At 46.7% G+C, this 276,107-nt stretch overlaps 4 protein-coding genes, 1 long non-coding RNA gene and 1 pseudogene across 66 annotated transcripts; 5 read left to right on the top strand and 1 right to left on the bottom strand.

Annotated features, from left to right (window-relative positions):
• Positions 1 to 57,265: 57,265 nt before the first annotated feature.
• On the top strand, positions 57,266 to 92,015 carry LOC149356622 (uncharacterized). Of its 11 annotated transcripts, none has more exons than XR_016291666.1 (7): positions 57,266 to 57,323; positions 59,937 to 60,098; positions 62,582 to 62,689; positions 66,446 to 66,794; positions 68,085 to 68,132; positions 69,536 to 72,105; positions 91,752 to 91,936. XR_016291666.1 is itself a non-coding variant. In XM_089584265.1 (7 exons), the coding sequence occupies exons 4-7, from the start codon at positions 66,715 to 66,717 to the stop codon at positions 91,968 to 91,970; spliced, it is 465 nt and encodes a 154-aa protein (XP_089440391.1). In that variant the 5' UTR covers positions 57,266 to 57,323; positions 59,937 to 60,098; positions 62,582 to 62,689; positions 66,446 to 66,714; the 3' UTR covers positions 91,971 to 92,015. The 11 variants fall into 11 exon arrangements, 6 of the variants coding, with proteins under 6 accessions (XP_089440391.1, XP_089440392.1, XP_089440393.1 ...); XM_089584265.1 differs by having other exon boundaries at positions 71,985 to 72,105; positions 91,755 to 92,015; XR_016291665.1 differs by having other exon boundaries at positions 66,446 to 68,132; positions 71,985 to 72,105.
• Positions 92,016 to 102,824: 10,809 nt separating this feature from the next.
• LOC149356621 (serine/threonine-protein kinase PLK1-like) lies at positions 102,825 to 160,780 on the top strand. Of its 3 annotated transcripts, XR_016291663.1 has the most exons (10): positions 102,825 to 102,940; positions 116,134 to 116,376; positions 124,922 to 124,974; positions 125,041 to 125,272; positions 126,143 to 126,210; positions 127,967 to 128,201; positions 129,797 to 129,828; positions 138,425 to 138,567; positions 152,210 to 152,289; positions 160,330 to 160,780. XR_016291663.1 is itself a non-coding variant. In XM_089584263.1 (9 exons), exons 5-7 carry the CDS (start codon positions 128,086 to 128,088, stop codon positions 138,445 to 138,447), a joined length of 171 nt encoding a protein of 56 aa, XP_089440389.1. In that variant the 5' UTR covers positions 102,825 to 102,940; positions 116,134 to 116,376; positions 124,922 to 124,974; positions 125,041 to 126,210; positions 127,967 to 128,085; the 3' UTR covers positions 138,448 to 138,567; positions 152,210 to 152,289; positions 160,330 to 160,780. The 3 variants fall into 3 exon arrangements, 1 of the variants encoding a protein (XP_089440389.1); XR_016291664.1 differs by lacking the exon at positions 125,041 to 125,272; XM_089584263.1 differs by having other exon boundaries at positions 125,041 to 126,210.
• A 7,647-nt stretch (positions 160,781 to 168,427) lies between these two features.
• Positions 168,428 to 231,415, top strand: LOC149356620 (uncharacterized). 50 transcript variants are annotated; one of them, XM_089584248.1, is made up of 33 exons: positions 168,428 to 168,556; positions 168,751 to 168,877; positions 172,757 to 172,840; positions 174,462 to 174,536; positions 175,505 to 175,631; positions 180,060 to 180,089; positions 181,986 to 182,225; positions 184,656 to 184,832; positions 188,525 to 188,643; positions 193,304 to 193,467; positions 195,005 to 195,056; positions 195,149 to 195,195; positions 196,319 to 196,464; positions 198,065 to 198,150; positions 200,311 to 200,397; positions 200,611 to 200,774; positions 202,454 to 202,500; positions 203,623 to 203,768; positions 205,364 to 205,449; positions 207,912 to 208,075; positions 209,428 to 209,653; positions 209,746 to 209,792; positions 210,917 to 211,062; positions 212,661 to 212,746; positions 215,204 to 215,367; positions 217,066 to 217,095; positions 220,368 to 220,519; positions 222,103 to 222,188; positions 222,878 to 226,309; positions 227,234 to 227,290; positions 229,074 to 229,743; positions 229,808 to 229,863; positions 229,998 to 230,138. In XM_089584248.1, the coding sequence occupies exons 9-14, from the start codon at positions 188,594 to 188,596 to the stop codon at positions 198,098 to 198,100; spliced, it is 495 nt and encodes a 164-aa protein (XP_089440374.1). In that variant the 5' UTR covers positions 168,428 to 168,556; positions 168,751 to 168,877; positions 172,757 to 172,840; positions 174,462 to 174,536; positions 175,505 to 175,631; positions 180,060 to 180,089; positions 181,986 to 182,225; positions 184,656 to 184,832; positions 188,525 to 188,593; the 3' UTR covers positions 198,101 to 198,150; positions 200,311 to 200,397; positions 200,611 to 200,774; positions 202,454 to 202,500; positions 203,623 to 203,768; positions 205,364 to 205,449; positions 207,912 to 208,075; positions 209,428 to 209,653; positions 209,746 to 209,792; positions 210,917 to 211,062; positions 212,661 to 212,746; positions 215,204 to 215,367; positions 217,066 to 217,095; positions 220,368 to 220,519; positions 222,103 to 222,188; positions 222,878 to 226,309; positions 227,234 to 227,290; positions 229,074 to 229,743; positions 229,808 to 229,863; positions 229,998 to 230,138. The 50 variants fall into 50 exon arrangements, with proteins under 50 accessions (XP_089440374.1, XP_089440367.1, XP_089440364.1 ...); XM_089584241.1 differs by lacking the exons at positions 198,065 to 198,150; positions 200,311 to 200,397 and adding an exon at positions 216,906 to 216,956 and having other exon boundaries at positions 217,049 to 217,095; positions 220,373 to 220,519; XM_089584238.1 differs by lacking the exons at positions 198,065 to 198,150; positions 200,311 to 200,397 and adding an exon at positions 216,906 to 216,956 and having other exon boundaries at positions 217,049 to 217,095.
• Positions 231,416 to 239,432: 8,017 nt separating this feature from the next.
• On the bottom strand, positions 239,433 to 243,039 carry LOC149356619 (uncharacterized; annotated as a pseudogene).
• A 181-nt stretch (positions 243,040 to 243,220) lies between these two features.
• Positions 243,221 to 246,740, top strand: LOC149356618 (uncharacterized). Its single transcript, XM_089576390.1, has 6 exons — positions 243,221 to 243,398; positions 243,476 to 243,579; positions 244,541 to 244,724; positions 244,833 to 245,146; positions 246,022 to 246,232; positions 246,561 to 246,740. The coding sequence occupies exons 1-6, from the start codon at positions 243,221 to 243,223 to the stop codon at positions 246,689 to 246,691; spliced, it is 1,122 nt and encodes a 373-aa protein (XP_089432516.1). The 3' UTR covers positions 246,692 to 246,740.
• Positions 246,741 to 266,029: 19,289 nt separating this feature from the next.
• On the top strand, positions 266,030 to 267,355 carry LOC149356617 (uncharacterized). The gene is made up of 2 exons (XR_016289827.1): positions 266,030 to 266,205; positions 267,114 to 267,355. It is a non-coding gene; the product is annotated as an uncharacterized LOC149356617 (long non-coding RNA).
• Positions 267,356 to 276,107: the final 8,752 nt, after the last annotated feature.

Raw genomic sequence — 276,107 nt, 5'->3', positions numbered from 1 at the left:
ATAACATGTTTAGTATGTGTACGCTGGCAAACGTTCTGTGGCAGAATGCTTGAAACACGCTTGTAATATTGTTTTATAGTGATGACTTAAAGGGACACTGAGGAGAAATTAAAGTTGGCTTGTATCGACAGAATATCAGGTCCTGATTACAAAAACGCCACTCATACTGACAACAAAGCTCTTGTAACGTAGAAAAGAGCGAGAACCAAAATACAGGTATCGCCGCCACAGGCCAAACTCGCAAGTATAAGCGTGATGACGTCATAGGACAAAACAGTGTTGCTAGAACGAATGGTTCTAGCTACACTAGGACACGAGAAGCCACGAATCACATAGACGCAGCCAATGCATGCGCAAATCTACTTGACGTCGCCAGATGGCGCCACGTATCCGACGGCTACGTGCGCACCTGCAGCGTCGGGACCAATCAGCGCCTGCTCACCGGCGGTAGGCGGGCTCCCGGTATTCCGCTAACGGTAACAAGGTACACGGTGTGCTAAAGGTGTCTATTTGCGAGAACTGCGTTGATGACTTCGAGAACGGGATCGATCGTAACGCTGGCAAAACGCCGGTGCAAACGTAAACGAAGCGACGGTAGCGACGGTCGCAACAGCCGATGGATGCCTTCAACGTGCGGCCGGCGGTAGCTTTCTTTTCGGGTGCTGCTAGGCCGCACTGCTGGCTGTCAGAAATCACGGAGTCTGCGCTACTTCATGTTCACGTCATGTTTCACGTCACTTAGTCCTGTGTCGTCATAGGAGATCCCAAGTTTGATTCAGAGCGGCGGGAAAAACTTTTTCAACTTCGAATACAAATTTCTTAGAAATAAATGCCTCTTTCGCTGCCGGCCAAGTGGCAACAAAGCCATGAAATGCCGAACTATCAGATTTTGCGTTAAAAAAATATTAATAGAGCTCTCCGCACTGTCCCTGTAAGCATTTCAACATAACAACGGAGCATTACAACTGTGTTTCTTTTAAATGTTAACGTTTAATATATAAAATATAACGTTGTATGTCAACTTTTGCCATTAAAATGACGTTCAAACGTGACAATGCTACCGCAACTTTCATAAAACATTTAGAACATTATTTATTGTTCGTTAACATACGGGGACTTGAGACACTGGGTCGATTTCTTTGTCCTTACGCTGTTGCCTATATAGCCAGGGTTTTTCTGCCGTACAGGTGTAGCACAGTGGGGCACAGAATACCACTCACTGCACTTTAATTGTTGTACATTTCTACATTATGCAGCGCGTTATCTTGAATGCAGATTGCAATTCACCCATCCCTTCCTGAGCGTCTAGAGAGAGTTCGCCACAACGGCATTAGAGATTACGTGCAAGTTTGGGACCACATCACTACAATCACAGATAACGCTTCTGGTTACCACAGGCTATTGACAAAATTGTTGCCTAGTGTAGTTTTAAGGACATGTTTTCCAAATGAGCGGGTTGTTTCTCCAATGGCAAGCATTTATTTACAACATAGATTAGTCGAATGCTGTTTCATTCCTTCGCATAAGACATCTCGATGCGTGACGAGAAGGACGCAGCAGTAGCACTGACTGCGGCTTCGACTATGTTGCTCCGGAGCATGGTGTCTGCGCTCTGGCAAGGCACCACAGAGGCAGCCCGGCAGTTACATACGCGGGGCTCTCCACCTGGTCCTGTGGACGGCCGGACTTGGAGCGCTCCGAAATGAGGTGAGACCGGGTGCAGACAGATGCCGGGCGATGAAGATCAGCCGCGTGCCAACGATGCAGAATGTAGACAGGATCACCACCACGACTGCGAATGCAAGGCAAGCCCTCCAGGGGCTCACCGCGTCCCGCTGGACAACTGGAAAGACACCGTCAGGCGCGGAAGGCTGCGGCCTGCCGGGCTCGTCTCCGCTGCAAGGCGGCTCTTGTCGCTGCTCTGTTCCATCCCTCGCTGCGGTGCATAACCGCGTTGCGGCCACCTTTCACCAAGCGACTTCCAGCTTACCCTGTAGGCGCCGGCAGCTGGGCTTGTGTTTCGGTAGACAGCGGTCGGCAGGCGTCTTTCCAGAGCAGCTGTGCGCTGTCGTGGCGCACAGGCCCGGGCTCCGTTTGGTAGCGTGTTGAGTCTTCAGGCTGAAGAAGCCTGAAGCTTCGAAGGGTGGGAAAACGAAAACAAGCGGGTTTAATGGCACTTTGACGAAACTTATTTGCGTACTGAAGACAGAATTGCAAGGAATCAAGAATTAAAAGCTCATAACGTCGAGCGATTGGATGAGCCTTTTTGACAGGGCCCAGAGCGTCCTTTCGCTCTCAGCACCATCCTTAAATCCCTTAAGGTTGTACCGCTCCATCAGGCGGAGGCCAATCCAACACAAGGCTCATTTCCCCAAGATGGGCACTAATCAAAGTTGCACAGTACTGTAGCAGGCGGAGTCACTTGTTGCAGAGTCAACCCGCAAGAACGGGAGAGGAGAAATTGCTCCGCTGCTAATTCCTCCAGTGCAGGAACGGTGCTGCAAGCGGCTCCGTGTCACCGGGAGCACATGTGGTCCTTGCGACGCTGCGGCCCTCAACTGCGGCGAGCTCTCTACAGTGGGGCCGGCTCCTCATGGAAACGGTTAATAACTTGATTGCTCCGTCCCTTTATTCCCCGAACGGGCGTCCTTTGTTCCGTTCATCGTCGGTCGCTGTCCCCAGGCGTCCTTCTCCAGGAATGTCATCCCCACCCGACGAAGCATGAGAAAATCCCATAGGCACTTTTTCAGCGCAGCATCCTTCTTTGGGGTGGCCGACTGGTCGAACAGAGGGTCCTAAGCTGAGTCATAACAGCGCTCGCTCTCCGAGTGTCACTCGCGCTGAGCCCGAGCATCCATTTGCGAACGCCATCGCCAATATTTTTCACTCTTTCCTGCTAATGAGAATGGTCTTTAATCTGGCGATTATAGTGGGTATTTCCAGGACAAATTTAGTGGCTACGTTTCTTCATCCTAAGAAAAATGCCACTAGATCGGCGTACTAGTGCAATAAAGTACAGTTTTCTACAGTGGAAAGTCTAAGCACGCAGAATCATCGAGTGGTTGTGGGCGAGGGGTCCTTGAGTGCATCCTAGGTCGTGGTGGAGATCTGCCAGTTTTATATCGTGTTCTCCATAAACACTGGGATAGAATCGAAAATCAGAAAACAGTAGGAGAGGCCGCATTGCAAACAAAGACGAATGCGATGCACTAAACTAGGAACATTGGCTGGTGCGGCAAAAGAAGAGCGAACAAAAGAAAATTCGAAAATTTGGTTGAGGTATGTCTGTCTGGCCTTCTGTAGGCCTGAGCGAACTGTCCCAAGGGCCTCGGAAAGCTTTACTAACGTTATCGCGGCTCAGCTACCCGTGCCGTACATCCTGACTTGGCCCCACTCTCGGCAACTATTCCCTCTCAGCTTAACCAGTCTACAATTGCTGATGAATCTCAGCCCCAGGAAAGAACTACTGTCCCTACCGCTGTACTTGCCTCGGGTACTTCAAGTGGTGTTGGAACCACCTATCATTCAGAGATGATGGACCCTGCTGTGCGGGTTCTCAAGGGGAAGTGGTCTCCCACGTCTCATTCGTCTTCTCCGCGTCCCCATGCCAATTCAAAGAAGCAGCAGCTTGCGATAACGTTTTGGAGCAGGCAGTTGCTGCTGCCAGGCTTTCGCAACCATCGCGTCGTTGCGAGTTCTACAGTAAAACTATTGCTCTATTCTTTCAGCGTCAACAAATTTAAGCTTTCTTTTTTCCCAGCCTAATGCGGATACCGTAATTCTACAAAAAACATGGCTTTCAGCCGACAAGCTTCTTATAAATAAAAACAATCGGTCGTTTCACCTAGATCACCAGTCAAGAGCAGGGGGTTTGCTAACTTTGGTTGGTTGGTTTATGGGGTTTAACGTCCCAAGCGACTAAGGTTATGAGAGACGCCGTAGTGGAGGGCTCCGGAAATTTTGACCACCTGGGGTTCTTTAACGTGCACTGACATCGCACAGTACACGGGCCTCTAGAATTTCTCCTCCAAAGATTCAACCGCCGCGGCCGGGATCCAACCCGCGTCTTTCGGTTCAGCAGCCGAGCACCATAACCACTGAGCCACCGCGGCGGCGGTTTGATAACTTTAGTCTCTTCAAGATTTTGCCACAGGGCTACGGTGTCTTTTCAGCAAACGACTCCAGACTGTGAGATATTGTCATTAGACTTGGTTTTTCCTGGGTGCTCTCTATTTTTGTTAGTGAATGTTTACTTCCCCTACGGAGTACAGAATAGCACCCTCCTCGACTTGCAACTCGCTAACCGTCAAAACTCAGTTATTGTGGCTGGCGATTTCAGTTTGCATTATGCTCTGTGAGTCTTTTGGTCAAACCTACGCAGCAATCGCCAATAGGACTAGGTTTCAGTAAGAGCCTTATGTGTGTGAATTGGGGATTTGCTACTTACCTTCGAGGACAGACACAATCTGTTTTAGATCTCAGATTCACCACTACAGGCACTGGCACAATGAAATGTTACACTGTTGATTGCGACACCTCTAATGAGAATATAGCTTTAAGTTTTAATATCATATGTCGTTAATCGCCTGCGGCTTCTCAGATTGCCGACCACTTTGCGCCCTGCCTTTGCATAATTTTCTAACATGGCCGATTGTCATCTGTTAGCAAACATATTCCTGGCTACAGAGGAATGCCGTAAAAGGTCGGAGATTTCTGGTGCGGCTATATAAAGCGAATACCTCTAGTTGTTGGTGGCATGAGGACTGTACCAGAGATTACAGGAGGAGGAAGGCGGCACGGAATATGCTTTTTCGTATTCAATGCCCAAAAAACTGGAACAGTCATAAGATCAGCCATTTTGAAACGCATACTGTTACTTGCGGAAGACAAATATTACACTGAAGATTTCGACTCTCTTTCAAAGTCCGGAATCCGGAAACCAACGTGCACTATTCGACTTTCTACATCTAGAAAACAGCTCACGACATGTCTAAATTTACACTCATTAGTTTTTTGACCAAAACAAGCTAGAGGCGTTTGAGACAATTTCCAAGGGATCGCAAAAGCGATTCTCGTCTTAGTACATTTGCGTCCAATGCTGCTTGCGCCAGTGACGCGAAATACGAGTAGTTATAATTCTCAAGTTAATCAGTCGGAGCTTCCTCAAGTTCTACTGAGAATACTAGCTGCTGCTCCCGGTCTTGATGGTGTTACTCATAAATGCTCATGGTTATATTTTAGGAGGCTTCTGACTCCTTATTACACCTGGTATAATTCTGTAAAACACCCTTCGGTACCTTTCGAGTGGAAACAATGAAAGGTGATCAGTTTACTTAAAACGTAGAGTGGAGGCTACGATTTGGATATTATTAAGCCTATTTCTTTAAGGTCACACGAGGTAAAATTAATAGAAAGGGTTTTCCCACTTCAAGCTTCGGACTCAGTTCTCAGCCCCCGTCAAGCTGGTTTCCGGCCACGAAGTTCGATATGGAATTCACATGCTGATTTGGGGTATCGAATTCTCCTTGCTCAACGTGAACAACTGTACGCTGCTTTGGTAACGCTAGACGTCTCCAAGGCTTACGACAGTGTAGAACACTTCAGCCTAATACACAGGTTACAGAGTCGTCAGATTCCAGCATATTTAGTTGCGCGGGTATCCGTATTCCTCTAAAACAGATAATTATTTTGCGCAACTAATGGCGTACAATCGGAGCGGTACAAACAAGCGAGAGGTGAAGCGCAAGTGGGTGTCCTCTCTCCTATGCTGGTAATATGCTGCTCAACTCCATTCCTTTCCATCGCCATGTTCACACTTACCTCTGTGCATTTACGTTTTTTGCGGCTGAGCCTGATACACACTCTCTCTATGATCACTTGCAATCCGATTTGAGCACTGGTTGCGCAGCTCACACCTCCCGTTAAAGGGCAGCTAAACCACCTTTTGAGAACTCGTCGATATTCAAGGATTCAAATTCACCTAGGCTGCAGGTAAAGCATGCCAAGTGTTTTTGCGGTAGCATTTAAAATAGCTACGTAATCGACGATTAAATTTTAGCCTTCACCTCACAGCCACGGAGGAGTGTGGATAGAATCGGTGTGCCGTCACGGAAGGTAAGATTTCATATTTCCATTGCTGTCAACTACACCCTGCCATGCCAAGTTGTATGCTGCCAAACAACGCTGGGATGCTTGTGCCTTCGATGGCGTTGTTGTTTTTTTCCTTGAAAGGAAGCGTTTATGCGCTCTAAATATACTGGTACATTCGATGACGTCATGATGCACCCCCATTTGGTGCTGTGTGCGGCGGAGAAGCTTCACGGACGTCACGGTTTAAATGGGCGATTAGGTCACCATTTCAAATACTACCCCAAAGTCTTCGCATGCTTTACCTGCAAGTTTCACACATTCGAGCCCTTTAAGCTCGTCTATTTCTAAAACCTATGCAGTTGTCCTTTAAATGTTAAGAAATGCGCCGTCCTTGTTTTCCCTGCTCAAGACCCTGTAGTTGTCGCTCTTGCATAAATGTCAACCAGTGCCTCACCTTCAATTCCTAAAATATATGGCGGTCATTTACGACGACGAACTTACTTGCCGGCCTCAGGCTGACCATGTCGCAGTGAAAGGGGCTTGTGCCATGGGCATATTACATAGGTTGTATTGTCGCCAGTACGGAATGAGCATAGACGTGGTAGTAATGATCTACATAGTGTATGTGAGACCCATCATAGAGTTCGGATCTGTGTAGTTTTCAGGCTCGTCTGCTTACAAACTTCGTCCTCTCATCCTTTTGGAGCGGGAAGCTCTTCGGAGTGCCTTGGCCTCCCCAAATTTGTGGCTACCGACGTGCTGAACCCTGCAGCCCTCATTCCCTCTCTCTTATATACACTTCTATTTCTAACTCTGTAGACTTACCTCAGAATCTATGAATCGGGCTTGCACCATTATCAAAGCATTTTATGTTGCCAGCCGCCCTCCATTTTTGGTGTTGTTACGACCCATCTTGAGACCCGAGATGAAACGGAGGTGGATTCAACAGTAGCACCATTTCTACGGGATGTTTGACCCCCAAGATGACCCCACGGCTCGGTGCCAACGACCTTCTAGAAGGTCCGACGACCGGGGAAGATAGGTTGCCCCTCGACTGAAAGAAGCCCGGAACGAATCAGAGGAAGCCGGCCCAGCTGCGTCTGCGAAGTCAACAGGCCACACCTGTGTTCGATGGACGCGAGTGGCCAACACAATGCTATAGTGATGCGGACTTGGCATCTTCCTCGCCAGTTCCCACGTGCGGGCTCTCAACAGGTGTCTTGGCCAGCTGCGTCTGCGAAGTCAACAGGCCACACCTGTGTTCGATGGACGCGAGTGGCCAACACAATGCTATAGTGAAGCGGTCTTAGCTTCATCCTCGCCAGTTCCCACGTGCGCTCTCTCAACAGGTGTGTTAGTTGGCAGTGACGTGTGGTGGCGATCTTTTGTGTCACGATGAATTGCCGCCTAGTGAAAGGGCTCAACAGGTCTTCGTTGGCTGTGCTAGTGCCGATCTTTTGTATCACGATGGATTGCCGCCTGGTGAAAGGGCGGAGCCTTGGGCTATATAACCTGCGACCAAAGTGAGCACGAACGCTCTGGACCTTCGGTAATAGGTTCATCCAGTGTGGCTCTGAACCTTGGGTAATAGGTTCTTCCATTGGCTCTGGGCCCTGGGCAAAAGGCTCATCCAGTCATTCGACGTCATGAACTCTTAAATTTTGATTCCTTGTTCTTTTTTTGTAATTAAGTGTCTTATTTTCTTGCCATTAAATCTGCTTGTTTTTGTAATCTCCAACTTCGAAGCTTCAGACTTTCCTCAGCCCGACGACTCAACACGCTACCAAATGGAGCCCGGGATTCTGCTACCTCGAGCCGTAACAACTGGTGAACAGCGGTGAGATACGAAGACCCAACAACTGTGGATCAGCGATGGGAATCTGAATCCACAAGCGACAACAACGGTCGGCCAGTGAGAGTGCAGCTGTCTCGGGTCATGATCACGTGTGTGGGTGAGTGCTTGGCTTTTCCTCTGATGTGGACCAGGTTCTAAAAGAGGGTTAAAATTGAGAACTGGTAGACACCTGTGCTTAAATATTAGAGGTTTCGTATTTTTGCATAGTTGTTTTGGAAATAGCTCAGACTCATAACTATCATGGACCTACGGAAGCTGCAGAAGCCGGACCTGTTGCTGTTGTGTGAGGAATTGGGGATTGATACAAGGGGTTTGGCACGAGAACCCGCGATCATTCAGGCAATTACTGATTTGGGGGCAGATGATGAGGAGCTCAGTGAAGCGTGGAGCCTCATCGAACAAAAAAAGAAAGAGCAGGAAAAAGAGCAGCTCAGACAGCAGGAAGAGCGAGAAAGAGAGGAAAAGTGGCGTCAGCGTGAACGTGAGAGTGAAGCAAAATTACTGAAGCTAAAGGCTGAGCTTCGTAATTTAGAAATGGAGTTGAGCAAGAGGTCGGGCGGTTGTCCCCAGCAAATGGTACCTCTTCTCAACAAGGAGGCAGGCGAGAAGTGTGAAACTATTCCGCAGAAAAGCCTCAGCGTGGAGAAAAAACAGGAAAAGCGAAACCTTTGCGAGGAACAAGAAAGGAGCGACACGCTTACTGTTAGCCCTGAGACAGATAGCGCGTTGGCAGATAAGAGGGAGGTCCCGCGCCAGAAAGAATGCAGTGAGGTTCGGTGTGAAAGAAATGACAGAACCAGAGAAGGGACACCGCTGGTGCAGCTGGTGAGCACTAGCAGTCAAGAAGTTGAGGCGGTACTAAGGGGCACAAAGAGTGAACGGGAATTGCCTGACGGCAACAGTGAAGCGCCTGGCAAGAGCGAAACGCTCGCCGGAAAGTGCCGTACAGACGAGATTGTTTCTGTAGCCCGGAATGAGGAGGATGCTGCTCCGATAGTAAAACAGCAGGAAAATGAGCTTTGGTGCTCAGACGAAACCACAGGAGTGGACGATTCGTCAGTTAGTCCGTCGCCTGGCACTCAGAATAAAGCGCAAGTAGCGTCACTACACACGAAACATCGCGAACGCGACAAGCGTTTGAGAAATGCTAGGGCAGGTGTAGATGCTAATGCGAGGGCCGGCAAATTAACTCGGACAACACCGCGAGAACTGTGAAAGAAAAGGGAAAACCAACAGTGTCATTTTCCCGAAGGCGGCTGGGCCCGATGAAAGCCAAGGCCCTTGCAGGCCGAAAGCACCATTGTCCATTGAAGAAACATCGCGAACGCGACAAGCGATTGAGAAGTGCCAGGGCAGGTGTTCATGCTGATGCAAGGGCCGGCAGATCAACAAGGGACGGCACCACGGAAGCTAATGACCGAAAAGGAAAATCAGTGAAATTTTCCCGAAGGCGGATAGGCCCGATGAAAGCCCAGGTGACTGCCCTTGCGAGCCAAAAGAGGGACAGACGGCGTAGTCGTTGGACACGTGACGCATGCTACGCGTTACTAGCGTTACGAAGAATAGGGCTCGACAGCCACACAAAGGGGCGCCGCAGAGAGCGCGTGAGTCGGAGCGGGACGCGACAAGCCGGGACAAAAGAATGGAGAAGGCGCCCTTTCTGTAGTAGGCCGCGCGGAGGCGGAAATTATCAACTCCGCAGTTTTTTTGAAGCACCTGCTTGTGAACCGGCCATCCGACCACGACCGCGCAGGGCGCGGCTGAAGAATTTTCAATTCAGGGAATAAGTGTTTGCCATTTTTTTTGGTTGCATTGACTCACTGTAAAAAAAAAAACCGGGACCGGGATGAAGGCAAACACAGTTTCAGTTTTTAGTGGTAGTGGTTTTTGTAAACTTTATCATTTTCGATCAGTTTGCTGCTTTTAAAGATGTTTGATTTTGTACAGTACGTGCAAGAAGGGTACATTCTATGAAAATGCGGACGCGCTTAGCTGTTCTTTCTAAGCGGTCCGGAATTCTCTTTAAGAACCAAAATTGCTACTAATGGTGTTATTCGTGCGGTTTTGGAAAGTGAAGGTGTACAGTAGCAGGTTCGGTTTTTCTCCGCTTGCGTGGGTCCTGGGAGTTTTCAGTGTGAGCTATTCACAACAGCTATACTAACCGGATTATAGCACCCTCTTTTGGAACTGGTTTGCTCGGAGGGAAGTTGAGTGCTTGCTTGCGCATGTGGTTGAAGTTTCAGAGACGCCTCAAAGAATTTGGCCGACGTAATAGAAGACCACGTTGCGAGCGGCAGAGGGCTTCTGACATACTTCTGCGCGCAATTAGCCCAAGTCGTCTCTTCGTGCAGCAGCGATGACTGCTACTCGCCGAGACTCGTCTGGCGGGGGAGGTAGCTGTTACGACCCATCTTGAGACCCGAGATGAAACGGAGGTGGATTCAACAGTAGCACCATTTCTACGGGATGTTTGACCCCCAAGATGACCCCACGGCTCGGTGCCAACGACCTTCTAGAAGGACCGACGACCGGGGAAGATAGGTTGCCCCTCGACTGAAAGAAGCCCGGAACGAATGAGAGGAAGCCGGCCCAGCTGCGTCTGCGAAGTCAACAGGCCACACCTGTGTTCGATGGACGCGAGTGGCCAACACAATGCTATAGTGATGCGGACTTGGCATCTTCCTCGCCAGTTCCCACGTGCGGGCTCTCAACAGGTGTCTTGGCCAGCTGCGTCTGCGAAGTCAACAGGCCACACCTGTGTTCGATGGACGCGAGTGTCCAACACAATGCTATAGTGAAGCGGACTTAGCTTCATCCTCGCCAGTTCCCACGTGCGCTCTCTCAAGGTGTGTCTTAGTTGGCAGTGACGTGTGGTGGCGATCTTTTGTGTCACGATGAATTGCCGCCTAGTGAAAGGGCTCAACAGGTCTTCGTTGGCTGTGCTAGTGCCGATCTTTTGTATCACGATGGATTGTCGCCTGGTGAAAGGGCCGAGCCTTGGGCTATATAACCTACGACCAAAGTGAGCACGAACGCTCTGGACCTTCGGTAATAGGTTCATCCAGTGTGGCTCTGAACCTTGGGTAATAGGTTCATCCATTGGCTCTGGACCCTGGGTAAAAGGCTCATCCAGTCATTCGACGTCATGAACTCTTAAATTTTGATTCCTTGTTCTTTTTTTTTGTAATTAAGTGTCTTATTTTCTTGCCATTAAATCTGCTTGTTTTTGTTATCTCCAACTTCGAAGCTTCAGATTTTCCTCAGCCCGACGACTCAACACGCTACCAAATGGAGCCCGGGATTCTGCTACCTCGAGCCGTAACAGTGTCCACTGGCCTGGTTTTCATACCCGACAGGTGTGTTGGTGCGAAGACTACTTGAGCCTATAAATGTGCAAATTTATAACATCCTTCCCGCGTTAAGCAGTGAGTCCTCTATTCATACTGGCGACATTTTTCGCCAAAATGCACATGATTACCACCCCTTATTCTGAATCAACTATAAGAATTAGATTTAAGAACCCTTCCTACAAACAATGCAATAGCAACCGACGCCTCGCATTGCAACGGAAGGGCGCGTGTAGGATTATAGTCTCCGCCTTTAGACTGTTCCTTTTCACTGTGCCTTTAGGATTTCACCCCTATTTTTCATGCAGAGTTTCTGAAGGTAGTACTTCCTGTACGCAAGCTAGATCTCACTCTTTCCGCACTGACAGTCATTAGCGATTCTTTATCTTTGTCGTCCCTGTCCCATTTTACGTACATCCTTAAACCTGCTTCCTTCACTTTTGTGCCTTGTACATTTAATATGGGTACTCGGTCACAGCAGTGTGACAGCAAATGAGGTTGCTGATAGCCTCGCAAAGACGTTCGAACCGGTCCCGTGTTGCCTATCCGCCCGGCTACAGCGTATATCAAAGAAGTTTGGTTTCGGCGCCGTGCGTTATTAAGCGGGCAAAACGGAGTACATCGAACATCGGCGGATTATCAACACCAGAGATATTCCTGCAGCAGGATATTTTGTCGAACACGGCAACTTGAACTCTCTCTGACGAGGCTGCGCTGCCGTATCCCTCCTCTTAATTTCGGTTTACACAGGTCTGGTTTGGCGCTATTTCCCCTCTTTGCATTTTGCCATGAACACGAATCTATGGTTCATTTTTGGCTCTATAGTCGCCACTTCACTTCTTTGAGAAGAAGGTTGCTGGAGGAACCCTTTCAGTATCTTGGCCTTAGTTTGAGCAGCCTGCTCTTGCTATCAATTGGCACCACCGCACATGGGTTCAGCCACAGGTCTGGGGCCGTATTCCATAAGCTGTCCATTTTAAAATGGCCATTTCACGTCCGTATGTTCCTCTGTCATTGGTTACTCAGATATACCGGCGGCTTTCAAGTGTCTGTGGGTAGCAATCCGGGCATTGGGTGGTTGGCAACCGGTCCCCACCACTGGCTGGAATTGACTGAGATATGCAGGCACTGGTAAGGCGCATCGCAGCGCTATGTCAACAGCAAGTGACCGGACCTGCCCGCTAGTTGCAATTGGATGCGATATGCAGCCGACGGTGGTGTCCGGTCGCCTTCTACCCAGTGGCCGGGCCGCTTTCCACAAACGCTTGAAAGCTGCTGGTGTATCTGAGTGACCAATGATAGAGGGTGAGACGGAAACGAAATATCCATTTTAATATGAACAACTTATAGTAAACGGCCCCTGTTTGTTCCGCTGTTCAAAATTTCTTGCTGGAATCTCATCGGCTACTATTAAACCTTATAATATCCGATTTTCTTTGATGTATTACACTTTCATTTATTCCATCAATCCTATTTTTTTTTTCATTCAAATTCTTTTCCCTTTTCAGTCCATGCCCTACTTGAATTAGATCCCACAGGCGTCGCTCTCCCGCGTGCGTTTCTTCTGCTTTTATTATACAGGTGAATGGCAATCTATGCCTCCCGGTTCTTGGCCGATCCCCCAGTGTGGGTATGTGGCATCTTTTTTAAGGTCAACTACAAAAACGCAAACGGGAAGGCATATGAAGTCATACTCGACAGGAAAACACTGAAAAGGGCAAAGCCCAACAGTAAGACGCAAAGACATACACTATTTGTGATATGCAATGGGAGTAATTAAGAGAAAATACCACAATAAGCAGCACAGTACCCTGCACAAAGGCCCCTAAAGAAGCTATCAAAACGACGACACCGTGAATGCTACAGCTACAGTGGAGTGAGCAATAAACACAGAGGTTGTAATTCACATGAAATGAAGGCAGTCAGGACGACAGGCGTGCCACTCACGGCATGAACTTCCTCACTCTATCAGTGCACAATGTGTCGCGCGAAGCATTAGCACTGGTGTTCAGAGTGACGAAACTCCGCGGTTATCTGCTTGGCAGAACCATAGTTCTTCAATGTTTATTAAAAGCATTGAAGGACTACGGCAGAAGTTTTGTTTTGGTGAGAGACCGTAAGCCTCTGGTCGGACTGTTTTGAGAAGACCGTCCAACACCAATCATGGCTGCTGCCAGGATAGAGTGCTGTTGTTTGCTGCTGAGAGCTTACAGTTACAAGGTCGAGTACAAGCCCGGGGCAGACAACCAAAACGCAGACCCCTAAGTTTACTTCCTGCAGAAATGCCTGAGGAAGCCTCAGATGAGGCGCGAAAATACGATCACTCCATGCAGCATTTTGACAAGACCCCTCTTCCGTCTGACTGCAGAAGACGAGGCACTTGTTAACGAAAAGTCCTTCATCATTCGTAGGTGCCCACGGAAGCGAAAGGCTTCCGAAGCACGTTTACAGCCCTACTTCAAAAGGCGACCGGAGATGACCCTCTAACAGGGCCTCATCTAATGCGGACACAGAGTTGTCGTGCCGGAATCTGCTAGAAGCTGAATGCTTGCGCTTCTGCACGAGGTGCATCGGGAGGCTCAGCTATGAAGGCAGTCGCCCGCGCAGTCTTGTGGTGGCCGGTACTACACCGTGGCATCGAACGCCTCGCTAAACCCTGTCCAACTTGTGTGCAGGCTACGCCATGCCACCCGGAAAAGACGCTTGTAAACTGGCCGTTGAAGCAAGACAACTGGTCGTGTGTCCATCTGGATTACGCGGGTCCGGTAAGCGGCACCATGATTTTGATTGATTCCAACTGGTTAAAAGTATCGCTATGCAACATGCCCCTGCGGAATCGACAATCATGGCGCTGCGCAAGATGTTCAGCACACTAGGCATCCCCAGTTAGCGACAACGGAAGTCAGGCACATATAGTGAAAACAGAAGTCAGTTTACGTCAGATGCGTTGGCGAAATTTCTCGCGGCAAACAACTTAAGACATCTCCGTACTGCGCCTTACCTTCCACAATCAAACGGACTTGCAGTTCGGAAGATTATCATCATCAGCCTACGTACACTGCAGGGCAAAGGCCTCTCCCATGTCACTCAAATTAACCTTTTACTTTTCCAGCTGCGGCCACCGTATCCCCGAAAATTTCTTAGTCTCATCTGCCCACCTAACCTTCTGCCGCCCTCTGCTACGACTGCCTTCTCTTGAAAGTCACTCCGCTACGCTTAAGGACCAGCGGTTATCTTGCCTTCGCACCACGTTCCCTCCCCAATCCCAATAATTTCTCTGGATTGCGACTAGGATGTCATTAACCCGAGTTTGTTCCCTCGCCAACTTTGTCCATTTTCGGTTTCTTGACGTTAGCCCTATCATTTTTCTTTTTCATAGCTCACTGCATTGTCCCTCACTTAACTTAATCCCATTTCGTTACCCTCCATATTTCTGTACATAAGTGAGTGGCAGTAAGGTACGGTTGTTGTATACTTTTTTCTTGAGGGATATTCGTAAACTCGTACTCGTAATTCAGCGTCACGAAGAAAGGTTTGTGTTTAATAGGTGCCGGCATTCTGATTCACCAGCTTTATTTATTTATGTATTTATTTATTTACTTATTTATTTATTTATTTATTTATTCATTGATTGATTTATTTATCACAACACCCACATCACCTGTGGGCATTACAAAACAAAAACCAATAAATAGTGCAGGTAACGCATCATATCATGCATATGGTCAGTTCCATCAACACATATGTATGTATGAAAAACAAAACCCCTTCACACATACATGCGCAAAGGCATGCACAAAAAATATGCTGTTTTATACTTACGTGCCAGCGATTCTCATTCAGCGCACTTGTTTAGCAGCAAACTGTAGTGTACAAACGTGTATTACATCAGGCGCAATACGTGAAACTGCTACCACAGCAAACCACAGCAAATCAGATAGAGGAACCTGAAAGCACCGAAAGTCCATGACAAAAAACATGTGTCTATTCATTGTCGACTGCCGGAAAATTGAACGCAGTGGGTCTAATGGCTGCCACTGTTAATGTGAACTAAGGCCATCTAGTGCGTATGCAGTAGATATGCGTTCATATTATATGGTTCATCGAAACAAACATGGCATTCAATTTCATGCCGCAGCTCTTATCTCTCAGGCTGTGGCTGATAGCAATGGTAGGTGCGTAGATGTTCCTAAATATTTTTTATAGTAACTATCAAAGACCTCTATCATATCTCCTCTGGTAACGAATCTAAAATGCGTCCTGAGGACTTTTTAAGTTATAGCTATGTAATTGTCCTGCATCGAAGAGCGCGAACACAGAGGCCCAATAGACTAAAAAACAGACGAACACAGCGCTAATCTTACTGTTCTTTATATCGATGTCATATGATTTTATGCCTGTCAAAAAACCATTATCTCACCATGATCATATATCTCTCGACAGCTATGACCCCTCAAGCCAAACACGGCGCCATATAAATTTTCAAAACAAGAATATTGTAACATACGCTTCGACCTTGCAGAACTTGGCCTACTAAGTCATGCAGCCTTATGATTAATCAACTAATTTCTAGAGGTTTGTCATCCAAAAATCTAGTGTCTGAATTCTATGAGAATATTTTTTATAAGCGTCTTTGTATCTCCCTAGTGTTGATGTGTGAGATGTGCATTTCGCTTTAGAGGTTTTTTTTGGTAGGGAAACGTGTGTTGTGCCGGTTAACGAACATTCGTGAACACTTGTCATACGTGATTGCATTTGGCACTCGTATTTCTCTCTTCTGCTCCGTGTTATGCGTGTATTTATTTTTATTTCCTTTGCTGCCTGCATTTGCATATTCCTTGTAAGGGGGCTCAAGCTCACTCAAGAGAAAGCCGTTGGCTTTTTTGCCCGAGCCTACCCACATCATTGCGATGTAAATAAATGTCTACTTATTATCCTACCGTAATGCAACACATCCGGTAGAAATTTCTTAGCAGTCGTATGAACTAATAGACTAATGCTGCCAGTACGAGCTTGCATTAGATACGTCGAGAGTTCTGTTACGACAGCCATATGAAATTATAAAGCAATAGATACGCTGACCAAACAATTTGAATTATTTAGAATTCATTATATGCTAGCACTGTGAATTCAGTATACTCAAAGATGTGCCTGATGTACATGTGGTCTTAAATGTCAAATCTAGATGGTTGAGAACGTATTTTGTTTGTGTCAGTAAAATGCTAATATTTGCAACCATCCGCGATCTCACAGTCATTATTGCTAATGAGTAAAGCTAGTTCAAGGGAGCACGTCTTTTCTAGGTATATAACTTTCATCCTTGGGAGCATCGGAAATCATAACATTAGCCGAACTCGATTCATTGCAAGATGAAGACCAGTCCAGTATCCCTCCTATTAACTATATACTTCAGCTCTAGACGTTGCCACCTTATCTCCTGGAGTCTTCCAAACCTCATCCACCCACCGGACTCTGCCATGCCTGCCTTCTCTTAGAATCAATTCCTTTAGTATAATGGATCATCAGTTATCCGTTCTTATAGTTACATGTTGTGCACATATTAAGGCGAAAGCCTTTAATGGGTCATGCTCGCGGTGTCCGTCCGTGCGCTGGAATCGTGCCAACTGTGGCCTCTCGTCCGCGCAGCGGCACAACCTCCTCCGTAATTTACTTTCCTCAAATTCATTTTCTTCATTACGGCCCCTCTTTTTATTTCTTTCACTCCCACTTCCTCCCTTCCTCAGCAAACGGATGACGGGTGTCCACCGAGATATGCGAGACAGTTACGGCGTAATTTCCTTTCCTCAAATACAATTTTCATTTTCTTCACTACGGCCCCTCTTTGTCTTTCTTCTTTCACTACCACTTCCTCCCTTCCTGCACGGTGCGGTTCGGGTGTCCACCGCGACGGTTGCTATGCAACGGCTCATACGGCCGCATCAACAACGCAACAGCGCGATTCAGGCGTCCACTGACTCAGGGAGCCAGTTTGCGCACTTCCTTTCCTTAAAATGATCGGAGTGTAAAGCGTCAGCGCCAACGCCGATGAACACAATGAACGCCGAACGGGCAATGGCGACGGCGACGCCGCGAAACGGGCATCAAGGAGCTGCACTCTCAAACACTACAATCAAAAAAGCGACCGCAGGCGCCGAAGACAATAAAAACCGCACATGCGGGAAGCCCGCCACGCGCCAAGCGGTTCGGGGAAGCGGCAGAGGGTTGACCACAAGGGTTTCGCCAAGCACACTTTAGAATTTCTAAAGTTTCGGTACCAGGCAGTGGTGAAAGTGGAAGCGGTGGTAACCGAAGGTGATGAAATTACCGCGTTCACTTCTCGCCTGTGCTGCAGCGACTTAGGAAAATTAAAAATATTTTCTCTCACTTTACGTGTCTTTCTTTTCCCAGAGTAAACAGTAACAAGAATAAGCTGGATGGTCTTCGTCGCAGCTCACACAACATGTTAGACGAGGGAAGTGATGTGGGCTAAAGAGTGCTGTTGATGCCCAGAATTGCCAAAATTTCCTCTGCTGACACAAACTGGGCCCGAGTGGAGGGTCTATACAGGGGTGACGAGGCAACACTTCCCCAAGCAAAGATTTTTACATAGTAAAACCATGGTTAACCCCAAGCATACACGGTCGAAATGGGATTCCCTCCTCCACCAAACCACCAACCTCCAAGAGTGACCAATAAGTCTACCCCTGCTCGTCACATTCCCGTATCTGTAACAACTTATGCCATTGAGGTGCATAGCTATTTTCATGTCAGACGTGACTTTTGTTTTAGGAAGGAGCATGGAATTAAATTTATAAATCACAATTTTAGTTTTGTCACACGTACCATATGATTAAGAGAAGCCAACAGCCACAGAAACCAAGGGGCATAGGGGATTTTTAATTAATTTATTTATTTTGTGGTGTTGATCAATTTAGAATATTACTGAATATGTTATCGCTTAAAGCTAATTGATTAGAAAAGCAGAAGAAAAAACAACCACATGCCGCCGGTGGGATCCGAACGCACGACCTCCGAATTACGCGTCCGGTGCTCTACCTCTGAGCTACGGCGACGGCTGTCAAATCTTCTGCTTTCGGGGGTATTTATGTTTACAAATAACCTAACCTTGAGAGTGTTCATTGTTTTTTACACGGGGATTACAAAATGGTATTCAGAACTTTCAACTTTTCCTTTTTATACACATCGATACTATTTCAGCATAAAAATCTCCTCCGCGTTCCCAGGTTAGAGGGATGTGGATGTTTCACTGAAGGTATTGAGTATACGGAGGATTGGGCTGAGCTTGACAGAAAAAGATTGCTCTTTCTGCCATATTGTCCGTGCTTCAAATTTGGCGCTGCAATAGTACTTAAGTATTGTTGCACATAAGAATTTCATGGGGTGCGATTTCTAATGGCGCACAGGGCTTCGACGGCACTGTGGCACTTCAAGCTCGTCTAACCGCTGAAGAGTTCCTTGTGCGTGCCCCTCGCATCGCTTTGTCTGGGAAGTTATGAAGCTCGCGTGATGAAGTTGCACAAGTGCATGAAGGTTATGAAGTTGCACAGGTGCAAGTTGCACAGTCACGCTTGCAGACTGGCTCGCTCGAGAGTCGCAACCACCGTCGACATATCGGCCTGCTGGAGCAATGGGGTCGTCGCGCCTTGCCAGCAGCTGATTTCGTTCACTCAAGCCACAGTTGAGAGCAGCACAATCGTGGCGCGCGAATGCGCTAGTCACGTGATATGTTTTTTCTATTTCGCGGGCGGTCCTTGGAGCTCGGAAAAAAGATACACGGGAGGCTTTCTTTATCGCACATAAATGGAATGGGGTTTTCTGAAGGTGCTCTCCAACTTTGCTATTCACATCTGCAGTCTAAAGTCAATATTTACGCATTTAGAAAAATGATCTTAATTGCTAATTGAATAATTGCAAAACAAAAATTGCCCATGATGCGCAAGCCGGTTGGTAGCTGTATGTAAGTGGTTTCCCTGGCCTACCTCAAATATCTTATTTTTTAACCCTTGGCTGAAGTTAGCCTGGACACCCTGTATAAGCAGAGGCGTCTGTGAATGAAGACCTCTTTCGTTCCTGCCCTGGCTGCCTGCGTTCGTGTCTTTCCTCGGCCACGATAGAAGAACTGGCAGCGAGCACGGGATGAAGCTGCGATTCCGAAGCGAGGACCGGCAAAGCCGCTTAACCGGAACGGATGACCGGACCACGAAGAGAAGGCAATCATTTCATTATAGCAGTACCAGGGGCTTCGAAAGGTTTCGCATGTATGCCAGAGTTAAACCCAAGGAACGACATTATTAAGTCCTACTTCGAGAGGTTTGGTAATTTTGTGGCAGTTAACGAGATCCAGGAGACAAAGAATCTGAGGTTGTTCTTGAACGTAGTAGACAGTAAAGTGTGCGAGGAGCTCGATAAAATTTTAGTTCCTGACAGTCCTACTGACAAGACCTTCACAGAAATACAGAAGGTACTAGAACAGCACTTCACTCCCGAGTATTCAGTAATCGCGTTGCAAGTTCAAGAAGCGCACGCAGCAGGAAGAAGAAAGCGCCAATGACTTCATAAGGGAACTTCATAAGGGAACCTGGCGCGTAATTGCGAGTTCAAAACATTCCTGAATGATGCCTAGAGGGGTCGACTTGTGGCAGGATTGACCGACCAGGATACTCAAAGGATATTGTTCCCAAGCAGAAAACTTGACCGATTAACATGTGGTTCGATGGAAGGCAGTAACAAAACCGAGGTCATCGGCAAGTAAAAAAAAAGAAAAAGCGCCCCAGAAAACCGCATGTTATCCCTGCGGAAAAGGGCAGGATTCATACAAGTGTTGGTATCGCAATGCAGAGCGCCGCGCTTGTGCAAAGACTGGGCATTTACAATCGATGTGCCAGGAAAAGAAAACCCGTCCGGGGACCTACGCGGAAGCGACCGACGAAGAATGTGACGATTCGCAGACCTATCACGTCGTGCTGTCCACGGGGCAGGGAAAGCGAGGCTGCAAAGTTTCCATGCAGATTGAAGGGAAACTTTTCTCTATGCTTTTGGATACAGGTGCAGCTGTCACACTAATGCCGGAAAGTGCGTTCAATCAATCTTTTTCGCAGATTAAATACAAGCCAACGAAAACAGTTTTGAAAACATACTCCAAAAATCACGGTCACGACGTCATCACAGAGCATGTTGTTCACTTCCAACGTCAAACGATGCATCCGGAAGAAAAAGCGTCATTACACTAAGGCAAAACGTACGGCATCTGAGGGCGGTTGGAATAACTACCGCGCAGTCAAGAACGTGCCAAGCAGAAGTTGAGAGAGCCAAAGATAAATTCTTTAATCATGACTTATCAACTTTACTCAGAACCAATACTCAAAAATTTTGGAACGTAGTCAATCCTAAGCCTTCTTCATCTTCTCTGGCAGCAATAGTAAAAGGCGGTGATTTTATTCAGCCATTTGACGTTTCCTCAGAATTTAACCTATTTTTTAGGTCTGTATTTACTAACAAAACTCCAATTCCCATAGGTTTTATTGGTGCTAGTAAAAACTCAGACATGAAGAACATCTTAGTTGCGCAGGAAGGAATTTAGCATGCTGTTGATCGTTTCCCGAGTAGTACAGCCCCCGGAGCGGATCGCATAAGTCCAAAACTGCTCAAGTTAACTAAACCAGTGATAGCTCGCATACTCACTCCAATTTTTCAGCAGTCTGTTGTTACAGGAATTGTTCCTGACGCTTGGAAAATCGCACGCATTATACCTATATTTAAATCTGGAGATCCTTCTGTCGTTTCAAATTGCAGGCCCATCTCATTAACAAGTATACCTTACAAAATCCTGGAAGACATCGTATCATCAGCAATAATGAACTTGCTCAATCAGCACAACTTTTTTTTTAAAAACAAACACGGATTCTTGCGTGGACGTTCCTGTGAGCCACAGCTATTTGAACTCGTAGGCGACCTGCACGACGCTGTACATCATTTATTGAGAACTGATGCCAAATTCATCGACTTTGCAAAAGCGTTCGACGAAGTTGCTCAAACTTGTCTCATATTTAAACTTGCAAATCTCAACATAAACAGCAATGTCTTCAACTGGATTGTTAACGTTTTAACTAACCGCCAGCAGTTTGTGTCCGCCAATGGATTTTGCTCCGCATTCATCCATGTAAATCTAGTGTGCCTCAAGGTTCCGTGCTTGGGCTGATCCTCTTCCTTATTTATGTTAATGGCATAAGCAGCCGCATCACTTACACAATTAGGCTATTTGCCGACGACTGTGTTATTTGCAGAAAGATTACTGACATTCACGATACTAATGCTTTGCAATCCGATCTGGACAAAATCGCTAAGTGCTGCAAACAATGGTATATGGTAATAAATGTTTCGAAAAAGAAACTTTTAACATTTACGACGGCTAGTGTCACTGATCATATCTTTAATTCTATCGGTAAAGTGGACATTCAAAAAGTTCCTGCAGTCAAATACCTATGTGTCCACATTTCTTCGGACTTGACAGGGCACAAACACATTGATTACATAACCACTAAAGCAATCAAAACCCTCGGTTTCATTACGCGTCACTTGTACGTTGCAAATGAGGAGACCAAACTCTTGGCATACTACACAACTTCAGTCAGATCGCAGCTAGAATACGCCGGTATCTGGAACCCGTATCAAGCATATCTTGCCGAGAAACTGGAGTCACTTCAAGATAAGGCAGCTAGGTTAATAACAAGGAAATACGCTCGCTACTCCAGCATCATAGATATCAAATCATCTCTAAATTTAAGCTCACTCGAAAAGCGAAGACTTGTCACCCTGATATGCCACTTTAACAGGCTTTATCAGAATCCTTCGCCGTTCAGAGAATTTCATATGAAACCAGTACATCGTATTTTCCCCGATTTGACCACTGCTTTAAAGTGCAACCCAAGGTCACTCACACTACACTTATGCGTCATTCGGTATTGTTTCTTGGCATTTACCGCTGGAATAAACTGCCTGCAGAAATCGTTTCTGAAAAAAATTACGACGCATTTGTTACCAAACTGTACCTCTTACTCCATGCTGACTGCTTCACTTCTTCACTTCACTTCACTTTATTACCTTAAAGGCCCCCAGGATTGGCAGTATTACACAAGGGGTGGGTTACATGTAGAAAGCAGATTCAATAAACAAAGAAATACGTAAAGTACATCAATTATTCGCTGTTAAAGGCAGTTGCTAAACAGTTCGTAAATGTTGATGGGCAGGTGATTGCGGCGATGTCGTGTGGAAGGCTGTTCCAGTCCTTGGCTGAGCGTATAATGAATGACGATGCAAATGTAGGTGTACGCGTACATGTCCGGGCGACTTGAAGAGGATGATCAATGCGGAGGGAAATGCGTGCTGATGGATTGATGTAGGGCGGACGACGAAGTGAGCTGAAATAAAATTTGTGAAACAAGCACATACTGGTACTACGACACCTACAAGCCAGGGATGTTAAGCCTGCCTCTGCTTTTAGTAATGATATACTGACATTATATGAATAGCAGGAATGTATGAATCTTGTGGCTCGATTTTGTACTGACTACAAGGAATTGATTGGATAATTTTGGTTAGGGCTCCAAATAGCAGATGCGTATTCTAATTTATAACGGACAAGTGATTCGTAGGCAAGTAATTTTAGATTTCGTGGCGCATGACGTAGATGTCGTTTGAAGAATCCAAGGCTTCTGTTAGCGATCAAGATTTTTGTATGGGCTAGTCGGTGGTTCATCTTATGGAAGGTAACAGCAGCGCAAAAAAAAAACAGGGACACAAGAGAGACACAACCAACAGGACTGGCGCATAAGTCCTGTTGGTTGTGTCTCTCTTGTGTCCCCGTTTTTTTTTTTTTTTGCGCAGCTATTACCTTCCTTCTGTTAGCGGATGATATGACTTTAGTGACATGCGCGTTCCAGGTTAAATTATTGGACAATGTTACTCCGAGGTATTTGTAAGTCTGAGCTAATTCTACCGTGACGTGCGAGATTTTATGCGAGAAGAGGAGAGGATTACGTTTTCGGCTAAACGACACGAGTTTGCATTTATTGGGGTTTAGTTCCATGAGCCATTTGTTACACCAGTCCTGTACGCTGATTAAGTCATTCTGGAGGGCGAACTGCTCAGAGGCGTTATTGATTTGCGATAGATGACACAGTCATCGGCAAAAATACGGACGTTACAAGAGACATGCGTTGGAAGGTCAATAATGTATATTAAAGATAGCGGACCAACGACTGATCCTTGCAGGACACTTTATGTTACGGGAAGAGAACTAGAGGCTTGATTATTAACGTAAACTAACTGGATGCGGTTAGCCAGGAATTCGCTTATCCACTGTAATATGTTAGAACGAAGGTTTAACCAGAAAAGTTTCAGTAGTTAGCGCGTTTGTGGGGTACTTTGTCAAATGCTTTCGCGAAGTCCAGGAATATTACGTCAGTTTGTAGGTTACAGTCAAAGTTCACACGCAGGTCATCGATGAAAATAGCTAATTGTGTATCGCAGGATAGGTTCTTGCGGAAGCCGTGTTGAGCAGGATGAAAAAAAAAATTATAGGGTCAAGAGAGTTCATTATGTGACAATAAATGACATGTTCTATGAATTTGCGTGGCACACTTGTTAAAGAGATGGAACGGTAATTAAGGGGCGATTCTTTGTTACCTGATTTGAAGACCGGAACTATCTTCCCCACATTCCAATCGCTGGGTACGCTACCTGTAGACAGTGATTGTGCAAACAGTTTTACAGATATGCTGCGGAAGCATGGCGAATATTTTTTAGAAAGTTGGGGGTGATATCATCAGCACCCGCAGATGATGACATCTTGATATTTTCAATAATACATATCATGCCGTGCACAGAAAACATGATTGAAGGCATATGCAAACTCAGGTTGTCAGTTACAGTACAAATTGCCATATCAATTTCGTGTGTGAAAACGGATGAGAAAGCGGCATTAAAAATATCAGCACATTCAATGCCACTGGTCATCTCGCCAAGTGGGTTAGCAAGTGTGATGACCGGCGCCTGCTGAGGGTTCAATGCTTTCCAGAACTTCCTCGGGTTATTTGTTGGGGTCTTGGGGAGGTCAGTTTGGAAAAATGCGCGTTTGGCATTACGGATAGACTCCAGCTACGTTGACTCGACTGCGTAATATTTGTTCCATGCGCATGCGCTCGGGTTGCGTTTTGCTGCACGGAAAAGCCTCTTATTTTTGTTTTCAAGTGTTTTCAAAAGCTTTGAGAACCATGGTTTGTTGTGATTGGCACGAAATGTGATGGTGGGATAACACTGCTGTCAGAATTGCATTCCGTTATATTTCGTCACCTGAATTGTGGTCCAAGTGTGTGTGTATTCTCAAGCCTTTCTTTTATCCATTTATGTTCCCTGTTTATTGGAGCGCGTTTGTTTATGCTTCTTAGATTTTCTGATTTCAAATTTCACTTTATGTACTACAATGACTTTATGGGTTTTTCAACCCGTAAAGGGCCGTTAGGGTACCTGCATAAAAAATAAAAAGGTAATGACATCACACCAAGGGGTGACTTGATTAGAGTGGGGACGTCACGCCGAAGTCAAGTTACAGGATGATGGAAAATTTAGACAGGGAAGATGTCACACCGAAATGATGACGTCACGACCGAGCTGAGTTACAGTCGATGCCACGTGCAGACACGAGAGAGGAGGAATGATGGAAAGAGGCGCGAGCCGCAAAACAGCGTCCGGCGCCGAAGCGACGACAATATCGCAGATATCGCAGGTGTTGCTGTTGTACTTGTGTGATAATGCCCACCAGAGTCAATAAATTGTCTTCGTACTGGTCATTGTCTGCAACCGGCTGGGCTGCCAGTGTTATGGACCTTAGGAACACAAACACTTAGTGCAGTGGAGTCGTGCGGCGGGGACCCTGGGGCGCGCGCCTTCAATTCCTGATAATAAAATTGGAGGACTCTTAAAGGGACACTGGGAAGAAATTTAAGTTGGCTTGTATCGATAAATTACCAGCTCCTCATCACAAAACCGCCACTCATACTGACAACAAAGCTCTTGTAAGGTAGAAAAGAGCAAGAACCAAAATACAGGTGTCGCCACCACAGGCCAATCTCGCATGTACAAGCGGGATATGTCATAACTGGAACCAAACGTTCTAGCAACACTGGGACACGAGAGGCTACGAATCACTGAGGCTGACAAACGAAGGTTGCGCGGTTGAGTACTGAAGTAAGTTTTGTTTTGAAACCGATAGTGCGCTTTCATCACACAAGGAAGACCGACAAAAGACAATCTGAATGTTGGAACCAAAGAAAACTGATACTTGGCGGCGCCACAGGCGCCCATGTGAGTTTCGGTATCTTATGGCGCTTCGCGTCTATGCGCTTTGCCTGCCCGCGTGGTTTCGTTTCTGACGCGCCTCGATTTACAAGCGCGGAGCAGCAGAGGAACTCCAAGTGCCGCTCCAAATGCTAGTTAACTTTTGAAGGAGCCTGTTAAGGTTCGTCACATGATCGCCACGGTCGATGAAAAGCTATGATGGCACGATTTTCGATGATCGTACAAGGCAGTCAGCAGTGTAAAGAGCCCCTTGCGTCTTCGTACGCTCGCCTGGCGAAACGTTCTCGATTGGGCCAGCCAACTTCAAACTACTTGACGGAAATCTTTTACTAGGCACGGAAGACGAGATACAGGACAGTTAAAAAAAGGAGATTTGGAAGCTGCCGAGACTCAGCGCGGTCTTACAGCTCGTTTGTTTGCTGCTGCATTCAATAGCTTCGGCAGTTGGGTGTAGCTGTTCTATTCGTTCTGTCGGCCAATTTAATCCATTCACAGTACACATATGAATGTACATGCACGTAGGGCGCGCGAGCCAGATCCAGTAAACCCCGTACCTCCGGGAACGCGCAGGGTGCTTTCATGTAACCCGCTGAAGCGTCCTGCGTCGGCTTGACTTTCAAGCCGCCAACTTTAATTCCGAGCGCCCTTGAACACCCACCCGTTTTTTGTGGCAGAAAAGTGTGGCCCTTTGCAACCGTGGGAAACCTCCCTGACGGCGCGTGCTACACCATGCAACGGGGCCGCACAAGGAATCGCAATCCATTGGCCCCAAATCCTCGGCGACAGCCTCTTATGAGCGCGACGCGCCGACCTTGTCCTCGCCCCTCACGACTCCCCGCAATGGGGTCACGATATAATTTGGAACGGCGCTCACGGCCTTCTTTTCAAATGTAGTAATTCGTACCAAGTAAATGACAACGAACATGCACCTAGGAATCAAGAAAAATGTGCAGCAGTACCAGTCAATAGTGCACTACTTTTATATTTGGCATGTAGCTAAATGTATCGAGATTTCCACCTTCTTCAAATTAATATATAATGTCGAGCACACCATATAACATGGAATTTACTGATCACCTACGGATCCCAGCACAAGCCTTATTGGATGCTAGATTTACTTGGGCATTCCTAACGTTTTTTAGGCATGAATTAAGCGAATCTATCGTATGAACTAAACTGAATATGTACTACAGTGTCCTAGCAGTAACGTTAATTTACAGCTGGAACCAATACGAAGACAATCACTACCAGACAAACCTACTAGGACAAAGAGCTCTATCTACCATGGCTTATATTTATTATAAAAGCAAACAAAATATATGAGAGTAGCTGGCTCCTTCGTCCCCACGTACTTCCCTGCCACTTTTTTTTCTGAAAATCAGCCATTAGGGACGAAAAACAATGTTTTGTATAGCCGCAATGATACAGTTTTCATTTTGACACTGACGGTCCTATGCACAGCTGTCTCCATCAATGAGAGGTGTAGAATGAAAATAAGATAATGAAAAATGAGTAGGTCCCTTAAGGATTTATGATAAAAAGCCATCAGTCTCCGAAACCAAGGAAGGCAGAGGGAAATATCACCTTTTTTAGCTGTTAGAAGAACGGTAACACTTGCCAAGTGCGCTTCCAGCAGCGCACTTCCTTTTCTTACCCTCACCAAAATAGCGATGAACTGCTATCCTGCCGCAACTCAATAAAAACATGCCGTGCACCATGCGCGTAAAGGCACCAACTCACTACCATTGCGTGACAAAGAAGAGCATTGGCTTTGTCAGGACAGCTGTGAAACGTGCAGGCGTGGTGGCGAATAGTGTGACAGGCTATGGGAATAAGAATACTGACAAACTGTACACGCTCTGTACATTTACTGTCTCGTATACATGATACACTCAAATTCATCACAAGCTCCTTTTCTTGCGTCATCTTTTTTTTGGTAAGTTTTTAGCACTGTACTAGTTAAAAATGTCCCCTCTTCGGCTGCGCCAGTTGAAATCCTCTCTTAAGATCTCGTAGAGGGAAATTTGGTTAAAGATGATTGTTGTAGGATTCTTGACGTCTCGCAGATTCGAATTGCACAATCACATTGCAATAGGACACTTCTGGAGAGGTTAACTTTTTATAACAATTAAAAGCACAAAGGAAGATACAAGCAAGGAGAGAACATATTTACACTTGACTGGCTCGTACTTCTACGTGACGAAACCAGCCCTCGGTCCTGCCGAAGCAGCTGGTTTTAAAACCTATGTCCCCGCCCTCGGCGGGAGAATAACCAATCAGGTACTGTACAAACATCCACCCAATAACTTATTGGGGAAAGGAAAATACAACCAACCAATGATTGGGGAAAGAAGGTAGCTCATCGCGACACCGTACACATATCGTCTGTACACTTTCCACCATCACGATTTTGCTTTCCTGCTGCGAGCTTCGCGAACTTTCCCATGATGCAGATTACTTCAACGTCCGGTTGACCCAAGTTCCAGGAAAGCCACTTCAATCCATCTGTTTCTCATCGTCGCTCCTCATGCCTGCAGCCAGCGTGACAATACGTCAAAGCACGCCGCTGCCGACATAGCACAAAAGCCACGCACTGTGACGCGGGTCAGCCTCGCCGTACACACGTGCACACAGGATGCCACCTAACGACTCCGTCCATGAGGGGAGTTTGACCTTCCCCGTAACAGCGCTGTCCGGCGCCCCCCGTATCCGGCTGGGTTGAGCTCTCCCCTTTCTGTGCGGTTGTGCGGAGGGCCCAAGAGAGAACGTAATGGGCATTCCAATGACGCGACCGGATGCGGCAAAGAAAATACAGCACCGCGAACATCACTCCTCCCAACCAAGAATGTCACACAGGCACTTGTTGTCAGTCGAACATTGAAGTTCAGCCATGGTGTCCGACAACAAAAGTACATACACACGCACGCACATGTACGCCGGCTGTCCAGTCAGTCCACCAACACGCACACATGCGCGCTCACAGCGGTCATTTCAACCCGCACACACTAGGCTGGAAACCAATCTGCACATTCCACAATCCACCATGTCAGACCTGTACGCCAAAATTGGCCAGTTGGCTCCCAACCTCCTGCACCCCGATATGGCTGTCGCAGGGTTTAGTGATTTAAGTATCACCTCCAAACAAGTACATACAAATAATCAAGGAATTATGTTCTATATACACTAACCACTATCGGGTACTCTGTGCTGCGGTCGCTAGAAGAGCAACAAAACGATTGCTCATGCCTGGCAATCACAGCTCTTCCTCGCACTCTAGGCGAGAGAGTGCATCGGCACATTTGTTTAGGGAACCCTTGATGTGCACAATCTCCAAGTCATACTTTTGCAAAGCTAGTGACCAGCGCATCAACCGCGCACTAGTGGACGCTGAGCGGATGAGATAGGTGAGTGGGTTGTGGTCTGTTGGGACCATCACTTTCACCCCGATTAGCCTCGTATCTAGTTTTCCCATTGCCCACACGATCGCAAAAGCTTCTCTTTCAAAATGCTGACAACAACAACAAAAAAATTACGAGGAACTTTAGCGGCTAAAGTGGTGAAAGGCGAAAGCCTGAGTGCTGCATTCTGCTACGCGATTGTTCACTGCACATTTTGTTGGTGCATTAACTGCCAATTAATGACGCTTAAGCTTCTCCTTTAGGAGTGGAACGCGACAGCGTGTTGTAGCGCTGCCACGGAGTCCAAGGAACGCCACCACCCGTTCGGCGCGATGCGTTGCCCTTTGAATGCAACGCTTTTTGAGGAAAGGAAATGGGGCTGTAATTCTCTGTCATCTCGGTGGACACCTGAGCCGCACCGTACAGGAAGGGAGGAAGTGTGAGTGAAAGAAGAGAGAGGGGCCGTAAAGAAGAAAATGAAAATTGTATTTGAGGAAAGGAAATTAGGCATTAACTGTCTCACATATCTCAGTAGACACTAGTCGAAAATTGTATTTGAGGAAAGGAAGTTGCGCAGTATCTGTCTCACATATTTCTGTGGACACCCGTCAAAATTCGCGCGCGGTGACGTCACGACAATTTGGACCAATCTGAAACATGGACAAATACGCCTTGCTCGTCCGTAAATTGGTTTTTGAGGAAAGGAAATGTATCTTTCTCTCATATCTCGTTGGACACCTAAACCTCGCCGTAACGGGAAGAGAGGAAGATGAGAGTGAACGAAGACACCGTATTCACTAGACGCACCTTTGTTAATTCCAAACCATTGAGCTGGCATGGCGGAGTGGTAGCGTGCTCGACTCTCACTCCGGAGACCGGGGTTCGATTCCGAAGCTCGGCCAATTTCTTACTCGGTTTTATTTATTTATCTGGTTAATTAGACTAATTGGTAAAGTAAGCAATTTACTAAATTCAGTCAAACTTACTTGGAGCATCACTAAACGATCCCTTTAATTGGTTGCATGGTTAGTAGCCAAAGTACAATTGGCCCCGTTTGAAATTCGCGCACTTTGACGTCAAGACCGTTTCGACCAATTGAAAAGCGTGACATTTCTGTCGACAGCTCCTGCTTACAACGATGAGGCATTAAAGGCTTCCGCCTTAAAAAACGAAAAGCACAAGTTCCCTCTGCTTTGTGTTCAGGGATTAACTTTTCAGCCGCGCCCTTCGGGGTCGCGTTCGTCTGACCTTCCCTTCAGCTGTGGAGAAGCGTGACGAATGCAGTCACTCCCCGACCCCTGTCTCCGTTTCTGTGCTCCGTCCAGAGACTGTGAAGGTCTCGGAAGCGCGTGCAGTGCCGAATCGTACTACACAATGGACTGTGAGCAAGACGATTGCCCGTCCCCCCTTCACATTTTGAGCTGGCGGCACTGCCCCCCTTCTTACCTGTCTGCTGACACCGCAGACGCAAACAAGTTTCCCGTGTTCTTGCCTGTAGCCTGGCGCCACAAACTTGCCGTGGGGGCTTTCGACGTCGTCTTTTTCAGGGGATCGTCCGACACATTTTCGAAGAATCACACGGTTGAGTGTATGTGCAGCCGGAATTCTTTTTTACTTTTACTCTCCCTTTTCGAGAGCTGGCTGCATATGTCTGAAGACAAGACAACTCTGCTGTTTTTCCGCGTCGGTGCCTTTTTGTTGACTTACCACCACTTTTGCCCTTAGACGACGGCTTCCTAGCAATTTTGTGGGGCTTGTTCTCTGACCTACCCGCACGCGACGCACAATCAGAATCTACGCTCTGACACGCTATGCGGTTCCTTTCTTTAGGCTCTGGAACAACCTCATCGCTCTTTACATCAGTGCCAGTTAGCACTGCCAACTCAAGATAAGAGCTTTTCCTTTCTTTTTTCTCCCGCAGTGGTGCGCTCTCTTCCACTTGCTGCGAGCCTCCCGCGTGCACCTCGGGGTCAATAACCATCTCTTTAGGTTTCCCCGCATACTAAGGGTGCACTTTTCTCCGGGTTGACGAGCAACTAGCTCGTTGGCGTCGCCGCTACGCACTGACTCCACGAAACCGACCTGCGGACATTTCACTGCCTCTAGGTTATGCGACCCTTGACTCTGAGGATTGTCCTTTTGGGTTTTCGCGCCTTCCTGACCGCCTTCGAGATCGCCTGGCTCATCTTTGAAATTAGAAGAAGAGGGTGCATCTTGCGACATTGCCGGTTCCTGAGCTATAGCGAAGGCTGCGGCTACTGCCGGCTCCGCATTCTCCTCTACCTCAAACTCTGTTGTGGCCTTATCAACAATCATCTCCGATTGAGAACGTCGCTTATCAGGCACCAGCATCCGCACATGGGCTACTCTTTCCGCTCTTCTCTCCTCGCCAAAGGAACATATTGTTCTTGCTTCGAGTTCGGACAGTTAATCATTAAATGTCCAAATTTCATGCAATCAAAGCATTGAATTGCAGCGATTTGGATCTCGCTAGCAATTTTCGGTCCCTCCCAGCAAACCACAAACCTCCCATAGATGTCCAGATTAAGTCTGAACGCTGTGTATTGAAACAAAGGCTGGTGATGTATGCAACTGGCCTCTGCTACCGAAATATGGGCATGCGTTCGGATGGTGTGCCGAAGTGCGTGTGCAAGCACACTCCGCTCAGCACGACTGCCTTTTAGGGCTGCAAGGGCAACTTTTGACGCCTCATAGACTTGCGTCGGTAAAAGTGGCGTAAATTACTGGGTTTGTTTGTTGTGGTTGCTGTGCTATTCTCTTGTCACCTGTAAAAGGGAACAATTATGCTTTCTTTTGCAGCAACCCTGACTTATTGGGCTCGGCAGAAGAGTATTGATGCCACCGCAGCTGTAAACCTGACGATTATGCTCAACCAGAAGATTCAGTGAAAGCGCCGTGCGCAATAAAATGCAGATGACTTCCTAGTGCGTCAGTAGTGTTTTGGGCTCCCGTGATGGCCGTGTACTCGCTTACTCAACTATATTTGAGCTAGCTGGAGTGCTTGGACGTGCCGAGGACTCCATAGGGAAGTCTGTGGCTGGGATGCAGTAGGTCTCCGTTCCATCTGGAATTGCAACAGGTGTCAGCTGCATCTCGTATTGCAGCCGGTTCCAGTCGCAACTGGTTTAAGGAACAAATTTCCAGTTGCAACAACTGGAAATGTGTCCCTTAAAACAGTTGGACTGGAACCAGTTAAAAATTTTCACCTGGGTATTGATCTATGTATAGTCATATTCTCTTTATATAGACGTCTAGACTACGTAGACTGGGCGTACTTACATGTTCACAAATATCTGATAAATGTCGAGCGTGATATCTACAGTACGTACTTACAACGTGAACTGGACCCCAATTTTCATGTTGTAGGTACGTAGATTTTTCGTAAACGGTACTAAAATGGATGTCTAATGGAGTACGTGTCTAATGTCCAGCGTAAATATCTCGCTGATGTCTATGGGACGTTTTATGGTTTACTGGGCTACTTTAATTTCGATTGCATCTGCATGAGTTCTATCCTCTCCAGTTCCACTGTGAGCTTCAACTTTTCGAGTTCAAATGTTTCTACACTGTGCTCCTTCGCCGCCAGTGCGGCTTGCATGCCTTCAGACATCTGACTGTCGATGTCAATTGCGATGCACTTCCTAGATTACCCTCCGCGACATCCATTTCTGTGTCATTCGTCATAGCTACTCCAGACATGTAACGTTACAACTACACAGCTATGGTGGATTCGGAGGAAGCAGAAAGGTTTCCTACCTTGTCACTAGTTGCTCTCCTCTGCCGCGGTGATCTCGTCGCCCTGAGTGACGACAGCGGGCTCCTCGATGCGGATGAGTTGAGCCCCGGCTCTCACAGCAGCTTGCTGACTTGAACCTCCTACCTCGTTTGACCCGCTGGTCGCCAGGTTCTTCTCTTGAACCTCAACGCGGACGCCTGGTTCCTTCCGCAGCTCACGGAATTGGCACCTCCACGACACGTCGGTCGCCTAGCTCCTTCAGCTCCTCGCTGACTTGAGCCTCCTACGTCCCGTTGACATTGACCAGCAGTCTCCGAAGCTTCCAACGTCACTCTGTGACGCTGGCGTTCCTCCTTTAGGACGTACCGCTCTGCAGCTTGTCCACCGACTTGATCTTCCGCCCCTCCGTCAGATACCTCGAGCAGAAAGACGTAGCAAATCCTGTCGAACTGCGCCACTTGATATCCTGACTGAAGAGGTTACCTCTTTAGCTACACAAAGGATGATCATAGCAAGGAGGAAGCATATTTACACTTGACTGGCTCGTACTTCTACGTGACGAAACCAGTCCTCGGTCCTGCCGAAGCAGCTGGTTTTAAAACCTATGTCCCCGCCCTCGGCGGGAGAATAACCAATCAGGTACTGTACAAACATCCACCCAATAACTTATTGGGGAAAGGAAAATACAACCAACCAATGATTGGGGAAAGAAGGTAGCTCATCGCGACACCGTACATATATCGTATGTACACTTTCCACCATCACGATTTTGCTTTCCTGCTGCGAGCTTCGCGAACTTTCCCATGATGCAGATTACTTCAACGTCCGTTGACCCAAGTTCCAGGAAAGCCACTTCAATCCATCTGTTTCTCATCGTCGCTCCTCATGCCTGCAGCCAGCGTGACAATACGTCAAAGCACGCCGCTGCCGACATAGCACAAAAGCCACGCACTGTGACGCGGGTCAGCCTCGCCGTACACACGTGCACACAGGATGCCACCTAACGACTCCGTCCATGAGGGGAGTTTGACCTTTCCCGTAACAGCGCTGTCCGGCGCCCCCCGTATCCGGCTGGGTTGAGCTCTCCCCCTTCTGTGCGGTTGTGCGGAGGGCCCAAGAGAGAACGTAATGGGCATTCCAATGACGCGACCGGATGCGGCAAAGAAAATACAGCACCGCGAACATCACTGTACTCTTCCTACTGAACGAATCCTGCAGCTAAAAATACAGCTGAAACTCCTACTAAAGAGAAATTTTTGACAGTTTTTCAGGAATCACGAAAAAGGTGGTCGCTGCTTCAAAAAAATTTGGCTGCAGTGATAGAGGAAAATTGCAGCAAGTATTTATAAATCACTCGTACTGGTGTTCTTGTGGTGGGAATGGCGAGCTGCTAGCGGCAGCATGACAGAGTCTCGTGAACCATGTCAGCAACATCCACGAAGGGCACAACAACCTACTCTATCCAAGGTGTCTGCAAGGGCCTTTGAGCATTTCTGCGTTGCTCAGTGTTGGTAAGGGCTGCTGACTCCTCTACTCAGCTTTCTCAGGACTCCAGTGGGCTTTTAGAACAACAATAGTCTACCGGCAGAGATCTTGTGCGCCTGCCGAAAGTAGTCAAAGGAAATAATGCCACTGTTATCCTATACAATTAGAATAAAGTTAGCACTGCAGCATGCAGAATGTTTTTGTGCAGTTGCATAACAACAGAAAATGTCGTGTGGGTTCTTTTCAGTTTCCCTTCCACACAACAGAGAGGAAGCCATTGTAAAAGCAGCAGTGCCTCTAAATAATATTAAGTGGCTGTCATCACGAGTACAGACATATGGCCTGGAGTCGTTCCACAGCGTGTTGAATGGGTTCGCCCCAAAGTCATTTACATATGAAGGCATAAGGATACATGCAGAATATTAACCATTATGTCAGACCAGAGCAGCAAATAAAGCAAAATAATTTTTTTTTTCAAAATGGTAATGATGTCTAAAAGTCTCTTGTCATATTTCTTTACCTTTCTAGCATACTCCTGGCAGCTCATTTTAATGAGAATGGTGACAGGGACCAGGCAGCAGCAAACGATGGCACACCCATGTGGCATGTAAAGACCACAAAAGCCAGGCACGCTGCCACATTCGTCACCCCACAGAAGACAGCGCCAAAATTTGGCAGGTCGCTGCGATTTGCATATATATTCTTGTGTATAGTTGGTGGTTGTGTGTAAAAGTGCACAGGAAGGAACCGTTGCTGGTTCAAACCCTTTAATAAAACTACCAGAAGCCTTCATCTTGTAAAAAAATACACAATACCATTGTTTTCGTCAACGTGAAGGTGAACATTTGGTAAAGAGTCCATTAATTGACGTTGGCTGCAAAACAAGACATCAGCATTCACGACTCGTTCACGAGCTTTGTTCGGTCCCGCATGGTGGAGCTAGTCAGGCTCTAGTTTCATCAGAGTGCGGGAAGAAAAGAACGTGAAGACGACCAGTGAGAGACCAGAGAGAGAGAGAGAAAGGAATTTTAATGAGGGAAAGGTGGAGAGGTCGGCCGGTGGTAACATGGCCCTGGCCTGCTACTCCACACAGGGGAAAGGGAAGAGGAGGAAAAGGAAAGTGCGAATGAAGGCTGATGATGACAATACAGTGAGTTTCACGGGTGATGTCTACACACACACACACACACCACACTGGCTGGCACTCGCATCGCGGTTAGTAGACGCACATAAAACTCATAAAACTGGGGTCTGCAACACAAACACCAACACATGTCATTAACCATGTAGGTTGTGCACAGGCAGTCACAGACGAGTATCCAGGCCTGTTTCACACAAAAAGTTGAGCAGGGCCTTTATCACACGCCACCAATCAGAACGTCTCGTCCTGGCGCCCAGAAGAGTTTCCTCAGAGAGAGGGCGAGAGTTCACGGTCGCCTCCAATGTTCTTCTTGCAGCAGTATAGTCCGGGCACTCGCAAAGAAGGTGTCCAATAGTCTCTGGAGTGTGGCACTGTGCGCAATTTGGGTTACTTTCGATGCCGATCTTGTGAAGATAGTGTTTGGTGTAGGCAACGCCAAGCCGTAGCCGGTGGAGTAAAGTCCCGTGACGTCGCACCACCATAGATGGCAAATGTAATCGTGAGCCAGCGTCAAGCTTACAGACGCGGTCCTGTTGATGACTCGAATCATGCCAGTGCGACTGCATTGCCGCTTGCATTAAATGCGCCAACAAGGCTCCAATGTCTGATCTAGAAAAGGCTATCTCAATGAAAGCACCATCAGTATGTGCCATCCGAGCCTCGGCGTCAGCACGCTCGTTTCCCGCTATGCCGCAATGGCTCGGTATCCATTGAAACTTTATGATATGGCCGCGGTGGAAAGCTTCGGCTAACAAAAGCACAATCTGTTGAACCAGCTGCTCGCATGCCCTTGGTTTTAGATAAGTTTGTACGACCTGCAATGCCGATCTCGAGTCGCAGAATATAGTCCAGTGCTGCGCTGGCTGGTGACCAATATAAAGGACGGCTTCTCGTATGGCTGCCAATTCGGTTGCCGTAAAGGACGTTTTGTGCATGAGCCTGAAACGGTGACATGAGGCATTTCTTGGCACTATCACCGCTGCAGCTGAAGAAGTGGTCGTCACGGATCCGTCCACGAAAACATGCTGGGTGTTAGTATACATAGATGTAATGTATGACAGCGCCAGCTGTTTCAGTCCGACTGTTGAAATGTGCGTCTTCTTTGTTATCCCTGGGATTGTTGTCCTTATAGATGGTTTTGTTACTGCCCAAAGTGGCACCTCCGCAATGTGGTGTGGCGCGTAGTTCGAAGGCACCGCATTGCGCTGCATCCAAAGGGTTCTGGAAAAGGCTGCATCTGGACGCACCGCACTAATGTTGGCCAGGGGGTGATGACGATGCCTGGTCAGATGCCGCAAATGCACACGAAGTGGCTCCTGTTGAAAATAAATTCGTGCTGGGCAGGCGCGGGCCTCATAAAATGTGCCCCATGTAGAAGTTTTACATGGCAAACCCAAGAGACCAATGCCTTTGTTTATTGCAGGGTATGCAGAGGGCTTACAAATGAAGGTCATCAAGCTGTGTTTTTAAGGCGGAAGCCTTTAATGTCTCATCGTTGTAAGCAGCAGTTGTCGACAGAAAATGTCACGCTTTTCAATTGGTGGAAACGGTCGTGACGTCACAGTGCGCGCATTTCAAACGGGGCCAATTGCACTTTGGCTAGTAACCATACAACCAATTGAAGGGATCGTATAGTGATGCTCCAAGTGGGACTGAGCTTAGTTAATTGCTTAATTACCCAATTAGCCTAATTAGCTTTACTAGTCAGGCCATATAAATAAATAAAAGCGATTAAGAAATTGGTCGAGCTCAGGAATCGAACCCCGGTCTTCGGCGTCAGAGACGAGCACGCTATCCACTGCGCCATGCCAGCTCGATGGTTCGGAATGAACAAAGGCGCGTCTAGTGAATACGGTGTCTTCACTCACTCTCATCCTCCTCCATTCCCTTCCGGTGAGGTTTAGGTGTCCACCGAGATATGAGAGATAGATACATTTCCTTTCCTCAAAAACAAATTTACCGATGAGCGAGGCGTAAAACCGAATGGGCGATGGCGTTCTATGGACTCATTGGCAGTGTTGCAAGACGCTGTCACGTTCCACTCTTAGGGGCGAAGCTTAACATCTTAACCACACATCAGTGACCACACTTTAGGTCAAATAAGTGCCCCCCTGAATTTTGACGGGTGTCCACCGAGATATGTGAGACAGTTACTGCGTAATTTCCTTTCCTCAAACACAATTTTCATTTTCTTCATTACGGCTCCTTTTTGTCTATCTTCTTTCACTCCCACCTCCCTTCCTCTACGGTGCGGTTCAGGTGTCCACCGAGATTACAGAGAATTACTGCGCCATTTCCTTTCCTCAAAAAGCGTTGCGTTCAAAGGGCAAGGCATCGCGCCGAACGTGTGGTAGTGTTCCATGGACTCCCTGGCAGCGCTACAACGCGCTGTCGCGTTCCACTCCTAAAGGCGAAGCTTAAGCGTCATTAATTAGCAGTTAATTAGTATTCAGGCGTTACTCAGTAATTAACAATTAATTAGTGATTTGCCATCACTTAGTAATTAGTACTCAAATATATGTGACGCCACCAGTGCCACAGAAACAGCGAAGGTGGTGCGGAAAACGCTTCCGCCTCTACCCACTTTAGACAGTCAAAGTGCCCCCTGAATTTTTTTGTATCCTAGCTTCAGAGATGCCATGGAAAACACTGAAGCGAGAGTTGGACCAGCGTAAGCAAAAAGTGTGCAGTCCAGTCCATCCAAGGCAGACCGGGTGGAAGCCCACAAAGCACGCTTCTTTGCAAAGCCGTGAAATGGCTGCTGCACTGAAATAGCTGTGGGAAAAAGGATTGGAAAGCCTTCAACTCATCTCCAGTATCTCGTGTCATGAAACAGTGCAAGAATATACCTATTCGAATGATTTGCGTATCTCGCTACCATAAATCATTCCACGAAAAATGAAGCATTTTAAATACCATTGACTTACCTTGTACATTGGCCGTGATTTATTTTTCTCCTTGGTCTTTTTGGCTTTTTGTCTGACGTTCTCCGGCAACCTATATTTGCTAGTTTTGTAATGTAATGTCTTATTTGAAATTCATATTTAATTTTCATCCTGTAAGCTTGCCCTGCAATTTTGTCTTGATTATTGACATGTAATTCCCTTACTCTATGTCCTAGCGGCCCCGTATATTAAATAAATGTCGAAATCCACCCTGTATCCTTCTTTTGGATGGGTAAGAAACCCCGCTCTGGTTTTGTCAGCAACTACTGGACTGCCCACCTTAAGCAGCAAAAAGTAAGGTCGGCCTACAATTTTCAAACGTTTTACTTCGTTAGCATTCCTAAATGTACCTTTTTCTTCCATGAATGTTTTAATGTATGTTATTCATCTGCTATCTTGCTTATTCTGTCAAAAGTAAAGTATGAGGCAAATACACATTTCATACCTCGCCATAATACCAGTAACTTGGCAGTGACCTGATGCACTGCAGAGAGTCTTGTTTGTGACATCTTTGTTGTGGCCATCAGTGTTAATATAGCTGTACATTTTCCAACAACTGAAATTCAAAACTAATCATTTTGCCGACTGGCAAGGTGTTAAATGAAGGCTGAACCTCTGCCAGGGAAGGACGCATGTAACAGTGGGCATGCAAAGCACTTCTTGAAGCTGGTTTATTTGACGAGGAGTGCTATGTAAGCAACACAGGGGCTGTATATTAGCCCAGGCATGATGTTATACCGAAGCCTGCTGACTACTTATACAACCTGGTAATGGCAGCAAGCACACAGAATTTAGTGCCTTTTCAAACAATCTAAGTAGACGAATAGGCAATTCTAGCACTCTTGAAACTATATTTTCCTCATAACAGTGCGATCACACAGCGGCACATACCAGCAGTCATTCCGATGCACTAGCAACCACTGAACAACCCCCGCCTTTCGCCGTCCTTTCGAGTTTCACTCGGCAGACTGTTCCTTTTAGTTCTGTACATTTTGAATATTTTTAAGAAGTTGTGGGCACTGCTTTATTCATATGTAGATAACGTAGCTAGTATTTTACATGTGAACTGCCTGAGGGTATCTTTTTATTTTTTTAGATCTCAACATTGAGTTCTGCACAAATTGAGTGTTCTGGTGTTATCCTACGTGTTCAAAAAAAAAGTGATTCTGACATTTCAACCCTCACATTCGAAATTAGTAAAAAGAGGAATTCCTTCCCTTTGCCTTGAATCTCCGCTCAGGAAGCCATGCACTCGCAAGATGCAGTTGAGCTTTGAAACCAATTCGACAGGCAGGCTTTAGCTGGGCTTCCTCACTCACTTGTGAAAGGGGTCGCCAAAAGCCTTACTGAAGAAAATGAAGAGAAGAGCAGTGAGAGCTGGGGCAGATGTCCCCCGAAAAGAAGTGAGACTGGCGGTGGTGCTGTATGGGCACAAGTTGGCCCGAAATTTGAAAAACTTTGCGACCAAGCATGGGGTCCTGCTTGTCTTTTTCAGCCTGTAGGGGGCTCGGAGGCCTTTGGTCTTGGTTCGTAAAAGAAAAAAAGAAAAAGGGGCTGCGGAACCAAGCAGGGGTGACCTTTCATGAGCACCACCATAGGGGTACTGTATGAAATTCCCTCGCATGTGGTTTTTCCTGTATAGGTGAATCAGGGCACTATGTAAATGAGCAAATCTCAAGGAACGTGGACAAAACACTAAACAAAATAAGGAGGACCTAAACTTAACAAAGCACATCAGAACTTGCCCTTCATGCACTTGTGAGCCATGCTTTGCTGGCATGCGATTTCTTGCCAGAAGTAAGAATAGCCAGGGAACTGAATGCATACAGGACTGAAGCATACAGGACTGGTGTAACAACTGGCTCATGGAACTAAACCCCAATAAATGTAAAGTCGTGTCATTTCACCGAAAACGTAATCCTGTCCTCTTCTCCTATAAAATCTCGCATGTCACGGTAGAATTAGCTCAGACTTACAAATACCTCGGAGTAACATTGTCCAATGATCTAACCTGGAACGCGCATGTCACTAAAATCATATCATCCGCTAACAGAAGCCTTGGATTCTTAAAACGACATCTACGTCATGCGCCACAAAACCTAAAATTGCTTGCCTACAAATCACTTGTCCGTTCTAAATTAGAATACGCCTCTGCTATTTGGAGCCCTAACCAAAATTATCTAATAAATTCCCTAGAATCAGTACAAAATCGAGCCACAAGATTCATACATTCGTGCTATTCATATAATGTCAGCATATCAGCACTAAAAGCAGAGGCAGGATTAACATCCCTGGCTTGTAGGCGTCGTATTACTAGTATGTGCTTGTTTCACAAATTTTATTTCAGCTCACTTCGTCGTCCTCCCTACATCAATCCGCCGGCACGCATTTCCCTCCGCATTGGTCATCCCCTTCAAGTAGCCCGGCCATGTACGCGTACAACTACATTTGCATCGTCATTCTTTCCACGCTCAGCCAAGGACTGGAACAGCCTTCCACACGACATCGCCGCAATCACCTGCCCATCAACATTTGCGAACTGTTTAACTGCTACCTTTAACAGCGAATAATATTTGTATCTTACGTTTTTTCTTTGTTTATTTAATCTGATTTTTCAATGTAACCCACCCCTTATGTAATACCCCCAATCCTGGGGGCCTTTAAGGTAATAAAGTGAAGTGAAGTGAAGTGAAACATTCTACATCAGAAAAAAAGGTAGCTCGTGCATCAGTGAACAATTAATAACACTGTATACGGCCGAGAAGAAGTTTTCCGAGAATTATTTATCACATCGCACTTGATCGAAAATAGAATAAGGACAACCTTACACTTCAATTGATCAGGCAGACTTTCGTAAAGGCTGCTGGACAATAGACCATATTCAGACTATCAATCAGGTGACGGAGATATGCGCAGAATATAACCAACCACTATACTATAGCCATCATAGATTACGAGAATGCATTTGACTCAATAGCAAACTCAGCAGTCATGCAAGCATTATGGAATCGGGGTGTAGCTGTGCCTTTAGTAAAAATACTGCAAGATATCTATAACGGCTCCACAGCCACCATAATCCTCCATAAAATCAGCAACAAAATTTCATTAAGGAAAGGTGTCAGGCAGGAAGAGATGATCTCGCTATTGCTATTCACCGCCTCTTTACAGAAGGTATTCAGATGCCTGGAATGGGAACAGTTGGTGATAAGAGTTAATGGAAAATACATTAGTAATCTGCGATTCGCTGATGACATTGCCATGACAAGTTACTCAGCAGATGAACTGCAAAGCAAGATCAATGAGTTAGACAAACAGAATAGAACGGTGGGCCTAAAAATTAACATGCAGAAAATCCAAGTAATCTTCAACAATATTGCAAGCGAGCAGCAGTTTACAACTGGCAGTGAGGTGTTGGCAGCGGTAAGGCAATACATCTGCTTAGGGCATGTAGTGACCGTAGATCTGGACCATGAGAGGGAAATAACTTAAAGAATAAGACTGGGGTGGAGCACATTTGGCAGGTTCTCTCAGACCATGAATGGCAGATTACCGGCATCCCTCTAGAGAAATGTATATAGCAGCTGTACCTTCCAGAACTCACCTATGGCGCAAAAAGGTGGAGGCTAATGAAAAGGGTTCAACATAAACTGGGGACAACGCAGCAAGCTATGGAAAGAAAAACGATAGGTGCAACTTTAAGCGACAGGAAGAGGGCAGAGTGCGTCAGAGAACAAACATGGGTTAACGGCATTCTAGTCAAAATCAAGAAGGAATAGGCTAGTGCGTGGCATATAATGTGAAGAGAAGATAATCGCTAGTCCTTAAAAGTAACGGACTGGATGCCAAGAGAAGGCGAGTTCAGCAGGGAGCGGCACAAACTTAGGTGGGTGGATTAGTTTAAGAGGCTTGCGGGAACGGGGTGGCCGCAGCTGGCACAGGCCAGGGTTAATTGAAGAATTATGGCTGAGGCCTTTGTCCAGCTCTGGACGTAGTCAGGCTGATGATGAATTGATGCATGAATTTGTTCTTCGAGCAACGAACGACTTAGGCTACATATGCACGTGTATTCTGTGAAATAAAGCAGCTGTGAGTGGTGCTCTGTCCCGTTGTCCTCCACTGTGGGATGTGTAGTTCCTTTGGCGCCTTTAAATAGTTACAATCAACAGCTACCAACCCACCAAATAAGAAGCTCTCTTGAGGTGTAAGGAGAACTACGTTTCTCTGCCCTTAGCTTTAGGAGCACGGAATGTAGCTCACACTACAAGAACCTGAGAAATCGGCTTTACTTGCCTTCTAATATTCAGGGTATCGAAACCCTGTCGGAGTGTCTGTCGGGAATGATGCCCTTATGCTCGCTACAACACAGGCTGGTAAGATGAGGCGATGTTTTGTTCTTTCCCAGGCAACGCCAGAGCCACCGAACAAACTGTCGGTATGCTGTGTACCGGTATCGTCTGGGAATAAACAACAAATGCACTTAGTGAATCATGCATTGCAGTGACAATAAACGCGTGCATGCATGTTATATAACACCTAAGGATGAATAAAGTCACATAGTTGCTAAAACTCAGTATGCTAGCTGCAAAACGTATTCATACGCAGCGCAGTGCACCGGAAGTTAACTTTTTTGCAGTGCATCTGTTGCATCCGAATAGTCTTCGGCGGCTGGTGCTGCTCCTGCTGCGTAAGGCCGCTGCTGCTGCAGTAAGCCCCCCCCCCCCTCCACTAGTGAAGGAGTCCGGTGAAGCTGGGAGCCGGAACGATGCTTTCCGCTGCTGAGGGGTAGCGGGGAAAGATAGCGGAGGAGGGCAGCCGGCCCGTTGGGGCAGAGAAACCACACATGTAGGGTCAGTGGGAGGGGCGTCTTCTGTGAAGGCTGGCTTCAAGCAGTCGATTGAAATGGTGTCAGTGCGCCCATGAATGTCCACGATGAAGAACTTCGGTGTTCTTTCGAGTACGCGGAATGGGCCGTCGTAGGGGCGCTGAAGCGGCTTGCGGACAGAGCCTCGACGAACATAGACGTGTGTGCGAGTCACTAGTTCGGATGAAACGTGTGAAGATGGCAGAGACTGGCGTCCGCGATGTGGCGCTCGGAGATGACGGCAAAAATGGCGGAGCTGCGTCACGTAATTGGTAGGGTCGGAACTTGTGGACGAATCGGTGGATTCGAAAAATACACCAGGAAGACGCAGGGGCGAACCGAAGACAAGTTCTGCTAGAGTGCAACAAAGATCTTGTTTTAGCGTAGCACGGAGGCTGAGCAGAACGAGTGGAAGGGATGCAGTCCAGTGGGTCGATTTGGGCTTTGAGGGATGTTTTTAGCGAACGATGGAAACCTTCGATCATGCCGTTGGCGATGGGTTGGTAAGCAGTAGTTCTGACTCGTGAAGTGCCAAGTAAATTCATAAGGTTATTAAAAAGGGAAGATTCAAACTGGGCGCCACGGTCGGTGGTGGTGGTCGAGGGAACCCCGTACCGGGAGACCCAACCAGCGACGAATGTTCTGGCGATGGTGCCACTGGTGGCGTCAGGCAGAGGGAACGCTTTGGGCCAGCGAGTAAACCGATCGATGCAAATAAGAAGATATTGTGACGAAGACGAAGCTGGCAGTGGCGCGGGACGGAGCGCTCACGCTAGGCCAGCAGCCATTAAATCATCTCTTGTTCATGGTTCGCCACGTCTCATTTTTCGGCTGGCCGCCACATAACATTTGGTGGAGGTGCTGGGGTTCCTTCATCGCCATCCTGGTCCCGGAGCTTCGGTGTCCTGCGCCTGCCGTGGACGTCGGCCATGAGTGCGCCGCCCGGCCGTGCCCCAGCCCGCCTGACCTGAACCGACCTCGCCGCTCACTTTGGTGGAGGTTGCTAAATTCGATCCCCGATCTCAAGCTGGCTCTCCGCCGTGGCCGCCGTCTCGCCAACATGTCTACCGAGTCCGAGCCATCTCCCTCTCCGTCAACACCGCCAGCAGTCGTCGTCGCCCACCACCGCGAACCGGGCACGTTCTGCGGTACAGACGACGTTGATGTGGACGACTGGCTGGCCCTTTACGAACGCGTCAGCACGCACAACAGGTGGGATCCAACGCTGATGCTCGCTAACGTGATATTTTACCTGACCGGCACCGCGAGAGTGTGGTTCGAAACCCACGAAGATGACTTGACCTCATGGGACATCTGTAAGCAGAAGCTCCGCGACCTCTTCGGAAAACCCATCGGCCGCCAACTCGCCGCCAAGAAGGCACTCGCGTCACGCGCCCAAACTTCCTCCGAGCCATACATAGCCTACATATAAGACGTCCTCGCCTTGTGCCGTAAAGTTGATAAAGACATGTCCGAGGCAGATCGCGTTGGCCACATACTGAAAGGCATTGCCGACGATGCCTTTAATCTGCTTCTATGCAAAGACTGTTCCACGGTCGCTTCTGTTCTTGAGGTGTGCCGGCGTTTCGAGCAAGCCAAACACCGGCGCATTTCTCACCGTTTTGACCGGCTGCAAGCTCCTCCTGTGAAGATCTGCCAACATTGCGGCAGCCTTCCGACCCGGCTAACTTAACCCGTATCGTGCGCCGCGAACTGGAGGCGATGACGCCCGCTGTTTCTTCCTTGCCACTGCCGGACAACACCTTGGCCCTCATCCAAGCCGTCGTTCGCCAGGAGGTTGCGAACATGGCCGTCCCTTCTCCTCGCGTCGTGGACAACGCTCATGCCAGCCCGGACCCTCCAGTGATCGCAGCTGCCACTTACAGTCGCAGCTTCTCGCCTGTGCCGATATCGCAATCCTGCCGAATGGCGTACGTCTGATGACAGGCCGATCTGTTTTACCTGCTCTCGCGTCGGACACATCTCCCGTCACTGCCGCAGCCGTTGGTCCCCGCCACCTCGCCCCTACTCCTTCGTCGACCGCCGCAACGACTACGGCCCGCGCCGCTTCACACCACGTCCCGATCCGCTCCGTGACGAGCCCGCTCCGCACGCTCGTGGGTCCAGCCGCTCACCTTCCCCATTAGGCCGCCGCTCCCGTTCTCCTACCACACGCCGCAGCCCTTCTCCTTCGACCTCCCGCCACTTCTCGGAAAACTAGCCGATGCAGCCCCCGGAGGTGACGCTGCATCATTGACCCGGCCTGAAAATCCTCTCTTGACCCCCGCTGCCCAACGTAATCTCTTGAATGTTCTCGTGGATGGTGTCCCGGTCCTTGCCCTCATTGATACTGGCGCCCAAGTGTCTGTCCTGAGCTCTTCTTTGCGCCGCCGTCTGAAGAAAGTTTTAACGCCTGCCGCCATGTCCACGGTTCGCGTCGCCGATGGCAGCCCCGCTGCCGTGATTAGAATGTGCACTGCGAGAGTCAGCATTGCCGGACGTCATATACCCGTTCTGTTCTTGAAAGTAGTTCGGACGGCGCGAAAACAACAAAGACAAAGGAGACACGAACACAACAGGACGGGCGCCAACTTGCAACTGAAGTTTATTGCAGCAGACCCCTACATTTTATGCATCACCCCAGCCATATCTCGCAAGCCTATCACACAACAAAACAAATTGTCATCAAAAGTACTAACACCGGAAGTAGGCGCAACTATTACAGACAGATATGCGTTCTGCACTATACACATGATAACATTTTCCTTATTTTATAAGTCTCAAGATTAGAAGAACGCGCAACCCACATGAAAGCAATTCATTCTCAAAAGAAATACACACGTTTGAACAAGGCAACCAGAGCGCAAACTCAACAGTCCTGATTTAACACAAATTGTGATAATGAAAGAAAGACCAACAACAAACGAGGAAAATCTTTTTTGGTGGACATAAAAACTTAAACCTTCGGGGAAACCTCCCAGCGTCAAAGAACTATTTCTAGCGTCAAAATCATTGAGAAACCTCCCAGCGTCAAAGATAAAACGTTAAAATCTAAAGACAGTCTTCGAGAAAAGCCACCTCAGCGTCACTAATTGAAATTGAAGGCCTACTCACGCATGCGCTTCCCGCTTTTTTAATAAAAAATGCCTCCACTACTTCCCGCTCAAATCTGTCTTTACCGCTCTTCAAAAAAACCGTTTTGATCAATTCCGGACTACACCCTTTGCAAGTCTTGCAGTGGTCAGCAAGGAAACTTCCATGTTGTTGGCGCATATTCCGCATGTGTTCGCTGGCACGTTCATTAAAACATCGACCGGTTTGCCCTATGTACACACCGGTTTGCCTCTATGTACACCGGTACATCACCAACCTGCCTCCCTGTCCTCAACTTCAGCCTGTCCCCTCAGGTACTTCCGCCCGGCATTTCACTTGCTGATCTGTCCCCATTGACCGATTGCACAGTTTCTGTCCTGGCTCCTGACCCAACGACTGCCGTCTCCAATGTCCCTACATCGCAGCACTCCCGTGAGGATTCTATTTCCCGGATGATCGCGGCCGATCTGCCCTCTGCTGATTCTACAGCTCTTCACAGCCTCTTGTCCTCCTACAGTGATATTTTTCACTTTGGGGCCCGTCCCTTGGGTCAAACCTCTGTTGTCGCCCACCACATTGACACCGGCGAGGCCCGCCCTATTCACAGACGGCCCTATAGGGTCTCCCTCGCAGAGCGCCGTGTTATTCAGGCAGAGGTGGACAAGATGCTGGCCCGCAACATCATCGAGCCTTCGAGTAGTCCTTGGGCGTCCCCTGTCGTGCTTGTTAAAAAGAAAGACCAAACCTGGCGATTCTGCGTCGATTACCGCCATCTGAATGCCGTCACAAAGAAAGACGTCTACCCTTTGCCCCGAATTGACGACGTTCTTGACTGCTTGCACGGCGCCAGTTACTTTTCCTCCATCGATCTTCGCTCAGGGTACTGGCAGATCGCTGTCGATGAACGGGTCGGGAGAAAACCGCCTTTGTCACCCCGGACGGCCTGCACCAATTTAAAGTCATGCCTTACGGCCTGTGCAATGCCCCTGCGACCTTCGGGCGCATGATGGACTCCCTCCTGCGCGGTTTTAAGTGGACGACATGCCTCTGCTACTTAGATGACATGCTTGTTTTTTCGTCCACATTCCAAAGCCACCTGCATCGCCTTTCAGCCATCCCTGCCGTCTTCCGCCGCGCTGGTCTTCAGCTGAACTCGAAGAAATGTACCTTCGGCCGCCGTCAGCTCAAGGTCCTTGGCCACTTGGTCGATTCTGCTGGGATCCAATCCGACCCCGACAAAGTCCGCGCCGTGCGTTCATTTCCTACTCCGCGCTCCTCCGGTGATGTGCGCAGCTTCCTCGGCCTATGTTCCTACTTCCGCCGGTTCATCAAGGTCTTTGCGGAAATAGCCCGACCTCTTACCACGCTCCTCAAGAAGGACATCCCGTTCTCTTGGGGACCCGCACTAGTTGACGCCTTCAGAGCCCTTATCATTGCCCTCACTGCTCCATCTGTGTTGGCGCACTTTAATCTTTCAGCCCCTACGGAACTTCGCACCGATGCGAGCGGCCATGGCATTGGTGCCCTACTTGCTCAGCGGCAACGCAACAAGCTTCGCGTTATTGCGTACGCCAGCCGTCTCCTTTCTGTGTCAGAGCGCAACTATTCTATCAACGAGCGGGAATGCCTCGCCCTGGTTTGGACTATCGCAAAATTCCGCCCTTACTTGTTTGGGCACCCTTTCTCTGTTATCACGGATCACCACGCCTTATGCTGGCTTTCTTCGCTCAAAGACCCTATTGGCCGGCTGGGGCGCTGGGCTCTTCGCCTTCAAGAGTACACATTTTGTGTCGTCCACAAGTCCGGCCGCTTGCACCAGGACGCGGATTGCTTGTCCCGTTACCCTGTCGATGCGCCCTCCTCCAACGAATGCGAGGCTGACGCCTGCGTCTTATCCATCTCGGCCTTCCGCAACATTGCACAAGAACAGCGCTTGGATTCTTCGCTACGTTCCCTCATCGACCGCCACACTGCCAACCGCTGTGATGCGTCCCTCGCCCCGTTTGTGCTCCATGAGAACGTCCTCTACCGGCGCAATATGCGGCCTGACGGCGCTGACCTCTTGCTCGTGGTCCCTCAACACCTGCGCAGCAGCGTCCTTGAGCAGCTTCATGACGTTCCCACGGCCGGTCATCTTGGAGTCTCCCGCACCTACGACAGCGTGCGCCGCCGCTTCTTTTGGCCCCGTTCTGTCCGCCGTTATGTGGCCGCTTGCGACCTGTGCCAACGACGGAAGACGCCCTCGGTTCTCCCTCCCGGACATCTCCAGCCGATTCCAATCCCCGTATACCCGTTTACCCGTGTCGGCCTCGACCTGCTCGGCCCTTTTTCGTTGTCTGCTATGGGAAACAAATGGATCGCGGTCGCGACGGACTACTCCACGCGCTACGCTATTACTCGAGCGATCCCAACCAGCTGCGCAACTGATGTCGCTGACTTTCTCCTGAACGACGCCATACTCCACGACGGTGCTCCCCGTCACGTGCTCACCGATCGCGGCCGCTGCTTTCTTTCCAAAGTGGTCGCCGAACTCCTCCGCTCCTGCTCCGTCCGTCAACAATTCGCCACGGCCTACCATCCGCAGACGAACGGCCTCACTGAACGTCTGAACCGTACCCTCACCAACATGATTTCCATGTACGTCTCCGACCATCACCGCGACTGGGATATTACCCTCCCATTTGTTACATTCGCCTACAATTCTACGCGTCACGATACAGCCGGTTTCTCCCCTTTTTACCTTCTTTTTGGCCGCGATCCTTTGCTGCCCTTCGACAGTGTACTGCCCGCCACCGCCTCCCCGAGTCCTTACGCTCGGAACGCCATCGCTCGCGCCGACGCTGCCCGTCTTCCCTTACAAAAATGGGCGTTGAGTTTCTGGTGTCATGTTCATGCATTCCTTGTGACACATTAGAAAGTCACCACGAAGTCAGGTATTCATGTCTTTCGACAATAAAAACTCAGCAGAGACTCTTTTTCGTTAACCCAGAAGATTTCCTTATATCATCGGCCATCAGACACTCAAGTGACTTTTCTCGCCGTTAACCCCCATGCAGAAATATACCACAACAGATTCAGATGTTATTTCACACGAATTTCTCTCATGCCATTGCCTTTGTGGTACGCACAAAGGCATGCAGAAATAAATGCAGCAAGCGCCGGAGGCACTAAGATGGAAGGGGGTGCATGGGGGGGGGCGGTATAATTTACGCTTTTATGACTGTGTCAGCACTCTAGAAAGAGGGAGGTTGTTTACTGGTCAGTGAAGGTTTTTTTGAAAAAAAGAAAATATGCTTGTCGACAGCTATTGAAACATTACACGGAAAATTCGATTTTTTTTTTTTGCTCTTTAGTGTCCAGATTAGTGGTCGTTACCTGTGATCATTATTCAATGCGATGAACGTACCGCGCGGTGGCGTTAATACGAGTGACCAAAAAACGTCCTACCAGCAAGGGTGAAAGGAAGAACTTTTATTTTTGTCTGCAAAGTGCAAAAGAAAGGCTTGAAGACACTGATACAGCAACGAACAACTTAATATCAAAGGCTGGCTAAGTCGCAGTCTCCATATATAGTGCGTCACGTCGAAAGCGTAAGCGCGCGCTGTTTTCAATATAACTCCGAACAGTGCAGAAAAGAACGCAACAAGAAAAAAAAACAAGTGACAAGCATGCGATGTACCAGTGTACAAGATAAAAAAAGAAGACAGCGCAGTCTCTCGATCTTCAGTCACCTCCTCATGTGTGTTTACAACATTCAAACGTTTTGCTGGATTAGAAAGATGTGAGTCGCTAACATGCTCGCAGGTTTTGAAGCTACCTAGCGCATTATTCGAGTAATTTGTGCCCCGGAGTGCAGTTTTGCACAACGCTGTGGTCTGTACCAAGGATTATAGGAGCGCTAAGACAGTAAAACGGACAGCTGTCGCTCTGAGACTTGTAGTTTCCCAAGCGGTTTGATACGGCCAATGCGCTGTATGTCAAGGCTCAGAATACGTTGGAACTTCCAACAGGCCTGAAAGGTCCTTCTGAACAACATTGTTGTCCCGTGCGAGCATGTAGATGCTCGCAATGGAAAGAACAAGAAACAACTGTGGCTGCGCATATCACGCCACATAAGCTGACTAGTTAACAAGCAGCTGCGGAGCCTCCCGAGTGGCTCTCAAGACTAGAGCCGTTGTGTATGTTGCGGGAATTTTAAGCTGACGAAGCCAGTCTCGTGCTGGCTGACCACGACAGCGTTATGTGTATTTTTGTTGTGCAATGTCATGAGCCAAAGCCAGGCAATAAAGAAAAAAAAAGTGTCGTGGTGTAGTGCAGTGGTTAGCGTGGTAACTGGGAAGTCTGAGGTCAGCGGTTCGAATCCTCGTGAAGGCCGGCAGTGTTTATTTTTTTGTTTTTTTTTTTGTTCTTGCTCCACTTTTTTTATTTTGGCTCTTATTTTGCATTAGTGATCCCCATATTTCGATCAGGTTTTGCAACGGCAGGTAGGACAAGAGAGAGTCAAGAAAAAATCATCAGAAAAGCATACATTAAAACACACAAGAACCACGGTGGCCAATTTGTTTTAGAAAGCCATTAGGAATTCATTAGGAAAATCACCAGGAAGTCATGAGAAAGGCATAAGATCCTAATTTCAAAAGTCACTACACTTTCTAAAGAAAGTCAAGAGATTTTTAAGGGTTGTCGCCCGCCAGCGGCTGTCGGCCTCCCAAGTCAATCAGAAACGACGTCATGACTGTCGCCGTCGTGAAGTCACCTACTCTCCTGGCTCCCTTGTGTTACTCTGGGTCCCTTCCCGCCGTGTGGGCCTTTGTGAAAAACTGCTCCCCCGATATACAGGCCCTTATCGGGTCGTACGTCCGGTGACCGCGGTGACGTACGAGATCACTCCGCTACATCCGCCATCCCCGGCCGCTGCACCCCGCACCGACATCGTCGATGTGTCCCGCCTCAAACCTTACAACTCGCTGTCTAGCTGGCCTGTTTAGTGCGCACCGGGACGGTGCTTTTGCCGCGAGGGGGGGGGGGGGGGGGTCATGACGACGCTGAGGTGCGCGCTTGTGTGCTGAGAGACTACTCCAAGCCGTCGGTCCCTTGCGTAGCAGGTTACCTCTGCTGTTTCTACTGCTGCTTCTAGCCGCCACGTATCAATATGAATGTCCCGCGGAAAGTGGCGAGGGACCCAAGATATCGATGTGGACATTGTCAAAACGGGCTGACGGCGGAAGGAGTGATGAGGAGGTCACGGACTTCGGCGGCAATCTCAGGTGGTAGCGACGCAGCGACGTGATGAAACTTCTGCGCCTGGCTAGTGATGCGGAAAATAGTGGGCTGGCTGTTGACCTGAGCGAGCCAGAGCTGAGGATCGGAGGCTGAGAAATGGGGAAGGCGAAGGGATAGCGCAGGGACTGCGCTGGAGGGTCCGTCACCAGGCATGGCGGAGGCGTTGTCGTCGGCGTTGACCATGGTGGGAGCGGGTGTTCCAGCGGACGTCCGGAGTCACCAGTTTGTTGCACCCGAAAAGTATGAGGCCGGCGCGATGAAGGAAATGATGGATTTTACTGTCTGGAGCGCTAAGATGTAAGATGGCATGCAGCCGAACGGTGTATCTCGCCGGCACGAGAGCCGAGCTCCATTCGGAGGAACTTCGGCGACATCGTCATCGGCGGTTGCTGCTCCTGCTGCCTAAGACCGCCGCTGCTGCTACACATCTAGCATGAAACGCTTACGCATAAATATATAACTTCGCTACAATCTAGTCTAAAACAAGAAGATTCGAGGATGAATGCCTTGGAATGCAAAGTCGTGTGCGCAGCCTAACGAAGCATGAAATGAAAACAGAACCTCACTTGTAGATATCGTCGCTCATAGTTTCCCGCTGTGCGCATAGTTCGAAGTAAGCAATGCGGAGCACTGCGATGTTGAAGCATAGAAGGGTGAATTCCGGGTAGTCCGCGATGCAGCCCTCCGGCTGAGCCGCGATGACGCGGTCTATCTCACGGCAGCACACACACTCGAGCTCCGCACAGTTCGACAGAACTAGGCACTGTCCACAACTGCACCTGACACAACTGCTAAAGAAGAAGATGACTGGGTACGCTCATCTGCAGTAGCAACGCTAATTTCACTCCTGAGTATATATAGTTCAGCCGGTAAATGAATCAGAGGATTTATTGTCACAGCTCCTCGTGACGGTAGGCGACACAGCTTCTGCCAGCTTTTAAACGTTGCTTTCGTGCACCGTGCAGTCATATGCTTTGGAGAACGGAGAGGAAAACGCCTATGGCTAGCTAGCTATACACCCTGGCCAATCCCCCGCCGTGGGTATGTGCCATTCAGCCTGAGGACATCATCATCATTATTGTTTCACGCGAGCCTCGGTGTTAGCAAACGCACCGCTTGGCGTGTTCGCTTAGTGAACGTACGAAGACGCTGGGCAGCACTACGATCTACGAGGGCTGTTATAACAGAATTCACATATGTCCGCACACACCGGTCTCTACTCATCAGTCGTGACGGTGGCTCGTCGATGACTGCTCCCGCACTTGCTGCCGGCTCCTCGGCACTCGGACATCAAATCCTTGATAACCGGCCACGCCAGCCGCTTCAGCCCTCAAAAGCATCGCACGCTCTGTGGGGCTCAGGTCGCTGAAGTGCAGGCCGGAGTTCTTCAGGAGAACTTCGTTGATGGGTTCGGGAACGGGATCCATCGTAACGCTGGCAAAACGCCGGCGTAAAGGTAAACGAAGTGACGGTAGCGGCGGCCGCAACGGCCGATAGATGCCTTCAACGTGCGGCCGGCGGCAGCTTTCATTTCGGCTGCTACTAGACCGCACCGCTAACCGCCAGAAATCACGGAGTCTGCGTTGCGTCATGTGAACGTTATGTTTCACGTCACTTTGTCCTATGTCGTCATCAGAGAGTCCCGAGTTCGAACCAAAGCGGCGGGAAAAACTTTTTCAAGGTCGAATCCAAATTTCATAGAAATAAATGCCTCTTTCGCTGTCGGCCAAGCGGCAACAAAGCCATGAAATGCCGAACTATCAGATTTTTCGACCAAAAAAATATTAATAGAGATCTCCTTCGCCTTTAGGAGAGGAGCGCGACAACGTGTTGCAGCGCTGCCAGGGAGTCCACGGAACGCCATCGTCCGTCAGCCGCGCCGCCTTGCCCGTTAGAAACACCTCTGAACGCAACGCATTTTTGAGAAAAGGAAATGGCGCAGTAAATGTTTCACATCTCGCAGGACACCCGAACCGCACCTTAGAGGAAGGGAGGAAGGTGGGAGTGAAAGAAGAATTAAGGCAAAAGGTGCTGCAATGAAGGAAATTTAAAATTCGATTTGAGGGAAAAAAATGACGCGGTAACTGTCTCACATACAGTGACATACCTCTGTGGACACCCGCAGCCCTCGACTATAGGCCACCGGTTCGATTTGCTACCGGAAGCTAGGCTGTAACTTAACGAGTAAGTTTATGCTGCACAAAACGATGAATGGTATGACACCATCTGGAACGTTCTGTGGCAAACGGTTGGCATGATACCATTTTTTCCGACGCGTGGTGCCGACAACTGCAAATACTACTATACTGCGACGCCGACAGTTGGCGCAAAAGTTTTACGAGACAGCTATATATCTCGTTTGGTCAAAAAGCAGTCAGCGTCATAGTATAGTAGTAGTTCTCGGCACCGCGCGTCGGAAAAAATCGTATCATGCCAACCGCTTGCCGCAGAAGGTTACAGATGGTGTCATACGATTCAGTGTTTCGTGCAGCATAAACTTACAAGTTAGAGCATAGCTTGCGGCAGGGATTCTAACGGGCGACCTATAATCGGGGGCTGCGGGTGTCCACCGTGGTATGTGAGACAGTTGCTACGTCATTTCCTTTCCTCAAATCCAGTTTTCATTTCCTTCATTACGGCATTTCTTTCTTCTTTCACTCCCACCTTCCTCCCTTCCGGTGCGAGGGTCCTGCGAGATGTGAGATAATTACAGCGTCATTTCCTTTCCTCAAAAATGCGTTCCGTTCAGAGCTGTTTCCAACGGGCAAGGCGTCGCGCACGGGCGATGGCGTTCCGTAGACTCCCTGACCGCGCAGCAACACGCTGTTGTGTTCCACTCCTAAAGGTGAAGATTAAACGTCCTCCAATTCTCTCTCTCTCTCTGCAACATGTTCATGAAAAAGGAAATAAGGTTGCAAACTGAGAAAAATACAAATTGTTTTTGAGGAAAGGAAATGGCGCAGTAAATATCTCGCATGTCTCGGTTTACACCCGAACCGCACCGTAGGAAGGGATAAAGGAGGGTGCTTAAGAAGAAAGTGGTGCCGTAGTGGAGGACTCCGGATAATTTCGACCACCTGGGCGTCTTTGGTTTATTGGGGTTTAACGTCCCGAAGCAACTCAGGCTATGAGAGACGCTGTAGTGAAGGGCTCCGAAAATTTCGACCACCTGGGGTTCCTTAACGTGCACTGAGATCGCACAGCACACGGGCCTCTAGAATTTTGCCTTCATCGAAATTCAGCCGCCGCGGCCGGGATCGAACCCGCGTCTTTCGGGCCAGTAGCCGAGCGCCGTAACCACTCAGCCACCGCGGCGGGTACTGGGGATCTTTATCGTGCACTGACATCGCACAGCCCACGGGTACTCTGCCTGGCTGGGTAGCTGAGTGCCCTAACCTCTGAGCTACCGCTAAGGACCATTTGGTTGCAGACGTGGGTTCAGTTGCGCAGGTCACCTTCCGCCAATAGCCGCACTGAAACCATTAAGGTCCTCGACCTACGTTAAAACCCGAACAACGGCCTCTACCTACCCGCAAACACGTCTCACGACCGCTCCATAGAGGACGAAATTCACAAAGAGGGGACACTCGGCGAAATCCGGCCCCGCGAACTGCGTCAGAGATTATTTTTCAACCCGTCTTTTCAGTGGTGCCACCAGCGCGCTTGCGCATGCGCGCGGGCGGGCGGTGCGGGCGACCGGCGACGGAGCAGACTAGGCAGAACAAAGCCAGGCGACGGTCGTCTGCGCGCGCTGTGCCTGTGAGCGTGCGGCGTCTGTCTTAGCGCGCAGACTCCGTGCTTTTGCCTCTGTCCTCGTCTTCGACGCAAAACTTTTGCGGTTTGTGACCACCGCAAGGCGAGAAATGTTTTCTTGCACAACTGCTGTGCATTTCAAGCAGTTTCCACTGACCACGCCGGCCGCAACCTTGAATTATGCGGTTAGTGAAAAGGCACGCACGCTTCGTGGCCTGCCTGCTGCTCTGGCGCGGTTCGTGTCGCCCTTGGTCTTTATGACAGCGTCAAGGTAAGAAACATTTAGTTTTTGCCGAACTATTCTTTATTTCAGGCAGTTTCGCTGAGCCCGCCGGCCGGCGCAGTATGGCGGAGTTGTGACAAGTACGCCCAGCTCGTCCTCCTCGTGCCGTGGCTATGGCGCCGGTCGGTGCTCATTTAGCGAAGGGCGCGCCCATATGCTATGGCCTTGAGCGCTTTGCTTATAGCGATGAGTTTCGCATGGTTGCGCGTTGAGTTTTACGGGACGCGAATTAAGTTTTTTATTACCGCCAACAATACACAACTTATTTCCAGTGATATTTGTCGACGGTCGGGTAAAATGTGCGGTCAACTTAAAAAAAAAAAAGGGGGCAAACGTGTCGTAAACGGGCGTTCTTGCGTTGTTAATTCGGGCGTGTAATATTCAAGACTGCCGGGGAAAAAGGTCACGCATAAAAAGCTCAAACACTAGAAACTTGACCGACGACTCCATCGTCTACTCGAGTGAAAATGCGCATTGCACCAGCGGAAACAAGTAAACACGTCTGAAAACAAGGTTCTGGTGCGCCGAAAATTCTCTTCTACGTCTCTGAAGATGGTGGGAATTGTACCCGCGCATTTGTTCTCAGTACTTCCACACACTGTGAGCGACTGGTTGGGAGACCTGTAGTAACTGTCAGGGTGCCAAACATTTGTCGAAAGAAACGCGGAATGATACTTAAATATTTTGGGGGACAGAGAATGACGTCGGGGAACAGAGGAATGCTTGTAAATCATTTGGAGATGTATTTTAGTATCGTATGGTGCATAATTGTTCTGCATGCGAGCTTCGTAAAAGCCTGTTTTCCTTGTTGGTAATTTTGGCGCGTTTCGCCTTTTCGCGCAGTTTTTATGCAATGTCTATCAAAATGGCACCTGCTTGTGATATACATTTTTCAGCTTACGGTGGTAGACAACCACTGCTGTGAGCGGTGTCGCTGTAACGCGATGTGCCAGATGGTGACTGCTACTGCATCGGTTTATTTTTGTGTTTATATGGAGCAACATAAATGCCGAAAGTACCTGGGTTCTTTTCTTGATTGGCAGTGTTTAACGAAGGCAGCTGCGTTGACGGGCAGTCAAGAGCGCCCTAAATATAGTTCTTCGCTTTTATGGACGAAAAGTAGATAGACAGCAAGAGACACCACACTGAACAAAAATGCTCGCATTCAAATTACGCGTGCCTGAAACCGGAACTCCCTCCTCCGAGCATCTGCTCTTCGTCAATCCAAAGAAAGCGAGATTTTTCTGACCTACCTAGATAAAACTGCCTACGTGCTGCTTATAGTGACGTAAATAAAGCATGCCGTTTGGACGCTGTTGTGCTTTACAAACGTGACATATTCTTAGGCCCCCATTGTCGCACTACTCTGTCCATAAATTTTTTGCAAGACTGTAGTTTACTTCCGCCACTAGATTCGTACGGAAGCTCAAGTTTTATTGAGTGGAATTGTGCATGCAAAACTTTAAATTGGTTTGTAAACACGCCTGCGTAAATTTTGTTTAAAGCATTTGCGCAAATGTTTTCGTTTGGCTGCAACAGCCAAGCGCAACGTTGCCCAGCTGTTGTCATGACAACTATGGAAACAGACGCCTGGTGAATGCAAATGGCGGCGCCGTGCCTGTCTGGCCATGCAATCGTGCGAAATCGCAAATATAGGTGAGTGAGGCACCGGCAGTGTATGAGATTCCTGGCCTTTCACGATAAGTAGGCCAACATTCCTGCCGGCACTTTTGTTTAATTGCCGATGCTTTGCTTGCGTAACTGTCGCTGTTGAATCTTTTCTCTAGCGCAGCGGTTTGCTCGAAAGGCCAAGCGCAGTGTTTTTTCTGGCATGTAGGTTTTCAGCGTATGTTTTTTTTTTCGTGATTTACTGCAGAAATTGTCGTAACAGCCCATACTCATTGTGCCCATATATATTCTTCGTCTTGGGTTGTGCCATATTTCTTTACAAATTGCTGAATCGTCAAACACCCCGCCGCAGTGGCTCAGTGGTTACGGCGGTCGGCTGCTAACCCGGAAGACGCGAGTTCGGTCCCGGCCGCGGCGGTTGAATTTCAGTCGAGGCGAAATTCTAGAGGCCCGTGTACTGTTGCGATGTCAGTGCACGTGAAAGAACCCCAGGTGGTCGAAATTTCCGGAGCCCTTCACTACGGCGTCTCTCATAGCCTGAGTCACTTTGGGACGTTAAACCCCAATAAACCAACAAAGAATCGTCAAACGTTCATGAAAGTTGCAGTTGCGGATGACTGTGTCGCATGATTGATTTGGCAAAAATGAAATAAAGGAGCTGAAGTGACAAAGTCAGGTAGACTAGAACAATGCATTGGGTTGTACGATCATTTCCTTTAGACATTGTTGTAAACAGTTTAATCATGGCATACCTGTTGTCTAGCTTATTATAGTGCAGGGCACAGGAATCTTAAAACACCCACACAAAGTAGTGGTGCTATGTTTATGCAAAACCCACTTTTGTTTAAAACTGGCATTTAAGGATTACTGAAAATCTCATGATATAAGCACGACCTATCCTAACCGTTAAAAGCTGGTGCAAACAGTAGTCATTATTAATATTTTATCCAGTGCTCTCTCTTCTTGTGCCTATACTTTGAGATGGATGTGCCATCAATAACAGTAGCCCACTTATTTGCTCCAATCTCTAATATTGTTGGTAAGCCCTTCCGCAAGCTACAGGTGCCTAGCTTACAAAAGATGAGTGACAGTGCTTCTGAAAGTGCAGGCTTCTCTCATTTGGGGACCAGCTTTTTATGCTTGGTATTTGTGCTTGCTGCTTTTCTCCACTGCATAATGACTTTTGGTGCTGAGCACAGTGAGGCCTCCTTTGATGGCAGGGGAGCTTAGTGTCTTCAGAAATTTAAAAAAGGTGCCTACCTCTCTGTGAATATCAATCTTTATTTTTAATTTAGGAGTTACTTGCACCACCCATAGGGCTTTACAGCAAGGAGTTAAAAATGGCTAAAAAGAGGCAGCCTACGCATTGAAATCATGGTAGAAAGCGTCTTTGGATAAGCTGTGAACAGTACTTGACACCAAACTGTTCCACTCAAGGGCAGGTAAAAAACAGAATAATAAAAAACATCACCCTTAAAGGAAAGCTGCTTGACCGTGAAATGCTTCAGTGTGTAAGTTTTTGGTTTAATATATTTTTCGCAGTTAACATCAGTTTTATAGTTCTAAATATTGTGGCCAAAATTTTTAATCCAATATTTTTTCCGTGCTCGTTGTGTCGTTCTGTACTTTCTGTTTCAGTTTGCATTTGGTCTCTGTCATTCTAAGTTCCTGTGTGTAATTTCCCTTTGAGAATTGCGCTGCACTGTTGGGAATTTGTACTTATAAGTGCCCATCTATGCAGGCCTCGACAAGCACATCTATATTCCAATATTTATCACACATGACTAGCAGTTCTATTCAGAAATCACTTGGCAAATCACCGAATTTCTGCTGTAATAAACCAGAACTGATGGCTGTCTTTTTCCCAATGAAATTCACATGCTTTTTTCATTGTAGGCCTAAGATGAAAAGCACTCCTAATTATAAATTTCTTGCTTGTTCTTAAAATAATATCATTAACTCTGCACCTATCCAAGTCATTGGGGCACATTCATGTAAAGGTAATGGGGACAGTTTGCAAAGATTTTAGCAAAGTTGGTGAATCATTCACAATTTGTGAATTACGCTAGAGGAATATCATCACGACCATATGCCCCGGCCTGGTTGACATTCTGCAATAATATACGAATCAAATTAACACAAAATGTGACCTCCAGTGTCCAGTCTACCTTAATGGGCAGTGTGAATATAACAGTACGTAAGCAGGATGGAGTAAATGCAGATGACGAATAACCATTGAAAATTTTGTTGACACACATTATTATATTTTAATATTATAATTTTTTATGGAAATATCAGTGCACATATGAGGTACATAAATTAATTAGTCAGAAGGAGCTCCCAGAGTATAGACTGTAGGAGGTGCCTCCTGTTAATAATTGTACATATACGCATGATGAAAATATGGCAGATAGCAACTACATAGTGGATTGCAGGTGCAGTGGGAATTAATAATCACAACAAAAAAATTGATTAAGCGTGCTCAATTTTACAAACACATTTAGAAATACAATACTATACAAAAGCACTCAAGCAATGAAAACCCTACACAGTAAATACAGAATTCATTGGCCTGGCAATTGAGGGTAATTAGAAAGTACATACTTCTCCAAGTTTTTATGCAATGATGCTTCTGTGCAGGGTGATTTGATGATGGTGCCTGCAGCGAGGTTAGAAGTGCCCTTTCTCCCTGGGGCAGGAATGAAACACCTCCTCATCCGTACAACAGAGGAGACCACGCATGCTCAAGATGGGAGCGGCTGGACCCCTCTGCCGCATGCACTGGGTGAGAGGCCACCGTTGGTACGTATGTGAACAGCGGTGTGTCGCTTCCGAGAGTCATACGGTGCGGCATTGCGTATTCATGTAAACGCGGTTTATCTCAGCCTGTATTCTTTACCCGTGCTTGCGAAACGCAATAATGCTGCGAGAAAAGGGGTTGAGACAGCACAATACCTTTGCCATATCTTCCATCCACTTCCATCCAAGCCAGCACCTCTGTTCAGCTGCCGTTCTGGTTACAGCTTCTGACCCGAAAAACTGGTTTTATCCCGGCGGCGGCAGTCGCATTTCAATGGAGGCAAAATGCTAGAGGCCCGTGTACTGTTCAATGTCAGTGCATACTAAGGAACTGACGTAAACCCTGTTTCGGTTAGGAGAGAGCATTTTATTCCAGAAGGAGTATCTTGACCTCCAATATACATATGTACCTTCTAAATTTTTGTTTGAAATGACTTTTCTCGTGCCTGGCAGATCTGCCGCAGCCGTGGCACAGACGCAGGCGATGTCGTGACTCAGACAGAAAAAAATTGTGCCACTTTTAGGTATAACATTTTGACGCCACAAAATTGAGGCTCAAGTTGGCGCAGTTGTCTTCACCATACACAACGAAAAGAAAACTTTCCCATCGAGCCATGCTAACCTTGGTCTGTGGTCAGTGCGACACTGAGCGCATAGATGACAAAACATTTTCGGAGTCGCCTGTCGACTGCACTCTTTGCTGAGTTTCAGTTTTGAGTTTACGATAGCTGTTTTGTCTAAATTCTGTACTTTCGTAATTTTTGCTGTCAGCTCTCATTATTTTTATAGTGCAGTTATGGTGTCCTTTCTAATTCTGATCCATGCTTTCAGCATATTTAGTGTCAGTTACAGAAAAAACTCATTCCATGGGTAGCACCATCTGCCTGGGACGGCCTACCCATCGACATCAGCATCATTCTTCTGCGTGCCGCTGGCCGTTCGTATCTGTGGCTGGAATGGGGCTGTTCGAGTTGTTATTATGGTTGTGTACCTGCCAGCCTCAGTTTATTGTCCAGTTGTGACACTAAGTGCATTTTAAGCACAAGCAGAAAGCCATGCTGCAGTGTTCATGTGTGACACGTTGTAACCATGTTCCAGTGCAATCACAAGGTGAGCTCTTCGTGCTGCGCAGCCACCTTCGTGACCTTCATTGGTGCTTTACTTAGTTATGGGAAAACTGCAGTTGAGGTGCCTTGTGGCCACTTTTCTTTTCGGAGGCTTTCACTGCTATGCTATCCAGTTGGACAAGCACGATTTCGTAGCTCGCAAATGTATGTACCACTCACAGCAAGAGTAACTGGGGTGTGAATTCTCAGGGCGAAAAAAGAAGTTATTGTGGGGCAGCCTCGCGAACCAGTGTTTGGAATTGCTACCCGCGTGTGGCGAATGCAAGTCTCCTCGCTCAGACACTTCGAGTGATTGGCTTGCCTGACCGTGCCAAAACACACACACTGTCGTGTCACGTAAATCCGACCCCTGTTAATGTGGCGCACTCAAATTACAAACAGTTTTTGGGGGAACCAAACCTGTTCAATGTATTTACGCCTCGTTAATATAGAAACCTGCTGTACAGACAGTCCAGAGCCGCCGCGGTGGCTCAGTGGCTATGGTGCTCGGCTGCTGACCCGAAAGACGCGGGTTCGATCCCGGCCGCGGCGGCTGGAATTTCTTTGGAGGAGAAATTCTAGAGGCCCGTGTACTGTGCGATGTCAGCGCACGTTAAAGAACCCCAGGTGGTCGAAATTTCCGGAGCCCTTCACTACGGCGTCTCTCATAGCCTCAGTCGCTTTGGGACGTTAAACCCCATAAACATAAACTAAACTAGACAGTCCAGAAAATCCAGTGTCCATCCATCCTGTTGCTGCCCCTAATTGCAGAGAAATATGACAACTGTTTCTTCACAACTGCAAAGCCCGAAAGAGTGCTTCTGTCAAACAAGCTTGTCTAAATTAATGGGCAGTTTGTCAATTCAAGGGGAACTTTGTGGAAATTGCAAACTTCACATAAGACCTGTTCTTCTGGGGAAAATTGACAAAAGCAGCATGTATGGGGAGTTTAATGCTCCAAAGCAGTAGCAGTGAATTCTTTCATGCCATATCCTGAATTAATGATTGCACGAGGAGCTTGTCAGGTAACACCTGGTGTCTAATAATGGCAACAGTTGTGTGGCAATGAGTTAGCCCTACACGTGCCCGACTGAGCTTCAGGTGTGAAATAAGGTGTCATTAGACTGGCAAATAGTTTCCTTGTGTGGTAACCAAGTTCCAGGGACACTTACGAGGTGCATTTTATAACCAGCACTGTGTTTCTGAAGCTGGAAGTAGTTTTAATAGGGCAGCTATCGAGAGCTCTGAGGTAAGCATGCTGTGTAGCTCCCATGTCTGATACACGCACGAAGCAAGTAGTGCACCTTCTCTCTGCTGCGATCCCTTGCATCATAGAATAGGGTGGTGAGTGCGAAGGGCGGGCTGTGTGTCTCCTCACAGGCAGGTGAATACCTGAAGATCAAGGCAATCCATGTTCCGGTTGACCCTGAGACGATGAAGGCTGATGTGCAGATAATTAAGGCTGCCATCACTAGCAACACCAACATGGTGAGTGGCATCAGCAAATGGCGCTAGTGTGGCTCACATCAGTGGTGTTCACGTGGGTTCATGTTACAGCGCGCAGTTTTGAGCATTGTAAGCCAGAGCAGTTCCTGATAAGCAAATCACATACATCTGCAGCCTTTTGCTATGCTGCCTGCACTTCAAAATGGCAGCCACTGTGACGTTGATGTATGCTTCCTATATCGTACCAATTCAATTCCATTCATATATTTTTCAGCCTTCTTCGCTGGCTGAATCTGCCTCATGCCCCCACCACCCTCCTCATCACTGTGCTTGTGACAATATGGAAGTGCAAACTTTGTGGATGGCATCTCTTCAACCATTGACAAATGATAGAAAATGCAGAAATCGAACAGAATCTGTTTCAGCATCGTCAAATTGTGCCAGTCGTGGTGTGGCCCCACTTTGACAAAGCATTGAAAATGGTGTACACAAAGACAGTTATGGCGCAGCATCACATTGTCTTGTCCCCTCTCCTTTATTGTTTTTGCTGTCAGCTCAATGTAAGATTTAAGACAACGCGAAGGACAGGACCAAGGAAGGAGACACCACGAGTGCTGTGGTGCCGCTAGTAGTGTCACCTTTCTTGTGTCCCATCCTTTTCGCTGATTTAAATATCAATGCTAGCAAACAAGACCAATTCACTACACTTGTGTTCTGAGTGTAAGGTCTTCTGCCAGTTCTTGACAGGCTTGTGAAGTTCTGTCAGCTACAAAAGTGCTCAGGAAAAACGAACAATAAAAGGACGTGGCTGCATTGTTGGCCAATCTGTGAAGAGTGCACTTGTGGAGGAGGAAGTTAGACTTCCCTGTTCTCGTGTCCAGTAGTCAGACAGTGATCAGAGTTTGGTACCAATTGGTACATTTATAGAAGCTTAGTGGTCTCACTACTGCTTCAAAGAGCGTGTCATGACCTTTATCAGGTGTGCTTGTTCCTTGTAATTTTTCTCACTGCTCAACTAAGGGGTGGCAGTGAATGAGAGAAGAAACTAATCGCTGAGCAGCTTTTAAGAGCATGAGCAAAGGCTTAACATGTGCTGTTGAAAATGCTTACAGAGATTGAGGTCCAATACAAAAACAAGTGCAAGGGGAGGAAAAAGTGAAATCACTAAACTACTTTTAGAATCATGAAGCAGATGAAGTCATTGGGAAGAAGAGAATACATTAGGGAAATCTTACCTAGGAATGTAGCAAGACACAAGTATGAGGCTAAGCCAAGTGAACCATAACATCTACGTCTTCTAAGCTGTCTGCTTTGTTGTGAATGCTTCCTTGTTTTTTTTTTTACATTGTGTGATTCCCCAAAGGGGTTTCCAGTGGGTTTGCTTTGACGTGTTGGGTGCAGGGCCTCATTTCACTAAACTTGGAGCTATCGTAGAGATTGTGGGTGGTACAGCGCGAACTAGACGATGGACAAAAACAAGAAGACTACTTTTGTTTGTCATGTAGTTTGCACTGTACCACCCACAGTGAATTATTACCAACTCGCCCAGTTGTCCATCCTTTTTCAGTCATCTGAAAGAGCCATTTCCAAGCATTGGCTTGGCTTTCGTTCAGGTTACAGTTGTGCCCCGTTAATACTGCCCTGTTATTATGAATGACTCTAATCATGGATATGTTTTCTCGGGACCATACTTTTTAAAAGTATTTACGCCTTTTCATATGAGTGTGGTCCAGACAGTGGACGGTGAAAATGTAAGGGGCCCATTGGGACCAATCTATTTTTGTCCCATTAGTATGGACATCGACGAGAAGAAAATCCCAAATGCTCTGTCAGATGTGTTGCCCCTTGCATTCTAGGTGGAGAACACTAAGTAAAGGCAGTGCAAATGGCCTCTGTGTGTTTGTGTGCTGTTCCGTGCTCTGCAGTGGCAGGGTGCCTGGTTGATGCACTTCATCATTTGCTGCATTCCATGAATGGCTGCGAATGAAATTCTTTCTGTGTGCTGCGTTGCAAACCACATTTAGCAGCTGTCATCCGAGTGAGTCCAGAGATCTTGAGATGTGAACAGTCGTAGTAGGAGATACTCCGTCGCACAAAGAGGCACCACTACGCGTCTCATTGCCCACTGGATGCTCCAAATAGGCTGAAACCAGCACCGCATGATTTTGAAGATAAGGGCGACGTGGATAATGCACCTGGAGTACCACGATTACCCCATTTCCACCTCGTTGCCTGCCACTATGCGCTGAAGCAGTCCGCATTCATAAAGGTGGTTTTTTCTTTCCGATTATTTTTTTTGTTCTTTTTCCTGATTCATTATTGCGCACGACTCTCTTTATGGTCAGTTTTACTCGGGAACCAAAGTGTCCATATTAATGAGGCACGACTATACATGTTTTTATGAAATTCCGCTGCGGTGTGTCAGCCGTTCTCCGCTCTTAAGAACTGTGAGCAGAGGCTTTGACTTATTTCATTTTCTGTCTTTTCGTGCATTTTTATTGGTACATATTGAGAAATTACTAGTGCCAATCTGTTTTTTCAGTCAACATGGCAAGTTGCATGGTACTAGATTAGGAGCTGCTGTTGCAATGAAAAAGCAGATGGAGCCCGTAAAATTCACCAATATCGGAGATACATCCGGATTTTCTTCACGAAGTCTGGTGCATTCGAAATGGCTAAAATACTTGCTTCAGAAGAAACGTATCAGCTCTGGTGCTTGCCGACACATCACTACCAATTTCTTCCTCAGTCGACCCACATACCAGGTCAAGACTCCAACCCAGAATTCCTCGTCATCTGGAAACAATTTATCACTGACTTCGCCTGGACACTGCATTTACAAACAACTTGCGATACCGTTTTGGTCAAATAAACAGTCCATTTCGTGTAAACTGCGGCTCGATCAAAGATGTGAAACATATCCTGCTTGAGTGCCCTGCATGTGCTGACGAGCGTGCGTGCAATGAGCGTTGCATGGAGAAGCTCTCCCCTGTGCCTCTGACAATGGACAGTGTTTTAGGTCTCTTGGCCCGCCCCAAGCAACAGAGACATGCAATAACTTTTTGTTTGCATACTTAAAGGGTATTGGACATCTTGACAAGCTCTGATTTCACCTTGCATGTTACTCTCATGCATTCTTCACGCTGTTAGCCCATTTGTCAGACTTTGCACTTTGTCATTTCATATGTAACATCGGTACTCGCCGGTGCACTTTAGTACGCATTTAATGAGGGCATTTTTTCTTCTCCTCTTTTTATTTGTTTTACCTTTTCCATGCCCCTCTCCTTCCATCTTTTCTCCTAAATTCGCTTCCTCGCGCAGATATAGCATGCCAGCGATTTTTAAATGCCTGCTAAATTCTCTGCTTTCTTCATTAAAGGATTTCTCTCTCTCTTTGGCTTCAAGAGCTGTGCCTTGTGCTTGATAACTTGGTTTATCCACCATAGTTTCTGCTCCAGTTTTTCTTCAGATATTTTTTGCTGCATATCTGGAAAGGGACTCATTTCTTCTTTGTTTCTATTAATCATGCATTCTATATTCTAAACTTGCATTTTCTTTTACCTTTGATGTTCTCTCACCCCCTGCTTCAGTGTTAGAAAAGTTCTAGGGGAATACAAGACAACTGATAAGTAGGTGTACAAGTCAGCCTGTGTATGTTGTGATTGCTTTATTTTCACTATTTGGAGCTGTGAAACTGAGGTGTTCAGCCTGTATTGTATGCGTAATTCTGTGCTTGTATGACAGATGCTTGAATAAGGCGAAATTTTTCTCCCCATGCATTTCTGTATGCTTGGTAAGGAGCCGGTGCTACACTGTGGCTGGAGAAGCCTTACAAGGTGAGGTATGAGGGAGAGGAGAAGTGTCGACAGCCTGAGCCACCAGACCCCTAGGCCGCTGTTCCCTTCCTGCCTTTCCCGTGACCGGCAGCCTCGGAACAGGGCCGCCCCCATGTGCACCTTCCCCGGGCTGCCTCTCCCGGGCCCCACAGGTATGAGGGGTTCCTGCAGCAGCATTGATGCCTGCCCTGGACACGGCCGTCCACCCAGAGCAGTGACCGACCGGAGCCCATGGACAGCACCCATGACCCGCCACACTTCCTCGCCCAATGCCCTACCTACCTGGCTCATCACTGGACACTAAGACTTGAGTGGGCCTTCCTTTTTATTTAAGCTCTCTCCTTTACCTGTTGCAAGTTTTTTTTTTTTCCTGTGCTTGTGCATTCTTAGTCCATTTGCTCTCAAGACTAAATTAATTTTTTTTTCTACGTGCTGCCTCGTTTATTTCATTTTCCATATAACGTGAGGTGATCTATCCCTGCAGTCTTTAGCATCACAACGCTGTTTCAGTGTCACTAAGCATGAATTTATAGTATTCTGGTACAGTGGCATTTTATTCATTTTCACATTTTATTTTACTTGAGAGAGCTTTTTTCTGAAATTAAATGCAGCCATGCCAGCTCAGCTTAGTCGCCCGAGAGACCCATCTGCAGGGCCAATTGCTTTGTTAGCCAGATCAGCACACAATGACTTTAATGATGAACCCGGTGGAGATAGATGATTGGCACAGCTAGATTTCTAGCCAATTCCTGACTGGTAGCAGTAGGATTCCGCTTGTTTTAGCTGCTCGTAAAAATGATAATGAATGATTCAGTTAAGCCAGGTTGGACTTAACCTGCTTACAGTACAAGTTTTTTGTTTTCACAGAAAAGTGCAGAAAAGCTGTAAAGAGTGAGGCAAGTTTATTGAAATGTATAGTGTGCCACTGCAGCAGTTTGGAGCTTCGCGCATTGAAATGCTCAGGCACAGACTGCGCACATGTGCTATCGACTTGCTCCTCGTGCAAGCGGCCAGGTCTCGCGTAAGCAGCCACATGCAAGCAGCCATGTCCCTCTGGCCCCACTTGGGTCGCTGGAATCTGGACACCTGAGCAAGTGGCTGACAGGCATCGCTTAGGGATGCTAACATTTCTTTTCTCCTTGCTGCAACTTGGGGTAAAATGCAGCATCCCTGTCCGCATTGATGCCTGCCTTGACGGCTTTCTCATTCCCTTCAATGGTGAAGCCGGGTGCATTATAGCTTTGTTTTTCATGGCAAATTATTTCTGAGGATCTGTCTGCATATCCCGAGGAGATGAATTCAGCGCAAGAACCAGACTAGGGGCGTAAGAAGACACGTAAGACATTCACATGCACCTTCTTGCATCCCTCGTCTGGTTTTTGCGCCCAATTGTTCCCGTCATGCAGCACCAACTGGCCCGGCAGCATGCGTTCTTGGCTTTCTTATTGCACTAAGCTTTCAGAAAAGCGGTGTGTTGTGCAGAGATGAAAACAGCAGCAAGTTGTTTGCAGCTGTATAAGCGAAGTGAAATTTTTGTAATGTTCTTTGTTAGTTAGTGGAGCAAAGTGTAGTGTGCAAATTTTGCCTCTATTTAAGCACAGGTGGGATCACAACAGCTGTGGAGCATGCTTCTCAACATGCAGTTCAGGGTGTGTACCGAGCTACTTGTGTGAATTTTTTATTTTTTACAGGCTGCAAAGAAAAATTAAAAATTCAAAAATTGGCTGTGTAACTTTAGCTTTTGCTGACTTTTGTGTTGTGGTGATGTCCAATGGGTGATGAAGAGCAGCTTTTTTATTCTGCTACGGAGAATACATTTTGATGGTCAGTCTGAATAGGACTGACATTTTTCAGTCGTTGTCTTGAATCAACTCACTCTGTAGTGAAGCACTCTTTCTTGTTCCGCTGAGCATGCTAGGTGCGTAAGGTATTTGAGAACAAAGTCCTCCATTGCCATAGACAACAGCGCTGTAAACACATCTGTCTAGGCATGCAGCTTCTTGTGTATTCACACTATTATTCATACTGTGCAGTTTTTTCCAAAATGGAAGCATACTGGTTGATGCAGGAAATGAAATGACATGCAGTCCTTGTCACAGTGGCTGTACCCAGAAAGCAACATAACAGACAGTGAAAATTCTATGAGTATCACTGTAGGCACCTCATAAGCACTTGCACAAAGCCACCTGTTGTTACGGCAGTTAGGTTTTTGGTCTTGGTCAAAGTTCTTTTCGTCTGAAAAAAAAAAAAATGAACATTCCATGCACCTCAGGCTTCTCCAGCTTGCTTAGCAAGCTCCTGTACCGGAGCATACGATTTTCCCAACTTTTATGGTACGCGAATTATCCCCTCTTCATGACGCAGGAATGGGACCTTAAGTCCTGTTGCACACCGAGTCCTACAGTCGACTCTGCGACCTAGAGCTCTTATGCAATTGTCCTCGTCGACTTTCCTGGGTCATCACTCAAAATGACTTGCAGCCGCTGGAGAAAATTGCGCGTTCTGGCGACATATCACCGCTCACTGTGCTTCTCTTTTTTGCCACAGATACCACGTCACCATCAAAGCACATCAGTTCTTTCCAGAATTTGTGAACACAGCGCTTCTCTGCGCTCAGAAAGGTGGCAATTTCTAATTCGCTGAAGTGGCAGCCATAGCGATGAGGACTGTGTGGCGTTTCATTTGCTGCGTCAGATTGTAAACTTCCATTTTGGAACAAACTGTGCAATATCAATGATAAGGTGTCAGTATACAAGAAGCTGCACACCTAGATAGATGTGGTGAGACTGCTGGCGTCTATGGCGATATTCAATAGTGTCCTCAAATATTCTTGTATCATAACTGCAGCAAAGAAACACATTCACACAGAGAAGAAACACAAAACACATGGACGAATGCTGCACTCACAGCTGCAGCATTTGTCCATGTGTTTTGTGTTTCTTCTCTGTGTGAATGTGTTTCTTTGCTGCAGTTATGATGTAAGAATGTGACCAACTAGCCCTAAAGCTCGTTTTACTCATGTTTTCAAATACCTTGCACACCCCGTCATTAGATTTCTCCAGAGCTCTGAGGATCTGCTGCCACCACTTCCGGAAAGGCCAGACCAAGGTTGTCTGTTTCAAGCATTTCTGTTTTCAGACATTGCCAGATAACTTTTTCGAGTAGTATCATCTGATTACGCTATTGTGATTGTGTCATCAGCTCAGGTAGCTACCTTTCAAATAGTACAGGGAGCTGCAGCTGTGTCAATGATGACACTGACATGCTCCATGAGATGTTTATTGAATCTTTCCAGAACTGCCTTACAAGTTGCTGAAATTCACTGGCTACCTTGACATTGTAGTGCTCACCTATTTGGACAGAGCAGTTTGTGTAATATCTGCTTGTACATTCACAAAGTTTCACAGCATCCAAAGGCACTACTGCAAGGGGATACAAGTACATGTACTGTATATCTAGCTAGGAACGTAATGGGTTATAGATAGGGCTCACAGTAGGTGATGCAGGAGCTTTTCCCACCCTGCTATTTCATCTGAACAAAGAAAAAAAAAGCTATCAATACATTAGGCAGGCCACAGACTTTCCAAACATTTAGTGCACTTAGAACAGTGCACAGAAAAACAAGGGTGACAGAAAGGAAGACAGAACTCTACTGAAGCTTTCCTCAAACAAGAAAGGAATAATATACAGGTTACAAAAACGATGTCATATCTGGACATGCTCACTAAATGCTCTCCAGTGGTGCCATCTCATGCTCCTGGAGTGCGATATATGGCTCACTAGCACGTGGCACGAGCCCTGTGAATACGAAAGGCTTCCACTCACTCCCTAACAGTTTGATTATTTTGTAGGAAGGTAACTTGGCTGTCGACTAGTATCTGCTTATATCTGTGTACCTGGCGCAGTAGTCAATGTTAGAGAACCAGTGGCAGCCTTTCAAATTTATAAGGCTGACACAATGTGCATTATCGAGCCATCTATCGCACTGCAGGAGCATGAGATTGTGCCATTGAGGAGCATTTGAAAGCGAGGTCAGATGACATCCATGATGTAAAAATAGTGCAAAAGGAACTCCAGGGACAGAAAGGGAACGACGCTATGATGATGTCAGATATGATACCATCATTATAACCTGTTTATATTGCTTTCTTGTCTGAGTAAACCTTCAGTTGAAACATTACACCCCTTCTGACTTCATTTGTGTCGCCCTCGTTCCCCACTGCTATGTTCGGCAAGCAGAACCAACTCGTCCAGCTTTCCATTATCCTTCAATGCACAACCACTCTTCTCTGAGGCGAAGTGAAGTAAGTAGAATGGGCCTTCTTTGCCAAAAATAAGCAGGCTGTCTGTATGTAGTACTCTCATGCTTTCAGGAGCTTATTTTATCAGCAGAGATTCATATCACGCAGGTTGTCCTCGCAGCCGTCGAGGCTGACGACCACAGCGGTGACAATCTGCTACCAGTCTTCTTTTTCCAGGGTCACAGCAGCCTGGTTACGCTTGACAGAGACTGAGCAGTTTATGAGTACTGGCCAAATTAAGGTAGATTTTACAGAAAGTTCTAATCTAGAGGACATTCTTTGTTTTTAATGTTTGCCAACCTAAGCAATGCTTCGTATGTAGCGGCATACTAGTTATTAAAGACAAAATGTGTGGTACAATGCTAACTTGACCTTGGAAGATTTGAATTAAGGCAAGTTGCGCAAAAGAAAATGACTGTAGCAATACCTTTTGGGAACTTCGGTAACAATTCTTTGCTGGTCACAATTGGCTCGTCCCTTTCACATGCAGCAACACTATTTTGATAGGGGTGGGAGGCACTTCGAAAACTGGAAAGCAGCAAGTCAGCTGCTGTTCAGATACAGAAGTAGTTAAGCAGTGCTCACATCACATGCCAACTAGTGAGCCTTTGCAAAGCTGTCACGTGCATAAACTTGAGAAGCACATGCCACGCACAAGTACACCGTTATTCTTGTTCATTTCCAAACGATGAGGCCATTTACAGAAAAGGCAGTGAGGCAGGTTGCAGTCATTACTGAAATGATTACGTGCTGGCTTCATAGTTCGTCGGGAATGAAGCCACTGATGGTGAAATGTCAGCTGTAGATTTGCTGTGTCAAGTGCTGTGGTGTACTTGCTTCTGCTGAGCAAAAGAATAGAGAGATGAACATAGTTGGCACCAGAATATTTTACCCTTACCCGCAACAACCAGCAGCATGGAGGAGTGAGCATGATGTCTGTGCAACTGTGGACTTATTTTTGAGGAGCCTCAGCTGTGCTCCGCACTGAATGTGGCTCCTGGAGCCATGAAAAATTCCCTTTACCGATTTCCTCTCAGGTGCTCGTTTGGAACTCGAAATTGACCGTGTAGTATTGATATTGTAGTCTGTAGTCACTGTCAGCAGTAAAGTTGCTTCAAGAGCCAGAAAATGATGGCTGTTGCAAACAAGCGCGTTATCTAATGCCATCAGCTCCTACATGTGCTCGTGTTTGTGATGCAGTATGGCTACACCCCCAAGGGCTCGTCGATGGTCATGTACCGGATCCGCAAGCACCACCACTATTAGTTCTCGGTGGCCACTGACTGGCCGGGCAGTGTCTGTGCCACACCATCCATGTCTGGTGAGTGTAGCTTCATTTATTGGGAAAGGATGAGAAGGAGATGCAACAATTAGGCAAGCTTTAATTGAACTTGAATTGATTTTTACTTCTGAACTTTTGTACAGAGGATGTTTGAAACATCTGGATCTCTGGCTAAATGCTAGTTAGGATCCATGCAAATCATATGAAAACCAAACTGCACAGAAAGTACTCTCATCACTGATTTACAGTAGCCGAGCGATTTTTCGGAAGCCAATAATTTGGACTTGCATGATATTTCGGATCTCGCAGAGGAACCTTCCCGCACCTCCTAAGAATGTGTGCACTTTCAGGACCGATATTTAAGACTTTGTGGAGTCTAAAAGTTCGAATTTTCGGACTAAAATAGCCGCCAACAACATTGTGGAGATTGTTTTTCAACTGAAAGTTTGTTATTTCGGCCTAATATAGATGCGAGCGGGCATCACTGTCGCAACAAACCGTTCCCCACCACCGTGAAAGGCACCATCTTGGACTTTAACGGAACTGGCGGCACAATCCGACTGGCTTGGATAGGCTTGGCTAATTGTTCTTCATCGTTGCCACAAAGATGGCCTACAAAGAGCGCGCGATCGCATCGGAAACGGCACAGTAGGGCAGCTGCAGCATCCGCCGTAGCTTGGGCGACGTCCCCCGTGGTGTGGGGAAGCAAACGCATTAGTGGCGGGAAAGGGGGACTACATTCGCAGGCGCTCACTTCTGCTCGCGTCTTCCTGTGGGTTGCCCATGGGTTGCCTCTCGGTCTTCGTGAGCGAGTGCATTCATTTGCGGCATGACTGCAGCTGTGTCACAATATCTGGTATCTTGATGTGATAGGGTGCGGACATGACGAAAGCATGTCTGTGACTCGGATAGAGGCTAATATTTATTATCACTTGTAGGCGGAACATGAGGAGTGGAAATTTTTCACGATTTTGAAAGTGGTCTTTTGCAGAAAAGTTATTTTCTTTTAAGTTCACAGATTTTTTGGACCGTTTTTCAGGTCCCAACGATTCCGAAAAATCGGTCAGCATCTGTATAGTAACTACGTACTTAACAGGACTCGGAAATTACTGCTTTGCTTCATGTCATCTGTATGGGCATCCCACAGCCTTGTCCACACTTGAGCTATGGCCCTTTCTCCGTAGACATTTTTCTTCGGAAGAAGGAAATTTCCATGTGTAGCATTGCGAGTGCAGTGTGATGGGAGAGTGAAAATGGATGAGTGTAATGGGTAATTGTTCACAATACATGCATGTACCATCAGTAGAGTCCTGCATTCAGTAAGTGATTTTAGTGGTAGAATATTCATGTGTTTAAAAAGAGGAGCAGTGTGCTTGTTGTAGTTTGACTGTCCTGAACTGAATTGCCCTTTCTTTACAAAACCCTTAGCGGCTCCAAACAAGACTGGTAGGTTTCACCCCAGGATTCAATGCAATATGATAATTGGCTTTGGAAAATGGCAAAATAAATAATTCTAAGTGTGTCTTTCTCAAAGTACTGACGGCATTTATACAGTGCAAAGCATGCAGCACCCAACTTTTTAGAAAGTGCCTGAATGTGATCCTTCCATTGCAAGTTCTTGTCCAGTATTACTCTGAGATATATGTCCTTATTGACAGGTCCAATGGGATTACCCACCAATTGCACTGCAGGCCAGTTTTCAGAAATTATTTTTCTTGGACGTTTTTCACCGGACCGGAAAAAAAAAACGTAACAGCCGGGAAAACACAACAGTGAGGAAAGCACCGAAAATTAATGAAAACAGTGCAGCTTTGACTTGAAACAATTTATTTTCGCAAATTGACCCTAGGACTTTAAAAAATCGAGAATGGTGGATTGCAGTTTCTTTCGCTCCCTGGAAAGAACAACGCGTTTCTCAATAGCAAAGGCCGCATTGCTGTCAGCGTTGCTTTGCGGTGCGGCCATACCGCATGCAGCAGTGCTGTGCAGTTCACGCGCTCATTGCAGTTCATGCTGAAGCGACGTTGTGCACAGCGTCAAGCACTGAAATGTTCGTAGGCTGCTCGCCGCGCTGCTCCGCGTAGGCCGCCCTGACTGCCTGTCGACTGCGTTTAGTACGTCCAGCTTTTCCTCAAGAGGAAGCGCCTTCCGCTTACGCAACGCTATCACGCCATCAAAGCACGATAAAGATGTTGTTGCGACTTAGAGAAGGATGAAAAGGAAATTGCACGGGCCTGCCTACTGGCTCCAGCCGAGCCACCACCGCTGCCAAGTGCAGATAGAGGAGAGTTAAGATAAAAAGAAAGAGTGAAAGAAAAGAAAAGACACGCGTCGCAACAACTGCGTCCGCCGAAGCGGACGGTGGCTGAGAAAAACAGATAAGCGACCGCAGCCGCGCCTCCTCGTCACCACCTCCCACGATAAAGATCGCGGCATTCGGCGTTCGCGAGGCAGATAGCCATCTAGTGGCGGCCTCTCCAACTCGCCTGCGGCTTCTCGCAGCCAGTTCCGTAGCCAAGCCTGGCCAAGACTCGTCAAAAATCAAAATGGCGGTTGGCGCGCATTGCCCGGGCGGGTTCGGGGAGCCCGGTTGCGACGTATCATGCGGGATCGTTTCCTCGGGTACGACGTAACAGCGGGGTTCCCAATACATTGGATCCTATGGAAGCTATGCCGGGACCCGAAGAAAACGACGTAACAGCCGGGAAAACGCACCAGTGAGGAACGTAACAGCGGGGTTCTACTGTATTCTGTTTTATTAATATTTACGACGGCTGTGTTGAAGGTAAACCAATTACTAGTTTCTAAATCCCTGTTAGCCGTACTACTAATTAGTTCACTTGCAGACTCATGTGCACGTAAAAGAGCTCTGCCGTCGGCATAGGTGAAAACAGAAAACTGTTTGGTGAAGTGCGGTAGTCACTGATATACAGTGAGAAAAAAAATCAGACCAAGGACCAAAATCTGAAGCACGCCCACAGTAATCGCTTTAAAATTAGACCGTGTACCACCCAGTTGGATCATTCGGCACCTGTTATTGAGATAGCTTCTAAAGAATTATATGCTAATCCCTCTAAATCCATAATGCATTTGCTTCCTGAGTAAAATTTCATAATTGACAGTGTCAAATGCTTTTTTGACATCCAAAAAATTCCTAGGACTAGTTTATTGCCATTTAGAACAGTTGATAGTTTTTGATAGCGGTATCACTGCTATTCTGGTAGATCTTTTAGGTCTAAATCCGTGTTAAAGGGATACTGAACCAAACTTATGGAGCTGCTCTTTTGCATGTAAACAAGAGCTTGACTGCTAAAATTGATAAATGACAAGCATTTTAGCGAAAAAGGCGGATAATACGCTTTTTTTCGCGATTTATTGCCGTATCGTTGCACCTGGCGGCCGCCTGTGGAAGCTGCGACTAGACGTCATTACACCCGCGCGCCCACAGTTCTCTCAGAAGCACGATTGCCATCGCTACTCGCGGCTTTTCCGTGTCTGTCGTCTGCTCACGACGTACACAGATATGTCAAAATGTTAATCGATGCTGTATACATACCATAACCGTATGCACACTTACGTCCGCTAAATGCAGCTACTTTTTCCGGACCTTACGCCATTTCTAACATTCTCACTTTTAAAACAGAAGCGCGACGATGTTCGGACTAGTGGCGCCATCTGGTGGTTAAGAGGGGAAGCATTGTTGTCAACAAACCAACACCGCTCTTAGCCTAAAGGGGGCAAAATCATCACTCTAAATAAAAAATAAAGCAAATTTATTACTCGTAAATTTTCTTACGGGGCAACAGGAGATGAAGCGAAAGACCGGTGGCCCATTTATGGCCAGTGAACACGCTGAAGAAGCCAGCAACAACGACGCAACCAGTCCGAAGCGAGGTTTCATGCATCGAAGAGCGCCGCCATATTTGTCGCCGCAGGAGGGTGCCATGACGTCACGCTCTTCAACTCGCGCTGGCCGGGAGGGCTTGGCGCGCGCTCCAAACATCAAAAATAAAACCATCCGCTGAAAAATATGTGCAGTGAAGACTAGATTTCGTTGTGTAATCACATCCCGAGAATCTATTTTCAGCGTTTTTGTTCAATTTTCAGATTTTGCTTCAGTATCCCTTTAATGAGGACACAGTGGGGTTTCTTTCTCGAGAAAAGCCATAACTCTGTTAGCAATAAGTTTTTCAAACAATGTGTTGATACTGCGTCATATAGAGATGGGGCAATAATTCTCAATAGAGCACTGCACGGGCCTCAATCTGAGGCCCAAGCCCGGCCCGGGCCCGCGACCTGAAGCCCGAGCCCGGCCCAGGCCCGCGGCTTCAAGCCCGGGCCCGCTAAATTATCGCTGTAGCGAGCCCGGCCCGGCCCGTGGATCCCAGAGTGAGGCCCGGCCCGGGCCCGGCCCGGCCCGTTTCACAGTAACGCTTGAGGTATACGCTCACTCTGAGCAAGTAGACTGCTACTGGACCGATAAGAAACTGGCCGACAAAGATTCTGAAACCACAGTTTGGCTTGCAGAAAGTAGGTTCTTTTTAACCCAGAAGGAAGTGATTAAGAGTTGTGCTCGGAAGGCCCGTCTTTTGGACAGTGATCTCGTGTTGACTTGACTTGACTTGTGTAGGTGCGCAATGATAAATTCGGGGAGTTCCGAGAGCCAAACAAAAAGGGCTGCATACGCGCGCAGTAGACTACTTTGCATTCCCCCATGATTTCAATCAGTTATATTTTGCCGCCCGGATGTCTAAACAAAGCTGCCTAGCAAGCAGTGGGATGACATTTTTTTAGTGGACGCGATCTCAGAGGCTGAACTCATAGCCGAACTGATCGCCTTTCAGCAGAAACGAAAAGCTGAAAGGCTTGAGTATTTCACGGTGTGTGTTTTGAAGACTATAAGCGTCCTAAACTAATATGTTCTTCCCGAATGCATTTTATTAGTGTTGAATGGTACGGCAAAACAGCGCTGACGGACGGGACGGAAGAAGATGAGACAAACACATGCGCTAAACTAACAACCAAATGGTTTATTGCGAAAGAGGGGTGCAATATAAAGCATAGAAGGAAAAACTGCGGTGTAAACATGACAAGGCATACATTCCGGATATCATCAATGATTAAGAAAAGCGATCTCCTGTGGGAATAGAGCCACCGATGGTTGGCTTACACATGAGTTGCCTAATGTGTGAATGTGAAAGGCCTCCGATATCAGGCGTGAGGTGTGATCTCTATACTTGGCGATGATAGTGTATCGCTGTAGCTGTACACTATCAGCGATACACTAGCGGAGACCGGACGGTGCGTCAATGATCGGCTACGCGAACACGCGAAAGACATAGAAAACAAGTCACGCCGAAATAACATGGTCATTCATTTCGCAGATTGCGACAAATGTGAGGCGTTTTTAGACCAAACCACTATCATCGCCAAGTATAGAGATCACACCTCACGCCTGATATCGGAGGCCTTTCACATTCACACATTAGGCAACTCATGTGTAAGCCAACCATCGGTGGCTCTATTCCCACAGGAGATCGCTTTTCTTAATCATTGATGATATCCAGAATGTATGCCTTGTCATGTTTACACCGCAGTTTTCCCTTCTATGCTTTATATTGCACCCCTCTTTCGCAATAAACCATTTGGTTGTTAGTTCAGCGCATGTGTTTGTCTCATCTTCTTCCGTCCCGTCCGTCAGCTGTTTTGCCGTACCATTCAACATGAACCAACCAGCCCGACTCAGCCCTCTCCTTGAATTTATTAGTGCATAAGCAAGCTTTAGGATGACGAATCATCAATTGCCAATTGAGACCGGTTGAATTTTACTCTTATTGGTGGAGCAGAAAACGCGCGAACCGCGTGATAACACTTGTCATGACAATCAGGATGAAGAAGCGAGGAGGGATAGACTTATCAGATGAGATTTACAAACTCTCATGAGATTTTGTGGCTACTGCATTTACGAGACGTTCGGTCAGCTGATCAAAAAGAAAACCAAACGCGCTTTAGTTTTAGAATTTTACCACATGAGAAAAATATAGGTATAAAATAAAAGCTATGTTTTTGGTGCTTAAGGACCCAAGGGGAGTCAGGCTGTGAGAGACACCGAAGCAGAGGGCTCCGGATCATTTCAACCACCTGAATTTCTTCAACGAGCAATGATACTACAAAATACATGGCTGTCATGCTTGCCGCCTAAATATAAATGCGGCCGCCGAGGTTAGGAGCAAACCGTGCTTCCCCTGCTCAGTAATCAAGCGCCTTGACCACTAAGCCCCCGCTGCTTGGAAATAAGGAAATAGATAAGTCAATGAATAAAGCTTAGTTTTTTTCTCAGCGCGTACCATGGCCCATAGCTCATCCGTGTCGCTGCTCCAATGCCGCAGTTGTGTACTTCACTGTGCAACAGTGAGTGAATAGTCGGACACCAGCCGTTTCTGTACGGACCGAAGCCTGACTCGGGTCCGCAGCTTTAAGCCCGAGCCCGGCCCAGGCCCGGCGTAACAAACCATGTCCCGGCCCGCGGACCGGGACATGGCCGGGACATGTCTGCGGGCCGGGACATGGCCGCGGGACATGGCCGCGGCCCGCGGGCCGGGCCCGGGCTTTTGGGCCGGCCCGAGCCCGTGCAGTGCAGTGCACTAATTCTCAATACAATTTCGGTCTCCATTCTTGTATATCGGCACTATTCTAGCAAAATTAAGCAAGTTCGAATAGGAAGCGAAATAGAAGGCGAGGCTGTAGATTTTTTTCGACTGGAACACGTAAGATATGTATGCATCGCTTTAGCACAAAGGAGGCGATTTCGTCACATCCCACTGATAATTTCGGCGGAAAATTATCAATTGTGGAGGCTATCTCATCCACTGTAATACTGTGATAGGCAAAGGTAGCTAAAACTCCTTGAGGAGGTGCGAGATATTCTATGGAAGGACAGTTATTTCCTGTTTTTGCACCAACAGTGCAGAAAAACACATTAAATGTTCAAACCAGACTTTTACTATATATCTCCAAGACTGATGTCAGGCATAATAAAATGGTTGGCTGCTGGTTTGAAAACTGAGTTGATGATTTTCCACGTAACTCTCATATCATGGGCATATTTCAGTAGCAGTAGTAAATTGTACTCCTTTTTGCACTATCTTATTGCAGATGTAACTGCATTTCTAGCTCTGCGGTATTTTTCGAAGTATAATATGAATTGTGAATTGCCTCAATTTAGTTCATATTTGGTATGCCATTGATCTTTTTCCTTTACAAGCTTAAAAATTGCCTTTGTTTTCCACGGACAAATAGGCATATTATAGTAATATTTGCTTCGTTCTTTAGAAGGTTGCACAATCGTCCTGATCAGTCAATCATTAAGTGATGATAGTGGTCATTAACACCAAGTAAGCTGCTCAAATTAAAATTTGTCTATTGTAGAGATTGTTTCAACTCATTGACATCAGTGTTGCTTTGAATATCAGATGTTTTGTTTCTGGGATCTCGTTCCAGAGGGAATAAAATCGCCACTGAATAATGATCAGTGATGGCTGTTTTATATACTGTGCAGTCTGCAGAAATTGGGTTCCCGCAATACGTAACTCAAACTACATGATGGGCAAAAATTGCAGTGTGTATGATCCAGTGGTGCTGATGAAAAAGCAGTCACTCGTGTAGGGCCGCTAGTCACGTTGCGAAAACCATATAATTCTAACAGATTAGAATATGTCGCGCTATTTTTATTTAAAGAGCTAATAATAAAGTTGCTACAGATTAATACCTTCTTATTTAGGGTAGACAAGTTCATGAGTAACGATTCAAAGTGGTTCAGAAAGGACATCATTGTACTGTTTGGTGCCTGATATACAACAGCAATTGTAGCGTTCAGACACTGAGCAACCAAGAAATCAAAATCAGCACAAAATGAATTTGCCAACTTGGTAATCAAAGAGCATGACAATGAAGATTTTACACATAAGCCAACTCCTCCACCTCTTGTAGCAGTTTTTCTACTACAGGAAAAAAATTTGTAGCCTTGAATGTTGTGAAATTCACCTTGTTACAGCCAAGTTTCTGAAACTGCTGTATAATCAAAAGTATATGAATATTCGGCAATTAGACAGCAGACATTGTCAGTGTTCTTATTCAGGTTGCAAACATTGCAGTGAAGTAGAGATGCACACGCATTTTCCTTTGCGAATTGATTTGCTAACTGTACACTGTTAATGGCATGTTTCCAGATTAGACTTAACAAATGAGAGTTAGGCCAGTGTGGAGGGTCAGTGTGAATGGGCTTTTGGCTCTAAGTTGTGTCTTGGACTAGTGTGTTACGTCCAGTAGTTGACCTGACTTGCTTGTCGTCAGGTGGCAATCTGTGTAAGCAGCACAGTATTGGGGATCAGTTACTTGGGGATATGACTCGATAGCAGGCTATAAAAGTATACAAAAACTTGGTGCACTGTTTGCATTAACACATCAAGCAGTTCAGAGATAAGGCAAAGGTGATACTGTCAGGTGATTTGGTTGTACAGCATAGATGGCTTTCAGGCAAGGGTGCACGCAGATGCACTGAAAAACAACCAGTTTACCTTGTCAGATTGGTGCCCTTAACTGGGCTTGGCAGCAGCACTAGCAAGATGCACACTTGGTGGCCTTCGGCTCAAGAATGGCCAAGCCTGTTTGCCAAGCCGTGTTTAATGCGACTCGGAACATTCTCCGTAACTCAGTGATGACGTCATAAAGATTAAGCGAAAATCTTGTGCGAACATTGAATGGCTTAACTAGCTTGTACAAGTAATGACCCACTTATGAATTGTCTTGAGTGACCCAAAACAAGCCTTACAATTATTTTTTGTCACATAATGCAGAGAGGGTGTGTCATGGAGTAGGTGATGTTTGTGGTGTTGCAAATGCAGCGTTGACCATGGAAATCTCCTAGACCAAGATTACTGCAGGGGAACTTCAAATTCATATGTGCAGAAACATATCATCACACCGGCTGCCACTGTGGCTCAGTGGTTATCGTGTTTGGCTGCTGACTACAGTGGAACCTCGATTATACGTCCCCCGGTCATGCGACGACCCGCATTTTACGACGAATTTGTGCGGTCCCGGCAAAACCCCCATAGAGACAATGCATTAAAAACCTCGGTTATACGACGCAAATTTTAGAAGGTCCCCGCTTCATACGACGTCTGGCTCGTACCATCCGTCAAAAAAGGTCGTCAGCAAACGCAGGCCGGGATGTACCGTATTTTCGCGATTCTAAGGAGGGGGGGCATCGCGATCGTGAAAAAAAAGGGGGTGCTTAGAATCGAGTAAATACGGTAAGCACACTTTAGCCAGTCGATAACCGGTGCGTCTTAATCTTTCCACCTATCAAGAAAACCGCGGGAGCCGCTGCCCCGCTGCTCACGGCAGCCTCAACGGCCATCTTATCTTGTTTGTTGAGACTAGCCCTCTGCTGGCAAAAATGTACTGCATTTGTGTTCTGAAAAAAAAAAAAAGATGACGATGAAGTTCAGACTTTAAAAAATATCACGGTTGATTTTTGATTATACGACACCCGGATTATACGACGGTTTCGCGCAGTCCCCTGAACGTCGTATAATCGAGGTTCCACTGTATAAAAACATGGGTTCGATCTTGGCCACGGTGGTCGAATTTCGATGGAGGAGAAATTCTAGAGGCCCTTGTACTGTGTGATGTCAATGCACGTTGAAGAACCCCACGTGGTCAAAATTTCTGGAGCCCTCCACTACGGTGTCTCTCATAGCCTTAGTCGCTTTGGGATGTTAAACCCCCATAAAACTGTTCATTACACCACTGCATAATTCACTGCACCACACCACTGCACTGCATCACACCACTGCATCACACCACTGCATCACACCACTGCAAGCAGGCTAGGCACTACATCATGTCAGCAGCATGTCGCAACATGTCAGTGTGGTGTACCCATTAAGATCACTCATGAACTTTCCTTGCCAATGTGAACTTTCGTGAACTCGAGAACTTTCCTTGCCAATTCGCTTAAAGCGAATGCACCTTCGTGAGGTTTTACTGTAGTTGCTCCAAGTTATTTGTGATTGAGTGCATTGCTGACCGAGGTCCAATCCTGCTTGAGTCAATGGATGTCTTCAGTGGGGGGTATTTGAAGTGCCGCATCCGTTGTGAAGAATTGAAAATGCTGGCCTAAAATAAGGGAGGCTGCATAGTGAAAATTTGGATAGCCATTGAGCAGCCAGCTCATCGGTGACAGGTCTCTGTTTGTGCCAGGCCACTGCGGGGCCTCATCTTAATGCACACAACAGTAGTGGTGCTGCTAGTGCACTGACTGTCAAGTAGCATTCTCGGGTTGGAATGTATTTGGTACCCTTGGAGAAGTATGGTGTTCAGGGCTGGCTTTCTTAACGATGAGGTGTCGCATCAAAGACTTCGAGTTACAGCGCTTCAGCTACTCTGTGACGTTTGTCACCTGTTCACCGCAGCCATCCTCGAAGTAAAGCTCTGTGAGAAGCTCTTGCTACTCATGATGAAGCCACTCTTTGGCAGAAATTCATTTGTGGGTGGCACCAAGTTTGGATTCTTGAACATGTCCGTTTTTCCTTGGAAACAGTGTCTGAAGTGCTGAAGTGTGGGTTGGTTGTGGGCTGAGCCCTTTGTGCATGCATCGGTGCTTGGCTGTGATGTGGCCGTGCTGGTGGCTGTGCTTGTGGTGGTCGTGGCATTTAGACGGTCGCTTTGCAAGCTTGCTGGGGCCAGTTGAGAAACAGCTGTGGCAATGAAAATTTGCCACATGATGGGTTCCTCTTGATTCCAAAATCGAAGCTTGGAAGCACCACCAGTAGTGGGAATCGAATTCCACACGTGGGGTCAATAAGATATCTGCACAGCACACTCTAGTTTCCGTCACTGTTACCTGTAGTGCTGAGTGAGCAGTCACCTCCTCATAAGCACTGGGAGCAATTGGGAGGCTTCTGGGCTTTGAAGCATAGTCTCTGCAAGGGAGACATCAGCAGCACTCATGTTGCAACACGGTAAGGGTGGCAGCAGGCTGTGAGTAGATTTGTAACATGTATTTCTGGTCCTAAAGGCTTGCTTCCGTGTTACCTGTTTACCATTTCAGGTGCCAATTATCATTTTGAATTAAAATAGATATTTTTTTGCTTAAGTAGTACATCTCGAGTTCAGGAAAGATTTTTTGTTTCAACAATACACATCAGTGGTTAATTTTTTACCCACATGTACTAAATCTCTTTCAAACTCACCAAATAGTTGGAAGTGTAATATTGAAATACCAGGATTTGTGAAAATAACACTAAGGATCATGGATTCATTTTTTGTTTCAAAGATGCGCGTGATGCTCGAAATTCAAAAGGGGAAAAATGGCATTAGTATTTCTGGCAAACTCTGTGTGCTCGAAAATGGTGGATGATTTGCTATCGTGCTCTCAGTGCTGAGAAATGTTTGCCGCATTCACTAGCTGGCATGGAAAAGCAACGTATTTGGAAGATGAAGGATGCTAAATTTACTGGGAACAAAAGGAAGGTTCAAGGGGGTAAATTCAATAGTCTTCAGCTATCTTCTCTGTGTATTTTTTGCTTATGAAAGGATGCATATATGTTGACGGTACTGTCTTATGAGCAGCCTGCAATAACATCCTGCTCTGTCCCATTGGACCAGAATTAGTCAGCCCTTTATATCTTGCTATCTGCGCTTGGTCAGGCTGCGAAAGTGCATGGCTTTTTCACCCTGTTAGCTGCAGGACGATAGATTCGGCAACTTTGGCAAGCAGTCTCCTGGAATTACGTGCATCCTCTAGACGTTCTGCCCGGTGTACTTTAAAGAGGTTAGTGCCTGATGTGCACAGGCATGACTGTTTACTTCTCCCTGTGTGTGATGCGTAAGGTGACCAATGGAATCCAACCCTGGCCCGTTATGCTTTGTAGTCTTTACCACCTGCTGTTAGCACACGGTTTGTGTGCAACTCGCATATTTTCCTCGTCTGCACTGCCAGCATTGTCCGAAACCAGCTCAACGGATGCACATGTCAAGGAACAAGTTGCTTCTACATAAAGAGACATAAATAGTGCTAAATTTCGGCCCTTGTAAATAATAGCAAGCTTTTGCTCAGAACTCTCACATGTACCATATAGGGTTAATGTGTAACAGCAAGTAATACCGTAAAAACCCGCGTATAATACGAACCCGAATATAATACGAGGGGAAGTTTTAGAGGCGCGAAATGGGAAAAAAAAGTTTTACCCGTGTATAATACGAGTGACGCAAGATCATAGAAGACATTTATTCCAATCGCGTCCCGCACTCCACTTAAATCACTTTCTTCTTCAGTAGCACTTTCTTCGGGCATTTCTTTGTCCGTCAAATCATCCCAAATGTACTCCTCTTCCGTGCCGTCGAGGGTGTTCGAGATGCTGCGCTTCTTAAGCCCGCTTCGGCCGCCCGGTTGGCGTCACTGCAGGCTCACCTGAGCGCATCCACTCTGCGTAGCACCGCTTGACTGCGTCCTTGAACGGTTTGTTTACACAGCCATCAAGTGGCCGCGAAAGCTTCGTCGCGTTCCGCTGCACGCGAAAGGGGCTTCTTTCTGTCGTGGCCATCCACGAATGCTTCCTTTGACGACAGAAAACTGCCTCCCAGCCGCACCGTTGCCGATGTTCTCCGCAGCCAAAATCACTTTTCGCTTGAAACCAGCCGAGTACTGTTTTTGAGAGCCTGACATCGTGCTCCCCAAAACAATATCCACTTCGCGAAGCGTGCCTTACATGCGAGCACGTGCGTTGTCAACAGGTACACGGCACACCGCGACCGCCCCGCCACACCCAACGGATCAACAAAGAAACGACGTCGTGACGTCGTTTGTCGAGAGTAACAAAGCCAAGCCGTAGCCACGCACCAATAGCAAAGCCAAGCCATAGCCACGTTGCAAAACCGACACCAAAACTTCGAGCAACTTCTAAAATTTTTGTTCAGACCCGCAAATAGTATGAGGCGGAAATTTAGGACGCTTATTATGGAAAAAAAACCTCGTATTATACGTGGGTTTTTACGGTATTTCTGACACGTTACTCCTGATAGGTCAATTCAAAGGGCGTCACCCCTATCCAAGTTTCCAGTTTACTTGTACAGCAGAGCCACATTAATTCGAACTTTTGGGATAGAAAGTTGGTTTCGTTAAATCAGAGCGTTAAATAAATTATGCCACTTCCATGATAGAGTGGCATTTTGGGCGGATTAGTGTGCAGTGACCGCACTGTGCACGCATAGCAGCCAAAATCACTTTTCGCTTGAAACCAGCCGAGTACTGTTTTTGAGAGCCTGACATCGTGCTCCCCAAAACAATATCCACTTCGCGAAGCGTGCCTTACATGCGAGCACGTGCGTTGTCAACAGGTACACGGCACACCGCGACCGCCCCGCCACACCCAACGGATCAACAAAGAAACGACGTCGTGACGTCGTTTGTCGAGAGTAACAAAGCCAAGCCGTAGCCACGCACCAATAGCAAAGCCAAGCCATAGCCACGTTGCAAAACCGACACCAAAACTTCGAGCAACTTCTAAAATTTTTGTTCGGACCCGCAAATAGTATGAGGCGGAAATTTAGGACGCTTATTATGGAAAAAAAACCTCGTATTATACGTGGGTTTTTACGGTATTTCTGACACGTTACTCCTGATAGGTCAATTCAAAGGGCGTCACCCCTATCCAAGTTTCCAGTTTACTTGTACAGCAGAGCCACATTAATTCGAACTTTTGGGATAGAAAGTTGGTTTCGTTAAATCAGAGCGTTAAATAAATTATGCCACTTCCATGATAGAGTGGCATTTTGGGCGGATTAGTGTGCAGTGACCGCACTGTGCACGCATAGTCATGAGCTTATGTCTTTGGCGGATGTATTCCACCACGCAAGCTTGAATTATATTGCAGTGCGAGGAAATCGGAGCTGAGTCCCTTCATTGGACTGTGTTCTGATTTCTGCATGGAAATGTCTGGACCATGAACGGAGGAAAATGGCAGTGCTCATTAAGGCAAGGACAGCCCATGTGTGTCAGAATGCTTCATTGCATGAAGCATGGCTGTGTTGGACTGCAAAAAATGATCTCTGCTATATCGCGAAATGGCAACAACATGGTTGCACTCCTCCAGCAGCAGCGTAATTGGGATAAGCAAAGTTCCTGCACTCTTCCCGGAACAACGGCTGTGTCGGTGGCCAGTGTTGTTCTTTTTCTTCCCCCCCCCCCCCCCCCCCCCCCCCGTAACCTGGTACATCCAATGACAGCATGTTTGGAGATGTTAATATCATGTCCTGTTAATATCACGACATAGAAGCATATAGTCACGTAAGGATTTCTCAATCTCACAGGCTTTAGTTTGAGCTGAAATGAAGAAACCACTCTAAAGTTAAAAAAAAACGAAAGCTGAAATGAGCGTTTTTCAGCATGCTGTATGTTCGCATGGAAAATTTTCCTCTGAAGTTCAGGTAATGAAAATGAGGTAACTTATCTTCTTAAGCAATTACCAAGCAAAATGCATCTAAAAAATCTGGATCTGCTCTAGACAGCTTTCTGAAATGCTACACTACTAGTCTGTGTGCAGCCAGTAGGTTTTAAAACCTTGCACAGTTAGCTTAACACACTGCACACTCATATTTTTTAGAGCGCAGCTCTTTGGCGTCCGTTCCTGGGTTTCGCGTCGTCGTCGGCCTCTTAACCAGCTCCGCCCCCCTTTCATCCCCCCAGCGCTAGCAGCGACCGACTGATACCGCTGGATGCCGCTGACGTCGCTAGAGAGTCAAGATAACGTGACTGCATAGAACACCGTCGCCGCCATGCAGAAAGAGGAGGAAAGGGTCCCCCCCCCCCTGTTCTTGTGTGGCGGATAGGGTGCTCTTCAGTTGCCGACGCGCCGGTTATTTCACGTAGGCCCCGGCACGTCGACGAATACGTGACCACCTTCCCACGGCTAGACCTGGTTCTTAGCGCTGCGGAAGCGAGGGTATCATATTGTTTGTGTCGGCATCGGCGGCGTTGTCCCTGAAACCAACTCCGCAGCTGGGGTTGGCTCACTATCGGCGTCAGCGGCATCAGTCAGTCGCTGCTATCTCTTCCCTCCTCCCTTTATCGTGTTGTCCGCTTGCTGCGCGCGCTTCTGCCCCCATCGTTTGCCGCTGGGTGTACACGCCGCCCCCCTCCCCCCTCTTCCTGCAAAAAATAAAAAAAAAATTCTGTGATAGCGCATACATGTGTTGCTCGATTTCTTTGCCTCAATCTATCGAAAAGGTGAAACAGCTTATTTGCTGCGCTCAAATTTCGCATTAGGAAGTAACGTAATCGTCGGTAACTTTTTACCTTCTCTCAGTATTGTTCACCTGCTACAAAACTCTGGAAAACTGCTCCTAATGTAATTTAGGCTTGCTACAAAGACTGCTCCAAAAATGCTCTTGGCTATTCCCGCCACTGCACATGCTGTGTGGTGTATAATCTTTTTTTCTCAAGGGCATTGTCACATGCGGCAAGCTGGGTAGTGTATCATCGTTCGCGTATGTAGTTACGGACACTGAGGAGTTCCCTAGGCAGCCGCTTGGCCACACACTGATTTCAAGGTGATTGCTTTTCAGTGAATGCAAAATCCTGACACGATGGTGTCTGCAAATGGTACAAGACAAGGCCTTTTGCGTTTTTAAGGCGAGGTTTTGTGCCACCTTCCGTTTTTTTCTTTTTTAAATTTTTTTTCTTTGATGTTGTGAGTGTAATGTTTTATCCAAGAAACTTGAATAAGGGGCTTCGGAAAATTCGATTGCTGGTCTGCACGCTGTTGTCTCCATTTCCAGGTTTTGCGGCAGTTCCTAGTCCCTGGCATTTATCGGCACTTTCACTTCATTAAATCTTTTGTGTGTGTGCTGGCACAAACTTTGCAAAGTTCCTTGTTTTAATGCTTGTGTCTTCTTTCCATATTTTCGTTTTTCATGAGGTGGAGCTTCATGGCACATCCAGTCCGTCAACTATTCCTTGTCGTTTTCAGATACTTTGTCCCTTTGAACTTGTGCAGTGTGAAGGAGCTGCCACTGCTCTTAAGATGCTTTGTCTCCTTGCTTTTGTGCAGAACAGCTGCGGGGTCTTCTCCGCAGTGATCAGGTGCATTAGGGCAAAGCATCGAAAAATGATGACTAGCTCAGCTTGTATTTCCTCTTGGTCCCTGAATGCATCATACCATCAGAATTTGGCGAAATTATGGACGTGTACACCAGGGAACTGTTTCAGAAGTTATCCAGAATTTGTATTGTGAAGGAAAATAGCATAACACGCATAATTTTTGGGTTTGTTAAACTGCAGATTACACAAACTAAGAACAGAACAGCAATGCTCTACTGCATTTCTCTGAAGGGCTGTGATGGTTTTGCAGGGTGTCTAGAAACGTGGAATTGCCAGGAGAATTTTCTTTACCTGAAAAAAATCAGGCAGTTGTGAGGGATACCATCAAGAAAGTGGCCAAGTTGGGGAAAAGGACTGACTGAAATTAACGTAGTGGTCTACTGCAAGTTTCAATGGTACTGTAAGGGCCCAACACGTGGTCTATTCACATTGCCATGGCATATTTTAGCTTCTGACGTGTACAAGGCATGGGAGCCTGTCTGTTTTAGCTGTCTTTTTCTTGTTGTCCATGATGTGCACATTGCGTATGCTGGTTCGTTCTGTACAGGCTGCCACCCTCCTCAGTAAATTTGGGCTGGTGCATTTTAATAGACGTAGCTACGTTCGAAAGCATTTTGTGTGGAATAAGCCGTACTCATAGTAGTGTGCAGAATTCATGCACTTTCAGTGTACTCATGCGAGGCGCCACGCCACCCTAGCGTGGCATCAAAATCAATCTGGAAATCTTGCTCTCGGGCTTCCTCAATCTTGTAGGCTATTGTGGAAAGAAACAGAGGCTAGTTTCTCTGCAATTCGAGCTGTGATGACGATGTCATAACAAGCTGTTACTCTCTGTGGGGAAATCGCTTGGTACTTGTCCCATGGCTTTGCTGCTGTCGAAAGGAATGCCAGAGTGAGCAAATGGCACCTTCATTGGAAATGCAGGAAAAGGCAGTGCTTTTCAGGGATGAACGAGCAAACATTTCAAAGCCTGAAATAATCTCTAACAGTAAAATGAGCTGTTTATGAATCCCTAGAAAGCATGCCGAGTGTTTCGTTTAGGTAATTTTTCAGTATTTTCTTAAGGTGGAGCTCTTTGTTTCTTCTGTGAACGCTCATTTAATCTCAGCACCTATGGCCACCACTCTTATGAACCATTAAAAGAGAGGAAAAAGTTGTGAGCATAATTTTAACAAACTTCCAATTCTAAGAGCCCAGGTCACTGAGGCACTTTCTGTCCGATGAGAAGGAAAACAGCTGTCGAATTGCTGCACAGATTCCTGATTGAATTGTGCCAGCATCTGTGGGCCCGTTATGGCTAGGGATTCCAGTGTGATTAAACCCTTACACAAGAGTTAAGCGGGCCATGTCCCATTAAGAATGCTGCATCTGGGACAGCATTCCATGGTTGGAGCTGTCTCTAGGTGTCACAAGTGGTACTGGTATTGGTAAAGCTCTCACTCTCGTTTTAGATTAGGCTGCTGTTCGTTGATTTTTCGTGTCGTCTTTTGTTTCTCAGCAATGTGCCACATCATGTCGTACGCCTTTTCAGTGTAACCTGTGGCAAGAAGAGCATCTCCACTTGCCGTAATTGTTCAGCTGCTTACAAATTCAAGCTGTCACATTTTTCCCTGAACACAGTTATGCTTCAAACAAATTGTACCATTCTACATGAATTCCCCTCATTTATTGAGATGCTCGATAGCCATTAGCATGTGATAAATTATAAGGAGGAGTAAAATATTTCTATGGAATATTTCTTTTCATTGCTGCATTTTGTGGAAACATGTTTGTATTGTAATTTTAAATATCTGTTTTAATATTTGAACCACTTGAGAATATTCAGTTGTATTTGTTACGAATTGTTATTGCTGTTATCTGCTTCAAAGTGAAAAATTTGATGTTGACATGCACCAAGCAGAGAACATCAAGTGCTTGGAAGAATAAAGAAAAGGGTAGCCACCTATAATAAAGAGCTGGACTTTGTGAAAGTAGCTTTCTCAAACAGGGAAAGCAAACCTGTTTTCAGTGCAGCTTTTGCAGCTGCATTAATTTTTTTCTGTGAATAGACCATGTATACTGCCCATTGCTATCACCACTATGTTTCTCACTTCGGCCATCGGGAATTTGAAATGGGTAGTTTGCAGGACAGCCTGTTTTAATTTTCTTTGTTGAATGCTTCAGCTCTCCTAGATAGCAATATTTATCACAGGATTGCATTTAACGGCTACAATTTCGGCTCTTTTTGTCCGCAGATTTTTGTTGTTATTCCGTCCACACCGCAAGAACACTCAACTATGTAAAGCATGAGGAAATGTTATTGCTTTGAGTGGGATTGTGTTCGCATTTTATGTGCAATACGGGTAGCTGCAATGTACTGCACTGGAAGCATTCCATCTAATGCAAGTATCCTTTGAGTTGGCATCCAGATCGCAAGGGACTATGCAAAGTGCAACGTAAACAACAGCATCGCTAAGAACTAGCTTAATTTTGTCCACAGCAAAGCACAAGGAAAGCAAAGATTTATTTTAGAAGTGCATTGTACAAAAGAAACTATCTGCTTATGAATGCACAGTATACTCGCGAGATCATCAAAAAGAGACTCCTGGAAAATGTTGCACCTTCTTATCATTTTGGATTGGGGCAGTGTTCCAAACCTTAAAATAAAAGCTAAGTACAATGCAGAAATCGTGTATTGCGACTGAGAACGTAGCGAGTGACCTGCTTGGTTTCAGAACTTGTTGTTGCCCCTTGCCCGCTTGGCTTTGCTGAGCGTATCGCAGTACCGGCCGGCATTTTTTTTTACTACTTTTGGAGCACACATGACCAGAGTTGCTGCTCTTTCTTGGCAGTGACATCATAACACCCCTGTGCTCAGGAACCAAAACCGAAATTGTTCACTATAAATAACGCGGTAATAAATTATTTATTGCACTTATGTAAATCACACAGCTTGTATCACGTGCCCTGTGGCAATGCGCCGCAATGTTTGAAACAGACGCCAACCAAAAATTTGGTGTCTCCCCCCCTTTAAGGTTTTGGGTTTAGCATACAGAACTTGTGGCCTCCGGTGTGCCAGCGTCAGAAGCCGCAAAAGGAAATGCGGCAGTGTTGTGGGTTGGCCAGGCTTAACTGTCAAGACTTGAAACCTGATAATTTGTTTCTCCTAATTAGTACTGGTCTGACCCAGTGAAACCCTGTCATTGTTTGTCTTGACTATTTCCATTCATTCTTGAGCTCTGCCTTGTGCACACTTGTTTTTGTGTGTGGTTTTTCTGGCACATCTTGAACAACGTTGCTTTTATCCTTTTCTTGGGGATCTTTCTAATGTGCATTCGCAAGGCCACTGCAGGAGTGCATAGGCTGCTGCGATAGTCTGTTGAGAGATGTTCTTATCTTTTTCTCTCTTGCATGAATTCCATTTTTTGTGCATTTGTTTGTGGGTTTCTCTTAGTGGTTTATTAGTTGCATTTTACTTTTCTGAGCTTGCACACTTTTTTTTTTGCTTTTCATGGCATTCAACCCTGCATATGACTGACAGTAGTGGAGGGACTGCAGCAACGGACCTTGCATGGTGCGACATTCTCTGGTCCAAGGCACCTATTCATCGTTCCAGGCTGCTGGCTCAGGATTGTGTCACAAGTCTCCACCTTGTCCTGCAAGCAGCTTGACAATAGACCCATGTCGGCCAGAACTTCTGTGCCAAATAAAGTATTCCTACCGACATATCTTGTCAGTAATTAATGAAGCATATGAATAGGTTATTAACAACTTCTTTGGCCCTGTAGAAAAACCAAGTCACAAAACATTGGGCTTTTTTGAAACCATACCCAGCCACCACATTGTTTACTGTGCAGAGCCTCATTTTAACTTCTTGTTTATTTCTCCAACAAGCTGCTCTGAGTCTGCTGCTAAAAGGGTACTGAAGCCCAGTGAAGATGTAAATCGGGTAATGAACAGGATGTTTGTCGGCACTGCACGTGTCTACATTTAATGCATGGGAGGGGCAATTTCCACTTTTTTTACAGGTAGGTAGTGCTTTTTCGAATTGCACCCTCCCTTGGTAAGTGAATGCTTCAACCTATAGCCCCACCTCATTCAGCACTTGAGCACTGACAGTGCTTGGGAAGCTCTTGTTGAATATTGTAATCTGAGCGCTTTGAATTGAATGGTCTTTGTAAGTATTTCAAAAAGGCAAGGCATCTCCTAGCACTACTGGGATTCCAACCCACTTCAAACGAGGTGGATTGTGTAGTACTTGACTTGCAGGGAGTTTGTGAAATTGGCATCACCCTCAACTGCACTCTAAAAGATGCTATGCATTATGACATGGAAATTATCATGTGGCTAGTTTATCCATTGACTTCAGGTTGAAGACATCTGCCAATTTCTATATGGTAACTTCAGCCTGTTGCGCTGGCAAACTGCATTTCTCCTGAAAGCACTTTTGAGCGAAAACTTCACTACGAGACCTCGCGCTTTCTTCGCAGTGCCTGCGGTTTTCACCTTCAAGCAATTTAGAGGACAAACCACAGTAGAGCCATGGTGTTTTGCTCAAGGTGTCGAACCGGAACCAAACCGAAAAGAGGAACTGAACCTGAATTTTTGCCCGGAACCTAAACCAAACTGAACCCAAATTTTTTCCACCATCTTGGAACAGAACTTGAACCGGAACGAATGGGGAGGAACCGTTCCTAACCGGTTCAAGGCACGGTTCCCACCCACTTTTGCTGCTGACTTCATTTTTTTCGTTTTTACCAGTGCGTGTAACGCGCTCTTCTTGCTTATTTCAAAAGCGCTACTGCACACCGCAAACATCATAACCATTTTGCAAAATTGTCGCTTGCAAAAAGAGGAAAACAACAAGGTAAAATATATTGCCACATTCATCGCACTAATCTTCGTTGCAGAGCTATCATTTCACCCCGCACACGGGTGGCTGCTGCATTGCGCAAAGGTGCCGCCCAAGGAGAAAGTTCCACAGTTCGAGAGCTCTCGTAGGTACTGAAATCCTTATATCTAATTTGGAAGTTGAATAATTAAGTAAATAAACATTATATTCATGTACAACTAAAAATCGAATTATAAATGGGCTCGTAAAAACGCAACGCAAACTTAATTCCTACTGTTCGATGACATTGGAGTGAGTCGCATGGCACTTGCATGGCAGCCGTATGGGATGTGACGCCAGTAGGTTCAATTTAGTCGACCGAGACATCAGAATGATCAGTCGATGCTGATGGTGGGAAGGCTACCTTGGGAAGAAATTGGCTTGTCCATTGATGAGTTGTATCTGAACCTAGCCCAAAGATAATGCCTTTAGTTAATTTTATCCTTTGTCTTCTGTTTCGATGTGTGCTTCTTTTATTTTTCTTGACAAGTTAAATCATGCCAGGAGATAAGCTCCGATGTTGAAGTGTGAAACAAGGGGTGAAGCAAGGAACTGAGTGGAATTGCTGACGGGAGTATTAAAAAACAAACTCAATTTGGCGATCAATCGTAGGTACTTACTACTGCACTGTCGAAAAAATAGATTGATAGGCATTCCCATCAGTGATGGTGGGTAAACCAAAGACCGCCTACGAAGGTCGCACTGAAAGCTGGAAGTGCCGTATTGAGGAAAAACCGAACTAATGAGTAGCATGCTCTGCGGGTTGCGCGGTGACGACGAAGGACGGGACGAAAACCTTGAGAAGCAGAAAGAGGGACGGGGGGAATAGGACCGAACGAATAAGCGACCGGGCCCTAAGCGAAAAAAAGAAGAGAGAAAGAGGGAATGGCAGTAATAGTGGAATCGGTGAACTGCAGCGTGAGAAAATAAAAGAAAGAAAAGCCGGCGAGGCGGAGGGAAGAGGCTAGCTTGGACTTGGAGGAGTAACAGAGGAACTAAAAAAGAAGTAGGGAAAAGTTAAATGAAATAATCATTTCAATGACACTTGTGTGGAGGGTACCACTAATGAAACAGAGGCTCCCTGAAATTGCACCTCTTATACCTTTATTCAGAGAAAAAAAAAGTATTTCTACCACCGCAACCACGGCTCGACAGGAAAGTGCCCACGCAGGCGCCAGTGGGGGTCGAAGGCCTAACTCCCTACCCGGTTACGACCTCGCGGTAGTGGAGATGTGCCTAATTGGCGGAACCCGATTAGTTAAGGAAGTGCTCATGTGCGTGAGTATTCATTCTAACTCCACAGAAAGGCTAAAAAATTGCAGATGGAGCAGTGAATTGCCATTTTCTTTGCCTATTCGAAACACTCTCTGCTCCGTGAGGTTTTGTAAAGATCCTAATGGAAGACTTTTTTTTTATGTTGCCATGTCATTTCTGAAGTCTGATTTTGAAGCTCGTACAGGTTATATTACTGCAATGCGAGACAAGAGTAGATCCCACACATAACCTTACTGAAATTGCGCTTTTTAGGCGGGATGAGAACGATCAGTGCGTACGATATTGAAGAAGGGAGAAAGCAGTAAATAAATCCTGCATTCAGCTATTTCTGCGACGAACTTCAAAGGATCAAAGGCTTGAGCCCAGTGAAATGGCCTTCAAGGTTGTCTCTGGCCGCAGAAACACGTGGAAGCGTGGCGCATGGTGTAAGGTCGGCAGGCAAGCTGCTGAGACCTTGGGAGTCGGGCCACATGTGTCATTTTAATTTTTTTTCCTTTTTGTCTGCATTTGGGTTTTCTTAAAATTGGGAAGGAGATAAGGGAATCGGGGATGGGGGGGGGGGGGGGCGGAACCCATGCGTCGTAGAGGGCTGCTGTACAAAGAAAGTTTGTTTGCTTAGCTATGTGTCGCTATAATAATTTGAGTGAACTGCGAAATCCTTGATGCCTAGATAAGGGAGAGGAGGGTAGGCCCGGCACGAGAAACAAACGCAGCATTTCTGAATTATTACTATACTATCTTTTTTGCCTTCTAACTTTCGTATCCAAGCATATGCTGGTTGGTAGCAGCTTTTCTTTCTGCTTGGGGGTGCAACGAGCTAGCGACCAGCTCCAAGTGACAATACAAAGTATAGAAACCTTGTGATGCGCGTCAAATGAACGAGGAACGTCCGAGCAAACAACACAGCCGGTGTTTCCTGAGATGGACGCACACACACTGAATCTCTCGTCGCAGAACCGTAAACTTCAGCAAAAGGGCGAGTCTACTTGCATGGCGTCTTTACAAACATCAATTTTTACACTGTTCAGAACATGCTTGCAAAAAGTACACTGTCTGGATTCGTTTTTATCTTCCGGGTATTACTGTAAGGGTGCGCTAAAAGTTCTTTGCGACCACTTTTCAAGTCTTTGTGTTTGGTCACAACTGAAGCTTTGTAAGAATTCCAACGCCGAACGGCAATCAGTTGCCTTAATATGGTCATGTGAAAAGAACAATTTAGTTGCTATTTGCTAAAGAAAGCTAAAAAATTAGAGGGAGCATTTGAGGAAACGTTGCACGGGGTGAAAACCAGGACATGTAAGGAAAAAGACAGCTGGCAGAAAGATGCGGTAATCCTGTATTTTCAGCTACTACGTGCTGAATGCGCATCTCGACAAAAGCAAAGCGTGTTAAAGATATTATATATATTAAGACATATTTCCCTATAGATATCTACGGCAGTTCGAGGGCAAGCATACGGGCGCGTTGCATTGGCTCTTCGTGTTTCCTCTTGATAAGCACTCTCGCACGGTGCAAGCGAGGGCGTACGCGCCGGAAGCTTCTCATTTCATTTTCCCCGGTTGAAAAATCATAGCACATAAGGCCGAAGTCTCGTGACCGTTTATGCAGTCGTGCATTTTTCTAGCCCTCAGTGTGACCCTCAACAGTCCGTGCAGAACAGTGTGAATCAGGTCCACGGCTTCTTGTTCAGCATATCGAAACAAGTTATCCGCTGGCCAAACAAAGAGGAGCGCAGGCGTAGCCACCAACGATTTGAGGAAATGAGCAACAAAAAAAGAGATGGGAGGACTGCCGAAAGTAATTGGATGCACTGACGGATGCCACGTCGAAATCCCAAGGCCATCACAATCGGAGCAGTCGTACTACAACTGCAAAAAGTACCATTCGGTGATTTTGCAAGGAATTTGCAGTGAGAGAAAGGAGTTCATTGATGTGTTCTCCGGGTATCCAGGATCCGTTCACAATGCCCGGGTCCTGAGAAACAGTTTTTTTTAAGAGGATGCAGACGACAAGTGCCGATCAAGGTACGTATGAATAATTCTTTACGCGCCAAAAAAAAAAGAAAAGAAACATAATCCGTGTAAAAGTGAACAATGTGCAAAGAAATCAGTGAGGATATCATTTTGGAGAAACGTGCATGCATTGCATTAATGGCACAATTGATTTATACGTGGCGCAGTTGCAGAAATTTTGTCACCTAATTTATGCAAGGCAAGCCTTAATTTTCTTGCTAAATTGAGATATATGTTTCCTTAACAGGTCTCATATGTTTTTGAAGGCGGATGCTTGCTTGGAGATTCGGCATACTCGTTGCTGCCCTGGCTACTCACACCCTACAAGAGCTCTGCAAAAGGGCTAGCTGGATACCAGGAGAACTACAACCGGATGCACATCCTACAGAGGGTTGTAGTTGAAGGGGCCTTCGGGCTTCTGAAGAACTGTGTCAGACGGCTGTCCTACGTAAATGCCATCTCCATCAAGCAGGTCGTCCTCATCATCATTGGAGCTTGTGTTCTGCACAACTGGTGCATACGCTACAATGATGCTGAGATGGCAGCACCAGGTCTGGGTGTCATGGCACAGAATGATGACAGAGACTGCACTGCGAGCATGCTGTAGTCACTGCATTCCTAACTGTTGTGTTCTTAGCGTTTTGGTAGGCCAGCTGAAGTATTTTCGAAGTTGAGCCTATCTTGAATCTGTGTTCCTTTTCCTAATTATATTTATTGCTCAGTCTGTTTAAATGTACTTTTGCAGTGCACGATTCTGAAATGTGTGTTTTTTTCTCTTTCTGGGAAAGTTGTGAAGGTTGGGTTTGGTTTATTGGGGTTTAACGGCCGAAGGAAATCAGGCTATGGGGGACGCCGCAGTGAAGGGCTCCGGAAATTTTGACCAGCTGGGGTTATTTAACATGCACTGACATCACACAGTACATGGGCCTTTAGAATTTTGCCTTCATTGAAATTTGGCCGCCGTGGCCGGGGTCGAACCCGCGTCTTTCGGGCCAGCAGCTGAGCACCGTAACCACTGAGCCACCATGGCGGGAAAGTTCTGAAGGAGCACCTCTTATCTTGACTTTGTTTTTAATCTACTTGACGCACATAAAATGTGTTTGCATACTGCTTTTGAAATGCTGACAAATCCCTTGTGAAGGGTGCTCTGTATATATGTACACATTTTGAACCATTTGTTCATGCTCATGATAATATGTGTGTGAAGGATGTATGCTGATTCACTGTAAAATTAATTTGTGCAATTACATGTATTCCATTTATAATGCTGCCAAACCATGCACGAAGGATGCATGTTTTTTTTTTCATTGTATATAATATTATATGTGTTCTTCGTGTTCTTTGCTTCGTGTTTAGTGATGCCTGTAGTACAACATACAAGTGAAAGTGAGGTTTTTGATGTCCCTTACAAAACCCCTTGAAACAAACCACATTGTCTGTGTATATTTTGTTTGCAAGGCTTGCATACAAGATTATGCGTGCAAGAGTCTTTATTTCACTCGTTTGCTGAGCACTCCTCACAACATAGCAGCCTGGAAGAGGAATCGATTTTCCGTGTACTTCTTCTATGCAAGTTTCTTTAATACCGTATTCGTACTGACGCTGTAATTAGGCCAAACTAGTGAATGCACCTCTCTGAACCATGTGCTGCTTCTGTGTACTGTAGAGAGAGCTTTGGGTTATAGCTTGTTTACTTTGGTTTATCAAATGTAAGTTTACCTAGCTGCCTTTCTTTCAACATGCATTACAGTAATTTTTTTCAGAGTAGTCTGTGTTTTGCTTGACTAAAAATACAATAGGTCAGGCAATTGTGGTACTTTATCAAAAAGAGAATGCTTGCCTTGTGTGGTCGCAATGCTCCATTAATGGCAGGAAAAGCATCACAGTACTGACATTATACAAATATTTACCTCATTGAAAAGGCTGTGGTACCATTCCTTCTGTCACGTCAGCCGCACGGCACGGGGATAGGATAAGAAACTAGCAATATCCATTGTGGAATGTGTGTATGTGGCATGTATGTGTGAAGACTAAGTGTGTATGTAAGACGACGACTTAGGAATGAACCAGCATTAGCCAGTCCATATAGGGGGAACACATGGTTTGTATCACAGAGAAAAAGTGCTGTTTTCTTAAATTATATATCTATTTACACAGCCCATATAGGATTGAAGGGCACGCTTATATTCTGGTGAAATAAATTACTACAATAACATGCAGTGTCCTAACATAAATATTGACAAGGTAATGAGTGAAACAAGAAATATGCATAAAGATGTGTGACACATTCGAGGAAGCCCTATAAAAAAAAATCAGACTTCATTGCTGCAATAAAAAAGTGACAAGTACAAATGATATGTTAGCGCTTTTCTGCCTTAGCAGTCATCGTCATTGTGGGCCTTTTTTTCTAATGCAGTTACCAATTTTTCCAGTGAACTCAGTTTCTGCCTCTCAATTTCCATCCTTTCGTCATGTCTTTTTTGTCGTTTTTCATTCCGTTTGGCAAGGGCTTTTCTGAATATGTCACACAACTTTTCTGCGCTGTCTTTCCGGGCTCTCTTTTTCTTTGGTGGGGCTTCTGCAACGCTTTCCTCACACCCGCTCGGCCCTTCTTGTGCGTCCTCTGTCAGACTGAAAAGCAGAAACAAGGAATTAGTTACTTCCTTCACATAACATTTCATATGGCAGCAATGGTGAAAAAGACTCCCAGTTCCTGCTGGGTTACTGAACTGGCAATTGCATCTTTTGAGTTGGAAACCGTGCATTTCCAGGTGGAAACTGAATTTTAGCTGGAATGACATCTGTTTCGAGCTAGAATATTGAACTGAAAATCATGTTCAGCTGAAAAATTTACGTTTCTAGTTGGCTTCAGCTGGAGCTACACCGATGGGATTAATTATCTTCCATTTCCTGCTGGAGGATGTCACTCCAGCTTGGCATTCAGCTGGAAATCCCCTTTTCCAGATGTAACTGGTACCCAAGCTTCATCAAAGTCTGTCATGTCTGCATATTAATCTGGATTGGTCAAGTTGGTGTCTCATGTTAAATGTTGTATATCACTAGAGACTTCATAAATGCCTGCAGTAATCAGTGATGCACACACAACAAGAGGCGTTTTGAGTTTAACTGTATAACTTTGCAGCACCATTTCACTGCATTTCGCAGTTGCAATAAATTTCCCTAGGAATTTTATTTGCAGCCTGTTTAATGTTTCAGTCATTCGTTAATGAATCTTATACCCCTGTCAAGCGGGCAAGTTAAGTGCACTTACGGAGAGTGTACTTCGCTGTAAGTACACTTTGCCGCATCTAAACGACGCAAGTGGAGTGTCACTCGCGGGAAAGTGCACTCCGCCAGGAGTACGTTCACGGACCACACTTTGCTGGCCGAGTGCGTAGCCTCGACGCCAGCGGTTCCAATGGTACAAAATTTATAATGCATAAAAATACTTACACTTTATTTTACGTGTTATAACACTGTTTTCAGAAAAAAATTCGTTGGTTATAGCTACAAGCGAAGCAACAAAGCAAGTAAACGTGATCAGATGCAACATCGCTGCCCGTCGCCATCTTGTTTGTTGTCGAAATTCTGGATAGTCTTGGCTGGCCTTGGCTTTTCTGCTATTTTCATTTTTTTTTTCATCGTTAAAAACTGTTGAGCCTCGTTTTATTTGCGTTATCACGTTAAGCAATCAAATATTATGAGTCTTTTTTCTTTTCCATCGGCCTGTTCAGAAATTCCGCTCATTTTCTGTCGCAATTATTTTTTTTACTGAGTGCACTTTGCTTTCCCGTTTAGCACCGCGTAGCCCAAAGTGTCACTCGGGATGCCAAAGCGCACTCCCCGTAAGTGCACTTAACTTGCCCGCTTGACAGGGGTATTATTCTAACTTAAGTGTCATTATTCCTTTCCGTTCATTTCTATCGCAGACATATATAAGAAGCACCCATCCTAAATGAGACCTGATGGTACTACAGAAAGTAGTTCCTTTCAATGCTGCGACACAATGATCCAATTGCATAAACTTTTGTTCCTGGCTAATGCAATTATATAATAAACTTTCGGAGCCGCCTCATGGCCATGCAACCTTCCTTATCTAATAAAAGGCTTTCACCTCAACTTTTGGTGCACATTAACCATTACACGCATTATAAGGTTCACCAAATATGTAACCAAGCAAGGTGAGGTGTAAGGTTCATACATATATTGTTTAAACGGTAAGTAAAAATCATGCTTCTATGACTTCTAGCTTTAACTTAGACATTAGACTTTAAGGCCTGTGTGCCTTACAAAGCACATATACACAATGTAGCCAAGGGCGTGCTCTTGTTTGAATTAATGCAGAATGAACTGGATACCAGTGGAGTGTCTGACATAAAGGTGATGTCTGAGATGAAACCTATGTATCAGCTAGAACCATTAATGTACAGATACTACAAACAGGCAACAATATGCAACAGCGCATTTATGTATACTTTCTGTTCGAACCATGTTTTGATTATGAGCTGAAAGATACGTACCCCGTGCTTGACTGCGTGCGGCCAGGCCCTGCCAAGAAAAGTGGTCGCACACTGTGCTGTTTTTCAAGGATTTCCTCCAGTTCACTGCATAAAAACACACATGCTATGAAGACTGCAGGCACTCCTATCAGGTGTGCACATGCTTTACACCTGCCGTTCGTAGCTATATGCCCGTCTTCCCCTTCCGGACTTGTCATTGTGGTCCTCCTGTACGCCCGCTCCAGCATCTTCCACTTGTTTTCAGCCTGGAGAGGACTAGTGCTTGCTGGGAACTGTGCGTTCACATGCACTGCATAGCCTTTTTTGTGTGGAGGACCCTGGCGCCAACACAAATTCGGGCCTGCTTACTTGAACAGGGCACCATATGTAATTACTGTATACCTGTATACATATAAAGAGCTCACAAAAACACCTTAGAAGCAGAATTTTTTGCTGCTGGAACATCACACCAATATTACCTTTTTAGGCTGCATTAACGTGGCTATAATGTCCTCCTTTGGCAATGTCCTCCTTCCTTACACAATCTTTGCTCTTATTACTTTCCCTTTCTCAATGACGCGTCCCTTTATGTTCGTAGCCACGCTTGCTCCCGTGTGGCGCCCGCGCGCATATGCTCAGCTTGCTACGAGAAGTTGGCTTCTCTGCCTAGCTAAGAAGCCTAGCTGTTGAGGTTGCTGTACGTGCAAGAGTAGTGAAAAAAAAAACGCTACATCCGTACCATAATTTGCTTCCCATTATGTGTTCTGAAGCAACCAGTAGGAGTAAAAAAAAAAAAAAAAGCTTTAAATTCGTGCACAGATACAGTAATTTCGTCAACACAATTACTAAACACAAACTATTTTCAAAAATTAACATCCACTTTCAATTCAAAGGTGGTGCGAGAGGAATTTACTGACATCTATTGTCATCGATAACCGATGAAGACAGATTTTAAGTATAATACAAAAAACTGCGCGACGTACGTTTATCAGCAGATATCGCATATGCATGCGCAGTAGCCATCGAAACACGATGTGATGCATGCGCTATAAGCTGCCTCACGTACGCCGCGAAGTTTTTTCCCGATGAGTACTGCTGCTCAGCACACGCAGCTCGCATGCATGCACGTGCAGTCCATCGCGGCGCAGAAATGAGCCGCTGCGGTGCACTATAAACTTTTTCACCTAGGTCGACGGGCGTGTACGCGTATTATGCGCGCATATCGCGTATACGAACGTTTATTGGAAAAGTTTGGTCTCACTAGGTCTCATATATGGCCTGAAAATTCTCTAAGGAGGTGTTGGCAGGTGTCCATAGCTCCTCTTCAGGTGGCGGCGCGGCTGGAACGGCCGGAGCAGACGCCTGCAAGACTGCCGATGTCGCGCTCTGCTCGACGTGGAGCCCAGCGTTTTCAGGTGCGATGAGGATAGGTTCGACTGTACACACACACACAAGTCGTGGCGCAAACGGGAAAAACATCAAATGCGTTGATCTCCGATAGTCTTTTTGTTTTTGCTGCAAATCGAGACCGCCGGCAGTCTCACCGTCGGTAATAAAAACGAGGTTATTCTCGTGAAAAATAAGTTGTCCATCTTCCGTGATGCACGGCCGCGCCTGCAGTTCGCTGCCGTCTTTCGCACGTATATGTACGACGCGGTCCATTGAGGCGAGGATCCGTCGCGGTCACGGCTGCCGTTTCAAACACGGCGTCGCGTGTGGTTCAAAACCCCCGCCTCTTTCCTGTCGTCTGCTGGCTACACTCGTAAAAATCGCAGTGTAAGAAGTGTGGTTTGCAAGCTACACTTTGTGTTAAAAAAATGCGTTCGTGTAGGTGGGCGCAGCTACGCTATTTCTGCACTGACAAAAAAAAAAAAAGGATTTTACAGTTTCTAGGTCGCTGGCGTCTCCACGGTTGCCACGGTGAGCATCACTGTGATCGCCACGGCCGTTTGTTGACATGGCTGCGGTGGCTGTTTACCGCGCGGTCTTGGAGGAAGGAATGCGCGCGGTGCATTGACGTGTGGAGCAAGTGCTGTCGTGAAAGGCGTCAAAGGTTAGTGCAGTGGCGAGTGATACTGACCGCGCTAACACCCGGACCATTGTGCCTCAGTGCCCTAGTGTTGTCTTTATTATGTAAGCTTGCACTGCTACCTGTTCCAGCTGTGGTATGATATCGGCGGTAGTTGACTGAATTTGAGCTCAGTTCAGTTCTCTTCGGCACCTTTTGCTATTGTATCTCGTGTTTGAAGCATTGGATGAGTGTCGAGAATTGTGGTTTCCTTGTGTTGCGCGTAACTGATTCTGGTCTGGAGCACGTACTGATAGGATGAGCTCGTATGCATAAAAAAGGCTGGTACCTGCGAGCCATTTGGCAGTTGCGGTACATACTATGTTCCTGGAGTCGTACATATGTGCCCACCGGCGACACGTTATGCGCGAAAAAAAAAAATAAAGAAAAGGCACCTGGGTACGGAAGGAAGGCGGACAGGACGTACTACGCTAGCCTGTGAAAGGACAGCACATCTTCTGTCTTGCATGTTTAATATGCCTGCAGTGTCTACCCACCACCTAGCCCAGCTGTAATGGATTACTTGGCGTTGACACCCATGTTTCGCAAAGCGCACGGTAGGCCACAGGTGCTTTGCACGACGCCGCAGCGTTCCCCGCGGAGAGACCTCGCGCAACGCGACGCGTCGTGCCACCTGAGCTATGACCCGTACGCCGCTTTCTTCGCCGATAGGCGTTCAGCGAATTTCGTTCTATGCTCACACCACCGAACCTTTGAATATCTTAGAAAGCTGCTTTTCTTCTATTTATTTGGGGAAGTGTTTTTATACTCATTAAGGGCACAGGGTAAGCCCTATACTTCCCATGCATTTTAGGGCATGTTGAGGTACATGTTTCTCGAAAACTAATAGGTGTACCATGGTAATATATATATCATTTTGTTCCAAATTTTGCGCTCTTTTTACTGAACTAGAATAATTGAAATGTGTTGAAAATTTTATTTTTAATGAAATTTCTAACTGTAGTACATAAATTTCGGCATTCTTTTCACATTTGAAAATTCATAACGGAAAAACTACTGTGTGAAATTGCTTAATTCTAGTTCAGTAGTTGCCAACACTTATGTAGATGATTGCAAAAGAAAATCAGCTGTCTGTCTTGAAAGACATTGGAAATAATGGTACCTTTGTAAGAAAAAACACTGTTTCGAGATAATTGAGCCTAAAGTGAAAAAAGATGTGAAAAACAATTTTTTATTGGAACACACACATTCATAGCCATTGGTTTAATAGCCCCCTACTTCTTAGTCACTGTCGCAGTCAATGTTTAACGTTTGGGCTTGTAATTTTGCTTGCCGGGCCTCTTTTGTCAGCTGTCGTGTTGCCCGGTCCGCATAGTACATACGCTTGTGGTCAGCTTCCCTCAGCCACTCGATGGTTCTGCGCCCTGGGTTCAATCCACACACCTTCAAAACGTTGGCCCATGCGATGCTACCATCATTAAATGAAATAACAGCGTCCAGTGCTTTGAAGCCTAACAAACACGTGCTTTGTCTGAATTTCGGTGAGCTCAACCTTTCCACCGCACTGTCTACACACACAACTGTGTGTAATTGCGGCACAAATGCCGTCCATGTTCATTAAGGCATATTCGCTGCTGCTCTGTAGCACATCCTCTTCCTGGAAGCACACAGAAAATCTTGAAAGCTTCGATGTCGAGGAGCTGGCGCGTTTGGCGTTCGGCGTCTCATTAGGGCGTGGACATCCTTTTGATTTTGCACGATGAGTGTAACGATTGCCGTGAAATTCGCACCTGCCGAAGGCGTTCTTTCCTCTAGGCATCTCCTCTTATCAACAACAACCAACACCGGCACAAAGTACAATACTCATCGGCAGGGAAAGCACTCGTACACAGCTGCATGAAAGTTGCAGAAACGTGGAAAAAACGTGCGCAGCGTCTCAGGACTATCTTGGCTAAAAAAGAGCTGAACAATTGTTGGCAAACAATTTTTTATATGTAGCTGATTTCAGACAAGCTTTCAAATCAGGTGGTGGACTTTTTGGTTGAAAAAATTGGCGATAAACGCGGAGGATATCCGGAAAGGGGGCGTGGCCGCTGACTACTTGGTTTCGGAAAAAGCGTTTTTTAGCCCGAAATATGGCTTTCTGAGGAAAGTGCGATCATGGAGCATGTGTAGAAAGAATGGAACTTCTCAAATTTCAAAAGAAAAAAAAAACTATTTTTTTCTAATTTTGCCTTACCCTGTGCCCTTAAGTAGAACGTGTGGTTCTTGGTGCATTTCTTGTAACGTTCAGCACTGGAACAAAGCCAGACGAGGCCGAAACTTGTTTTGCTTTCCCTGTTATATCTGTAGTGGTTTGTGAAGAAGTGGGAGGCTTGACTTAGGCTTTCAGCATCTGTGTAGCCACTGTGGCCCTTGGGTTTGTTTGGAAACGATGTTGGGTTATTGCATGGCAAGTAAAACATAACACAGAGAGGAACGTAAACACTCCAGATGATCAGTATCTTGCACTTTCTGTGTGTTACGTTTTTTGAGCTTCAATTTCTAGACGACATGAATGCATTCCAAATTTCACAGCTGTTTTTACTGCTGCTGCAGTTAGTAAAAACCCAGACTGATGGGCAAGTTGGTATGACATAATAAGGTGAATACAGCACACCGGCATAAGGAAGATGCTGCGTCTTTTGTCTGATCTTCCTTCATCCTTGTGCGGGTGCGCTGTTTTAGCCTTATCAGTAAAAGTATGCTGTACAGGGACATTGGATGCCATGCATGCCGTAATGTGCTGCATGAGCTTTGTGCTAGCATTTGTAGCTAGAATGGTTTCTTTTTGACATTAGCACTGTATAAGTGAATATTATTTGTGCGCGTATGTGAATAGCATGCTGGCTTGGCCTTATGTAGGCCAGTGGATCATTACGAAGTGTATGAGGTGTCACATTAATTGCACGCCTGGTTTTACTGCATGCTACCAGTTTGAGGGGAAAATCTGTTTTGTGTGGACTCAGCAGTGACTAGGGAAGTGACCTTGAACTGCAAATGAGCTTGCTCCCTAGATGTCAGCTCTATGGGGCAATGGACATTAAAAAAAAAAGTAGCCATGATCTTTTAATATAAAGTGAAAAACCACCATAAACCAAACATCAACATACCATGCATTTGACATGCTTCTCTGCATGCAGTGAAGAGCTTAAAAATGCATGAAATGTAAGCATGGCTTGTCTACTTATATTTGGTTATTCCGTGTAGAGGGAAGCATTCTGACAAATTTTTTTATGGTTTACGGCTAACGTCTAAAGTGGTGTGGGTTTTCAGTAAGAAACGTTTGCAGTTGGCCACATAAGTTTGAAGTTTCCAACATAGAAAATCTGAAAAATCTGTGTGCCTTTTCTTTCTAGCTGCATTATAATTTTAATTCTTCGCTTGCCATGTTGCTGAATGGATGGATCTGCTGGTTCCTGAATTGCTGTTTTTGTAACGTGCACAGTCAGAACATATTGATACGTGGCGGCTAGAAGCAGCAGAAGAAAACAGTAGATGTAACCTGCTACGCAAGGGACCGACGGCTTGGAGTAGTCTCTCAGCACACAAGCGCGCACCTCAGCGTCGTCTTCGTTACAAACCACTTCGTCGTCCTCCCAGCGTCCGTAGCATGACCCCCCCTCGCGGCAAAAGCACCGTCCCGGTGCGCACTACACAGGCCAGCTAGACGGCGAGTTGTAAGGTTTGAGGCGGGACACATGGACGATGTCGGTGCGGGGTGCAGCGGCCGGGGATGGCGGATGTAGCGGGGTGATCTCGTACGTCACCGCGGTCACCGGACGTACGACCCGATAAGGGCCTGTATATTGGGGGAGCAGTTTTTCACAAAGGCCCACACGGCGGGAAGGGACCCAGAGTAACACAAGGGAGCCAGGAGAGTAGGTGACTTCACGACGGCGACAGTCATGACGTCGTTTCTGATTGACTTGGGAGGCCGACAGCCGCTGGCGGGCGACAAGACTGGCAGCGTCGGCGCGAGCGATGGCGTCCCGAGCGTAAGGACTCATGGAGGCGGTGGCGGGCAGTACACTGTCGAAGGGCAGCAAAGGATCGCGGCCAAAAAGAAGGTAAAAAAGGGGAGAAACCGGCTGTATCGTGACGCGTAGAATTGTAGGCGAATGTAACAAATGGAAGGCTAATATCCCAGTCGCGGTGATGGTCGGAGACGTACATGGAAATCATGTTGGTGAGGGTACGGTTCAGACGTTCAGTGAGGCCGTTCGTCTGCGGATGGTAGGCCGTGGCGAATTGATGACGGGCGGAGAAGGAGCGGAGGAGTTCGGTGACCACTTTGGAAAGAAAGCAGCGGCCGCGATCGATGAGCAGGTGACGGGGAGCACCGTGGTGGAGTATGACGTCGTGCAGGAGAAAGTCAGCGACATCAGTTGCGCAGCTGGTTGGGATCGCTCGAGTAATAGCGTAGCGCGTGGAGTAGTCCGTCGCGACCGCGATCCATTTGTTTCCCATAGCAGACACCGGAAAAGAGCCGAGCAGGTCGAGGCCGACACGGGAAAACGGGTCTACGGGGATTGGAATCGGCTGAAGGTGTCCGAGAGGGAGAACCGAGGGCGTCTTCCGTCGTTGGCGCAGCTCGCAAGCGGCCACATAGCGGCGGACAGAATGGTATAGACCGGGCCAAAAGAAGCGGCGGCGCACGCTGTCGTAGGTGCGGGAGACTCCGAGATGACCGGCCGTGGGAACGTCATGAAGCTGCCCAAGGACGCTGCTGCGCAGGTGTTGAGGGACCACGAGCAAGAGGTCAGCGCCGTCAGGCCGCATATTGCGCCGGTAGAGGACGTTCTCATGGAGCACAAACGGGGCGAGGGACGCATCACAGCGGTTGGCAGTGAGGCGGTCGATGAGGGAACGTAGCGAAGAATCCAAGCGCTGTTCTTGTGCAATGTTGCGGAAGGCCGAGATGGATAAGACGCAGGCGTCAGCCACGCATTCATTGGAGGAGGGCGCATCGACAGGGTAACGGGACAAGCAATCCGCGTCCTGGTGCAAGCGGCCGGACTTGTGGACGACACAAATTGTGTACTCTTGAAGGCGCAGAGCCCAGCGCCCCAGCCGGCCAGTAGGGTCTTTGAGCGAAGAAAGCCAGCATAAGGCGTGGTGATTCGTGATAACAGAGAAAGGGTGCCCAAACAAGTAAGGGCGGAATTTTGCAATAGCCCAAACCAGGGCGAGGCATTCCCGCTCGGTGATAGAATAGTTGCACTCTGACACAGAAAGGAGACGGCTGGCGTACGCAATAACGCGAAGCTTGTTGCGTTGCCGCTGAGCAAGTAGGGCACCAATGCCATGGCCGCTCACATTGGTGCGAAGTTCCGTAGGGGCTGAAGGATCAAAGTGCGCCAACACAGGTGGAGCAGTGAGGGCACTGATAAGGGCTCTGAAGGCGTAAGCTTGGGGGGGTCCCCAAGAGAATGGGATGTTTTTCTTCCGGCAATGCTAACTCTTGCAGTGCACATTCCAATCACGGCAGTGGGGCTGCCATCGGCAACGCGAACCGTGGACATGGCGGCAGGCGTTAAAACTTTCTTCAGACGGCGGCGCAGAGAAGAGCTCAGGACAGACACTTGGGCGCCAGTATCAATGAGGGCAAGGACCGGGACACCATCCACGAGAACATTCAAGAGATTACGTTGGGCAGCGGGGGTCAAGAGAGGATTTTCAGGCCGGGTCAATGATGCAGCGTCACCTTCGGGGGCTGCATCAGCTAGTTTTCCAAGAAGTGGCGGGAGGTCGAAGGAGAAGGGCTGCGGCGTGTGGTAGGAGAACGGGAGCGGCGGCCTAATGGGGAAGGTGAGCGGCTGGACCCACGAGCGTGCGGAGCGGGCTCGTCACAGAGCAGATCGGGACGTGGTGTGAAGCGGCGCGGGCCGTAGTCGTTGCGGCGGTCGACGAAGGAGTAGGGGCGAGGTGGCGGGGACCAACGGCTGCGGCAGTGACGGGAGATGTGTCCGACGCGAGAGCAGGTAAAACAGATCGGCCTGTCATCAGAGGTACGCCATTCGGCAGGATTGCGATATCGGTACCGAGGCGAGAAGCTGCGACTGTAAGTGGCAGCTGCGATCACTGGAGGGTCCGGGCTGGCATGAGCCGCACCTCCACCAAATGATACGTGGCGGCTAGAAGGAGCAGTAGAAACAGCAGAGGTAACCTGCTACGCAAGGGACCGACGGCTTGGAGTAGTCTCTCAGCACTCAAGCGTGCACCTCAGCGTCGTCTTCGTTACAAACCACTTCGTCGTCCTCCCAGCGTCCGTAGCAATATGTATATCACGAGTGTGAGGCAACATGGTTAAAAGCAGAATGCGAAAAAATTGTGGATACATTTTGAAGGTTGGCAGCTCAGTTCGCTGATATGTTTAGGTGCTTTTTATATTGTCAAGGCCCAGTAGGTATTAAAGGAGCCGATACAATGAAATTTTAGTTGTTTCTTTCGGTTAGAATGATGCGCAGTACTTTAAAAAGATAGACAGCTGCATGGATTGTTACAAGAGGCAGTATATTTATAATTGCATTTTTTCTCTTGCACTGCTTTAGCTTAAACAACCGAATGACGACTGTGATGTCAGGGATGCGTTCAGGTCATGTGAGGCATGCAAAGACTGCAGTATTGTTGCAGCTTTGTTCGTTTTTATTTGCATCAACTCGTACACAAACCTGCCTAAGAGTTGGAGTCACATAAAGTGATTAGGCAGCGATTATATCTGTTTTTGCATGCCTTATATGACCTGAACGCGTATATGACCTTAGAGCAGTCATTCGGTTGTTAAAAACCGAAACCAAGTGACACGAGGAAAAAAAATTAAATTGTAAATTATTTAGCTGACAAAGTTAAAATCCACATGGTGGCTTGTGTACAGCATTGACTAGTGCATCACTCTAAAGAGAAATGTGCATCCAAAAATTTGGTTTCTCTACTCCATTAAAGAGAGGAGGTGCAGCCCATGACATATTTGTAGCAGAGCTTTGATTTCACCATTCTTTTATGAGAGTTGTGAAACTGGTTCACTAGAGCGTAGCATATTAGGAGTCAGAGTGTTACTGGAGTACTTTGACTTCATGTTGATTAAAATGGAAGAAAACTAGTTGAGTCCACAAGGGATGCCGTGTTCCTTTCCGAAGCAGAGCTGCTGTGAAGAATGTTCTATGAAAAGACAACCATCAGCTCTTTGCTACATTTCAGTTTGTCATTTTCTTGAAGACCTAGGAACCGGTGTTACAGAAATAATAAGAGGTACGTTACAGAAATAATTGATACCTGCATATTAGCACGACAAGGGGTGACTAATAAAATTCTTGTAGGGGTGTACAGAATTTCGCCTCCATGGAAATACGACCGCCTCAGTCGCGATCAAGCCCACGTCTTTTGTGTCAGCAGCCAAGCACCTCTGAGCCACTGCGGCGGCCAGTGATCTTCTATTACTGGCCCTGGGTACGATGGGTTCACGGTTTTGCGGTAGAAGTTGCATATATTGGCTGAATATTTTTGTACAAACTACTGCAAAATTTGCGAGTTCTTTTTTCTCTCAGAATCCACAATTCACACTGTGGCAGTTGTTACACTTGTATGTCACCTTGAAAAACTGGCCAAAAATTATAAGCTCAAGTGTGTAGCAGACCAAGAGGAGTGGAAACCAAGAAGGGCATGGGGCAATTATAGTAATTTAGATGGAGTGGGGAACTTGTCTTTTGTTAATTTTTAGTTTGCAGATGTAGTGAAAGTAGACAATACCTAGGCAACATGTAAGACAAAGCAGAGACCTGGACTTTTGGTTGCCTATAGTGTGGTCAGCTGTCGCCCCGCTGCGGTGGCTGAGTGGTGAGGGTGCCCGACTGCTGAGCCCACGGACATGGGTTCGATCCCGGTTGCGGCAACCGCCTATCAAAGGAGGCGACAAGCAAGGCGCCTGTGTACTGAGTGACATCAGTGCTCGATGAAGAGCCCCATGTGGTCAAAATTAATCTGTAGCGTTGCACTATGGCGTTCCTCATAACCCATGTGGCCTTGGGACATTAAACCCCATATTCTATACCATACCATAACTTTGATGTGTTCTGTGTGCTTGACCATTTAAGCTGCAGTAATTCCTGAGCACTTTTGAGTTTTCATGAGTATTTGTAAGTGCAAAAGCACAATATGAGGTGTTGACGGGGCGCATATCGACATGTACGTATGCATGGCACACATGCTAAGACTGGCATGGATGTGTATATTCGTGTCCATCATGTAAATAAATGGAGTTGCATAAACAGTGAAATAGATGGAGTGTCAAAATGCCCGTGAAGAAAAAAATTCTCATGTTTGCGTCTGCTGATGAGTCATTTTGATTGTAATGGCAAGCGTTGTTACGTTCAAGATTGCAGCAGTATCTCGGCACACAATGATTTTGAATGGTAAAATTTTGTCTGTCTTGCATCCGTTGCAGTTTCAAGTAAGGTGGACGCACACAGTTTCAACAATGCTGCTAGCTTGATTTGTGTGAATGGCTTTATTGTACACTGTTGGGAGTGAGGCTTCTAGTCCATCCGAAGTGCTCTGATGAAAAGTACCTTTTATAGTGGTATTTGTGGCGACGTCATGTCATTAAAACTAAACTCAAATAACAAATAATGTGAGTTTGAGTTGCATAAGTGAAAGTTATGTGACCGCTTTGTTCATGACAGTACATTTGGTTTGGTTCTGTCTGCTGCAATGATAGAGGATCGTTCTGCTTTGAAACAGCAAACTGATATGCATTCAAGCTTGGGATGAGCAACAAGAGAGAAAGCGTGCATATTGTTGGCGATGCAATGTTGACCTTTCAGTGCCCCTGTTACGTTTTCAGCTCCTATTATAGTTTTCTTGCCTTAATTTTCTTATGGTCGCACTGTGCGACCCGATTTAGAAAACTGCCATAAAATAGTCGCACTCTTAGCTTTAGTCAAAACCATGCAAAATGCTTCATGTAGCATGTAACAAACTAGCTGTCATTCAAAAATATCATTTTAGTGCATCAGCATCAGAACCCCCATGTTGGAATAATCTGTCTGTCTGAAGCCTCAGGTGACAGAGTGGAGGGAGTGAAATCCACCTTCACGAAATTGCAGGGAAGAGGGAAGAAGAGAGGGCGGGAGGAGGCGGTTGGCACGCAGTTGCAAATCAGAGTCGAGGGGTGGAGATGGTGGATGTGTCACTAATGCATGGATTTCATCGGGTGAGTGGAGTGGGGGTGTCACGTAGTGATTGATGGTACCCATTTGTACAGTCTGACCCTGTCAGCGGCTGCTCGGTCTGGCAGGAACATAATGCTAACTTTGGGTTATGAGGTTTAACGTCCCAAAGCGACTCAGGCTATGAGGGGCGCCATAGTGGAGGGATCCAGCAATTTCGACCAACAGTGGTCCTTAACGTGCACTGACATCGCACAGCTCCCGGGCCTGTAGCATGCCACCTTTGAAATACAACTGCCGTAGCTGGGATCAAACCAGCGTCTAATGGGATTTGTTTAATTTTGTCATTACACTCACAGTAAGATTTGTCTTTGCCAAGTGCAAGTTGTATTTAATGTCAGAGTCCAAAGAAGGGCAGCTTTCCAAAGCCACAGCTCGGCTTGTAGGGCATCATCAAGCAGCATTAACATCCTTTAGAATCGATTAACGTGTTTGTACTATGATTACACAATGGACACGGTGTCTATCAAAGCAAACAATGGCAGCGTATATATGACTGCAAATGTTTAAATCAAGAATAATATCTGCAAGCTTATTAAAAATATATCATTTATAAAATGACCGTCCAACTTCTCAGAAGTACCAAATTCGTGGAGATATACAAAATGCAGATTGCCAATATGGCTAGGAAAAGACATTTTGGCTGCTAAAAAAGGATTAGGAGCACTTTATAATTAATTAAGCGAGGAATGTGGAAGGATGGGTCACACCTAATAGTGCTAAACATGAACCCTTAGAAAAGATGCAAAGTTGTGGTGCCTATGCACTCTGTGGCAATGAACTCATATGCTGGGCATATTGGGCTGCCTTGCATTTCCATAACCGGTCCAGGTAAATCTCCAATATATACTGCTGCAGTTTTCAGTTAGGTAGACATTTTATTTGCGATATTCTTAATCTAGCTGGCAGGTTATCATTACCCCGAGGTGAATGTGATGTGCAGGATGAAACGGATGCCATATCTGGATACTGGAATAAATGTGATGTGATGAGCCTTGGGAGCATTCCTCTTCACATGGCGCCAGGCAGTCTTGCGGCCACATAATATGGCTGACAGAGCTTCATTCTGTAACCTGTAATGCCACAGCTTGTTGCATCATGGATGCAGTTTCTTGTGGGAAAAAATTATAATGGCAATTTTGGTGTATTTCTTACATGGTGTAAAACTTGGTGTGGTCAATTGAACTTTCCCCAGATTTTAATGACTGATGTAGGGAAGGCATTTATATGCAAATGCATCCATTATTTACGTAAATATGGTGTACAACAACCTGGAATGGAGACAGAAATAAGCATCTGCAGGATTGAAACAAATTCCTAACAACTTTGCCACAGCACCGTACCCATGACTGCCAAGCCACATTTTAGACCCTAGCCCTTGACTCTACGCTGTCCTTAATCTGTTCATTCCCAATAGGCCAGACTTGAGGCCATACGGCACTCAGGTATCCGTATCTGCCTATATGGACATGCCACGTTGTCTACTACACAGCTTTTTAAACACTTGTAGCAACAGTGTCAGTTTTCTCAGAAGCATGAAACTTTGTTACGATTAGTTTTATGACACACCCAGCACATTAACAGGCATTCTAGCCAAATTATAATTTCTTTGCAGTTGGCCATTGAAGCATTTTTCATCAATGAGTAAAAAGGAAATGACATTAACTCGGCAATACATGTTTCATCTAAGCTGCCTTCTCGACAAATAGGGGCATTTAAGTATTTATAGGCAACAAAGTTGGCACAATGTTCTCATCACACAACAGAACGCTCATTGCTTGGAAGGCTGGTGGGGAGGCACTGTGTAAGAGCCGAGCATGATCATTTATGAAGTGCTTTATTATGTGAGGGAAGGCTATTCACGGCTGTTTCTACCATGGCAATGTAAGTTCGTGTCACACATTGCACCAGCAATGTTCTGAAAATTGAGTAGTACTGTTTTTGTGTTGCAGCAGTATTCTCTTTGCAAAATAAGATGAATAGTAGTTTTGCGCTGCAGCTTTCAGTGTGCAAGATGACAGCTACGGCTTAGCCTTTTGTCAAGAATACTTTGTCTCATATGCATTGTAGAATTGTAGAACCGCATATTGTCAACTGTCCTAAAAGGGCGGTGCACTGGGACAGTACGACGCGACAATGAGGAATGCAGCATGGAGTGCCTCTTGATACTAATTTTATTGAAGAGCGCATGCCTCTCTGACTGTGTCACATGCAGCCACCACATGCAGGCAAAATTGAAATCAAGCAGGGATGACGAAGAAATAAAATGACAGTGAATGCAAGGCAGTTATGAACAAGCAAATGAGTGCACTAATTTCCCAAAGATGAAAAATGTTTGCCAATTGTCAGAAGTTCTCTGTTGAGCAGTGCCAGAGAGGGCGTACTCACACAAGCAGATTCTGAGTAGGGAATGAGGGGCCTGAAATATCTCCATTTCTTAATTGTGGGGTTTAACATTCAGGAGCGACACATGGGCTATGAGGGACACCATAATGGAGGTCTCTGGTATAATTTACACCACCTGGGGCTCTTTAATGTGCACTGAATTTGCACAGCACACGGCCATTTTTGTATTTTGCCTCCACTGAAATATGGCCGCCACGGCCGTATCAAACCCACAGCCTTCGGGTAAGCAGTCTAAGAACGCCAGAGCCACTGAGGCGCCGTGGCGGGATGAGTTCTCCATTCCTAGGAGGAAAGTTTTGGGAAGAAGGAATGACTAGAAAAGAAATACTTGAGGCCTGTAGTGTACCCTCAGTAGTGCTGCTTGATATGGGATATGATGGCGCACCTTTCTCAAGACCATGCGGGCTTCAAGCAAATTAACAAATGGCACTCCTCTTCCCTGCTGTGTCTTGAGCTTGCTATGCTAAAGCAGCAATAGCCCGCCAACTAGCTCATAACATAATCCTAATCCCTCATCTGAAATCTGTCATCTTCAGCTGGCAGGGTCTACAAATGGCCAGCACAGTCAGATGCTACTTTTCTGCATTCGCTATTTTCCCCTGATCAAATCTGCAAAAGAAGAAACGGGTACACAAGCAAGGCAAGCACACAAAACTTGTGAAAAGCTGTATTTTCTTTAGTCAAGGACAACTGAGCACCTGTCCCTGTGACCAGTGTGGTTCAGCCTAAAATTTGCAAGGGTAATGCAGTGTAAAAGTTTAGTTCTTTACATGAAGTTCTGCATCCCATTCTGCTCTGCACACAAAGATACTGCAAGCTTCCTACAATGCAAGCTTGACAAGGAATATGTATTGCAGAACTGTATCAACAATGCCTAGGATTAGAATGGTTAGTGGAGGTGTTGGCTTTCCTCAACCCAGATGTTACCATGGCTCAAGACAGCAGCCTGCAAGCCTGTAGCATTAATTGGAGCTGTACTCAGGATCATTGATGTCACCACTACTTGCACAATGAGGTAGGCTCACTACAATTCAGGGCACCATGGTTCTTGGGTAGCAGCAGCCGTCACCTGACCTGAAGTTTGTGTAAACTTCCTACTTTGGCCTGCTACAGTAGAATTTTATCCATCCAAAAACTATCTGGCATTGCAAACACCTTTTGCTAATGTAGTTTTCAGTAAATGAGGATGAAAAGTGCAGTTAGAAAATTGGCAAACACTTCAGTAAATTACCAGCAGTACATTCATATGCACTTAGGCTTAGTCCTTAAGTTTGTCAGCACCACAGCAATTGGTGCATCAAAACAAAGTGTGGCATTTGCTGCACTTTCCATGCAAATCGTTCATTGCAGTCATGCAGCCAGAAATGAAAAAAATTGCACAGATGTTTTGAAAACAGCCGTACATGTCCCTGGTGCTGCCTCAGTAACAGCATCTCTGCTGTCCGGGTCATCAGCAGCAGCTCTTGGGCATGTCTCATGAACATTTGGCAGTTTGGCAGCAGTGCACATCTTGACACAGTCACTAACGTTTCCTGCACTTTGCAGCTACAAATCCGGCATTTCATCGACCCAAGTTCCCGGGATCAGCTGTTCACCGTAACCGGACACGCGCCAGATCTGAGTCACCGCCCTGAAGGATCGCGGACCTATCGGTGGCTCCTGCGCCTGCGCCAACTGCTGACCTGCCACTTGGATCACCGCTAAATAGCTGCAGCACGTCGTACGGCACCCTAGTTTGGCAGCAGTGCACATCTTGACACAGTCACTAACGTTTCCTGCACTTTGCAGGTAAGCCGAATCTTTCTAGGCACTCTGTCCGTGGTTTTTGTATGTTTGCACTGCTGCCAAATAGTTTCATGCTCTGCACTTATTTCTTTGTACAATCGTAAACCCTCTTAGCGCGAGAGTAGTGTATTTTTCATTGGTGCTTCCAAGTGTGCATCGTTTCTTTTTTCTTTTTTTTTCGTCATTTGCTGTGAACCATGCCTAGCGAACTTGAGAAATTACGGGATGAATTAAGAAAAGAACTTGCGAAAGACATTGCGGCATTGCGAAGCGTTCTTGAACGTGACTTGAGGAAGGAGCTGCGAGAAGTTTCACAGAGTATAGATTACTGTAGCAAGCAATACGATGACATGGTCACTGAGTGTGCTGCGCTGAAGGCAGAAAACAAATCCTTAAGGGCTGAAAATGCCGCGTTGACCTCTGACCGTGATGCGCTGCAAAGACAAGTGTCTGACTATGAACTAAGGCTCAACAGCTTGGAACAATATTCCAGGAACCGAAACGTAGAGATCACTGGCCTGCCGGTAACCGAGAAGGAAAACCTTCCTGAGGTTATTGAGAGGATCGGGGAAGTTTTGAATGTACCCGTGACATCCGACGACATTGAAGTGTGCCACCGTGTGCCTACTAAAAACTCTTCGTGCCAGAACATAGTGCTACAGTTTCAGAAACGCTCAAAACGCGACGCCTTCCTTGAAAAAGCCAGAAAACAAAGAATTACCACAAGCGATCTTGGGCACCCTGATGAAGATGAAAATCCTGTCTATATAAATCAGCACCTGTGCCCTTCACTCAAGAAGCTGATGGGACTCACTGTTGCTCGTAAGAAAGATAAGCAATGGAAGTTTGCGTGGACGAGGAACGGCTGCATCTTTGCTTAGAAGGATGTAACTTCGTCAGTGGTCCGGATCGATTGTGTCAATGACCTGGAAAAGATAGTCTGAAGATTTCGTGCGCCTACTGAGATTTCCCTTTTGATTAGGCATGGCTTCCCAGTTCTTTCTACCTGCAGATATCAATAGCTTTTTTGCAAAAAACAAAAAAGTAACGTCATTCTTTCATCTTAACGCACAATCTCTGCGCAGTAAAGAGGATGAAATAATCGCATATCTTGGCTTGTTTGATTTCGAGTTTGACGTAATATTTTTCACTGAGACCTGGTACCGAACTGATCATGAAGCCCTTATCATGCTGCATTATAACTCATACGTGCTAAACCGCCCAAATAAAAAAGGCGGTGGAGTAATGATAGCTACAAAGGAATTCGTTCGGTGTTCAGTTCTTCCTGACTTTACTAAATCCTGTGAAGATTTTGAAATACTTTCTCTAAAGGCTGGGCAGAACATTTTTCCTGTTTTGTACAGACCTCCATGTGGTAGCATCCCAAACTTTCTTTCATTTCTTGACACTTTTTTAACATGGATAACAGAAAACAGATTTTACTTAGTCCTTGGCGGCGACATCAACATAGACTTTTCTACACCCTCAACTCAGCAGCGTCAAATAAATAACCTGTTAGACTGTAACGGTTTCATTAATGCCATCATTGATCCAACGCGCCTGTCCACATCGACCGCAACTTCAATAGATGCTTTCATTACAAATTTGCATGACAAGTCAATCGTGTCTGGCGTTATCTCTGGCCAGGTTAGTGATCACCTACCAATTTTTTACTTCATAGATAGTCGTATAACAAAGTCCAATAAAACTACTCAGCAACAGCGACAGTTAGTGAATAAGGATACCTTGACACACTTTCGGTCTAGACTTGAGCAAATAGACTGGAGTCCAGTTTATGAGGTTACAGATCCTGACAAAGCATATGATATATTTATAAGCATCATAAAGCCGGTATATATTGAATGCTTCCCATATCGAAGCACCAGAAAACCAAAGAGTGCTCGTAAGCCGTGGATAAACAAAGAATGTTTAAAGATGATAAAACACAAAAACTACCTTTATAATTGTTTCATTAAGAATAGAAGCACTGATGACTTTCTTATATTTAAGGCGTACAGAAACAAGGTGACATCATTTCTGCGTCAGGCAAAGAAAGAGTACTTCCATAGTCTATTCAACAAGGATGTTCTGAAGCGAAGTGATAAAGTATGGAAACAACTTAATACCATTATTAACCCATCCAAGAGCATAAATGAACTGGAAGTCATGATAGATGATGAGACGTTATCAGGAAAAATGCTGGCTGCTTCTTTTAACGATTTCTTTGTATCTGTTGCGCATACTATTCATGACCCTACTTGCATGAGATATCTTGGTCAATCAAACTCGTTTACTGCTTTCCTGGCTCAAACAGACCAAAACGAGATTATAAAACCAAACCAAACTTTATTTTATTTTACAAATGTGCATACAGTCTTTAGGATGAGCCACAGGCCAAAAGCTAAAGAAAATAGCTTGAAAATGCCTGTGGCTCATCTAAGAGCCATGCGATGCTTTAATAGCCTCAAAAATAGCAAGTCGAAGGACGTGGATGGGTTCCAGATCCAACCGTTCAAACATGTAATTGATGTCCTTTGTCCTATCTTAGACCATGTCTTTAACTGCTGTTTCGCCCAGGGCACCTTTCCTAGTAGGATGCAAACTGCGAGGGTCATCGTAATTCATAAAGGAGGGGATACTAACAATTTATCCAATTACCGTTCGATATCTATACTCCCGTTATTTTCCAAATGTTTAGAAAAGCTGTTACATAGCAGGATTCTAGATTTTTGCGAAAAGCATAAGTTGATCACACCCAGTCAGCATGGATTTAGGAAATTACACTCCACTGAGACCGCTCTTCTTACACAGAAGGAGCTGATTTTAGAATCTTTCGAACACAAAGAACTAACACTAGGCATTTTTATAGATTTTTCTAAGGCGTTCGATCGCGTTAATCACGAAACCTTATTACTAAAACTAGACAGATATGGCTTCCGAGGTTGTTTCTATAGTATCATTAAATCATATTTAGAGGCCCGTTTTCAGCAGGTTGTGATTGATAACAAACTATCTGACCCCAAGCATATTGCTGCCGACGTACCCCAGGGTAGCATACTTTGACCGCTACTTTTTAATCTCTACATTAATGGTATTGTAAACATTGACCCTAACACAACTTTTGTTATCTACGCTGATGACACCAGCCTGTTTTTCAGGGCACCATGTGTATCGAGTCTGGAAGTAAATGCTACGAGGTGCCTACGTTCGCTACACCACTGGTCACTTTCCAATTCGCTGAATATCAATATAAGCAAAACAAAAGCTGTGCTTTTTAGACCCCGTAATAAGTCTGTTTCTGAGTTAACGTTATCAATCGGTTCATCAAAAATACACGTCTCCTCTTCCGTTAAAAGCCTTGGTGTCACATTCCACGAGAACTTATGTTGGGATGTTCATGTTGATAATACAGCTGCCAAAATTTCAAGAGTAGTAGGTATCCTGTCCAAGTTTCGGTACTACTTTCCACAATGCATAAAAAAACTTTTGTACGACTCTTTGTTCACCGGTGTTATAACTTATTGTTTCTTAGTCTGGGGTACAACCACTGTCTCCAATATTACAAAACTCCATGTACTACAGAAGAAAGCAGTTCGTGCAATTAACAACATTCCAAATGATGCACACACCAAACCTGTCTTTGAGGCATTACACATTGTACCTATTGTGCAATTGTACTCTGTCCTGCTGCGCAAAAAGTACACATCAAATATTAATCAAGGAACTGCATTCCTCGCTGATTTGTCTAGACTAACATGCAGAGAACGCCCCTACAATACGCGCATTGGAGACAACTGGTATTTGCCGCGAACGCGAACTAACTACGGCAGACAAATGCTGTCCTATAATATCCCGTCCATTTTAAACAATTTGTGAAAAACTGTAATTAGTGAAGAGTAACAGCATATAGTACCTTTCTTCAGTGTACTAACTCAGCCTGCTTTTATGCCTTCCTTCTTTACGTGATATGTTTGATGGTTATGTGTTTTTTGATGCCCTGAACGTGTTTATTTTCGATGCAATGTGCTTTTGTTTTAAATATGTCACAGGCGTAACATATAATGTACCGTTGTGTGATTGTGGGTTTTTGTGCACAATGTAGTTGCTGTAGGGGGCGGGGACCTCCGTCAAGCCTCTATAGGCTTTTTGTCCCCGCTCCCAACATCCCCGATGTGAAAATAAACCTGATTGATTGATTGATTTATTTTCACCCAAGTTTTTTTTTTTAATCTTCATTCCCTTCGTGCTGTCAGAGTCGTCATCAACAGCTTGTGAGCATGTTTCATCGACGTTTTCAGCTGACACTTTCTTTTCTGTTCCGTGCTTTTTGATCTTAATCGCATGTTAGTCCTGGGCAGAGATGTTGCATCAATGTTTGTTGTGAAAGTTCTGGCTAACAGAGAGGTGAGAGTTGAGTTTTATTCGTAAGTGCTTCCCAAGATTGCATATGAGCTGCTGAGGGTTTTTTCTGGGGCTATGGAGGCCCTTACTTACTATCTGTGTTGAAAGTGGCATGCATATTTTTCCCTGCACCCTAAAGGGCTGGGACAACACTATCTGTGTATACCGTATTGTGCGTTTTTATCGTAAAGATTTTCAAAATTTTTCTTACCTCAACCGCTGGCTCGTTTGCGGTGAAACTGCGCACAGAGCTTGCGTATTATGGTAACTTTTGTATCGTAGCAAGTTTTACAACGGTGCTTACTTAGTTAAGCCGCGCATGATGCAAAAGCGTAATCGTCTGCGTCGAGATCGGCGTACCGAAACCCAAAACACCGAATTTTTGCTGAAGGTCGGCAGTAGCGCCATCTGTCTTCTGCAGTGGAAAGCGTGACAAGGCGCCAAGGAGAGCGTTGCAAGAACTGAAGCGCTTCGAACATTTTCGGCCAACTGAGCGGAAAAAATGCCAGAAACAACTATTTTAACGAGGCTGTGCCGTTAAAAGAATATTGTTTGACGTCTTTTTTTTCGTCCAATGACTTTATTCAATTCAGCTTATATCGTCTGCTTTCGTGGCTCGTCCGAGGACGACGTCGCGAAGTCCTGAGCTGTGTTTTTCTTGTTTAATTTCGTTGTGGAAAACAGATGGCGCTACTGCCGCCCTTCAGCAAAAACTCGGTGTTTTGGGTTTCGGTACTCCGATCTCGACGCAGACGATTATGCTTTTGCATCATGCACGGCTTAACTAAGTACCGTATTTACTCGCATAATAGGCGCACTTTTTTTCCAGAAAATCCGGCTCAAAGTTCGGGGTGCGCCTATTGCGCCTATTACGCGTGGGTAAAATTTTCGGGAATTTTTCTACTCGCAAAATTGAACATACCGCATAAACGCACTCGTGTACGGGCCGCACCCCGTTTTCCCGAAGAAAATATTTTTAAAAAATCCGTGTAGGGGCGCACCGAAACTTTCCACGACCCATGCTGGAATAGCCTTTGAAATGCACGCGCCGAGGCCTCCGCGATCAGCTCCGGCTGCGCGCAACGGGCGCTTGATCGCGGAGGCCACACACGCGCACAGGAGCTTCCAGACGCCGCCCACTGAGGGCGCCCGAGGCCAAGCTTATCATCATCATCATCGTTTTCCTCCGCCGCGAGATTTCACTATCAGCATCACCAGCTCCACTTTTTTTTGTTGTTGTCAAGCAGGAGGAAGATGTCAAATGCCGGGATCTGCGGTAGCGCGTTAGTTCATCGTGGTTTGTGGCTTTGCCGCCGAGCGTTGCTGTTTTAGCTCGACGGGCAAACACCTTAATAGCTACACGGCTGGGAGTTTGCTCTCGAACACGACAAGCGTGCAGCAGGCCGGAAATTCGATGTGGCCGAGAAGTGCGGCAGTCGCGACTGCGATTTTCGTACGCGACTCCAGGCGCCGAGGTTTTCGCGGGCCTAAGTCGGGAACGTTTCCGGCTGGAGGTAAAGCTTTCCAAACAGACGTTTAAAGTGAGCATCCCTGAAAACTGTGTGCGGCTGTACGTGCAGTGGGTCCGCAGCAGCTGTGACGGCAGCAGCACTAGTGAGGACTAGTAGTCAGTTCAGCAAAAACTTTGTTAAAGACTGGGGGGCGGGGGGTGGCGAGGCGTCGGCTTGCAATCGTGTAAATACAGTATTGGTCACAGTGCCAAGTTCGGGGTGCGCCTATTATGCGCGGAAATAAAAAAATCCGATTTTTCGCGACCAAACTAGGGGTGCGCCTATTATGCGAGTACGCCTATTATGCGAGTAAATACGGTAAGTACCGTTGTAAAACTTGCTACGATACAAAAGTTACCATAATACGCAAGCTCTGTGTGCAGTTTCACCGCAAACGAGCCAGCGGTTGAGGTAAGAAAAATTTCGAAAGTCTTTACGATAAAAACGCACAATACGGTATAAATAGCAGGTTTTTTTTATTTTGTTTTCTAAAGTCTTGTAATACATGCAATGAGGATTGCGAATGTTTCATCAGTGAAGACAGTACTTAACAATTGTGTTTTTCTTGAAGGGACAGAAATAGCTGTTGGATAGCTTGCAGTGGGCTATTCCTCTGAGGAACAGTCGGAAACGATTTATCACATTCAGTAAGCTGAAGAGACCATGGAACTGGTGCAATATTCGTGCATTTAGTGGGGCAGTCATCAAGGGGCACATCAGTTTGATCAGCTAGAGTTCTCACGTGCGGGAGGAAAGGCTGCTGGTAAGTTGGTTTCTCTCGCATACAGCCTGAACAGGTGATCCCTAAGCAATTTGACCTTGAGAGGGTTTATCATCTATAGATATGCTTGCTGTTCCTATAGACTCCACACATTAGTAGCAACGTATAAGCTCTGAACTGGACTGGTTCTGAAGGTAAATGCCCATTGATGAGATCGATTGAGGAGTCATAAGGCGGATTCTCTTGTGGATTGGTACACTATGAATGCATAGTCTGTATTCTTGAAAGAACCAGACTGCGGTACAGTCCAAGCAGGCGTTTTGTCCAAGCAGGCGTAGCCCAGGAAGAGCATGACAGGGTTTTTAAAATAGTCATTGTTTTTATGTCTTCCTTTCATGCATTTGCCACAACCTGTTTGTGTCTTGCACTCTTCAACATAACATCTCTCATGATGCCACGTCAAGTTGTGTCATACTTTTCAAGATAAAAAAAAAGAGGCAGAACCACTTTTATTAAATGCATGCTAGTAAAGGCCTCTGGTCAAGGCTACTGGTCTATAATTTGTAACAGCTGAGGATCTTTTTCTCATTTTAGAATGTCACCTTTGTCTTCTGAAAAGCTTTCTCTTTTCTGGTTCTTTTATTTCGTCATTTATCTGTCGAACTGTATGGATTTTTGTTAGTGCGTCTCTTTCATTGATTTTGTTGGCAGGCAGATGTGTGTTTACTGATAATTTTGATGTTTGCAACTCGAACACAGTTTGCACCATTCACCGCGACCAGTGCAGCAGTCTGTATACACCTGAATTTTAGCCCCATAAAACCATCGTTTCTTGATGGATCCTATGGGAAGTTATGCAACTGCTAATATCAAAGAGCTCTGGCTATGATAAGTGAGTCAACAGCGCCGCGTGAGTTGCAGGCATTGCATAATGCACACGAAGCCTAAAACAGAGGTCCCGAGCTGCCAGTTCGTTAGCATGGCCGGTAACCAGCTCTAATTTTTTTGTTCTTCAAAGTAGCGGTCAATAGAAGCAGTTACGAAGGCATGTGGCCGTGGCGAGTGTGCCAGCGTTTTGTGTGCCACACGGTAGCACCATCCCCTCTTCGGCACGTGGGGAGCGCTGGTAGCTTAGTTGAAGAGGCGGCAAGGAAAGCCAGGGGCGCTGTTGCTACTGAAGGAGTAAAGAAAGGAAAGGAAAGTGGCTGATGAGGGATGCTCCTCAAGACTCGTGTGTGCCTGTCAGTATCGGGCATCTTAGAATGTGTTACACTTTTCTTACAATGCGTTTCTTGCTTACATCGACTCTTTATGATGAGATAATCTGCTAATTTTTTTTACTAAACCCATCTTGTTTTAAGTGCCACATGGTTTTAATGCATGTGTCATATACGTCTTTCTACGTGGCTCCTCGAAGTTGCCGGTATTCTGTTCCTCCAAAATCTAAGCATTGGCATCATGTTAATGACATGTGCTCTAGGTGTGTATAAGCTGCTAGTAAGGTTATATTTGTGCAGTAAGCTTTGGATCAGCCTGCTTTGCAGGTTTGTACAAAATGGGCTCTACCTGGTGGGTTTCTGCAGAATTCATCGGTCAGGAACTTGCCCACCGGTGCTAAGACGTGACTACACTGAAGTTAGTTTTATGCAAGAGATTTAAAAAAAATTTTGACCTCCTTAGTTTTATAGTTTGTTGCTTTGTAACATAGCTGGTGTTAATTCTAAAGAACTGCTATAAATATTCACTTCTTTTCACTTTTTGTTCCAAAAGTAAGTTTTCTTCGCCGTTGCACTGCTCCGAAGCAAATTTTCTTGCGCCAAAATTGCTTCAATTGCTACTTCAGCTATTGAACCCCTGATACCGTAATGAGCTCCTGTTTTCACAATAACCTATTTGGTTTGCTTTCTTTTTGTAGCTGTTGAATTTTTCGAGCGCTGTTGCTGCTGCTCAGGACGACGTTTTACAAGGGTGAGTTGTTCTGTTGGAGTTGAAAGCTTCGGTCGAGGTTTTGCTAAGGGCGAATGTTTATTTCAGGTTTGACTGTGGAATATAATGGATTCCCCAGAAGCGCGACGACAAGGCGTCAAGGCATTGTTTCCTTCTTACAATGCGTTTCCTTCTTACTGAGACGCTGGAACTCCCCACAGCGCCTACGAATATTTGCTGTGTTAAGCTAGTGCTAAATGTGAGCGACGTTCTTGCTCCGCCCTGTAGCAGCAGTACTTGGCGTGGCGAATTCACTGGCTGCGGCAGTGTTTGCTATAAGGTTTGTCACGTAAACTTTGTCGTCCGGCCGATATTTGCTTCTATCGTTAATGCCTCAAAGAAAGGTGTTCCCGTTGAGAGCCCTAGCTGAAGTGAACGCAGACATTGGATGTGCTAAAGACTCTGAACACGGGATTTAAACTTGAAAGTTAGCTATCAGTATGTTATGAAATGAAAACCAGCTTGAACAGCTTGTCACCCCTGCTGCGAAGGTGTTGATGGCCATTGAAACACCAGTAAAGGGTGCATGCTTTGTAGCGTAAGCGGTGTTTTTTGCTCTGTGCCTGGTTAGTAGTATTGCTGGGTGTCGTGACGCATCTTTATTCGCGGAGTTACTCGAAGTCAATGTTAATTTGTCAAGCCGCTGACTGCAATTTGCTGGCAGCCCTGTTGTGCAAGTCAGTATTTTTCGTATTTTGGTCTAGTGACTAAGATCGAATTTATAATAGGGCATTCACGTCCGCTGCAGTAGTTAGCTGAAAGTTGGCTCACATTAGCAACTGAAGGCCTGGATTTAGAAGTGAATAATGTGGTATTCGACTTCGGCTTTAAAGTGAATAGCAATATTTGAGAACCTCTAATATTTTTGAAGTATTTTGAAGCTTGATACTTCAGGAAAATAAGCTTTTCTGGAAGAAGCAGTCAGTGATGCAGAGTGACTGATTAAAGTGCATCTTTAAAGAACCACCACAGCTGTGTTCCGATGGGCTAAAAATTTGCGAGATCTTTTAACTTGCATGAGTGTAAGGCATGGTTCTGAATGGAATTCGCCAATCTCAGCACTTGGAGAGTGAAATGCATTTTCGTCATAGCTTTTTGTTTTGACTTCTTGAACTGGAGTAATTTTGAACTCTGATTTCAATAATCCCAGCATCACCTTGTGCACCATCGCTTGCTCTCATTCAACTCAGGAAGCCGGGCGATGGCATGGCCACTAAGGTGAGTCCTTCCTTCGATTGCTCGCCTGTTCGCAGATTGTGCATGTACCAGGGGGTACAAGTGCACTGTGTTGCATAAAAGTCAAGTGAAGACATTGGATCGCGTAGGGATTTAGTGAACCCTCACTTGACTGAACCCCATGAGAGCGCATAGAAAAGCCTGATTGAGCCTTCTGAAGTCTGCACATATGAATGCACAAATGTTGCAATGTCATGCGCATATCAATTAAAACACAAGCAAGCAAAATATAGAACAAAGAAGAAACTTTTGTTCTCATTGTCATTTAGACTGCGTCTCAGTTGTTGCTGTCACAGGAGAGCAGCAACAAGGTAAGGATACAGTCGTGCATTGAGAGCGTGATAGTTGCAGCACGAGGCTGGTGTCAGAATGGCAGAAGTGACAAAAGCCCACCGATTTCTTGGGAACTGAACACTATCACTGTGCTGCGTAATCCCACCTGCTGATGTCAGCATGCCAGCCTGTCAGCTAGTTTGCTGACTTGTGCATGGCACTGCAGCTGTGCACTAAGTGGTTGTCTGAGTGTTCCCGGTTGCTGAGTAGGATAAATTGTCACATGCAACAGGTTACTGGAGAAGCACTCTGCAGCACAAGTGGCACTCTGTTTTGAGCCACTGTGTTGTCGCTTCGCGTGGCCTAGCTCGACAGCCTTGGCACACCTAGCAAGCATTCGAAGGGGCATGTGCCCTGCAACTTCGTCAACGAAGTGAAAACCTATGCAGTGGCAGGAACACTCTGTAAAGTGGATGCCAGGGCATGCAGCCGTCAGGGGCAGCCTGCGATACGAAGCTATCTGCCCTGCATGTGTCATCCGGGAAGCAGAGGGGCACTGGCAGTTGGCAGGCTATATGGAAACATTCTGCAAGACACACCAGCAGGGAGACGGTACCCTCCTCCACATTAAGGTTTGCATAGGCAGTAGTCCATCGCTTGGAGACAGCTACAATCCAACACATATCCGCTCCTTAGTCTAACGAGCAAGATACATCCGTCGGTTTACGCAGTAAATGCCTAAACTGCAGCCAACACACGACTTTGTGTCTTGTAAAGTTGGCTTGTCAAGGGAACATATCAGGGCCAAACATAAACAACCCTACGCAGGAGCAGTGGAAGCCTTGCTCTCCAACTTGCACCTCACACACCAGGTCCTGATTGCAGATAGCTAATTGGTTAGTTTCTTTATGGGACGTATCATTTTTATACTGTTTAAGCTAGAAACAGAGGGAAAGGCAGGGCCTAGTTGCTTGTGCACAGTGCGTACTACACGCTGCAGTTTGTGGGACATGCACAGAAGAAAGGAAGGAGACTGACAGGACGGAGCGCGTACTGACAACTGTTTTGAGTTGTTTCAAACAGTTGTCAGTTTGCGCTTCGTCCTGTTTTTGTTCTTCCTTCTGTGCTCATCTCATGGAGTTTGCACATAATAAGCATCATAAAAACGGTGTTGTGTGAGTACTACACAACCACAAGTGCATTTAGTAATCGTTGGTGATAACATGAACTGAGAAAAAAAAAATTTTTTTTAATTATAGAATTGGGTTTCTGCTTAGCAGGAAGAGGAGGTGGAAAGGCAGGGAGGGAATGCGTAATGCTAAGTTTGGGGCTAACACATGCGTGCACTTGCTATTTTCTCAGGAGTCACTGTGAGCACTCAATGGGAACCAGGTGCCTTCTACATTGGACGTGGCATGGTTTGGTTAGGTTAGGTCTACAAACTTTTCACTGCATTGTTTTCTAGCCTCTGCTGAAAATGCACCGGCGCCGCCTGACCCTGACTGAGCCCGAAGTTTCCTTCGTCAGCTGCTGCCCGCCTGCCAGTGCCTGGTGCAGAAGCTCGGCAACCTGCTCAACGGCTGCATGGAGCTGAAAGTGGGAGACTTCGGACCCTCCACCTGGGTCGACTACGAGGGGGAGCATAAGAACACCCTCTGTGACACCCCCAACTACAAGGCCCCAGAGGTCCTGGCCAAAAGGTGACACAGAGAGTTTCTGCTTAAAATTGAACACTAGATATGCCCTATTTTGAGTCTGGATAGAATGAAAGCCAGAAACGAATGGTCTTGATTATATTTCAGTTGCTTCCAGGCAGAGGTAGACAGTTGAGATGTTAACTGGAGAAAATGTGCCACAGTTTGCTCTTCACACACTGAAAAATTTTCTTGTGTTTATAGATGCGAAGGCACATTGCATGCCTAGTGTAGGCGCAAGATTCACGGGGGGGTATCTGCATGACATGTGTGCGGACGTTGCATAAAGTTGGCTTTTCGTTACCCTTGGCAGCAGCAGCAAATTTCTCTCAATGCGGATTTTGGTAGACATCATGCCAGCCAGTAGTTGAGCATCCTGGAATGGCAGGCTCTTGCAACACTTGCTGTTACAAAAGCTGTCTGGAATATGGTTCTCTTAATTTTGGATCCACTGTAATCTCTTCTTCTTAACTTCCGCAGTCCACCGCAGAGCAGTGCTTCCTTTTCTGGGGCAGTGGTCGTAGGCAAAAACTTTGTGGCACGTTGTGGTCATACGTAGTTCCACACAATTTCACGAGAGACTGTCGCTCTATAGCATTGATTCTTGATAGCTTTTTGAGCACTTGTGGGCCAATAGAAAGTGACAGGGAACAGAAAGATTGGACAATAATGGCAGTGCACATAAAATATCGTCACAGAAAACTTGAACTGTAAGTAATGCAGATGGACTGTGCCAAGTGAACAGTGATGGTGCACTTTCGTCGCTTTCAGCCAGGGCTGTTTTGTGTTGTGAAGCCCTCTTTGTAAGCCATTGGAGAGCACAGCCGGAGCAGGTGGTGATTTTCATCTCATTTAGTGCAAATAACGAGAAGATAAAGGCAAATATGCACACCCATGTTCGTCTTCGTCTTTTCCTTCATCCTGTTTGCACTAGGCAGCATGAATGTTATGTCAGAACATGAACCAGCCCAAAAGATGACAACTCTGTTAAAGGAGATTATTATTTTGCAGTAATGTGAAAAATGTTGAGTTTTCAATTGTGTGGTAAGACACTGTTGTGTGATCGTGGGATTTCGTTTTTTGTCTCTTACACTACCCCAGCAAGTGCTGCTTTTCCCTCTTGAGCATAAAGAGTGCACAATAAAGGTAGCCCACATAGGATCTCACTAAAGGCGACTTGGAAAGTAAGCTGGATGAGCTGGGCCAAGTGAACAGTGATGGTGCACTTTTGTCGTTTTTCAGCCAGGGCTGTTCTGTGTCCTGTGTGGCCCTCTTCATATGCCATTAGAGAATGCACGGTCAGACATGTGGCAATTCTCATCTTATTTACCGCAAATGATGACATTGTGTGTTCCTTCGTCCTTTCATATGTTCAAAATAAGATCAGTGTTATGTCAGAGCAACTAGTCCAACAGTTTTCTTTCTTAAAGGTCATCTTCATTTGTGAAAGAGTGAAAAAGTGGGGCATTTCGATTGTGTGGTAGGGCACTGTTTCATAATAGTGGGATTTTGTTTTTTGCCTATTACACTTTCCCTGTAAATTACTGTTTTTCCCTTCTGAATTTGTAACACAAAATCACGTAGGTGTTTTCTTCATGCAGGGCACAGCTCTTTTCTTGGGGTGTGGTACGAGGTAAGTCTTTATGCCTTTCATTGATTTATGATTCTGTTTTTCTGCTTCGGGAGCATGCTTTCCTCACGGTCGACTTCTCGCTTAGCTTAATGATTGGCTTGCAGCAGTTGCTGACAGAGCAAGATTTGCACAAGTGTCCGGCAACAAGAGCAGCGAGATAGCATTTTGCATGGCTTTGCCGTTTATGAACGTGGCACCAGCCAGATTCCAGGGACGCTCCCACTGTTGCAGTGTGGTGGAGTAGAGAACGCGTTCGGAACACTCCTGCCTCGGAGCCTTACTGGAAGATAGTGCAGACAAAACAAGACCAAAAGGGTGGCTTCCTAGCCCTACGAGGCTGGGACTGAATGACACGAGCACTCGTGTCGTTCAGTGTTCCTCCTTTTGTCCTGTCTTGTTACGCACTGCTTTATTATTATGGATGAACTCGCTCAACAAGCAACACTTCTGGGATTTAGGGGCGCTCGCCAATTGTGCCGAGGGCTTCTTGCCTCAGGAGGTGTCCATTGCTAAAGCCGTCGCCGTAGCTTAGGCAGACATGGCTGTTGTGACACGTGACTCTTCTTTCAGTCATTCCTCTCACCTCGTGCAAAATCTCTGTGTGCATACGGCAGCGATTTTCTCAGCTCGAGCCAGTGGGCAGGTCCATGCACTTCCATTCTTTGTCAAATTTCGTTGGAGGCGAAATTCTAGAGGCCCGTGTACTGTGAGATATCAGTGCACGTTAAAGAATCCCAGGTGGTCGAAATTCCTGGAGCCCATTACTACGGCGTCACTCATAGCCTGAGTTGCTTGGGAACGTTAAACCCTATAAACCAAACCAAACCAATCACAACAACACAACAGATAGTGCATCGGACACGAACTGTGCAGAGGATTCCTGGTGAAACGGAACGTCTCGCTAGATGGACGAATGCGGGCTTTGGGGTGCCTCGTGCATTCTTTCAAGGTCGCAATGCCGTCAGATGTCGTGTTTCGATTTTGCTTTTACCGTAATCAGTGCAATGAAGATATTTGTTGTAGCAAGGACTTTTCGAGTGATCCCACTGGAAATCTATCCACTAAAATTACTAGTTTAAGCCAGATTAGTTCATAGCGCTGTTGGTTCAGAAGAGATTAAAGCGGTTTGTTGAGCCTGACTTGTCACCCTGGAAGCAAGCCTCTGGTTGGAAACAAAGAACCGGAACCGGTTGTTTTCCGAGCATTAACTGTCCACAGAACTATTCCTAACATTCCTAAGCTGCACTGTCCCAATACTGTCGAGTACTTCGCTGTCGTTAACGCCACACTCATGCACCATAGTGTCGGTCGCCGGTCGGATGTGCTAATCTTTTCCCCGGCAACTGTAAATTTAGATGGCCCATTCCGACGAAGCGACTGTCACATCGTGCTATCAAAAGCTACCGGTCATGATGAAACTGGGGATGTACATTCAGAGCTAAGAGAGACGCTCTCCTGTTGTGTGTGGAAACCCAAATGTAACACTATCACGAGCATGAGTTCTTGCATGTTCACGTGAATATCGGCAGTGTGCACTGAGTCGGCATTCTCTTCTACACGCTACGTTGATGGGCACAGCCACATTTGTCGTTCTGAGCCAGCAGGGTGGACAGTGTCGCCGTGGCTGCATTGAAAGGGTTTGGGGGATAATGACGCATGTCGGGGTCATTATATTTTTGATGTGGTTTATTGAATGATTGACAGCATTTGTCCGAAATTGCAAAAGTACTGACTGTAGAGCAGGGTTGGGTCTTTAGTCCAGCTCTGCACTGTCTCTTGCAGCCTCCTCAACCGCTTTGATCAGCTTAAGCTGTTCGTTGAGGTCAGAGCTGCCTGGCAGGGCCTCCCACTGCTATCGAGAAGTGCATATGCGTTTTCTTAAATCTGCCTTGCCCTGACATTCCCTCGTAATGGGTTCTAGCGAGGAGTGTGAGTCTTTGTACCAGCGACTATCCTCCCTACGCCTAGTCTGATAGGTGCCGTTGTGTAGGAGTAGGTTTTGATAAACCTCCATTTGATTTTTCTCCAGTCCTAGGAATGCTTTTTGTCTAGGTCCTTATGTGGAGGAGCATAAAGTAACTTGAGGGTACGGTGATGTTCCAGGCGATCAGCGACGAACATGACTCCCGGTGTTCAGGGTACCATAAGAAGTGTTGCGTAGTTGGTGTTAGCTCGAGCTAGCCTATTTGCTCCCTCAATTCCGGGTAATCCTTCATTCCCCAGCATTCAGCAAACGTGCACCGGGGTGGAATTTGTATTTGTGCACGAAGGGGAGCACGACACCAGTGGGCTCCATACACTCTGTTACCAGTTAGAATAGGAGAGACAAACACCTCCCCCCCCAGGTGCCAGATCTTAACCGAGTGGCTAGCAGGCGATAGGTCCAGGCCTGACCAGCCACTGCCCTGAGGCACGACACAGGAGTCAGGAATAAGAGTGAATAGAATTTATTAACAAAGAGAAACAACACTTTCACTATGCTGTGCCTATGCACAGCAAAGGCACAGGACAGACGGAACTAATTTTAGCTTTGAGACACAGCACCCAATGTGACAGGTGAGAGCAAATGCAAGGCACTTTTAAAGGAAAGAATTCAGGTATAGTTCATAAATGTGGGTGTGGCAGAGGCTTAGCTGTTCGGGTGGTCGCGGTCTGGTCCAAGACGGGCATCAGGCTGTCGATGTCAGGTCCCCCGAGTCGCTACTTGCTGGCCAGACACTTCGCGACGAGCCGACCACCTCTCGGCTGGCACTTCAAACATAGGCACGGTTAGACACCACACTGCCACATCCAAGGTCTCCGCCTCGACTACTCTCCGCCACATTTCACATAGCCCCCGTAGTGTCCTCTGTCTCTCGCCGTGGCCTGCGGCTGACGAATCAGAGGCTGCAACGAAACGTAAACTATCACGCTGAAATGTCCCGCACTGAGCCCCCAGCTGGCCCTGCTGACGCCCGAGCCGGAATTCCGCGTACAAGAGGTTACTGGCCCGACAACTGTTTTCTCACCATCGGAGACCTGACAGCGAAAAGTGTGTGTGTGGGAGGGGAAGGGGGTGCGAGTGCTTAGAATGGAGTCCCTGTCGCCGGGCTGAACCGCCACTGGTGAAAATCGCAACTGGTGCGAATTCTGTTACAGTTTGCTACTTTCGTCAGAACTGTGAGGGCGTTCATGTCGATCCTGCTGTTCATGCTATCTCTGCGAGCTTCCTGTGAATCCGTTAACGATCATCGGGATTTTATTGATCCCCCAGCTGTGTGCGATCGCTAGGGCTATTCCGGCCAACTGAGCTGCTGGGAAGTTTTTCTGGGGCTATGGAGGCTCTTAATTACTAGCTAACGCTGTAAATGGTCTACCACCACTGTTGCCGACCTCTTCCTGGGATAAGGGGAGGAGGCGGTGTACACTAAGTCGGTTCTGTCTGTATTAATGCGGCAGTGTTAAAGGCCCCATTCTCCAGAAAATGCGGTGTTGGCGTAGGCGTTATGGGCGAAAAATCACTAGCATGACTTAGACATGTGGTGCCCAGAGAGCAACCTAGGAGGCAGGCTGGCCACCTAGGTCACATGACCTTGTGGCGACATCACAATCTGCCCACCAGATAGTGAGAAAACTGCCCACCATGGCAGATGGCAGCTAAATTAATGATTGGTCACTTGGGATGAGCAACCTGGGCCGCACAAGGCCCACCTGTCATCGCAGGGCAGTGGCGCATCGCTTAACCGCTGCACCACTGCGCCAGGAGGTGTGAGGACTCCCAGGGTTCTATGAACGTAAGTAGAGAATGATCGTCTGCATATATGGGGACTAGTCCATTACGCTATCGCGTCTTACATACCCTTAAGACGGAGCTTAAATAATGTGTCCAATTTTTTTCTGCGTCCTGTGTCCCGTTCAAGACTCATTCCCTTGGGCAAGGGCCTCATATGGATCGCTTTGCTCATCGGGCATGGGATGCTGCCCTTGGACCCTGTATCGTTTAGGTCAGCTGGCATGGCGATTCATTACTGGACCCGCCTGCCCGTGGGGCTTGTTCTGAGCCCGGTGTTTTGCGTGCACAAGAGGGCCTCCATATATTTGGAATAGGCATTATGTCCGCCTTTACTAGTTTCCGTAACGTCTTCCGTATGAGTCCATCCACACTGTCGACCTCCAGTTTCCTTAGCTCACGGTAGGGGGAGCCTGTTGGTTACTCCAGATACGATCAGGGATTTTTCGAGTCGCATTATGTCGTCTTCACTCTCCCCTCTGTTTTTGTTCGTGATCTTTCTGAGCAATCTGTATATTTGTGCCACCTGGTTTCATGGGCTTCGGATGCTTAGGGTTGCTGTTTGATTGCTCTGCAGCCTGCCCACATGCTTTTTTACACGTGCTGACATTGCTGAGACATCGCCGCATCAATATATGTGTCCTTAGCAGCCGGGATTCAATCGTGCAACCTCGTGCTCAGCAGCTGAGTTTTGGCCGCAGTGGCTGTATTTCAAGGATGGCGAAGTGCAAAAAGCGCCAGTGTTCTGTGCAGTGCCAGTGAACGTTAAACGACCACAGGGGGTCAAAATTAATTTGGAGCCCTCCTCAATGGCACCTGTTTCTCTCTTTTCGCTCCCTTCCTCCTTCATACCTCTCCTCACGGCACGGTTGAAGTGTCCACCAAGAAGGGAGACAGCTATTGCGCGTTTCCTTTGGTGCCACGTGTAATTATCTTCTCTGGGCGAAGCTCTTCACTACGGCCGTCTTTCTTTTTTCTTTGACTTTCTCTTCATCTCTTTGTCCACGGCAGCCGGAGTAGGCGGGTCCGAACCAGGCTGTGCGGCTGCGTTTCAGTGGCGGTGAAATGCAAAGCGCGTCCGGGTGCTGTGCGCTGTGAGCGCACGCTGAAAATTCTCAGGTGCTCGAAATTATTTTGGAACCCACCACTGCACGGAAAACATGAAATTACAGGTCTTAGGCATTTATAACTGCCTTGAGGACATTGTAGATGCATGCCTAAGGAGCCAAAAAGGAGGACTGTCAGAAACACACACAGGAAGGAACATGCTCAGACCGATAGGCATACAATCAAAACTAGCCACTAGATGCATCCAGGGGGACACTCCATGAGAAATTTGGAAGCAGATCAGGATAGCACCAATGCCTAGGAACGTGCACCTGGAACACCACAATAACTAGAAAAATCGTATGAGAGCGTAGCACATGTTTGATATACGGACACAGCCAGATATGAAGAGAAAAAGACTATGGCAGTAGCAGTGATAGATAACGAGCTAAACATTAGAGCAGATGCCACAATTAGGGACACTCAGGTGAAAAAGTGGAGGATATCGCTATATCCATAGGCATCAAGGCAAACAATACCAACCAGAACCTAATAAAATAACAGATTCTCTATCGACATGTAGAAATTACGTAAAAGAGTGCACCTAAAGTAAAGGAACTAAATACACTGCAGAAAGGAACACAGAAGATGACAAACGACAATATTCTGGGTCCATGAGAATGAGAGCCGCCGAGTTAACAATGGCACGTACTCTGCCGTGCCGCCCCGCGACTGGCAGGCTGAGCAGTGTGAGCGGGGCACTCGAAGGAAATCGAGGTGCAGATCACATACCGTGATGTATTACAGTATTACAAATTAGCGAGAATGAAATACCCACAACCAGATCTGCAGTCAGTCCTTGGCAAGAGGGAGGACAAAAATTTATTTTGTCAGCCTGTGGAGCCTCTGTGGGTGGTCTTGAGTCCATGCTAGGTGGCCGGGCGCCCCTAGTCCTCGGCGACCGTGAGGGCCCGCTCCACAGCCCGGAGTTGGGTCTTGGGACGGGAGCTGAGCAGCACGACCTTCCAGTGTTCGTAGGCTGAGGTTCAGAGCTGTATTAAGTTTGGAGGAGACAGGTCCTCTGGACAGGCCCAAATTATATGATGTAGGGTGGGTGCTGCCTGGCATCTAGCGCATTTTGGGAAATATTGACCAGTGTAGACGAGAGAGAAAATTAAATGAGAAGGAAATGAATTGGCTTAAAGGCTTTAGATAGTCATTTGGGGGGGGGGAGGGGTTAGTGCTGTAGCTCAAGGTGATAGTGTAGAGTGATGACGTCTTGGAATGAGACCAACTGATTCCTCACAGTCCACGGGCTGCAGTTGCTCACAGCCTGGCTGACGAATTCTGGGGCAAAATTGTGGGCAGCCTCATGGCCTGGGTTGGAGGAGTGGGCCGGAACCCATTCCAGGGTGAAGCGGTAGAGGGGGGTAGTGATTGTGCGGAGAAGGAATTAGGTAGTGGGACAGACTCGGCCATTCGCAAAGTAGCGTACGGCTGTTTTAAAATAGCTGAGGATGGGGTGAGCATCAGTGGAAGCTATAGCTGCTTTCTCCACCATTTCGAAGATTTAGCATATGTTGCCGCAAATAAGAGCATACGGGTCCCAGTCCCCACGGTTAGGGCAAGGCTGGGCGTTTGGGGTGTTAGGGTGAAAGCCTTCAATGGCTCATACTTGTGGCCAAGGTCACGTCCGGTGTAACGCTGTGTTCCACAAATAATGCGGCAACTTATCAAGATAGAAGAAAATGAAAGGTAGCATCAGATAGAGAGGACAAAATTTAACCCCGACGCCAAGTTTGATAACTGTAGAGTGATTAGTTAATTATAGCCAATTATAGTGAAGAAACAAAGGAAACAACCAAATGTGTCGATATAGTGATGGGAGAAGATGACGTCACACCCGAGGTCGCTATGGTAACAGCGCGCGCGCTGGTGGCGCCACCTGCGTGCGCGCGCCTCCCTTGTGTGAGACGCCTCACAGCTGTCGAGCGAGTCGGTTGCGTCCAACCTCCCTCCTAGTGTGTCGCCATACAAATGTACGCTAGAATCGCAGTCAGCAAGGCCAAAGCCTTTCGCCTTGCCACACTTTAGATTGGCAAAGTGCTCCCATAATTTTTTTGCGGCGTCCACTTTTTTTGCTGTGGAGTACTCTCCGGATTCCTTGTGTAATGCCTTGACCCGTGCTTGGTGTCGCCCTTCGTGATGCACAGTGTGCACATTACAGAGTAAGAAAGGGATGTCAAGGGCGTGGTGAATGTTAGCATTGAGCTGCACTGGGTCTGGGTGATGTGACTCGTATCCACTGTTGAGTCTGTGAAGGATGGACCACTCCACCTGAGTTCGGGGAAGACGCTTGTATTGAGACCTAAGGTGTGCCTTGCAGATCTCGCATGCTGTGTTGTGTACCCCCAGGGCCAAAGACTGGTTGTGGAGGTGTTTTGTGGTAAGAGGAGGGTTGCACGATACGCCTGGTGAATGAGACCATCCACTTTATTGTGTTCAACTGCCGTGACATAGAGGTAGGGAACAGTATTAGGATGAATGCCTGTACAAGATGGTGCAGCTGGGCCTTCATCATGCCCTACTGGCGAGTGTCGATGCACTTCACCAGCCTGATAGTTTGTGGTATGTGGGTAGTTAGTCGGGCCAAGGCCTCAGAGTTCCAGCGATTGCTTTAAATAAACATCCTCAGTATCTTTTTAGTCCTGACCTCCTTAATTTCAACTTCAGCTGCATAGACTCGAATCGATGGGGCCTCTTTTTGGTAGAGGTTGCTACGGAGTAGTAAAAAGTTGTGATTTTTAAAGAAGTCACCGTCAGACGCTTGCAGACAAACACATACCCTTACTTAAGCTACATGCAACGATATATCAGAACACATATCCATTTTCGGGAGAACACCCAAGGTTATATCACATAGTTGCGCATGTAAAAAAACTAAGCAGTATCGAAAATACCAAACTTGACACATCAGCAGTGGGAGGAGGTTCTCTCCAGCTCAGACCTTGACGACCAGAGGAACCTGTTCATCAGGGCCCGAGTGACAGCAGCCTCCGTGGAGTCTTGGACGGAGGACACCGCTCATGGTCCGTCGTCTAAAATAATCGTAGAAATAATCTTATTACCACCACCACCACCAACTTTCAATATCACAACTCTTTTCCCTCTTCTTTGAGTCCCTTCTCATCGCTTCCCTCACGGCATGGTTGAGGTGTCCACTGAGTATTGGTTTATTTGGGTTTGACGTCCCAAAGGAGCTCAGGCTATGAGGGATGCTGTAGTTAAGAGCTCCGGAAATTTAGACCACCTGGGGTTCTTTAACGTGCACTGACATCACACAGTACACAGGCTTCTGGAATTTCGGCTTCATCGAAATTTAGCCGCCGCGGCGGGGATCGAACCCGCGTCTTTCGGGTCAGCAGCCGAGTGCCATAACCAATGAGCCACCGCGGCGGGGTCCACTGAGTATTGAGACAGTTGCTGCATTTTTGCTGTCCTCAAAGCTAATTTTATTATTTATTCATGCGCTTTGATTCCGCCACCCATGTGTTGAGTGCATGGTCGAGGTAGGCTGCACGCGGTGAGTTAACCATAGAGGTAATCGAGCATTCTGTGCCGCCTGTCACCGCAAGCATCCACACCTCTGCGTTCTCGAGTCATTCCACGTCTTGGACAACTGCAGGAAGGCAGGCGGCTTCGACTTACAGACGCGTGCAGTCCTTTAAAGAGTCGTGTGGTCGTAGAATTGCTCATAGCAAAGAAACCTCTTTGGCACAGGTCATCTGCGTCTCGGATGCTGACCAAAGAGCAGGTCTCCTGGGGTCCCACAGTGGGCCAAGTGGATCAACGAGAGGAAGCAGAACCAGTCGACGCGGCTTCCGGACCATCTCTACGTTAACGAGGCCCAAGACGCTTGCCATGTATGTCGACCCATTTCGCTTTCTCCTACCTTGTCGAGGACCACACCACATTGCGAGTGTAGTGCGCAGGTAGTGTCCGATGAAGTACTGAACGTTTCAAAGCCATGAACCAAATCACTGGCCCTGAGGTGAACATTGAGAAAACAGACACGGAGAAGTTAATAGAGGATGTACCTAACGCTCACAGATTCAGCGCGCGTGGAATCTGCAAGTCTGTCAATCTGGAGAAATTGAAGCAGACGGATTCCATCGATGGCAAAGGAATTTTGATATTCTTTTTTTCCTGAATGCCGGCGCTATGTCCACCATTGCAGCCTTGCGGAGTCCATATCTGCTGTGTCTAAGAGCGTTGGGGACGACCTCTGTAGAGTTCTCCATGTTCGTTCTTTGAACCTTCTCCTGAAGGCTGGTGACTTGGCTGACGTAAAGGATTTCAAATGACTTTAGGCTGACGAGCTTTGAGAGTCGGCCACTAGAACCTGTGAATGTGCCTCGCTCATATGCGTGCGGCGCTTGAATGCCTGTCCCCACTGCTGACGCCTCCAAAGGTTGAGGACCGTGCCGGCGACCAATCGGCTTGCTAGACCAGGCTCTTAAGAGCTGGTACTCTACCTGATAGAGTATACTGGCTACTGTGCTCTTTCTAGCCGCACTGTACTGTACAAAGCCGATCGCTCTACTGCATTGATTCTAATTAGCGTTTCGAACTCTTGTGGGCCAACCAAAAGCGACAGGGAACAAAAAGACTGCACAATAAAGGTAGCCCGCTTAGGATCTCACTAAAGACGACTTGGAAGGTAAGGTGGATTGGCTGTGCCTAGTGAACAGGGATGGTGCCCTTTTGTCGTTCTCAGCCACGCCTGTTCTGTGTCCTGTGTGGCCCTCTTTATATGCCATTAGCGAATGCATGATCGGACATTTGGCAATTTTCATTTCATTTACTGCAAATGATGACATTGTATGTTCCTTCGTCCTGTCATATACGCTAAATACGATCAGTGTTATGTCAGAGCAACTAGTCCAACAGTCTACATTCTTAAGGTCATCGTCATTTGCAAAGGAGTGAAAAAGTGGGGCATTTTCAATTGTGTGATAGGGTGCTTTTTCATAATTCTGGGATTTTGTTTTTTACCTTTTACTTTCCCTGTAAGTGAGGTTTTTTTCCTCCGGAATTTGTTGCTGCAAAATCACATAGGTGCATTTTTTATGCAAAGCACAGCTCTCCTTGGGATGTGGTACTTGGTAAGTATTTATGCCTTTCATTGATTTATGAGTCCAGGCATGAGCGCTAAATGCTTGCATTTTCTTTTTGCGTGAACTTCTGCCTTTTGCATGAACCTTGTGGTCCTTCTCTCCTTTTTTATCCCAGCAGTTGGCTTCAGGTCTCTTCCATTTGTAGAGAGCAGTTGCCTGCCTTCCATAGCCTATCAGCAGAAGTGGCATGCGGCCAGGGTTTGAGCGGAAATCCTGTTTACCATGCGCAGTCCGCTTTTCACAGCGTGTTTTCGGATTATTGGGTGGAGGTGTTTTTTTTTTTTGTGCATAACCCGGTGCTTGCCATGATCTCTGACATCATGTGAGCGACATGATCTTGCCTGCTAGTTAACCTTGGTGACATGTGATCTGCAAAACTAGATATGTGTAGCGAACTGGAAAAGTTTCCTGGGGTGGCTGTCTCATCTTCCTTGTTGCATGTGCAATCACAGCACTTCACTCTTGAAGGAAAGTTGCACCGTTACTTGAAGGTACAGTAGAACCCCGTTCATACGTTTTTCACCGGACCGGGAAAAAAAACGTAACAGCCGGGAAAACGCAACAGTGAGGAAAGCACCGAAAATTAATGAAAACAGTGCAGCTTTGACTAGAAACAATTTATTTCCGCAAATTGACCCTAGGACTTTAAAAAATCGAGAATGGTGGATTGCAGTTTCTTTCGCTCGCTGGAAAGAACAACGCGTTTCTCAATAGCAAAGGCCGCATTGCTGTCAGCGTCGCTTTGCGGTGCGGCCACACCGCACGCACGCAGCAGTGCTGTGCAGTTCACGCGCTCACTGCAGTCCACGCTGAAGCGACGTTGTGCACAGCGTCAAGCACTGAAATGTTCCTAGGCTGCTCGCCGCGCTGCTCCGCGTAAGCCGCCCTGGCTGCCTGTCGACTGCGTTTAGTACGTCCAGCTTTTCCTCAAGGGAAAGCCCCTTCGGCTTACTCAACGCTATCACGCCATCAAAGCACAATAAAGATGTTGTTGCGACTGAGAAGGATGAAAAGGAAATTGCACGGGCCCTGCCGACTGGCTCCAGCCGAGCCACCACCGCTGTCACTTGCAGATAAAGGAGAGTTAAAAGATAAAAAGAAAGAGTGAAAGAAAAGACCGCTGATAAGCGACCCCAGCCGCGCCCCTCCTCCTCACCACCTCCCACGATAAAGATCGCGGCGTTCGGCGCGGGAGGCAGATAGCCATCTAGTGGCGGCCTCTCCAACTCGCGTGCGGCTTCTTGCAGCCAGTTCCGTAGCCAAGCCTGGCCAAGACTCGTCAAAAATCAAAATGCCGGTTGGCGCGCATTGCCCGGTTGGGTTCGGGGAGCCCGGTTGCGACGTATCATGCGGGATCGTTTCCTCGGCTACGACGTAACAGCGGGGTTCCCAATACATTGGATCCTATGGAAGCTATGCCGGGACCCGAAGAAAACGACGTAACAGCCGGGAAAACGCAGCAGTGAGGAACGTAACAGCGGGGTTCTACTGTATCATAGACAGTTGAAGAAAAGCCACAACACTGGGGGATAACATCAAATTCTGCTGGGTTCCAACCCACATTGGAATTTGTGTTCTATTGTGTGTGCTGCACAAACTTGCAACTAAGAAATCAGGAATGTGCATGAACATGCCCTGTAAGGATTGCATGAAGTCAGTAATGGAATAATTAATTAGCCACACCAGGTAACATCCATTTCAGATTTGAAGTCATGCACACTTCAAGAACATTAAACGGATGCGATTTTTTAGTCTTTGTTCTGCGCACTGAAACCTTACTGAAGTCTTTATGCTTACACTACAACAGAAGCCTGCATTCAAGCTATGCAAACAAGTATCTTTTTTTTTTCATGCACACACCTCGATAAATTAAGGAAAAAGCATTTCTCACAATTATATGAAGACCACATCATTGATAATGCCTTTTGATTACACACATTACGTGGAGTACGTAATGGGCCACAAGTTGGGCTTCTACCGCACGAGGCGGATTTAGTGTTGCTTGGCGGCGGAACTTATCTCTGATCCGTCAAGGCAACTTTGGTCTAAGACCCTTCTCCCCAGCATCTCACCCTAGAAGAGCCGAGCACCAGGCCGGTGGAAATCTTGTACCCATTAAAGAAACCGGTGGGTACCCGGCGGCACTGGGGATCGAACCGAGCACCTCCCGAATGCAAGGCGGATTCTCTACCAGAAGTACGTGGAGCACAAGTGATCATTCCCAAGGATCACACCGTAAAACAGCGCTCTTACACGGAACGAAGAAAGAAGACACGCACACACACAGCGCTGAACTTACAACTGCATGGTTTATTGCATTGCTCGCAATAAATACCGGAAAGGAATACAAAAAACAAAAAAAACCAAAGGAAGGCGAGGAAGATATCCTCCTGTCGCATCATGTCGTCAATGGTTATTCAAGATATTTAATCTCTTTTCTTGTCAGTGCCATCGATGGAGGGCTTAGAGCTGTGCACGGGCTCGGGCCGGCCCGAAAGCCCGAACCCGGCCCGGCCCGCGGGCCGAGCTCGGGCCTTGCGGAAGTCTATTCACCCGGGCTCGGGCCGGGCTCGGGCCACGGTATATTTGTCTCGGACGGGCCGGACGGGCTTCGCGATCGCGATTGCTCCTGCGTGGCTCCAGCCACCCTACTGTTGCAAGGTTCGAAACTAATCTCCACATGAGTGGTCTCACGAGCCCACATGACACTGCACAAAGGAAAGTGAGGTGTGTCGAACTGAAGGCACTCGCAAAAGTGCCCTCCGCCACGAGTTGACGGGGGCCGGGTGGCAGGGGGGGGGGTCATGACAACAGGATTCTCGCTCGTGTGGCAACAACGACGTGTTGTGACCATTATCTTCTTGCTCGCCATGGTTACCTGCGTAGGCGCATAGTTTAGTTGCCGTCACGTGAATGCACGGAGGTCGCGCGACTGAATTCGTCACGGAGGACAGCGAAATCGGGCATCAAACATGTCGCTGGCGACTCATTGGGGTCGCGCCCTCCGTGACGATTCGAGTGCCTCCGCGAGTCACCAGAGTGAAATTATCTCTTTCTGTTTCATCGTCACTTCAAATTCAGTTTTGCAGGTCTGGCCGGACCCGGGCCGGGCTTTAACTCGGGCCGGGCTCGGGCGGGCTTAGGTTTCTTCAGTGTCGGGCCGGGCCGGGCCTCCGTCAGTAGCGTAGGGCTCGGGCCGGGCGCGGGCTGAAATTTGCGGCCCGTGCACAGCTCTAGGAGGGCTAACGCATGACGCGCCTTTCCTATCTATGATGAATGCTTCATATAGTTCACGTTTGTGTTGATGATTATACCGCCTCAAAATCTGGCTTCGTCCAAGGTTAGGTGTGCAATGACAGGCAGATACGTGTTTTGCCAGCGTGCTGCCGTATCCCGTGCGGATGTTAATGGCGTGCTCTCGTAGACGGTCGTTTATGCAGCGTCCACTTTGGCCCACATAAGATGCGCCGCATGACAGCGGTATCTCGTAGATTACCTCCGTGTCACAGGTGATGAACATTTTTTCATGTTTCTTACTGCACCGCGCTGGTTTTGGGGCATCTTCATTCACCATTCTGCAAAGCATATTGAGCTTTCTGGGTGCGGTTAGGATCAAATTCACTCCAGCACGCCCTACTATCTTCAACGAGTGGCTGAACCCGTGCAGATACGGCATAACAGCCATCTTCTCTCTTTCTTTGCGTGGCCTCATCGGGAGGCTAGATAGGCGGAGATCTTTCAGGAGCTTGAAGCCGATCCCTGAAATGAGGGCATCCGGGAAACCCGCTTCGCGTAGACGTTTCAGCTGAGATTCCATGCTAGCTTGCTGTCGGTGATGGCACGATCTTTTGAGGGCATTGTTCAAGGCGCCCAAAGCTATTGCTCATTTGACAAGCTTCGTATGCGCGTACGAGTAAGGCAGAAGGCATTTCTTAGACCTCGGAGCATAGCACCAGCACAGGTGGTCCTCACTCGAGAACAACCGTAGGTCAAGGTACTGAAGTTGGCCTTCGTCAGGCAGTTCTTTCGTGAGTTCAAACTCACCCAAATTTTCAGAGAAGACCTTGAAAAGAGCCTCCACATCCTTGCCTGGGTCCTTATCCGACTTTTTGTAGACAACGAGGAAGTCGTCGACAAAACGGAAAACCCTTATCACACTGGTGTTTAGCAACGCTTCTTTTAGCCGACGATCAGCCTTCGCAAGCAGAAGATCGCTGAGTAGAGGTGCGACACAGGATCCTATGCACACGCCCTTCTTCTGTACAAACAGTTCTTCATTGAAACTGATAAACGTTGACCTTAGGGAGAAAGCCATCGCTTCGAGGAACTTCTCTGTGCTGATTCCGCAAGCGTTTTGAAACCGGACACTCCCCAGTGCTTCAATGCCTTCTCTTACCACAGCAAACAGAGAGGGGTGCGGTAGTGAGTAGTATAGATCCTTTACATCGATGGAAAATACACCCACTCCTTTCGGGCATGAGCCATGAAGGAAAGCGGAGACTTCTTCAGGTTTCTTGACCTGGAACGGATCTTCTATGGCTAACAAAGAAAGTGAGTCTTGTAGAAACTTGCCCATGGAGTGCTGCCAGGTGCCTCTTTCCGAAACGATCGCTCTGAAAGGCCAGTTTTCCTTATGTGTCTTTACCGTGAAGAACGCGCTTAGGCACAGTCCTTTGCTTTTCATCACTGCTGCACCCAGCTTTGTCAGGTTGAAGGCATCGCAAAGTTGCTGGGCTTCTTTCTTTACAGCTTGCGGCTTGACCTTATTGAGTTTACGGAAGTTCTTCAAGACGGCTTCACGTGCCTTCTCGCCAAATGTTGACGAAGGCAAAACAGCAAATCCTCCTTTTTTATCCGCTACCAGAAGTCGAAGGTTCGCCTCTCGCAAGGACGTGGCCACAGCTTCAAAGCGTACCAAGGTTCTCTTCTTTGGTGCCCTTTATAAAACATCAACGCCCTCACTGATGCATCTGCCCACCTCTTCAGCGGGCGCTTTGACCACACTCCTCCTCACAAAGGAGAGAAGCTCGACCTTGTCCAGCCGGGGTTCGATGCTGAACTTTGGTCCTAACTCGAGGACCCGAGTCACTTGAACCGCAACTTGCGTGTTGCCAAAAGCGTGAACGGTCTGCCTGGGACGGGCTCGACTTTCTTGCTTGGGAATAGAGCCTAGAACCTTCTTCCAAAAGAAGTCCGCCATCTGTGATGCATTCCGAAAGGCTTGTTGTAGGCGTTTCTCAGCTCCTCCCGACGGGGCTTCGCAAAAAGCAGGCTATTCTTAGGCACTCCTTGAAGTACTCCACTTGGTGCCAGGCCTCGGAGCGGAGAATACGGCATAGTCTGTCGCCATGCTTCCCAGACGGAGGTAAGGGGCCTACCATCCAGCGAACTTCGTGCGGGACAAAGTTACGTTTGATAGAAACTGAGTATAGGCGCACCTTGCACGTTGCTAAGACGATGAGAGAAGTGCAGACAGAAGAATCTCGGAGAAACCACTTAAAAGAGGTGCCCGATGTACAAGAAGTTAACTGCATTAATGGTAGTTGCCGGGCCAGTTGGTACATGATCACACCGTAAAACTGCGCTTTTACACAGGACGAAGAAAAAAGACACGCACACACACAGCGCTGAACTTACAACTGCATGGTTTATTGCATTGCTCGCAATAAATACCGGAAAGGAATACAAAAAACAAAAAAACCAAAGGAAGGCGAGGAAGATATCCTCCTGTCGCATCATGTCGTCAATGGTTATTCAAGATATTTGATCTCTTTTCTTGTCATTGCCATTGATGGAGGGCTAACGCATGACGCGCCTTTCCTATCTATGATGAATGCTTCATATAGTTCACGTTTGTGTTGATAATTATACCGCCTCAAAATCTGGCTTTGTCCAAGGTTAGGTGTGCAATGACAGGCAGATACGTGTTTTACCAGCGTGCTGCCGTATCCCGTGCGGATGTTAATGGCGTGCTCTCGTAGATGGTCGTTTATGCAGCGTCCACTTTGGCCCACATAAGATTGCGCCGCATGACAGCGGTATCTCGTAGATTACCTCCGTGTCACAGGTGATGAACATTTTTTCATGTTTCTTACTGCACCGCGCTGGTTTTGGGGCATCTTCATTCACCATTCTGCAAAGCATATTGAGCTTTCTGGGTGCGGTTAGGATCAAATTCACTCCAGCACGCCCTACTATCTTCTTCAACGAGTGGCTGAACCCGTGCAGATACGGCATAACAGCCATCTTCTCTCTTTCTTTGCGTGGCCTCATCGGGAGGCTAGATAGGCGGAGATCTTTCAGGAGCTTGAAGCCGATCCCTGAAATGAGGGCATCCGGGAAACCCGCTTCGCGTAGACGTTTCAGCTGAGATTCCATGCTAGCTTGCTGTCGGTGATGGCACGATCTTTTGAGGGCATTGTTCAAGGCGCCCAAAGCTATTGCTCGTTTGACAAGCTTCGTATGCGCGTACGAGTAAGGCAGAAGGCATTTCTTAGACCTCGGAGCATAGCACCAGCACAGATGGTCCTCACTCGAGAACAACCGTAGGTCAAGGTACTGAAGTTGGCCTTCGTCAGGTAGTTCTTTCATGAGTTCAAACTCACCCAACCACCTCTTTTAAGAGGTTTCTCCCAGATTCTTCTGTCTGCACTTCTCTCATCGTCTTAGCAACGTGCAAGGCGCGCCTATACTCAGTTTCTATCAAACGTCACTTTGTCCCGCACGAAGTTCGCTGGATGGTAGGCCCCTTACCTCTGTCTGGGAAGCATGGCGACAGACTATGCCGTATTCTCCGCTCCGAGGCCTGGCACCAAGTGGAATACTTCAAGGAGTGCCTAAGAATAGCCTGCTTTCGCGAAGCCCCGTCGGGAGAAGCTGAGAAACGCCTACAACAAGCCTTTCGGAATGCATCACAAATGGCGGACTTCTTTTGGAAGAAGGTTCTAGGCTCTATTCCCAAGCAAGAAAGTCGAGCCCGTCCCAGGCAGACCGTTCACGCTTTTGGCAACACGCAAGTTGCGGTTCAAGTGACTCGGGTCCTCGAGTTAGGACCAAAGTTCAGCATCGAACCCCGGCTGGACAAGGTCGAGCTTCTCTCCTTTGTGAGGAGGAGTGTGGTCAAAGCGCCCGCTGAAGAGGTGGGCAGATGCATCAGTGAGGGCGTTGATGTTTTATAAAGGGCACCAAAGAAGAGAACCTTGGTACGCTTTGAAGATGTGGCCACGTCCTTGCGAGAGGCAAACCTTCGACTTCTGGTAGCGGATAAAAAAGGAGGATTTGCTGTTTTGCCTTCGTCAACATTTGGCGAGAAGGCACGTGAAGCCGTCTTGAAGAACTTCCGTAAACTCAATAAGGTCAAGCCGCAAGCTGTAAAGAAAGAAGCCCAGCAACTTTGCGATGCCTTCAACCTGACAAAGCTGGGTGCAGCAGTGATGAAAAGCAAAGGACTGTGCCTAAGCGCGTTCTTCACGGTAAAGACACATAAGGAAAACTGGCCTTTCAGAGCGATCGTTTCGGAAAGAGGCACCTGGCAGCACTCCATGGGCAAGTTTCTACAAGACTCACTTTCTTTGTTAGCCATAGAAGATCCGTTCCAGGTCAAGAAACCTGAAGAAGTCTCCGCTTTCCTTCATGGCTCATGCCCGAAAGGAGTGGGTGTATTTTCCATCGATGTAAAGGATCTATACTACTCACTACCGCACCCCTCTCTGTTTGCTGTGGTAAGAGAAGGCATTGAAGCACTGGGGAGTGTCCGGTTTCAAAACGCTTGCGGAATCAGCACAGAGAAGTTCCTCGAAGCGATGGCTTTCTCCCTAAGGTCAACGTTTATCAGTTTCAATGAAGAACTGTTTGTACAGAAGAAGGGCGTGTGCATAGGATCCTGTGTCGCACCTCTACTCAGCGATCTTCTGCTTGCGAAGGCTGATCGTCGGCTAAAAGAAGCGTTGCTAAACACCAGCGTGATAAGGGTTTTCCGTTTTGTCGACGACTTCCTCGTTGTCTACAAAAAGTCGGATAAGGACCCAGGCAAGGACGTGGAGGCTCTTTTCAAGGTCTTCTCTGAAAATTTGGGTGAGTTTGAACTCACGAAAGAACTGCCTGACGAAGGCCAACTTCAGTACCTTGACCTACGGTTGTTCTCGAGTGAGGACCACCTGTGCTGGTGCTATGCTCCGAGGTCTAAGAAATGCCTTCTGCCTTACTCGTCCGCGCATACGAAGCTTGTCAAATGAGCAATAGCTTTGGGCGCCTTGAACAATGCCCTCAAAAGATCGTGCCATCGCCGACAGCAAGCTAGCATGGAATCTCAGCTGAAACGTCTACGCGAAGCGGGTTTCCCGGATGCCCTCATTTCAGGGATCGGCTTCAAGCTCCTGAAAGATCTCCGCCTATCTAGCCTCCCGATGAGGCCACGCAAAGAAAGAGAGAAGATGGCTGTTATGCCGTATCTGCACGGGTTCAGCCACTCGTTGAAGATAGTAGGGCGTGCTGGAGTGAATTTGATCCTAACCGCACCCAGAAAGCTCAATATGCTTTGCAGAATGGTGAATGAAGATGCCCCAAAACCAGCGCGGTGCAGTAAGAAACCTGAAAAAATGTTCATCACCTGTGACACGGAGGTAATCTACGAGATACCGCTGTCATGCGGCGCATCTTATGTGGGCCAAAGTGGACGCTGCATAAACGACCGTCTACGAGAGCACGCCATTAACATACGCACGGGATACGGCAGCACGTTGGCAAAACACGTATCTGCCTGTCATTGCACACCTAACCTTGGACGAAGCCAGATTTTGAGGCGGTACAATCATCAACACAAATGTGAACTACATGAAGCATTCATCATAGTAAGGAAAGGCGCGTCATGCGTTAGCCCTCCATCGATGGCACTGACAAGAAAAGAGATTAAATATCTTGAATAACCATTGACGACATGATTCGACAGGAGGATATCTTCCTCGCCTTCCTTTGGTTTTTTTGTTTTTTGTATTCCTTTCCGGTATTTATTGCGAGCAATGCAATAAACCATGCAGTTGTAAGTTCAGCGTTGTGTGTGTGCTTGTCTTTTTTCTTCGTCCCGTGCAAGAGTGCTGTTTTACGGTGTGATCATGTACCAACTGGCCCGGCAACTATCCTTAATTCCCAAGGAACAGGTGCAAGTCAACAAACGGTCTCTGATGACTTTTGGGAAGCTCATTGTTAATGTTTGCATCTTTAAGGTTTCTTTAAGCTTGGCCTTTGGCATGCAATGAATATTCATTCTGCTGTAAGGTGCCTGCAGAGCAGCATTATTTCACTTTCTAGTACACTCTTGTTTATGAACCCTTAACGATTGTTGATGTTTGTTTGGAGTGAAGTAGTACCAAAAATGTTTCATTACATTGTGAGGCCATCAGTCAAAGGTACAATGCTGACTCACAACTCATCTTTATGGCTGTCAGGCAATAAAGAGATGAAAAACGAGCACCACCGACATGTGCCACTTCATCAAAGATTGACTGCATAAGGCAAAACAAACATTGGCGAATAAAAACAAAACAGAAAAATAAATGTTGAAAAAAATCACTCCTCTGCTGTCTAAGCTGCTAAGGTAGCCTTAAATCGGGGACATCTTTCTGTGGCTATGCACTAGAAGGTACGAGCACGAACCGCCAGCTTAAACACCTATCTCCGTCCCTCGTGAGAGCGTAATAAGAGCGCGCTTGTGAAAGCCTCGCCCTCATAGCTTCCACTACATAGCCACAGAAAGCTGTGCCCAAGTATAGTTCTTTTCGTGTGAGCGCTACAGAATGTTTGCTACACACTTGTCTTGCTCCCGATGGATCAAACACATCAACAACAACAACAGCCTCTTGCATGTGCTGGTCCTTATGCGTGTACAGCATGGTTGTATGGCTCCAAGCAGAGGTGCAGTTTTCACACGACAGCCAATATGTGGCCATATCACTTTCAGGAGGTGGTTTTAAGGAGCTCTTGTGTTCGCTGAGACGGTCGTTCAGGCATCTCTTGTTTGACTGATACAGCACGTTCCAAGGGGTAGCTCGCTCCTGTGGCCCTCATTTTTGGAGCACTAGTACATAGGAGAATTCTTGCTGTTTTCGAATCGTGCAGGTGGCGACCCTTCACAGTTGACACTCTGCAGAGACATAGCAGTTGGTTTGGAGCAGAGAATATACTACTCGCACACCGGGCCTAGCTCCTACTCTTTTCAAGTTGTGAGACACAACTAGAGAAAAATAACAGCTAGGGTAGGATTCTCTACTCCAAGCAAATTGCAACGTCTCTGCAAGAGTGTCCAAGGGTCGCCACCGGCAGAATGTGAAAAAAACCCTACCCATGAACCGAAGTTCAGTTTGCTGCTTTAAAAGTTCCACTTGGCAGTTTGAAAAATGGTTTCTTGTGCCGGGGATAGCAGAGTCCAAGGAATGGGATGCGCTCATTAAGTCAGAATGTTGAAAAACTACCTGAAGCTGCCCTTGGAAGAAGTGGAGACCCCAAATTTTAGCTGGGTTTTCTCTCTTTAGAATGATGTGCAGCACATTAGAAAGTATAGACAGTCACGTGGATTGTTCCAAGCGGTAAATAATTTATGATTGAATCTCTCTCATGCTCCCTCAGTTTCGGTTTCAAGGCTGGTTCAGGCCACGTGAGGCATACAAAAACTAGTGTGGTCACTGCTTTCATCATTTTAATTCACATCAACTCTTACGCAAGCCTGTTCAAGAGGTAGAATGATAAAAAATTAACCAGCAGAGATTATATTGCTGCTTTTGCACGCCTCACATGACCTCAAAGCATCTTGTACGTCAAAGCTGCTGTTTGCCTTTTGAGACCTGAACCGACAAAAAAACAAAAAAATTAATAATAAGTAGTTCAACTGCTGTAGGTGAATTCCACATTGTGGCTTTCACATCAGACCAAAGAAAAGAATGCATACAAAAATTTGGTGGTTCTACTCTTAAATAGGCAAGGAAAAGTTTGCAGGAAAATTTTTGACCGGGAACTAATACATAAGTTGGGCAGTGTCACTGTGTTTGCTTTGCATCTGCTGCCATTTAGAGAGCTCTTACTGCTGAACTTGTGGCAATTTTTATTGTTTTGCATTGTTTTTTTTATTCAAGTTGGGCTTCCTCAGCGTTATTTCAAATGTCCCTCAGACAAAATGATTTTTTTCTCGCCTCTTGCACATTGATCTTCCAACTATATGCTTCACTTTGTCTTTAGGTCTTGTCATTTTTCAAGCGTTACAGAAGCCTCTTGCTGTCGAGCCAATATATTGACCTGTATGGGTGCTGCTATATGCCTGGTGATAAGTTGGCTGTGTATTTTATTGCTGTGCAATACTGAATAAGGTGATTCCATGCCACCTGATCCACACTTTTACACTCGACTACCTTTGATTTCTTAAAAAACAAAAATCATGGCTTATTTTATTACCATGACAAAGATTTTTCCAGCATGTTCTTGGCAGAAAAAAAAAACGTTTCGGGTCGTGGCCACCCTCTCATGTTTACAAGCAGTAGCAAAGCTAGGTCTTGCAAAAACACTTGTAAAAATAAACGTTTTTCTTCATGACTGAAACTTTTTCATATAAATAAAGGACATGCTTTCATATCCAGTAAATTGGACTCTTGTATTTTTGTTTTAAATATAAAACTTGGAAGAAGGTACAAAAATATTGAAAATTGAATTTTTTTATCCAATTTATGTTCTCATGCTAGTCATTTCAACTATTTTTATGAGTTGTCCAAAAGGCAAAGAAGGTGATAAAAATGTTTCAGAAATGAAAAAAATGCAAGGCATGTCAGTCAGCAAAAAAAAATTATGTTTTTGAGTCATATTCAGCCACCAGTTGCACTGTGAGTTTGTCCTCATTTATTCTCTAATGGCAATGGCATTTCTAAAATTTTAATTGGAGCAGTTTTAGTTTTAGGCGAGGAAATAGTTTTGCAATTTGAGTCCCTGCCTTCAACCTCGGCATTGCTGGCTGCTTGCTCATCACTGCGGTGCACGCTGCAGCCGGCATCAAGGAGACACAAAGCTTCGGTGCACGGTGCTCCATGCAGATTCTCCTCATATTTTGGTCTTGAAAAGTATGCTGGCATGTTCACTCACGTTTTGTTAGTTTAAATTCGAGCATGACATAAGTCCAGCATGCTCCGCTGAGAGAAAGAAAAAGGCTTGATACGGTGAAATATGCGCATTCTTTTTAATGGTAGCACTCTTGTAAACCACCTGGTGAGTTCGTCTTTGTTTTCTTGAATCATTTGTTGGAGCACCCAGAGGGCTGTGACACGCTTAATGGTTTTCTCCGCCCATGTAAACAGTTTATGGAGGATCAGTATTTGACCTTTCTACGACCTCTGACTGCTTTCTGTTGCTGCAGGGGGCCTCACACTTCCACCAATGCTGTCACAAGCACTCTTCCCATGCGATGTGGCGAAGAAGTCCTTTCCACTGAAAAAGGTAAATAATTTTCACGGTAGCTGAGGTTTCAGCTCTGATTGGTCAGACCGCAAAGAGTGCTTCCCGGCTGATTGATGTTTGTGTTGAGGAACAAGAGCCATTGTGCCATGCGGCCACTTCATTCTTGCTTTTTGTAAATCTACCCTTCAGCAGATTTATGTATTGCCGAAGCTGGGGGCATCGAAGCCCAACACACCATTGTATTCCAGTTGTGGAGTGTGGGTTTTGTGTAATTTGCAGCTGGCGGCAGTGTGTGCTGGAATGAAGAGGAATCACTGAGCAATGTCGATGTTGAATGCAGGGACTCAACTTGCAAAATTGTTTTCTAGCTTAAAACAAAAAAAGCTCCGATTAAACTTCTAAAAGTAAATGCCATCAATTGGCATTCTTCTATCTTTCTATCTTTCATAATTTAATTAAGATCACCTCATTATGTAGTAGACTGCTGAATATGTCTCAAAAAGTAAATTTTCTCAGCTTTAGAATCTTTTTGCTGACGCGCCTTACGCGTTTTGCTCTCTGCAACATTTTTATCGCCTTTGCCTTCTCGACAGCTTAGAAAATAGAATAACTACTGTAAGAACATAAAACTTGATCAAAGATTTCAAATTTTTATATTTTGTACTTATTACATGTTTTATTTAAAATAAAATAAGTTCAATTTACTGCATTGGATATGTAATACCTTTATTTATATAACAAAAACTTCATAGTCCTGTGTATGAATGTTTCTTTTTACAAATTTTTTTGCAACGTTATGTTTGGCTATGGCTTACCAACGTGGGGTGGCGGCCACATCGCGAAAAAATTATTCCGCCAAAAACAACCTGGGATAATGTTTGCCTAAGTAATGCAATAAGCCATGATTTTTTTTTAAGAATTGGAAGATTCAGTGCAAAGTCTGGAACAGTTGGCATGGAATGACCCATGACATTTAAATGTCAACTGTGTGCTGATTTGAAGAAGCCTTTATGATATTTTTGTAGCTCAATTAATATTGCAGTGTAGGTTGAATTCAATTTCTTCTTGCATAATTGGAATGGTTCCACATCATTCCGTTTATTTCGCATCTTGTGTGCGAACTTATATTGCATTGCCAATAATTTTTGCTGCAGGCATTCACCCCATATGGATATTGCTGCTCCTGAGCAGCATACTCAACTGAACCACTGGAATGGTATCACTGTGTGTAGTCTGTGTAAATTTCTGAGAAAAATTTATGCATTCACCTGGCTGCTTGGTATTTTCATGTTTCACATGTAATGGCAGATGAAATGCAGATCTGTCCTAGGGATGAATGTGGCCATTTGTTAGCACCATTTTACAGTAGTGATATTTGCAAGATGATTAATTCTATTTATCGACTTTGGCCGCCGCAGTCGCTCAGTGGTTATGGTGCTCGGCTGCTGACCCGAAAGACATATCGATACTGGCCGCAGCGGTCGAATTTCTATGGAGGCGAAATTCTAGAGACCCGTGTACTGTGCGATTTCAGTGCACGTTAAAGAACCCCAGGTGGTCGAAATTTCCGAAGCCCTACACTATGGCATCCCTCATAACCTAAGTCGCTTTGGGACGTTAAACCCCATAAACCAACCAACCATTTATCTACTTTGTACTTTTGTTCACTACATGGTGCGTGTATGCCTCAAAGAAAGGGAGTGCAAACCCGTTACGGAGTAAAAAATTCGCCTGACTTGCTTTCTGTGGACATTGCGATGCCACAGTTGGCATTTGTGATCTCCAAATGCTCACTTTTATGTATATGTATTTCTTCTACAATGGGTGCAGAAAGGAAACAGCTTGGAACCCTTTGTGATCATTTTCCAGATCTAGACCTCATCTCTTAAGAATCTGATAGTACTGTATAGACTCGTGTAATGGCCGCACATTTTTTTCCGAAATCTGGAGTGAAAATCAGGGGTGCGGCAATTACATAGAGAAACAGACAACAAAATAAATACTTCTGGTGGTACTTGCCTTTATTACTGCCAAAACACTCCTCGTCTTCCTCCTCCGAACTCATCGCAACCTCAGGCTCGTCCTTGTTCCATATGAAGTCATCCTCCATGCCGTCCAGCTTGTTGGACATGCCTGTCACCTTGAAACTTTCTTCCATGGTCTCGAACGAAACCGTGGCCCACGCTTCGAGCATCCAGTGGCATACGGCCACAAGGGATGCCTTTTTCAGTCGGCCGGTCGGTGTCATCTGGTGGACGGCCGTTGCTATCCGCTCAGTGTGTGCACAGCGAAATCTGCACTTAAAAGGGCGGTTTACGGAGACGTCCAGCGGCTGAAGCACGCCGGTCATATCTCCAGGTGGGACGGCCAAGTCCGTGTTAGCACCATCGTCGTGCACATTTTTCATCAACGCCGAACTTTGGTCCAGCAGCTCTTTTTCCTTCTTCTTTTGCGTAGTCAATAACTTTCAGCTTGAAGTGAGCGGTATAGCTTACGTATTTCCGCATCGAGAAAAAAAACTTCAGGTCACGAGCGCAGGACAAATCAGGGCAGCGATGCGTTCTGATTTCAGATTGCACATAATAGCCCTTGGCTGTACCCGACGTGCGCAGCGCTTTAGAGTTACTGTACCTTTGGCAGCATATACAGTAACTCTACACAGCTTGATTTTTGCGTCCCACCTGGCAGCAGTAACCACAAAATGTCTGGGATTTATTGCACCGCACAGTAGATGGCATTGCCCAACTTCCTGAAATTATTGGTGCGGCTTTTAGTCGGGTAATTTTTAAATATATTTTTTTCACAATTTTTTTTTAGTTAGGGGTGCAACCATTGCATGAGTCTATACGGTATAATAGTCTAGGCAAAGCAGTGCGCTGGGTAACAGGACACTGACAGGAAGGCACAGATACAGCGCTAACAACTCCGGAATTTATTGCTTTTCTCATAATAAATACGGGAAGCGTCATCCAAAATACAGAGAAGTCATGGAATCATTTTGGTCACATCTGTCGTGATTATTTATCCAGATAGTCTATTTTTTCATTAGCATTAGTGATGATGTGCATACGCAAGTTGAACAATTCTTATGTATCATGCTGGTCTCGTATATCTCGCCCATGAGCTGTCAATTATATTTCCTTAGAATTTTACATCGTAGAAAGTGGGATGCACTCACAGTCTGACATGTGTCTCACTAGCTTGCTACCATATCCTGTCTCAGTATTGCCGACTTGTTCTATTAGACAAATGTTGACACGCTGACCTTATTTCCCAACATACGACGCTCCGCATGAGAGAGGGATCTCGTAAACTAAGCCACAGTCGCATGCTGTGAATTTGTCTCGCTGCTTCATCGTGTGCTGCACTGTTTTTGATGCACCTTTGCTGGGCGCGTTGCATGCTACGTTCAGCTACTTTCTGTGAAAAAGCAAATGAAGCCATCACAGAGAACTTTAGCAAGCTGCAAAAGAAGGTCAAGCACCAACCAAACAGTGAAGAACGAAGCCCAAGAACTTGTGCGAAGCCAACAGCTTGACCACATTAGTGCTGGCTGTGAAGAAGAGTGAGGGCCTATGCCTGAATGCCTTCTTTATGGCAAAAGCACCCAACGATAACTGGCCTTTCAGAGTAATTGTGTCTGAACAAGGATCAAGTAAGCAACCCTTGGGGCAGTATCTGCATGAATTGCTCTCCTTGTTCACCGTGGAAGACCTCTTCCTGGTAAAGAAGCCAGAAGTGTACGCATTCCTCTCGAACAGCTGTCCAGAAGGAGTGTCTTCTCATTGTCATCAAGGACTTACATTACACGCTGCTAAATACCGCCTGGGTTGAGACGGTAAGAGAATGCATTGATTCAATGAGAGCAGTACGATTCCAGAACCAATGCAGCATTAATGTGGACAGATTCCTTGAGTTGCTAACCATCTACTTCAGGTCTACCTATGTAAAGTTTAATGATCTGTACATACAGTGGCAGGGAGTATGTACCAGTTCCTGTGTTGCACTAATTCTCATTGTCCTGCTAGCCTGTCAAGATAGCTAACTATTAAAAAGCTTTGCACGGCACCAGTTACGACTTCTTAGTAATCCACAAGCTTCATAACCAAAGGTAATGCAAGGGCATTGTTGACATCTTCAAGACCTTCTCCAAAGTTCTTGCCAACTTTGAGCTGACCAAAGAAATGCCACTGAAGGTACAGCTTCTCTATCTATGGCTGTATATTAGAGAGACCTGTGTGGGCTGGCGTTACGTTGTAAGATCTAAAAAAAGGCTGTTGCTACTGGCGCACTGAAAAATATCCTGAACAGGTTGTATATTGATCGCCAGCAGGAATGCGTGGAGGCCCAACAGACATGATTACCTGAAGCTGTTTTCCCAGATGACCTCATCTACAGCCTTGACTTCAAGATAAAGAAATTTTCCAATCTACCCCAACAATGTTTCAGAAAGAACGGAACGTAGCTGTCAAGGCATATTATTACGGGCTTTAGCTCTGCAGGAGGCGCGACAGGCCACAGTAAGAAGGCACACCAATCCAAGTCACCCCAAGCACTAGCTGCAGCATCCTCATCGTCATCAACTGCCCAGCATCAAAACGTCCCCTTCGCCTTGCGACTATGCACTGTAATACTACCCCGTCTGCCTAGCGGTAGGAAGCACAGTCCCTGGGCGCCCTAAGGTGGTGGGTTTGAATGGTAGGGCTTAAGACAGGTGACGTGCACGAGCTTTGTGGAGGGGGCCGCGGGAGGAATGTGGGGGTGGAGGGACGTGATTTTGTAGGTCACATTGCTCAGTTGCCTGAAGAGAAGACGTGGTAAGGACCCGCGTAACGAGGCAGCAGCTTCTCACACGGCACGCAGGAAGCAAGAGGAGTACGAGGGAGCCGGGAGGACGGTGGAACAATTGCCGGCAGAATAAGCAAGGCTAATTCCGCCTGTAGCATACCACAACTCAACTCAAACAGCTGGGAGGACAGTCGGCGGTGATTAAGGTCGTAGGTGCATTGTATCAGCCACGTGCTAAAGAAAGTGGTCAGGCGGCCTGGTGTGAACTTAATATGCAATGCGCCCGGCAAGGGTTGCTTCAAAGACAGCCTGTTATAAGAGAAAGCAAACAGTCAAATCCACAGCATGCGACAGTGACATAGGCGTGTTGCATACTAAGTTCACACCAGCCCTCCCGACCACTTTCCTTGGCGCATGGCTGATGCCAAGCACATATGCCGTGACAGCTAACTTCCGTTCTTCCTTCTGAAGCCTCGTTGGGGTAGATCGGCAAATTTCTTTCATTATCTTGAAGCCAAGGCTGCAGATGAGGTCATCTGCTAAACCAGCTTCAGGTAACCATGTCAGTTGGGCCTCAACACTTTCCGGCCGTTCTTTTTAAGACATTTTTAGTGCGCCAGTAGCAACAGTCTTTTTTTCAACCGTGGGACATAACACCAGCACATATGGACCTCTCTGGTGTACAGCCATGGATCGAGAAGCTGTACCTCCAGTGGCATTACTTTGGTCAGCTCAAAGTTGGCAAGAACTTCGGAGAAGGTCTTGAATATGTCAACAATGCCCTTGTGTTGCCATTGTTTATGAAGCTTGTGGATTACTAGGAAGTCGTCCACAAATCGGAAGGTCACTATCAAATTGGTGCCATGCAAAGCTTCTTTTAGTTGGCTATCTTGATGGGCTAGCAGAAGATCAATGAGAATATGTGCAACGCAGGAACTGGTGCATACTCCTTATCATTCTATGGACAGATCCTTAAACTTATATAATAGATGGTTAGCAACTCGAGGAATCTGTTCGCATTAATTCTGCATTGGCCTCGAAACATGCTGCTCCCACTGAATCAATGCCTTCTCTTACCACCTCAAAAAAGGTGGTATGTGGCTGCGTGTAATGTAAGTCCTTGATGACAATGAGAAGACACTCCTTCTGGACAGCTGTTAAGGAGAGCAATTCTTGCAGGTACTGTTCTAAGGGTTGCTGTCACGATCCTTGTTCAGAGACAATTACTCTGAAAGGCCAGTTGTCGTTGCTTGTTTTTGGCATAAAGAAGGCATTCAGGCATAGGCCCTCACTCTTCTTCACATCCAGCACTAATTTGGTCAAGTTGTTGGCTTCACACAAGTTTTTAGCTTTCGTTCTTCACTGTTTGACGCTTGACCTTCTTTTGCAGCTTGCAGAAGTTCTTTTGCAGTGGCTTCATTTGCTTTTTTGCAGAAAGTAGCTGAATGTAGTATCCAATGCACCTAGCAAAGGTGCTTCAAAAACAGTCCAGAGACAGTGGCTTAGTTTACAAGATCCCTCCATCATGCGGATCGTCGTATGTTGGGAAATAAGGTCAGCATGTCAGCATTTGTCTAATGGAACATGTCGGCAATACTGAGACAGGATATGGTAGCAAGCTAGCGAGACACATGTCGGAGTGTGAGTGCATCCCACACTTTCGACGAAGTAAAATTCTAAGAAAATATAAGAGACGTGCATGGTACATAAGAATTGTTCAACCTGTTTAAGCACATCATCACCAACGCTAACATAACAAAAAATGAAATTGACCATCTGGATAAATAATCACGACAGATGTGACGAAATGACGATTCTATGACTTTCCTTCTCTGCATTTTGGATGATGCTTCCTGTATTAGCAATAAATTCCTCAGTTGTTAGTGAGCGCTGCACCTGTGTCTTCTTGTCTGTGTCCTGTTATCCTGCGTGGTTTTGCCAAGAATCATGCACCGACTGGCCCGGCTCCTTTCCTTGAAGTAGTTTAGTAACCTAATGCAAATTTTTCTTGGTGGCTTTTTGAGTTTACTGGCTGCAGACATGGGGGATATGTTAATACCCCTGTGAATCGCACAAGTCAAGTGCACTTACGGGGAGTGCGCTTCGGCATTCCGAGTTACACTTTAGCCTACGCGGTGCTAAACGGGAAAGCGAAGTGCACTCGTAGTAAAAAAGAATGGTATCATTAAATGAGCGCAATTTCTGAAAAGGACGATAGAAAAGAAAAAGGACTTGTAATATTTGATTGCTTAACTTGATAGCGCAAGTAAAACGAGGTTGAATAGTTTTTAACGATAAAATAAAATAGGAATAGAAGAAAAGCCAAGACCATCCAGAATTTCGGCAACAAACAAGATGGCGGCAGGCAGGGATGTTGCATCTGATCTTGTTTTTTTGTTTTGTTGCTTTGCTTGTAGCTATAAGGAACAAATTTTTTCTAAAAACAGTGTTACAGCATGTAAAATAAAGTTGTAAGTACTTTTTATGCACTGTACATATTTTGCCTTTGAAGTCGCTGCTGGCGAGGCTATCCACTCGGCCAGCAAAGTGTGGTCCGTGAACGCACTCCTAGCTGAGTGTACTCTTCCGTGAGTGACACTCCACTTGCGTCGTTTAGATGTGGCAAAGTGTGCTTACAGCGAGTGACACTCTCCGTAAGTGCACTTAACTTGCCCGCTTGAGAGGGGTATAACATAGCACTGTTGCCTGCCTTTCAAGATGCCACATGCTTGGTATAATGATGAATTCATGCTTTGTGTTAGTTGCAGCCGACCACTCTCATGGAAGGGGTTGTGTCGCTGACTTTCATCAGATACTGTGCTTTCTGCTGTCACAGTGAATGTTGCACATGACTTGTCGTTGGGTTTATTTTAAAGCATCTTGAAGTGCGCTATTTTCATCTTTATTGTCGTGTGTTTTGTGCCATTTATAGTCAGTTTACTCACCAGGCAGGCCATTGGTTTGCACTAGCTTGTAGCAGTTCGTGCAGAATTAATTGCATGGCCTGACCACCTTCATTCCGTTTCATAACAGGTAGCTTTTTAGCTAAAACATTGTTTGTATATAATGTCGTTTAGAGCTATTTTTTCTGAAACCACAGTGGCCTCTTTGGAATGGTTCAAAAAATAACAGCTGGCGTTTGCTCGCCACATGGGCAAATTTTCTTCTTTCTGTTAGCGTTAGCATGCATAATAAAACACATCGTTAATGAGCAGTATGCTGGCATTTATAAGGATGATTGAGCAGTGTAAACTGATAGGAAATAATTTACTATTTTTGTGTAAAATGCAGACTCGCACCAGTTATGCTGTTCTCCAAAGAAAATCCTGAGGTGGCTGAGAACCTGTTCATGAAGGGAGGATGACTACTCAGCAAGCTCACCACTGCAGCTCACTTCACAACTGCCATGATGTCAGGGATATGGGTGTTCAGCATAAGCTACCTTAAGTTTGCTTATTCCTGGGAGTTAGTGTCTCAGTCCAGGCCTTCTTTAGGCTGGTTTATAAGGCTGAACAAGCATGAATTTTTCAGTCTGTTTGCTCTGAAAAAATTGGGAGGTAGAGTAAGTGCAGTGGAATCTTATTCTTGCAGCACCATAAAATCAATAAAAGCAGGTATGGTGCAGTTGTACCTTGAAATTTTAGTTTTCTTTGGATGGCAGTAGGGAATTCATTGGAGAAAGCTTCTTATGCTTTGTATTCTGGGTGTGTTTTGTTGTAATAAAATTTTCCACATTTCTGCAGTGTTATGATTTGTGTGTCAATAAACGTTTTTCTTAGATGCACACAGCCTGTCTACTGCTATGAAGAGCTCCAGTAATACAGGTATATAGCATTATGTAGGCATTATAATGGTACATTTAAAGAATGCTTAAGAAAGTAATAAAAGTGAGAACAAATTATGAACCCATTGCATGCATTTTTTCTGAAGGGTGTAGGGATGTAAGAATGCTAAAACGCCTGTGGCTCGGCGGTAATAGCATGTGATTCACCTCAACATCTTTGGGTCACGTTTTTCATTTCCGGGCTGGTTCTTTCCAGAAACGCCCCACGTGAAAGATGTATTGAAATCACAAGACTCCTATCTTGACCAGGTGCGAGTTATAGACACCTGGAAATGCCTTTAAAGGTGTTTCACTTTTTACAGCGTACCCAGGATTTGCATGCCTGTCGCAAAGAGACGGAACTAATCAGCCCCGCAGATTTTGGGAAACAGCTGGTAGACTGGCCGTCTGACCGCGCAGGGCGTTGCTGAAGTATGTGTATTCCAGGAATACGTCTTTCTTGTATTTACTGTTTGCTTTTTTTTTATACATTTACTTCTGTAGAAAAACGCAAATGAAGTTTTGAGCTTTTATTCCTGTGTGTAATTTTGTACCTTTTGTGTTTTCTTGCCATAATGATGTAAAGGCCTAACCTAAGTGTTCTCCATTGCAGTGTGGTGGAAACGATCACTGTAGCAACAATCAGTTTCCTTGGAGATGTGGCCTCCCCCGCGCGTATACAATGTTTGGTTCTTCTCTCACGACATCGCATATGTTTGAGGTTTTGTTATGTATAGTATAGGGTTTGAGTTAATGATATGTATATTACTAAAATTAGTATCCTCGCAACCCATCTACAAACCGTTCGTCTGTGGATTGCAATGGCAGCTGTAGTTCCTTCAAACCTGATTCAAACTTGAAAGATGCGGTGCCATTGAATCACCTGCATAGGTCACGTCTGCAGCTCACCCTACCAGGCCGCCTGAGGGAGGGAGCCAAAAAGGGGAAATATTCTAGCAGTGCAGCTTAAAGCCTTGTTCTTTATTTGCCTGGCACGACTCGGGAGTCGGCAGTGCTCTTGCCTTGCCGAGGAGGGGGCATTGTGCAGACTTGATCACTAATGCTCTGCTGCCGTGGTGGCTCAGTGGTTATGGTGCTTGGCTGCTGACCCAAAAGATACGGGTTCGATCCCGGCCGCGGCGGCGGAATTTCTTTGGAGGATAAATTCTAGAGGCCCGTGTACTGTGCAATGTCAGGGCACGTTAAAGAACCCCAGGTGGTCGAAATTTCCGGAGCCCTCCACTACAGCGTCTCTCACAGCCTGAGCCGCTTTGGGACGTTAAACCCCATAAACCAAACTAATGCTGTACTTGAGATCCTTGGCCTGCAGACATCGGCCCATGGATCACCCAGGAAACAGGGCCCCTGCCCAGCTGATACGGCTTCATCAGAGGACAGCGAGGAGCTGTAAACCCTTTCAAGAGCTCTACCTGGCGGCGGACGGGCTGTTATGATTTCCTGCTTCTAGCCACGCAGACCGGAGCAAGCAACAACCGAGAACTGTCAACAAAGCCGACAACTTTGCGATGCCTGAAGACTGGATGCCCTTGGTCTCGGCGAAAAAAGGTTTCCTCTATCGCACCTGCTGGCCACTTCGATGAGGCACTGGAAGACTGAGCCCCGTGCGACTGCAGTGGTATTTCAAACGGGCTACCAAGGAGCACCGGGAAGCGCTGCAGGGTACAGTCATCATGTTTTGAGATCGGCATTCATCTCCAAAGGAGAAGCTGACTCAGTGCACCCTTCCATGTAGCCTTGCCCATGCATTGATGAGAAACACGTGCGACCAGCTGCATGCGTGGGAACGTCACTCGCAGAGATTCCTGTGTGCATGACGTAGCTGGCACCCTCCTCGCAAGCTCAAGACGTGAGGGGGGCATGTTCCATGGGGAGAGAGTGCGTGATGATCTACCAGTGAACTTGGACACGCCTTCCTCGGCAAACACAGCCCCCATCTAGAACTTTTGGTGCTATAAAACTCGGCGCAGATGATGGTCAAGGGGTCCCTCACCTCAAGTAGCTTCCTGTCATAGAGATACTTCGACTGAGAAGCACTCTCAGTTCCTGTATGTGTACATAGTGTAAATAGTTGTATAAAGTTTTCCTTGCCTTTGTCATAATCCGGTCTTTGATCATCCTCGTCTCATCACCAGTCCGGCCATGCTACCCGAGTCGCAACAGTGCCTTGATGTCCGCGCGCCTCCTGGCCGTCGAAGCACCCTAGTGCCTGCAGTGCCCCCTGCGAGGCTGTGGTCCCCCATTGAGTTTTTAAAAGTTCTCCTGAACCATGTGGCAGTCAGGCAACACTGGCTTGCTTGCAATCACTAGCATCACTAAAGACATAAGCTGACAGTCACATACTTGTTCACGACTGAACTGCGCATAGTGAGGCTAAGGGAGTGGGTGGTTCCTTGTTCAGGTTAGGGGTGCGGAGGGGTGAAGGGGGGAAGTTGGGAAGTTACGACAGGGGGACACAGGCAACAGAAGTCGGTGCCCTTTCATTTTCTGTCTAGCTGCTACCCGGTCTTCGCAACTTTACCACATTGTGCCACGGCAGGTGTCACAAAATTCAGCGCATTTTTGAAAAAAGAAACAAAGCAGCGCCGCGCGGACAGCTCTCGCCGCCGCGCGTCGTAAAACAGGGCAGAAGGAACCCCCAGAGAGCGACTAGCTTTGTGTGTGTGGCTGCCCCCTCCGCCACCTCTCGCCGACGCAGTGCGCCGAGGGATCCATCAGCTATGACGTCGATTGTTCTAGAATGTCCGAGACGTTTCTACTCGAAGCCGACGGAGAGGGCGTAGCCTTGAGTGTGCTAAAATAGGCCCTCCCCCTCTTCACTGGCGCGTCAGCGGCGGCGCCGCACCGAAAAGTTCTCGATGCTCCTCGAAGCCACTCCCGGTGTTTTGACCTATGGGGACGCGCGCCCGGCGTGAGAAGGAGAAGGGGACTCCACGGCCGATACTGCGTGTATGTGCGCGCCTGACATATGGCGCGAAGAACAGACAGACGTGGAACAAGCCTGTATAAGAAGGGCGTCGACCGCTGTCGACTAGCTCGAGTCGCCGTTTAAGCTTCATCGAAGCGCACCCGCTCGCCTCCCGGGACCACACCACTGGCCCAGTCACTGTTCAACGAGACAGCGCGCGCCATTCTGCAGGACGGCGTCACCGTGAACCTCTCGTTTGTTTGCCTCTCTCTTGTGTTAGTGCACTTTAAGTGCAATAATTATTTTGTATTGAACTCTCTCTCTCGAGTGTTATACTTTGCACGAGTTGCATTGTTTTGTTAATCACTTTGTATGTGCTTGTACTATTGATTGTGAAATCCTCGGCAACGTCTCATTGCTGTTGTTTTGTTTGTGAACCTTTATCTCCGAGTCCGACCCATTCTATGGCTTGCGATCGGCAAAAGCTTGGCACGTAAACGACCGAAAACCTCTTGTGACTTGGCCATATGGTCTCCGCTGAGCTCCACACTGAGCTGTGGGCATGAGTCCGAGACCGCTGATCCCACGCTGGTGTTTGAGAAAGCACGCTAAAGTGCGCGAAGTGGTTACAGCAGGACACAGGTGGGCACGCGCGATGCTCCGCACCGACCCTGCAGCGGACGCCGCCGCTGTTGGGTCAAGACGTCACTCAGGCTGCTTCAGTATGGCTGTCGCTGCCAGGGGAAGGAGCTTAAAGCCGACAACTTCTTATTGCAATTTACAGCTCAAATGCTCGCGTAGAACATGACTTCTTAAGCATGCAGAATAACGTCGTGGCTATAGTCGCATATACAAGTCAAGAACAAAGGATGGCCCTCCAGCAAATGTCGTCGACCGATTTTCATGACAGCATGCATGGTTAATCCGATTAAGCCATGATTAGCCCCAGCGATTTCACGCTGGCCGCCCCGAGGAGATCGGTAAAGGGGGAACATGCGTTATGGGGAGAGAGTGCTGCTTTTTCCCTGTGCTATTTTGTAGCTGTGCTGCTTTTTCCGTGTGCTGTTTTGTCGCTGTGCCGTTTTTTCCTTGTGCTGTATTTTGTGCGCTGTTTTGACGCATGCTGCTTTATTATTGTGTGCTGTTCTCTCGTGTCCCCCTCTAAGGCTGTCTGGGAACGCACGCTAAAGCGCGTGAATTGGTGACAGTTCGTAGCCTGGTGGATGGTAAGGCCAACTGGCACGTAAACTTGGAAACTGATCGGAAGGTGATCGATCACTACTGGAGGCACAGTCAGCTGACGCCCAAGAGGAAACCTCCAGGGAAGGAAAATGTTAGGTCTAACGCTGTGGAAGACTGGACTCAGTCCTCTTTCTCTGTCAGCGCGGTAATTTTGAGTGTTCATAAACCATACGCCACGTGGGGGCAGCCGATTGAACTAGAAGCGATATGCCAGATTCTAGGGCACCAAAGTCAAAGCTGAACGGCGGAACTGAAGTCCGTTACGGGACATAGGGACACGTGTTCCCCAAGCCAGTTTTCTCCAACTAAACAACTATGCGCGTTGACGCAATCAATGTTTCTGATTTCTCGTTAATTATACACGGCCTAACAAACGTATTTCTGTGACTGATTGGCAGCACGCAAGAAATAAGAGAAATTCCACTTATTGCGTCGGGCGAAAACCGTTGCCCTCCGGCTGCAGAACCGCCTCGTCTGGCGGGGCGTCGCTGTAATTTGTGCCGACCAAAACTTAATGTTCCGTATGACATACTTTTTTCGTTACACCAGTTTAAGGGGCTGTGAAACACCTTCTGAGGAGAGCACATTTACTCGCTCACATTGAATTGTGTTGTCATGAACACCTGAGACAAACATATTGCACTTCTACACGCAGCATAGAGCCCACAATTATATACGCGCGAAAGTTTGCGAGCCCATTCTGGTGACATTTTCATGCTCGCAGCCTCCTCCATCGCTCGCACATGACAACATAATTTCAGAGGTGGCTATACAGGTTAGATCATTTGAGGCGTCAGGCAGCTACCATCGCCGCGGCCAGTAAGGCGCGTCGCTCCAGCGGGTCAGGAAGCTCCGCCTCCAGCGGTGGGGGAGGAGGGCCACATGGGCGTCCGGAAGGGGGGCAAGGGGGGGCGGTTGCCCCCCCCCCCCTGGAATTATGGATATTATTTATCCACTAGTTCCTTTTTGGTGCTAACCTACCACCGCCCCCATCCTCGGACATCGGGTGCCCCCTCCCCCCTAGAAAAAGTTCTGCGGACGCCCTTGGAGGGCCGGCTAGAGTTCAGTGAGGGCCATCCTTCCAGCGCGCTATACGTGACAAGAGGAGAGGAAAAGTAGCGAAGACGCTGACCTTAAATTTTGTCTGTTGATTACTCAGCTTGTACAAAGCACATAAAAAATCCTTGTTGGAGAATATTCGTGCAGCAGCGTCCTTTACCATCCCAAGCATACCGCGACTTTGTTAAAGTCCATTTCAGGGCCCTTTAAAATTGAAGTCATGTGTGCCGTGTACCTTAAAGGGCACCTGCCCAGGGTCCAGACATTTTTAAATAACAAGCCCACTGCATAGATGATGCATCGAAGATAACCTCTGCAAAATACTAGAGCAATGCACGCCCCGAAAAGCTGCAAAAACTCAAATCAAAGCCCGCTCGTTCTTTCTTTCGACAAAAATGTCCCCGCCCCCTACTCTGAACCCGTTTGACGTCATGCGGGTTACTCTCGCTAAAAGCATTCCATTGGTGCATCGTTCTGACTGACGGGAGAAGGTTGGGCGTAGCCTTGGCGTCACGTCGTCTGCGCAACGCTTTCCGCAGCACCTTTCGTTTTGTCACATGACTACATACTCGCATGAGGAACAAAAGAAAAAACTGCGGAGGGAGCGTATGGCCTTGAACCCTAGTCATAAAAAGTCAAAAATATATAGTAAGACTGAGTGAGCCGGTCCGCCCCCCGCCGTGATCACGTCACGAGATAGCTCTCTGCGCGCGCGCTCCCTTCTCAGGTTTTTTTCTTCCATGCAAGCCCCCCAAAACAAGGTTTCAGTTACTTGTGTAATACAGCCTTTCCCTCCTCGCCCACTTGACCGCTCCGCACGCACACCGCTTATCCTTCGTTCATCTTGCCTACGCCTTGACTCCAAAGAACGACATGAGCTTAGGAGCGGAGAAAAGACACAAACACACTGAACACAAACACACCTGGAGAAAAGCAAACGGGCGGTTGCCGGGTCTGCGCGTCGCCGCGCGTTTCGAACAAAAGCGGCTTCCGCCCCTCCGGTCGTGAAACGATGGGGAGGCCTAAAAAAATGAAAAGGTGGTTCGCTATAACTGGGGTTGACAAACAGATGTATGAAAGGATGCGCTCGCTAACAAGTTTAGGTGGTCGAGCCGATCGCGCCTCTCGATCGTTCAGTGTGCGGAGAAAATGCAACGACGCTGTTTCGTCGTTGGATGCGCACGCAGCGACTGGAGTCGAACCACGATCCGGCACACATTTCCAGGAGATTATGAGTTGAGTCGTGTCTGGCGCCAACGCATCGGCCTTCCTGACACATTAAAACTTCCTGTTGGGCGAGTTGGTAGTTCATATTGAATTAGAAATATTATAGCGCAAACAAAGACACGGACAAAAAAGAGAGGAAACACACACACGAGCGCTAACTGTCAACTGAATTTATTCGGTGAAAGCCACACCTTTTTATAGGCCGAAGGATCGTGAGAAAAAAATGACAAAAAACAAAACAAGGGTTGAGTCAGAGCCATCAAATCGCGAGCGCATGCGCGGGTAGACAAGGGCATCACCCTTCGGTTTATCTTCCATCTAAGTAGCTGCATTAAAATAGTCAATCTCAGCCTGGAACAGAGATAAGGAAGGTTCGCTGATGCACTCGCTGCGAAGTTTATGTATGTGGTAGGCTTCTAGGCTTATCCGTGCTGTCCTGTCTTTACTTTTGCCAAGAACCTTTGTCTCCTCAAACCGGGCCACGCATGCTCCACACTTACTTACATGTGCAACAAGATGCTTGTATTTATCGCTTTTATTTTCCAAATTTAGGGCGTGCTCCCCTAGACGGTCGTTGACACAACGTCCCGTTTGGCCTACATAAAACTTTCCACAAGACAGGGGAATGGAATAAACCACTCCAGTGGAACACCTTACAAACGGCTTCTGATGCTTTTTCAGGCACTCGCGCTTTTTTGCACTGCAAATGCGCGGACAGAGCTTTCCCAACTTGTTGGGAGCCGAGAACAATACTGGTACTCCAGTTGACAGTTAGCGCTCGTGTGTGTGTTTCCTCTCTTTTTTGTCCGTGTCTTTGTTTGCGCTATAATATTTCTAATTCCTGACACAACGGTAGAATGTGGTGGTTTACGGAAGACACTTCGCTCCGGACGACTACATCCGCGATCCAAGCAACTGGGGAGAGGAAGGACAGAGAAAAAAAAACGCGCTTGTTTGTCGCTTGTTTGAATAGACCGCGTCTCTATCGCATTCATCGCCACCACCCGGAATATCCTCTACTAGAGATACCATACTAGCAAATGTATAGGCAATAGACAAACAGCGATCGCAGCGCCGCTGCCATTGAAAAGCTTTGCTTCAAACACTAACCTTTTATCGTTGCTATTGTAGCTTTGCGTCATATTCTCCTACTTTTTTTCCTTGAAGGCAGATGCAAGCGCCATTATTGCTGTTCTTGTGTTGTTCGCCGTCGGCTCGCTTTCCACCGTCCCAACCACAATGTAAGTGTCGGCTAAAGCAGTTTTGGTACTTTTTTCTTGGAGGAACTGAATGTCTCGAAGCGCATTTTGGCTTAATTTTGCGTGTGAACGCTGCGCACGAGCCGACGCCCTTGTGCGCTCCATGGCTTTTTTCGTTTTAGGCTTATCGAACTTGGCTCGAGCCCGCTAACGCTCCACGGCATTTTTCTTTTCAGGCTAATCAAACGCAAGCCGCTTCTGCCTGGGTTTGAGTCGGCGAGCGCTCCATAGCATTTTCTTTTCAGGCTAATGGGACGAAACCCGCTGGTGCCCATGGTTTGCCCTACTCTGTCTGCGAAAATCGTAAGTACGTTTTCTAGGCCTAACATGTGGCCATGGTTGAGGGCTGGGGGGTGATTTCGACTACGTTGGGTTCTTTTCCGGGTGCTCATATTTCGCTGCATTCGGGCGTTTCTAAATTTCGCCTCCATCGAAATGCGGCTTTCACGGCCGCGATCCGATCCCGCTACATTGCCCTCTCATCTGCAGCGCGGCGTCTGACATGTGACGAGGTCGAAAGGGCGCGTGGGGACGCAGTGATAATTAATAATTGTGGTTATTGCCGCAAGGGTATCGAGGCGAAATAGCGCCAGGGACATTGGGTGATCTCAGGATGAGAGATTTACAGCAAGTGATGAATAGAGTAAAGGCTGGTGTAAAATTGCGTGAAGTAATTGAACAACTTCAAAATTGTGCGCTGTTTATTTAGATAGCTGAAAATTCCGGGATCATAACTGTTCACTCTAAAGAGGCCAATAGTGGACATCAATTTTCTTTAAAAAGTTAAGTGTTCTTGACAGTGGGATAATGAATCCGGTGAAACGAAGAGCTTAGGGTGAAGTTGGGTGCACTAGTGTACATCTGGAATTTGTGCCCTCCAGTCGTTCTTGCATCGATTATACTCAATGGCTGTGCTCACATTTATCACATACAGGGCAGTGGTTTACTTAGATATGAGTGCGTCCAATGCTAATGGCCTAGCTGTCCTCAGTATTATCAAAGCCACTGAACAAAGCATTTTTTAAGCTGTTCCTTCCAGTCACCTGCATAAGGCTTGATAATTGAGCACATGGGATGTCTGTTTCTTCATCCCTTGCACTTTGCCACATTTCAGTTATTTTGTGTTTAATGTGGCATCTGTTGTGAAGGTTAGGAGTGCAGGCAATACCCACAGGTTCCGTATTTTGGACACAGATGTTGCCGCCTTGTCAGCTTCATTTCCATTGTCTCGGGACCCAACAAAATGTTATTTGCAGGCCTTATTCAACGACTCCGCACTGTGTTGAAAGTGGCATGCATATTTTTCCCTGCACCCCAAAGGGCTGGAACAGCACTATGCAAGTCTGTGTGTATGACAGTTTTTGATATTTTGTTTTCTGGAATCTTGTAATACAGCCATGAGGATTGCAAATGTTTCATCAATGAATCTGTGCTTTTGGATCCATCGGTGTAAAACTCTCAACAATTGTGTTTTTCTTGAAAGGGCAGAAATTTCTGTTGAATAGCTTGCAGTGGGCTATTCCTCTGAGGAACAGTCAGCAACGATTTATCGCATTCAGTAAGCTGAAGAGACCATGGAACTGGTGCAATATTCATGCATTTAGTGGGGCAGCCATCAAGGGGCACACCAATTTGATTAGCTAGAGTTCTCACATATGTTGAGGCTGCTGGTAAGTTGGTTTTTCTCGCATACAGCCTGAACAGGTGATCTCTAAGCAATTTGGCCTTGAGGGTGTTCATCATCGATAGATATGTTTGCTGTTTATTCTATAGACTCCAAACATTAGCAACAACGTATAAGCTCTGAACTGGACTGTTTCTGAAGGTAAATGCCCATTGATGAGCTCGATTGAGGAGTCATAAGGCGGATTCTCTTGTGGATTGGTACAGTATGAATGCATAGTCTGTATTCTTGAAAGAACCAGACTGCGGTACAGTCCAAGCAGGCGTTTTGTCCAAGCAGGCGTAGCCCAGGAAGAGCATGACAGGGTTTTTAAAATAGTCACTGTTTTTATGTCTTCCTTTCATGCATTTGCCACAACCTGTTTGTGTCTTGCACTCTTCAACATAACATCTCTCATGATGCCACGTCAAGTTGTGTCATACTTTTCAAGATAAAAAAAAAGAGGCAGAACCACTTCTATTAAATGCATACTAGTAACGGCCTCTGGTCAAGGCTACTGGTCTATAATTTCTAACAGCTGAGGATCTTTTTCTTATTTTAGAATGTCACCATTGTCTTCTGAAAAGCTTTCTCTTTTCTGGTTCTTTTATTTCGTCATTTCTCTGCCGAACTGTATGGATTTTTGTTAATGCACCTCTTTCAATGATTTCGTTGGCAGGCAGATATGTGTTTACTGATAATTTTGATGTTCGCAACTTGAATGCAGTTTGCATTAATCACCGCGAGCAGTGCAGCAGTCTGTATACACCTGAACTTTGGCCCCATAAAACTCATTTTTTGATGGATCCTATGGGAAGTTATGCAACTGCTAATATCAAAGAGCTCTGGCTATGATAAGTGAGTCAACAGCACCGCGTGAGTTCTAGCGCATTGCATAATGCGCACGAAGCCTACAACAGAAGTCCCTGAGCCGCCAGTTCATTAGCATGGCCGGTAACCAGCTCTAATTTTTTGTTCTTTAAAGTGGTGGTCAATAGAAGTGGTTACATAGACATCCGGCTGCGGCGAATGTGCCAGCGTTTTGTGTGCCACACGGTAGCACCATCCCCTCTTTGGCACGTGGGGAGCGCTGGTAGCTTAGTTGAAGAGGCGGCAAGGAAAGCCAGGGGCGCTGTTGTTAGTCAAGGAGTAAAGAAAGGAAAGTGGCTGATGAGGGACGCTCCTCAAGACTCGTGTGTGCCTGTCAGCATCAGCCATCTTAGAATATGTTACACTTTTCTTACAATGCGTTTCTTGCTTACATCGACTCTTTATGATGAGGTAATGTGTTAATTTTTTTTTACTAATACCATCTTGTTTTAAGCGCCACATGGTTTTAATGCATGTGTCATATACGTCTTTCTATGTGGCTCCTCGAAGTTGCCGGTATTCTGTTCCTCAAAAATCTAAGCATTGGCATCATGTTAATGACATGTGCTCTAGGTGTGTATAAGCTGCTAGTGAGGTTATATTCGTGCAGTAAGCTTTGGATTAGCCTGCTTTGCAGGTTTGTACAAAATGGGCTCTACCTTGTGGGTTTCTGCAGAATTCATCGGTCAGGACCTTGCCCACCGGTGCTAAGACATGACTGCACTGAAGTTAGTTTTATGCAAGAAATAGAAAGAAAATTTTGACCTCCTTAGTTTTATAGTTTGTAGCTTTGTAACATAGCTGGTGTTAATTCTAAATAACTGCTATAAATATTCACTTCTTTCACTTTTTGTTCCAAGAGTAAGTTTTCTTCACTGCTGAACTGCTCCAAAGCATTTTGCTGCCCCAAAATTGCTTCAAATGCTACTTCGGCTGTTGAACCCCTGATACTGTAATGAGCTCCTGTTTTCCCAAGATTGTCTGCTCAATAGCCTAACTGGTCTGCTTTCTTTCTCTAGCTGTTCTCATTTTATTCTGGCAGAGTCATTAGACTCGAATGGACTTTTATTCCCCAGCATAGCCCACCAGAGTGTAGGGAGAGTACGCAGGAGCATATACAGTGCATCCACACACTTGTCTCAACCACTCTTGTGGAATGCTATGCTGCATGTTGGTTGTTGGACTACGGCGTCCCTCATAGCCTGAGTCGCTTTGGGATATTAAACCCCCATAACCCACACCAAACCAAAAATTCAATTTTTTGAGTAATAGTGCATATATATTTGGACCTCCTGTTTTATTAGCCTCAGTGCTTTTGCTGTAGCCAGCTCGCTTGATGGTGCTTACCTGTGTGATTCTTTTCATTTATAATTCTATGTCTTTCTCAGTCTGCCTTATCTACCTTGTACACTGTGAGTATTCCAGTACCCTGTGCTTGCAGTATTTTGTCAACTGTCTACCTTCCTCCTTTTCGTAATTTGTCGAGATATAGCGCTTTCCTAATTGTTATGTCGTTACCTGAGCTATGCCGCAGCTTGTTCTCTCGCTTTGCCCATGGACTGAGTTCATGCGGCCTCCAGAGCATGAAGGTTTGGCCGCTGTCGACATGTCGAAGTGCCTCACTGTGCAATGTTGACATTTCTTTGTAGGGATGGCTGCAATGGCCCACTCATCTTTGTAACATCAGAACGGTGGAAGTGTAGAGGGCTCTGCAACAGAGGATTGAAAGCCTGGTAAGTCCATGAACTTCTGAAGTTCCGAAGTCCCAACCGCTGGTTGCCACGAGCCAACGGCCTAGGTCCTTGGACGCGCCGAATGGCATGGGCAGGGGGACAGTGTCTTCATATATGAACGGTGTTTCGTGTCAGTGGGGCTCGTAGGTTCAGTCGGTCAGGGCGTCGTGTCTAGTTGGTCGCATCCGGGGGTCAGGGCTTGGGACGGGGGGGGGGAGCAATGGTGAGGTCGGTTTGAGTCTGAAAGGCTGGGTCAAGCTGGGCGACGCAGGCCAAGGACTCACGGCTGACGACCATGGCTGACACAGGACGCCAAAGCTTCATGACCAGGATAGGATGCCGACGATTCCCCAGCACCTCGCACCAAATGTTACGCGACAGCCACCCGAACAATAAGGCACGATGAACTAGAGATGATTTAATGGCCGCTGGCCTAGTACAAGCGCTCCGTGCCGTGCCGCTGCCATCTTCCTCTTCGTCACACATCACACATCATCACAATATGCTCGCTCTTTCACCATTTACACACACTTCCTAAGTCGGGTAATCACCTTATCCTTTGGGAAATGGCAGTTCTCTCTTGAACAGTCTCAAGTGTGCTCACAAATCAAAGCTAAAAATTAGTGTGCTGGGTGCCAGGCCACCGTAGCATACCTGGAAATGGGGCAGGTGTTCGACTTACAGTGTTAACTGCTCGCCAGAATAGAACAGAGGCTGAGAAAAAACCATCCCTGAACCTCAAACCACACATTAGGGACATCATTCGAGAGCAATGGCATCAGGAATGGAACACAGTAGTCGAAAACAAACTACCCGCAATAAAGCTGAGAATAGGAAGTTAAACTGCTGAAAAACAAGACACATTCAAAGAAGTAACTCTGTGCAAGTTGAGGATAGGACACATGTATAGCATTCCTATATTCTAACCAATGCCTCGGCACCGCATTTTCTAGGTGCATTGACCAGCTTACTGTTGTCCAAGATTTAATCGTGTTGGAGGATAGAACCAGAATGGTGGTGCCACTTTCCAGTGCTGTACATAGATCAAATACCTATGCACCTGTCCTTCTTTCTTGGTGTGATGATCAAATATTTCCTTTAAAAAGAGTTTTTAAGTTTTTATCAAAAGTAGGTTTGCTGCATGAAGTTTCTTAACATGGACCATAGCCTCTTCCTAATTTTTGAGAAGATGGCTGTGTTTGTTTTTTGGTCAGAAATGTCAGGAGCCTTGCACTCTTTGCCCAAGTAAGAACTTCCACTACGGCATCTGGGTCTTTGAAATCTTATACACGTGGTCTTTCAATAATTTCTCCACATCCCGTATTATAGTGGAAATGAATTTTTTTAGGCCTTATGCACCACATTTTCTTTTACTGCTCTTAAAAAAAACTAGCAAAATAGGCTTCAAACAGGTAAAAATAAGCAAGTACAGTTATCGTATTGGTGGCTAAAATCAAGGCAAGTGCAGCAGTGCCACAGCTATGCCAGTTGCACCAATCTGTGCGAATAGCATGATATTTGTTAAAATTCACCATGCTTCACCAAAATCCCACAACTAGCCGCGCAAGTTTCCAGTCAGGTAGATTTGGTGAAAAATAACACCCGTGTTGGCAACCTGCAGTTCTGCCGTTGTGTCGGATGTCGCCAATCCAATCCAGTCACGGAGATGCAGCAGTGAAAAGGCACATGCATGCAGGTGGGTATGCTGAGACACTCTTTTGGTCGGACTTTTGTTTTACTTTGATGTGGTCATTTCACAGCTGCTGCAAACACTGACGCTGCCCGTTTGGACAGGTGCATCTGCTGGCAAAATGGACTGTGTCGTCGTTTGCATTGCTCTAGTTGAAGCGACATAGGGCACTCTCACGCAGTTAGTGGGTCGTATTAAGAAAGGCTTAATACGGCCACTGGTAGTGTGTATCTCCAAACATGAATAGTGGCAAACAAAGCCTGGTGCACTGTCGTTCGCTAAGAAAGGCTGAGGAAAAAAAATGGCTGATAAGGGACACTGCCCAATAGTCGTGTGCGGCTCTCAGTATCTCTCGGACATCTCAGAATACGATACACCTTTCCTGCAGCTCAGTTAATGCTTACATCTAGTCTCGACACTACATGTTTTGAACGCATGAACTGAATGTCTTTTTATGCGGCTCTTTCAACTTGCCAGTACTCTGTTGAGCCAAGAAGGCACTGAACATTGAAGTCATCTTAATGAGTGCACTCGACAGATATAAGCGGCTAGTGAGGTTATAGTCGTGCAACAGTGAATCGGTCTTGTCATGCATCTAGTCATGGTCCAGAGTAGTGAGCTGCTGCAATGTACACAGAAGTTAGGGCTAGTAATGGTCCAGTCTAGTCAGATGCTACTCATGAGTAAGCCCATTTTCATGTAAAAATCAAGTTCAACTTCTCTTGTATGTATTATTTTTGTATAAATATTTTAAGCTGAAGTAATGTTTTTTTCCCTTTAAACTACGCAAAATTTGGAATTTGATGCTCCAAAATGACGATGTTTTTCCTGTGACTTGCTCCAAATTAAGCTTTTCCTGCTCCAGGGGTTACTTGAAATCTTATTTTAGCTGTTGCACCTTGGAGCCTGCAAGAGGCAGCTTGTAAGCAGTTAGTTTTCTTCACTGCTCTTTATATGTTCTGTAACTGTTGCAGGAATTTGCAGAAGGTGGAGAATGTGGACTGCAAGGGCTTCCGGATGGATCTTCTACATTGCTTTTTTTCATACCGTGGCCAAGTGGTCTCGCCAGTGAAAAGGGGAAAAAAAAACTGGTGATCACCGGTATGTGGTTCTCATTGATCACTTTGGTCAGGCCTGTGTGTGGGGCCTTCTAATTTGTTAGTAAGCTATCCTTTAGTCCATTACTTTTGATGTGTTAAATTACTGCTAATCTGTCATTAGTAGAACACATGCAGTATTGATATTAAGTAGAGCTCTGAAATGTAGTGGGCCAAAGCGTGTGAATGCGAAATCTTTACTAGTCCCATGAGGAGAAAAGCCGGCAGAGTATGTGTGTACGCTCAGGTGGTAAAGAAAGCCTCAGTGATGGCAAGACGTCTTCAGGACTTCATCATGTGGCAATATGGCACACACAGCAAGGTGAGCACCACCACCGCTCTCTGAGTTCAGTGAAACCATGTGATGGTTCACCACGTGAAGTGGGATTGTTGAATTGAGGGTTTAAAATTACTCCAGTCCAAAAAGTCAAAATAAAAAACTTGGAGGACAATGCATTTCACTCACCAAGTGCCAAAATTGGCCAATTGGCCAATACCACTCAGAACCGTGCGTTACACTCATGCAGCAGAAGTTGGCATGGAACTGTTGCCTTGCCAGGGCTGGTGGCTGCAGTTGTGGGTTTTGACAGTGCTGTCCCTCCACGTACACAGCCATGGAAAGGGCAAGGGTTGACTAAATCAAGTAAGAAAGGAAGCTCTCAGATGTTTCTTTGCAGGTAGGATTGCAAAGCAAACACTGGTTCCCTCCCGCTACCTCGCCTCCTGTCCAGCTTCTCTGTTCACAGTTTTGGGCAAGGTGTGCCATCACTTTTTGTTTTGCTACTTTCTCAGCATGGTTTGGATAGTGCTCATCTCCATGAAAGCTTGAATTGAAATAGAAAAAAAATAGGTGTTTTAACGTCCCAAAGCAACTGAGGCTATGAGGGATGCTATAGTGAACGGTTCCGGAAATTTTGACCACCTGTGGTTCCTTAACGTGCGTGAACATCGCACAGACTCGTGTATGTGCGATGTCGATGCTGCATGAGTGTAAGGCATGGTTCTGAACGGTAGTCACCAATCTCGGCACTTGGCAAGTGAAATGCCTTTTCATCGGTGCTTTTTGTTTTGACCTTTCGGGCTGGAGTAATTCTGAACTCCGATTTCAATAATCCCACTATCGCTGGCTTTCATTCAACTCAGGCAGCCGGGCGATGTCATGGCCACCAGGGGTGAATCTTTTCTTCGATTGCTCGCCTGTCCCAGGTTGTGCATGTACCAGGGGGCGCAGGTGCACGGTGTTGCATAAAAGTCAAGTGAAGACGTTGGATCATGTGGGGATTTAGTGAACCCTCACTTGACTGAACCCCATGAGAGTGCATAGAAAAGCCTGATTGAGCCTTCTGAAGTCTGCACATATCAATTCACAAATGTTACAATGTCATGCACATATCATTAAAAACACAAGCAAGCAAAATATACAAGAAATGCGAAATTTTTGTTCTGATTGTCATTTAGACTGTGTCTGAGTTGTCGCTGTCACAGGAGAGGAAGAACAAGGTAATGATACAGTTGTGCAGTTACAGCGCGATGCTGGTGTCAAAATGGCAGAAGTGACAAAAGCCCACCGATTTCTTACGAACTGAACACTATCACTGTGCTGCGTAATCCTATCTGCTGATATCAGCATGGCAGCCTGTCAGCTAGTTGGCTGATTTGTGCATGGCACTGCAGCTGTGCACTAAGTGGTTGTCTGAGTGTTCCCTGTTGCTGAGTGCGATAAATTTTCATATGCAACAGGTTACTGGAGAAGCACTCTACAGCACAAGTGGCACTCTGTTTTGAGCCACTGTGTTGTCGCTTTGCGTGGCCTAGCTCAACATCCTTGGTACGCCTAGCAAGCATTCGAGGGGCATGTGCCCTGCAACTTTGTCAACGAGGCGAAAACCTATGCAGTGGCTAGGAACACTCTGTAAAGCGGATGCTAGGGCATGCAGCCATTAGGGGCAGCCTGTGAGGCGATGCTGTCTCCCGTGCATGTGTCATCTGGGAAGCAGAGGGAGACTGGCAGTTGACAGGCTATATGGAGACATTCTGCAAGACACACCAGCAGGAAGACAGTACCCTCTGCCACATTAAGGTCTTAATAGGCAGTAGTCCATCGCTTGGAGACAGCTACAATCCAACACATATCCGCTCCTTAGTCTAACGAGCAAGATACATCCGTCCGCTTACACAGTAAATGCCTAAACTGCGACCAACACACGACTTTGTGTCTTGTGAAACTGGCTTGCCAAGAGAACACAACAGGGCCAAACATAAACAATCCTACGCAAGAACTTTTCAAGCTTTGCTGTCCAACTTGCAGAGCAGGTTCTGATTGCAGATAGCTGATTTGTTAGTTTCTTTATGGGACCTATCATTTTTACACTGTTTAAGCTAACAACAGAGCGAGAGGCGGGGCCTAGTTGCTTGTGCACAGTGCTTAAGCGCTACACTTTGAGGGATGAGCACAGAAGACTGACAGGATGGAGCTCGTACTGACAACCGTTTCAGTTGCTTCAAACAGTTGTCAGTTCGTGCTTCGTCCTGTCTTTGTTCTTCCTTCTGTGCTCGTCTCGTGAAGTTTGCACGTAATAAGGATCACATAAACAAAGTGTTCTGTACATACACAAAACCACGAGTGCATTTTGTAATATTTGGTGTAATCGTGAAGCTAAAAAAAAATTGAAACTTTTCATTATAGAACCAAGTTTGTGCTTAAAACTAAACACAAGATATGCCCTATTTTTATCCCCTGAATTTTGGATAGAATGAAAGCCAAAAACAAATGGCCTTGATTATATTTCACTGGCTTCCAGGCAGGCGTGAAATGTTGAGACCTTAAGTGGAGAAATCGCACCACAATTTGCACTTCAGACACAGAAAAAATTTGCTGTGTTTATAGATGCGAAGGCAGATTGCATGCCTAGTGTAGCCACAAGTTTCACCGTGGGGATATCTGCAGGATGTTTATGTATGCATGATGCATAAAACTTGCTTTCCGTTACCCTTTGCAGCAGCAGCAAATTTCTCTCAATGCGGATTTTGGTTGACATCGTGCCAGCCAGTAGTCGAGCATCCTGGAATGGCAGGCTCTTGCAACTCTTGCTGTTGCAAAAGCAGTCTGAAAATATTTTTTTCTTTATTGTGGATGCACTGTAATCTGTTGTTCCACAGGGTGTCCCAGCTAACTTGGACCAAGATTTAAAAAAACCTAAGCGTTCTTCAGAACTGAAATGGCGTGGATCTTGTTAGGGTTTATCTAAAGTTACAGTACCATTTTTTTGCTCGACCTACTTGAATAAACAGTCTAGATAAATTAATTAACTTTTTAAATGTAGCTTGAAACGTTCAGGTGTCAATAGGAAAGTTGTGGAGATCCACAAACATTGTCCAACCCAGGCACTGCCAACGAGACAGACTTACCATGACCGTTTTTATTTGGGAAAAACGAAAGCCCGTGGAGTTAAAAAAATACCACATGACAGCGCGCTCCGTGCGCTCGGATGCACCGCGATTACAGCGCTCTCATCCGTGCTTCATGAAACAACTTCATCATCAGAAACAACTTGAAATGTAAGCAAGGCAGAGGGACTGTGCCAAGTGAACAGTGATGGTGCACTTTCGTTATTTTCACCCTGGTCTGTTCTGCCTTGTGAGCCCTTCTTTGTATGCCATTGGAGAGCGCGGTCTCAGCAGGTGGGGATCTTCATCTCGTTTAAAGCAAATAACAGGGAGAAGGAGAAAGGCAGATATATACATCTTCATCTTTTCCATCGTCCTGTTTGTACTAAATAGCATGAATGTTATGTCAGAACAGCCAAACAGATGGCAACTCTTTTAAAGGCAATTGTTATTTTACAGTAGTGTCGAAAATGTTGAGAGTTTTCGATTGTGTGTTAAGGCAGTTTTGCGATTGTAGGATTTTGTTTTTTTTAGCTCTTACACTATCCCAGCAAGTGCTGCTTTTCCCTCTTGAACATAAAGAGTGCACAATAAAGGTAGCCCGCATAGGATCTTACTAGAGACGACATGAAAGTAAGGTGGATGGCCTGGGCCAAGTGAACAGTGATGGTGCATTTTTTGTTTTCAGCCGCGGCTCTTCTGTGTGCGGTGTGGCCCTCTTCATAGCCATTGGATAATACATGGTCGGACATGTGGCAATTTTTGTCTTATTTACCGCAAATGATGACATTGTGTTCCTTCATGCTTTTATATGTGCTAAATAAGATTGGTGTTATGTCAGAGGAAATGGTCCAAGACTTTACATTTTTAAAGGTCATCTTCAGTTGCGAAAGAGCAAAAAAGTGGGGCATTTTCAATTCTGTGGTAGGGCACTTTTTCATAATCGTGGGATTTTGTTATTTCACCATTACACTTTTCCCTAAAGTGCTGTTTTTCCCTCTTGAATTTGTTGACGCATAATCAAGTAGGTGCATTTTTTATGCAGGGCACAGCACTCCTTGGAATGTAGTACTTGGTAAGTATTTATGCTTTTCATTGATTTATCAGTCCAGGGATGAGCGCTGAATGCTTGCGTTTTATTTTTGCATGAACCTTGTGGTCCTTCTCTCCTTTTTTATCCCAGCAGTTGGTTTCAGGTCTCTTCCATTTGTAGAGAGCAGTTGCCTGCCTTCCATAGCTTATCAGCAGAAGTGGTATGCGGCCAGGGTTTGAGCGGAAATCCTGTTCACTAACGGTGTCCACTTCTCAGTGTGTTTTTCGAACTGTAGGGTTGAAGTGGTTTTTTTTGTGCATAACCTGGTACTTGCCATGATCTCTGACATCATGTGAGCGACATGATCTTGCCTGCAAGTTAACCTTGGTGACATGTGATCTGTAAAACTGGATATGTGTAGCGAACTGGAAAAGTTTCTTGGGGTGGCTATCTCATCTTTTTTATTGCATGCGTAATCACAGCACTTCACTCCAGAAAGACAGTTGCATTGTTACTTGAAGATATCATAGACAATTGAAGAAAAGCTACAACACTGGGGGATAACATCAAATTCTTCTTGGTTCCAACCCACTTTAGAAGTTATCTGCCGATGTGTGTGCTGCACAAGCTTGCAACAAGGAAATCAGGAATGTGCATGAACATGCCCTGTAAGGATTGCATGAAGTCAGTAATGGAATAATTAATTAGCCACACCAGTTAACATCCATCTTAGAGTGGCAGTCCTGCACACTGCAAAAACATTTAACGGATGTGATTTTATAGTCTTTGCCCTGGGAACTCAAACCTTACTGAAATCTTCATGCTTACAATAGAACCCTGCATTCGAGCTATGCAGACAAGTCTCTTTTTTTATGAACATTAGCTCGTATTCATCACGTTTCTCGATCTCTTGGGGTATGCTACCACCTACCTCCCTTCGGCGTCAAATTTTCCATGTCCGAGGAATTCAAGATGGCAGCCCCTGTAGTAAATCAATATAGCAACCCAATTGGTGATTGACTGGTGATTATTAGTGATCGAATTGATGATTGGTGCCATCACTGATTTTGAGATGCCATAATTAACTAGTCACATGACTGTTTAATCACTTTTAACTCAGTAATTAATGAGGCATCATAAAGCGAATTAGATATTTGGAATCCTCTCTATGAGTAGAACAGGTCAGACACCAAAATTAGCTAATAAATTTTTTTTTATTGGGGTTTAACGTCCCAAAGCGACTCACTCGGGCTATGAGAAACGCCGTAGTGGAGGGCTCCGGAAATTTCGACCACCTTGGGTTCTTTAACGTGTACTGACATCGCACAGTACACGGGCCTCAAGAATTTCGCCTTCGACATTCGGCCGCCGCGGCCGGGATCGAACTCGCGGCTTTTGGGTCAGCAGCCGAGCGCCGTAACCGCCGTAAACATAGACTCCTGCAGAAAGAACAAATGCTACTAACCTTGCAACCTGCGCAGCCAAGAATAGAGGGAACAAATGATCGATTGATTCAGAATCATAATTGCTCCAAAGGAAGGTGATTTTCGAAGCCTTCATTGCTGGCACCTCTGGTCTAGGGAGTCGGCAGCTTCTGCTGTCTGGGTTGTTCAACCAGCTGCTGCTGATCGACGACATCACAGCTGGACAGCTTGGCCACCTACTGCACTGTGTTGGGATTTGCTATGTTCACCACTCCTGTGCGCTTTCGGCGAGTCATGTTGATGTAGTAGAGGGTGGGTGTTGTGCCGCATCGGGTACATGTTTCATATAGAGACGGGTGGATTTTACTTAGTATGTGTTGATTAGGGTAGGTGTTTGTCTGCAGCAGTCTTCAGGCCGCCGATTGCTGGCTGTTTAAGCTTTTGTGTGGAGGAGGCTAGCATCTTCTTCCTTGTGATCTCGTATTGTCCTGATGGCAGCCGCTTCGGCATCCAGGGAACCAGCCGGCTGGCCCAATGCTATATCGTGTGCGACGACTCCAACTTCAGTGCGGATGATCTGCAGAAGCTGAGCTTCTACCTCTGCCACACGTGCGCCCGGTGCGCAAGGAGTGTGAGCATCCCGGTGCCCGTGTACTACGCGCACCTTGCCGCCTTCCGCGGAAAGCACCACATTGCCAGCAAGCTGGACGTGTCAAGCCACTGACTGCAATTTGCTGGCAGCGCTGTTGTGCAAGTCAGTATTTTTCATATTTTGCTCTAGTCACTACGACCAAATTCACAATAGGGCATTGAGAAATCTCCGCTGCAGTAGTTCGCTGAAAGTTGGCGGACGATAGCAAGTGAAGGCCTGGATTTGGAAGTAAATAATGTATTCGAGTTCGGCTTTAAAGTGAATAGCAAAACATGATAACCGCTAATAGCTCTGAAAGCTACGGTCGAGGTTTTGCTGAGGGCGAATGTTTACTTGAACTAAGCACTGAATTTTGCAGTGCGGTGACGGGTAGAATCTGCAATTCATAAAAGATTGGTTTTGAATGAGTGTTAAAGTTGGCATTTTTAATGATACGTATTGCTTTTTGCTGTAACCTAAAAAGAATGTTAACAGTAGTTTGTGTGATAGTGCCCCAGATAAAAAAAACAGTAGCTCAGCGTGGAAAAAAAACAATGAATTATAAAGTATCAATTTAATGTTTTGTGGCAAAACAAACTGTAGTCGCGACAGCAAGCCGACTGTGCGAGTGAGTTTAGAACGAATATGGGTGACCTGCAAGTTCCAACATATTCTCATGCAAAATGACGCCCAGGCTCTTTACTTGTGATGTTATCTCTATGTTATTAGAGCCAATATACGGTTGATATCAAAATCTGTTTTCTTGTTGCGAGGACGGAATAATACGGCTTTTGTCTTGGAGGTATTTAAAATCAGTGAATTTTAATGCTGCAGTTCTTTATCAAATCGAGTACCCTATTAGCTTTGACTTGCAGTTCGGGTAAAGACGGGCCGGAAAAAAGTAAGGTAGTGTCATCAGCTTAAATTATGAAGTGGCTATTTGAGTCGATCTTAACTATGTCATTAATGTAGATGTTCAAAAACAGGGGACATGGAATACTGCCCTGCTGGACACCGCAACGGACCGTTCTCAGTTCAGACTTAAAATCACTAATTTGTACCTGTGGCTGGCGATTCCGCAAGTAGCTCTTCAGAAGGACTAAAAAGGTACTGCGAAATCTGTAAGCTTCTAGGTTTTCAGTAAGAGTTTTTTGGGTAATGCGGTCGAATGCCTTTGAAAAGTCAATAAATAATGCAAGCTTGTACTCTTTACGTTTAAAGCCTTCCAGAATTCTTTCTGGAGGAGCAGTGCACATTCTGTAGACCGTTTTTTTGTGAATCCGAACTGATAGGGCGACGTTATGTTTGTTTAGAAAGCTGGCTATTCTCTCAGAAATAATTTTTCGATGCCCTTAGAAAAAACTGGAAGAATTAATATTGGCCTGTAGCTAGACATGCAGGCTCTATCACCCCCTTTGAAAATAACGGAAACTTTAGCAACCTTTAGTCTTTCAGGGAAAATGCCTGTTAAAAATATTAAATTAATTAAATGCGTTTTAATAGGGCTTATTATGTGAAGCACGTGCTTTATTGGAGCTATCTGGAATCCGTCAACATTGCAGCTTCTGCTGTTCCCAAGGAACAAAAATGTAGAAATTTAGTTTGAACTTCCGCTGTGGTTTCTGGTGAAAAGAAAGCACTATCGCGTATGCTACATTTCATTGTCTATTGAATGCGTGTCGTGTAGGGCTTGAGATGGAGACAAAATACTCGTTGAAGGCGGTGGCTGACTCATCACCCGTGACAGATTTTTTATCGATTGTCATTGTGGAGAGAAGGGCATCTTTGGTTCGGCTAGGATTTTTTAAAGAATTTATTCGCTTCCAGAGCACATCTGTTTTACAGTGTCAGTGTTAAATAGATTTTCAATATTCAAAATAAGACCCCTTGCTTTTGCGGAGCAGTCCATTTGTTTTGTTTCTGTGCCGCTTAAAAGCTTTAAGGTTATCAGAGCTTTTTGTGTTTATGTAGCGCTCATACAGGCATTTTTGTAGTTGATGGCTTTTATACACACTGCATTAACCCATGGCTTGTGAGCCTTTCACGGCAGGAGTTTTTCTACATAGGGAAAGCAGCGGAAATTAATACTTTTAACTTCTCTTTGAATATATTGGCAATGCCGCTGAGCAATCCATTTTCCCACTCTGTTTTAGATATTTCAGTGCTAAACTGCTGCGATCATTTATGTTTCGACACCTAATGGAAACCTAATGGGCAGGCAGGGTGCCCAGCCCCACGGCTGCTCATTCTTGCTCACCACGCAGAAATACGCGAGGAGGTTTCCTGGAAAACCACATTCAGTCTTGTATATTTCACGAAAAGATAAAACGTAAACCATATTCAAACATATCGCTCCGAGGCTGCACATTTCAAGAGGTGACCGTAAATACGGCCCTTACTGCTCCTGATAAACACAACTATCAAAGGTGAACGCTGCTCTTGCATAAACTGATACACACTTTATTCTTGTACGATACCAAAGATGCAGCCAATCCTTTCACCTTAAACAATTTGTGAGGCCTTTTAGAAAACATAATCCCTTCGATATTTTAGGACTGCAATGTGGATGATGGAGATACAGCGAAAGCTGCAGTTCCCGTCGAAACATTTCAGCCCCAGACATCCGACATGGCCTGGAGCAGCAACGACAGCCAGAAGCAGGGACCTCAAGCTCTGCTCCAGAGTTGAATGACTGCAAGCCTACAGGCATCGTGTGGACAGCAATTGAAGGTACAGGCTTTTAAAATCATATGAGCTATTTAGAGATTTCTCGCTTCGATGCGTATTTGTGCTGCGTGTTCAATAATGACAGGTGCAGCGCATGCTACTCTGGAATAACTGCTGCGCTTACCACGACACAATATATCAAGATCTGGATTTTTTAGGCCTCTGCTAAACACAAAATGTTACGTTGCTGGAACGCTTCTCAGTGTAAAGCAATGCCTCACTAGGTATTAGTGCTTTCATTGCGATATTTTCAAGCCTGATTGATGCCGTGCAAGTACTTCAGCCCAGTACCTACATGCCACCAGAAGATGCGGTCGCGACAATAGTTAGCAAATTAACGGTATGAAAGCACAGTGCTCTCTAAACTAGCATTATTTCTCTCCATCTTCATGCCGTGGTGGAGAAGTGGACATGGTGAAACTGTGCATGACTTTGCAACACCGCCGCGTTACTGTGTGTGTCACTGTTCACGAAAAGTTGAACATTTTACATGAGGGAAACTGATGTATTTTGGCTCAGTGCGGAGAGTCAGCGTGCGTAGTTAGAAATATATATTGATGTGCGGAGATAGACAGGTAGTCCAGTACATACTAAGAAGTTGGCACAGTTATTCCTGAGTATTTTCCAGTCAATTCGCACAATTTACAGGTGAACCAGAGCCAGAACGAACGTGTAATATTTAGTAATTGATTGGATATGCTTAGAATTCACATTTAAATCATCTATACATCTAAGTTGTGGGCTCGATGAATAGAAATTCTAAAATTAAAGTAACAGTGTTCAGCGCAGACTGATGGAAGTTCGCTGGTGTGTTCAGGCCCGGAAGCGCCGATTTAGGACACGCTGAGGAACTGCATCAGTTGCCTGTCTTGCTGCGTTTTTTTTTCTCGCACAGAACTCTCATTTGCATTCCACGTGGCTTCACATGCCCTAAAATGGACCGATGTGGGCGTCATGCTAGCACAGCCGCTTTCCAGCTCTGTTCAGAGCCCATGCGATCTCTGTCAGAGGACATACAGTACCTTTCTGCGGCAGCCCGATGAGGGTTAGCACAGTTTTTTTTTTCTACATATATCCCGCATTTTTGTTTTATTCTACCTCAAGTACCCGGCAAGAAACTGCTGCCACGTTCGCTTTCTATTCCTGCCGTGGTCATGTGGGACATCAGTAGTGTGCGGGCAGGCCCATTTAGGCTTGCCCACCTTATACCTGTGTAGAGCCCGCATATGATTGCATCTGCCCTCATGCGCCCGGCGGGGAACCCATGTGAGCAGCAGCAGTCGTTCCCACTTTTCAACCCCACGTCGGCCCTTCTGACAACTTCAGTGGTTTCTACGGGCAGCACCATTCGGGATAGCCCAGGTTTGCTTGTTTCAAGGACACATTTGCTTTGTATTCACCTTCAAGTACGCATGCAACTATACTGATGTCAGCCGGTCTTGGAACTGTGGGCACGGTTAGCGCTTGCCTCATCGATAGGCGATCCATATAGGATGAACTTCCCTAAAGGGGGCCGACGAAGGTTTCCGAGTCGTGTTCCCAGCCCCCACTAGCCGGTTTGGGAACACAGGGGCCCCACGTTTTGTAAAACTTGGGCATGTTATGCTATCAGGGAATCTCATGCTGGGTTAAGGTGTGCCAAGAGTGGATGAAAGTTGCTTTTCGAGCCCAGCGCCGGTTGCGCAAAACCAGCCGCTCTTCCGCCGCACATTGAAACAGAAGAGGAAAAGAATCCTCCCCTGTCATGCAGCTCTTTTCTTTCTCGCCCTTATGACGCCCATGAGAAAACTCTGACTACCATGGGGCACTCTAATGTGCGCAGAGGGTGACATTTTAACGACCACACAGCTAAGCGTATCTCTCGATAACAAGAGAAACTGCTCCCACTCTTTTGATCCCGACCGCGGTGGGCGAATTTCGATGGAGGCGATATTCCGGAGGCCCGTGTACTGTACGATGTCAGTGCACGCTAAAGAATCCCAGGTAGTCGAGATTTTCGGAGCCCTTCACTATGGCGTCCCTCATAGCCTCAGTTGCTTTGCGACGTTAAATCCTGATAAACCAAACCAATTTTGTTATGGAAGGAACCTTAAATACAACATCCAGCTGCTACTCTCAGTCTTAACCATAAAAACACTACCTGAAATCTTATAGGCTATCGTTTCATGAAGCGTTGTGACATTTGTGACACAAAGTAAATACGTAATACTGGAAATATAGGAGTTCCAACAGCACAAAGACAATGACTAGGTGCCACTGAGGCTGTCAACTTGTTTTCAGCAAATACCGTACTTGCCCATTCTAGTGCAGGCCTTTTTTTGGGGAAAATACGTCTCAAAATCGTATGCACGTTCGATTCGAGTACAAACCGTAACTGCCCCATAACTGCTCATCGTCATCACCATTATACGATGTGAGAGCTCACTAACCACTGGCAACAATGGGAGCACGCTTGCTCGTCGTTTCCTGCGTTGCAGGAGCCATTTTCAACCGGTGTGGTGCTTGTCATTTCTGTCGGTGAGCATTGCACAAAAAAAATTCACTGGACGAACCGCCTCGCCTCTGTTTTGCTGCGTTTACGACGCGAGTAGCAAGCTATAGCGTCGTCCGCAGCATGACGGTGGTGTTCTCCGGCAGGCTCTCTGTGCGATATCGTTTTTGAGAATGGATGCGGCCACGAAGAGACGTCGTGTCCGCCACGAGAATAGCTTTAAGTGCAAAGTTAATCTGCATGCAGAACAGAGCGGCAATAGGCATGCTGTCCGTCATTTTGGTGTGCCAGAGACTTGTGTTCGCGACTGGCGAAGACTGAAAAAGTCAATCTTTGAGTGAAAAATGTCAAGCAAAGGCCGCCACGGTCCGCAAGCGCGGAGGTTTCCTGACCTTGAAGATGAGCTGGCCGACTTGACGCGACAGCTTCACGTGGACCACATGCCCGTCACCACGGAGTTGCTTTCAAGAAATGCGGAATTTCTAATGCCATAGACGGCACTCAAGGCGAGAAGTTGTGGTTGGAGAGTGAGAAGAAGCTGTCTGAGAGTGACAGTGAATGAAGTTCGGGTGAATAAAAAGCCTTTTCTCACCTCAAAACAGAAAAAGGGTTGCAAATTATTTTCATTCGTGGAAATCGCATGCACGTTAGAAGCGGGGCTTGTAGTTATTATTTTTTTCGTTACCGATATCGGGCGCGCATTAGAATCGGGGCTTGAAATTTTTTTTTGGTGCTGTAAATTGGGTGCGCGTTGGAAACGGGGGTGCGTTTTAATTGGGTAAATACGGTAACCTCTCTTTTTTCACAGCAATGGTTTGCTTATTACTTCAATAGCATTCAAGGCTGCTCACAAAATATTTTCTTTTAATATGAGATATACTGTCCCAGCAGTAGTGAGTGCAAGAAATCTATGTAATTGGTTAATTATGCACACGATGAAGCACATCGTTACTAACGCTGGCTTTTGGGAGTGCATGCATTTAATTCGCCCAGTCTCGACATGTCTCATAACCAAGTGTTTTGTTGGGCCAGTTGGTATCGTATTCTGGAAACAAGCACAGGAGAAGAAAAGAGACGAGGAGACAGGACAGGAGAGACGCTATAGGCAGCGCTTTTTGTGTTCACTATTGGCGTCGATTTTCTTGCATTGCAAGTTGAATTTTCAGGCATAAGTTGTAATCACACCGTACACTGCTTTCCACAGGCCCGGATGCATTGACAGAACAGCAGTTGCACTTACTGGTCCAGGTGTTGTGGTCAAGGATCAAGGCTGATGCCCATATCCAGGAACACGCAACTTCCTTCTGCATTCGTGTCATCATGGTAAGCACCGAATGGACGCAATGTGCATGTGTCTCGCATGACTCGGGTCGTACTCAAATGCTGGAGCCTCGCTGCTAGGCCTCACTTGTTGGGACTGCTCTCTAGTTCGAAGTGAGGGCATGGTCTCTGAAGTGAGGAATTGAGAGCAGACTATGTCCCTCGAAGTGCACCACGCCACTTCGTCAAGAGGAGTGGCGTGAAGGCGCTACAGGAAAGTCCATAGGTAGAAGCAAACAAAGAAATTTTTAAGGGCGAGGGATGGTTGATAGAATACGACCTCCCACTTGTCCTGGTGTCTACAACCCGCAAGAGGCTGCAATACCCCTGCGGGGTTTTGATAAAGAACTTGTGCCGCGTCATTGAAGAGCCCAACACCAGCTGACGGGATGGTCCTCGAATCCCGGCAGGAGCACAGTATAAAAACGCGCGCAAAAAACGGAGTGGTCCACACCGCTTTTTATTTCTTGATGACTTCAATGAAGGGAGTGCTGCAGTCCAGAAGTGGAAGGAAAGTATTGCGTTCAGAACAACAACCAAAGAAGCCACGTACTTTAGTGGCAAATTGGTCCTTAAAGATAACACGATTATCGGCTGAGTTCAGGTGCAAGATGATTGCGGTCATAAACATGTGGTGTTCAAAAAGTAACGCGTGCAGTTTTGACGCAACGCTGTCCTGAAGTTATACACAGGGTATTTCACTTTCTTTTTTAAAATAGGTTTTTGAGTTGGAAGACCACTTCCTTTGGCATAGCATTGCCAGCGGTGTAGTACATCAGAGTACAGATAAGACGTGCTAACTAGCTGGTTGCTTAACCAATATTGAATCCTTAACTTTTACCTCTTATTGTTAGGCTTCATAATTACTGGCGGGTGTGTAGCCCACCGAAAGTAATGTCCATATCAATTCTTAGAATTTATAAAACGCGGTTATCCTTGGCGCTGCGGCCCAACAATTTTGTCTATTTTGACGAGTTACGTGCTCTGGAAAGGTTGCTTTGCCTGGATGCTTCTCGAGAGCGCATGTATTTGGCTTGACGTACCCAAAATTTGTTGTATTGCGGTGGGTGGAGACCAGCAGGGGACATAAAGTGTTGAACGCGGCATCGTGGTCTGGTGACAAAAGCAAGAGGTTCGGGCTTCCAGCGCTAAGCTGCGTTAAAAGTGCTTTGATACTAGCGAAATTGCGTATGAAGCCGTGATGGTATGAGCCCAAAGCTATAAAATTGCGAACTTTGTTTAAGGTGGTCGGTTTGGTGCAGTGAGTGACAGCGCAAAGTTTGTCAGGGTAAGTAGGAACGCCGTCTTTGGAGATGACATGACCAATTATCATCAGCATCGTAGCTCCAGAGGAACACTTTTTCAGGTCGAGTAGTAGCCCAGCCTTAGTAACACCCGTGAGTACGCGCCAAAGGCGCTGTAGATAGGAAGGGAAAAAACGACAGTGACATCCAAGTAACATAGACATGGTTCCCGTTTCAGCCCGTTGAGAATATCGTCTATCATGCTCTTGAACGTGGCTGGGGCATTGTTTAGCCAGAACGGCGTCACATTGAGTTCATACAATCCATTTGGGGCGAAGAAGGCAGTTTTCGGCCGGTCAGCGGCAGCCATCGGAACTTGGCAGTAGCCGGTGTGTAAGGGAAGAAATATTCTGCACTTCCTGCAAGCAATCCAGGGCATTGTCGATTCGCGGTAGAGGAGAAACACCCTTGCGAGTGTGAGACGGCGGTAGTGTACGCAGACTTGGATGGAGCCACCTTTTTTCCTCAGGAGGGCAACAGAAAAGGCAGAAGGGCTGTTAGAGGGCTGTGTGATGCCGCTCTGAAGCATGTCGTCGACATTGTCGCTGATTACATGGCTCTCAGTGGGCGAGATGCGGTACGGATGCTGGCACAAGGGTTCGTGTGTACCGAAGTCACTTTCCCTCTCTTCTTTGAGCCATTTGAACTGCTGCTGGTCGGTCCCATTACAATAGTAATGCTCTTTCGGGCAACCATCATGCCTCAATACCTAACTGATGAAATGTGTGGAAATATAAACGAGTGCAAAATCCATGGCCTCATTGAGTTAACGGAATGCAGAGTACCGGTAAATGAAGAATACTGTCTATCACATGTCATGCAGTACTCTAAGTACTTTCATTATATCTGTACACAGAACACAGACTGCTGTTCTAAATTGCTGAAATACATTAACCACCGCCACAGGGCTCAAAGCCTATCAGGTCTGGAAGCGTTCGATTCGATAGCGTATATATAGAACAGCGTCAGCTTGTGCATACGTTACACTGTCATTATATACAGAAAAGTCATCATGAATGCTAACATTGCTAGTTCCGCTCGCGTTCGTTCCTCGCATTCGCATCTCGCATTCTTTTGAATGTGCTCATTAAGAGGCCCTGGATGGTCTAGATACTTCCGCTGAGAAGCAATGCCATACATGTACAACAATGTACAACATGGAAGCTGGCTGAGCGAAGCACAAAACGCAAAAGGTAAAACCATTGGGTGTCTGCAAATGATTGCCTAAGAAGCTTAAGAAATGATTATCAAGGAAGGCAGTGGTAAGAAAAGCGGAGATTGTCGCAAGCATCAAGCATTCTTGCCATCTCTCCCCTGAAGAAACGAGCAGGTGATGGTGTTTTTTCAAGCAACGCTAGGGGACTTTACACGAGCGGTCTTTATAAAGATTATACTGTAGTTGACGATAGGATGTGAGAAATGAGGACGACAATTTTTGTTTGCTTCATATATTAGACACCTTCATCAACTTGGTAGCATTACTGCAGCGGGATGCAATGCCAGGTCACTGGATGAGTAGTAAAATAGACAAAATAAAAAGAGGAAACAGCTGCGAAAACATAAAATGAAAAATCGCTAAATGTGCAGAAAATCCAGTTTGATATAATTGAAATGTTTGTCGGGTACAAAACAGTTTAATTGTGGGACGATGGAGGTAGAGGGCTGAAGAAGTGGCGCGTGATGACTGATAGGTAGTGGCATTCTGCATGGCAGCTGCCCCATACTTGGCAGCGAGGTTGTCCTGTGTGCTCAGTGGGTGGTAGGTATTTAAGTCGGAGGAAAGCACTGATAAAGGCATAAGCCTTACTTGTCTCGTTGAGAGAAAACCTGTCTGTGTCTTTGTTGACACTCAATGGTAGAAAAAGAAAGATATGGCGTCCGCATGCAACACGAAAGGGGGCGGCTAAAGTAATGATTGTTCGCGTGAGGTTGCTCGAGTAGAGCAACCTGGATCGCACCAGTGCCTCCGCTGGCAGTAACTGCCAGGCCAGGGCAATGGCTCACCGCTTAACCGTTGCACTACAGTGCTAGGAGAGATGTGAGGACTTCCAGGCATGTATGATTTTTAAGTAGGTGAAGGCTACTTCTGTACATATGGGCATTAATCCATTAGATATGGCGGAGCGTGGGCCGCGGTACGGCGGCGACTGCCCTCATGTTGCTAGCACATGTAAGCAGGATGAAGTGTCTTAGGTGCAAACATAGCCGTCTCGTTGTCTCTGGTCGAGCGTCACGATGGGCGTCCCCAGCAGCAGCTCGGCTCAATGCGGCAAAAGCGAGTTGAATTCCGGCAGCTGCATGACAACGGGTTTTATCACGTTGCAGCGCGCACCCAGTAACAGCTGGAGTCGATGCACGGCGACTGCAGTCATAAAATGGCCAGGCGGGCTTATGTCTTTTAGCTCTTCCGACTTTCAGATGTAGGCACACTAAGTGTAAAGGTAAACCTTTCGGCCTTAATCCACTCGAATAAACCCATCCGCCAAACGCAGTCTTCAAAAACTGAGATTTCATTGAATGAGGAAATATTTTACATAGGTACTTTGACCTACAACCAATAAACCTTGTCAACGGGGTAATACACTCATTAACACGTTTGTTTAGTCGATACAGATACATTGAGAAGAAATTAATGTTGTATTCATGGCATCATTTCAAGAAAAAGTAGCTTTGAGATCAGTTATAAAGACATATCCTCTTTCCGTTCAGCTGTTAATGCCTGACCAGTTTTTCCTTCGGCAGCACCAATTCATCTTTCTGTGTATATAATGCGATTCACAGGAAGATTAAAATTCCCATTTCCGGCATGGCTGCTATTACGGACGGGTATCTCAAACGCTCATAGAGATAGGAGGTATTTCGTTATTAAAATAGTGTTAATAACGACATGCACTTCGTAGTCTTGTAAAGATGAAAACGGTGCAGCTTCACATGCAGCGAAGATGTTATTGCTAGAACAATACGAGCAGGAGACTGCATGGTTGCCAGAATAAGATTTATATCTTTGTCAGTGCTGATAAAAATATTTTGCATGTTACCCTCCATGATTCATTGAAGTCAGTAGATAGCTGCGACAATGGAAAAAAATAATTGAAGAGGAATGCATGGAGACTGCCACCTTGCCCCAGCCAAAGTGTAAAAAGCGTAAGCAACCTTTGTGCTGGCAACGTACACCTCTTGACCCCAAATTCAATGGTATCATATGTGCTCCACCCCATTCTTATTCTTCGGGTTCTTTCCCTCTCATGATCCGGATCAGCGGTCACTACCTGCCCTAAGTAGACACATTCTCCTACTAAGGGAAGGAAACGAAGCTGCTGTAGCTCGAGACTTTTCTAATCGGCTCTCATGGCTCCCAGGTCCAAGGATTTCTGCCATGGAACTCGCAGGTGGCGACGATGCTGCGGCCAAGCGAACGATAGGCCAAGGCCGAGGCTGTCTTCAGAGTGGCGAAACCAGGGCCGCAGCGTGAAAGCAGGATCTGCTGTCGGCGCAAGCTTCTGCAGCTGCGACCACACACCAGGTACCCCAACCATCAGTCCGAACACTAAGCAAAGATGGTTTCCGAGTTTCTGGAAGCAGTTTCATGGACAGAAGCTTACAATCACTTTCTGCACAGCATCTGTATATAACGGTGCTAAATTGCTCAGTTCGTAAAGCACAAAAAAAAACTAATACATTATTTTGCTTTGTCGGCAAATACGACGACGAGGCGGAACCAGCATATTTCGGAAGTTAGGCTCTACTTGGCGATACCCACAGGTGTCGCACCTCAGCCAGTACCTAGGAAATAGAACGCCACCACTTCAGGTTATTTACGAACAGCTCCTGAAAAATTTTGAATGATAATGGTTAGGTTATTGAAACAGGTGTGGGGGCGAACTTATGAAGTCTAGAAAGTCGAGATTAGGGAGAGCGCCACAGCTGGCAGGGCAAGGTTGATAGGAGTTCAGCACTCGTGTTGTCTTCTTGGTTTCATTTTCTTCTTATTCAAGCTGTTTTTCCAATACATCACAGAAACCAACTCTCTCAGATTTCCCTACTCTTAAGTTTGAGGTGAGTGGTGTTGCTGTTCCAAAACCAGTCTGAAATTATGGTTCTCTTAATTGTGGATGCACTGTAATCTCCTTTTCTACACTACTGCAGTTCACCGCAGAGCAGTGCTTCCTTTTCTGGGGCAGTGGTCGTAGGGAAAAACTTTGTGGCACGTTGTGGTCATACGTAGTTCCACACAATTTCACGAGAGGCTGTCACTCTATGGCATTGATTCTTGATAGCTTTTTGAGCACTTGTGGGCCAATAGAAAGTGACAGGAAACAGGAAGATTGGACAATAAAGGCAGTGCACATAAAATATCATCACAGAAAACTTGAATTGTAAATAAGGCAGATGGACTGTGCCAAGCGAACAGTGATGGTGTGCTTTCGTCGCTTTCAGCCAGGGCTGTTTTGTGTAGGCCTTTGGAGGGCATGGCTGAAGGAGGTGGGGATCTTCATCTCGTTTAACGCAAATAACAGGGAGAAGGAGAAAGGCAGATATATACATCTTCATCTTTTCCATCGTCCTGTTTGTACTAAATAGCATGAATGTTATGTCAGAACAGCCAAACAGATGGCAACTCTTTTAAAGGCAATTGTTGTTTTACAGTAGTGTCGAAAATGTTGAGAGTTTTCGATTGTGTGTTAAGGCAGTTTTGTGATTGTAGGATTTTGTTTTTTTTAGCTCTTACACTATCCCAGCAAGTGCTGCTTTTCCCTCTTGAACATAAAGAGTGCACAATAAAGGTAGCCCGCATAGGATCTCACTAGAGACGACATGAGTGTAAGGTGGATGGGCTGGGCCAAGTGAACAGTGATGGTGCATTTTTGTTTTCAGCCGCGGCTCTTCTGTGTGCGGTGTGGCCCTCTTCATAGCCATTGGATAATACACGGTCGGACATGTGGAAATTTTCGTGTTATTTTCCGCAAATAATGACTTTGTGTTCCTTCATGCTTTTATATGTGCTAAATAAGATCTGTGTTATGTCAAAGCAACTGGTACAAGAGTTTGCTTCCTTAAAGGTGATCTTCAGTTGCGAAAGAGCAAAAAAAGTGGGGCATTTTCAATTCTGTGGTAGGGCACTTTTTCATAATCGTGGGATTTTGTTATTTCACTATTACACTTTTCCCTAAAGTGCTGTGTTTCCCTCTTGAATTTTTTGACAGGTGCATTTTTTATGCAGGGCACAGCACTCCTTGTGATGTAGTACTTGGTAAGTATTTATGCTTTTCATTGATTTATGAGTCCAGGGATGAGTGCTGAATGCTTGCATTTTATTTTTGCATGAACCTTGTGGTCCTTCTCTCCTTTTTTATCCCAGCAGTTGGTTTCAGGTCTCTTCCATTTGTAGAGAGCAGTTGCCTGCCTTCCATAGCTTATCAGCAGAAGTGGCATGCGGCCAGGGTTTGAGCGGAAATCCTGTTTACCATGCGCAGTCCGCTTTTCACCGCGTGTTTTTCGAATTGCAGGATTGAGATGGTTTTTTTTTTGTGCATAACCCGGTGCTTGCCATGATATCTGACATCATGTGAGCGACATGATCTTGACTGCTAGTTAACCTTGGTGACATGTGATCTGTAAAACTAGATATGTGTAGCGAACTGGAAAAGTTTCCTGGGGTGGCTGTCTCATCTTCCTTGTTGCATGCGCAATCACAGCACCTCACTCTAGGAGGACAGTTGCACCGTTAGTTGAAGATATCATAGACAGTTGAAGAAAAGCCACAACACTGGGGGATAACATCAAATTCTGCTGGGTTCCAACCCACGTTGGAGTTTGTGTTCCATTGTGTGTGCTGCACAAGCTTGCAACAAAGAAATCAGAAATGTGCATGAGCATGCCCTGTAAGGATTGCATGAAGTCAGTAATGGAATAATTAATTAGCCACACCAGGAAACATCCATTTGAGATTTGAAGTCATGCACACTTCAAGAGCATTAAACGGATGCGATTTTTTAGTCTTTGATCTGCACACTGAAACCTTACTGAAGTCTCTATGCTTACACTACAACAGAAGCCTGCATTCAAGCTATGCAAACAAGTCTCTTTTTTCTTTTTCATGCACAGACCTCGAGAAAGTAAATAAAAAGCATTTCTCACAATTCTATGAAGACCACATCCCTTTCGTTGGTAGATTAATCCTGGGAGAAAGTGCACTCGTAGGTGTTTTCTCCATCTTGGTGTTCAGAGTGGGTCATTCTAAAGAGGATGATAGTCATTCCACGTCTTGGACAGGTGCAGGCAGGCAGGCGGCCTCGACATAAAGTTGCGTGCAGTCCTTTAATGATGCGTGCGGTCTTAGATTCGCTCACAGCAGAGAAATCTTTTCAGGACAGGTCATCTGCTATGTCCCTCATACGGACGAAAGAACAGGTCTCCTGGGGACAGACAGCGAGGCAAGTGGTTCAACAAGCGGGAGCAGACGCAATCGACGCGGCTCCCGACAGTCTCCATGTTAAAGAGGCCTCAAGACGCTTGCCATGTAAGTCAACCCATTTCGCTTTCTACTACCCTGTCGAGGACCACACCACGCTGCGAGTGTAGTGTGAAGGCAGTGTCCAACGAGGTACTCAACATTTCAAAGCCATGAACCTAATCGCCAGCACTCAGGTGAATGTTGAGAGAACGGTTACGGAGAAGTTAAAAGACGATGTACCTAATGCTCACAAACACAGCACGCGTGAAATCTGCAAGTCTGTCGATCCCGAAAATTTGAACCAGGCGGATTTCGTCGATGCCGAAGCAATTTCAGTATTATTATTTTCCTGAATGCCGGCACTGTGTCCACCATTGCAGCCTTGCAGAGTCCATATCTGCTGTGTCTAAGAGCATTGGGGACGACCTCTTAAGTTCTCCGTGTTCGTTTTCTCAACCTTTGCCTCAAGGCTGGTGACTTGGCTGACGTAAAGGATTTTAATTGACTTTAGGCTGACAGGCTTTGAGAGTCTGTCACTAGAACCTGTGAACACGCCTCGCTCATATGCATTGCGGTGCTTGAATGTTTATCCCCACTGCTGAAGCCTCCAAAGGTTGAGGACCGTGCTGGCGACCAATCGGCTTGCTAGACCAGACTCTTAAGAGCTGGTACTCTACCTGATAGAGTATACCGGCTACTGTGCTCTCTCTAGGAGCACTGCACTCCTCCCAGATTTTTTAAGGAGTGAAACGTTTCCTTCGGCAAAGAGTACAACTGCCAGTGCACTCCCTCTATGGCCAGAATGAGTCGGAGGATATTTATTTTCTTCACTTTTGCATTTTCTTCGGTTTTGTAATGCAGTGGAGCTATATAGTCACCTGTGACCTGCATCTCACACAAACTAGGTCTGTCTCCGATTCCGCTGAATGTAAATAATCCTCCTCTTGAGCTCCAATGAAGAAGCGATACTCCTGCGCAAAGGCTCCATTCAGCAAAGGAATGCACTTCCATACATTTGTATGGATGCACTCTTAAGAGCTCGTAAAAAAAAACTACGTTTTATTTTTAAAGTCGCCTCTCCCTTCTGTGACCCCTGCCTGTCTTTCGCTCACAACCTGCATGTGCACTCAATTTGTTGAACTCGTGCATGAGTGCTATAGTACAGGTGTACAACTATAAAATTTCTTTTCTTTTTCAGCATAGTTTGAGGGAACTGAGAACGTGGGCGGTAACATGCTGCAAGCAACTTTGTTGGTGAACACGCTGTGCAGGTTTTCGGACTGTTATAGTGCAGTGAAATGGATGCATTTCATAATTGTTGATTGGTCAGTGCAGTGCAGTATAAAATCCTGCAAAATACAGCTGCCAGTGATATTATGTAGGTGACGCCCTTTTACACACAGCATGCGTTTGCACTGACATCTTCAATATTTCTTTGTTTTGTTTGTCTTCTCCAGTTTATATGTGCATGTTTGTGGCATCCCTCTAGGTGACAGACGGCCCTTCAGTTTTGATTGGCCTCATAGCCTCTCTTGCTGTCACTATTGGTGATGCTGAGCTTGTTTTGATCTTGCTCATTGCAGCCAGGGGATCAAAAATGGCATAAATGCAAACATAATTGACAAGATCAAACTAAGTGTCGCGTCCTGCACCTCCTTAATGACAGGTACAATGGAGAGATCGACATGAAGCGGAGGATTGAAGAAAACATCCAGAAATCAGCTAGAACAGCTAGGGGTGGATTGTGAGCTGGTGAGTGAGTAGGCAGCATTATGGGCTTTGTGTCTCATAAAAGCTGTCAGTGTCGTTGGCCGTGAGCGAAAACTCCACGAAAAATCTCTAGAGAAGCAGGCTAGATGGCATGTGGGCTATCTAGGTCACATGATCAGTCGTCACAACCTGCCCATTAGCCGGCGTGGTGGCTCAGTGGTTGTAGCACTCGGCTGCTGACCCGAGAGAGGCGGGTTCGATCCCGGCCGCGGCAGTTGAACTTCTATGGAGGCGAAATGCTAGAGGCCCGTGTGCTGTGCGATGTCAGTGCACGTTGAGATCTTTTAGTAATTTTTCTGTATCTGATATACTGGAAATGAATTTCTTAGGCCCTATACAGAATTTTTTTGCCACTCTTAAACATAACTAGCAAATTAGGCTTCGAACACGCAAAATAATCAAGCACAGGTTGTCTTGTTCGTGTATAAAATCAAGGCAAGTGCAGCAGTGCCACAGCTATGCCAGTTACGCCAATCTGTGCGAAAAGCATGATATTTGTTAAAATTGCACCATTCTGTGCCAAAATGACACAACTATAGTAGGATGCAATTTAGTAAACCAGCTGTTGTTAAACTGGGCCACGGTCCACGGCGTATTATATTACTCCGCTAGCCCTTCACAAAAGTAAATGCAATCAGCTTTTTAAAGTTTGGTTTTATTAAATCAGCCAGGTGTCAAAATTCTAGAGCGTATGATTTTTTCTTCTGATGTCGGGAGGAGTTCTGTGCGCTGGTCCTGAATGTAGGTGGAGCTTCACTGATGACTTAAGTTGTATCCAACTATAGCCGCGCAAGTTTCCAGTCAGCTATACTTGGTGAAATATAACACCGGTGTTGGCAACCTGCATTTTTGCTATTGGATTGGATGTCGCCAATCCAATCCAGTCGCTGAGATGCAACAACGAAAAGGCACGTGCGTGCTTGGTGTGTATGCCAAGACACTGTTTTGGTCAGATTTTAGTTTACTTTAGTTTAGTTTAGTTGTGGCCATTTCACAGGTGCAGTAAACACTGATGCTGCCGATTTGGATAGGTGCATCTGCTGGCAAAATAGACTGTGTCGTCATTTGCATTGCTTTAGTTGAAGGGACAGAGGATACTCTTAGGAATCGGTGGGTCATATTAAGCATAAAAGGCTTAATCTGACCACAGGTAGTGTGTATCTCCAAACATGAATAGTGGCAAACAAAGCCTGGTGCACTGTCGTTCGCTAAGAAAGGCTGAGGAAAAAAAAATGGCTGATAAGGGACACTGCCCAATAGTCGTGTGCGGATCTCAGTATCTCTCGGACATCTCAGAATACGATACACCTTTCCTGCAGCGCATTTAATGCTTACATCTAGTCTCGACACTACATGTTTTGAACGCATGAACTGAATGTCTTTTTATGCGGCTCTTTCAAGTTGGCAGTACTCTGTTGAGCCATGAAGGCGCCGAACATTGAAGTCATCTTAATGAGTGCACTCGACAGATATAAGCGGCTAGTGAGGTTATAGTCGTGCAACAGTGAATCGGTCTTGTCATGACTCTAGTCATGGTCCAGAGTAGTGAGCTGCTGCAATGTACACAGAAGTTAGGGCTAGTCATGGTCCAGTCCAGTGAGATGCTATTTACGTGTAAGCCCACTTTCAAGCAAAAATAAAGTTGAAGTTTTCATGTCTACTTTTCTTGTATGTATTATATTTATATAAATATTTGAAACTGAAGTCACCGTTTCTTCCCCTTTAAACTGCTCCAAATTTGGAATTTGGTGCTACAAGAATTGCTTGAAATGTTACTTTAGCGGTTGCGCCTTGGAGCCTGCTAAAAAAAAGTTTTTCCTTCGGCAGCACCAATTCATCTTTCTGCGTATATAATGCGATTCACGGGAAGATTGAAATTCCCATTTCCGGCATGGCTGCTATTAAGGACGGGTATCCCAAACGCTCATAGAGATAGGAGGTATTTCGTTATTAAAATAGTGTTAATAACGGCATGCACTTCGTAGTCTTGTAAAGATGCAAACGGTGCAACTTCACATGCAGCGAAGATGTTATTGCTAGAACTATCCGAGCAGGAGACTGCATGGTTGCCAGAGTAAGATTTATGTCTTTGTCAGTGCTGATAAAAATATTTTGCATGTTACCCTCCATGACTCGTTGAAGTCAATAGATAGCTGCGACAATGGAAAAAAATAACTGAAGAGGAATGCATGGAGACCGCCACCTTGCCCCAGCCAAAGTGTAAAAACCGTAAGCAACCTTTGTGCTGGCAACGTACACCTGTTGACCCCAAATTCAATGGTATCATGCGCTCCACCCCATTCTTATTCTTCGGGTTCTTTCCCTCTCATGATCCGGATCAGCGGTCACTACCTTCCCTAAGTAAACACATTCTCCTACTAAGGGAAGGAAACGAAGCTGCTGTAGCTCGAGACTTTTCTAATCGGCTCTCTTGGCTCCCAGGTCCAAGGATTTCTGCCATGGAACTCGCAGGTGGCGACGATGCTGCGGCCAAGCGAACGATAGGCCAAGGCCGAGGCTGTCTTCAGAGTGGCGAAACCAGGGCCGCAGCGTGAAAGCAGGATCTGCTGTCGGCGCAAGCTTCTGCAGCTGCGACCGCACACCAGGTACCCCAACCATCAGTCCGAACACTAAGCAAAGATGGTTTCCGAGTTTCCGGAAGCAGTTTCATGGACAGAAGCTTACAATCACTTTCTGCACAGCATCTGTATATAACGGTGCTAAATTGCTCAGTTCGTAAAGCACAAAAAAAAACTAATACATTATTTTGCTTTGTCAGCAAATACGACGACGAGGCGGAACCAGCATATTTCGGAAGTTAGGCTCTACTTGGCGATACCCACAGGTGTCGCACCTCAGCCAGTACCTAGGAAATAGAACGCCACCACTTCAGGTTATTTACGAACAGCTCCTGAAAAATTTTGAATGATAATGGTTAGGTTATTGAAACAGGTGTGGGGGCGAACTTATGAAGTCTAGAAAGTCGAGATTAGGGAGAGCGCCACAGCTGGCAGGGCAAGGTTGATAGGAGTTCAGCACTCGTGTTGTCTTCTTGGTTTCATTTTCTTCTTATTCAAGCTGTTTTTCCAATACATCACAGAAACCAACTCTCTCAGATTTCCCTACTCTTAAGTTTGAGGTGAGTGGTGTTGCTGTTCCAAAACCAGTCTGAAATTATGGTTCTCTTAATTGTGGATGCACTGTAATCTCCTTTTCTACACTACTGCAGTTCACCGCAGAGCAGTGCTTCCTTTTCTGGGGCAGTGGTCGTAGGGAAAAACTTTGTGGCACGTTGTGGTCATACGTAGTTCCACACAATGTCACGAGAGGCTGTCGCTCTATGGCATTGATTCTTGATAGCTTTTTGAGCACTTGTGGGCCAATAGAAAGTGACAGGAAACAGGAAGATTGGACAATAAAGGCAGTGCACATAAAATATCATCACAGAAAACTTGAATTGTAAATAAGGCAGATGGACTGTGCCAAGCGAACAGTGATGGTGTGCTTTCGTCGCTTTCAGCCAGGGCTGTTTTGTGTAGGCCTTTGGAGGGCATGGCTGAAGGAGGTGGGGATCTTCATCTCGTTTAACGCAAATAACAGGGAGAAGGAGAAAGGCAGATATATACATCTTCATCTTTTCCATCGTCCTGTTTGTACTAAATAGCATGAATGTTATGTCAGAACAGCCAAACAGATGGCAACTCTTTTAAAGGCAATTGTTGTTTTACAGTAGTGTCGAAAATGTTGAGAGTTTTCGATTGTGTGTTAAGGCAGTTTTGTGATTGTAGGATTTTGTTTTTTCTAGCTCTTACACTATCCCAGCAAGTGCTGCTTTTCCCTCTTGAACATAAAGAGTGCACAATAAAGGTAGCCCGCATAGGATCTCACTAGAGACGATATGAGTGTAAGGTGGATGGGTTGGGCCAAGTGAACAGTGATGGTGCATTTTTGTTTTCAGCCGCGGCTCTTCTGTGTGCGGTGCGGCCTCTTCATAGCCATAGGATAATACACAGTCAGACATGTGGAAATTTTCGTGTTATTTTCCGCAAATAATGACTTTGTGTTCCTTCATGCTTTTATATGTGCTAAATAAGATCTGTGTTATGTCAAAGCAACTGGTCCAAGAGTTTGCTTCCTTAAAGGTGATCTTCAGTTGCGAAAGAGCAAAAAAGTGGGGCATTTTCAATTCTGTGGTAGGGCACTTTTTCATAATCGTGGAATTTTGTTATTTCACTATTACACTTTTCCCTAAAGTGCTGTGTTTCCCTCTTGAATCTTTTGACAGGTGCATTTTTTATGCAGGGCACAGCACTCCTTGTGATGTAGTACTTGGTAAGTATTTATGCTTTTCATTGATTTATGAGTCCAGGGATGAGTGCTGAATGCTTGCATTTTATTTTTGCATGAACCTTGTGGTCCTTCTCTCCTTTTTTATCCCAGCAGTTGGTTTCAGGTCTCTTCCATTTGTAGAGAGCAGTTGCCTGCCTTCCATAGCTTATCAGCAGAAGTGGCATGCGGCCAGGGTTTGAGCGGAAATCCTGTTTACCATGCGCAGTCCGCTTTTCACCGCGTGTTTTTCGAATTGCAGGATTGAGATGGTTTTTTTTTGTGCATAACCCGGTGCTTGCCATGATATCTGACATCATGTGAGCGACATGATCTTGACTGCTAGTTAACCTTGGTGACATGTGATCTGTAAAACTAGATATGTGTAGCGAACTGGAAAAGTTTCCTGGGGTGGCTGTCTCATCTTCCTTGTTGCATGCGCAATCACAGCACCTCACTCTAGGAGGACAGTTGCACCGTTAGTTGAAGATATCATAGACAGTTGAAGAAAAGCCACAACACTGTGGGATAACATCAAATTCTGCTGGGTTCCAACCCACGTTGAAGTTTGTGTTCCATTGTGTGTGCTGCACAAGCTTGCAGCAAAGAAATCATAAATGTGCATGAGCATGCCCTGTAAGGATTGCATGAAGTCAGTAATGGAATAATTAATTAGCCACACCAGGAAACATCCATTTGAGATTTGAAGTCATGCACACTTCAAGAGCATTAAACGGATGCGATTTTTTAGTCTTTGATCTGCATACTGAAACCTTACTGAAGTCTCTATGCTTACACTACAACAGAAGCCTGCATTCAAGCTATGCAAACAAGTCTCTTTTTTCTTTTTCATGCACAGACCTCGAGAAAGTAAATAAAAAGCATTTCTCACAATTCTATGAAGACCACATCCCTTTCGTTGGTAGATTAATCCTGGGAGAAAGTGCACTCGTAGGTGTTTTCTCCATCTTGGTGTTCAGAGTGGGTCATTCTAAAGAGGATGATAGTCATTCCACGTCTTGGACAGGTGCAGGCAGGCAGGCGGGCTCGACATAAAGTTGCGTGCAGTCCTTTAATGATGCGCGCGGTCTTAGATTCGCTCACAGCAGAGAAATCTTTTCAGCGCAGGTCATCTGCTATGTACCTCACACGGACGAAAGAACAGGTCTCCTGGGGACAGACAGCGAGGCAAGTGGTTCAACAAGCGGGAGCAGACGCAATCGACGCGGCTCCCGACAGTCTCCATGTTAAAGAGGCCTCAAGACGCTTGCCATGTAAGTCAACCCATTTCGCTTTCTACTACCCTGTCGAGGACCACACCACGCTGCGAGTGTAGTGTGAAGGCAGTGTCCGACGAGGTACTCAACATTTCAAAGCCATGAACCTAATCGCCAGCACTCAGGTGAATGTTGAGAGAACGGTTACGGAGAAGTTAAAAGACGATGTACCTAATGCTCACAAACACAGCACGCGTGAAATCTGCAAGTCTGTCGATCCCGAAAATTTGAACCAGGCGGATTTCGTCGATGCCGAAGCAATTTCAGTATTATTTTCCTGAATGCCGGCACTGTGTCCACCATTGCAGCCTTGCAGAGTCCATATCTGCTGTGTCTAAGAGCATTGGGGACGACCTCTTAAGTTCTCCGTGTTCGTTTTCTCAACCTTTGCCTCAAGGCTGGTGACTTGGCTGACGTAAAGGATTTTAATTGACTTTAGGCTGACAGGCTTTGAGAGTCTGTCACTAGAACCTGTGAACACGCCTCGCTCATATGCATTGCGGTGCTTGAATGTTTATCCCCACTGCTGAAGCCTCCAAAGGTTGAGGACCGTGCTGGCGACCAATCGGCTTGCTAGACCAGACTCTTAAGAGCTGGTACTCTACCTGATAGAGTATACCGGCTACTGTGCTCTCTCTAGGAGCACTGTACTCCGCCCAGATTTTTTAAGGAGTGAAACGTTTCCTTCGGCAAAGAGTACAACTGCCAGTGCACTCCCTCTATGGCCAGAATGAGTCGGAGGATATTTATTTTCTTCACTTTTGCATTTTCTTCGGTTTTGTAATGCAGTGGAGCTATATAGTCACCTGTGACCTGCATGTCACACAAACTAGGTCTGTCTCCGATTCCGCTGAATGTAAATAATCCTCCTCTTGAGCTCCAATGAAGAAGCGATACTCCTGCGCAAAGGCTCCATTAGGCAAAGGAATGCACTTCCATACATTTGTATGGATGCACTCTTAAGAGCTCGTAAAAAAAACTACGTTTTATTTTGAAAGTCGCCTCTCCCTTCTGTGACCCCTGCCTGTCTTTCGCTCACAACCTGCATGTGCACTCAATTTGTTGAACTCGTGCATGAGTGCTATAGTACAGGTGACAACTATAAAATTTCTTTTCTTTTTCAGCATAGTTTGAGGGAACTGAGAACGTGGGCGGTAACATGCTGCAAGCAACTTTGTTGGTGAACACGCTGTGCAGGTTTTCGGACTGTTATAGTGCAGTGAAATGGATGCATTTCATAATTGTTGATTGGTCAGTGCAGTGCAGTATAAAATCCTGCAAAATACAGCTGCCAGTGATATTATGTAGGTGACGCCCTTTTACACACAGCATGCATTTGCACTGACATCTTCAATATTTCTTTGTTTTGTTTGTCTTCTCCAGTTTATATGTGCATGTTTGTGGCATCCCTCTAGGTGACAGACGGCCCTTCAGTTTTGATTGGCCTCATAGCCTCTCTTGCTGTCACTATTGGTGATGCTGAGCTTGTTTTGATCTTGCTCATTGCAGCCAGGGGATCAAAAATGGCATAAATGCAAACATAATTGACAAGATCAAACTAAGTGTCGCGTCCTGCACCTCCTTAATGACAGGTACGATGGAGAGATCGACATGAAGCGGAGGATTGAAGAAAACATCCAGAAATCAGCTAGAACAGCTAGGGGTGGATTGTGAGCTTGTGAGTGAGTAGGCAGCATTATGGGCTTTGTGTCTCATAAAAGCTGTCAGTGTCGTTGGCCGTGAGCGAAAACTCCACAAAAAATCTCTAGAGAAGCAGGCTAGATGGCATGTGGGCTATCTAGGTCACATGATCAGTCGTCACAACCTGCCCATTAGCCGGCGTGGTGGCTCAGTGGTTGTAGCACTCGGCTGCTGACCCGAGAGAGGCGGGTTCGATCCCGGCCGCGGCAGTTGAACTTCTATGGAGGCGAAATGCTAGAGGCCCGTGTGCTGTGCGATGTCAGTGCACGTTGAGATCTTTTAGTAATTTTTCTGTATCTGATATACTGGAAATGAATTTCTTAGGCCCTATACAGAATTTTTTTGCCACTCTTAAACATAACTAGCAAATTAGGCTTCGAACACGCAAAATAATCAAGCACAGGTTGTCTTGTTCGTGTATAAAATCAAGGCAAGTGCAGCAGTGCCACAGCTATGCCAGTTACGCCAATCTGTGCGAAAAGCATGATCTTTGTTAAAATTGCACCATTCTGTGCCAAAATGACACAACTATAGTAGGATACAATTTAGTAAACCAGCTGTTGTTAAACTGGGCCACGGTCCACGGCGTATTATATTACTCCGCTAGCCCTTCACAAAAGTAAATGCAATCAGCTTTTTAAAGTTTGGTTTTATTAAATCAGCCAGGTGTCAAAATTCTAGAGCGTATGATTTTTTCTTCTGATGTCGGGAGGAGTTCTGTGCGCTGGTCCTGAATGTAGGCGGAGCTTCACTGATGACTTAAGTTGTATCCAACTATAGCCGCGCAAGTTTCCAGTCAGCTATACTTGGTGAAATATAACACCGGTGTTGGCAACCTGCATTTTTGCTATTGGATTGGATGTCGCCAATCCAATCCAGTCGCTGAGATGCAACAACGAAAAGGCACGTGCGTGCTTGGTGTGTATGCCAAGACACTGTTTTGGTCAGATTTTAGTTTACTTTAGTTTAGTTTAGTTGTGGCCATTTCACAGGTGCAGTAAACACTGATGCTGCTGATTTGGACAGGTGCATCTGCTGGCAAAATAGACTGTGTCGTCATTTGCATTGCTTTAGTTGAAGGGACAGAGGATACTCTTAGGAATCGGTGGGTCATATTAAGCATAAAAGGCTTAATCCGACCACTGGTAGTGTGTATCTCCAAACATGAATAGTGGCAAACAAAGCCTGGTGCACTGTCGTTCGCTAAGAAAGGCTGAGGAAAAAAAAATGGCTGATAAGGGACACTGCCCAATAGTCGTGTGCGGCTCTCAGTATCTCTCGGACATCTCAGAATACGATACACCTTTCCTGCAGCGCATTTAATGCTTACATCTAGTCTCGACACTACATGTTTTGAACGCATGGACTGAATGTCTTTTTATGCGGCTCTTTCAAGTTGGCAGTACTCTGTTGAGCCATGAAGGCGCCGAACATTGAAGTCATCTTAATGAGTGCACTCGACAGATATAAGCGGCTAGTGAGGTTATAGTCGTGCAACAGTGAATCGGTCTTGTCATGACTCTAGTCATGGTCCAGAGTAGTGAGCTGCTGCAATGTACACAGAAGTTAGGGCTAGTCATGGTCCAGTCCAGTGAGATGCTATTTACGTGTAAGCCCACTTTCAAGCAAAAATAAAGTTGAAGTTTTCATGTCTACTTTTCTTGTATGTATTATATTTATATAAATATTTGAAACTGAAGTCACCGTTTCTTCCCCTTTAAACTGCTCCAAATTTGGAATTTGGTGCTACAAGAATTGCTTGAAATGTTACTTTAGCGGTTGCACCTTGGAGCCTGCTAAAAAAAAGTTTTTCCTTCGGCAGCACCAATTCATCTTTCTGCGTATATAATGCGATTCACGGGAAGATTGAAATTCCCATTTCCGGCATGGCTGCTATTAAGGACGGGTATCCCAAACGCTCATAGAGATAGGAGGTATTTCGTTATTAAAATAGTGTTAATAACGGCATGCACTTCGTAGTCTTGTAAAGATGCAAACGGTGCAACTTCACATGCAGCGAAGATGTTATTGCTAGAACAATCCGAGCAGGAGACTGCATGGTTGCCAGAGTAAGATTTATGTCTTTGTCAGTGCTGATAAAAATATTTTGCATGTTACCCTCCATGACTCGTTGAAGTCAATAGATAGCTGCGACAATGGAAAAAAATAATTGAAGAGGAATGCATGGAGACCGCCACCTTGCCCCAGCCAAAGTGTAAAAACCGTAAGCAACCTTTGTGCTGGCAACGTACACCTGTTGACCCCAAATTTAATGGTATCATATGCGCTCCACCCCATTCTTATTCTTCGGGTTCTTTCCCTCTCATGATCCGGATCAGCGGTCACTACCTTCCCTAAGTAGACACATTCTCCTACTAAGGGAAGGAAATGAAGCTGCTGTAGCTCGAGACTTTTCTAATCGGCTCTCTTGGCTCCCAGGTCCAAGGATTTCTGCCTTGGAACTCGCAGGTGGCGACGATGCTGCGGCCAAGCGAACGATAGGCCAAGGCCGAGGCTGTCTTCAGAGTGGCGAAACCAGGGCCGCAGCGTGAAAGCAGGATCTGCTGTCGGCGCAAGCTTCTGCAGCTGCGACCGCACACCAGGTACCCCAACCATCAGTCCGAACACTAAGCAAAGATGGTTTCCGAGTTTCCGGAAGCAGTTTCATGGACAGAAGCTTACAATCACTTTCTGCACAGCATCTGTATATAACGGTGCTAAATTGCTCAGTTCGTAAAGCACAAAAAAAAACTAATACATTATTTTGCTTTGTCAGCAAATACGACGACGAGGCGGAACCAGCATATTTCGGAAGTTAGGCTCTACTTGGCGATACCCACAGGTGTCGCACCTCAGCCAGTACCTAGGAAATAGAACGCCACCACTTCAGGTTATTTACGAACAGCTCCTGAAAAATTTTGAATGATAATGGTTAGGTTATTGAAACAGGTGTGGGGGCGAACTTATGAAGTCTAGAAAGTCGAGATTAGGGAGAGCGCCACAGCTGGCAGGGCAAGGTTGATAGGAGTTCAGCACTCGTGTTGTCTTCTTGGTTTCATTTTCTTCTTATTCAAGCTGTTTTTCCAATACATCACAGAAACCAACTCTCTCAGATTTCCCTACTCTTAAGTTTGAGGTGAGTGGTGTTGCTGTTCCAAAACCAGTCTGAAATTATGGTTCTCTTAATTGTGGATGCACTGTAATCTCCTTTTCTACACTACTGCAGTTCACCGCAGAGCAGTGCTTCGTTTTCTGGGGCAGTGGTCGTAGGGAAAAACTTTGTGGCACGTTGTGGTCATACGTAGTTCCACACAATGTCACGAGAGGCTGTCGCTCTATGGCATTGATTCTTGATAGCTTTTTGAGCACTTGTGGGCCAATAGAAAGTGACAGGAAACAGGAAGATTGGACAATAAAGGCAGTGCACATAAAATATCATCACAGAAAACTTGAATTGTAAATAAGGCAGATGGACTGTGCCAAGCGAACAGTGATGGTGTGCTTTCGTCGCTTTCAGCCAGGGCTGTTTTGTGTAGGCCTTTGGAGGTCATGGCTGAAGGAGGTGGGGATCTTCATCTCGTTTAAAGCAAATAACAGGGAGAAGGAGAAAGGCAGATATATACATCTTCATCTTTTCCATCGTCCTGTTTGTACTAAATAGCATGAATGTTATGTCAGAACAGCCAAACAGATGGCAACTCTTTTAAAGGCAATTGTTGTTTTACAGTAGTGTCGAAAATGTTGAGAGTTTTCGATTGTGTGTTAAGGCAGTTTTGCGATTGTAGGATTTTGTTTTTTTTAGCTCTTACACTATCCCAGCAAGTGCTGCTTTTCCCTCTTGAACATAAAGAGTGCACAATAAAGGTAGCCCGCATAGGATCTCACTAGAGACGACATGAGTGTAAGATGGATGGGCTGGGCCAAGTGAACAGTGATGGTGCATTTTTGTTTTCAGCCGCGGCTCTTCTGTGTGCGGTGTGGCCTCTTCATAGCCATTGGATAATACACGGTCAGACATGTGGAAATTTTCGTGTTATTTTCCGCAAATAATGACTTTGTGTTCCTTCATGCTTTTATATGTGCTAAATAAGATCTGTGTTATGTCAAAGCAACTGGTCCAAGAGTTTGCTTCCATCTTCAGTTGCGAAAGAGCAAAAAAGTGGGGCATTTTCAATTCTGTGGTAGGGCACTTTTTCATAATCGTGGGATTTTGTTATTTCACTATTACACTTTTCCCTAAAGTGCTGTGTTTCCCTCTTGAATCTTTTGACAGGTGCATTTTTTATGCAGGGCACAGCACTCCTTGTGATGTAGTACTTGGTAAGTATTTATGCTTTTCATTGATTTATGAGTCCAGGGATGAGTGCTGAATGCTTGCATTTTATTTTTGCATGAACCTTGTGGTCCTTCTCTCCTTTTTTATCCCAGCAGTTGGTTTCAGGTCTCTTCCATTTGTAGAGAGCAGTTGCCTGCCTTCCATAGCTTATCAGCAGAAGTGGCATGCGGCCAGGGTTTGAGCGGAAATCCTGTTTACCATGCGCAGTCCGCTTTTCACCGCGTGTTTTTCGAATTGCAGGATTGAGATGGTTTTTTTTTTGTGCATAACCCGGTGCTTGCCATGATATCTGACATCATGTGAGCGACATGATCTTGACTGCTAGTTAACCTTGGTGACATGTGATCTGTAAAACTAGATATGTGTAGCGAACTGGAAAAGTTTCCTGGGGTGGCTGTCTCATCTTCCTTGTTGCATGCGCAATCACAGCACCTCACTCTAGGAGGACAGTTGCACCGTTAGTTGAAGATATCATAGACAGTTGAAGAAAAGCCACAACACTGGGGGATAACTTCAAATTCTGCTGGGTTCCAACCCACGTTGAAGTTTGTGTTCCATTGTGTGTGCTGCACAAGCTTGCAGCAAAGAAATCATAAATGTGCATGAGCATGCCCTGTAAGGATTGCATGAAGTCAGTAATGGAATAATTAATTAGCCACACCAGGAAACATCCATTTGAGATTTGAAGTCATGCACACTTCAAGAGCATTAAACGGATGCGATTTTTTTAGTCTTTGATCTGCATACTGAAACCTTACTGAAGTCTCTATGCTTACACTACAACAGAAGCCTGCATTCAAGCTATGCAAACAAGTCTCTTTTTTCTTTTTCATGCACAGACCTCGAGAAAGTAAATAAAAAGCATTTCTCACAATTCTATGAAGACCACATCCCTTTCGTTGGTAGATTAATCCTGGGAGAAAGTGCACTCGTAGGTGTTTTCTCCATCTTGGTGTTCAGAGTGGGTCATTCTAAAGAGGATGATAGTCATTCCACGTCTTGGACAGGTGCAGGCAGGCAGGCGGCCTCGACATAAAGTTGCGTGCAGTCCTTTAATGATGCGCGCGGTCTTAGATTCGCTCACAGCAGAAAAATCTTTTCATCGCAGGTCATCTGCTATGTACCTCACACGGACGAAAGAACAGGTCTCCTGGGGACAGACAGCGAGGCAAGTGGTTCAACAAGCGGGAGCAGACGCAATCGACGCGGCTCCCGACAGTCTCCATGTTAAAGAGGCCTCAAGACGCTTGCCATGTAAGTCAACCCATTTCGCTTTCTACTACCCTGTCGAGGACCACACCACGCTGCGAGTGTAGTGTGAAGGCAGTGTCCGACGAGGTACTCAACATTTCAAAGCCATGAACCTAATCGCCAGCACTCAGGTGAATGTTGAGAGAACGGTTACGGAGAAGTTAAAAGACGATGTACCTAATGCTCACAAACACAGCACGCGTGAAATCTGCAAGTCTGTCGATCCCGAAAATTTGAACCAGGCGGATTTCGTCGATGCCGAAGCAATTTCAGTATTATTATTTTCCTGAATGCCGGCACTGTGTCCACCATTGCAGCCTTGCAGAGTCCATATCTGCTGTGTCTAAGAGCATTGGGGACGACCTCTTAAGTTCTCCGTGTTCGTTTTCTCAACCTTTGCCTCAAGGCTGGTGACTTGGCTGACGTAAAGGATTTTAATTGACTTTAGGCTGACAGGCTTTGAGAGTCTGTCACTAGAACCTGTGAACACGCCTCGCTCATATGCATTGCTGTGCTTGAATGTTTATCCCCACTGCTGAAGCCTCCAAAGGTTGAGGACCGTGCTGGCGACCAATCGGCTTGCTAGACCAGACTCTTAAGAGCTGGTACTCTACCTGATAGAGTATACCGGCTACTGTGCTCTCTCTAGGAGCACTGTACTCCGCCCAGATTTTTTAAGGAGTGAAACGTTTCCTTCGGCAAAGAGTACAACTGCCAGTGCACTCCCTCTATGGCCAGAATGAGTCGGAGGATATTTATTTTCTTCACTTTTGCATTTTCTTCGGTTTTGTAATGCAGTGGAGCTATATAGTCACCTGTGACCTGCATCTCACACAAACTAGGTCTGTCTCCGATTCCGCTGAATGTAAATAATCCTCCTCTTGAGCTCCAATGAAGAAGCGATACTCCTGCGCAAAGGCTCCATTAGGCAAAGGAATGCACTTCCATACATTTGTATGGATGCACTCTTAAGAGCTCGTAAAAAAAACTACGTTTTATTTTGAAAGTCACCTCTCCCTTCTGTGACCCCTGCCTGTCTTTCGCTCACAACCTGCATGTGCACTCAATTTGTTGAACTCGTGCATGAGTGCTATAGTACAGGTGACAACTATAAAATTTCTTTTCTTTTTCAGCATAGTTTGAGGGAACTGAGAACGTGGGCGGTAACATGCTGCAAGCAACTTTGTTGGTGAACACGCTGTGCAGGTTTTCGGACTGTTATAGTGCAGTGAAATGGATGCATTTCATAATTGTTGATTGGTCAGTGCAGTGCAGTATAAAATCCTGCAAAATACAGCTGCCAGTGATATTATGTAGGTGACGCCCTTTTACACACAGCATGCATTTGCACTGACATCTTCAATATTTCTTTGTTTTGTTTGTCTTCTCCAGTTTATATGTGCATGTTTGTGGCATCCCTCTAGGTGACAGACGGCCCTTCAGTTTTGATTGGCCTCATAGCCTCTCTTGCTGTCACTATTGGTGATGCTGAGCTTGTTTTGATCTTGCTCATTGCAGCCAGGGGATCAAAAATGGCATAAATGCAAACATAATTGACAAGATCAAACTAAGTGTCGCGTCCTGCACCTCCTTAATGACAGGTACGATGGAGAGATCGACATGAAGCGGAGGATTGAAGAAAACATCCAGAAATCAGCTAGAACAGCTAGGGGTGGATTGTGAGCTGGTGAGTGAGTAGGCAGCATTATGGGCTTTGTGTCTCATAAAAGCTGTCAGTGTCGTTGGCCGTGAGCGAAAACTCCACGAAAAATCTCTAGAGAAGCAGGCTAGATGGCATGTGGGCTATCTAGGTCACATGATCAGTCGTCACAACCTGCCCATTAGCCGGCGTGGTGGCTCAGTGGTTGTAGCACTCGGCTGCTGACCCGAGAGAGGCGGGTTCGATCCCGGCCGCGGCAGTTGAACTTCTATGGAGGCGAAATGCTAGAGGCCCGTGTGCTGTGCGATGTCAGTGCACGTTGAGATCTTTTAGTAATTTTTCTGTATCTGATATACTGGAAATGAATTTCTTAGGCCCTATACAGAATTTTTTTGCCACTCTTAAACATAACTAGCAAATTAGGCTTCGAACACGCAAAATAATCAAGCACAGGTTGTCTTGTTCGTGTATAAAATCAAGGCAAGTGCAGCAGTGCCACAGCTATGCCAGTTACGCCAATCTGTGCGAAAAGCATGATCTTTGTTAAAATTGCACCATTCTGTGCCAAAATGACACAACTATAGTAGGATACAATTTAGTAAACCAGCTGTTGTTAAACTGGGCCACGGTCCACGGCGTATTATATTACTCCGCTAGCCCTTCACAAAAGTAAATGCAATCAGCTTTTTAAAGTTCGGTTTTATTAAATCAGCCAGGTGTCAAAATTCTAGAGCGTATGATTTTTTCTTCTGATGTCGGGAGGAGTTCTGTGCGCTGGTCCTGAATGTAGGCGGAGCTTCACTGATGACTTAAGTTGTATCCAACTATAGCCGCGCAAGTTTCCAGTCAGCTATACTTGGTGAAATATAACACCGGTGTTGGCAACCTGCATTTTTGCTATTGGATTGGATGTTGCCAATCCAATCCAGTCGCTGAGATGCAACAACGAAAAGGCACGTGCGTGCTTGGTGTGTATGCCAAGACACTGTTTTGGTCAGATTTTAGTTTACTTTAGTTTAGTTGTGGCCATTTCACAGGTGCAGTAAACACTGATGCTGCCGATTTGGACAGGTGCATCTGCTGGCAAAATAGACTGTGTCGTCATTTGCATTGCTTTAGTTGAAGGGACAGAGGATACTCTTAGGAATCGGTGGGTCATATTAAGCATAAAAGGCTTAATCCGACCACTGGTAGTGTGTATCTCCAAACATGAATAGTGGCAAACAAAGCCTGGTGCACTGTCGTTCGCTAAGAAAGGCTGAGGAAAAAAAAATGGCTGATAAGGGACACTGCCCAATAGTCGTGTGCGGCTCTCAGTATCTCTCGGACATCTCAGAATACGATACACCTTTCCTGCAGCGCATTTAATGCTTACATCTAGTCTCGACACTACATGTTTTGAACGCATGAACTGAATGTCTTTTTATGCGGCTCTTTCAAGTTGGCAGTACTCTGTTGAGCCATGAAGGCGCCGAACATTGAAGTCATCTTAATGAGTGCACTCGACAGATATAAGCGGCTAGTGAGGTTATAGTCGTGCAACAGTGAATCGGTCTTGTCATGACTCTAGTCATGGTCCAGAGTAGTGAGCTGCTTCAATGTACACAGAAGTTAGGGCTAGTCATGGTCCAGTCCAGTGAGATGCTATTTACGTGTAAGCCCACTTTCAAGCAAAAATAAAGTTGAAGTTTTCATGTCTACTTTTCTTGTATGTATTATATTTATATAAATATTTGAAACTGAAGTCACCGTTTCTTCCCCTTTAAACTGCTCCGAATTTGGAATTTGGTGCTACAAGAATTGCTTGAAATGTTACTTTAGCGGTTGCACCTTGGAGCCTGCTAAAAAAAAGTTTTTCCTTCGGCAGCACCAATTCATCTTTCTGCGTATATAATGCGATTCACGGGAAGATTGAAATTCCCATTTCCGGCATGGCTGCTATTAAGGACGGGTATCCCAAACGCTCATAGAGATAGGAGGTATTTCGTTATTAAAATAGTGTTAATAACGGCATGCACTTCGTAGTCTTGTAAAGATGCAAACGGTGCAACTTCACATGCAGCGAAGATGTTATTGCTAGAACAATCCGAGCAGGAGACTGCATGGTTGCCAGAGTAAGATTTATGTCTTTGTCAGTGCTGATAAAAATATTTTGCATGTTACCCTCCATGACTCGTTGAAGTCAATAGATAGCTGCGACAATGGAAAAAAATAATTGAAGAGGAATGCATGGAGACCGCCACCTTGCCCCAGCCAAAGTGTAAAAACCGTAAGCTACCTTTGTGCTGGCAACGTACACCTGTTGACCCCAAATTCAATGGTATCATATGCGCTCCACCCCATTCTTATTCTTCGGGTTCTTTCCCTCTCATGATCCGGATCAGCGGTCACTACCTTCCCTAAGTAGACACATTCTCCTACTAAGGGAAGGAAACGAAGCTGCTGTAGCTCGAGACTTTTCTTATCGGCTCTCATGGCGCCCAGGTCCAAGGATTTCTGCCATGGAACTCGCAGGTGGCGACGATGCTGCGGCCAAGCGAACGATAGGCCAAGGCCGAGGCTGTGTTCAGAGTGGCGAAACCAGGGCCGCAGCGTGAAAGCAGGATCTGCTGTCGGCGCAAGCTTCTGCAGCTGCGACCGCACACCAGGTACCCCAACCATCAGTCCGAACACTAAGCAAAGATGGTTTCCGAGTTTCCGGAAGCAGTTTCATGGACAGAAGCTTACAATCAATTTCTGCACAGCATCTGTATATAACGGTGCTAAATTGCTCAGTTTGTAAAGCACAAAAAAAAAACTAATACATTATTTTGCTTTGTCAGCAAATACGACGACGAGGCGGAACCAGCATATTTCGGAAGTTGGGCTCTACTTGGCGATACCCACAGGTGTCGCACCTCAGCCAGTACCTAGGAAATAGAACGCAACCACTTCAGGTTATTTACGAACAGCTCCTGAAAAATTTTGAATGATAATGGTTAGGTTATTGAAACAGGTGTGGGGGCGAACTTATGAAGTCTAGAAAGTCGAGATTAGGGAGAGCGCCACAGCTGGCAGGGCAAGGTTGATAGGAGTTCAGCACTCATGTTGTCTTCTTGGTTTCATTTTCTTCTTATTCAAGCTGTTTTTCCAATACATGACAGAAACCAACTCTCTCAGATTTCCCTACTCTTAAGTTTGAGGTGAGTGGTGTTGCTGTTCCAAAACCAGTCTGAAATTGTGGTTCTCTTAATTGTGGATGCACTGTAATCTCCTTTTCTACACTACTGCAGTTCACCGCAGAGCAGTGCTTCCTTTTCTGGGGCAGTGGTCGTAGGGAAAAACTTTGTGGCACGTTGTGGTCATACGTAGTTCCACACAATTTCACGAGAGGCTGTCGCTCTATGGCATTGATTCTTGATAGCTTTTTGAGCACTTGTGGGCCAATAGAAAGTGACAGGAAACAGGAAGATTGGACAATAAAGGCAGTGCACATAAAATATCATCACAGAAAACTTGAATTGTAAATAAGGCAGATGGACTGTGCCAAGCGAACAGTGATGGTGTGCTTTCGTCGCTTTCAGCCAGGGCTGTTTTGTGTAGGCCTTTGGAGGGCATGGCTGAAGGAGGTGGGGATCTTCATCTCGTTTAACGCAAATAACAGGGAGAAGGAGAAAGGCAGATATATACATCTTCATCTTTTCCATCGTCCTGTTTGTACTAAATAGCATGAATGTTATGTCAGAACAGCCAAACAGATGGCAACTCTTTTAAAGGCAATTGTTGTTTTACAGTAGTGTCGAAAATGTTGAGAGTTTTCGATTGTGTGTTAAGGCAGTTTTGTGATTGTAGGATTTTGTTTTTTTTAGCTCTTACACTATCCCAGCAAGTGCTGCTTTTCCCTCTTGAACATAAAGAGTGCACAATAAAGGTAGCCCGCATAGGATCTCACTAGAGACGACATGAGTGTAAGGTGGATGGGCTGGGCCAAGTGAACAGTGATGGTGCATTTTTGTTTTCAGCCGCGGCTCTTCTGTGTGCGGTGTGGCCCTCTTCATAGCCATTGGATAATACACGGTCGGACATGTGGAAATTTTCGTGTTATTTTCCGCAAATAATGACTTTGTGTACCTTCATGCTTTTATATGTGCTAAATAAGATCTGTGTTATGTCAAAGCAACTGGTCCAAGAGTTTGCTTCCTTAAAGGTGATCTTCAGTTGCGAAAGAGCAAAAAAGTGGGACATTTTCAATTCTGTGGTAGGGCACTTTTTCATAATCGTGGGATTTTGTTATTTCACTATTACACTTTTCCCTAAAGTGCTGTTTTTCCCTCTTCAATTTGTTGACAGGTGCATTTTTTATGCAGGGCACAGCACTCCTTGTGGTGTAGTACTTGGTAAGTATTTATGCTTTTCATTGATTTATGAGTGCAGGGATGAGTGCTGAATGCTTGCATTTTATTTTTGCATGAACCTTGTGGTCCTTCTCTCCTTTTTTATCCCAGCAGTTGGTTTCAGGTCTCTTCCATTTGTAGAGAGCAGTTGCCTGCCTTCCATAGCTTATCAGCAGAAGTGGCATGCGGCCAGGGTTTGAGCGGAAATCCTGTTTACCATGCGCAGTCCGCTTTTCACCGCGTGTTTTTCGAATTGCAGGATTGAGATGGTTTTTTTTTTTGCATAACCCGGTGCTTGCCATGATATCTGACATCATGTGAGCGACATGATCTTGACTGCTAGTTAACCTTGGTGACATGTGATCTGTAAAACTAGATATGTGTAGCGAACTGGAAAAGTTTCCTGGGGTGGCTGTCTCATCTTCCTTGTTGCATGCGCAATCACAGCACCTCACTCTAGGAGGACAGTTGCACAGTTAGTTGAAGAAGTGAGAACGTTGCCACGCATATGCCAGGTGGAAGGACTTGGGCTGAATAGCTGAAATTGATTAACGGAAGTGACACACTGTTTCCCCTGATTGTAGCGACAGTATGGGGCAGTGCAACGTTGCGGTGCAGCAAGACATCTGAAATAGGGGCGACTAAGTAGTCACCATCGGCGACTGATGAGGTAGAACGTAGGGTAACGAATAAGGCGGCTAGGGAGGGCAGAGAAACTTGGTCGGGCGAATACAGTCTGGGAGAAGGCAAGGGTTCAGGATCGATGGCTGGGAGATCGAGGTGGAGGATGCCGTGCGAGCAGTCTATCAGGGCGGAGTGTTCTGATAGGAAATCGAGGCCGAGGATGAGGTCATGAGAACAAGGGGTCAAAACATTGAACTGCACCGGAAGGTCATGGCCAGCAACACTAATGCGTGCAGTGCAGAGTCCGTCAACACTAACTGTTCCGCCGTCCGCGACACGCACTCGAGACCGAGCTGGCGTGAGAACTTTACGTAAACGACGACGAAGTTGTGCACTCATGACAGAGATATGCGCTCCAGTGTCGACAAGCGCACGCACGGGAACACCATCAACACAAACGTCTAGTTGGTTCAAGTGGGAGGTCTGTAGAGGATATGTGGGCCTGGTCGTGGATGCAGCGTCACCTCCGGGAGCTGCATCAGCTAGTTTTCCAAGTCAGAGCGGTCGTATGAGGCTGCAGCCGATGATCGAAGGGACTGCGGGGATCGGAAGCGACGGCCTCGTGGAGATGGAGAGCGGGAAGAACGACGGGGTCGGGAGCTGGTGAGATCGTTGGCCGAATCTGATTGGTCATGAGGTGGTCGGGGCGGAAAACGGCGGGGAATATCTGAACGGTTGTCGTAAGAGAGCTCGGTGCGAGGAGTCGGAAACCATCTATTGCGGCAGTGCCGGGAAATGTGACCGACACAGGAACAGTTGAAACATATGGGGCGATCATCAGGCGTGCGCCACTCTGCTGGATTTCGGTAGCGACGAAAGTTCGGAGCCCTGGGACGGTAAGCATTCCGGGTTGGTGGCCGGACGCTAGAGTTCCCGATGGAACAGATGGCAGGTGAGAGATTCAAATTTGCGAGTTCCTCTCGTACGACGGCTTGAATAAGGGACACATCGGGCAAGGGGTGACTGGGGATGGTAGGTTGGAGGGCCGCAGGTGCACAGGCCTCCATTTCGCGGCGAACGATCCGGGTGACTGTGTCGTTGATGTTGAGAGGCGAAGTGGGAGGTGGGCTAGTTGGCGGCTGCTGCAAAACACACGAAGATGTGGCGGCCGTATGGGGAAGTCTTTGAAATTGTGGAAAAATGCGCCGGCTCTTTACTTGCTCGAAGAGACGGCACTCCTTAATAAGGGCATCCACGGTATCACTGCCTTTGCAGAGAAGTAAATGAAAAGCGTCGTCCGCGATCCCTTTTAGGATGTGGCCCACCTTTTTCGATTCCGACATGGAGTTGTCAACCTGGTGACATAAGGCAAGGACGTCTTGAATATACGTGATGTAACTTTCAGAGGTGGACTGAGCACGCGAGTCGAGATGTTTTTGGGCTGCGAGCTTCGAAGCATCCGGAGGTCCGAAGAGAGCGCGAAGCTTTTCTTTAAAGGTGTCCCAACTCGTTAATTCGTCTTCATGGGTTTCGTACCATTGCCTCGCTGTGCCAGACAAATAGAAAATGACGTTGGCCAGCATGACGGTGGGGTCCCACCTGTTATGGGCGCTGACGCGTTCATACATCAAGATCCATCTGTCGACGTTTTCAGTTGAGGCACCGGAGAAGATGTCGGGGTCACGGGGATGAGCCATGACCATGAATGTAGTGGCAGTGGGACTTGGCGAGTCACCGGGCTGCGTCATTGTAGCGGTCCCGGTGTAGCGACCGCTGCGAAGCTCCGTGATGGAATAGGCCAGAACGAGAGGAAGGGGAAAGTCCTCACCTCCACCAAGATGTTACGTGGCAGGAGACGTTCACACCCCGCAGAACACTGGTGCAGTCACACTGAACACAACACAAGCACAGGGCGCACCGGACGCCAAGACACAAGCCACCGCGCAGGATTCAGAGCCAGAGCACGCGCCAAGCGCCCTCTCACTTCGTCTGCCTCATCGTCTCTGCGTCGACCCGTAGCAATATCATAGACAGTTGAAGAAAAGCCACAACACTGGGGGATAACATCAAATTCTGCTGGGTTCCAACCCACGTTGGAGTTTGTGTTCCATTGTGTGTGCTGCACAAGCTTGCAACAAAGAAATCAGAAATGTGCATGAGCATGCCCTGTAAGGATTGCATGAAGTCAGTAATGGAATAATTAGCCACACCAGGAAACATCCATTTGAGATTTGAAGTCATGCACACTTCAAGAGCATTAGACGGATGCGATTTTTTAGTCTTTGATCTGCACACTGAAACCTTACTGAAGTCTCTATGCTTACACTACAACAGAAGCCTGCATTCAAGCTATGCAAACAAGTCTCTTTTTTCTTTTTCATGCACAGACCTCGAGAAAGTAAATAAAAAGCATTTCTCACAATTCTATGAAGACCACATCCCTTTCGTTGGTAGATTAATCCTGGGAGAAAGTGCACTCGTAGGTGTTTTCTCCATCTTGGTGTTCAGAGTGGGTCATTCTAAAGAGGATGATAGTCATTCAACGTCTTGGACAGGTGCAGGCAGGCAGGCGGCCTCGACATAAAGTTGCGTGCAGTCCTTTAATGATGCGCGCGGTCTTGGATTCGCTCACAGCAGAGAAATCTTTTCAGGACAGGTCATCTGCTATGTCCCTCATACGGACGAAAGAACAGGTCTCCTGGGGACAGACAGCGAGGCAAGTGGTTCAACAAGCGGGAGCAGACGCAATCGACGCGGCTCCCCGACAGTCTCCATGTTAAAGAGGCCTCAAGACGCTTGCCATGTAAGTCAACCCATTTCGCTTTCTACTACCCTGTCGAGGACCACACCACGCTGCGAGTGTAGTGTGAAGGCAGTGTCCGACGAGGTACTCAACATTTCAAAGCCATGAACCTAATCGCCAGCACTCAGGTGAATGTTGAGAGAACGGTTACGGAGAAGTTAAAAGACGATGTACCTAATGCTCACAAACACAGCACGCGTGAAATCTGCAAGTCTGTCGATCCCGAAAATTTGAACCAGGCGGATTTCGTTGATGCCGAAGCAATTTCAGTATTATTATTTTCCTGAATGCCGGCACTGTGTCCACCATTGCAGCCTTGCAGAGTCCATATCTGCTGTGTCTAAGAGCATTGGGGACGACCTCTTAAGTTCTCCGTGTTCGTTTTCTCAACCTTTGCCTCAAGGCTGGTGACTTGGCTGACGTAAAGGATTTTAATTGACTTTAGGCTGACAGGCTTTGAGAGTCTGTCACTAGAACCTGTGAACACGCCTCGCTCATATGCATTGCGGTGCTTGAATGTTTATCCCCACTGCTGAAGCCTCCAAAGGTTGAGGACCGTGCTGGCGACCAATCGGCTTGCTAGACCAGACTCTTAAGAGCTGGTACTCTACCTGATAGAGTATACCGGCTACTGTGCTCTCTCTAGGAGCACTGTACTCCGCCCAGATTTTTTAAGGAGTGAAACGTTTCCTTCGGCAAAGAGTACAACTATGGCCAGAATGAGTCGGAGGATATTTATTTTCTTCACTTTTGCATTTTCTTCGGTTTTGTAATGCAGTGGAGCTATATAGTCACCTGTGACCTGCATCTCACACAAACTAGGTCTGTCTCCGATTCCGCTGAATGTAAATAATCCTCCTCTTGAGCTCCAATGAAGAAGCGATACTCCTGCGCAAAGGCTCCATTCAGCAAAGGAATGCACTTCCATACATTCGTATGGATGCACTCTTAAGAGCTCGTAAAAAAAAACTACGTTTTATTTTGAAAGTCGCCTCTCCCTTCTGTGACCCCTGCCTGTCTTTCGCTCACAACCTGCATGTGCACTCAATTTGTTGAACTCGTGCATGAGTGCTATAGTACAGGTGTACAACTATAAAATTTCTTTTCTTTTTCAGCATAATTTGAGGGAACTGAGAACGTGGGCGGTAACATGCTGCAAGCAACTTTGTTGGTGAACACGCTGTGCAGGTTTTCGGACTGTTATAGTGCAGTGAAATGGATGCATTTCATAATTGTTGATTGGTCAGTGCAGTGCAGTATAAAATCCTGCAAAATACAGCTGCCAGTGATATTATGTAGGTGACGCCCTTTTACACACAGCATGCATTTGCACTGACATCTTCAATATTTCTTTGTTTCGTTTGTCTTCTCCAGTTTATATGTGCATGTTTGTGGCATCCCTCTAGGTGACAGACGGCCCTTCAGTTTTGATTGGCCTCATAGCCTCTCTTGCTGTCACTATTGGTGATGCTGAGCTTGTTTTGATCTTGCTCATTGCAGCCAGGGGATCAAAAATGGCATAAATGCAAACATAATTGACAAGATCAAACTAAGTGTCGCGTCCTGCACCTCCTTAATGACAGGTACGATGGAGAGATCGACATGAAGCGGAGGATTGAAGAAAATATCCAGAAATCAGCTAGAACAGCTAGGGGTGGATTGTGAGCTGGTGAGTGAGTAGGCAGCATTATGGGCTTTGTGTCTCATAAAAGCTGTCAGTGTCGTTGGCCGTGAGCGAAAACTCCACGAAAAATCTCTAGAGAAGCAGGCTAGATGGCATGTGGGCTTATCTAGGTCACATGATCAGTCGTCACAACCTGCCCATTAGCCGGTGTGGTGGCTCAGTGGTTGTAGCACTCGGCTGCTGACCCGAAAGACGCGGGTTCGATCCCGGCCACGGCAGTTGAACTTCTATGGAGGCGAAATGCTAGAGGTCCTTGTGCTGTGCGATGTCAGTGCTATTAGGATCGGGTGAGCGTGGTCGGGCCGGAGAAGGGACGAGGACGGCGGGAGACGGGGTTACGAGGAGATTAAACAAGGAAGGGGAGAACTTTATACAGGAATATTTACATTATTTACATAAGAGAGCAACTGAGAGGGGCTCTCAGTGGATGAGGACTTCTTCAGGAGTCAACAGGAGTGCACTGGAGTCCTCAAAACAACACAATAACGCACGGATTCCCGAGATCCCTGTCTGGGGAATATAGTTCGAAGAATGACGTCCAATCAGACGGACAGTTGTGGACACTGTTGATAGCGCCCACGGCAGGGGCGGCGCTGGGCCGCGGGCTCTCTCGCAGCTCGGTTGATGGGAGAGGGTACAGGCTCAGTAATTAAACACTGCTGTCTTTCACTCAGCACACCACCACTCTGTCCGTTGACCCGAGGGTCGACTCGGCCACGGGACGCCGCCATCGTCGCCGCATCTTCGGCCTTCGGCGGTCTTTGACCTTCGCCGCTGCCACTGTGGTCTCTCGGTTCTGGAAGTTTGCTGCCTTAATCCACTTAGGCAGGAGGGGAGCGCGAGCTGCCTTAATCCACCCAGGCAGGGGAGGGGGCATTCATAACCCAACAGTGCACGTTGAGATCTTTTAGTAATTTTTCTGTATCTGATATTATACTGGAAATGAATTTTTTTAGGCCCTATACAGAATTTTTTTGCCTCTCTTAAAATTAACTAGCAAAGTAGGCTTCGAACACGCAAAATAAGCGAGGACAGGTTATCTTATTCGTGTCTAAAATCAAGGCAAGTGCAGCAGTGCCACAGCTATGCCAGTTGCACCAATCTGTGCGAAAAGCATGATCTTTGTTAAAATTGCACCATTCTGTGCCAAAATGACGCAACTATAGTAGGATACAACTTAGTAAACCAGCTGTTGTTAAACTGGGCCACGGTCCACGGCGTATTATACTACTCTGCTAGCCCTTCACAAAAGTAAATGAAATCAGCTTTTTAAAATTTGACTTTATTAAATCAGCCAGGTGTCAAAATTCTAGAGCGTATGATTTTTTCGTCTGATGTCGGGAGGAGTTCTGTGCGCTGGTCCTGAATGTAGGCGGAGCTTCACTGATGACTTAAGTTGTATCCAACTATAGCCGCGCAAGTTTCCAGTCAGCTATACTTGGTGAAATATAACACCGGTGTTGGCAACCTGCATTTTTGCTATTGGATTGGATGTCGCCAATCCAATCCAGTCGCTGAGATGCAACAACGAAAAGGCACGTGCGTGCTTGGTGTGTATGCCGAGACACTGTTTTGGTCAGATTTTAGTTTACTTTAGTTTAGTTGTGGCCATTTCACAGGTGCAGTAAACACTGATGCTGCCGATTTGGACAGGTGCATCTGCTGGCAAAATAGACTGTGTCGTCATTTGCATTGCTTTAGTTGAAGGGACAGAGGATACTCTTAGGAATCGGTGGGTCATATTAAGCATAAAAGGCTTAATCCGACCACTGGTAGTGTGTATCTCCAAACATGAATAGTGGCAAACAAAGCCTGGTGCACTGTCGTTCGCTAAGAAAGGCTGAGGAAAAAAAATGGCTGATAAGGGGCATTTAATGCTTACATCTAGTCTCGACACTACATGTTTTGAACGCATGAACTGAATGTCTTTTTATGCGGCTCTTTCAAGTTGCCAGTACCCTGTTGAGCCAAGAAGGCACCGAACATTGTAGTCATCTTAATGAGTGCACTCGACAGATATAAGCGGCTACTGAGGTTATAGTCGTGCAACAGTGAATTGGTCTTGTCATGCATCTAGTCATGGTCCAGAGTAGTGAGCTGCTGCAATGTACACAGAAGTTAGTGCTAGTCATGGTTCAGTTTAGTCAGATGCTATTCACGTGTAAGCCCACTTTCAAGCAAAAATAAAGTTGAAGTTTTCATGTCTACTTTTCTTGTATGTATTATATTTCTATAAATATTTGAAACTGAAGTCACCGTTTCTTCCTCTTTATTTACGATGGCTTTATTTACGCTTCACCAGCCCGAAGCAAACCACAAACTTAAGGTAGTTCCTAGGATGTCTGCTTTGGCTTTATACATGTAGAGAATGACTAGCCACGCTTTTGATAGAATCGGCTGTTCTCAAGGGCTTTTTCATTTTTTGGTTTAAAGATCGAAGATTGCTGATGAAAAACCGCAATGAGCGGCGCCTTCGTTTTGAGTGTGAGTGGGCCGGCAGCAGTGCCTCTTATGCATAATCCACGAAGACTTCTCATGGACTGTTTCGCACAACAAGACTCACCTAAAATTCTTGAAGGGGCCACGCGCTGTTAGTGACCGTGCCTCTGCCTGGGAGTTGTGCACCCCCTACGGGTAGGTGCAGATTGAAGTTGTTGTGCTGGACACCAACGTCGGACCAGCACACTTGCCGTTTGACTGTGTCCGCTTTGCAATGAGTGCGCTATCTGTATGGATACGAAAAAGGAAAAATTTGGAATGACTCGCCGCATAGAAATAATGCGACAGTGTCCTATTTTTTGAAGAGATATGGGGGTGACGGACAGCTCGGAGCTATGCTAAAAAAGTATGTTCTGTATCATGATGCTCGAAGAATGTGAGGGAAGTCTGATTGCGTCATGGGTAGGTGAGTACATTTACGGACAAACCCGATGCAGCAGCGTAGATGTAAGAAAATATTAATGCGAAAGCATTATATGCCTCATGCGAAACAAATCTCGTCACCTGAAGTTGTCCCCAAAATTTGTAAACAGGAGGTGGTACCTCTGACGCGACCTCATTCGAAAAAAGAATTTCGCCAGCATTGGGGTTCGCAACCAGGCACTCTTCGTGCCAGGCGGGCATGCAGTACATGTGCCACTAAAGGTCGTTGGTGCACGGGTGCTAGAAGGGCCCGAACTGAAGGCGTTGTGGTCTGTACAGCGGTAAAGTTTGTTGGGGGCATGCATTGATGTTAGACAATGATTGATTGAAAAGAAATTGCGGCTGTCATCCAATCGTCACGTGATAACCCAGTCAACCACGGATATCCGTAGTACGTACGATTAAGATCCGAATCTCCAGTGCCAGGTGGAGATGTCCGTAGGGCATGCCTACGGACGTCCATATCCGGACATACGCATCGGAGATTCGGAGTATGTCCGAAGGACGTTCGTTATCGGATAGCTGGCGGATATCCGCGGACGGACGTCCGACGGGTATCCGTGAATATGCCTGTAGGGATCTGAACTTACATCACACACATATTTTGTTTTTCCTCACATAAAAAAAATTAAAGGCAATTCTATTTGCAAATGACAAATTCAGCCGATCAAATTTTTATACCGGCAATTAGTTGCATATTCGGATTAATCAATTAACATCACTCGAATATGGTGCTGATATGAAAGAGCCTGAATTAAACTAACTGCGTGACTTTCTGCGATCAATGCCCTTTTCTCTTCCAGCATTCCGCCGAGGTAACCGAGGCATGCTGCCTTCCATGAAAACTAAACTCCTGCCAGAAGCCGCGGCAGAACGACAGGCCTTAAAGTCGATCCAATCCAATCCGTCAGCCACCAGTTTTGTCGCGGGCGGCGCGGTGCCCAACAGCGCGATCTTTGCGTAGTTTTTCGTGGCATCGTGCTTCTTCCGACCTTTATTTTTGCTACAGTATGCGGTTTGTTTGTTCTGCGGTTGCTTGGCTGTGCTATAAATGTGATCAATCACCTATGCGCTCGTCAAGACCTTCTTCTGGACCCGAAGCTGTCGTGAAATAGCCCCGACGTCGTACTGCACCCAACTCTTTGTTGCCTCGGATGAAAGAAGCGGCGTGTTATAACTTGCAAGTAAGTAACTGTGCTTGAAGATTACTTTGATGATGTTGCCGTGGGATGAGCAAAGTGCTGTGGAAGTTACAAGTACGATGCGATAGCTGCCGCAAACGTGTTTGCCCGCGTTCGCGAGCCTGTCGCGAAGCTCCGTAAGCCAGTGCATCGCGCCTCTCTCGTTCTACACTACGAAAAAAATTGAGACGAGGTGTACACGTGCATGGTGTGAATCTTAAGGCAGTTTTACGTAAGTTCTTAATAGCAATAAAACAACGCACGAAAAGGATAATGCCGGGGCTGTGTGTTTTGCAGTGATTCGCGACTGATTTCTTATTTTCTTACTGTCTTTGTGGTGTGTATGTGGCCCGCGTGTGGAGTGTATTGGTGCCTAAGTTATGCCATGCCATGGAAAGTGCAGGTAGGTTGAAAATAATGTAAAATTCGTCTACCTTCACAGCTTATCGACTTGTTTCAACATTAGGCTTGTCCAATGGATGTTTCCAGCCATCTACAGCACAGTAATTTGCGCTGTTCAGTAGCATTGTTTTGAAAACTAAAGTGTTCTGTTAAATTTCCGAACTTCAGTCACACGTTAATCACCTATTATCGCTGCGTACTAACTGCAATGGGGCCATGCAGTGCATTGGTGTAGCTTTGTCAAACATGTTCATGCTCATAAGGCTCAGTGCTGAGCAAGAGGTCCATATATGGCACACCTAGAGATACATATCCCTGGATTGTGAGCAGACCTCTCTTTCTTACTCCTGTGGAGCTGTGGATCATCAGATTTGTTGTTAGTGCCGGCTGTGTGCTTAATCAGCGAACCTTGTGAGCGGGCTTGTTTCAATAAAGGCCATGTTTTGCTGCATCATGACGTCTACGTCATGTTGAAAAAGTGCAGTACAGGTTGCTCTCTCATATTTTGTTTCCTTGGCCATGCAGTATGGATGTGACTGACCTATGACCTATGTTACCTGAGAGTACAGCAGTAGCTTACAGGTAAGTTTGAACTACGGTGCAAATTTCTTCCTTTCATATGATTGATACTTTCTTTTTCTTTGCTCTGTGCAGTAGAGGGCATCTGGCTATAGTGCAGTGTACTTGTACAGTGGTGGATAAAAGTTTTCGGGATGCTAGTTCTTGGAAAAAAATCTGTACTGTGCTGTTAGCCAGAGCAGTTTAATGAGGGGAGATAGATGTTCGAACTTATTCAACAAGTTTCAGCTGACTGCGTAGTGAGGCAATGTAAAAATAAATATTTTTCTGAAAATCCACGTCCCACAAACTTTTCTCTACTGAGCCTTGTGTTAACCACTAAGTCGTCAGGTAGCTTGCAGGTGTGTGTTAAGGGTTCCTATTCTCACACTTGAATTTTTTGGACATTTCAGTATGGATGTGATTGCCTGTGGGAGTAGCTGTAGTGTCTTGCACTGAAAACACATTGTTCATGCACTGGCACAAAGCTGTCTGCAGTGGGGTGTATCTCTTCTTTTATGTTTGCAGTGTTTTTAAGCAAAATATATTGCATTTCAAGAAATATTTTTACCTCCGTTGGTTACTACATAAGAGTTGTGCAAGATTTAAACTTGTTCTCTTAGCTACAGATGCCTAACCTTAAAACTATTTGTTGCAGAAACAGTCATAATGAAATAAATGTGCAGTCTGAGGAACACTGCACTCCTTACGCACCTGCCCATCACCTCTGAATACATGAACGGCTTTTATAATTTGACAGAACTCAAGAATGAAGTGGCAAATGCCTACCATCCAGTGGCATTGACCAGTTCTCAGACGTCGTAGTTATTTCCTTAACGTGAAATCACAGGTGGCTCGCATGTATCTCCGTGAAATGTAATTAACCGCCGCATCATGAAAACCAGTCGATGGCATTGGCTGGAGGGCTTTTGTTGAGGGGCATTCGCTGCTGCATTCTTGAATTGCATCTACTATAGTTGAATTTCTTTGGAGGAGAAATTCTAGAGGCCCGTGTACTGTGCGATGTCAGTGCACGTTAAAGAACCCCAGGTGGTCGAAATTTCCGGAGCCCTCCACTACGGCGTCTCTCATATCCTGAGTCGCTTTGGGACGTTAAACCCCATAAACCAACCAACCTACTATAGTGGCAAAAGTTCATATTAGATGAAGGGAAGGGAAGGGAGATGAAGGGCCTCTGTTATGTTCCACTACTTCTTCACAAGCTTCTTAATGAAATGTTCTTGCTTAATGCGTGCAAAGCTGTTAAACTGTTTATTTTCAAATTCTTCCAGCCCTAACACTCCTGACCGCAAATTGTCCCATGCCGATTTTCTTCGTGCCTTTACAAGTCTTTTCTTTCTTTAACTTCGTCGCCTGTTTGAAAATTTATCTTCATTATTACTATTTCAGTAATATGCAGGGAAACATAAATGTAGTGTTATCTTTTCTCATGCAACCGGTGGGAAAAAAATTGCGTGCTCTCGTGTTTTGTGTCTTTTTTTTCAGACCTTTGCAACCCGAAGGTAACATACCTCTGCAAGCCGTGGTTGGCACGGTGACATTGTAGATTATATTAGCTTGATTTTGTTGTGTGTGCTATATGCATTGTAAACTCTTGTGCACCTCTTATCTCATCATATAGTTGCATTACTATGTGGCAGCAAGGCTGGAGACACTATGGGTCAAAATTATGCAATTCTCTTGATATTGTCTTTCATTAATGTTTTTACTTACAGTATCTCACACTTAAATATTTGCTTAACCTTTCAGTAAAAGTATTCTATTTGTGTTTTGGTTTGTTTTTCAGAGCATCCCTTTTTGGAATACCAAGTTCAACCATGAGAGTACTGCCTGCACGCAGTAACCTTTCCTATTGCATGAAACTTCTGCCGGTATGACGTGAATAGCCTGTTGTGCTACTGTTCTGCTATAGCAGGTTGCAATACGGAGCAGCAGTCTACATGTAAGTTCGTAGTGTTAAAATTTCCAACTCCACAAATGCATTTTTCACTTTTTCCTTTGCAGTGTGTCTGTGGATGGCTCGTCAAATTGATTGTTGCATATGTGCCACATCATAGTGTGAACAGGTATGTATTAGTTGCAGTGTAAGTGCATGTTGCTCACTCTCACAGCCTGTCCACTTGTTCCCTCAGTATTGCTGCACGGACGTGGCCTGCCCATTCAGAGCAACTATGTAATAGTTTGCACTACAAAGCAGCAGTCTACATGTAAGTTCAAAGTATGTTGAAATTAATTTTTCATCTTTTTCTTTGCAGCGTGTATGTGGACAGCTCGTGCAATTGATTGTTGCAAATGTGCCACATCGTAGTGTCAGCAGGTATGTATTAGTTGCAGTGTAAGTGCATGTTGCCCACTCACAACCTGTCCACTTGTTCCCTCAGGGTTGCTGCACGGACGTCACCAGCCCATTCAGAACAACCGTGTTGTAGCTTGCGCTACAGAGCATTGGTCTACATGTAAGTTCAAATTGTGTTGAAGTTATCAGCTCTCCTCATGCACTCTTCATCTTTTCCTTTGCAGCACATGTGTGGACGGTTCATGCAATTATGGTGTCGAATGTGTGACATAGTCAGCAGGTATGTTATAGCTATAGTATTTTTTATTATGATCTTCAGTGGCAGTATCTTGAATTGCAAAAATCATGTACCCTTTCAGTGACAGTATTTTTGCATTTTTGTTTGTTTTCTTGGGAAAAACTTCTTTACAACAGATTCAACATGAGAATACAACCTGCATACAGTAACCCGTCCTATTGCATTGGACCTCTTCCAGCGTCAAGCGTGAAGATTGCCTCTTTAAGGTTGAAAGCGTGCATTAATGCCTTTAATAAAATTGTTTGATTTTAAGACAACTTGCTTTGTGTTTGGTTGCTTCCTATATATGCATTTGACGTATGATGAGGCCTGTGCCTGATATAGAACACTTTGTGGGCTTGTATATAAACTCATTTAGTATATGACAGTTATATTAGTGGCTGCAGTCACCAAGGCCTGCAACATGCCAATGTCCTCTTTAGATCCGCGGCGGATATCCGCGGATATCCGTATCGGATGTCCGTGGGAGATCTTTTTAGTTATAAATGTACCTCCGTCGGACGTCCCTCGGAGATCCGTCGGAGGTCGGCGGATCTCCCACGGATATCCGAACATCCGTTAAGGGACGTACATCGTACGTCCGCTGGACGTACAGTGGTTGATTGGGAAGTGTCACTGACAGCAATTACTTGCAAAATAAGTGCCGGCGTCCTCGAAGGGTGACGTGTTATGTGTCACGTGATAACGATGCCATGCCGAAAAAAAAGCGGCTGACGTTCAAACGCAACTGCTTTCGCATTTCTCCAATGCAGCATACTGCAGCGCTCTCCAAGTTGTTCGGTCAGGTTTCTAAAAAATGTAGTGGCTTCGTTCGGCTGAGTTTCTTGCTTAGTGCCTAAATGTCACCTCCCACATGATCTCAGGGGTGCTCGGTGACTAGTACTACCCGCCATCGCACCTTTTTGTGAAAGTTATTCCGGATGTCTAGGGAATCTCAACACAGCAGATAGCACAGCTCTCCTAATTGGGTAACTGAACAAACTGGGTTGACAGACAGCACAGTGCTTCCGTCAATGGCTCGTTCGCTTTTTCATGCAAGATGCCGAGCCCCACGACTGCTCATTTTTGTTCACCGGGCAGAGAAACACCGGAGGATGTTTCTTGAAAAACTACATTCCATCTTTTATATTTTAGGAAAGGTTATAATAGATAAATGATTCAAACAGAATGCTTCCATCTTGCCCATTTAAAGAGGTCAACATAAATACGACCCTTGCTGCAGGCCCCTGATAAATATCAAAGGTGAATGCTGCTCGTGTGTAAATTGATACACGTTTTATTCTTTTACGATACCAAAAATACAGCAAATCAATTCGCATTAAACAATCTGTGAGAAGGCGTTTTTGAAACCGTAATCCCTTCGATATTTCAGGAATGCAGTGTGGATGCCAGAGAAACAATGAAAGCTGCTGTTCCCATCTAACCATTTAAGCCCCAGTCATCCGGCCTGGACACCACTGGACACCAGCCAGAAGCGGGGACCTTATGCTCTGTTTCGAAGTGGCGCCTGAACGCTGCAATTAACTTAAGCCAATAAAAATGAAATCAATCAAATCAGTTTATTTAAACATCCTGAGATATTAAAGAGCGTTTCCTTCTTTGCAGTGGCATCACAAAAGTGTTGGAATGCGTTGACGGCACCTACCTTTGAATAAAGCATGCTTGGAAGTCAAACTGAAATGTGGAAGAATAATCCCCTGAATTATCCTCAGCGGGAGTCAGGAAAATCTTTAAAAGGCTTACAACCATGCATGCTCACTCGTCTAGATATTTGACAGGTGCATTGTGCTGACCCGGAACCGAATCAACACAATTCATCGCAATGATTGTGTACATCGAAGCTTAAAACGTGCGGGATTTAGAGCGAATTAAGGTTTCGGGTAGTTCATGTTTAACAAGAAAAAAAAAACAGTACCTCTGCAGCTGAGTAAAGGCATGAAATAAACGCAGCTAGGTTTGTTTAAAGGGGTAGAGACACCAAATTTTTGTGTTGCATCTCTGGGTTGTAAATAATGCGTAGCGATTCAGTGAGCATGGAACACCATCTTAGAAGCGTGAACTCGCATTATATAATTAATAATCGTATTATTTGTACCCAGCAGTTTCGGTTTCGGTTCGTAGTTGCCAGGTTTTGCCAGGCTCTTTCATGACGTCAAAAACCAGACAATGCATTGTCACGTGGGTCCGGAAAGCCGTGACGTCGTGTAGGCATGTCGTCTGCTTGACACGCACGTGGTGCGCGTAAACACGGAGAGCCGGGCGGAGGGCAAGTCGTACAGCTCCGAGTCGGAAAGAAGAGTTTTATTTCGGCGAAGACACCGATTATGAGGAATCGCGGGATGACGCAGACGAGGAAGAAGACGCCGCGGTTCGATTCACCCTAGCAAAAATTCCAATAGAGATTTGTATGGGTCCAATACCAGATTCTTATTGGTTCTATATGAGTCCTATTTGGATTCGATTGGTTTTATTTGAATTTCTATGGGACCTATAGAGAAGTTAATTGGACCAAAAGACCAACAGCTATTGGTCATATACAATAAGTGTATTGGGAGCATTGGTCCCATAGGAGCTATAGCTATAGGTCATACAGGGCCTATAGAAATATACCTATTGGGGATATCAGACCAATACATACCAATATGAAAACCAGATATTTTTATTGACCTGGTTGCACTTGTATTGCAAGCTTTTGTCAATTTAATATTGGAAACTGCAGCTCGATCTGCCCACAGCTCATCTCTTTGGCAAAGAATGTGGAACGCAAACCTTTATGCTCAAATTCTGGCAATCGTGGGCAAAAAAAAGACTGGTTGGCAGACTGAAATTGGCAGAAAGATACTGGCCACCTGGTATAATGGAGGATGGGTATCTTACCTGCGTCATGTAGAAATAAATTATACTAAGGAGTCATTGGGCTTCCCCTTTTGCCTTCTGTGATATTTTTATCACTTCATCAGCACGGGTTACGTGAAAGATAATAAGAGCAGACACCTGTATTGTTAGGAATGGAAATTAGTACTGACCTTATGTATATTGACAGTATGATATATAGCTTCATTTAGAACCTAAATCTAAGTAAATGAGACAGCAGAATGACCATGATGCAGACTATCAGCATATGAAGCTGACTGACGAGACCAGCACACAAACACATTATGAGTTAATTCAGTAATAATGAATGATACAGTACAGGTGTTCATGTTCATGAAATTTTATTTTTTTAATTTTCTTTTGTGCTGTTAAATGCAAAAGTGCACAAAATTGAAAACAAATAATCACTTGTGATGATGCAATTTTCTTTTGTGCTGTTAAATGCAAAAGTGCACAAAATTGAAAACGAATATCACTTGTGATGATGCATAGTAAGAATAAACTAAAAAAAGAAAGCATCCTGAGGAGCAGCACACAAACAGGCATAAGTAATTATAATGTGAGCTGGCCTATAATGACCAATGACATTTTTTGCCCCTCAATTTTTCCAGGTTGACACGGCCGTTTTTGCTTAGAGAGGACAGTGTAAATATTCGGCACAGGAAAATCTTCACTTGAATTGATATGAGGCGATGCAGATAATACCATTTACACACAGCAATGGATAATATTGTTACGTTGCCCGAAAGGCTAGTCACAAGCAAGGGCGACCGGAGCGCAGAGCGAACAACACAGGAAGCACCGAACAATAGCGCGCGCACACCAGTCAGGCACTTCCTTCTCATCGTCTTCTGTTAATATCCGTTGCATGGCCCCCCGTCCGGAAAAAACACCGTCACGGTGTACTGGATGACGTCGAGCGGCAGGGCGAGAGGTAGGGTTTCAGGCGAGAGACGTGGACGATATCACCTTGAAGGTGGCGGGAGGAAGCGGGCTGGAAGGCCGGAGCGATCTCGTAAGTGACAGCAGTTACCTGGCGCAGGACACGGTACGGGCCAACATAACGGGACAGGAGTTTTTCGGAGAGGCCGACGCGGCGAGATGGGGACCAAAGCAAGACGAGGGAGCCAGGAGAGAAAGAGACTGTGCGGTGACGGCGGTTGTAGAACTCCTGCTGGGAGGCCTGCGAGGCGAGAAGGCGGGAGCGTGCAAGTTGACGGGCGTAGTCAGCACGGGCAATGGCGTCTTGGGCGTATTCAGAGGACGGAGCAGCAGGAGTAGGCAGCAGCGTGTCCAAAGGCAATTGGGGCTCGCGGCCGTATAAAAGGTAAAAAGGGGAGTAACCGGCTGTATCATGGCGGGAGGAGTTGTATGCGAAGGTAACATACGGGAGAGCGAGGTCCCAGTCGCGGTGATCGGGGGAAACGTACATAGCGAGCATATCGGTCAGAGTGCGGTTGAGACGCTCAGTAAGTCCGTTTGTCTGCGGGTGATAGGGGGTGGTGAGCTTGTGCTTAGTAGAGCAGGACCGAAGAATGTCGTAGACAACCTTGGACAGAAAGCAGCGGCCGCGGTCGGTAAGAAGTTGGCGGGGAGCACCATGGTGCAATATGAGGTCGTATAGCAAAAAGGCCGCAACATCTGTAGCTGTACTGGTTGGCAGTGCCCGCGTGATCGCATAACGGGTGGCGTAGTCCGTGGCAACTGCAACCCATCTGTTGCCGGAGGTGGACTCTGGAAACGGACCCAGAAGATCCAAGCCGACGCGATGGAAAGGTTCTGGGGGCACGTCAATAGGTTGAAGTGTGCCAGCTGGGAGAGTAGCAGGGCGTTTCCGGCGCTGACACTCATCGCAGGCTGCAACATAGCGGCGTACGGAGCGGAACAGGCCGGGCCAAAAGAAGCGACATCGCGCACGGTCGTATGTACGCGATACACCCAAGTGGCCAGCAGTGGGGAGATCATGGAGTTCATGAAGGATAGCAGGACGAAGGTGCTTGGGGACAATGAGTAGAAGGTTGGGGCCATCCGGATTGAGGCTGCGGCGATACAAGATTCCGTCAGAGAGCACAAAGCGCCGCATCGAGGGATCAGACGGAGTGCAATTGAGGCGGTCGATAATTGATCTCAAATCGTCATGGCGGCGCTGTTCTTCGCCCATGTTGGCAAGGACAGAGATAGAAAACAGGTCGGCTTCGGTGGCAGTGCCAAACAAGTCACACTGGCCAATGGGGTAACGGGAGAGGCAGTCGGCATCTTGGTGTAACCTGCTAGACTTGTCACGGTGTAATCATACTCTTGCAGACGCAATGCCCATCTCCCAAGCCGCCCTGTAGGGTCCTTAATTCAGAGAGGAGAGCCAGCATAGCGCATGGTGGTCGGTTTTAACCGTAAAAGGGCGGCCGTATAAATAAGGACGGAATTTGCCAACTGCCCAGACAAGGGCTAAGCACTCACGTTCTGTTATGGAGTAATTGCGCTCGGGCGCAGAAAGAAGGCGGCTGGCATAGGCGATGACACGGTCCTGACCGGATTGTCGCTGAGAGAGCACAGCGCCGATGCCGTAGCCACTGGCGTCAGTACGGACTTCGGTGGGGGCCGCAACATCAAAGTGCGCCAAAACTGGTGTGGTGGTCAGCTTGGCGATCAAAGTGGAGAAGGCTCGTTCTTGGTCAGGTCCCCAGACGAAGGTGGCGTCTTTCTTCAATAGGTCGGTAAGGGGACGGGTGAGGTCAGCGAAGCCCTGAATGAATCGACGGAAGTACGAGCAGAGCACCAAGAAGCTTCGGACGTCGTGGCAAGATCGGGGAAGGGGAAAGTCTTTCACGGCCCGGATCTTATCGGGATCAGGGTGAACTCCCTGGAAATCAACGATATGGCCCAAAATAGTGATCTGACGTCTCGCGAAACGGCACTTCGAGGAGTTAAGCTGTAGGCCGGCACGACGAAAGAGGGAAAGAATCTGGGAAAGGTCTTCGAGGTGGGATGAAAATGTAGGTGAAAATACAACGACGTCGTCCAGATAACACAGGCAAGTGGTCCACTTAAATCCCTGCAAAAGGGCGTCTATCATGCGCTCAAATGTGGCTGGCGCGTTGCATAGGCCAAAAGGCATTACTTTGAACTGATATAACCCATCAGGGGTCACAAAAGCGGTTTTCTCACGGTCCTTCTCATTGACGGCAATTTGCCAGTAGCCGGAACGAAGATCTATGGAGGAGAAGAATTTGGCTCCGTGTAGGCAGTCAAGGGCGTCGTCAATATGCGGCAGGGGATAGACGTCTTTTTTAGTGATCTTATTGAGGTGTCGATAATCTATGCAAAACCGCCATGAGCCGTCCTTTTTCTTCACTAGTACCACTGGAGAGGCCCAGGGACTGTGGGATGGTTCGATTATGTTCTTGGAAAGCATTTCTGAGACCTCGTTGTTTATGACCTTGCGCTCGGCGTGGGAGACACGGTAGGGCCTGCGGCGAATGGGAGGGGCATCGCCGGTGTCAATGCGGTGCGTCACAGCGAGAGTTTGGCCCAGTGAGGTGTTGTAGAGGTCAAAAATGTCGGAGAACGACTGGAGAAGGTCACGAAGCTGAGAAGTTTGGGCGGGGCGTAGATCGGTGGGCATCATGGTCGTGAATGCAACCGAGGACAGCGGAGTGCACCGCGGTGGGTCTGGTGGGTGGCGATTAGGAGAGGCATCTAATGGAGCCACATGGCACTGGGCGAGTGGGGACAACGTAGCGACGCACATGCCGGCTGGAAGCAGCTGTGAGGAGAAGCCGAAGTTCAAGAAAGGTAGAGACAGGTTGTTGGCTGTGACGGTGGTGATGGTATGGGGCAGGACAACACTGCGGGTCAGTGCGAGGTCAATGACTGGCGCAACGATGTAGTCACCATCGGGAACAGGGCGAGAAGGTGTGAGGGAAACGAAGGATAAGGCTTGAGGGGGCAGGTGGGCATAGTCGGGGCAGGTCAACCGGAGCGACGAGTCGATGGGGTCAGGATTGAGTTGGGGAAGCTCAAGGTGAAGGACACCCTGCGAGCAGTCAATGAGGGCAGAATGATCCGACAAAAAGTCTAAACCGAGAATGAGGTCATGGGCGCATGTGGTAAGGACGGTGAACTGAACCGGCGTACTGTGGTCACCGATTGTCACGCGAGCGGTGCACAGTCCCTCGACAGCAGGCATGGCACCATCTGCAACGCGCACACATGACGTTGCAGGCGTAAGGACTTTGCGTAAGCGACGGCGGAGGTCAGCACTCATCACGGAAATATGGGCACCGGTGTCAATAAGGGCGCGCACAGGAACACCGTCAACTGTAACATCTAACAGATTGGGTCGAGTCGTCAGTAGAGGGTTTGAGGTCCGGGTCGTTGATGCAGCGTCACCTCCGGGAGCTGCATCACTTAGTTTTCCCGATGAGAGGGGCGGTAGGACGCAGCAGTCCAAACACGAGGCGACTGCGGTGAGCGTGAGCAGCGGGCTAGCGGCGAAGGCGAATGGGAGGACTGTTGTGGAGGTTGATCGGCGGCCTCAGACGTCTCGGATGGGCGGAGAGGTGAAAAGCGGCGTGTGTAGTTTGGACGGTAGTAGGTGTCTCGCGGGGGTGACAACCAGGGGCTGCGGCAGTGGCGGGCAATGTGGCCGACCCGAGAGCATTGAAAACATATTGGGCGGTCGTCTGGCGTGCGCCACTCATTCGGATCGCGGTAACGCCGTGGTGAATAATAGGTGGGACGGAAAAGGACTGGAGGTGGTGGCGGTGGGGACGAGTTTCCGATGGCGCACAAAGCCGGAGGGAGGTTGAGATGGGCGAGTTCTTGCCGCATGACAGCCTGAATAAACGACATGGAAGGCAGTGTGTCATTAGGTGTGGTCGATGATGTTACCACAGGGGCTAGGGCTTCGAGTTCACGGCGAACAATTCTTGTCACAGTGTCGGTGACAGGAGGAGACTCTGAGGGCACTTGAGTTTGAAGTCGTTGGTCCTGGCAAGATGATGTAGCAGCTGTGTTTGGAAGTCGGGAAAACTGTTGAGAAATGCGACGGCTTTTGACTTGTTCAAATCAACGGCACTCCTTGATAATGCTGTCAACAGTTCTGCAGTCTTTGCAAACGAGCAGATGAAAGGCATCGTCAGCAATGCCTTTCAGCACATGGCCCACCTTGTCGGACTCGCTCATGGTGGCATCGACTTTGTGGCAAAGTGCCAATACGTCCTGTATATAGGCCACGTAACTTTCCGTCGACGACTGCGCACGAGAAGCAAGCTGTTTATTCGCAGTGATCTGCCTATCGTCAGGTCTTCCGAAGAGTGCTCGCAATTTCTTTTTGAATATATCCCAACTTGTAAGTTGTTCTTCGTTGGTTTCAAACCACACCCTCGCCGTTCCATTCAGATAGAAAATTGCGTTAGCAAGCATTAACGTTTGATCCCACCGGTTATATGCGCTTACTCTTTCGTAAAGGCTTAACCAGTCGTCGACATTGGCGCCGTCGTTTCCCGAAAATGTACCGGGGTCACGGGACGAAGCCATGACCACGAAAGGAGCAGCAGAAGTGGTCGGCAACTCGCTGGGTGCGGCCATGATGGTAGTAGCACCGGTTTGACGACCGCTTCGGAGCTCCGTGGTACTGGGAACGATACACGGCACGCTCCACCAAAGATGTTACGTTGCCCGAAAGGCTAGTCACAAGCAAGGGTGACCGGAGCGCAGAGCGAACAACACAGGAAGCACCGAACAATAGCGCGTGCACACCAATCAGGCACTTCCTTCTCATCGTCTTCTGTGAATATCCGTTGCAATATTGTCACGAAAATAGGGGCAGCACGAACAGTAAAATAGTAGACGCAGGCTAAATAGCTGTACAAACACAAGCAGCCCCTGACCGAAGAAGAGCGCGAGAGCCTCAGCTTTGTCGCTTTCCGGCGCCACCTGAAGCCACCTCGAGGCATTATTTCCCCACTTAAAAAAAAGCAAAAAAAAAATGTCCACAGCAAGAAATGTTCTTGTGGGGTATGGGTAAAGTAAATAGCAGCAGGTACAATAAGCAACCTATATATGTTCTCAGAAATACTACTTCGCACTTGCATACCAAAAAATTTCAGTGGCAAGAAATTTATAATACATATGAAAAAAAGTTTTCAGGTGGCTATACTACTGCACAAAGTTTTAAACAATGCAGAACACACGACAGGTGCAGGACATGGACAAGAACGAGGACTGTTGCTCTTCAATAGAGACAGGTTTTCTTTTCCCTATGCAAAGTCCTCCTCAACATTATCAACACTGTTAGTCATGTCATTACACATATCGAAAAAAAATTCAAACTTCTCTTCAATAGATCTCAAATAAAGCAGGCGAAATGAATTTCTTTACACTGAAGTTTAAAACACACATCTATTTTACTTGACCACCTTAAACACACCGATATTTACACAACCCTCCAGGCCGCCACGGTAGCTCAGTGGTTATGGCGCTCAGCTACTGACCCGAACGACACGGGTTCGATCCCGGAGGCGGCGGTCACATTTCGATGGATGCGAAATGTTAGGGCCCGTGTACTGTGCGATGTCAGTGCACGTTAAAGAACCCCAGGTGGTTGAAATTTCCGGAGCCCTCCACTACAGCGTCTCTCATATCCTCAGTTGGTTTGGGACGTTAAACCCCATGAACCAACCAACCTAAACAACCCTTCGAAAAAGTGACAAATCAGTCCCGTTCATACATATTAGGTATCTCTGCAATATAATGGTTGCCGTCAACTATCATGGACACAGAAACTCTGTCAACTTCGTCAGGAAACAGAGCTGCCTTTCTAGATGTCTGTGTGCATGTAGATATATGAGGCATGTTTCTGTGCGGCTGGCAGTCAAGGCGTGCACCTATTAAGACACATGAGCAGTCAAGAAGCTGGTATATTTTCAGCAAAGCATAGTGCTCCCCCCCTTTGCAGGTGAACAAACAGTTGCTGGTTTTTTTTTTGCCCTCTGGTAACCAGCAACATGAATTCGTTGCCTGCGAATCTCCACACGTTGGTAGCTTGTCACTGAGGGCGGCACATAGCCTAGCTTTTGGATACACACAACATGTTCAGCTTGGTCCAACTCAGTGCAAATTATTCCTTTTCCAAGAAATATTGGTTCATTACCATGTCCTGCCACCACTGGAGCTATCAGCCGTTTGCACAGAGTTTGCACAGGTGTGGCCAGGTCCAGGCTATTTGACAGTTTGGTCACCTGAAGCCTCATAACAAAGCGCTCGAGTACCTGCAATGGCACACCATTTGCGTCGGTTATGAAGCGCAGCAATGTGCCATTGCCAGACTCGAACACAAACGTCGAGTGTGACCAGAGGGGACCAAGCTCCATGACACTCTTCGGTATGTGCAAGAGTTGTACGTTGAATGTCATGGCTGGTTCAAGGTACAGGTCCTTCACACGAAAAACAAAGGCACATATGTTGTCTGCGGCCAGTACGACATCGCTCTTTGCTATGTTGTCTTTCAGCAACAGGTACACTGCGGCCACAAGCAAACAGAAATGTTCGTAATATGGCTCTGGCAAGATGCCGTCAAGGCATGGAACAGCGTAGAACAGGAGCCACCACTTCCATTCGCTGGCTTTCCAAAGTGCTCTGTCCTCAATAGCACGTGGAAGCCTTGTCACCCACTGTGGTGGCGTCATGCTGAGCAGCCTCATATTAACCTGCCTGACAACAGCAGGCTCCCCAATGTAAGCCGGAGAGCTTGCCCTCCCGAACCATGCCTCAGCCAGCTGCTTGCCAACTCCCTCCAGCACGCAGTGCATATAGTCGGGGCAGACGCTCCACACAAGGTCAAAGTTAGGCAGGCAAGCTAGTGGGGAAAGCCCTTTGAATCCGCGGTGCAGCTGTCCCGACGACTCAGCTAGCATCATGCTCCTCCTCACTGTGCTGTCAGTCCTTGGCGTTGGCTCCTTTCCACCAGTGATAACTGGGTACTTCACCGTGCCTAAAAGCAAGAAAATAGTGGTAATGTTTAGCACAGTTGAACTGATTAAGACGTTCGAAAGTGAGCCAACCTGACTACTGGAAGGACCCCGCAAGATTATTGGTTGGGTTTGGCGCTGTGATGCAGTGATTTTGTACTAAAAAATGTCCCACCTCAAGTTTAGTTCAGACAAGCATTTACAGATAGTACAGACAGCATGCAGACAAGTTGCTAGCATGAGCAGTAATTATTATGGCCCTTTCTAAGTGCAATGAAAGCATATGTGCATTAAAAATAACAGCACTGTACTTATAACAATAGCACTACTTTTAACAATTTCTCAGCACTAAGCTATCAGGACACGTTACATACTTGTGATTGTCTATAAGCTGCGAAAGAAAGCTTGCCAGTAGCATGGAACATTCACATGCAATTTCTCAAAACAGGGCTTAGAAGGTGTACTTACGACCGATGCGAGCACCCGTGTGTTGGCAGTAGCTGCAGCCATAGTAGCCATTGAACTGCTTCATATTCAAAGCTGCGGCTCTTGCTGGTGCGTCCACACAACAGCAGATGACTCTCAGTTTGGAGGCAAACCTCTGTCCGTCACACTCCCAGTTCACTGTCTGGGGCTCAGTGATGCAGTCAGCAAAAACTTGAAGGAATGGCTTCATTTTTGGATGGCGCTTTCCAAAATACAAGCCACAAAGGAGAACATTACTCCAGCGCAGAGCCACAGGAAGTTCATTCACCACAGCCTGTATTGGCCAAAGTGTTGACTTGCTGCTTTTAAACACTCTTGCACCGTCAGTGTTGAAAGTCAGAGAAAGGTCACACCAGGAAGCATCTTTCATTTGCTGTCTGTAAAGCCTCCCGTCTGTTATATCCCTTAGGGTGGTGCTGCTCAGCGGGGAAAGGCCTCGTTCCTTCTCTCGTTCCTTCAATGAGGCTAGCAGTGCCTTGGCCAAATTTCTGTCCGAGAGTTGAGCCTCCATTTGCCTCTTAACACTGAGGGTTGCAAAAAGATTACTTGAAGTGTTGGCAGCCTGGCAAAACGGGCAGGTGAACTTCGTAGACCGATCTTTATTCGGTACAATTTTGCCACACTCTTGACAGTAGTAGTGATGCGTTATTATGTCTTCTTTCCACCGCTTCCACACTTTTCTCATTGTGTACTGAGATGTTGGAAGGACTGGTTTTCCTAAAAATAGGTTTATCACAGATGCCAACTTTTCCATGTCGGCCCAGTTCAATCCAACAGACGTAGAATAAGACATTAGGACGATCATTGCATCCGCGACACTCAAATCAGAGTTCGGCAAGTGCTCGCCGGAGAACATACGGCAGAACTCCTCTGCGTCACACTGCCCTGTGCTTTCGCCACCGTCACCATCATCCACATCACTGCTGTTATCGGCACTGCTGCTGAAAGAATCAGTGTCACTGCCGCAGTATTCGAAGTCGTCAAACGCGTCGGCGTCACTTCTACACTCGTAGGTGCCACTCTGCTCCCCCGTGTCACCGCTGCTCTCGTCTGCGTTGATGTTGGGGTCATCAGCGGCGCTTTCGCCTTCTGTAATTTCGGGCCCGCTGGAGGTGTCCCCGCGGTCGAATCCACTTTGTTGGGAAAAATCGCGTGCACTCTGTGATTGCCGCACGCCACTGCTTGTTGAAGTTGAGCAGTCCGACTTCATCCTTTCTTGGTAGAGTAGTGTAGACCGTGGCACTACGCAAGGCTCTCCGGGCTCCAGATAACGTTTGCGCTTTCTCGCGCGAGGATTAATCGCGCGAGTAGCATCGCTGAGAGCGGAGGCACGTTGACTGTCACTCATGGTTAGTGCACGGCCGCTAGATCGGTGCAACCAAACAGCATGAGCATGCGCCTGCGCCACAAATGGCATAAAATGGCCACAAGAACCGTATTGGCTACAGGTGTCGCAATCAAGTCGTAGCCACTTGGTGATGGTGTCTTGTTTCATACTTTCTGACACCATGACCTACATAATAAAGATTTACAAGTAGAGTATTTTAATGCCAGATCAATAAGTTACTTGAAGAAGGAAATCTTTACTGTCTTGCGCGCATTTGTGTCCTGGGATGTTCGGTGCAGTGTTGCCAAGTTAGTTACCACCGAAATAACCTGGCAACATTGCAAGTCTGGTTTGGCCCCCATTCCATGCCCCAGTCTGATATCAATCGTATTTCCATGTATAGTTGTCAAGTTAGATGTCTTAAAAGCATAGTTATTTTAAAAATTTATGCTTAAAAGGAACAGACGAAAATAAGAGGAAAATTCAAGGACTGGCTGGGGTGGAATCATAGGCTAGGCGGCGCTAGCTACCGCTCAATACAAAGGATAAAGCAGGTAACTCCACCCATCCATAGCCACCCTTCTTCCCGTATCTTGCCGCCTCTGTTACCTGTGTGTACTTACTACTTGTCTGATCGCGTCTGGATCGCGTAGCGTTGCACGTGTTTGCTATTTGTAGTGCCATGTACGCGTACGTGCGCTTTCGTGACGACAACCATAAAGCCGTAGTTAATACCAAGGAATTCCGGTCTTTTAAGCCTAGAACAGTCCTTGACTATTCGTGCAGCAAATGGTACGAAGTATTTTGGCGGGACGAGAAGCAAAGCGGGTATTTCAAGGCCCAAGTTGTGCGCCTTTATGGTAAGTGCAGTTGTCATGCCCCGCGCGATATTTCTTTCAGCACTTAATTCAACTGATTTCGTTGTGCAATCTTGTAGAGACCAGAGATGAAGCTGAAAAGTGCGGGAAGAGGGTGTCGATTCCACCGCCGCCGTCGTCGGACAGCGACGATTCGGACGGAAGCGAGGATTCCGTGCAGGAGGTAAGAAAGTATGCATGCAGCTACAAATAAATATTGTGTGTTTGCGAACCCTTCGTAAAACTGTGGAGGTCAGCTTCCTTAATTCACAATTAGGAAAAGCCTCTTCACCATGGTGGCCCGGTCGGCTTTGGTGGCAGCTAGGAATTGGGTGCAGTGCATGACAGTGAGAATATATAATGCTCTACGCCGTTCTTGTCATAGAGGTAGTATATTTTTTTGTTTGCATCAGCTGTGTGTTGCTCCGCGGCGATGAAGGGTAAGCTTCATAAGGGTAATACACCTGCCGCCTCCCCGCGTGCTAGCTAGTCGCGAAGGAAGTGGTACGTTATTTGCAGCTGTGCCAGCTTGGTGCGAACAGTGTGCGGTCGGAAAAAAGTCTTCAGCACTGAACCATGCTTCACCCCGCGGTGACGGTCCGCGCCGCTAGAGTAAAGATTGAGGTTTTTCTATGCAGGAAAGCTGGTTTTCAGAGTTTTGCAAAAGTATGAGTTCTTCGCGGACGGCAAGCACGCGTGCACGTGTTGTGCTTGCAATAAACGTTAGCGGAGAATAGCACATATTTGGGCATAAGTTATGCTAGTACATGTGCAAGGCCTGTTGTTTGAGCAACATATTTACCTAATGATTTTTACGTGTTCAGCACATACATTGACTCAGCCTTGTGGCCCTTCATGCATTATAAATTTAGTCCCATACCTTGTGCTTGGCACATGATGGCCTTAGCTGCCTATGTGCCATTAAACACAACACACATAAATTTAGGCATGCATGCATGGTTGGGCCAGCCAGCCTAATGCTTTCTCCGAATGCACGAGTTCTGATTGCTGTTAGTTTAGGCTTGAGGCAAATTTGGTTGCATACGGATGACTCTGCTGGTGGCTTTTCAGTTAAGGATGTTCTGCAGTGGCGAAATGTGTTCGGTAAACATGTGGTTCACTTTCTGTGTATGCATGACGTTCAGGTCACAAAAGCAGCACAGCAAAGCTCCAAGAACTCTGAAGCAGAAAAGAAGTTCAGAGAAAGGCAGCTCAGCCTGCTGAATGACAGCGACAATGAAAATGAATGCCTAAGGGCAGAAAATAAGAGGCTCAAGCAGCGAATCGAAATGTTGGAGAAGGCACTGTGCAGCAGAATATTTAAGACAGGTATGTTTTTTTTCTATTTTTGGAAGATAGATGATTTAGCATGTCGTCTGGAATGTACCATCCTTGCCAGTTAGCAGCTGTTACAAGTGTACTCAATTTGTTGTTCAGAACGGCGCCTCTTCAAGGGTGCTGATGGGCCTGCTGCACCAGCATGCAGCAAAAGTCTCCGACCTGTGGCCATGGCCCCTCCCGACCCGCCAGGACGTAACAGCCCTGCCAGTGGGCATAATATGGACGTACAGGCAGGGCCTGCCAATGTACGTGCTCAGGGAAACATGCCATGTGAGCCTGAAGAAAACCTGGCATTGCCTCCACCGTCACCTCCAGAGGCGACACATCTGTGCACAGAGGCAGCAGGTGATGGCACTGAAAATGCCGCTGCCCGAGAGACGATGAGGCCATTCTCTGTTTCAGGATCCGAGGTCTGTATCAGTTAACAGTTAGTTTAGTAGAACTGCTGGTTTGATTTATATGAAACAGCAATGTCAAGTTTAGGGCCTTCGTTATGTTAGCATAATTCGTGCCGTGACCACTGCAGAAGTGGACCATTGGCTGCAACCTAACTGCGGGGATCGCCATAGTTCATAGTGCTGCTTGCAGTTAAACAGTGGAGTAAACTCACTCCTTCCTCTGTGTATGTGTCCTGCATATAGCAGCCAAAGTTCAGTTATGCTGCTGAAAACAAGCTAATTGCAAACTCAATTAGTAGAACAATAATTTCAAGCCTAATAATACACATTAGTGAACTGTATATATAATGCTCATGCCATATGCATTATGCTGTCTCATCCAGTGTTTACAGAAGGCAGAAAACGTGGAATGTTGTAGTCAGAGCTCCAGACTGCAAACAGCTGCCATAGCCATGGTGACTAGTTAACCCGATTAAGACATTGTTAACCACCTTTCATCTGCCACTCCATACGATACCACTCCCTAGGTTGACCCACTACATCATGAGAGTTGGGCGATGCCATTGGTTGCAGGGGAACCCTTTGAGGGGAAATGGCACTTGTTGAGTTGTATGTGACTATAGTACGAGGAGAAATAACAGCGCACTTATATTGTATCATAGTGGCTGGCACATGTTCTCATCCAGCCCGTTTTAAACGTCGCATGTACTTTCCAAAAAACATCTAGAGCATCCACATCAGGCATTACACATGAGCATTTTAAACTTGTGCATCACATTATTCTTCCCAGTTTTTTTCCTTGCTACATTTTGCAGTCTTATAAAAAGTTGATCGAACTCTGTGTAATATCTTGCTCGTTTTTTTTCATGGTTGATGTTCCCTTTCAGGTGTTCCTGGGGGAAGGTGTGTGGCTTCCAGTCACCACGTACGAGCGGTTGATGAGCCGCCCTAAAGACAGCGTGTTTGTGCGGGAGGCGGCGGTGGCAATTTTCTCCTCGGCAGGCCTCATCGGCCGAAGTGTCACTGGCGCCTCCTCCAACCGAACCAAAGCTGATCCGAAGCCTCCATTGGATTCAATGAAGCTTAACGCCCTCAGCGGTATGTGTGCAATAGCCTGTCACTTATATCCAAGAACTGCTGAATAAGAAGCCATATGCTTTCACCTTTTGCATGTCTTGTTCCAGAGCTGTACTCATCGAAAGTTTGAGTGTGTTCATAGTACATGCTGCGTAATTCGAACAAAGGGGAAAAAAGAATATTTGGCTCAGCACAGAAAATATGTAGTGCTACAGGTAGCTTTCAGTATGCGCTGAGCTTATTCATGCATGCATGATCATTTTCGTTTTTGCATTTGTGATCTCATTCGCTGCGAACACCCAGATTTTAGTGATGTTAGCTGCTTTCTTATGCACGTGCTCTTTTGCAGCCTTCTTCAAGCACTACCTGGAGAAGCGCTGCAGTGGCCAGGACGTGGTGGAGCGGCACCGCAGCCTGGGAAGGACGCTCGCCATGAAAATTGCAGACGTGACGAAGAGTCAACTGCTAAAGAAGATGTGAACTTGGCAAGTCCAAGAGATGTACCGTATTGTGCGTTTTTATCGTAAAGACTTTCAAAATTTTTCTTACCTCAACCGCTGGCTCGTTTGCGGTGAAACTGCACACAGAGCTTGCGTATTATGGTAACTTTTGTATCGTAGCAAGTTTTACAACGGTACTTACTTAGTTGAGCCGTGCATGATGCAAAAGTGTAATCGTCTGCGTCGAGATCGGCGTACCGAAACCCAAAACACCGAGTTTTTGCTGAAGGGCGGCAGTAGCGCCATCTGTCTTCCACAATGAAATTAAACAAGAAAAACACAGCTCAGGACTTCGTGACGTCGTCCTCCGACGCTTTAGGAGAGCCACGAAAGCAGATGACATAAGCTGAATTGGATAAAGTCATTGGACGAAAAAAATACGTCAAACAATATTCTTTTAATGGCACAGCCTCGTTAAAGTAGTTGTTTCTGGCATTTTTTCCACTCAGTTGGCCGAAAATGTTCGAAGCGCTTCAGCTGAAGCAGACTAAAAGGCCGGAACGGCGTATTCAAAGGGCCCGCGCTCCTTGCAACGCTCGCCTTGGCGCCTTGTGACGCTTTCGACTGCAGAAGACAAATGGTGCTACGGCAGCCGTTCAGCAAAAACTCGATGTTTTGGGTTTCGGTCCGCCGATCTCGACGCAGACGATTACACTTTTGCATCATGCACGGCTCAACCAAGTAAGTACCGTTGTAAAACTTGCTACGATACAAAAGTTACCATAATACGCAAGCTCTGTGTGCAGTTTCACCGCAAACGAGCCAGCGGTTGAGGTAAGAAAAATTTTGAGTCTTTACGATAAAAACGCACAATACGGTATGCAAAAGGGAGCTAATAAAAGAACTTCTCAAGTGAAAAACCGTTTTATCTATCCTGACATCCCCGAGGCTGCATGCTGCTTAACAGCCGAGAGGTCTGCACTAGACGACCTATTGGGTGTTATCAAATATAACCAATATGCTATAGGACAAATAGAGCTATTGGACCCATAGCCTAATGGTCATATACAGCTATTGGTCCTAAAGGCCTATATGACCAATAAGCCTATTGGTGTCAATAATCATATAGGCTATTGGTTTTTCCTATTGGGAATTTTTGCTAGGAAACCCCGACAACCACTTCGTTTTGATCCGCTGGCCAGCGATTCCGAAGAGGAGGCAGGCGTCAGGCCCGACGCAGCTCAGATTGTGCCAGCGAACGCCGAGCGTGTAGGCAACGTCAAATGGTAAAGGCGCGTTCACACTACGCCGACGATCGGCCGATTTCAGTCTGGCGATGGTCGGCGACAGCGATTTTCGTGCCGTCGGCGCGTCTGTCACACTGCGCAGACGCCGACCGAGCACCGGTCGTCGCCTGACGAGCGCATCACCGTCGCGTCGCCGAGATAGCAGCCGTCGGCCGACCCGTGTGTCACACTCTGCCGACAACAGCGCCGACCTCACGCCGACGTTGTCCCATCCCGACAGCTCGACGCTGCTTCTTCGTGCGCGCTGCTCGTCTGCTAGCTCCGTTGATGAAGGCGTCGTGGAAATCGAACTTATCTTCTATTATGGGACGAGTTCGCACTAAAGCGATGTGAATAGTAGGCCTTTTATTATAGCACAGTCGACTTCCAAAGCGCCGTCAACTGCGGAAGCGAGACCACCTAGGCCTAGCGACGACTAGGGCAGCCTGGGACCAGCGCGCAGTTCAGGCGCGTTCACACTAGGCCGACGGGACCCCGAGGTCGACGCGACAGCGAAGCCGACGGTCGCGTCGGACAACCTGGTCGTTCCCCGACTAGCCAGTCACACTGCACCGACGACGACGACGACGCCCCAACGACCAAGCGTCGTCCTAGTGTGACAACGCCGCCGACCAAAACGAGACCCGTTGGCCGACGTGCCTTGGGCATATCGGTGGCCGAGCGAGAACATTCGCCGACCAAAAACAAGTAGCGAGCTCAGAGCGCGAAGTGCAATCATTATTTAGACAAATAATGCAAGCGCAGCAACATTCATCAAGCCATATGGCCACTTGGCCGACGCGCCGCACTGATCGTCGCTTGCGAACTGCCGCCCCACTGCAAGCAGGGACACGGAGCGGTGAGCATCGCTGCACCGCTCTACCCAAGCTCCGCCCGCAACCGGTGTCGCACTTCGCCGCCGTACAGCAGTCCCTCAGAAAGACTGCTCGAGCAGCGACAAAGCATGCCTGCTTATGTTTCGAGCTTTCGGCAACGGCATCGCTAGCGGGCGCTCCGGGCGACGAACTCTTCTGCTGCCTGGTTGCCGTGGTCGTCGCTAGGCCTATCCTCTTCCGCATCGAAGTCGCAGTGGCCGGCGCTTCGGAAGTCGCCTGCGCTATAATAAAAGGCCTACTCTACACATCGCTTTACTGTCAACAGCATCATCTCACAATAAAATAATATTATGGTAAATCTCCACGACGTCTTCAGCAGCGAAGCGAGCGGGCGCCAGGCGAGCCGGACCGCAACGTCGGGCCAGCGGCAGCTGCGAGGCGGTTGTGGCAAAAAGTTTGCTCGTATCACAGTCGTTACCTTTGCCAGCAGTTCAGTATTCGTCAGCGATTCTCAAAAATGACACATTTTTCACATTTCTTATCCCAGGGTTTATTATTTACGTCAAGAACACACTTTAGCTCCTTTTTATGACGCCGGCAGACGGGATCCAGGCTGGCCGGCCGGCCGGCATGCTCGGCGTACTTCACGTTCGCACAAAATACATAACATCCATGATACTAGATAATGCTTCCTACATTAGAGCACGGGCAATATGCCTCTGCAAAAGTGGATCTTTCGGCAACGACATCGCCTGCGGCAACGCCGGGCGTAAAGCACCATCGCACTCGCGAGCGTGCAGAAAAAAAAAGACTCGTGAGCCCTCGTCACCAAGGTTGCTAGGCCGCGAAACCGCAAAACTTGGTCCCGTACGTCAGAAAACTGTGCAATGACGTAGGAAATACTTGCTTGTGTTTTCTTCTCTGTTCCTACGTCGCATTGATGCACTAGCGATGGCTCAGACTTCAAGAGTGAGCATTTTCACAAACTTTAAAATGAAATTAAAATATGTTCTAGACCTCCCTTAAATTTAATACTTCGCTCTTATGGTCCTCACATACAAAGGAAACGTATGGCAGTCTTTTGTACAACCTTGGTATTTGATGTCTCTACCCATTTAAGGAAGTTCAGCTTGCAAGCTTCGCTCTAGCAGTCAGTTATTTTTTAATTGAGGTGTACGCTAAGGCTTTGGACTGCAAGCATAAAAAAGAACGCCATAATTCTAGGCGACTTGTCGCAAAGCAGAGCTACAACCACTTTTCTTTTTGCGAGAAAATATGCCCTGGTAATCTTTTACTGTGTGTATGTGGCTATCTTAAAAGAAATAAAAGAACCGTTCTTCGCACACGTGAATTTATCCATGGCAGAAAATAACCGTGCATAAAGCCAAATTTCACACAGATCAAAATTTCGAGGTGGCGCACGTAAATTGAGAACTGACTACATGCCCAGAAAAAAAAATTGGCAGGGGCTCAGCTTGGTTAAGCCCGGAAATTGCAAAAGCAACCTCATCCGTTTCTTCAGCCCGCATCCGCCGACCGCGTTGCTGTTGCGACTGACAGAAGGATGAAAAGGAAAGTGCAGAGGCTTGCCAACTGGCTCCAGCCGAGCCACCACCGCTGCCACGTGCAGATAGAGGAGAGTTAAAAGATCAGAGGAAGGAGAGAGAGGAAAGAAAAGACGCGCGTCGCAGCAACAACCGCGTCCGCCCAAGCGGACTCGACTGTGAAAACAGACAAGTGTTTGCGGGTAGGTAGGCTGGAAACGCTGATTGGTCAAAAAAATTCGACGTCATACGCATGACGTCATAGGTCACGTGGTATTTAATGACGTCATGTTTGGTTGGGGACAGGCATGTTTTCCCTACATTTTTCCCCGCCACCGCTCGTCAGCGGACGGGGCTGCTCGCGAGGAGCCGAGAGGCGAGGAGGCAGCGTGCACTGCAGCGTTGCCTCCTCGGCGTGTCCCCGTCATGTCTTTCGACCCGCCGCGGTGGCTCAGTGGCTATGGCGCTCGGCCGCTGATCCGAAAGACGCGGGTTCGATCCCGGTCGGGGTGGTAGAATTCCGATGGAGGCTAAATTCTAGAGGCCCGTGTATTGTGCGAAGTCAGTGCACGTTAAAGAACCCCAGGTGGTCGAAATTTCCGAACCCCTTTCACTACGGCGTCCCTCACAGCCTGAGTCGTTTCAATAAACCATAAACCCATGTTCTTCAGTGCGCGCGCGAGATTAAAAAGCGCACCTGTCGCGCTGCGCTGTCACACTGCATGCCTGCTTCCGTGCATTTCTTGCGGACTCCTTTCAGTCATACTTAGCTATACTATTGACCACAAGGCTTCTTAAACAGTTATTTCAAGTTTTATTGCTATGTATAAAGAATATGTTTGTAGCAGGTGCGTGAGCCCGAACAAAAGAAAACTGTTTTTATTCCCCTTCAGTATTCCTGCTTATCGAGACTTGAGCATTTATATGTTGCAGTACAACTTTTTTCAGGCATCACAACTGATGTTTCGATGTGCTTGGTACATATTCATCTTCAGTAGGGGTGTGCGAATATTCGAAATTTTCGAATATATTTCGAATATTATAATTTTGGTATTCGTATTCGATTCGAAATCCCAGTATTCGTGTTCTTTCGAATATTCGACCCGGCGCGAATATTGTATCTAGCCGAATATTCATTGTGATCACCGGCGTTCATTTAGGTCCGCAAGCCCTATCGACAGAGACATAACAACATGGCGGCGCCCAGAGCAATGCTCATGGATGAAGGAAAATTTTGCCTTGGAATTTTTCCTTCGAGGAGAGAAAATTTTTCCTTCCTCCAAGGGCCATGGCGTAGCTGACTGCGCTGGTGAGCTTCATTGTGGCTGTACCTGTGTGCACGAAGTACCTCACAATACGTGCCAGGTCAGTGCCAAGTGAGAGAGAATTTTCTGTGGCTGGAGGAGTCGTTTCAGCTAGAAGGAAACTACTTCTGTCTGACCATGTGGAGCAGCTTGTTTTCCTTTACGACAACCTTTTATGTTCATCCAAGCAACGCGCTTTTGTACTGATGGCAAGCTAGCCTTAATCAATACTGAGCTAGCCATCCTCTCTGATATTACTCTTCCAAGAATAATGTTTGAGACTTTGATACTTTTTGTGCAGCCACACACACCTTTTGTGTTCATTTAATCATCGATAGTTGAACTGTGATGTTCTTGGGTGCTCAAGTAAATGTTTTGTAGTGGTTAAATGCGTCTGTCCTTGATTATTCGATATTCGATTCGATATTCAGAATCAAGTATTCGTATTCGATTCGTATTCGAAAAATTTGATATTCGCACACCCCTAATCTTCAGACATTTCATGTCTGTTGGGTAAAAAAAAATATACGAAATAATACTTGACTGCATCAATTGTGACTGAGGCAACTAGCATCACGTATAGCATGCTCTTGAAATTCCTCTAGCTGTTGCACAGAAGTCTGTAATTGACTTCATTGTAGCTTCATACTTGCACCATTTAAACTCTGCACATAGCTCTTTTTTCACAAAAGGAAATGTGATTAGGTTTCTGAATAGAGCTGTGCACGGGCCGCAATTTCGAACCCGTGCCCGGCCCGGGACTTAACCTACCGACAGGAAGCCCGGCCCGATACTGAAGGACCCTGAATACTCTCGTGCTCGGCCCGACCTGCAAAGCGGCGACGACACAAAAAGAGAATTTCAGGAAAATTAGTTTATTTCAATGACATTCAAATTTTGACCTCGCATTCCAGATCACAGTTTGGGATTATAAACAAGACACAACGCATAAAGGTATATATTTATCACTCTAAATATGCAAGTTGTTCATTGATGATGGCTTGATCGAAACAAGAGCGGCGCTCTTTCATTACGAATCCTGCGGCGCTGAAATTTTTCTCGCTGCTTGAATTGGGGGCCTCAACGGCTAATACTTTCATAGCAAGAAGAGAAACGCTTGAAGTACGAAGTGGAATGACAGACGTGGTGTCGTAAGCCATGGATGGCGTGCCACGACAGGAAGACTTTTTGGCTTGTCAGAGGATAAGCGAGCAAATAAGCGATAGGGCGGCGCTATCCTGCGAATGCCGATGTGGCCGCGACGTCCCTGCTTCTACTATTCACAGAAGCGTTTGCGGGTAGGTAGGCTGGAAACGCTGATTGGTCGATGGGATGCGCTTCTCCGTGACGTTTTTTGACTTCGCCCTCGTTCTCAACCGGACGTGGCGTCAGCGCGCCTTTCTCGACCTCTCCCTAGAGCGCCTGGGGAATCGCTAGATGCACCCGCCGCGCCGCGCGTGCGTGGTGAGCGGGCATTTGTTTCGTGATCCTCGGCGCGCTCGTTTCGAGGCGTGTGCAGCAATGGCGTTCGTGCGTGGTGCGCTCGTCGGCGACAGCCAGCTGAAATTTCTGTGCAGTTTTTGCTTGCGGCTTTCGCCGTTTCGCCAGGAGCACATGGATAGTGTCGTGCTCGTATTTAAAGTTTTTGCCGCGGCACTACAAGGATCCGCATCAGGCGCGCTTTGAGGACCGCCGTTTGACAGCTACGCTGACGCGCTTGTCGGGCGTGCGAATTCTCAACCCCGAGGTAAGGACTGAACTACATTGTCGCAAGTTTTCTCGTGCATTGAGGGCTCACCAAATTTCGGTGCTTGTAACGAAATTTTTTTTTGCAGCATCGTTCCCTGGATATGCTTCTCGGAAGCCGATGTCATTGTTCGCCGCGGACGCTGGGCCTACTGCTCGCCGCCACGCCGCTGTAGGTTGACGTTGAAGAGCTGCTCCAAACGGCCCTTTTCAGGGCCGCTTCATTGCTTCCTGGAATATTGCGGGCATCCAATCTCGCGGCCGTGTTCCCTCTCTTTGTCGAAATCGGCGCCAGACATCAGAACCCGCGCTAGGCCTCGTTGCAGGGTTAAACGAGTGCAGTGTGGCTTTAGAGAAGTTATGACTTGCGCTTAGTCCAGCTATATCATTCACCCAGTGCAGTGTGCCTTTGCCTCTTTAGCGACTTCTCACGCCTTGTCGAAATCTGATTTAAAGCTCACGCCACGCCTCGTTGAATGGGTTAACCGTGTGCAGCGCCTAGCTTTGTTTTTTTGTGTTCTAACCTGTAAGCAGTGCACCTTTCTTCGCTCCTTACTTTTGTTCTTTTCAGTCGTTTCCTGAATCCGTCGAAAAAGCCGGGCTTGCCGGATGATTGTTCGCCGTGAATGGAACCACGAGGCGATCGCATCTGCATACACAGCACGACTTTGTTCCCTCGTGTTTTTTTTAACAAGGATTGCTTCGACAGCTCGGGCAAAACGAGGACTGCGCACGCAGTGTCGTCGCTGCTTAGTGAAGAGGCACAAAACCTTACTAAAGGCCTTACTAAAGGCCCTTCTCGGGGCCACCTCAGTGTTTCCTGGCAGACCACGCGCTTTCCACCCTGTGCACATGTTCCCCTCATTTCCAATCATTTGTAAGTTGCATATCAATGAATTAATAAATCAATCAATGCACTTTATTTATCAGAAAAATCTGGCTGGTCACCCTGGGCTAAAAGCTGTGCACACAGCTTGACAAGGCCCAGGGGACCATTAGATGACAGTTTTGAACGTAGGAAAAACAAGTTGGTACTTTAAAAGAACATGGAAAGTACACCAAACAATATAAGAGATAAACATTACAATCGCGCATTACAGTAAAGAAAAAGAAATCACTTTGACAGCAGACATACAGTATCAATTTACACTATAATACATACAAAAATTACGACATTCAGCACTATGGCACGAAATATAGACAGCACATAAAGCAAAAAAGAGAATGCAAGTTACAATAGTACAGATAGATTAGCTGTTTACATTTACATGTGCATAAAATTAGTCCTCGGCTCCTTGGGCCTCCTTCAAATCCTGCAGAAGGCTTGAATTTGCAACTGCTAATATCAAAGAAGATTTAGAAGAACTTCAGTTTGGGGTACATGGTGCATAGTACTTGAGAAAATAAACAACAGCGCCTACAATGACACATACAGAAGAACGATGCAGCACAAGCGCTATCCTGCGCTCTACAGTATGGAACTGTGACTGAAAAATGAACCTTCACGTCAGTGAAATATGAGTCTTTAGGCTGTCTACAAATCGTTATTACAGAAAGAAATATTAGTGAATGTTGCGTAAGAGGCTTGCATATTACGCTGTTTATTTATTTATGTTACCCCTCAAGGTCATGTGGCATTACACAGGGGGAATGGTAAATATACGAAAACTGAGAGAAAAATACAGTTGATTACATGAATATTAAACAGCGCCTGAATATACAATGTTAGCTAGTGCTACGCGGAACTGCTCATAATTTTCAGTGCCGGCAACTTCTGCGGGAAGGTGATTCCAGTCGCATGAGGTTCGCGGCAGGAATGACTGCGAGCAGCATTTTCTGTTGCATGACATACTTCCGACTTTGTGATCATGATCAATGCGGCGGGATACAGAAATTGTATGGGGGATGAGGTGATTACGAAGAGCAGGATGATGGTACAGCTTGTGGAACAGGGTGATACGAAACAATTTTCTACGCGATGTAAGTTATGGGAGGCAGATATTAGACTTCATAGTAGTTATACTCGCTGTGCGGTTGTAGTTAACAAAGATTAAACGCACAGTTATTTTGCACCAGCTCAAGATCATTAATGAAGTTGTCATGAGCAGGGTGCCATACACGTGTTGCATGCTCGAGTTTTTATCGTATTAGTGTTTGATAAAGCAATAGTTTCAAATTGGAAGGAACGTTAAAGAAGTTGCGACGTAAGTAGCAAAGCATGCGATTAGCATTTTCAATTATGTTCTCGTTATGAAGAGACCAGTTAAGATAATAAGTAATGTGGACGCCGATGCACTTATATGATGAGGCTGATTTCAACGAAATGTTATCGATGTAGTAGTGAGATGGGACGGAAGTTTTTCTAGATACACGCATGACTTTGCATTTGTTCATATATAGCTGCATTCACCACTCTTCGCACTGAAGTTAGTGGCGGTCTCGTCAAGTAGTCCCCTGCTTTGTACGTTCACCTTGTTAGCGGCTGTCTTATTTCACACAATTCCACGTTCTACACGTTGATAGTTATACGAGCACAATTCTTTGTGATTGTCGAGGAATCGTATTCCTGCCTTGCCGCCACCGTTGTCTTGCCATGTCGCCGGCGCGGCGGCGACGGCGGTGCCATTCACCTGCGGTTGCGGTGGCCAGCAACCTCGTCGGCGGGGGAGGGGGCGAAGGGAGCCACCCATTCATGTCTTTATCCCACCATGGGACAGCGATGCCAGCGAGGGGACCATCCCTTTCTGGCTTGACAAGGAGCGCCGACCAGCCGCCTTGAAGGAGGGGACTGAGGGCGCAACAAAGCCACTTCCCAGAACTGAGAAATGAAGGCCGCTAACCCCACTGGTGAAATGTCCGGGCAGGTGTTTTGACCTTAGTGGACATGTCGTGGCGGGATATCTCAGACGTCGGCTCGTTTCCCCTGGTATCGAGATGAATATTGCTCGCGTAAACGTTAACATTAAAAGATTGAGTAATGGTATAATGTCTATACCTTTCGCCATTTATTTTTCAATAACAAAGCGCAAAAAAATTTTTGTGCAAATAAAATAATAAATCGTTGTTTCTATTTTTTCTTTTTTTATATACAGCAGTCTGTCCGCTCCCCCTAAAAGCACTCTGTGACCGCCACTGACTGAAGTAATGTAAGGTTGTTAGTGTTGGTTATTTCTCTAAAAATGACGCTAACATCAGCTAAAAGGTGAATATGAGAATCCATAAGAGAGCGGGGATCATTAATGTTAAATCAGGAACAGTAGCTAGGGTCCAAGAACTGAACCTTGTGGAACTCCGGAAGACACCTCTGTAAAACAGGTGTTATAACCGTTAGCAAAAACTAATTGTGAGCGATTAAGTAGACCTTCAATCCATTTCAATAAGTTACAGTCAATATTCAGATGTTTTAGTTTGTGAGCCAAAATGTTGTGACATACATCGTCGAAAGCCTTCGAAAAATCCAGAAATATACAGTCAGTTAGTGATGGTAGGTCTAGAATACAGTGCAATGCATGTGTAAACTATATTAACTGTGCTTCGCAAGAGTAAGGTTTTCGAAAACCATGTTGCGCTGACATAAAAGTTGTTCAATGAAAGGAAGTTAACAAGGTTGGTGAATATTATATTTTTGAACATTTTGGGTCAAGTATTGGTAAGGGATATGGGACGATAATTAAGAGGGGATGCTTTGCTGCCGGATTTGTAGACTGTAACCACCTTTCTGATCTTCCACTCAGTAGCAGCGTTGACTGGTCAATGCTGGAAAAGTTTGGTTAGTATAATGGGCGAATAAGCTGCAGTGCTTTTTAAGTAACGCAGTCATAACCCGGAGCGGAATGAACACTGAGTCCATCAATAAGCTTATTCACACCAGTAGGAGCAACAGTTATAGGTGGCATGAAAACATAGTTGAAGTGGTGAGTTCTAGGCATATGTATACATCAGATATGGGTGTAAAGTTCTCAGTGATTGCGCGGTTAAGAATCGTGACGCAAACGTCGGAAGGGATGGGGTCGCCTAACGGGTCAAATAACGCAAAACTATCGTCGGTGGAAGGATTAATGACCCGCCAGAATTTTTGACATTGGTGGTTACATGTGAGTGGAAGTGCCGCTTTTGAGCGCCTGAACATACATGTCGGAAGCCGCTGAATACGAAGTCCGATCACTCACTAGTTGGCGAGAACTTTACGATGCGGTAGAGGCTTTCTTTTTGATAGATAAACGTTTAATGTGATTATTACACCAGGGAGCTATTGAGTGGGTGGTGGCAGTGCGTTCAGGAGTGTATTGTTCTGTGAGTTGGGTGACTATAGCTGTGAACATGCTCCAGTTGGTTTGAATGCTGCGGACACCAAAGCTATGGGAAAGCATCGATAAAAAAAATAGTTCATTATTTATCGCCTGAAAATTTGCTCCGTTGTAGTCTCGTATTATTATTTTTTTTCTTTTTGTTAGTGTTCGGAGTGGCTAGAGTGCATTAGCAAAAGGGTTGAAATGCGGGCCAGTTGGTACGTTGTAAACTGAGAAAAAAACCAGTCACACAAGACGACGGACAAGAAGAGTGTACACACCACAACGACTGGACTAACAACTGAAGTTTATTGGAAAATACATGGTCCGAGCAAGGCCAGCAGAGCATGCGCAACAGCATCATCACTAATCACTGCGCAAAAGAGACAAAGACAAGAAATCTAAACTATCGTGGACGACCTAAAAAGGCAAATTCTTTTTCAAGTAGGCGCACCGAAGTTGTGCTTATACAATCAGAGCCTAACAAACCGATATGATATGCCTCCAGTATTTCCCGCTCCTGTTTTCCCTTGCCTCTACCAAGAATGGTGGCATTGCTAAACAAAGGATAACAGCCACATTCATTGCAATGGCGAGGCAAGTTTGCACCGCCACCGGACCCCAGGGAGGAGTGATGCTCACGAAGCCGGTCATTAATACACCGGCCAGTTTGGCCGATGTAAACTCTCTCGCATGTGAGGGGGAACTTGTACACCACCTGTGCGACACATGTCGTGAAGCTCAGCGGATACCGGCCAGTGGCGCTAACGTCGGCGGCATGCAAGCTGATGGAGCATATGGCGCTCCAACGCCTGCATGCGCGGGCCGCGGAGGCAGACTTGTTCGACGAGCGTCAGACAGGGTTTCGCGGGATGCGCTGCGCGGCAGATTCAATCGCGGACGTTGTCTCCGCACTCGAGCACGCCGTGGCGGCGCGGCAGGTAGCACTGCTCTTGCTGCTCGACGTGTCGAGTGCGTTTGACAGCGTCCACCGTGCGGTAATTCTCGCGAGGCTGGAAGAGGCGGGCGTGGCCGGTCGTCTGTTGCGTTATGTGCAGGGGTTCCTCAACGCGCGCACTATTCGCGTGCGCGTGGGAGCGGCTCTCTCTCAGCCCCGCCCGGTGGATCTAGGCGTGCCGCAGGGGTCGGTGTTGTCCCCGTTCCTCTTCAATGTGGCGATGTCGGCGGTGCCGGGCTGTCTGCCCACAGGCAACCGGCACCGCGTGTACATCTCCATATACGCGGACGACATCGCTCTGTGGTGCTTGGGACCTCCGGGCGAGGCTTCCCGCGTGAGAGACTGTCTCCAGGGGTCCCTTGACGCTATCGGCGACCGGTTGCGGGGCCTCGGCCTGGCGCTTTGCGCGGAGAAGACTGCAGCCATGGCCTGCGCAGCTCGCAGATGCGCCCGCCTGGCGCCGCTGACGTTGGCTGGGACGCCGCTGCCGTGGAAGAGCTCCGTGCGGTACCTCGGCCTGGAAATCGACCAGCGCCTCTCCTTCCGCCCCGCGGCGACCAGGGCCTGCCAGCAGATGAAGAGGACTACAGCCGCTGTGCACAAGCTCACCGCCCGAGGCGAGGGGATTTCTCAGCAGGCTGCGCTGCGCCTCTACAACGCCGCAGCCTTAGGGGCGATACTCTACGCGCTGCCCCTCGTCACGGTGCGCAAACCATCATGGAAGGCACTGGAGGTGCAGCATCGCAAAGCGCTGCGGACCTGCCTCGGTCTGCCCGGAAACTCGCAATGCGAGGCGACACTGGCCGAGGCGGGCGCGTGGCCGCTGCAGCTACAGGCCACGCAGCGCTCGCTGCACCACATTGACCGCCTTCACCGCGCACCAGACGGCGCGGAACTCCTGCAGCGCCTTCGTCACTACCCGCGCTCAAGAATGGGCGCGGCACTGCAGGAATATGACCAGCTGACGCGCGCCACGCCCCCCTACGGCCTCTGCTCCCCCTGGCCCCTCACGACGGAGGTACAGCGAGAGATCGTCGGCATCGCGGGAAAACGCAGCACACCACTATGTGCAGTGCAGCAGCTAGCCGGAGCCGTCATCTACGAGCAACTGCGCGACCATCTGCTTGTGTTCACTGACGGCTCCGTGGTGAGCGAAAACTGCTCGCTCGCCGCAGCGGCCACCATCCCCGCCCTGCAGCTGCACCGCCAGCAAAGAGTGGCTTACCTGGGCTCTTCGACCACGGCGGAGCTACTGGGTCTTCGCCTGGGCTTGGACCTGGTGCTCACCCTTACTCCGCCGCCACCCAGGTGTGCTCTGCTGTGTGATTCCCGTGCCGCCCTCAGCCGCCTGCAGACTCCCGGCCGTGGCACCCCGTTGCTGTGCGCGTTACGCGAGCGCATTGAGCGCCTCGCGCAGCGCAGATGCAGTATTCGCGTGCAGTGGGTGCCCGGTCACTGCGGCATCCGCGGCAACGAGCAAGCCGACGAGCTCGCCACCGCCGCACATCAGCTTGCTCCCAGCGACGAACCGCTCGCCCTGGAAGACGTGCGTGCGGTGATCTACGACCACCTCCGTCAGCAACACCCGGACCCTCGCATCGCGCGAGGAGAGCGCATTTCCCTCGTCGGCGCGCGCTCACTGTCGCGCCTCCAGCGGGCGATGATCATCCGAGTACGCGTCGGCTGCGTGTGGCCCGGGGAAAGACGGGTGCGCCACGGACTTTCGTCGAGCGACGCGTGCGCTGACTGCGGCGCAGTGGAGACATTGGAGCACATGCTCCTTCGCTGTACCGCTTCTGCAGTGCCGCGTCGCGAGATGCTCGCGGCCTACAGGGCGCTGGGAATCATCCCGGACAGTCTCGAAGCGCTCCTGTGGCCGCGCGGCAGTGCGCGCACCCGTGACAGAACAATGGTGAGCCTCTGTGCGTTCATCGAGCAGGCGGACTTGACTCCCCGCTTGCTCTACGCCAGGTAGTGCACGCGTGACACGAACGCTCCGTGGGTGCTACCTCGGACGGTATACGCGGCCGGGCGCCCCACCCCGGCCGCTAGTGCAGTGTGCCGCGCGCGTGATTAGTCCGAGACAGGACGCTACGTGCGCGCGGCTATGTACATACAGTTTACTTCTTGTGTAAGTGATTGTGCGCAGTGGCCGCTCGCGCGCACTTATTTTCGGACAATGCTTGGACATTAGCGCGCGAGCGGCGCGAACTTGATTACTTTTGTATTTTGTATATAGTGTACAAAGCTCTCCCCTGTCCTTTCTCGCTGTCGCTCCCCTCTATACTTCTCCTCACTATCCTCTCCCTTTCCCTTTCGTTTCCGCCGGCTGCAGCTCGGGTGCTTAAGATATTAGATAGCAATTGCCGCGGCCGGCAACACTCTTTTGCTTCACTTTTTATTTTTTTAAATAAACCACTACCACCACCACCATCCGATATTGGTTGTGCCACTCCTTAGCACATCCAACAATGGCCCTGGTTGTCCGTCGCTTTACCAGTATTGGCTGAGCCGTAATTAGATCCTGGCTATCATGGGCCAGGTTAGCCAGGATTGCCCCACTGTTTGCCATTGCTGGCTGTGCCATCATCGAATCCTGGCTATCATGGGCCATGTTAGCCAGTGTTGTTCCACTCTTTGCCAGAATTGGCTATGCCATTTCCGGGAGCTGGCTATATTGGCCTAGGATTGCCACCGCTTATCTAGTGTTCAAAGTATACTGGCAAACGTTGGTAAACATTGTGTCATCCATTAAAAAGGGTTCAAAATTATTTTTATTGTCGAGTACCATATCGGCAGTTCATAATTTTCGAACGCGCTAAAACATGCGAGTTGAAAGATTTGGTTTTATTTATTATTATATTTTAACCGAACACTTTTGCAGTTTGTGAGCAAAGCTACCCATGATTCCGTTGGAAAAGCTGCACTCTGGATGCGCAGTGAGCAGCAATAATACGTTGAGGAGAATTGCGATCGAAGTCCTGTTGATCAGAATTAACGTCCTGATTACACCCGAGACGCCTTCAACAAAAATTGTCAACAGGCGCCTTCAACAAAAATCAAATAAGTATCATTTGATTAAATTTTTGGAATAAAAAAATCACTTTTTTTTTATTCGCTCTAGGAATTCACTGCCGCAGTGCGCAGCTGGTGTCTGCTTCATGGAGATCGCGATACAAACGTAATAGATTAGCGCGAGTGCATTCGCTAAACCGAAATTGTGCTCAGTTTTGGCAACGTCCAGAAACGAAGCAGTCGCCTCGTAATTTCGAATTATGCGTAGCGCTCGTGAAATATTAGGCGGGTGCTTCATAAACGCACGCGGACACGTGCTAAGCGATTCCTACACTTCCCTACCTCGTGCCCTGTGATCGCGCCTTTCCCGTGTTTTCTGATTTGCTATTTCCTTCCTTTTCTGCAAATCGTAGTGTTGGAAATTGTTGTTTTTGACCATTTTATTCTTCTGTTGCGTAATTTGCATTGGGGGCAATATAGCTCTTGCTCACGTCCTTGCATATTTACTCGCAAGTTTTTTTTTCTTTCGAACATGACCTTTATTGATGAAAACCATCGAAAGTAGTTGCGAAGCACAATTCAACATGCCTTTGTGTGTTTTTGCCTTTTTTGCGCGAAACTTCCACACCAACAAACAATTTGAGGATTCTTCGACGACCACTGAATAAATGGACTGACAACTGGCGTTAGACGCATGTTAACCTAGATTGTTTGGCGTATGTACGGTACATGAAACTATGAAAGAGCGCGCATTCTGCTTGGATATTTTTTGCTTTATATTTTTGTTATTATGTGGTAACATTTTAAGCTACCTTGAACTAACAGAAGCCACATCATACGGCCCCACAAAATACGCGAGTGTCTGAAGTCGTTTTGGCGAAATTCATCTTGAAGCTCCAAGTTTTTCACTTCAAAATTTTCGGGCTTTTGCTGCAGCTTTGTAGCAATACTTTGACTCTTCCGTGTTTCCCATCCACTGGTTCCTTGTTCCGTACTGCCTGTGGCCATGTGACTCGTTCTCCAAAAATTCCAAACCCTTTTCACGTGTTTTGGCCCCTTTCCCTCTCTGTTTCAAGTCTTCCCATATCTCCCCACCTGTTCTCCCGGCCGCGCCCCTTTTTTTAGGTAGGGGGCTAACCCCCCACCCCGCGAAGCGCTTTTTTTTCCTTTTTGGTTGTCACTTCCTCAAAGCTATTTTCCCTCGCGCGCAGCTACGCGCTTCGCTGTTCGTGCACCCTTCCACAATCTCCCTGTCTCCACCTTTCAGCTCGAGGACTTTTCTCGGAACCACAAAACCTGTGTAAAGGAAAATGACTATCCCCTCCAGCCAACCCCCCCCCCCCCCCCATCATCGTCTCCACTGCTCGTCTTGGAACCGCGCGACGCATCACAATAAGACATTCTTGACTCCACGGCGGAGCCCAACCACGTGCACAACCAGCGCCATCTTGAATTCGACGAAAATGCATGCACACTCGTGCTATAGTCGGATACAACTTAAGTCTGCAGTGAAGCTCCGCCCACGTTCAGCCTCCGCGCACAGAATTCCCCCACGACAAAAAAGTAATCCGCTGCTTAAACGTTTCTTGTGACCAAAACAAGAAGCTCATCACAAGAAAAAGATTATAAGCTCTAGGATTTTGACATGGGGATTGTTTGAGATAGTCAAATATTAAAAAGCTGATTTCGTTTACAGTTGCGGTTGGCCAGCGGAGTAATACAGACGCCGCGAACCGCGGCCCAGTGTTAGCAACTGCTGTTTTTTTAAGTTGTATCCTACTATAGCACCGTTCATAGTCTGTGCACGCGAAAAGCCACGCTCATATATTAAAGGGGTAGAGACATCAAATTCCAAGGTTGTACAAAAGACTGCCATACGTTTCCTTTGTATGTGAGGACCAGAAGAGCGAAGTATTAAATTTAAGGGATGTCTAGAACATATTTTAATTTCATTTTAAAGTTTGTGAAAATGCTCACTCTTGAAGTCTGAGCCATCGCTAGTGCATCAATGTGACGTAGGAACAGAGAAGAAAACACAAGCAAGTATTTTCTACGTCATTGCACAGTTTTCTGACGTACGGGACCAAGTTTTGCGGTTTCGCGGCATAGCAACCTTGGTTAAGAGTGCTCACGAGTCTTTTTTTCTGCACGCTCGCGAGTGCGACGGTGCTTTACGCCCGGCGTTGCCGCAGGCGATGTCGTTGCCGAAAGATCCACTTTTGCAGAGGAATATTGCCGGTGCTCTAATCTAGGAAGCATTCTCTGGTATCATGGATGTTATGTATTTTCTTGTGCGAACGTAAAGTACGCCGAGCATGCCGGCCGGCCAGCCTGGATCCCGTCTGCCGGCGTCATAACAACGAGCTAAAGTGTGTTCTTGACGTAAATATTAAACCCTGGGATAAGACATGTGAAAAATATGTCATTTTTGAGGATCGCTGACCAATACTGAGCTGCTGGCAAAGGTAACGACTGTGATACGAGCAAACTTCTTGCCACAACCGCCTCGCAGCTGCCGCTGCCCCGACGTTCGGGTCCGACTCGCCTGGCGCCCGCTCGCTTAGCTGCTGAAGGCGTCGCGGAGATTTACCATACTATTATTTTATTGTGAGATGATGCTGTAGACAGTAAATCGATGTGTAGAGTAGGCCTTTTATTACAGCTAAGACGACTTCCGAAGCGCCGGCCGCTGCGGCTCCAATGCGAAAGAGGCTATAGGCCTAGCGACGACCACGGCAGCCAGGCAGCAGCAGAGCTCGCCGCCCGGAACGCCCGCGAGCGGTGCCGTTGCCGAAAGCTCGAAACATAAGCAGGCATGCTTTATCGCTGCTCGAGCAGACTTTCTGATAACAAGGCGATCTTGTCTTTTCTTGTGACATTTGTACACCATCCCAAGCAGCGCTCAGGCACTGCTGCTCGGCGGCGAAGTGCGACACCGATTGTGGGCGGAGCTTGGGTACAGCGGCGCAGCGATGCTCACCGCTCCGTGTGTGCCTGCTTGCAGTGGGACGGCAGTTCGCAAGCGACGATCGGTGCGGCGCGTCGGCCAAGTGGCAATATGGTTTGAATGTTGCTGCGCGTGCATTATTTGTCTACATAATGATTGCATTTTGTGCTCTGAACTCGGTACTCGCTTTTGGTCGGCGAATGTTTTCGCTCGGCCACCGATCTGCCCAAGACGCGTCGGCCGACGGGTCTCGTCGGCATCTTTGGTCGGCGACGTTGTCACACTAGGACGACGCTTGGTCGTTGGAGCCGTCGTCGTCGGTGCAGTGTGACTGGCTAGTCGGGGAACGACCAGGTTGGCCGACGCAACCGTCGGCATCGGAGTCCCGTCGGCCTAGTGTGAACGCGCCTGAACTCCGCGCTGGTCCCAGGCTGCCTTATAGTCGTCGCTAGGCCTAGGTGATTTCGCTTCGAAGCAGCAGTTGACGCCGCTTTGGAAGTCGACTGTGCTATATTCACATCGCTTTAGTGCGAACTCGTCCTATAATAGAAGATAAGTTCGATTTCCACGACGCCTTCATCAACGGAGCTAGCAGACGAGCAGCGCGCACGAAGCAGCAGCGTCGAGCTGTCGGGATAGGACGTCGGCGTGAGGTCGGCGCTGTTGTCGGCAGAGTGTGACACACGGGTCGGCCGACGGCGATGCGCTCGTCGGGCGACGACCGGCGCTCGGTCGGCGTCTGCGCAGTGTGACAGACGTGTCGACGGCACGAAAATCGCTGCCGCCGACCATCGCCAGACTGAAATCGGCCGATCGTCAGCCTAGTGTGAACGCGCCTTTACCATTTGACGTTGCCTACACGCTCGGCGTTCGCTGGCACAATATGAGCTACGTCGGGCCTGACGCCTGCCTCCTCTTCGGAATCGCTGGCCAGCGGATCAAAAATGAAGTGGTCGTCGGGTTCGAACCAAGCGTCTCCTTCCTCGTCTGCGACATCCCGCGATTCCTCATAATCGGTGTCTTCGCCGAAATAAAACTCTTCTTTCCGACTCGGAGCTATTCGGCATTGCGACTTGCCCTCCGCCCGGCTCTCCGTGTTTACGCGCACCACGTGCGTGTCAAGCAGACGACATGCCTACACGATGTCACGGCTTTCCGGACCCACGTGACAACGCATTGTCTGGTTTTTGACGTCATGCAAGAGCCTGGCAAAACCTGGCAACTACAAACCGAAACCGAAACTGCTGGGTACAAATAATACGATTATTAATTATATAATGCGAGTTCATGCTTCTAAGATGGTGTTCCATGCTCACTGAATCGCTACGCATTATTTACAACCCAGAGGTACAACACAAAAATTTGGTGTCTCTACCCCTTTAAGAGAGCTCCGACGCTGTTCGTACCGCCTGCAAGATCTTATTTGTAAGTACTAAAACTCTTTTACCTTGATATACGTCTGGAAGTTAAAGTGGTTTTTGTAGTAAACGTTGCTTTGACTACATGCGCCTTTATTTTTTCGGCAGGAAAACAGAGCGAGCCAAAAAGCACGAGGACGACTTCTGTGTACCCACTCTCATTGCGAAATGGCTTGCTTGACGTCGTGCGCAGTGGAATTGTGGCCGAATGGTGAGAATTTAATTTTTCGTCTTTGGTGAGATGAACCCACTGAAGATTCACTACTTTGGCTAACAGCGGGTTTGAACTCATGACCTGAGATGGGATGCATTCGGGAATATGTCCTTTACCGCTTATGCACGACGGAAATCAGAACCGCTTAATTAATTTTCCACTGCAGACCAGTTGGTAAGAATATGTGTAATACTTCCGTACTGTTTCTTTTTGCCTTCTACACTTGCAGACTCAATAGAAAATCCGCAATTTCTGGTTAAAGCTTTTGCAAAAGTTCTCTCGCAATGAAAAAGGGCATTACTCTGGACTATCAGACTAGTATTTTTGTGTGGTTTGCAAGTCGCAGTTTCGAATCCAATTATTGCATGCATGCGAAGCGACTAAGGTAAAATAAAGGTGCACTGAGTTCCTTGCGTTCAGCGTATTTCGCAAAAAATCGCAAGCCGTATTTTTAACCCTATTAAAAAAACTAATCAAATATGTTGTTTTGACGTCCATGTGGAAGAGACGCTACAACCTGTGCATATTTACTTGAATAAAAAATTAGCTCGCAATTTAGAGATACGAGTTATGATATTAAAACAAAATAATACATTAATCTGTTTTCAATATCACATTAATTTGCTTATCACGCATTGAATATATTTACTGGGAGTGCGACACGACGCATTGGACTAAATTAAACCATTTGGTATAAGAGAAGTTTAGTAAATTAAATTCCACTTTGTGCAAGTAATGTGGTGCTGGTTCTTAAGAATAAATTTAAAATTATCCTGTAAAATATGTTGATAGTGTCTTCACGATGACTGTTTCACAAAATTCGGTGTTATTTAATAATTTTTGTTTTTGTTCTGTGATGGCCATAATTCAACTTACCATGACATCATGCATCTCGATCGTTGCAGGCTTGGCGCTTCGTGAGGCCATCGTGCAAGAGCTGGACGAGGAATTTGTTTGAATGCAGTCCAGCAGCCCTCTTGCAAGTGGAGTGCAACGATTACTTCGGATATGACTGATCAGTTCACTGGAGGACAGCTCCGTTGAGCATTTTATGGATGCCTTAGCCGTGCCGCAGCAGCTTGCCCAGATGCTTTGCCCAACCTGATCGGCACGCACCAAACTTGAAAATAAATTGTTTTCCCACAGCCTCTGCCACCATGCTCTTGGGCCCCCTTTCTTTACTCCCCAGGGTGGCTGGTGGTAGCGCAAACCATCCTGTGCAGGCTAAAAGCGTGATTCTTGTAACTCAATGCAATAAACGGGTCTTTTTTCTGGAATTCTTTCGCACCCTCTATTATGAATATTTGCTAGGTAGAATGGTATGTACATCCATCCAGAGTGCCGGTCATTGGCGAGTGGGTTAATTGCATGTGCCAGCGTTCGAAAGCTGGATGCCATTATTCGAAAGCTGGAAACCATTATTCGAAAGCTGCAAACCATTATTCGAAAGCTGGCTACCAATGTTTGAAAGTTGGCTACCAATGTTTGAAAGTTGGATGCCAGTATGAGACCTTTGCTGGCCCATGCTGCAGAACGAACATCGGGACTGCGTTGGCCGCTTGATCGGCCGAGCATTGGCCCAAAACTGGCATGAAAGTAGGTCCAATGTGTAAAGTGGTAGCGCTCGGCCCAAATGCCAGTGTAGGACCGATGTTCGTGCCAATTTTTGCCAACAGTTGACCGACCTTCGGCCAATGTTGTTGTGCTGCCTGGGATTGCAGGAACCCGGACAAAGCAAAATTACACAAATTACGTTTGAATAGAGATCATGGCAGGAAAGTGGATGAAATATAACTAAAAGAAGAATTGTGAACCGAAGCAAAGTATGTAATGAGCCAGAAATATGCATATCAAAGAAGACACTGCACTGAGAAAATGGACAGCATGAAATAAATGAGCAGCACAAGTGCACCGTACAGGCCTTTATCAAAGAATATATTTTTTGTTTATCTACCACGTCCTGGTAGTGTTAGCTCCATAAAGCATTATCAATATTATCACAATTTTCAGTTTTATTTGCTTAGGAGAACGTTAGAGCAATAAGAACTTGGTTCATAAATGCACTTCAAATATTGCCATAAATCATCGTACTCTTCGTCCTGGGCCACAAGAGCTGGGGCTTCATGAGATAATTATTACGGCGCATTAACGAAAATTTCAACATGCCGTCAGCACGCAAAGATTTTATACTGGCGCTGAAAAAAACCGCATTTTTTTTATTTTCGAGGCAGGAGGGAGTAACTTTCTTGACTGCGCTGCTTTCTTCCTAAGCAAATGAAAGACGTGTATGCCGAGCAAAAACAATTCGAAAATATGTCGCGTAAGATATAACACTAATGCACTGTGAAGCTTGATGCCTTATTGGTCCAGTAGAGTGGAGAGCTGGGCGAGTTAATTGGTTCACGATTGTAGAAAGAAAACCAGCGCAAAAGACGGGGACACAATACAGGAACACAGAACACAGCGTCGTCCTGTGTTCCTGTTGTGCGTCTCCGTCCTTTGCCCTTGTTTTTTTTCCTTAATTGGCCATGCACTTGTGGCAATTTAAGTGCACTTCCTGTGAATTTTGCACGAAAGTAGTGTATTTTTGCATTCACCTTTTTTACACGCTGAGTTGTTTTATCTTTTGGTCACTTCAGAAGGGGGGAGTTAGTATAGAAGTAATTTACTTGGAGAATACAAGGAAATATATCTTGCGATGAATTTTCTCATATTTTAATTCTGCCTGATGGGAATGCATTACGCGCCATACGGTGTTACTCACAACCAAACGCCCAGGGCTCTAAGTTGGGCAAAGCATGTATCATATATGTGGAAGTGCGAATATGGCTGTGGTGCGCTGGGCGTCTTGCATGCACAGCAGGAAGTGATTTGTGTCTAGACCATCCAGGAGGGAATGTACAAGGACGGGAGGATGGTACAAGCGCAAAAAAAAAAAGCTAGCTGGGGCTGGAAACGCATTTTTCGTTCTAGCAAGTACCAACGTTCGGGAAAAGCAACCAGTTTTGGGCGCCTTGTAAGAAGAAAGGATGGTTCTGGGAAGCGGAGGCAGGGCTGCGTACGGCGCACGCGAGGTCGCGGGGTCACGGAGTCGCGCTGCAGCAGCACATCAGGAAAAGGTTAAATTCTTCCACTCGCCACTCGCAGCGCACCGCAGAGCCGGCAGCCTTCTCTCTTGTCCGCCTACCCGGCAGGAGCTACTCTCTCCGGTTCCGGCCGGGGAGACGGACAATAGTCGCGGGCGAGAGCGAAAGGGGGGCCCCCACCGCATGAATGGCATTAGAAGAATGTCACTGGCGCCTCCACTACGGCTCAGCTCGTACTATTCTGGCGCAGTGCTGCGTTTCGCCGTAATCGCTTGTCAGCGAAGTGAACACAGCACCGTGCCTTCCCGTGAATAGACAAGAAAAACAAGCGTTTGGGGGTAGGTAGGCTGGAAACGCTGATTGGTAAAAAAAATACGACGTCATACGCATGACGTCATAGGTCACGTGGTATTTAATGACGTCATGTTTGGTTGGGGACAGGCATGTTTTCCCTACATTTTTCCCCGCCACCGCTCGTCAGCGGACGGGGCTGCTCGCGAGGAGCCGAGAGGCGAGGAGGCAGCGTGCACTGCAGCGTTGCCTCCTCGGCGTGTCCCCGTCATGTCTTTCGACCCGCCGCGGTGGCTCAGTGGCTATGGCGCTCGGCCGCTGATCCGAAAGACGCGGGTTCGATCCCGGTCGGGGTGGTAGAATTCCGATGGAGGCTAAATTCTAGAGGCCCGTGTACTGTGCGATGTCAGTGCACGTTAAAGAACCCCAGGTGGTCGAAATTTCCGAACCCCTTTCACTACGGCGTCCCTCAGCCTGAGTCGTTTCAATAAACCATAAACCCATGTTCTTCAGTGCGCGCGCGAGATTAAAAAGCGCACCTGTCGCGCTGCGCTCACACTGCATGCCTGCTTCCGTGCATTTCTTGCGGACTCCTTTCAGTCATACTTAGCTATACTATTGACCACAAGGCTTCTTAAACAGTTATTTCAAGTTTTATTGCTATGTATAAAGAATATGTTTGTAGCAGGTGCGTGAGCCCGAACAAAAGAAAACTGTTTTTATTCCCCTTCAGTATTCCTGCTTATCGAGACTTGAGCATTTATATGTTGCAGTACAACTTTTTTCAGGCATCACAACTGATGTTTCGATGTGTTTGGTACATATTCATCTTCAGACATTTCATGTCTGTTGGGCAAAAAAAATTTACGAAATAATACTTGACTGCATCAATTGTGACTGAGGCAACTAGCATCACGTATAGCATGCTTTTGAAATTCCTCTAGCTGTAGCACAGAAGTCTGTAATTGACTTCATTGTAGCTTCATACTTGCACCATTTAAACTCTGCACATAGCTCTTTTTTCACAAAAGGAAATGTGATTAGGTTTCTGAATAGAGCTGTGCACGGGCCGCAATTTCGAACCCGTGCCCGGCCCGGGACTTAACCTACCGACAGGAAGCCCGGCCCGACACTGAAGGACCCTGAGCACTCTCGTGCTCGGCCCGACCTGCAAAGCGGCGACAACACAAAAAGAGAATTTAAGGAAAATGAATTTATTTCAATGACATTCAAATTTTGACCTCGCATTCCAGATCACAGTTTGGGATTATACACAAGACACAACGCATAAAGGTATAGATTTATCACTCTGAATATGCAAGTTGTTCATTGATGATGGCTTGATCGAAACAAGAGCGGCGCTCTTTCATTACGAATCCTGCGGCGCTGAAATTTTTCTCGCTGCTTGAATTGGGGGCCTCAACGGCTAATACTTTCATAGCAAGAAGAGAAACGCTTGAAGTACGAAGTGGAATGACAGACGTGGTGTCGTAAGCCATGGATGGCGTGCGAAAACAGAGCCGAGCTTCGTCACCACCCACGGTTGCCAGGTCCTAATCTCAAAAAATAGCCACAAAAATGATAAAAGTAGCCAAAAAGTAGCCACTCTACGGCCACGGTCTCAAAAGTAGCCAGAATTGATGCCAATACACCACAAAAACGTCACCAGAGGCAGGAAATTTACAGTTTAAAGACAGAGGGCAACCTATGGGGCAACAGTGCTTGTAAATAACTTGGAAGCATAGACAAGAACAAATCATTTTCTCCTCGTCGGAGCAAATACTTTGTGTTCCTTTGACGCAGTCATAGTTATTAAATGCGTGAGCATTAGAGGGGACATGTCGCGATTTCGTGACGGGTAAACAAAGTGAAGCCCTTGTGAGTCCTACGTGAAAGCGTACGTGGAACTCCAGGAGTGAAGCCCTGCCTGCCTGATTATGAGTACTATCCCCACCGTGGCTTGAGAAAGTTAAATCACTGGTTGGTTGAGACTGGCTGCTTGGGAAGAGCAACCTGGGTCTCACAAGCCCCACCAATGGCAGCACCTGCCATCGCAGGGCAGTAGCGCATTGCTCAAAGGGATACTGAGGTGGTTTTCGAATCAGCCAATTTTTTAGGGTTTTGAAGTAGTTTCGTTGCTGATCACGTCTGCGAAATTATTTTTTCGATTTTTGCTGAAACAGTGGCGAAATCACCAATTGAAAACGCGATGTTCAAATCTCCCGCACCCCGCGCGAGCGTAGGAGAGGAGAACAGCGGAGAGGGAAACCTCGTCCATGTCGGCCAACGTGACGTCACGTTGAGGAGCCGGGGATACTTCGGCGCACCCGAGCGAGCTTTCAGTGCGCGTTGTTTCTCGTGCTGTGTGCGTTGTGACGTACATAGTGTATCAGCCGGCCTTGAGAATCAGATTCAACACGAGGTACTACTCTGCGTTCGTGTCCATGAACAAATACGGCCGAGTCTGTGTCGTCTTCCACTGTTTTTCGCAAGATCATAAGCTCGCAGCGCAAGCGCTCGCTGCTGTGAAGAAAAATTCAAGCTGACCAAAACAAGCCTACTCTGCTCGAAGCACTTTCGTAAGAGCGACTACATGCAGAGCTTGTCCCTAATATGACCTCTGGAGATTTCTGTCGAAAAGGCGCGGCTGAACCATGACACAGTTCCTTCGATTTTCTCGCGCATGAGAGGCTTGCCACCATTCTGAAGAAGCGCCTCTTTTAAAAGTAGAAACATGCTCACTTAGCCCCTGAAGAAACCTTATAGAGGCTTAAGCATGTGTCGCTCTCCTCAGTTTAGGTGCGGCCAGACCACCTGAGATGTGCTCAGCAAGGCTCGGTTAGTGATTTTATACTCGGTTCGACGTGTCCAAGCAAGCAAGCAAGCAGAGCAAAGCACAATAAAGCAAAGCAAGCAAGCATCGAAGCGCTTCATATGCGGCATCTCGTTTAATCGTAGCTAAGCGATTAAAATGAAAGCGTTCGACGTTGATTTTGGATGCAAATTTATGAGAGAAATGAATGCCAACCAAGTTTTGGAAAAAAACACCGCAACCTTACTCGGTTTCTTTATCAAGTTGTGGCAGCGGGCGAGTTGCAGCTAGCTTGGCTTTTAAACGCACATATAGTTGGCAACTACTTCACTGAACCTAAACTGCAAATCTACGAAAGGCGAACGTTTCCGAGGCAGCGATTAATATTTTCTGGCATCTGCTGAACGCGCCACAAGTGAAGCAGCAGCCTTGTGCGCGTATTTGGCTTGGTTTCCAGCGCACAATGATTCCGTCACTATCCTGTGGTCACATGCCTCGCAGTGGTTGGCCACTGCGCTTCGCTAATTTTGACATCAACTTTGTGCTCCTTCATCGTTTCCTTGAAATACTTTCTTGCCTCAACCTGCAACGCCAGGTACTGAGAACAGGATTTTTTGTACACAGTGCTTTGGGCCTTTTCTTTAGGATGACGCTCTTCCAGGCGAGCCAGGAGGCTTCCGGCGGTGGTAATTGACTTGAGCATTGTTCGCACCCCTTCCTTTCCGAGAATACGAGCCGAGGTTGTGCTGGCACCGTTTACGCATGGTATGCATCGCGTCTTTGACGCTGGCATATGCTTGTGCCAGGCGTAGAATTTTTTGCTTGTGTCTTTTTTGGTTTCAGGCGATACGTGGAATGAGCAAACTGTAGTATCCTTTTCTTCGGAGGTCAGTAAAAAAAATAGTCGCCGTATTCGCTTTTACAACGACACTGAAAGCTGCGATCTGCACTCAACGCAGCGCCGGATCCGCATCGGCAGCTCCAGTCCTCAAAGTGACGTCACGACCTCTCTTGACCAATCACGGGCGGCGGCGCGCCGCGCGGCACAGGCCGCATATTTCGGCTAAAAAAGCCAAATCGCGCTTGTTTTCGCCTTATTTGGATGCGATATTCGAGCATACAGCATGAAAAACTGTAGGATGCCGCTGCGAGCCTGATTTTCAAAAAAAGTGCTTCAGTCTCCCTTTAACCACTGCACCACGGCGCCAGGAGTGGTAGGACTCTCAGCGATCAGTAAATGTAGAGAATGACCAGTTCCATATATCTGGGCATTAACCCATTATTGCTATCTCGTCATGACGGAGCTGAAGTCCGACTGAGTCGCCGATCTTTGTCGGAAGCCTGCTCAACGTGTAAAACCGAGCCTTGAACCGAAACCGAAGTGAAAACCGAAGTTACTGCACAACTAATTCGCATTTGGCCTAACCCCGTTAAATTGCGCCCCATTTATCGACAACAAGGCAGGTACAACAGGATAATGGTGTTCATAAATAGCACTTCAAAAGTAGCCAAGTAGCCAAGCTCAAATTTTTGTCGCAAGAGTTCTCAAAAGTAGCCAATTTGGCGCAAAGTAGCCAAACCTGGCAACCCTGTCACCACCTCCCGCGCCGACGGCACGAGCCAAAGCCACCTAGACTATTCAAGGCCTCTCCGCTTGCTCTGTGACGTCACGCCATTGCCCGTCCTCCGCTCGCGGCTGCGAGGGTTCGCCGGTAGTTTTCAGCGCATTTTTTTTTGCTATCCGAGGCCCAATGGCTGTAGTAGTGAGCCGATAAACATGAATTAGCGACTGAAGAACAGCTTTTTAACCGCGTGCTTAATTTCGCTCTATATCTTAAATTATAATTTGTGCTCTCTTTCGTGACCCTAGCCATAAACTTCGTGTTGCAGCTAAGTGCTTCGTTTTCATAGTTTTATGATAATACTTGTGACAAAGCATTGCATTTCTTCAGTTCATCGCAATTAGTTCCAAAACCAATTAGTTGCAATTAGATCAAAATATTATTTCCTAGACAGCATAGCAGTGAAATGCAGTATCTAGCCCCATCTTGTGTGTTGTAGTGCTTTTTAAACAAAACGTATGTTTTTTTGCCATTTTCGAAAGCAGACGACCTGCTAAACATTCAAATAAACAAAAAGAATCAAGTCATGTAAAACAGTAACATGAAGACTATGTGAACATTTTATTGCTCGCGGTGCGTTGCGTTAAAATATTTCGATTCATTAATTTTTTTAGCTTCCTGGCAGCTACCTTCCGATTGCTTGCCTAAATTGCGTCATTTTTCAATTTCAGTGCAGCCTCACCAAGATATTGTCAGATCCGGAAGAACTGTGACAGTACATTTCACATATGGAGACGGCTCAGTTTCTAAACCAAGAAACATGATGGACTTTTCGTTCGCAGTGACTGTCCGTAACTTGGTGTCGCAAATGTTGACTAGCTTGATTTGCAATACTTCAAACGAAGACACTGAATTTATGGGTTTTTCTTCCTCGCTTGCCTTGATAGAATTGTTGATGACTTCCTGGATAGCGTCATTTTCCCAACGTGCTGTCTTTCTTGCTGTGGACTCGCAACATGAAGGTGTAGAAAAAAGGTACGATGGGCAATTGGGGAACACCGAACGCACTTCGTCCTTTTGAAGCTGAACACCATCGCGCTTAGGCTGCATGGTTCTTACCGTTTGTGTATCATCATGTGAGAGCCTGGGACGAAGTCTTGCTCATAGAAATGGAGCTCGCATAACTGTATGAGGAAGCTCATTTGTTATACCATGCAGTTCTCTCGAAACCACTATTCAACAACTAACGTTTTTGTTTAATGTTGGGTTTTATAGAACATAAGGTAAGGAATGAAAAGCGGTTAAATTGTTGTTACTTATCTTGGAACGCATGGCTGGCTTAAAATCCTTGCGAGGAACTAAATACTGTCATCAAAGTTTTCTGCGTGCTTCATCCTTGGGCAAACCAAACACCCTAACTTTTTGGCCACCGTCGTAATTTCCGTGGCGCCCTTGCACACAGCACCAGCCTATGCTGGTGCGGTTACAAAACGAGCCTGTTTTGCTTCATCTCCACATCACGGTTTCAACGCGCACAAGTGAAGAGAAAACAGTTTGGCGACGTGCAGCTCGAAAACTGAGAAGCCGGAAAAGAGAAATGTCAACACGTTAGCTGCCTAACCTAACCACAGTAGCACGATCCACCCGCGCGCCTCCCTGGTCCCATGCTGCTGTTTTGCATCCGCCGGCGTTTCACAGAAGTCTCACCATCGTTCGCGGCAAAGCCTTTCGCGGTCGTGCAACTAGAATGACGTAGGCCCCTGTGGAGAGGAGGAGTGAACAGGCCTTGTCTAGTCTAGGTGCATGGCTTTGCACGAGCTGGAGCTGTTTATACAACTGGTATGACGTCACACCGGCCGCAGCGCTCCTAGCGGGAGAAGCGAAAGGCTCACCGTCCACCGTGTCTACCGCCGCTCTACGCTGACGACGAGCCGAGCCGGGGCCCTTTTCTTCCACAGATTCTGTGACGTCATTCCTACCGCAGCGCCTCTAGTGGGAGAAGCGAGAGGCTCACCGCCCGCCGTGTCTACCGCCCCTCTACACTGACGAGCCGAGATGGGGCCCTGGTTTTTCGCAGCTAGTATGACGTCACGTCTAAGGTCACGCTAAAGGTCAAACGTGTCCACCGCCGCGCTGCGCTGAAGGGCT

This window comes from Amblyomma mixtum, chromosome 3 (assembly GCF_055824585.1).
Source record: "Amblyomma mixtum isolate Tamu chromosome 3, ASM5582458v1, whole genome shotgun sequence".
NCBI classification, from domain to species: Eukaryota; Metazoa; Arthropoda; class Arachnida; order Ixodida; family Ixodidae; genus Amblyomma; species Amblyomma mixtum.
Note: the sequence above shows the minus strand (reverse complement) of the source record. Positions and strands in the feature narration are given on the sequence as shown.

Coding starts and splice junctions, on each gene's coding strand:
- LOC149356622 (XM_089584265.1), top strand. CDS start 66,715: ATGGACAGCACCCATGACCCGCCACACTTCCTCGCCCAATGCCCTACC. Junction 66,795..68,084: donor CACTGGACACTAAGACTTGA/GTGGGCCTTCCT, acceptor ATTTAAGCACAG/GTGGGATCACAACAGCTGTG. Junction 72,106..91,754: donor TGCCACACCATCCATGTCTG/GTGAGTGTAGCT, acceptor GACTGACAGTAG/TGGAGGGACTGCAGCAACGG.
- LOC149356621 (XM_089584263.1), top strand. CDS start 128,086: ATGGAGCTGAAAGTGGGAGACTTCGGACCCTCCACCTGGGTCGACTAC. Junction 128,202..129,796: donor CCAGAGGTCCTGGCCAAAAG/GTGACACAGAGA, acceptor TTCTTCATGCAG/GGCACAGCTCTTTTCTTGGG. Junction 129,829..138,424: donor TTCTTGGGGTGTGGTACGAG/GTAAGTCTTTAT, acceptor TCTTTGGCACAG/GTCATCTGCGTCTCGGATGC.
- LOC149356620 (XM_089584224.1), top strand. Junction 208,076..209,427: donor CAGCTGCGACCGCACACCAG/GTACCCCAACCA, acceptor TTTTGTTTTCAG/CCGCGGCTCTTCTGTGTGCG. Junction 220,520..222,877: donor GGCCTCAAGACGCTTGCCAT/GTAAGTCAACCC, acceptor TCTTTCACTCAG/CACACCACCACTCTGTCCGT.
- LOC149356618 (XM_089576390.1), top strand. CDS start 243,221: ATGTACGCGTACGTGCGCTTTCGTGACGACAACCATAAAGCCGTAGTT. Junction 243,580..244,540: donor GCGAGGATTCCGTGCAGGAG/GTAAGAAAGTAT, acceptor CATGACGTTCAG/GTCACAAAAGCAGCACAGCA. Junction 244,725..244,832: donor CAGCAGAATATTTAAGACAG/GTATGTTTTTTT, acceptor TTTGTTGTTCAG/AACGGCGCCTCTTCAAGGGT.